Here is a 288,358-nt window from a genome sequence, read left to right as displayed (position 1 = left end):
GGGTAACTGATCTCCCTGTTTCCGGGGTAACTGACCGCCCTGTTTCCAGTATAACTGACTGCCCTCTTTCCAGGGTAACTGACTGCCCTGTTTCCAGGGTAACTGACTGCCCAGTTTCCAGGGTAACTGATCACCCTGTTTCCAGGATAACTGACTGCCCTGTTTCCAGGGTAACTGACCGCCCTGTTTCCAGGGTAACAGACTGCCCAGTTTCCAGGTTAACTGATCACGCTGTTTCCGGGATAACTGACTCCCCTGTTTCCAGGGTAACTGACTGCATAGTTTCCAGGGTAACTGACTGCCCTGTTTCCGGGCTAACTGACTGCCCTGTTTCCAGGGTAACTGACTGCCCAGTTTCCAGGGTAACTGATTACCCTGTTTGCGGGATAACTTACTGCCCTGTTTCCGGGATAACTGACTGCCCTGTTTCCAGGGTGACTGACTGCCCTATTTCCGGGGTAACTGACTGCCCTGTTTCTGGGGTAACTGATCACCCTGTTTCCGGGATAACTGACTGCCCTGTTTCCGGGATAACTGACTGCCCTGTTTGCAGGGTGACTGACTGCCCTGATTCCGGGGTAAGTGACTGCCCTGTTTTCAGGCTAACTGACTGCCTTGTTTCCAGGATAACTGATCACCCTGTTTCCGGGGTAACTGACTGCCCTGTTTCCAGGCTAAATGACTGCCCTGTTTCCAGGATAACTGATCACCCTGTTTCCGTGATAACTGACTGCCCTGTTTCCAGGGTAACTGACCGCCCTGTTTCCGGGGTAACTGACTGCCCTGTTTCCGAGGTAACTGACCGCCCTGTTTCCAGGATAACTGATCACCGTCTTTCCGGGGGAACTGATCACCCTGTTTCCAGGATAACTGACTGCCCTGTTTCCAGGATAACTGACTGCCCTGTTTCCGGGGTAACTGATCTCCCTGTTTTCGGGGTAACTGACCGCCCTGTTTCCAGGATAACTGACTGCCCTGTTTCCAGGGTAAGTGACTGCCCTGTTTCCAGGATAACTGACCGCCCTGTTTCCAGGATAACTGACTGCCCTGTTTCCGGGGTAATTGACTGCCCTGTTTCCAGGGTAACTGACTGCCCAGTTTCCAGGGTAACTGATCACCCTGTTTCCAGGATAACTGACTGCCCTGATTCCAGGGTAACTGACCGCCCTGTTTCCAGGGTAACAGACTGCCCAGTTTCCAGGTTAACTGATCACCCTGTTTCCGGGATAACTGACTGCCCTGTTTCCGGGAGAACTGACTGCCCTGTTTCCAGGGTAACTGACTGCCCTGTTTCCAGGGGAACTGACTGCCCTGTTTCTGGGGTAACTGATCACCCTGTTTCCGGGGTAACTGACTAACCTGTTTCCAGGGTGACTGATCACCCTGTTTCCTGGATATCTGACTGCCCTGTTTCCCGGGTAAATGACTGCCCAGTTTCCAGGGTAACTGACTGCCCTGTTCCTGGGGTAACTGACTGCCCTGTTTCCCGGGTAACTGAGTGCCCAGTTTCCGGGGTAACTGACTGCCCAATTTCCAGGGTAACTGACTGCACTGTTTCCGGGGTAACTGACTGCCCTGTTTCCAGGGTAACTGACTGCCCAGTATCCAGGGTAGCTGATCTCCCTGTTTCCGGGGTAACTGACCGCCCTGTTTCCAGTATAACTGACTGCCCTCTTTCCAGGGTAACTGACTGCCCTGTTTCCAGGGTAACTGACTGCCCAGTTTCCAGGGTAACTGATCACCCTGTTTCCAGGATAACTGACTGCCCTGTTTCCAGGGTAACTGACTGCCCTGTTTCCAGGGTAACAGACTGCCCAGTTTCCAGGTTAACTGATCACGCTGTTTCCGGGATAACTGACTCCCCTGTTTCCAGGGTAACTGACTGCATAGTTTCCAGGGTAACTGACTGCCCTGTTTCCGGGCTAACTGACTGCCCTGTTTCCAGGGTAACTGACTGCCCAGTTTCCAGGGTAACTGATTACCCTGTTTGCGGGATAACTTACTGCCCTGTTTCCGGGATAACTGACTGCCCTGTTTCCAGGGTGACTGACTGCCCTATTTCCGGGGTAACTGACTGCCCTGTTTCTGGGGTAACTGATCACCCTGTTTCCGGGATAACTGACTGCCCTGTTTCCGGGATAACTGACTGCCCTGTTTGCAGGGTGACTGACTGCCCTGATTCCGGGGTAAGTGACTGCCCTGTTTTCAGGCTAACTGACTGCCTTGTTTCCAGGATAACTGATCACCCTGTTTCCGGGGTAACTGACTGCCCTGTTTCCAGGCTAAATGACTGCCCTGTTTCCAGGATAACTGATCACCCTGTTTCCGTGATAACTGACTGCCCTGTTTCCAGGGTAACTGACCGCCCTGTTTCCGGGGTAACTGACTGCCCTGTTTCCGAGGTAACTGACCGCCCTGTTTCCAGGATAACTGATCACCGTCTTTCCGGGGGAACTGATCACCCTGTTTCCAGGATAACTGACTGCCCTGTTTCCAGGATAACTGACTGCCCTGTTTCCGGGGTAACTGATCTCCCTGTTTTCGGGGTAACTGACCGCCCTGTTTCCAGGATAACTGACTGCCCTGTTTCTAGGGTAAGTGACTGCCCTGTTTCCAGGATAACTGACCGCCCTGTTTCCAGGATAACTGACTGCCCTGTTTCCGGGGTAATTGACTGCCCTGTTTCCAGGGTAACTGACTGCCCAGTTTCCAGGGTAACTGATCACCCTGTTTCCAGGATAACTGACTGCCCTGATTCCAGGGTAACTGACCGCCCTGTTTCCAGGGTAACAGACTGCCCAGTTTCCAGGTTAACTGATCACCCTGTTTCCGGGATAACTGACTGCCCTGTTTCCGGGAGAACTGACTGCCCTGTTTCCAGGGTAACTGACTGCCCTGTTTCCAGGGGAACTGACTGCCCTGTTTCTGGGGTAACTGATCACCCTGTTTCCGGGGTAACTGACTAACCTGTTTCCAGGGTGACTGATCACCCTGTTTCCTGGATATCTGACTGCCCTGTTTCCCGGGTAAATGACTGCCCAGTTTCCAGGGTAACTGACTGCCCTGTTCCTGGGGTAACTGACTGCCCTGTTTCCCGGGTAACTGAGTGCCCAGTTTCCGGGGTAACTGACTGCCCAATTTCCAGGGTAACTGACTGCACTGTTTCCGGGGTAACTGACTGCCCTGTTTCCAGGGTAACTGACTGCCCAGTTTCCAGGGTAACTGATCACCCTTTTTCCGGAATAATTGACTGCCCTGTTTCTGGGATAACTAACTGCCCTGTTTCCAGGGTAGCTGATCACCCTGTTTCGGGGATAACTGACTGCCCTGTTTCCCGGGTAAATGATTGCCCAGTTTCCAGGGTAACTGACTGCCCTGTTTCTGGGGTAACCGACTGCCCAGTTTCCGGGATAACTGATCTCCCTGTTTCCGGGGTAACTGATCTCCCTGTTTCCGGGGTAACTGACCGCCCTGTTTCCAGGATAACTGACTGCCCTGTTTCCAGGGTAACTGACTGCCCTGTTTCCGGGATAACTGACTGCCCTGTTTCCAGGGTAACTGATCATCCTGTTTCCGGGATAACTGACTGCCCTGTTTCCAGGGTAACTGACTGCCCAGTTTCCAGGGTAACTGACTGCCCTGTTTCCGGGGTAACTGACTGACTTTTTCCAGGGTAACTGACTGCCCAGTTTCCAGGGTAACTGATCACCATGTTTCCGGGATAACTGACTGCCCTGTTTCCGGGATAACTGACTCTCTGTTTCCAGGGTAACTGACAGCCCTGTTTCTAGGGTAACTGATCACCCTGTTTCCGGGATAACTGACTGCCCTGTTTCCGGGATAACTGACTGCCCTGTTTCCCGGGTAACAGACTGCCCTGTTTCCTGGTTAACTGACTGTCCTGTTTCCAGGATAACTGATCACCCTGTTTCCGGGGTAACTGACTAATCTGTTTCCAGGGTTACTGACCGCCCTGTTTCCGGGGTAACTGACCGCCCTGTTTCCAGGATAACTGATCACCCTGTTTCCGGGGTAACTGACTAATCTGTTTCCAGGGTTACTGACCGCCCTGTTTCCGGGGTAACTGACCGCCCTGTTTCCAGGATAACTGATCACCCTGTTTCCAGGGTAACTGACTGCCCTGTTTCCGGGGTAACTGATCTCCCTGTTTCCGGGGTAACTGACCGCCCTGTTTCCAGGATAACTGACTGCCCTGTTTCCAGGGTAACTAACTGCGCTGTTTCCAGGGTAACTGACCGCCCAGTTTCCAGGGTAACTGATCACCCTGTTTCCGGGATAACTGACTGCCCTGTTTCCGGGATAACTGACCGCCCTGTTTCTGGGGTAACTGACTGCGCTGTTTCCAGGGTAACTGACCGCCCTGTTTCCAGGATAACTTACCGCCCTATTTCAGGGGTATCTGACCTTTTTCCAGGGGAACTGACTGCCATGTTTCCGGGGAAACTGACCAACCTGTTTCCAGGGTGACTGCCCAGTTTCCAGGGTAACTGACAGCCCAGTTTCCGGGGTAACTGACTGCCCTGTTTCCAGGGTAACTGACCGCACAGTTTCGAGGGTAACTGATCACCCTGTTTCCAGGATAGCTGACCGCCCTGTTACCGACATAACTGACTGCCCTGTTTCCGGGGTAAATGACTGCCCTTTTTCCGGGGTAACTGACTGCCCTGTTTCCAGGGTAACTGACTGCCCATTTTCCGGGATAACTGATCACCCTTTTTCCGGGGTAACTGATTAACCTATTTCCGGTGTAACTGTCCGCCCTGTTTCCAGGATAACTGACTGGCCTGTTTCCAGGTCAACTGACTGCCCTGTTTCCAGTTTAACTGACCGCCCTGTTTCGGGGGTAACGGACTGCGCTGTTTCCAGGGTAACTGACCGCCCTGTTTCCAGGATAACTTACCGCCCTATTTCAGGGGTATCTGACCGCTCTGTTTCCTGGATAACTGACTGCCCTGTTTCCAGGTAACTGACTGCACTGTTTCCAGGGTAACTGACTGCCCAGTTTCCAGGGTAACTGATCACCCTGTTTCCTGGATAACTGACTGCCTTGTTTCCAGGGTAACTGACCGCCCTGTTTCCAGGGGAACTGACTGCCCTGTTTCCAATGTAACTGACTGCCCTGTTTCCAGTGTAAATGACTGCCCTGTTTCCAGGGGAACTGACTGCCCTGTTTCCAGGGGATTTGACTGCCCTGTTTCCGGGGTAACTGACTAACCTGTTTCCAGGGTAAGTGACTGCCCTGTTTCCAGGGTAACTGACTGTCCAGTTTCCGGGGTAACTGACTGCCCTGTTTCCAGGGTAACTGACTGCCCTGTTTCCGGGGAAACTGACTGCCCTGTGTCCGGGATAACTGAATGCCCGGTTTCCGGGGTAAATGGCTGCCCTGTTTCCGGGATATCTGACTGCCCTGTTTCCAGGGTAACTGACTGCCCATTTTCCAGGGTAACTGACTGCCCTGTTTCCAGGGTAACTGACCCCCCTGTTTCCGGGTAACTGACCGCCCTGTTTCCAGGGTAACTGACCGCCCTGTTTCCATGATAACTGACTGCCCTGTGTGCAGGGTAACTGACTGCCCTATTTCCAGTGTAACTGATCACCCTGTTTCCGTGGTAACTGACCGCCCTGTTTCCAGGGTAAGTGACCGCCCTGTTTCCGGGGTAACTGACCGCCCTGTTTGCAGGATAACTGACTGCCCTTTTTCCAGGGGAACTGATCACCCTGTTTCCGGGATAACTGTGTGCTCTGTTTCCAGGGTAAAAAACTGCCCTGTTTCCGGGGTAACTGACCGCTCTGTTTCCAGGATAACTGATCACCCTGTTTCCGGGGTAACTGAGTAATCTGTTTCCAGGGTTACTGACCGCCCTGTTTCCGGGGTAACTGACCGCCCTGTTTCCAGGGTAACTGACTGCCCAGTTTCCAGGGTAACTGATCATCCTGTTTCCGGGATAACTGACTCCCCTGTTTCCAGGGTAACTGACTGCCCTGTTTCCGGGGTAACTGAATGGCCTGTTTCCAGGGTAACCGACTGCCCAGTTTCCAGGGTAACTGATCACCCTGTTTCCGGGATAACTGACTGCCCTGTTTCCGGGATAGCTCACTGCCCTCTTTCCTGGGTAACTGACTGCCCTGTTTCCGGGGGAACTGACTGCCCTGCTTCCGGGGTAACTGACTAAACTGTTTCCAGGGTGCCTGACTGCCCAGTTTCCAGGGTATCTGATCACCCTTTTTCCGGGATAACTGAATGCCCTGTTTCCAGGGTAACTGACTGCCCTGTTTCCGGCGTAACTGATCACCCTGTTTCCGGGGTAACTGATTAACCTATTTCCAGCGTAACTGACCGCCCTGTTTCCAGGGTAACTGACTGCCCTGTTTCCAGGGTAACTGACCGCCCTGTTTCTGGGATAACTGACTGCCCTGTTTCCGGGATAACTGACTGCCCTGTTTCCGGGGTAACAGACTGCCCTGTTTCCGGGATAACTGAATGCCCTGTTTCCAGGGTAACTGACTGCCGAGTTTCCAAGGTAAATGTTCACCATGTTTCCGGGATAACTGACCGCCCTGTTTCCGGGAGAGCTCACTGCCCTGTTCCAAGGGGAACTGACTGCCCTGTTTCCAGGGGAACTGACTGCCCTGTTTCCGGGGTAACTGATCACCCTGTTTCCGGGGTAATTGACTAACCTGTTTCCAGGGTGACTGACTGCCCTGTTTCCAGGGTAACTGACTGGCAAGTTTCCGGGGTAACTGACTGCCCTGTTTCCGGGGAAACTGACTGCCCTGTTACCAGGGTAACTGACTGCCCAGTTTCCAGGGTAACTGATCACCCTTTTTCCGGGATAACTGACTGCCCTGTTTCCGGGATAACTGAATGCCCTGTTTCCAGGGTAACTGACTGCCCTGTTTCCGGGCTAACTGAACACCATGTTTCCGGGGTAACTGATTAACCTATTTCCAGGGTAACTGACCGCCCTGTTTAGAGGGTAACTGACTGCCCTGCTCCAGGGTAACTGACCGCCCTGTTTCCGGCATAACTGACTGCCCTGTTTCCGGGACAACTGACTGCCCGTTTTCAGGGGTAACTGACTACACTGTCTCCGGGATGTCTGACTGCCCTGTTTCCAGGGTAACTGACTGTCCATTTTCCAGGATAACTGATCACCCTGTTTCCGGGGTAACTGAGTAATCTGTTTCCAGGGTTACTGACCGCCCTGTTTCCGGGGTAACTGACTGCCCAGTTTCCAGGGTAACTGACTGCCCTGTTTCCGGGGTATCTGACTGCCCTGTTTCCAGGGTAACCGACTGCCCAGTTTCCAGGGTAACTGATCACCCTGTTTCCGTGATAACTGACTGCCCTGTTTCCAGGGTAACTGACTGCCCTGTTTCCAGGGGAACTGACTGCCCTGCTTCCGGGGTAACTGACTAACCTATTTCCAGGGTGACAGACTGCCCTGTTTCCGGGGTAACTGACTGCCCTGTTTCCAGGGTAACTGACTGCACTGTTTCCGGGGTAACTGACTGCCCTGTTTCCAGGGTAAGTGACTGCCCAGTTTCCAGGGTAACTGATCACCCTTTTTCCGGGATAACTGAATGCCCTGTTTCCAGGGTAACTGACTGCCCTGTTTCCGGGATAACTGACTGCCCTGTTTCCAGGGTAACTGACTGCCCTGTTTCCAGGGGAACTGACTGCCCTGTTTCCGTGGTAACTGATTAACCTATTTCCAGGGTAACTGACCGCCCTGTTTCCAGGGTAACTGACTGACCTGTTTCCAGGGTAACTGACCGCCCTGTTTCCAGGATAACTGACTGCCCTGTTTCCGGGATAACTGACTGCCCTGTTTCCAGGGTAAATGACTGCCCTGTTTCTGGGATAACTGACTGCCCTGTTTCCAGGGTAACTGACTGCCCATTTTCCGGGGTAACTGATCACCCTGTTTCCGCGGTAACTGATTAACCTATTTCCGGGCTAACTGACTGCCCTGTTTCCAGGATAACTGACTGCCCTGTTTCCAGGTTAACTGACTGCCCTGTTTCCAGGGTTACTTACTGCCCTGTTTCCAGGGTAACTGATCACCCTGTTTCTGGGGTAACTGATCTCCCTGTTTCCGGGGTAACTGACCTCCCTGTTTCCAGGATAACTGACCGCCCTATTTCCGGGGTATCTGACCGCCCTATTTCCAGGATAACTGACTGCCCTGTTTCCAGGGTAACTGACTGCCCTGTTTCCAGGGTAACTGACTGTCCAGTTTCCAGGGTAACTGTTCACCCTATTTCCGGGATAACTGACTGCCCTGTTTCCGGGGTAGCTCACTGCCCTGTTTCCAGGGTAACTGACTGCCCTGTTTCCAGGGTAACTGACTGCCCTGTTTCCGGGGAAACTGACTGCCCTGTTTCCGGGATAACTGAATGCCCTGTTTCCAGGGTAACTGACTGCCCTGTTTCCGGGGTAACTGACTGCCCTGTTTCCGGGGTAACTGATCACCCTGTTTCTGGGGTAACTGATTAACGTATTTCCAGGGTAACTGACCGCCCTGTTTCAGGGGTAACTGACCGCCCTGTTTCCGGGGTAACTGAGTAATCTGTTTCCAGGGTTACTGACCGCCCTTTTTCCGGGGTAACTGATCACCCTGTTTCCGGGATAGCTCACTGCCCTGTTTCCTGGGTAACTGACTGCCCAGTTTCCAGGGTAACTGATCATCCTGTTTCCGGGATAACTGACTCCCCTGTTTCCAGGGTAACTGACTGCCCTGTTTCCGGGGTAACTGAATGCCCTGTTTCCAGGGTAACCGACTGCCCAGTTGCCAGGGTAACTGATCACCCTGTTTCTGGGATAACTGACTGCCCTGTTTCCTGGGTAACTGACTGACCTGTTTCCAGGGGAACTGACTGCCCTGCTTCCGGGGTAACTGACTAAACTGTTTCCAGGGTGCCTGACTGCCCTGTTTCCGGGGAAACAGACTGCCCTGTTTCCAGGGTATGTGACTGCCCAGTTTCCAGGGTATCTGATCACCCTTTTTCCGGGATAACTGAATGCCCTGTTTCCAGGGTAACTGACTGCCCTGTTTCCGGCGTAACTGATCACCCTGTTTCCAGGGTAACTGACCGCCCTGTTTCCAGGGTAACTGACCGCCCTGTTTCCGGGATAACTGACTGCCCTGTTTCCGGGATAACTGACTGCCCTGTTTCCGGGGTAACTGACTGCCCTGTTGCCAGGGTAACTGACTGCCCAGTTTCCAGGATAAATGTTCACCCTGTTTCCGGGATAACTGACCGCCCTGTTTCCGGGGTAACTGATCACCCTGTTTCCGGGGTAATTGACTAACCTGTTTCCAGGGTGACTGACTGCCCTGTTTCCAGGGTAACTGACTGCCAGGTTTCCGGGGTATCTGATCACCCTTTTTCCGGGATAACTGACTGCCCTGTTTCCGGGATAACTGTATGCCCTGTTTCCAGGGTAACTGAAAACCCTGTTTCCGGGGTAACTGATTAACCTATTTCCAGGGTAACTGACCGCCCTGTTTCCGGCATAACTGACTGCCCTGTTTCCAGGGTAAATGATCACCCTGTTTCCGGGGTAACTGAGTAATCTGTTTCCAGGGTTACTGAACACCCTGTTTCCGGGGTAACTGATCAACCTATTTCCAGGGTAACAGACCGCCCTGTTTAGAGGGTAACTGACTGCCCTGTTTCCAGGGTAACTGACCGCCCTGTTTCCGGCATAACTGACTGCCCTGTTTCCGGGACAACTGACTGCCCGTTTTCCGGGGTAAATGACTACACTGTCTCCGGGATATCTGACTGTCCTGTTTCCAGGGTAACTGATCACGCTGTTTCCGGGGTAACTGAGTAATCTGTTTCCAGGGTTACTGACCGCCCTGTTTCCGGGGTAACTGACTGCCCAGTTTCCAGGGTAACTGACTGCCATGTTTCCGGGGTAACTGACTGCCCTGTTTCCAGGGTAACCGACTGCCCAGTTTCCAGGGTAACTGATCACCCTGTTTCCGGGATAACTGACTGCCCTGTTTCCGAGATAGCTCACTGCCCTGTTTCCAGGGTAACTGACTGCCCTGTTTCCAGGGGAACTGACTGCCCTGTTTCCAGGGTAACTGACTAACCTATTTCCAGGGTGACAGACTGCCCAGTTTCCGGGGTAACTGACTGCCCTGTTTCCAGGGTAACTGACTGCCCTGTTTCCGGGGTAACTGACTGCCCTGTTTCCAGGGTAAGTGACTGCCCAGTTTCCAGGGTAACTGATCACCCTTTTTCCGGGATAACTGAATGCCCTGTTTCCAGGGTAACTGCCTGCCCTGTTTCTGGGATAACTGACTGCCCTGTTTCCAGGGTAACTGACTGCCCTGTTTCCAGGGCAACTGACTGCCCTGTTTCCGGGGTAACTGATTAACCGATTTCCAGGGTAACTGACCGCCCTGTTTCCAGGGTAACTGACTGACCTGTTTCCAGGGTAACTGACCGCCCTGTTTCCGGGGTAACTGATTAACCGATTTCCAGGGTAACTGACCGCCCTGTTTCCAGGGGAACTGACTGCCCTGCTTCCGGGGTAACTGACTAAACTGTTTCCAGGGTGCCTGACTGCCCAGTTTCCGGGGAAACAGACTGCCCTGTTTCCAGGGTATGTGACTGCCCAGTTTCCAGGGTATCTGATCACCCTTTTTCCGGGATAACTGAATGCCCTGTTTCCAGGGTAACTGACTGCCCTGTTTCCGGCGTAACTGATCACCCTGTTTCCAGGGTAACTGACCGCCCTGTTTCCAGGGTAACTGACTGCCCTGTTTCCAGGGTAACTGACCGCCCTGTTTCCGGGATAACTGACTGCCCTGTTTCCGGGATAACTGACTGCCCTGTTTCCGGGATAACTGACTGCCCTGTTGCCAGGGTAACTGACTGCCCAGTTTCCAGGGTAAATGTTCACCCTGTTTCCGGGATAACTGACCGCCCTGTTTCCGGGGTAACTGATCACCCTGTTTCCGGGGTAATTGACTAACCTGTTTCCAGGGTGACCGACTGCCCTGTTTCCAGGGTAACTGACTGCCTGGTTTCCGGGGTAACTGATCACCCTTTTTCCGGGATAACTGACTGCCCTGTTTCCGGGATAACTGTATGCCCTGTTTCCAGGGTAACTGACTGCCCTGTTTCCAGGGTAACTGACCGCCCTGTTTCCGGCATAACTGACTGCCCTGTTTCCGGGACAACTGACTGCCCGTTTTCCGGGGTAAATGACTACACTGTCTCCGGGATATCTGACTGCCCTGTTTCCAGGGTAACTGATCACCCTGTTTCCGGGGTAACTGAGTAATCTGTTTCCAGGGTAACTGACCGCCCTGTTTCCGGGGTAACTGATTAACCGATTTCCAGGGTAACTGACCGCCCTGTTTCCAGGGGAACTGACTGCCCTGCTTCCGGGGTAACTGACTAAACTGTTTCCAGGGTGCCTGACTGCCCAGTTTCCGGGGAAACAGACTGCCCTGTTTCCAGGGTATGTGACTGCCCAGTTTCCAGGGTATCTGATCACCCTTTTTCCGGGATAACTGAATGCCCTGTTTCCAGGGTAACTGACTGCCCTGTTTCCGGCGTAACTGATCACCCTGTTTCCAGGGTAACTGACCGCCCTGTTTCCAGGGTAACTGACTGCCCTGTTTCCGGGATAACTGACTGCCCTGTTTCCGGGATAACTGACTGCCCTGTTTCCGGGGTAACTGACTGCCCAGTTTCCAGGGTAAATGTTCACCCTGTTTCCGGGATAACTGACCGCCCTGTTTCCGGGGTAACTGATCACCCTGTTTCCGGGGTAATTGACTAACCTGTTTCCAGGGTGACTGACCGCCCTGTTTAGAGGGTAACTGACTGCCCTGTTTCCAGGGTAACTGACCGCCCTGTTTCCGGCATAACTGACTGCCCTGTTTCCAGGGTAAATGATCACCCTGTTTCCGGGGTAACTGAGTAATCTGTTTCCAGGGTTACTGACCGCCCTGTTTCCGGGGTAACTGAACACCCTGTTTCCGGGGTAACTGATCAACCTATTTCCAGGGTAACAGACCGCCCTGTTTAGAGGGTAACTGACTGCCCTGTTTCCAGGGTAACTGACTGCCCTGTTTCCGGCATAACTGACTGCCCTGTTTCCGGGACAACTGACTGCCCGTTTTCCGGGGTAAATGACTACACTGTCTCCGGGATATGTGACTGCCCTGTTTCCAGGGTAACTGATCACCCTGTTTCCGGGGTAACTGAGTAATCTGTTTCCAGGGTTACTGACCGCCCTGTTTCCAGGGTAACTGACTGCCCAGTTTCCAGGGTAACTGACTGCCCTGTTTCCGGGGTAACTGACTGCCCTGTTTCCAGGGTAACCGACTGCCCAGTTTCCAGGGTAACTGATCACCCTGTTTCCGGGATAACTGACTGCCCTGTTTCCGAGATAGCTCACTGCCCTGTTTCCAGGGTAACTGACTGCCCTGTTTCCAGGGGAACTGACTGCCCTGCTTCAGGGGTAACTGACGAACCTATTTCCAGGGTGACAGACTGCCCAGTTTCCGGGGTAACTGACTGCCCTGTTTCCAGGGTAACTGACTGCCCTGTTTCCGGGGTAACTGACTGCCCTGTTTCCAGGGTAAGTGACTGCCCAGTTTCCAGGGTAACTGATCACCCTTTTTCCGGGATAACTGAATGCCCTGTTTCCAGGGTAACTGCCTGCCCTGTTTCCGGGATAACTGACTGCCCTGTTTCCAGGGTAACTGACTGCCCTGTTTCCAGGGGAACTGAGTGCCCTGTTTCCGGGGTAACTGATTAACCGATTTCCAGGGTAACTGACCGCCCTGTTTCCAGGGTAACTGACTGACCTGTTTCCAGGGTAACTGACCGCCCTGTTTCAAGGGGAACTGACTGCCCTGTTTCCGGGGGAACTGATTAACCGATTTCCAGGGTAACTGACCGCCCTGTTTCCGGGATAACTGACTGCCCTGTTTCCAGGGTAAATGACTGCCCTGTTTCCGGGATAACTGACTGCCCTGTTTCCAGGTTAACTGACTGCCCTGTTTCCAGGGTAACTTACTGCCCTGTTTCCAGGCTAACTGATCACCCTGTTTCTGGGGTAACTGATCTCCCTGTTTCCGGGGTAACTGACCTCCCTGTTTCCAGGATAACTGACCGCCCTATTTCCGGGGTATCTGACCGCCCTATTTCCAGGATAACTGATTGCCCTTTTTCCAGGGTAACTGACCGCCCTGTTTCCAGGGTAACTGACTGCCCAGTTTCCAGGGTAACTGTTCACCCTGTTTCCGGGATAACTGACTGCCCTGTTTCCGGGGTAGCTCACTGCCCTGTTTCCAGGGTAACTGACTGCCCTGTTTCCAGGGTAACTGACTGCCCTGTTTCCAGGGGAACTGACTGCCCTGCTTCCGGGGTAACTGACTAACCTATTTCCAGGGTGACAGACTGCCCAGTTTCCGGGGTAACTGACTGCCCTGTTTCCAGGGTAACTGACTGCACTGTTTCCGGGGTAACTGACTGCCCTGTTTCCAGGGTAAGTGACTGCCCAGTTTCCAGGGTAACTGATCACCCTTTTTCCGGGATAACTGAATGCCCTGTTTCCAGGGTAACTGACTGCCCTGTTTCCGGGATAACTGACTGCCCTGTTTCCAGGGTAACTGACTGCCCTGTTTCCAGGGGAACTGACTGCCCTGTTTCCGTGGTAACTGATTAACCTATTTCCAGGGTAACTGACCGCCCTGTTTCCAGGGTAACTGACTGACCTGTTTCCAGGGTAACTGACCGCCCTGTTTCCAGGATAACTGACTGCCCTGTTTCCGGGATAACTGACTGCCCTGTTTCCAGGGTAAATGACTGCCCTGTTTCTGGGATAACTGACTGCCCTGTTTCCAGGGTAACTGACTGCCCATTTTCCGGGGTAACTGATCACCCTGTTTCCGCGGTAACTGATTAACCTATTTCCGGGCTAACTGACTGCCCTGTTTCCAGGATAACTGACTGCCCTGTTTCCAGGTTAACTGACTGCCCTGTTTCCAGGGTTACTTACTGCCCTGTTTCCAGGGTAACTGATCACCCTGTTTCTGGGGTAACTGATCTCCCTGTTTCCGGGGTAACTGACCTCCCTGTTTCCAGGATAACTGACCGCCCTATTTCCGGGGTATCTGACCGCCCTATTTCCAGGATAACTGACTGCCCTGTTTCCAGGGTAACTGACTGCCCTGTTTCCAGGGTAACTGACTGTCCAGTTTCCAGGGTAACTGTTCACCCTATTTCCGGGATAACTGACTGCCCTGTTTCCGGGGTAGCTCACTGCCCTGTTTCCAGGGTAACTGACTGCCCTGTTTCCAGGGTAACTGACTGCCCTGTTTCCGGGGAAACTGACTGCCCTGTTTCCGGGATAACTGAATGCCCTGTTTCCAGGGTAACTGACTGCCCTGTTTCCGGGGTAACTGACTGCCCTGTTTCCGGGGTAACTGATCACCCTGTTTCTGGGGTAACTGATTAACGTATTTCCAGGGTAACTGACCGCCCTGTTTCAGGGGTAACTGACCGCCCTGTTTCCGGGGTAACTGAGTAATCTGTTTCCAGGGTTACTGACCGCCCTTTTTCCGGGGTAACTGATCACCCTGTTTCCGGGATAGCTCACTGCCCTGTTTCCTGGGTAACTGACTGCCCAGTTTCCAGGGTAACTGATCATCCTGTTTCCGGGATAACTGACTCCCCTGTTTCCAGGGTAACTGACTGCCCTGTTTCCGGGGTAACTGAATGCCCTGTTTCCAGGGTAACCGACTGCCCAGTTGCCAGGGTAACTGATAACCCTGTTTCTGGGATAACTGACTGCCCTGTTTCCTGGGTAACTGACTGACCTGTTTCCAGGGGAACTGACTGCCCTGCTTCCGGGGTAACTGACTAAACTGTTTCCAGGGTGCCTGACTGCCCTGTTTCCGGGGAAACAGACTGCCCTGTTTCCAGGGTATGTGACTGCCCAGTTTCCAGGGTATCTGATCACCCTTTTTCCGGGATAACTGAATGCCCTGTTTCCAGGGTAACTGACTGCCCTGTTTCCGGCGTAACTGATCACCCTGTTTCCAGGGTAACTGACCGCCCTGTTTCCAGGGTAACTGACCGCCCTGTTTCCGGGATAACTGACTGCCCTGTTTCCGGGATAACTGACTGCCCTGTTTCCGGGGTAACTGACTGCCCTGTTGCCAGGGTAACTGACTGCCCAGTTTCCAGGATAAATGTTCACCCTGTTTCCGGGATAACTGACCGCCCTGTTTCCGGGGTAACTGATCACCCTGTTTCCGGGGTAATTGACTAACCTGTTTCCAGGGTGACTGACTGCCCTGTTTCCAGGGTAACTGACTGCCAGGTTTCCGGGGTATCTGATCACCCTTTTTCCGGGATAACTGACTGCCCTGTTTCCGGGATAACTGTATGCCCTGTTTCCAGGGTAACTGACTGCCCTGTTTCCGGGGTAACTGAAAACCCTGTTTCCGGGGTAACTGATCAACCTATTTCCAGGGTAACTGACCGCCCTGTTTAGAGGGTAACAGACTGCCCTGTTTCCAGGGTAACTGACCGCCCTGTTTCCGGCATAACTGACTGCCCTGTTTCCAGGGTAAATGATCACCCTGTTTCCGGGGTAACTGAGTAATCTGTTTCCAGGGTTACTGACCGCCCTGTTTCCGGGGTAACTGAAAACCCTGTTTCCGGGGTAACTGATCAACCTATTTCCAGGGTAACTGACCGCCCTGTTTAGAGGGTAACTGACTGCCCTGTTTCCAGGGTAACTGACCGCCCTGTTTCCGGCATAACTGACTGCCCTGTTTCCGGGACAACTGACTGCCCGTTTTCCGGGGTAAATGACTACACTGTCTCCGGGATATCTGACTGTCCTGTTTCCAGGGTAACTGATCACGCTGTTTCCGGGGTAACTGAGTAATCTGTTTCCAGGGTTACTGACCGCCCTGTTTCCGGGGTAACTGACTGCCCAGTTTCCAGGGTAACTGAATGCCCTGTTTCCGGGGTAACTGACTGCCCTGTTTCCGGGGTAACCGACTGCCCAGTTTCCAGGGTAACTGATCACCCTGTTTCCGGGATAACTGACTGCCCTGTTTCCGAGATAGCTCACTGCCCTGTTTCCAGGGTAACTGACTGCCCTGTTTCCAGGGGAACTGACTGCCCTGTTTCCGGGGTAACTGACTAACCTATTTCCAGGGTGACAGACTGCCCAGTTTCCGGGGTAACTGACTGCCCTGTTTCCAGGGTAACTGACTGCCCTGTTTCCGGGGTAAATGACTGCCCTGTTTCCAGGGTAAGTGACTGCCCAGTTTCCAGGGTAACTGATCACCCTTTTTCCGGGATAACTGAATGCCCTGTTTCCAGGGTAACTGCCTGCCCTGTTTCTGGGATAACTGACTGCCCTGTTTCCAGGGTAACTGACTGCCCTGTTTCCAGGGCAACTGACTGCCCTGTTTCCGGGGTAACTGATGAACCGATTTCCAGGGTAACTGACCGCCCTGTTTCCAGGGTAACTGACTGACCTGTTTCCAGGGTAACTGACCGCCCTGTTTCCGTGGTAACTGATTAACCGATTTCCAGGGTAACTGACCGCCCTGTTTCCAGGGGAACTGACTGCCCTGCTTCCGGGGTAACTGACTAAACTGTTTCCAGGGTGCCTGACTGCCCAGTTTCCGGGGAAACAGACTGCCCTGTTTCCAGGGTATGTGACTGCCCAGTTTCCAGGGTATCTGATCACCCTTTTTCCGGGATAACTGAATGCCCTGTTTCCAGGGTAACTGACTGCCCTGTTTCCGGCGTAACTGATCACCCTGTTTCCAGGGTAACTGACCGCCCTGTTTCCAGGGTAACTGACTGCCCTGTTTCCGGGATAACTGACTGCCCTGTTTCCGGGATAACTGACTGCCCTGTTTCCAGGGTAACTGACTGCCCTGTTTCCAGGGTAAATGATCACCCTGTTTCCGGGGTAACTGAGTAATCTGTTTCCAGGGTTATTGACCGCCCTGTTTCCGGGGTAACTGAACACCCTGTTTCCGGGGTAACTGATCAACCTATTTCCAGGGTAACAGACCGCCCTGTTTAGAGGGTAACTGACTGCCCTGTTTCCAGGGTAACTGACCGCCCTGTTTCCGGCATAACTGACTGCCCTGTTTCCGGGACAACTGACTGCCCGTTTTCCGGGGTAAATGACTACACTGTCTCCGGGATATCTGACTGCCCTGTTTCCAGGGTAACTGATCACCCTGTTTCCGGGGTAACTGAGTAATCTGTTTCCAGGGTAACTGACCGCCCTGTTTCCGGGGTAACTGATTAACCGATTTCCAGGGTAACTGACCGCCCTGTTTCCAGGGGAACTGACTGCCCTGCTTCCGGGGTAACTGACTAAACTGTTTCCAGGGTGCCTGACTGCCCAGTTTCCGGGGAAACAGACTGCCCTGTTTCCAGGGTATGTGACTGCCCAGTTTCCAGGGTATCTGATCACCCTTTTTCCGGGATAACTGAATGCCCTGTTTCCAGGGTAACTGATCACCCTGTTTCCAGGGTAACTGACCGCCCTGTTTCCAGGGTAACTGACTGCCCTGTTTCCGGGATAACTGACTGCCCTGTTTCCGGGATAACTGACTGCCCTGTTTCCGGGATAACTGACTGCCCTGTTGCCAGGGTAACTGACTGCCCAGTTTCCAGGGTAAATGTTCACCCTGTTTCCGGGATAACTGACCGCCCTGTTTCCGGGGTAACTGATCACCCTGTTTCCGGGGTAATTGACTAACCTGTTTCCAGGGTGACTGACTGCCCTGTTTCCAGGGTAACTGACTGCCTGGTTTCCGGGGTAACTGATCACCCTTTTTCCGGGATAACTGACTGCCCTGTTTCCGGGATAAATGTATGCCCTGTTTCCAGGGTAACTGACTGCCCTGTTTCCGGGGTAACTGAAAACCCTGTTTCCGGGGTAACTGATTAACCTATTTCCAGGGCAACTGACCGCCCTGTTTAGAGGGTAACTGACTGCCCTGTTTCCAGGGTAACTGACCGCCCTGTTTCCGGCATAACTGACTGCCCTGTTTCCAGGGTAAATGATCACCCTGTTTCCGGGGTAACTGAGTAATCTGTTTCCAGGGTTACTGACCGCCCTGTTTCCGGGGTAACTGAACACCCTGTTTCCGGGGTAACTGATCAACCTATTTCCAGGGTAACAGACCGCCCTGTTTAGAGGGTAACTGACTGCCCTGTTTCCAGGGTAACTGACTGCCCTGTTTCCGGCATAACTGACTGCCCTGTTTCCGGGACAACTGACTGCCCGTTTTCCGGGGTAAATGACTACACTGTCTCCGGGATATCTGACTGCCCTGTTTCCAGGGTAACTGATCACCCTGTTTCCGGGGTAACTGAGTAATCTGTTTCCAGGGTTACTGACCGCCCTGTTTCCAGGGTAACTGACTGCCCAGTTTCCAGGGTAACTGACTGCCCTGTTTCCGGGGTAACTGACTGCCCTGTTTCCAGGGTAACCGACTGCCCAGTTTCCAGGGTAACTGATCACCCTGTTTCCGGGATAACTGACTGCCCTGTTTCCGAGATAGCTCACTGCCCTGTTTCCAGGGTAACTGACTGCCCTGTTTCCAGGGGAACTGACTGCCCTGCTTCAGGGGTAACTGACGAACCTATTTCCAGGGTGACAGACTGCCCAGTTTCCGGGGTAACTGACTGCCCTGTTTCCAGGGTAACTGACTGCCCTGTTTCCGGGGTAACTGACTGCCCTGTTTCCAGGGTAAGTGACTGCCCAGTTTCCAGGGTAACTGATCACCCTTTTTCCGGGATAACTGAATGCCCTGTTTCCAGGGTAACTGCCTGCCCTGTTTCCGGGATAACTGACTGCCCTGTTTCCAGGGTAACTGACTGCCCTGTTTCCAGGGGAACTGAGTGCCCTGTTTCCGGGGTAACTGATTAACCGATTTCCAGGGTAACTGACCGCCCTGTTTCCAGGGTAACTGACTGACCTGTTTCCAGGGTAACTGACCGCCCTGTTTCAAGGGGAACTGACTGCCCTGTTTCCGGGGTAACTGATTAACCGATTTCCAGGGTAACTGACCGCCCTGTTTCCGGGATAACTGACTGCCCTGTTTCCAGGGTAAATGACTGCCCTGTTTCCGGGATAACTGACTGCCCTGTTTCCAGGTTAACTGACTGCCCTGTTTCCAGGGTAACTTACTGCCCTGTTTCCAGGGTAACTGATCACCCTGTTTCTGGGGTAACTGATCTCCCTGTTTCCGGGGTAACTGATGAACCGATTTCCAGGGTAACTGACCGCCCTGTTTCCAGGGTAACTGACTGACCTGTTTCCAGGGTAACTGACCGCCCTGTTTCCGTGGTAACTGATTAACCGATTTCCAGGGTAACTGACCGCCCTGTTTCCAGGGGAACTGACTGCCCTGCTTCCGGGGTAACTGACTAAACTGTTTCCAGGGTGCCTAACTGCCCAGTTTCCGGGGAAACAGACTGCCCTGTTTCCAGGGTATGTGACTGCCCAGTTTCCAGGGTATCTGATCACCCTTTTTCCGGGATAACTGAATGCCCTGTTTCCAGGGTAACTGACTGCCCTGTTTCCGGCGTAACTGATCACCCTGTTTCCAGGGTAACTGACCGCCCTGTTTCCAGGGTAACTGACTGCCCTGTTTCCGGGATAACTGACTGCCCTGTTTCCGGGATAACTGACTGCCCTGTTTCCAGGGTAACTGACTGCCCTGTTTCCAGGGTAAATGATCACCCTGTTTCCGGGGTAACTGAGTAATCTGTTTCCAGGGTTATTGACCGCCCTGTTTCCGGGGTAACTGAACACCCTGTTTCCGGGGTAACTGATCAACCTATTTCCAGGGTAACAGACCGCCCTGTTTAGAGGGTAACTGACTGCCCTGTTTCCAGGGTAACTGACCGCCCTGTTTCCGGCATAACTGACTGCCCTGTTTCCGGGACAACTGACTGCCCGTTTTCCGGGGTAAATGACTACACTGTCTCCGGGATATCTGACTGCCCTGTTTCCAGGGTAACTGATCACCCTGTTTCCGGGGTAACTGAGTAATCTGTTTCCAGGGTAACTGACCGCCCTGTTTCCGGGGTAACTGATTAACCGATTTCCAGGGTAACTGACCGCCCTGTTTCCAGGGGAACTGACTGCCCTGCTTCCGGGGTAACTGACTAAACTGTTTCCAGGGTGCCTGACTGCCCAGTTTCCGGGGAAACAGACTGCCCTGTTTCCAGGGTATGTGACTGCCCAGTTTCCAGGGTATCTGATCACCCTTTTTCCGGGATAACTGAATGCCCTGTTTCCAGGGTAACTGACTGCCCTGTTTCCGGCGTAACTGATCACCCTGTTTCCAGGGTAACTGACCGCCCTGTTTCCAGGGTAACTGACTGCCCTGTTTCCGGGATAACTGACTGCCCTGTTTCCGGGATAACTGACTGCCCTGTTGCCAGGGTAACTGACTGCCCAGTTTCCAGGGTAAATGTTCACCCTGTTTCCGGGATAACTGACCGCCCTGTTTCCGGGGTAACTGATCACCCTGTTTCCGGGGTAATTGACTAACCTGTTTCCAGGGTGACTGACTGCCCTGTTTCCAGGGTAACTGACTGCCTGGTTTCCGGGGTAACTGATCACCCTTTTTCCGGGATAACTGACTGCCCTGTTTCCGGGATAAATGTATGCCCTGTTTCCAGGGTAACTGACTGCCCTGTTTCCGGGGTAACTGAAAACCCTGTTTCCGGGGTAACTGATTAACCTATTTCCAGGGCAACTGACCGCCCTGTTTAGAGGGTAACTGACTGCCCTGTTTCCAGGGTAACTGACCGCCCTGTTTCCGGCATAACTGACTGCCCTGTTTCCAGGGTAAATGATCACCCTGTTTCCGGGGTAACTGAGTAATCTGTTTCCAGGGTTACTGACCGCCCTGTTTCCGGGGTAACTGAACACCCTGTTTCCGGGGTAACTGATTAACCTATTTCCAGGGCAACTGACCGCCCTGTTTAGAGGGTAACTGACTGCCCTGTTTCCAGGGTAACTGACTGCCCTGTTTCCGGCATAACTGACTGCCCTGTTTCCGGGACAACTGACTGCCCGTTTTCCGGGGTAAATGACTACACTGTCTCCGGGATATCTGACTGCCCTGTTTCCAGGGTAACTGATCACCCTGTTTCCGGGGTAACTGAGTAATCTGTTTCCAGGGTTACTGACCGCCCTGTTTCCGGGGTAACTGACTGCCCTGTTTCCAGGGTAACCGACTGCCCAGTTTCCAGGGTAACTGATCACCCTGTTTCCGGGATAACTGACTGCCCTGTTTCCGAGATAGCTCACTGCCCTGTTTCCAGGGTAACTGACTGCCCTGTTTCCAGGGGAACTGACTGCCCTGCTTCAGGGGTAACTGACGAACCTATTTCCAGGGTGACAGACTGCCCAGTTTCCGGGGTAACTGACTGCCCTGTTTCCAGGGTAACTGACTGCCCTGTTTCCGGGGTAACTGACTGCCCTGTTTCCAGGGTAAGTGACTGCCCAGTTTCCAGGGTAACTGATCACCCTTTTTCCGGGATAACTGAATGCCCTGTTTCCAGGGTAACTGCCTGCCCTGTTTCCGGGATAACTGACTGCCCTGTTTCCAGGGTAACTGACTGCCCTGTTTCCAGGGGAACTGAGTGCCCTGTTTCCGGGGTAACTGATTAACCGATTTCCAGGGTAACTGACCGCCCTGTTTCCAGGGTAACTGACTGACCTGTTTCCAGGGTAACTGACCGCCCTGTTTCAAGGGGAACTGACTGCCCTGTTTCCGGGGTAACTGATTAACCGATTTCCAGGGTAACTGACCGCCCTGTTTCCGGGATAACTGACTGCCCTGTTTCCAGGGTAAATGACTGCCCTGTTTCCGGGATAACTGACTGCCCTGTTTCCAGGTTAACTGACTGCCCTGTTTCCAGGGTAACTTACTGCCCTGTTTCCAGGGTAACTGATCACCCTGTTTCTGGGGTAACTGATCTCCCTGTTTCCGGGGTAACTGACCTCCCTGTTTCCAGGATAACTGACCGCCCTATTTCCGGGGTATCTGACCGCCCTATTTCCAGGATAACTGATTGCCCTTTTTCCAGGGTAACTGACCGCCCTGTTTCCAGGGTAACTGAATGCCCTGTTTCCAGGGTAACCGACTGCCCAGTTGCCAGGGTAACTGATAACCCTGTTTCTGGGATAACTGACTGCCCTGTTTCCTGGGTAACTGACTGACCTGTTTCCAAGGGAACTGACTGCCCTGCTTCCAGGGTAACTGACTAAACTGTTTCCAGGGTGCCTGACTGCCCTGTTTCCGGGGAAACAGACTGCCCTGTTTCCAGGGTATGTGACTGCCCAGTTTCCAGGGTATCTGATCACCCTTTTTCCGGGATAACTGAATGCCCTGTTTCCAGGGTAACTGACTGCCCTGTTTCCGGCGTAACTGATCACCCTGTTTCCAGGGTAACTGACCGCCCTGTTTCCAGGGTAACTGACCGCCCTGTTTCCGGGATAACTGACTGCCCTGTTTCCGGGATAACTGACTGCCCTGTTTCCGGGGTAACTGACTGCCCTGTTGCCAGGGTAACTGACTGCCCAGTTTCCAGGATAAATGTTCACCCTGTTTCCGGGATAACTGACCGCCCTGTTTCCGGGGTAACTGATCACCCTGTTTCCGGGGTAATTGACTAACCTGTTTCCAGGGTGACTGACTGCCCTGTTTCCAGGGTAACTGACTGCCAGGTTTCCGGGGTATCTGATCACCCTTTTTCCGGGATAACTGACTGCCCTGTTTCCGGGATAACTGTATGCCCTGTTTCCAGGGTAACTGACTGCCCTGTTTCCGGGGTAACTGAAAACCCTGTTTCCGGGGTAACTGATTAACCTATTTCCAGGGTAACTGACCGCCCTGTTTAGAGGGTAACAGACTGCCCTGTTTCCAGGGTAACTGACCGCCCTGTTTCCGGCATAACTGACTGCCCTGTTTCCAGGGTAAATGATCACCCTGTTTCCGGGGTAACTGAGTAATCTGTTTCCAGGGTTACTGACCGCCCTGTTTCCGGGGTAACTGAACACCCTGTTTCCGGGGTAACTGATCAACCTATTTCCAGGGTAACAGACCGCCCTGTTTAGAGGGTAACTGACTGCCCTGTTTCCAGGGTAACTGACCGCCCTGTTTCCGGCATAACTGACTGCCCTGTTTCCGGGACAACTGACTGCCCGTTTTCCGGGGTAAATGACTACACTGTCTCCGGGATATCTGACTGTCCTGTTTCCAGGGTAACTGATCACCCTGTTTCCGGGATAACTGACTCCCCTGTTTCCAGGGTAACTGACTGCCTAGTTTGCAGGGAAACTGACTGCCCTGTTTCCGGGCTAACTGACTGCCCTGTTTCCAGGCTAACTGACTGCCCAGTTTCCAGGGTAACTGATCACCCTGTTTCCGGGGTAACTGAGTAATCTGTTTCCAGGGTTACTAACTGCCCTGTTTCCAGGGTAACTGACCGCCCAGTTTCCAGGGTAACTGACTGCCCAGTTTCCAGGGTAACTGATCACCCTGTTTCCAGGATAACTGACTGCCCTGTTTCCAGGGTAACTGACCGCCCTGTTTCCAGGGTAACTGACCGCCCTGTTTCCGGGGTAAGTGCCTGCCCTGTTTCCAGGGTAACTGACTGCCCTGTTTCCAGGGTAACTGACCGCCCTGTTTCCGGGGTAAGTGCCTGCCCTGTTTCCAGGGTAACTGACTGCCCTATTTACAGGGCAACTGATCACCCTGTTTCCGGGGTAACTGACTGCCCTGTTTCCAGGGTAACTGACTGCCCTGTTTCCGGGGTAACTGACTGCCCTGTTTCCAGGGTAAGTGACTGCCCAGTTTCCAGGGTAACTGATCACCCTTTTTCCGGGATAACTGAATGCCCTGTTTCCAGGGTAACTGACTGCCCTGTTTCCGGGATAACTGACTGCCCTGTTTCCAGGGTAACTGACTGCCCTGTTTCCAGGGGAACTGACTGCCCTGTTTCCGGGGTAACTGATTAACCGATTTCCAGGGTAACTGAGCGCCCTGTTTCCAGGGTAACTGACTGACCTGTTTCCAGGGTAACTGACCGCCCTGTTTCAAGGATAACTGACTGCCCTGTTTCCGGGATAACTGACTGCCCTGTTTCCAGGGTAAATGACTGCCCTGTTTCCGGGATAACTGACTGCCCTGTTTCCAGGGTACCTGACTGCCCATTTTCCGGGATAACTGATCACCCTGTTTCCGCGGTAACTGATTAACCTATTTCCGGGCTAACTGACTGCCCTGTTTCCAGGATAACTGACTGCCCTGTTTCCAGGTTAACTGACTGCCCTGTTTCCAGGGTAACTTACTGCCCTGTTTCCAGGGTAACTGATCACCCTGTTTCTGGGGTAACTGATCTCCCTGTTTCCGGGGTAACTGACCTCCCTGTTTCCAGGATAACTGACCGCCCTATTTCCGGGGTATCTGACCGCCCTATTTCCAGGATAACTGACTGCCCTGTTTCCAGGGTAACTGACCGCCCTGTTTCCAGGGTAACTGACTGCCCAGTTTCCAGGGTAACTGTTCACCCTTTTTCCGGGATAACTGACTGCCCTGTTTCCGGGATAGCTGACTGCCCTGTTTCCAGGGTAAATGACTGCCCTGTTTCCGGGATAACTGACTGCCCTGTTTCCAGGGTAACTGACTGCCCATTTTCCGGGGTAACTGATCACCCTGTTTCCGCGGTAACTGATTAACCTATTTCCGGGCTAACTGACTGCCCTGTTTCCAGGATAACTGACTGCCCTGTTTCCAGGTTAACTGACTGCCCTGTTTCCAGGGTTACTTACTGCCCTGTTTCCAGGGTAACTGATCACCCTGTTTCTGGGGTAACTGATCTCCCTGTTTCCGGGGTAACTGACCTCCCTGTTTCCAGGATAACTGACCGCCCTATTTCCGGGGTATCTGACCGCCCTATTTCCAGGATAACTGACTGCCCTGTTTCCAGGGTAACTGACTGCCCTGTTTCCAGGGTAACTGACTGTCCAGTTTCCAGGGTAACAGTTCACCCTATTTCCGGGATAACTGACTGCCCTGTTTCCGGGGTAGCTCACTGCCCTGTTTCCAGGGTAACTGACTGCCCTGTTTCCAGGGTAACTGACTGCCCTGTTTCCGGGGAAACTGACTGCCCTGTTTCCGGGATAACTGAATGCCCTGTTTCCAGGGTAACTGACTGCCCTGTTTCCGGGGTAACTGACTGCCCTGTTTCCGGGGTAACTGATCACCCTGTTTCTGGGGTAACTGATTAACGTATTTCCAGGGTAACTGACCGACCTGTTTCAGGGGTAACTGACCGCCCTGTTTCCGGGGTAACTGAGTAATCTGTTTCCAGGGTTACTGACCGCCCTTTTTCCGGGGTAACTGATCACCCTGTTTCCGGGATAGCTCACTGCCCTGTTTCCTGGGTAACTGACTGCCCAGTTTCCAGGGTAACTGATCATCCTGTTTCCGGGATAACTGACTCCCCTGTTTCCAGGGTAACTGACTGCCCTGTTTCCGGGGTAACTGAATGCCCTGTTTCCAGGGGAACCGACTGCCCAGTTGCCAGGGTAACTGATCACCCTGTTTCTGGGATAACTGACTGCCCTGTTTCCTGGGTAACTGACTGACCTGTTTCCAGGGGAACTGACTGCCCTGCTTCCGGGGTAACTGACTAAACTGTTTCCAGGGTGCCTGACTGCCCTGTTTCCGGGGAAACAGACTGCCCTGTTTCCAGGGTATGTGACTGCCCAGTTTCCAGGGTATCTGATCACCCTTTTTCCGGGATAACTGAATGCCCTGTTTCCAGGGTAACTGACTGCCCTTTTTCCGGCGTATCTGATCACCCTGTTTCCAGGGTAACTGACCGCCCTGTTTCCAGGGTAACTGACCGCCCTGTTTCCGGGATAACTGACTGCCCTGTTTCCGGGATAACTGACTGCCCTGTTTCCGGGGTAACTGACTGCCCTGTTGCCAGGGTAACTGACTGCCCAGTTTCCAGGGTAAATGTTCACCCTGTTTCCGGGATAACTGACCGCCCTGTTTCCGGGGTAACTGATCACCCTGTTTCCGGGGTAATTGACTAACCTGTTTCCAGGGTGACTGACTGCCCTGTTTCCAGGGTAACTGACTGCCAGGTTTCCGGGGTATCTGATCACCCTTTTTCCGGGATAACTGACTGCCCTGTTTCCGGGATAACTGTATGCCCTGTTTCCAGGGTAACTGACTGCCCTGTTTCCGGGGTAACTGAATACCCTGTTTCCGGGGTAACTGATTAACCTATTTCCAGGGTAACTGACCGCCCTGTTTAGAGGGTAACAGACTGCCCTGTTTCCAGGGTAACTGACCGCCCTGTTTCCGGCATAACTGACTGCCCTGTTTCCAGGGTAAATGATCACCCTGTTTCCGGGGTAACTGAGTAATCTGTTTCCAGGGTTACTGACCGCCCTGTTTCCGGGGTAACTGAACACCCTGTTTCCGGGGTAACTGATCAACCTATTTCCAGGGTAACAGACCGCCCTGTTTAGAGGGTAACTGACTGCCCTGTTTCCAGGGTAACTGACCGCCCTGTTTCCGGCATAACTGACTGCCCTGTTTCCGGGACAACTGACTGCCCGTTTTCCGGGGTAAATGACTACACTGTCTCCGGGATATCTGACTGTCCTGTTTCCAGGGTAACTGATCACGCTGTTTCCGGGGTAACTGAGTAATCTGTTTCCAGGGTTACTGACCGCCCTGTTTCCGGGGTAACTGACTGCCCAGTTTCCAGGGTAACTGACTGCCCTGTTTCCGGGGTAACTGACTGCCCTGTTTCCAGGGTAACCGACTGCCCAGTTTCCAGGGTAACTGATCACCCTGTTTCCGGGATAACTGACTGCCCTGTTTCCGAGATAGCTCACTGCCCTGTTTCCAGGGTAACTGACTGCCCTGTTTCCAGGGGAACTGACTGCCCTGTTTCCGGGGTAACTGACTAACCTATTTCCAGGGTGACAGACTGCCCAGTTTCCGGGGTAACTGACTGCCCTGTTTCCAGGGTAACTGACTGCCCTGTTTCCGGGGTAACTGACTGCCCTGTTTCCAGGGTAAGTGACTGCCCAGTTTCCAGGGTAACTGATCACCCTTTTTCCGGGATAACTGAATGCCCTGTTTCCAGGGTAACTGCCTGCCCTGTTTCTGGGATAACTGACTGCCCTGTTTCCAGGGTAACTGACTGCCCTGTTTCCAGGGCAACTGACTGCCCTGTTTCCGGGGTAACTGATTAACCGATTTCCAGGGTAACTGACCGCCCTGTTTCCAGGGTAACTGACTGACCTGTTTCCAGGGTAACTGACCGCCCTGTTTCCGGGGTAACTGATTAACCGATTTCCAGGGTAACTGACCGCCCTGTTTCCGGGGTAACTGATTAACCGATTTCCAGGGTAACTGACCGCCCTGTTTCCAGGGGAACTGACTGCCCTGCTTCCGGGGTAACTGACTAAACTGTTTCCAGGGTGCCTGACTGCCCAGTTTCCGGGGAAACAGACTGCCCTGTTTCCAGGGTATGTGACTGCCCAGTTTCCAGGGTATCTGATCACCCTTTTTCCGGGATAACTGAATGCCCTGTTTCCAGGGTAACTGACTGCCCTGTTTCCAGGGTAACTGACCGCCCTGTTTCCAGGGTAACTGACTGCCCTGTTTCCGGGATAACTGACTGCCCTGTTTCCGGGATAACTGACTGCCCTGTTGCCAGGGTAACTGACTGCCCAGTTTCCAGGGTAAATGTTCACCCTGTTTCCGGGATAACTGACCGCCCTGTTTCCGGGGTAACTGATCACCCTGTTTCCGGGGTAATTGACTAACCTGTTTCCAGGGTGACTGACTGCCCTGTTTCCAGGGTAACTGACTGCCTGGTTTCCGGGGTAACTGATCACCCTTTTTCCGGGATAACTGACTGCCCTGTTTCCGGGATAACTGTATGCCCTGTTTCCAGGGTAACTGACTGCCCTGTTTCCGGGGTAACTGAAAACCCTGTTTCCGGGGTAACTGATTAACCTATTTCCAGGGCAACTGACCGCCCTGTTTAGAGGGTAACTGACTGCCCTGTTTCCAGGGTAACTGACCGCCCTGTTTCCGGCATAACTGACTGCCCTGTTTCCAGGGTAAATGATCACCCTGTTTCCGGGGTAACTGAGTAATCTGTTTCCAGGGTTACTGACCGCCCTGTTTCCGGGGTAACTGAACACCCTGTTTCCGGGGTAACTGATCAACCTATTTCCAGGGTAACAGACCGCCCTGTTTAGAGGGTAACTGACTGCCCTGTTTCCAGGGTAACTGACTGCCCTGTTTCCGGCATAACTGACTGCCCTGTTTCCGGGACAACTGACTGCCCGTTTTCCGGGGTAAATGACTACACTGTCTCCGGGATATCTGACTGCCCTGTTTCCAGGGTAACTGATCACCCTGTTTCCGGGGTAACTGAGTAATCTGTTTCCAGGGTTACTGACCGCCCTGTTTCCAGGGTAACTGACTGCCCAGTTTCCAGGGTAACTGACTGCCCTGTTTCCGGGGTAACTGACTGCCCTGTTTCCAGGGTAACCGACTGCCCAGTTTCCAGGGTAACTGATCACCCTGTTTCCGGGATAACTGACTGCCCTGTTTCCGAGATAGCTCACTGCCCTGTTTCCAGGGTAACTGACTGCCCTGTTTCCAGGGGAACTGACTGCCCTGCTTCAGGGGTAACTGACGAACCTATTTCCAGGGTGACAGACTGCCCAGTTTCCGGGGTAACTGACTGCCCTGTTTCCAGGGTAACTGACTGCCCTGTTTCCGGGGTAACTGACTGCCCTGTTTCCAGGGTAAGTGACTGCCCAGTTTCCAGGGTAACTGATCACCCTTTTTCCGGGATAACTGAATGCCCTGTTTCCAGGGTAACTGCCTGCCCTGTTTCCGGGATAACTGACTGCCCTGTTTCCAGGGTAACTGACTGCCCTGTTTCCAGGGGAACTGAGTGCCCTGTTTCCGGGGTAACTGATTAACCGATTTCCAGGGTAACTGACCGCCCTGTTTCCAGGGTAACTGACTGACCTGTTTCCAGGGTAACTGACCGCCCTGTTTCAAGGGGAACTGACTGCCCTGTTTCCGGGGTAACTGATTAACCGATTTCCAGGGTAACTGACCGCCCTGTTTCCGGGATAACTGACTGCCCTGTTTCCAGGGTAAATGACTGCCCTGTTTCCGGGATAACTGACTGCCCTGTTTCCAGGTTAACTGACTGCCCTGTTTCCAGGGTAACTTACTGCCCTGTTTCCAGGGTAACTGATCACCCTGTTTCTGGGGTAACTGATCTCCCTGTTTCCGGGGTAACTGACCTCCCTGTTTCCAGGATAACTGACCGCCCTATTTCCGGGGTATCTGACCGCCCTATTTCCAGGATAACTGACTGCCCTTTTTCCAGGGTAACTGACCGCCCTGTTTCCAGGGTAACTGACTGCCCAGTTTCCAGGGTAACTGTTCACCCTGTTTCCGGGATAACTGACTGCCCTGTTTCCGGGGTAGCTCACTGCCCTGTTTCCAGGGTAACTGACTGCCCTGTTTCCAGGGTAACTGACTGCCCTGTTTCCGGGGAAACTGACTGCACTGTTTCCGGGAAAACTGAATGCCCTGTTTCCAGGGTAACTGACTGCCCTGTTTCCGGGGTAACTGATCACCCTGTTTCCGGGGTAACTGATTAACCTATTTCCAGGGTAACTGACCGCCCTGTTTCCAGGGTAACTGACTGCCCAGTTTCCAGGGTAACTGATCACCCTGTTTCCAGGATAACTGACTGCCCTGTTTCCAGGGTAACAGACTGCCCAGTTTCCAGGTTAACTGATCACCCTGTTTCCGGGATAAGTGACTCCCCTGTTTCCAGGGTAACTGACTGCCTAGTTTGCAGGGAAAGTGACTGCCCTGTTTCCGGGCTAACTGTCTGCCCTGTTTCCAGGCTAACTGACTGCCCAGTTTCCAGGGTAACTGATCACCCTGTTTCCGGGGTAACTGAGTAATCTGTTTCCAGGGTTACTAACTGCCCTGTTTCCAGGGTAACTGACCGCCCAGTTTCCAGGGTAACTGACTGCCCAGTTTCCAGGGTAACTGATCACCCTGTTTCCAGGATAACTGACTGCCCTGTTTCCAGGGTAACTGACCGCCCTGTTTCCAGGGTAACTGACCGCCCTGTTTCCGGGGTAAGTGCCTGCCCTGTTTCCAGGGTAACTGACTGCCCTGTTTCCAGGGTAACTGACCGCCCTGTTTCCGGGGTAAGTGCCTGCCCTGTTTCCAGGGTAACTGACTGCCCTATTTACAGGGCAACTGATCACCCTGTTTCCGGGGTAACTGACTGCCCTGTTTCCAGGGTAACTGACTGCCCTGTTTCCGGGGTAACTGACTGCCCTGCTTCCAGGGTAAGTGACTGCCCAGTTTCCAGGGTAACTGATCACCCTTTTTCCGGGATAACTGAATGCCCTGTTTCCAGGGTAACTGACTGCCCTGTTTCCAGGGTAAGTGACTGCCCAGTTTCCAGGGTAACTGATCACCCTGTTTCCGGGATAACTGATTAACCTATTTCCAGGGTAACTGACCGCCCTGCTTCCAGGGTAACTGACTGCCCAGTTTCCAGGGTAACTGATCACCCTGTTTCCAGGATAACTGACTGCCCTGTTTCCAGGGTAACTGACCGCCCTGTTTCCAGGGTAACAGAATGCCCAGTTTCCAGGTTAACTGATCACCCTGTTTCCGGGGTAACTGACTGCCCTGTTTCCAGGGTAATTGACTGCCCAGTTTCCAGGGTAACTGATCACCCTTTTTCCGGGATAACTGAATGCCCTGTTTCCAGGGTAACTGACTGCCCTGTTTCCGGGATAACTGACTGCCCTGTTTCCAGGGTAACTGACTGCCCTGTTTCCAGGGGAACTGACTGCCCTGTTTCCGGGGTAACTGATTAACCGATTTCCAGGGTAACTGACCGCCCTGTTTCCAGGGTAACTGACTGACCTGTTTCCAGGGTAACTGACCGCCCTGTTTCAAGGATAACTGACTGCCCTGTTTCCGGGATAACCGACTGCCCTGTTTCCAGGGTAAATGACTGCCCTGTTTCCGGGATAACTGACTGCCCTGTTTCCAGGGTAACTGACTGCCCATTTTCCGGGATAACTGATCACCCTGTTTCCGCGGTAACTGACCTCCCTATTTCCGGGCTAACTGACTGCCCTGTTTCCAGGATAACTGACTGCCCTGTTTCCAGGTTAACTGACTGCCCTGTTTCCAGGGTAACTTACTGCCCTGTTTCCAGGGTAACTGATCACCCTGTTTCTGGGGTAACTGATCTCCCTGTTTCCGGGGTAACTGACCTCCCTGTTTCCAGGATAACTGACCGCCCTATTTCCGGGGTATCTGACCGCCCTATTTCCAGGATAACTGACTGCCCTGTTTCCAGGGTAACTGACCGCCCTGTTTCCAGGGTAACTGACTGCCCAGTTTCCAGGGTAACTGTTCACCCTTTTTCCGGGATAACTGACTGCCCTGTTTCCGGGGTAGCTCACTGCCCTGTTTCCAGGGTAACTGACTGCCCTGTTTCCAGGGTAACTGACTGCCCTGTTTCCGGGGAAACTGACTGCCCTGTTTCCGGGATAACTGAATGCCCTGTTTCCAGGGTAACTGACTGCCCTGTTTCCGGGGTAACTGATCACCCTGTTTCCGGGGTAACTGATTAACCTATTTCCAGGGTAACTGACCGCCCTGTTTCCAGGGTAACTGACTGCCCAGTTTCCAGGGTAACTGATCACCCTGTTTCCAGGATAACTGACTGCCCTGTTTCCAGGGTAACTGACCGCCCTGTTTCCAGGGTAACAGACTGCCCAGTTTCCAGGTTAACTGATCACCCTGTTTCCGGGATAACTGACTCCCCTGTTTCCAGGGTAACTGACTGCCTAGTTTCCAGGGTAACTGACTGCCCTGTTTCCGGGCTAACTGACTGCCCAGTTTCCAGGGTAACTGATCACCCTGTTTCCGGGGTAACTGAGTAATCTGTTTCCAGGGTTACTGACTGCCCTGTTTCCAGGGTAACTGACCGCCCTGTTTCCAGGGTAACAGACTGCCCAGTTTCCAGGTTAACTGATCACCCTGTTTCCGGGATAACTGACTCCCCTATTTCCAGGGTAACTGACCGCCCTGTTTCGAGGGTAACTGACTGCCCTGTTTCCAGGGTAACTGACCGCCCTGTTTCCGGCATAACTGACTGCCCTGTTTCCAGGGTAACTGATCACCCTGTTTCCGGGGTAACTGAGTAATCTGTTTCCAGGGTTACTGACCGCCCTGTTTCCGGGGTAACTGAACACCCTGTTTCCGGGGTAACTGATCAACCTATTTCCAGGGTAACTGACCGCCCTGTTTAGAGGGTAACTGACTGCCCTGTTTCCAGGGTAACTGACCGCCCTGTTTAGAGGGTAACTGACTGCCCTGTTTCCAGGGTAACTGACAGCCCTGTTTCCGGCATAACTGACTGCCCTGTTTCCGGGACAACTGACTGCCCGTTTTCCGGGGTAAATGACTACACTGTCTCCGGGATATCTGACTGCCCTGTTTCCAGGGTAACTGATCACCCTGTTTCCGGGGTAACTGAGTAATCTGTTTCCAGGGTTACTGACCGCCCTGTTTCCGGGGTAACTGACTGCCCAGTTTCTAGGGTAACTGACTGCCCTGTTTCCGGGGTAACTGACTGCCCTGTTTCCAGGGTAACCGACTGCCCAGTTTCCAGGGTAACTGATCACCCTGTTTCTGTGGTAACTGATCTCCCTGTTTCCGGGGTAACTGACCTCCCTGTTTCCAGGATAACTGACCGCCCTATTTCCGGTGTATCTGACCGCCCTATTTCCAGGATAACTGACTGCCCTGTTTCCAGGGTAACTGACCGCCCTGTTTCCAGGGTAACTGACTGCCCAGTTTCCAGGGTAACTGATCACCCTGTTTCCGGGGTAACTGATTAACCTATTTCCAGGGTAACTGACCGCCCTGTTTCCAGGGTAACTGACTGCCCAGTTTCCAGGGTAACTGATCACCCTGTTTCCAGGATAACTGACTGCCCTGTTTCCAGGGTAACAGACTGCCCAGTTTCCAGGTTAACTGATCACCCTGTTTCCGGGATAACTGACTCCCCTGTTTCCAGGGTAACTGACTGCCTAGTTTGCAGGGAAACTGACTGCCCTGTTTCCGGGCTAACTGACTGCCCTGTTTCCAGGCTAACTGACTGCCCAGTTTCCAGGGTAACTGATCACCCTGTTTCCGGGGTAACTGAGTAATCTGTTTCCAGGGTTACTAACTGCCCTGTTTCCAGGGTAACTGACCGCCCAGTTTCCAGGGTAACTGACTGCCCAGTTTCCAGGGTAACTGATCACCCTGTTTCCAGGATAACTGACTGCCCTGTTTCCAGGGTAACTGACCGCCCTGTTTCCAGGGTAACTGACCGCCCTGTTTCCGGGGTAAGTGCCTGCCCTGTTTCCAGGGTAACTGACTGCCCTGTTTCCAGGGTAACTGACCGCCCTGTTTCCGGGGTAAGTGCCTGCCCTGTTTCCAGGGTAACTGACTGCCCTATTTACAGGGCAACTGATCACCCTGTTTCCGGGGTAACTGACTGCCCTGTTTCCAGGGTAACTGACTGCCCTGTTTCCGGGGTAACTGACTGCCCTGTTTCCAGGGTAAGTGACTGCCCAGTTTCCAGGGTAACTGATCACCCTTTTTCCGGGATAACTGAATGCCCTGTTTCCAGGGTAACTGACTGCCCTGTTTCCAGGGTAAGTGACTGCCCAGTTTCCAGGGTAACTGATCACCCTGTTTCCGGGATAACTGATTAACCTATTTCCAGGGTAACTGACCGCCCTGCTTCCAGGGTAACTGACTGCCCAGTTTCCAGGGTAACTGATCACCCTGTTTCCAGGATAACTGACTGCCCTGTTTCCAGGGTAACTGACCGCCCTGTTTCCAGGGTAACAGAATGCCCAGTTTCCAGGTTAACTGATCACCCTGTTTCCGGGGTAACTGACTGCCCTGTTTCCAGGGTAATTGACTGCCCAGTTTCCAGGGTAACTGATCACCCTTTTTCCGGGATAACTGAATGCCCTGTTTCCAGGGTAACTGACTGCCCTGTTTCCGGGATAACTGACTGCCCTGTTTCCAGGGTAACTGACTGCCCTGTTTCCAGGGGAACTGACTGCCCTGTTTCCGGGGTAACTGATTAACCGATTTCCAGGGTAACTGACCGCCCTGTTTCCAGGGTAACTGACTGACCTGTTTCCAGGGTAACTGACCGCCCTGTTTCAAGGATAACTGACTGCCCTGTTTCCGGGATAACCGACTGCCCTGTTTCCAGGGTAAATGACTGCCCTGTTTCCGGGATAACTGACTGCCCTGTTTCCAGGGTAACTGACTGCCCATTTTCCGGGATAACTGATCACCCTGTTTCCGCGGTAACTGATTAACCTATTTCCGGGCTAACTGACTGCCCTGTTTCCAGGATAACTGACTGCCCTGTTTCCAGGTTAACTGACTGCCCTGTTTCCAGGGTAACTTACTGCCCTGTTTCCAGGGTAACTGATCACCCTGTTTCTGGGGTAACTGATCTCCCTGTTTCCGGGGTAACTGACCTCCCTGTTTCCAGGATAACTGACCGCCCTATTTCCGGGGTATCTGACCGCCCTATTTCCAGGATAACTGACTGCCCTGTTTCCAGGGTAACTGACCGCCCTGTTTCCAGGGTAACTGACTGCCCAGTTTCCAGGGTAACTGATCACCCTGTTTCCGGGGTAACTGATTAACCTATTTCCAGGGTAACTGACCGCCCTGTTTCCAGGGTAACTGACTGCCCAGTTTCCAGGGTAACTGATCACCCTGTTTCCAGGATAACTGACTGCCCTGTTTCCAGGGTAACAGACTGCCCAGTTTCCAGGTTAACTGATCACCCTGTTTCCGGGATAACTGACTCCCCTGTTTCCAGGGTAACTGACTGCCTAGTTTGCAGGGAAACTGACTGCCCTGTTTCCGGGCTAACTGACTGCCCTGTTTCCAGGCTAACTGACTGCCCAGTTTCCAGGGTAACTGATCACCCTGTTTCCGGGGTAACTGAGTAATCTGTTTCCAGGGTTACTAACTGCCCTGTTTCCAGGGTAACTGACCGCCCAGTTTCCAGGGTAACTGACTGCCCAGTTTCCAGGGTAACTGATCACCCTGTTTCCAGGATAACTGACTGCCCTGTTTCCAGGGTAACTGACCGCCCTGTTTCCAGGGTAACTGACCGCCCTGTTTCCGGGGTAAGTGCCTGCCCTGTTTCCAGGGTAACTGACTGCCCTGTTTCCAGGGTAACTGACCGCCCTGTTTCCGGGGTAAGTGCCTGCCCTGTTTCCAGGGTAACTGACTGCCCTATTTACAGGGCAACTGATCACCCTGTTTCCGGGGTAACTGACTGCCCTGTTTCCAGGGTAACTGACTGCCCTGTTTCCGGGGTAACTGACTGCCCTGTTTCCAGGGTAAGTGACTGCCCAGTTTCCAGGGTAACTGATCACCCTTTTTCCGGGATAACTGAATGCCCTGTTTCCAGGGTAACTGACTGCCCTGTTTCCAGGGTAAGTGACTGCCCAGTTTCCAGGGTAACTGATCACCCTGTTTCCGGGATAACTGATTAACCTATTTCCAGGGTAACTGACCGCCCTGCTTCCAGGGTAACTGACTGCCCAGTTTCCAGGGTAACTGATCACCCTGTTTCCAGGATAACTGACTGCCCTGTTTCCAGGGTAACTGACCGCCCTGTTTCCAGGGTAACAGAATGCCCAGTTTCCAGGTTAACTGATCACCCTGTTTCCGGGGTAACTGACTGCCCTGTTTCCAGGGTAATTGACTGCCCAGTTTCCAGGGTAACTGATCACCCTTTTTCCGGGATAACTGAATGCCCTGTTTCCAGGGTAACTGACTGCCCTGTTTCCGGGATAACTGACTGCCCTGTTTCCAGGGTAACTGACTGCCCTGTTTCCAGGGGAACTGACTGCCCTGTTTCCGGGGTAACTGATTAACCGATTTCCAGGGTAACTGACCGCCCTGTTTCCAGGGTAACTGACTGACCTGTTTCCAGGGTAACTGACCGCCCTGTTTCAAGGATAACTGACTGCCCTGTTTCCGGGATAACCGACTGCCCTGTTTCCAGGGTAAATGACTGCCCTGTTTCCGGGATAACTGACTGCCCTGTTTCCAGGGTAACTGACTGCCCATTTTCCGGGATAACTGATCACCCTGTTTCCGCGGTAACTGATTAACCTATTTCCGGGCTAACTGACTGCCCTGTTTCCAGGATAACTGACTGCCCTGTTTCCAGGTTAACTGACTGCCCTGTTTCCAGGGTAACTTACTGCCCTGTTTCCAGGGTAACTGATCACCCTGTTTCTGGGGTAACTGATCTCCCTGTTTCCGGGGTAACTGACCTCCCTGTTTCCAGGATAACTGACCGCCCTATTTCCGGGGTATCTGACCGCCCTATTTCCAGGATAACTGACTGCCCTGTTTCCAGGGTAACTGACCGCCCTGTTTCCAGGGTAACTGACTGCCCAGTTTCCAGGGTAACTGTTCACCCTTTTTCCGGGATAACTGACTGCCCTGTTTCCGGGGTAGCTCACTGCCCTGTTTCCAGGGTAACTGACTGCCCTGTTTCCAGGGTAACTGACTGCCCTGTTTCCGGGGAAACTGACTGCCCTGTTTCCGGGATAACTGACTGCCCTGTTTCCGGGGTAACTGATCACCCTGTTTCCGGGGTAACTGATTAACCTATTTCCAGGGTAACTGACCGCCCTGTTTCCAGGGTAACTGACTGCCCAGTTTCCAGGGTAACTGATCACCCTGTTTCCAGGATAACTGACTGCCCTGTTTCCAGGGTAACTGACCGCCCTGTTTCCAGGGTAACAGACTGCCCAGTTTCCAGGTTAACTGATCACCCTGTTTCCGGGATAACTGACTCCCCTGTTTCCAGGGTAACTGACTGCCTAGTTTCCAGGGTAACTGACTGCCCTGTTTCCGGGCTAACTGACTGCCCTGTTTCCAGGCTAACTGACTGCCCAGTTTCCAGGGTAACTGATCACCCTGTTTCCGGGGTAACTGAGTAATCTGTTTCCAGGGTTACTGACTGCCCTGTTTCCAGGGTAACTGACCGCCCTGTTTCCAGGGTAACAGACTGCCCAGTTTCCAGGTTAACTGATCACCCTGTTTCCGGGATAACTGACTCCCCTATTTCCAGGGTAACTGACCGCCCTGTTTCGAGGGTAACTGACTGCCCTGTTTCCAGGGTAACTGACCGCCCTGTTTCCGGCATAACTGACTGCCCTGTTTCCAGGGTAACTGATCACCCTGTTTCCGGGGTAACTGAGTAATCTGTTTCCAGGGTTACTGACCGCCCTGTTTCCGGGGTAACTGAACACCCTGTTTCCGGGGTAACTGATCAACCTATTTCCAGGGTAACTGACCGCCCTGTTTAGAGGGTAACTGACTGCCCTGTTTCCAGGGTAACTGACCGCCCTGTTTCCGGCATAACTGACTGCCCTGTTTCCGGGACAACTGACTGCCCGTTTTCCGGGGTAAATGACTACACTGTCTCCGGGATATCTGACTGCCCTGTTTCCAGGGTAACTGATCACCCTGTTTCCGGGGTAACTGAGTAATCTGTTTCCAGGGTTACTGACCGCCCTGTTTCCGGGGTAACTGACTGCCCAGTTTCCAGGGTAACTGACTGCCCTGTTTCCGGGGTAACTGACTGCCCTGTTTCCAGGGTAACCGACTGCCCAGTTTCCAGGGTAACTGATCACCCTGTTTCTGTGGTAACTGATCTCCCTGTTTCCGGGGTAACTGACCTCCCTGTTTCCAGGATAACTGACCGCCCTATTTCCGGGGTATCTGACCGCCCTATTTCCAGGATAACTGACTGCCCTGTTTCCAGGGTAACTGACCGCCCTGTTTCCAGGGTAACTGACTGCCCAGTTTCCAGGGTAACTGCTCACACTGTTTCCGGGATAACTGACTGCCCTGTTTCCGGGGTAGCTCACTGCCCTGTTTCCAGGGTAACTGACTGCCCTGTTTCCAGGGTAACTGACTGCCCTGTTTCCGGGGAAACTGACTGCCCTGTTTCCGGGATAACTGAATGCCCTGTTTCCAGGGTAACTGACTGCCCTGTTTCCGGGGTAACTGATCACCCTGTTTCCGGGGTAACTGATCACCCTGTTTCCAGGATAACTGACTGCCCTGTTTCCAGGGTAACTGACCGCCCTGTTTCCAGGGTAACAGACTGCCCAGTTTCCAGGTTAACTGATCACCCTGTTTCCGGGATAACTGACACCCCTGTTTCCTGGATAACTGACTGCCTAGTTTCCAGGGTAACTGTCTGCCCTGTTTACGGGCTAACTGACTGCCCTGTTTCCAGGGTAACTGACTGCCCAGTTTCCAGGGTAACTGATTACCCTGTTTGCGGGATAACTTACTGCCCTGTTTCCGGGATAACTGACTGCCCTGTTTGCAGGGTGACTGACTGCCATGATTCCGGGGTAAGTGACTGCCCTGTTTTCAGGCTAACTGACTGCCTTGTTTCCAGGATAACTGATCACCCTGTTTCCGGGGTAACTGACTGCCCTGTTTCCAGGCTAAATGACTGCCCTGTTTCCAGGATAACTGATCACCCTGTTTCCGTGATAACTGACTGCCCTGTTTCCAGGGTAACTGACCGCCCTGTTTCCGGGGTAACTGACTGCCCTGTTTCCAGGCTAAATGACTGCCCTGTTTCCAGGATAACTGATCACCCTGTTTCCGTGATAACTGACTGCCCTGTTTCCGGGATAGCTCACTGCCCTGTTTCCAGGGTAACTGACTGCCCTGTTTCCAGGGGAACTGACTGCCCTGCTTCCGGGGTAACTGACTAACCTATTTCCAGGGTGACAGACTGCCCAGTTTCCAGGGTAACTGACTGCCCTGTTTCCAGGGTAACTGACTGCCCTGTTTCCGGGATAACTGACTGCCCTGTTTCCAGGGTAAATGACTGCCCTGTTTCCGGGATAACTGACTGCCCTGTTTCCAGGGTAACTGACTGCCCATTTTCCGGGATAACTGATCACCCTGTTTCCGCGGTAACTGATTAACCTATTTCCGGGCGAACTGACTGCCCTGTTTCCAGGATAACTGACTGCCCTGTTTTCAGGTTAACTGACTGCCCTGTTTCCAGGGTAAATTACTGCCCTGTTTCCAGGGGAACTGACTGCCCTGTTTCCGGGGTAACTGATTAACCGATTTCCAGGGTAACTGACCGCCCTGTTTCCAGGGTAACTGACTGACCTGTTTCCAGGGTAACTGACCGCCCTGTTTCAAGGATAACTGACTGCCCTGTTTCCGGGATAACCGACTGCCCTGTTTCCAGGGTAAATGACTGCCCTGTTTCCGGGATAACTGACTGCCCTGTTTCCAGGGTAACTGACTGCCCATTTTCCGGGATAACTGATCACCCTGTTTCCGCGGTAACTGATTAACCTATTTCCGGGCTAACTGACTGCCCTGTTTCCAGGATAACTGACTGCCCTGTTTCCAGGTTAACTGACTGCCCTGTTTCCAGGGTAACTTACTGCCCTGTTTCCAGGGTAACTGATCACCCTGTTTCTGGGGTAACTGATCTCCCTGTTTCCGGGGTAACTGACCTCCCTGTTTCCAGGATAACTGACCGCCCTATTTCCGGGGTATCTGACCGCCCTATTATAGGATAACTGACTGCCCTGTTTCCAGGGTAACTGACCGCCCTGTTTCCAGGGTAACTGACTGCCCAGTTTCCAGGGTAACTGTTCACCCTTTTTCCGGGATAACTGACTGCCCTGTTTCCGGGGTAGCTCACTGCCCTGTTTCCAGGGTAACTGACTGCCCTGTTTCCAGGGTAACTGACTGCCCTGTTTCCGGGGAAACTGACTGCCCTGTTTCCGGGATAACTGAATGCCCTGTTTCCAGGGTAACTGACTGCCCTGTTTCCGGGGTAACTGATCACCCTGTTTCCGGGGTAACTGATTAACCTATTTCCAGGGTAACTGACCGCCCTGTTTCCAGGGTAACTGACTGCCCAGTTTCCAGGGTAACTGATCACCCTGTTTCCAGGATAACTGACTGCCCTGTTTCCAGGGTAACTGACCGCCCTGTTTCCAGGGTAACAGACTGCCCAGTTTCCAGGTTAACTGATCACCCTGTTTCCGGGATAACTGACTCCCCTGTTTCCAGGGTAACTGACTGCCTAGTTTCCAGGGTAACTGACTGCCCTGTTTCCGGGCTAACTGACTGCCCTGTTTCCAGGCTAACTGACTGCCCAGTTTCCAGGGTAACTGATCACCCTGTTTCCGGGGTAACTGAGTAATCTGTTTCCAGGGTTACTGACTGCCCTGTTTCCAGGGTAACTGACCGCCCTGTTTCCAGGGTAACAGACTGCCCAGTTTCCAGGTTAACTGATCACCCTGTTTCCGGGATAACTGACTCCCCTATTTCCAGGGTAACTGACCGCCCTGTTTCGAGGGTAACTGACTGCCCTGTTTCCAGGGTAACTGACCGCCCTGTTTCCGGCATAACTGACTGCCCTGTTTCCAGGGTAACTGATCACCCTGTTTCCGGGGTAACTGAGTAATCTGTTTCCAGGGTTACTGACCGCCCTGTTTCCGGGGTAACTGAACACCCTGTTTCCGGGGTAACTGATCAACCTATTTCCAGGGTAACAGACCGCCCTGTTTAGAGGGTAACTGACTGCCCTGTTTCCAGGGTAACTGACCGCCCTGTTTAGAGGGTAACTGACTGCCCTGTTTCCAGGGTAACTGACCGCCCTGTTTAGAGGGTAACTGACTGCCCTGTTTCCAGGGTAACTGACCGCCCTGTTTAGAGGGTAACTGACTGCCCTGTTTCCAGGGTAACTGACAGCCCTGTTTCCGGCATAACTGACTGCCCTGTTTCCGGGACAACTGACTGCCCGTTTTCCGGGGTAAATGACTACACTGTCTCCGGGATATCTGACTGCCCTGTTTCCAGGGTAACTGATCACCCTGTTTCCGGGGTAACTGAGTAATCTGTTTCCAGGGCTACTGACCGCCCTGTTTCCGGGGTAACTGACTGCCCAGTTTCTAGGGTAACTGACTGCCCTGTTTCCAGGGTAACTGACTGCCCTGTTTCCAGGGTAACCGACTGCCCAGTTTCCAGGGTAACTGATCACCCTGTTTCTGTGGTAACTGATCTCCCTGTTTCTGGGGTAACTGACCTCCCTGTTTCCAGGATAACTGACCGCCCTATTTCCGGGGTATCTGACCGCCCTATTTCCAGGATAACTGACTGCCCTGTTTCCAGGGTAACTGACCGCCCTGTTTCCAGGGTAACTGACTGCCCAGTTTCCAGGGTAACTGATCACCCTGTTTCCGGGGTAACTGATTAACCTATTTCCAGGGTAACTGACCGCCCTGTTTCCAGGGTAACTGACTGCCCAGTTTCCAGGGTAACTGATCACCCTGTTTCCAGGATAACTGACTGCCCTGTTTCCAGAGTAACAGACTGCCCAGTTTCCAGGTTAACTGATCACCCTGTTTCCGGGATAACTGACTCCCCTGTTTCCAGGGTAACTGACTGCCTAGTTTGCAGGGAAACTGACTGCCCTGTTTCCGGGCTAACTGACTGCCCTGTTTCCAGGCTAACTGACTGCCCAGTTTCCAGGGTAACTGATCACCCTGTTTCCGGGGTAACTGAGTAATCTGTTTCCAGGGTTACTAACTGCCCTGTTTCCAGGGTAACTGACCGCCCAGTTTCCAGGGTAACTGACTGCCCAGTTTCCAGGGTAACTGATCACCCTGTTTCCAGGATAACTGACTGCCCTGTTTCCAGGGTAACTGACCGCCCTGTTTCCAGGGTAACTGACCGCCCTGTTTCCGGGGTAAGTGCCTGCCCTGTTTCCAGGGTAACTGACTGCCCTGTTTCCAGGGTAACTGACCGCCCTGTTTCCGGGGTAAGTGCCTGCCCTGTTTCCAGGGTAACTGACTGCCCTATTTACAGGGCAACTGATCACCCTGTTTCCGGGGTAACTGACTGCCCTGTTTCCAGGGTAACTGACTGCCCTGTTTCCGGGGTAACTGACTGCCCTGTTTCCAGGGTAAGTGACTGCCCAGTTTCCAGGGTAACTGATCACCCTTTTTCCGGGATAACTGAATGCCCTGTTTCCAGGGTAACTGATCACCCTGTTTCCGGGATAACTGATTAACCTATTTCCAGGGTAACTGACCGCCCTGCTTCCAGGGTAACTGACTGCCCAGTTTCCAGGGTAACTGATCACCCTGTTTCCAGGATAACTGACTGCCCTGTTTCCAGGGTAACTGACCGCCCTGTTTCCAGGGTAACAGAATGCCCAGTTTCCAGGTTAACTGATCACCCTGTTTCCGGGGTAACTGACTGCCCAGTTTCCAGGGTAACTGATCACCCTTTTTCCGGGATAACTGAATGCCCTGTTTCCAGGGTAACTGACTGCCCTGTTTCCGGGATAACTGACTGCCCTGTTTCCAGGGTAACTGACTGCCCTGTTTCCAGGGGAACTGACTGCCCTGTTTCCGGGGTAACTGATTAACCGATTTCCAGGGTAACTGACCGCCCTGTTTCCAGGGTAACTGACTGACCTGTTTCCAGGGTAACTGACCGCCCTGTTTCAAGGATAACTGACTGCCCTGTTTCCGGGATAACCGACCGCCCTGTTTCCAGGGTAAATGACTGCCCTGTTTCCGGGATAACTGACTGCCCTGTTTCCAGGGTAACTGACTGCCCATTTTCCGGGATAACTGATCACCCTGTTTCCGCGGTAACTGATTAACCTATTTCCGGGCTAACTGACTGCCCTGTTTCCAGGATAACTGACTGCCCTGTTTCCAGGTTAACTGACTGCCCTGTTTCCAGGGTAACTGACTGCCCAGTTTCCAGGGTAACTGATTACCCTGTTTGCGGGATAACTTACTGCCCTGTTTCCGGGATAACTGACTGCCCTGTTTGCAGGGTGACTGACTGCCATGATTCCGGGGTAAGTGACTGCCCTGTTTTCAGGCTAACTGACTGCCTTGTTTCCAGGATAACTGATCACCCTGTTTCCGGGGTAACTGACTGCCCTGTTTCCAGGCTAAATGACTGCCCTGTTTCCAGGATAACTGATCACCCTGTTTCCGTGATAACTGACTGCCCTGTTTCCAGGGTAACTGACCGCCCTGTTTCCGGGGTAACTGACTGCCCTGTTTCCAGGCTAAATGACTGCCCTGTTTCCAGGATAACTGATCACCCTGTTTCCGTGATAACTGACTGCCCTGTTTCCGGGATAGCTCACTGCCCTGTTTCCAGGGTAACTGACTGCCCTGTTTCCAGGGGAACTGACTGCCCTGCTTCCGGGGTAACTGACTAACCTATTTCCAGGGTGACAGACTGCCCAGTTTCCAGGGTAACTGACTGCCCTGTTTCCAGGGTAACTGACTGCCCTGTTTCCGGGATAACTGACTGCCCTGTTTCCAGGGTAAATGACTGCCCTGTTTCCGGGATAACTGACTGCCCTGTTTCCAGGGTAACTGACTGCCCATTTTCCGGGATAACTGATCACCCTGTTTCCGCGGTAACTGATTAACCTATTTCCGGGCTAACTGACTGCCCTGTTTCCAGGATAACTGACTGCCCTGTTTTCAGGTTAACTGACTGCCCTGTTTCCAGGGTAAATTACTGCCCTGTTTCCAGGGTAACTGATCACCCTGTTTCTGGGGTAACTGATCTCCCTGTTTCCGTGGTAACTGACCTCCCTGTTTCCAGGATAACTGAGCGCCCTATTTCCGGGGTATCTGACCGCCCTATTTCCAGGATAACTGACTGCCCTGTTTCCAGGGTAACTGACCACCCTGTTTCCAGGGTAACTGACTGCCCAGTTTCCAGGGTAACTGTTCACCCTGTTTCCGGGATAACTGACTGCCCTGTTTCCGGGGTAGCTCACTGCCCTGTTTCCAGGGTAACTGACTGCCCTGTTTCCAGGGTAACTGACTGCCCTGTTTCCGGGGAAACTGACTGCCCTGTTTGCGGGATAACTGAATGCCCTGTTTCCAGGGTAACAGAATGCCCAGTTTCCAGGTTAACTGATCACCCTGTTTCCGGGGCAACTGACTGCCCGGTTTCCAGGGTAATTGACTGCCCAGTTTCCAGGGTAACTGATCACCCTTTTTCCGGGATAACTGAATGCCCTGTTTCCAGGGTAACTGACTGCCCTGTTTCCGGGATAACTGACTGCCCTGTTTCCAGGGTAACTGACTGCCCTGTTTCCAGGGGAACTGACTGCCCTGTTTGCGGGGTAACTGATTAACCGATTTCCAGGGTAACTGACCGCCCTGTTTCCAGGGTAACTGACTGACCTGTTTCCAGGGTAACTGACCTCCCTGTTTCAAGGATAACTGACTGCCCTGTTTCCGGGATAACCGACTGCCCTGTTTCCAGGGTAAATGACTGCCCTGTTTCCGGGATAACTGACTGCCCTGTTTCCAGGGTAACTGACTGCCCATTTTCCGGGATAACTGATCACCCTGTTTCCGCGGTAACTGATTAACCTATTTCCGGGCTAACTGACTGCCCTGTTTCCAGGATAACTGACTGCCCTGTTTCCAGGTTAACTGACTGCCCTGTTTCCAGGGTAACTTACTGCCCTGTTTCCAGGGTAACTGATCACCCTGTTTCTGGGGTAACTGATCTCCCTGTTTCCGGGGTAACTGACCTCCCTGTTTCCAGGATAACTGACCGCCCTATTTCCGGGGTATCTGACCGCCCTATTTCCAGGATAACTGACTGCCCTGTTTCCAGGGTAACTGACCGCCCTGTTTCCAGGGTAACTGACTGCCCAGTTTCCAGGGTAACTGTTCACCCTTTTTCCGGGATAACTGACTGCCCTGTTTCCGGGGTAGCTCACTGCCCTGTTTCCAGGGTAACTGACTGCCCTGTTTCCAGGGTAACTGACTGCCCTGTTTCCGGGGAAACTGACTGCCCTGTTTCCGGGATAACTGAATGCCCTGTTTCCAGGGTAACTGACTGCCCTGTTTCCGGGGTAACTGATCACCCTGTTTCCGGGGTAACTGATTAACCTATTTCCAGGGTAACTGACCGCCCTGTTTCCAGGGTAACTGACTGCCCAGTTTCCAGGGTAACTGATCACCCTGTTTCCAGGATAACTGACTGCCCTGTTTCCAGGGTAACTGACCGCCCTGTTTCCAGGGTAACAGACTGCCCAGTTTCCAGGTTAACTGATCACCCTGTTTCCGGGATAACTGACTCCCCTGTTTCCAGGGTAACTGACTGCCTAGTTTCCAGGGTAACTGACTGCCCTGTTTCCGGGCTAACTGACTGCCCTGTTTCCAGGCTAACTGACTGCCCAGTTTCCAGGGTAACTGATCACCCTGTTTCCGGGGTAACTGAGTAATCTGTTTCCAGGGTTACTGACTGCCCTGTTTCCAGGGTAACTGACCGCCCTGTTTCCAGGGTAACAGACTGCCCAGTTTCCAGGTTAACTGATCACCCTGTTTCCGGGATAACTGACTCCCCTGTTTCCAGGGTAACTGACCGCCCTGTTTCGAGGGTAACTGACTGCCCTGTTTCCAGGGTAACTGACCGCCCTGTTTCCGGCATAACTGACTGCCCTGTTTCCAGGGTAACTGATCACCCTGTTTCCGGGGTAACTGAGTAATCTGTTTCCAGGGTTACTGACCGCCCTGTTTCCGGGGTAACTGAACACCCTGTTTCCGGGGTAACTGATCAACCTATTTCCAGGGTAACTGACCGCCCTGTTTAGAGGGTAACTGACTGCCCTGTTTCCAGGGTAACTGACCGCCCTGTTTAGAGGGTAACTGACTGCCCTGTTTCCAGGGTAACTGACCGCCCTGTTTCCGGCATAACTGACTGCCCTGTTTCCGGGACAACTGACTGCCCGTTTTCCGGGGTAAATGACTACACTGTCTCCGGGATATCTGACTGCCCTGTTTCCAGGGTAACTGATCACCCTGTTTCCGGGGTAACTGAGTAATCTGTTTCCAGGGTTACTGACCGCCCTGTTTCCGGGGTAACTGACTGCCCAGTTTCCAGGGTAACTGACCGCCCTGTTTCCAGGGTAACAGACTGCCCAGTTTCCAGGTTAACTGATCACCCTGTTTCCGGGGTAACTGAGTAATCTGTTTCCAGGGTTACTGACCGCCCTGTTTCGAGGGTAACTGACTGCCCTGTTTCCAGGGTAACTGACCGCCCTGTTTCCGGCATAACTGACTGCCCTGTTTCCAGGGTAACTGATCACCCTGTTTCCGGGGTAACTGAGTAATCTGTTTCCAGGGTTATTGACCGCCCTGTTTCCGGGGTAACTGAACACCCTGTTTCCGGGGTAACTGATCAACCTATTTCCAGGGTAACTGACCGCCCTGTTTAGAGGGTAACTGACTGCCCTGTTTCCAGGGTAACTGACAGCCCTGTTTCCGGCATAACTGACTGCCCTGTTTCCGGGACAACTGACTGCCCGTTTTCCGGGGTAAATGACTACACTGTCTCCGGGATATCTGACTGCCCTGTTTCCAGGGTAACTGATCACCCTGTTTCCGGGGTAACTGAGTAATCTGTTTCCAGGGTTACTGACCGCCCTGTTTCCGGGGTAACTGACTGCCCAGTTTCTAGGGTAACTGACTGCCCTGTTTCCAGGGTAACTGACTGCCCTGTTTCCAGGGTAACCGACTGCCCAGTTTCCAGGGTAACTGATCACCCTGTTTCTGTGGTAACTGATCTCCCTGTTTCTGGGGTAACTGACCTCCCTGTTTCCAGGATAACTGACCGCCCTATTTCCGGGGTATCTGACCGCCCTATTTCCAGGATAACTGACTGCCCTGTTTCCAGGGTAACTGACCGCCCTGTTTCCAGGGTAACTGACTGCCCAGTTTCCAGGGTAACTGATCACCCTGTTTCCGGGGTAACTGATTAACCTATTTCCAGGGTAACTGACCGCCCTGTTTCCAGGGTAACTGACTGCCCAGTTTCCAGGGTAACTGATCACCCTGTTTCCAGGATAACTGACTGCCCTGTTTCCAGAGTAACAGACTGCCCAGTTTCCAGGTTAACTGATCACCCTGTTTCCGGGATAACTGACTCCCCTGTTTCCAGGGTAACTGACTGCCTAGTTTGCAGGGAAACTGACTGCCCTGTTTCCGGGCTAACTGACTGCCCTGTTTCCAGGCTAACTGACTGCCCAGTTTCCAGGGTAACTGATCACCCTGTTTCCGGGGTAACTGAGTAATCTGTTTCCAGGGTTACTAACTGCCCTGTTTCCAGGGTAACTGACCGCCCAGTTTCCAGGGTAACTGACTGCCCAGTTTCCAGGGTAACTGATCACCCTGTTTCCAGGATAACTGACTGCCCTGTTTCCAGGGTAACTGACCGCCCTGTTTCCAGGGTAACTGACCGCCCTGTTTCCGGGGTAAGTGCCTGCCCTGTTTCCAGGGTAACTGACTGCCCTGTTTCCAGGGTAACTGACCGCCCTGTTTCCGGGGTAAGTGCCTGCCCTGTTTCCAGGGTAACTGACTGCCCTATTTACAGGGCAACTGATCACCCTGTTTCCGGGGTAACTGACTGCCCTGTTTCCAGGGTAACTGACTGCCCTGTTTCCGGGGTAACTGACTGCCCTGTTTCCAGGGTAAGTGACTGCCCAGTTTCCAGGGTAACTGATCACCCTTTTTCCGGGATAACTGAATGCCCTGTTTCCAGGGTAACTGACTGCCCTGTTTCCAGGGTAAGTGACTGCCCAGTTTCCAGGGTAACTGATCACCCTGTTTCCAGGATAACTGACTGCCCTGTTTCCAGGGTAACTGACCGCCCTGTTTCCAGGGTAACAGAATGCCCAGTTTCCAGGTTAACTGATCACCCTGTTTCCGGGGTAACTGACTGCCCAGTTTCCAGGGTAACTGATCACCCTTTTTCCGGGATAACTGAATGCCCTATTTCCAGGGTAACTGACTGCCCTGTTTCCGGGATAACTGACTGCCCTGTTTCCAGGGTAACTGACTGCCCTGTTTCCAGGGGAACTGACTGCCCTGTTTCCGGGGTAACTGATTAACCGATTTCCAGGGTAACTGACCGCCCTGTTTCCAGGGTAACTGACTGACCTGTTTCCAGGGTAACTGACCGCCCTGTTTCAAGGATAACTGACTGCCCTGTTTCCGGGATAACCGACTGCCCTGTTTCCAGGGTAAATGACTGCCCTGTTTCCGGGATAACTGACTGCCCTGTTTCCAGGGTAACTGACTGCCCATTTTCCGGGATAACTGATCACCCTGTTTCCGCGGTAACTGATTAACCTATTTCCGGGCTAACTGACTGCCCTGTTTCCAGGATAACTGACTGCCCTGTTTCCAGGTTAACTGACTGCCCTGTTTCCAGGGTAACTTACTGCCCTGTTTCCAGGGTAACTGATCACCCTGTTTCTGGGGTAACTGATCTCCCTGTTTCCGGGGTAACTGACCTCCCTGTTTCCAGGATAACTGACCGCCCTATTTCCGGGGTATCTGACCGCCCTATTTCCAGGATAACTGACTGCCCTGTTTCCAGGGTAACTGACCGCCCTGTTTCCAGGGTAACTGACTGCCCAGTTTCCAGGGTAACTGTTCACCCTTTTTCCGGGATAACTGACTGCCCTGTTTCCGGGGTAGCTCACTGCCCTGTTTCCAGGGTAACTGACTGCCCTGTTTCCAGGGTAACTGACTGCCCTGTTTCCGGGGAAACTGACTGCCCTGTTTCCGGGATAACTGAATGCCCTGTTTCCAGGGTAACTGACTGCCCTGTTTCCGGGGTAACTGATCACCCTGTTTCCGGGGTAACTGATTAACCTATTTCCAGGGTAACTGACCGCCCTGTTTCCAGGGTAACTGACTGCCCAGTTTCCAGGGTAACTGATCACCCTGTTTCCAGGATAACTGACTGCCCTGTTTCCAGGGTAACTGACCGCCCTGTTTCCAGGGTAACAGACTGCCCAGTTTCCAGGTTAACTGATCACCCTGTTTCCGGGATAACTGACTCCCCTGTTTCCAGGGTAACTGACTGCCTAGTTTCCAGGGTAACTGACTGCCCTGTTTCCGGGCTAACTGACTGCCCTGTTTCCAGGCTAACTGACTGCCCAGTTTCCAGGGTAACTGATCACCCTGTTACCGGGGTAACTGAGTAATCTGTTTCCAGGGTTACTGACTGCCCTGTTTCCAGGGTAACTGACCGCCCTGTTTCCAGGGTAACAGACTGCCCAGTTTCCAGGTTAACTGATCACCCTGTTTCCGGGATAACTGACTCCCCTATTTCCAGGGTAACTGACCGCCCTGTTTCGAGGGTAACTGACTGCCCTGTTTCCAGGGTAACTGACCGCCCTGTTTCCGGCATAACTGACTGCCCTGTTTCCAGGGTAACTGATCACCCTGTTTCCGGGGTAACTGAGTAATCTGTTTCCAGGGTTACTGACCGCCCTGTTTCCGGGGTAACTGAACACCCTGTTTCCGGGGTAACTGATCAACCTATTTCCAGGGTAACTGACCGCCCTGTTTAGAGGGTAACTGACTGCCCTGTTTCCAGGGTAACTGACCGCCCTGTTTAGAGGGTAACTGACTGCCCTGTTTCCAGGGTAACTGACCGCCCTGTTTAGAGGGTAACTGACTGCCCTGTTTCCAGGGTAACTGACCGCCCTGTTTAGAGGGTAACTGACTGCCCTGTTTCCAGGGTAACTGACCGCCCTGTTTCCGGCATAACTGACTGCCCTGTTTCCGGGACAACTGACTGCCCGTTTTCCGGGGTAAATGACTACACTGTCTCCGGGATATCTGACTGCCCTGTTTCCAGGGTAACTGATCACCCTGTTTCCGGGGTAACTGAGTAATCTGTTTCCAGGGTTACTGACCGCCCTGTTTCCGGGGTAACTGACTGCCCAGTTTCCAGGGTAACTGACTGCCCTGTTTCCGGGGTAACTGACTGCCCTGTTTCCAGGGTAACCGACTGCCCAGTTTCCAGGGTAACTGATCACCCTGTTTCTGTGGTAACTGATCTCCCTGTTTCCGGGGTAACTGACCTCCCTGTTTCCAGGATAACTGACCGCCCTATTTCCGGGGTATCTGACCGCCCTATTTCCAGGATAACTGACTGCCCTGTTTCCAGGGTAACTGACCGCCCTGTTTCCAGGGTAACTGACTGCCCAGTTTCCAGGGTAACTGTTCACCCTGTTTCCGGGATAACTGACTGCCCTGTTTCCGGGGTAGCTCACTGCCCTGTTTCCAGGGTAACTGACTGCCCTGTTTCCAGGGTAACTGACTGCCCTGTTTCCGGGGAAACTGACTGCCCTGTTTCCGGGATAACTGAATGCCCTGTTTCCAGGGTAACTGACTGCCCTGTTTCCGGGGTAACTGATCACCCTGTTTCCGGGGTAACTGATTAACCTATTTCCAGGGTAACTGACCGCCCTGTTTCCAGGGTAACTGACTGCCCAGTTTCCAGGGTAACTGATCACCCTGTTTCCAGGATAACTGACTGCCCTGTTTCCAGGGTAACTGACCGCCCTGTTTCCAGGGTAACAGACTGCCCAGTTTCCAGGTTAACTGATCACCCTGTTTCCGGGATAACTGACTCCCCTGTTTCCAGGATAACTGACTGCCTAGTTTCCAGGGTAACTGTCTGCCCTGTTTCCGGGCTAACTGACTGCCCTGTTTCCAGGGTAACTGACTGCCCAGTTTCCAGGGTAACTGATTACCCTGTTTGCGGGATAACTTACTGCCCTGTTTCCGGGATAACTGACTGCCCTGTTTGCAGGGTGACTGACTGCCATGATTCCGGGGTAAGTGACTGCCCTGTTTTCAGGCTAACTGACTGCCTTGTTTCCAGGATAACTGATCACCCTGTTTCCGGGGTAACTGACTGCCCTGTTTCCAGGCTAAATGACTGCCCTGTTTCCAGGATAACTGATCACCCTGTTTCCGTGATAACTGACTGCCCTGTTTCCAGGGTAACTGACCGCCCTGTTTCCGGGGTAACTGACTGCCCTGTTTCCAGGCTAAATGACTGCCCTGTTTCCAGGATAACTGATCACCCTGTTTCCGTGATAACTGACTGCCCTGTTTCCGGGATAGCTCACTGCCCTGTTTCCAGGGTAACTGACTGCCCTGTTTCCAGGGGAACTGACTGCCCTGCTTCCGGGGTAACTGACTAACCTATTTCCAGGGTGACAGACTGCCCAGTTTCCAGGGTAACTGACTGCCCTGTTTCCAGGGTAACTGACTGCCCTGTTTCCGGGATAACTGACTGCCCTGTTTCCAGGGTAAATGACTGCCCTGTTTCCGGGATAACTGACTGCCCTGTTTCCAGGGTAACTGACTGCCCATTTTCCGGGATAACTGATCACCCTGTTTCCGCGGTAACTGATTAACCTATTTCCGGGCTAACTGACTGCCCTGTTTCCAGGATAACTGACTGCCCTGTTTTCAGGTTAACTGACTGCCCTGTTTCCAGGGTAAATTACTGCCCTGTTTCCAGGGTAACTGATCACCCTGTTTCTGGGGTAACTGATCTCCCTGTTTCCGTGGTAACTGACCTCCCTGTTTCCAGGATAACTGAGCGCCCTATTTCCGGGGTATCTGACCGCCCTATTTCCAGGATAACTGACTGCCCTGTTTCCAGGGTAACTGACCACCCTGTTTCCAGGGTAACTGACTGCCCAGTTTCCAGGGTAACTGTTCACCCTGTTTCCGGGATAACTGACTGCCCTGTTTCCGGGGTAGCTCACTGCCCTGTTTCCAGGGTAACTGACTGCCCTGTTTCCAGGGTAACTGACTGCCCTGTTTCCGGGGAAACTGACTGCCCTGTTTGCGGGATAACTGAATGCCCTGTTTCCAGGGTAACAGAATGCCCAGTTTCCAGGTTAACTGATCACCCTGTTTCCGGGGCAACTGACTGCCCGGTTTCCAGGGTAATTGACTGCCCAGTTTCCAGGGTAACTGATCACCCTTTTTCCGGGATAACTGAATGCCCTGTTTCCAGGGTAACTGACTGCCCTGTTTCCGGGATAACTGACTGCCCTGTTTCCAGGGTAACTGACTGCCCTGTTTCCAGGGGAACTGACTGCCCTGTTTGCGGGGTAACTGATTAACCGATTTCCAGGGTAACTGACCGCCCTGTTTCCAGGGTAACTGACTGACCTGTTTCCAGGGTAACTGACCGCCCTGTTTCAAGGATAACTGACTGCCCTGTTTCCGGGATAACCGACTGCCCTGTTTCCAGGGTAAATGACTGCCCTGTTTCCGGGATAACTGACTGCCCTGTTTCCAGGGTAACTGACTGCCCATTTTCCGGGATAACTGATCACCCTGTTTCCGCGGTAACTGATTAACCTATTTCCGGGCTAACTGACTGCCCTGTTTCCAGGATAACTGACTGCCCTGTTTCCAGGTTAACTGACTGCCCTGTTTCCAGGGTAACTTACTGCCCTGTTTCCAGGGTAACTGATCACCCTGTTTCTGGGGTAACTGATCTCCCTGTTTCCGGGGTAACTGACCTCCCTGTTTCCAGGATAACTGACCGCCCTATTTCCGGGGTATCTGACCGCCCTATTTCCAGGATAACTGACTGCCCTGTTTCCAGGGTAACTGACCGCCCTGTTTCCAGGGTAACTGACTGCCCAGTTTCCAGGGTAACTGTTCACCCTTTTTCCGGGATAACTGACTGCCCTGTTTCCGGGGTAGCTCACTGCCCTGTTTCCAGGGTAACTGACTGCCCTGTTTCCAGGGTAACTGACTGCCCTGTTTCCGGGGAAACTGACTGCCCTGTTTCCGGGATAACTGAATGCCCTGTTTCCAGGGTAACTGACTGCCCTGTTTCCGGGGTAACTGATCACCCTGTTTCCGGGGTAACTGATTAACCTATTTCCAGGGTAACTGACCGCCCTGTTTCCAGGGTAACTGACTGCCCAGTTTCCAGGGTAACTGATCACCCTGTTTCCAGGATAACTGACTGCCCTGTTTCCAGGGTAACTGACCGCCCTGTTTCCAGGGTAACAGACTGCCCAGTTTCCAGGTTAACTGATCACCCTGTTTCCGGGATAACTGACTCCCCTGTTTCCAGGGTAACTGACTGCCTAGTTTCCAGGGTAACTGACTGCCCTGTTTCCGGGCTAACTGACTGCCCTGTTTCCAGGCTAACTGACTGCCCAGTTTCCAGGGTAACTGATCACCCTGTTTCCGGGGTAACTGAGTAATCTGTTTCCAGGGTTACTGACTGCCCTGTTTCCAGGGTAACTGACCGCCCTGTTTCCAGGGTAACAGACTGCCCAGTTTCCAGGTTAACTGATCACCCTGTTTCCGGGATAACTGACTCCCCTATTTCCAGGGTAACTGACCGCCCTGTTTCGAGGGTAACTGACTGCCCTGTTTCCAGGGTAACTGACCGCCCTGTTTCCGGCATAACTGACTGCCCTGTTTCCAGGGTAACTGATCACCCTGTTTCCGGGGTAACTGAGTAATCTGTTTCCAGGGTTACTGACCGCCCTGTTTCCGGGGTAACTGAACACCCTGTTTCCGGGGTAACTGATCAACCTATTTCCAGGGTAACTGACCGCCCTGTTTAGAGGGTAACTGACTGCCCTGTTTCCAGGGTAACTGACCGCCCTGTTTCCGGCATAACTGACTGCCCTGTTTCCGGGACAACTGACTGCCCGTTTTCCGGGGTAAATGACTACACTGTCTCCGGGATATCTGACTGCCCTGTTTCCAGGGTAACTGATCACCCTGTTTCCGGGGTAACTGAGTAATCTGTTTCCAGGGTTACTGACCGCCCTGTTTCCGGGGTAACTGACTGCCCAGTTTCCAGGGTAACTGACTGCCCTGTTTCCGGGGTAACTGACTGCCCTGTTTCCAGGGTAACCGACTGCCCAGTTTCCAGGGTAACTGATCACCCTGTTTCTGTGGTAACTGATCTCCCTGTTTCCGGGGTAACTGACCTCCCTGTTTCCAGGATAACTGACCGCCCTATTTCCGGGGTATCTGACCGCCCTATTTCCAGGATAACTGACTGCCCTGTTTCCAGGGTAACTGACCGCCCTGTTTCCAGGGTAACTGACTGCCCAGTTTCCAGGGTAACTGTTCACCCTGTTTCCGGGATAACTGACTGCCCTGTTTCCGGGGTAACTGACTGCCCTGTTTCCAGGGTAACTGACTGCCCTGTTTCCGGGGAAACTGACTGCCCTGTTTCCGGGATAACTGAATGCCCTGTTTCCAGGGTAACTGACTGCCCTGTTTCCGGTGTAACTGATCACCCTGTTTCCAGGATAACTGACTGCCCTGTTTCCAGGGTAACTGACCGCCCTGTTTCCAGGGTAACAGACTGCCCAGTTTCCAGGTTAACTGATCACCCTGTTTCCGGGATAACTGACTCCCCTGTTTCCAGGATAACTGACTGCCTAGTTTCCAGGGTAACTGACTGCCCTGTTTCCGGGCTAACTGACTGCCCTGTTTCCAGGGTAACTGACTGCCCAGTTTCCAGGGTAACTGATTACCCTGTTTGCGGGATAACTTACTGCCCTGTTTCCGGGATAACTGACTGCCCTGTTTCCAGGGTGACTGACTGCCCTATTTCCGGGGTAACTGACTGCCCTGTTTCTAGGGTAACTGATCACCCTGTTTCCGGGATAACTGACTGCCCTGTTTCCGGGATAACTGACTGCCCTGTTTGCAGGGTGACTGACTGCCATGATTCCGGGGTAAGTGACTGCCCTGTTTTCAGGCTAACTGACTGCCTTGTTTCCAGGATAACTGATCACCCTGTTTCCGGGGTAACTGACTGCCCTGTTTCCAGGCTAAATGACTGCCCTGTTTCCAGGATAACTGATCACCCTGTTTCCGTGATAACTGACTGCCCTGTTTCCAGTGTAACTGACCGCCCTGTTTCCGGGGTAACTGTCTGCCCTGTTTCCAGGGTAACCGGCTGCCCAGTTTCCAGGGTAACTGATCACCCTGTTTCCGGGATAACTGACTGCCCTGTTTCCGTGATAGCTCACTGCCCTGTTTCCAGGGTAACTGACTGCCCTGTTTCCAGGGGAACTGACTGCCCTGCTTCCGGGGTAACTGACTAACCTATTTCCAGGGTGACAGACTGCCCAGTTTCCAGGGTAACTGACTGCCCTGTTTCCAGGGTAACTGACTGCCCTGTTTCCGGGATAACTGACTGCCCTGTTTCCAGGGTAAATGACTGCCCTGTTTCCGGGATAACTGACTGCCCTGTTTCCAGGGTAACTGACTGCCCATTTTCCGGGATAACTGATCACCCTGTTTCCGCGGTAACTGATTAACCTATTTCCGGGCTAACTGACTGCCCTGTTTCCAGGATAACTGACTGCCCTGTTTTCAGGTTAACTGACTGCCCTGTTTCCAGGGTAACTGACTGCCCTGTTTCCAGGGTAACTGATCACCCTGTTTCTGGGGTAACTGATCTCCCTGTTTCCGGGGTAACTGACCTCCCTGTTTCCAGGATAACTGACCGCCCTATTTCCGGGGTATCTGACCGCCCTATTTCCAGGATAACTGACTGCCCTGTTTCCAGGGTAACTGACCGCCCTGTTTCCAGGGTAACTGTCTGCCCAGTTTCCAGGGTAACTGTTCACCCTGTTTCCGGGATAACTGACTGCCCTGTTTCCGGGGTAGCTCACTGCCCTGTTTCCAGGGTAACTGACTGCCCTGTTTCCAGGGTAACTGACTGCCCTGTTTCCGGGGAAACTGACTGCCCTGTTTCCGGGATAACTGAATGCCCTGTTTCCAGGGTAACTGACTGCCCTGTTTCCGGGGTAACTGATCACCCTGTTTCCGGGGTAACTGATTAACCTATTTCCAGGGTAACTGACCGCCCTGTTTCCAGGGTAACTGACTGCCCAGTTTCCAGGTGGCCGGGTTTTCTTAATGCTTGATACGGTTGTTAGCGTTGGCGATATGGGTTCTTTTAACGAACTCTACTTCAATGTGGACAACGGCTACCTGGAGGGGTTAGTGAGAGGTTTCAAAGCCGGCATCCTGTCGCAGGGCGACTACCTGAATTTGGTGCAGTGCGAGACCCTGGAAGTCCAGAGTGTCTGCAGCCACGGCATGCGGTAAGTCCATTGAGGTGAAGAAGGAGCTGCGGGACCCGAGAGAAGTCCTGTGAAAAGGTGCCCCGAACACCCAAAACATCCACGAACGGCCCCCCCGGCCGCAACTTCAAAGCGCCCGCGGGAGATGGCTCGGAGAGCATCTGCAGCGCACTGTCGGCAATGCTGCATTCCTTTATTTAAACCACTGCAAAAAAAAACCCTTAGCAAATGTAATCACCTCTAAGTCTGCCAAATGATGCTTCACCTCCCGAAGGACGTGGATGAGCTTTCCGGACGTCGATGGTGGGCACTGAGGAAATGGCTTTTTACCTGCACCAGATTCCACCCCCCCTCCCCCCCCCTTTACCCCCCTTCCACCCCCCCCACCCCCGTCCCCTTCCCTGCTCCACCCTCTCAGCTCACCCCCTCACAACCCCGTCCCAGCCCGCACCCCCCTCGCACCATCTTCACCCCGCACCCCCTTCTCCTGCACCCCCCCCACCCCCTCCCTCTACCCCTCCCCCTTGCATCCCCTCCTCCCACCGGCACCATCCTACACCTGTGTAGGGGCCCCAACAACCCCACTGCCTTGTGGGCGTCTCGGGAGAGACCAAGGCTAAGGGAGTAAACCCTAACAGAAAATCCGGAGCGGAACCCCGTAGGCGGTCATGTGTCACCTTTGGCATGTTTCCGGCAGTTCCTGCAGCCATACTGGTGCCAAACGTCGTGTCCTGCACTCCTTTGGACCCCACCAGAAAGGCCGAGAGGGGGGTTTTGACGACTGGGCAACTCTCAACCTCCATAAATTTGCCCAGGCATGCGCCATGGAGAGGTCACTCCATAGTTGCCTCACAGCGACTAAAACAACACGGAAGGCAGCAGTTACGGGTTATAAGTCCAGATAAATTGGCGTAGAAACTGGGCGCCACGGGTTGCCTTTGTCGGTGGGAGAGGTCATTGCACCTCACTGGACAGCTACCGCCCGCCTCAAACCGGGCAGCCCCCGGTCAATAAGGTTCTGTCCCGCCACAGTCTGCCTGCTTCAATGGGTGCTTGGAGCTCAGGGTCATTGCCCGAAAGGTGGACTGATACACCGCACCAAACAACATGAAAAAAGGAAAGAAGGTACCAGCCCTTCGCTTTGCAAGCTGGAACGTCAGAACTATGTGTCCTGGCCTGTCGGAAGACCTTACACAAATCAACGATTCTCGGAAGACCGCCATCATTAACAACGTGCTCAGTCGATTCAATGTGGACATTGCAGCACTTCAGGAGACTCGCCTCCCCGCGAGTGGCTCTCTAGCAGAGCAAGACTACACCTTCTTCTGGCAGGGCAGGGATCCTGAAGAACCAAGACAGCATGGAGTGGGCTTCGCCATCAGAAACTCCTTGCTCAGCATGATCGAGCCTCCCTCAAATGGCTCGGAACGCATACTGTCCATCCGACTGCTCACCACCTCTGGTCCAGTACACCTACTCAGCATCTATGCTGCAACACTCTGCTCCGCACCTGAAGCTAAAGACCAGTTCTATGAACAACTCCATAACATCATTAGCAGCATCCCCAACACCGAACACCTATTCCTGCTGGGGGACTTTAATGCCAGGGTTGGGGCCGACCATGACTCATGGCCCTCCTGCCTTGGGCGCTATGGCGTTGGAAGGATGAATGAGAACGGGCAGAGACTGCTTGAGTTGTGTACCTATCATAACCTCTGCATCACCAACTCGTTCTTTCACACTAAACCCTGTCACCAGGTTTCATGGAGGCACCCAAGATCACGTCGTTGGCACCAGCTAGACCTCATTGTCACAAGGCGAGCCGCCTTAAACAGTGTTAAAATCACACGCAGCTTCCACAGTGCGGACTGCGACACCGACCACTCCCTGGTGTGCAGCAAGGTTAGACTCAGACCAAAGAAGTTGCATCATTCCAAGCAGAAGGGCCACCCGCGCATCAACACGAGCAGAATTTCTCACCCACAGCTGTTACAAAAATTTCTAAATTCACTTGAAACAGCCCTTCAAAACACTCCCACAGGGGATGCTGAGACCAAGTGGGCCCACATCAGAGACGCCATCTATGAGTCAGCTTTGACCACCTACGGCAAAAGTGCGAAGAGAAATGCAGACTGGTTTCAATCTCATAATGAAGAGCTGGAACCTGTCATAGCCGCTAAGCGCATTGCACTTTTGAACTACAAGAAAGCCCCCAGCGATTTAACATCCGCAGCACTTAAAGCAGCCAGAAGTACTGCACAAATAACAGCTAGGCGTTGCGCAAACGACTACTGGCAACACCTATGCAGTCATATTCAGCTGGCCTCAGACACCGGAAACATCAGAGGAATGTATGATGGCATGAAGAGAGCTCTTGGGCCAACCATCAAGAAGATCACCCCCCTCAAATCTAAATCGGGGGACATAATCACTGACCAACGCAAACAGATGGACCGCTGGGTTGAGCACGACCTAGAACTGTACTCCAGGGAGAATGCTGTCACTGAGACTGCCCTCAATGCAGCCCAGCCTCTACCAGTCATGGATGAGCTGGACATACAGCCAACCAAATCGGAACTCAGTGATGCCATTGATTCCCTAGCCAGCGGAAAAGCCCCTGGGAAGGACAGCATTACCCCTGAAATAATCAAGAGTGCCAAGCCTGCTATGCTCTCAGCACTACATGAACTGCTATGCCTGTGCTGGGATGAGGGAGCAGTACCCCAGGACATGCGCGATGCCAACATCATCACCCTCTATAAAAACAAAGGTGACCGCGGTGACTGCAACAACTACCGTGGAATCTCCCTGCTCAGCATAGTGGGGAAAGTCTTTGCTCGAGTCGCTCTGAACAGGCTCCAGAAGCTGGCCGAGCGCGTCTACCCTGAGGCACAGTGTGGCTTTCGTGCAGAGAGATCGACTATTGACATGCTGTTCTCCCTTCGTCAGATACAGGAGAAATGCCGTGAACAACAGATGCCCCTCTACATTGCTTTCATTGATCTCACCAAAGCCTTTGACCTCGTCAGCAGACGTGGTCTCTTCAGACTACTAGAAAAGATCGGATGTCCACCAAAGCTACTAAGTATCATCACCTCATTCCATGACAATATGAAAGGCACAATTCAACATGGTGGCTCCTCATCAGAGCCCTTTCCTATCCTGAGTGGTGTGAAACAGGGCTGTGTTCTCGCACCCACACTTTTTGGGATTTTCTTCTCCCTGCTGCTTTCACATGCGTTCAAATCCTCTGAAGAAGGAATTTTCCTCCACACAAGATCAGGGGGCAGGTTGTTCAACCTTGCCCGTCTAAGAGCGAAGTCCAAAGTACGGAAAGTCCTCATCAGAGAACTCCTCTTTGCTGACGATGCTGCTTTAACATCTCACACTGAAGAATGCCTGCAGAGTCTCATCGACAGGTTTGCGTCTGCCTGCAATGAATTTGGCCTGACCATCAGCCTCAAGAAAACAAACATCATGGGGCAGGATGTCAGAAATGCTCCATCCATCAATATTGGCGACCACGCTCTGGAAGTGGTTCAAGAGTTCACCTACCTAGGCTCAACTATCACCAGTAACCTGTCTCTAGATGCAGAAATCAACAAGCGCATGGGTAAGGCTTCCACTGCTATGTCCAGACTGGCCAAGAGAGTGTGGGAAAATGGCGCACTGACACGGAACACAAAAGTCCGAGTGTATCAGGCCTGTGTCCTCAGTACCTTGCTCTACGGCAGCGAGGCCTGGACAACGTATGCCAGCCAAGAGCGACGTCTCAATTCATTCCATCTTCGCTGCCTTCGGAGAATACTTGGCATCAGGTGGCAGGACTATATCTCCAACACAGAAGTCCTTGAAGCGGCCAACACCCCCAGCTTATACACACTACTGAGTCAGCGGCGCTTGAGATGGCTTGGCCATGTGAGCCGCATGGAAGATGGCAGGATCCCCAAAGACACATTGTACAGCGAGCTCGCCACTGGTATCAGACCCACCGGCCGTCCATGTCTCCGTTATAAAGACGTCTGCAAACGCGACATGAAATCGTGTGACATTGATCACAAGTCGTGGGAGTCAGTTGCCAGCATTCGCCAGAGCTGGCGGGCAGCCATAAAGACAGGGCTAAATTGTGGCGAGTCGAAGAGACTTAGTAGTTGGCAGGAAAAAAGTCAGAGGCGCAAGGGGAGAGCCAACTGTGCAACAGCCCCAACAAACAAATTTCTCTGCAGCACCTGTGGAAGAGCCTGTCACTCCAGAATTGGCCTTGAGAGCCACTCCAGGCGCTGCTTCACAAACCACTGACCACCTCCAGGCGCGTATCCATTGTCTCTCGAGATAAGGAGGCCCAAAAGAAGATCACCCTGTTTCCAGGATAACAAACTGCCCTGTTTCCAGGGTAACTGACCGCCCTGTTTCCAGGGTAACAGACTGCCCAGTTTCCAGGTTAACTGATCACCCTGTTTCCGGGATAACTGACTCCCCTGTTTCCAGGGTAACTGACTGCCTAGTTTCCAGGGTAACTGACTGCGCTGTTTCCGGGCTAACTGACTGCCCTGTTTCCAGGGTAACTGACTGCCCAGTTTCCAGGGTAACTGATTACCCTGTTTGCGGGATAACTTACTGCCCTGTTTCCGGGATAACTGACTGCCCTGTTTCCAGGGTGACTGACTGCCCTATTTCCGGGGTAACTGACTGCCCTGTTTCTAGGGTAACTGATCACCCTGTTTCCGGGATAACTGACTGCCCTGTTTCCGGGATAACTGACTGCCCTGTTTGCAGGGTGACTGACTGCCCTGATTCCGGGGTAAGTGACTGCCCTGTTTTCAGGCTTACTGACTGCCTTGTTTCCAGGATAACTGATCACCCTGTTTCTGGGGTAACTGACTGCCCTGTTTCCAGGCTAAATGACTGCCCTGTTTCCAGGATAACTGATCACCCTGTTTCCGTGATAACTGACTGCCCTGTTTCCAGGGTAACTGACCGCCCTGTTTCCGGGGTAACTGACTGCCCTGTTTCCGAGGTAACTGACCGCCCTGTTTCCAGGATAACTGATCACCCTCTTTCCGGGGGAACTGATCACCCTGTTTCCAGGATAACTGACTGCACTGTTTCCAGGGTAACTGACTGCCCTGTTTCCGGGGTAACTGATCTCCCTGTTTCCGGGGTAACTGACCGCCCTGTTTCCAGGATAACTGACTGCCCTGTTTCCAGGGTAAGTGACTGCCCTGTTTCCAGGATAACTGACCGCCCTGTTTCCAGGATAACTGACAGCCCTGTTTCCGGGGTAATTGACTGCCCTGTTTCCAGGGTAACTGACTGCCCAGTTTCCAGGGTAACTGATCACCCTGTTTCCAGGATAACTGACTGCCCTGATTCCAGGGTAACTGACCGCCCTATTTCCAGGGTAACAGACTGCCCAGTTTCCAGGTTAACTGATCACCCTGTTTCCGGGATAACTGACTGCCCTGTTTCCGGGATAACTGACTGCCCTGTTTCCAGGGTAACTGACTGCCCTGTTTCCAGGGGAACTGACTGCCCTGTTTCTGGGGTAACTGATCACCCTGTTTCCGGGGTAACTGATTACCCTGTTTGCGGGATAACTTACTGCCCTGTTTCCGGGATAACTGACTGCCCTGTTTCCAGGGTGACTGACTGCCCTATTTCCGGGGTAACTGACTGCCCTGTTTCTAGGGTAACTGATCACCCTGTTTCCGGGATAACTGACTGCCCTGTTTCCGGGATAACTGACTGCCCTGTTTGCAGGGTGACTGACTGCCCTGATTCCGGGGTAAGTGACTGCCCCGTTTTCAGGCTAACTGACTGCCTTGTTTCCAGGATAACTGATCACCCTGTTTCTGGGGTAACTGACTGCCCTGTTTCCAGGCTAAATGACTGCCCTGTTTCCAGGATAACTGATCACCCTGTTTCCGTGATAACTGACTGCCCTGTTTCCAGGGTAACTGACCGCCCTGTTTCCGGGGTAACTGACTGCCTTGTTTCCGAGGTAACTGACCGCCCTGTTTCGAGGATAACTGATCACCCTCTTTCCGGGGGAACTGATCACCCTGTTTCCAGGATAACTGACTGCCCTGTTTCAAGGGTAAATGACTGCCCTGTTTCCGGGGTAACTGATCTCCCTGTTTCCGGGGTAACTGACCGCCCTGTTTCCAGGATAACTGACTGCCTTGTTTCCAGGGTAAGTGACTGCCCTGTTTCCAGGATAACTGAGCGCCCTGTTTCCAGGATAACTGACTGCCCTGTTTCCGGGGTAATTGACTGCCCAGTTTCCAGGGTAACTGACTGCCCAGTTTCCAGGGTAACTGATCACCCTGTTTCCAGGATAACTGACTGCCCTGATTCCAGGTTAACTGATCACCCTGTTTCCGGGATAACTGACTGCCCTGTTTCCGGGATAACTGACTGCCCTGTTTCCAGGGTAACTGATCATCCTGTTTCCGGGAAAACTGACTGCCCTGTTTCCAGGGTAACTGACTGCCCAGTTTCCAGGGTAACTGACTGCCCTGTTTCAGGGGTAACTGACTGACTTTTTCCAGGGTAACTGACTGCCCAGTTTCCAGGGTAACTGATCACCATGTTTCCGGGATAACTGACTGCCCTGTTTCCGGGATAACTGACTCTCTGTTTCCAGGGTAACTGACAGCCCTGTTTCTAGGGTAACTGATCACCCTGTTTCCGGGATAACTGACTGCCCTGTTTCCGGGATAACTGACTGCCCTGTTTCCGGGGTAACTGACTGCCCTGTTTCCCGGGTAACAGACTGCCCTGTTTCCAGGTTAACTGACTGTCCTGTTTCCAGGATAGCTGATCACCCTTTTTCCGGGGTAACTGACTAATCTGTTTCCAGGGTTACTGACCGCCCTGTTTCCGGGGTAACTGACCGCCCTGTTTCCAGGATAACTGATCACCCTGTTTCCGGGGTAACTGACTAATCTGTTTCCAGGGTTACTGACCGCCCTGTTTCCGGGGTAACTGACTGCCCTGTTTCCAGGGTAACTGACTGCCCTGTTTCCAGGGTAACAGACTGCCCAGTTTCCAGGTTAACTGATCACCCTATTTCCGGGATAACTGACTACCCTGTGTCCAGGGTAACTGACTGCCCTTTTTCCAGGGGAACTGACTGCCATGTTTCTGGGGTAACTGATCACCCTGTTTCCGGGGAAACTGACCAACCTGTTTCCAGGGTGACTGACTGCCCAGTTTCCAGGGTAACTGACAGCCCAGTTTCCGGGGTAACTGACTGCCCTGTTTCCAGGGTAACTGACCGCACAGTTTCGAGGGTAAATGATCACCCTGTTTCCAGGATAGCTGACTGCCCTGTTTACAGGGTAACTGACTGCCCTGTTTCCAGGGTAACAGAATGCCCAGTTTCCAGGGTAACTGACTGCCCTGTTTCCAGTGTAACACACTGCCCAGTTTCCAGGGTAAATGACTGCCCTGTTTAAAGGGTAACTGACCGCCCTGTAACCGGGATAACTGACTGCCCTGTTTCCGGGGTAAATGACTGCCCTGTTTCCGGGGTAACTGACTGCCCTGTATCCAGGGGAACTGACTGCCCATTTTCCGGGATAACTGATCACCCTTTTTCCGGGGTAACTGATTAACCTATTTCCGGTGTATCTGACCGCCCTGTTTCCAGTTTAACTGACTGCCCTGTTTCCAGGGTAACTGAATGCCCTGTTTCCAGGGTAACAGACTGCCCAGTTTCCAGGTTAACTGATCACCCTGTTTCCGGGATAACTGACTGCCCTGTTTCCGGGATAACTGACTACCCTGTGTCCAGGGTAACTGACTGCCCTTTTTCCAGGGGAACTGACTGCCATGTTTCTGGGGTAACTGATCACCCTGTTTCCGGGGAAACTGACCAACCTGTTTCCAGGGTGACTGACTGCCCAGTTTCCAGGGTAACTGACAGCCCAGTTTCCGGGGTAACTGACTGCCCTGTTTCCAGGGTAACTGACCGCACAGTTTCGAGTGTAAATGATCACCCTGTTTCCAGGATAGCTGACTGCCCTGTTTCCAGGGTAACTGACTGCCCTGTTTCCAGGGTAACAGAATGCCCAGTTTCCAGGGTAACTGACTGCCCTGTTTCCAGTGTAACACACTGCCCAGTTTCCAGGGTAACTGACTGCCCTGTTTCCAGGGTAACTGACCGCCCTGTAACCGGGATAACTGACTGCCCTGTTTCCGGGGTAAATGACTGCCCTGTTTCCAGGATAACTGACTGCCCTGTTTCCAGGATAACTGACCGCCCTGTTTCCAGGATAACTGACTGCCCTGTTTCCGGGGTAATTGACTGCCCAGTTTCCAGGGTAACTGACTGCCCAGTTTCCAGGGTAACTGATCACCCTGTTTCCAGGATAACTGACTGCCCTGATTCCAGGTTAACTGATCACCCTGTTTCCGGGATAACTGACTGCCCTGTTTCCGGGATAACTGACTGCCCTGTTTCCAGGGTAACTGATCATCCTGTTTCCGGGAAAACTGACTGCCCTGTTTCCAGGGTAACTGACTGCCCAGTTTCCAGGGTAACTGACTGCCCTGTTTCCGAGGTAACTGACTGACTTTTTCCAGGGTAACTGACTGCCCAGTTTCCAGGGTAACTGATCACCATGTTTCCGGGATAACTGACTGCCCTGTTTCCGGGATAACTGACTCTCTGTTTCCAGGGTAACTGACAGCCCTGTTTCTAGGGTAACTGATCACCCTGTTTCCGGGATAACTGACTGCCCTGTTTCCGGGATAACTGACTGCCCTGTTTCCGGGATAACTGACTGCCTTGTTTCCCGGGTAACAGACTGCCCTGTTTCCAGGTTCACTGACTGTCCTGTTTCCAGGATAACTGATCACCCTTTTTCCGGGGTAACTGACTAATCTGTTTCCAGGGTTACTGACCGCCCTGTTTCCGGGGTAACTGACCGCCCTGTTTCCAGGATAACTGATCACCCTGTTTCCGGGGTAACTGACTAATCTGTTTCCAGGGTTACTGACCGCCCTGTTTCCGGGGTAACTGACTGCCCTGTTTCCAGGGTAACTGACTGCCCTGTTTCCAGGGTAACAGACTGCCCAGTTTCCAGGTTAACTGATCACCCTATTTCCGGGATAACTGACTACCCTGTGTCCAGGGTAACTGACTGCCCTTTTTCCAGGGGAACTGACTGCCATGTTTCTGGGGTAACTGATCACCCTGTTTCCGGGGAAACTGACCAACCTGTTTCCAGGGTGACTGACTGCCCAGTTTCCAGGGTAACTGACAGCCCAGTTTCCGGGGTAACTGACTGCCCTGTTTCCAGGGTAACTGACCGCACAGTTTCGAGGGTAAATGATCACCCTGTTTCCAGGATAGCTGACTGCCCTGTTTCCAGGGTAACTGACTGCCCTGTTTCCAGGGTAACAGAATGCCCAGTTTCCAGGGTAACTGACTGCCCTGTTTCCAGTGTAACACACTGCCCAGTTTCCAGGGTAACTGACTGCCCTGTTTCCAGGGTAACTGACCGCCCTGTAACCGGGATAACTGACTGCCCTGTTTCCGGGGTAAATGACTGCCCTGTTTCCGGGGTAACTGACTGCCCTGTATCCAGGGGAACTGACTGCCCATTTTCCGGGATAACTGATCACCCTTTTTCCGGGGTAACTGATTAACCTATTTCCGGTGTATCTGACCGCCCTGTTTCCAGTTTAACTGACTGCCCTGTTTCCAGGGTAACTGACTGCCCTGTTTCCAGGGTAACAGACTGCCCAGTTTCCAGGTTAACTGATCACCCTGTTTCCGGGATAACTGACTGCCCTGTTTCCGGGATAACTGACTACCCTGTGTCCAGGGTAACTGACTGCCCTTTTTCCAGGGGAACTGACTGCCATGTTTCTGGGGTAACTGATCACCCTGTTTCCGGGGAAACTGACCAACCTGTTTCCAGGGTGACTGACTGCCCAGTTTCCAGGGTAACTGACAGCCCAGTTTCCGGGGTAACTGACTGCCCTGTTTCCAGGGTAACTGACCGCACAGTTTCGAGGGTAAATGATCACCCTGTTTCCAGGATAGCTGACTGCCCTGTTTCCAGGGTAACTGACTGCCCTGTTTCCAGGGTAACAGAATGCCCAGTTTCCAGGGTAACTGACTGCCCTGTTTCCAGTGTAACACACTGCCCAGTTTCCAGGGTAACTGACTGCCCTGTTTCCAGGGTAACTGACCGCCCTGTAACCGGGATAACTGACTGCCCTGTTTCCGGGGTAACTGACTGCCCTGTATCCAGGGGAACTGACTGCCCATTTTCCGGGATAACTGATCACCCTTTTTCCGGGGTAACTGATTAACCTATTTCCGGTGTATCTGACCGCCCTGTTTCCAGTTTAACTGACTGCCCTGTTTCCAGGGTAACTGACCGCCCTGTTTCTGGGGTAACTGACTGCGCTGTTTCCAGGGTAACTGACCGCCCTGTTTCCAGGATAACTTACCGCCCTATTTCAGGGATATCTGACCGCTCTGTTTCCAGGATAACTGACTGCCCTGTTTCCAGGTAACTGACTGCCCTGTTTCCAGGGTAACTGACTGCCCAGTTTTCAGGGTAACTGATCACCCTGTTTCCTGGATAACTGACTGCCTTGTTTCCAGGGTAACTGACCGCCCTGTTTCCAGGGGAACTGACTGCCCAGTTTCCAGGGTAACTGTTCACCCTGTTTCCGCGATAACTGACTGCCCTTCTTCCGGGATAGCTCACTGCCCTGTTTCCAGTGTAACTGACTGCCCTGTTTCCAGTGTAACTGACTGCCCTGTTTCCAGTGTAAATGACTGCCCTGTTTCCAGGGGAACTGACTGACCTGTTTCCAGGGGATTTGACTGCCCTGTTTCCGGGGTAACTGACTGCCCTGTTTCCAGGGTAAGTGACTGCCCAGTTTCCAGGGTAACTGATCACCCTTTTTCCGGGATAACTGAATGCCCTGTTTCCAGGGAAACTGACTGCCCTGTTTCCGGCGTAAATGATCACCCTGTTTCCGGGGTAACTGATTTACCTATTTCCAGGGTAACTGACCGCCCTGTTTCCAGGGTAGCTGACTGACCTGTGTCCAGGGTAACTGACCGCCCTGTTTCCGGGATAACTGACTGTCCTGTTTCCGGGATAACTGACTGCCCTGTTTCCAGGGTAAATGACTGCCCTGTTTCCGGGATAACTGACTGCCCTGTTTCCAGGGTAACTGACTGCCCTGTTTCTGGGATAACTGACTGCCCTGTTTCCAGGGTAACTGACTGCCCAGTTTCCAGGGTAAATGTTCACCCTGTTTCCGGGATAACTGACCGCCCTGTTTCCGGGAGAGCTCACTGCCCTGTTTCAAGGGTAACTGACAGCCCTGTTTCCAGGGGAACTGACTGCCCTGTTTCCGGGGTAACTGATCACCCTGTTTCCGGGGTAATTGACTAACCTGTTTCCAGGGTGACTGACTGCCCTGTTTCCAGGGTAACTGACTTCCAAGTTTCCGGGGTAACAGACTGCCCTGTTTCCAGGGTAACTGACTGCCCTGTTTCCGGGGAAACTGACTGCCCTGTTTCCAGGGTAACAGACTGCCCAGTTTCCAGGGTACTTGATCACCCTTTTTCCGGGATAACTGACTGCCCTGTTTCCGGGATAACTGAATGCCCTGTTTCCAGGGTAACTGACTGCCCTGTTTCCGGGGTAACTGATCACCCTGTTTCCGGGGTAACTGATTAACCTATTTCCAGGGTAACTGACCGCCCTGTTTCCGGGATAACTGACTGCACTGTTTCCTGGATAACTGACTGCCCGGTTTCCGGGGTAAATGATTACCCTGTTTCCGGGATATCTGACTGCCCTGTTTCCAGGGTAACTGACTGCCCTGTTTCCAGGGTAACTGACCGCCCTGTTTCCGGGGTAACTGCCTGCCCTTTTTCCAGGGTAACTGACCGCCCTTTTTCCAGGGTAACTGACCGCCCTGTTTCCAGGGTAACTGACTGCCCTATTTCCAGGGTAACTGACTGCCCTATTTCCAGGGTAACTGATCACCCTGTTTCCGGGGTAACTGACTGCCCTGTTTACAGGGTAACTGACCGCCCAGTTTCCAGGGTAACTGATCACCCTGTTTCCAGGATAGCTGACTGCCCTGTTTCCAGGGTAACTGACTGCCCTGTTTCCAGGGTAACAGACTGCCCAGTTTCCAGGTTAACTGATCACCCTGTTTCCGGGATAACTGACTGCCCTGTTTCCGGGATAACTGACTGCCCTGTTTCCAGGGTAACTGACTGCCCTTTTTCCAAGGGAACTGACTGCCATGTTTCTGGGGTAACTGTTCACCCTGTTTCCGGGGAAACTGACCAACCTGTTTCCAGGGTGACTGACTGCCCAGTTTCCAGGGTAACTGACAGCCCAGTTTCCGGGGTAACTGACTGCCCTGTTTCCAGGGTAACTGACCGCACAGTTTCGAGGGTAACTGATCACCCTGTTTCCAGGATAGCTGACTGCCCTGTATCCAGGGTAACTGACTGCCCTCTTTCCAGGGTAACAGAATGCCCAGTTTCCAGGGTAACTGACTGCCCTGTTTCCAGTGTAACACACTGCCCAGTTTACAGGGTAACTGACTGCCCTGTTTCCAGGGTAACTGATCGCCCTGTAACCGGGATAACTGACTGCCCTGTTTCCGGGGTAAATGACTGCCCTGTTTCCGGGGTAACTGACTGCCCTGTATCCAGGGTAACTGACTGCCCATTTTCCGGGATAACTGATCACCCTTTTTCCGGGGTAACTGATTAACCTATTTCCGGTGTAACTGACCGCCCTGTTTCCAGTTTAACTGACTGCCCTGTTTCCAGGGTAACTGACCGCCCTGTTTCTGGGGTAACTGACTGCGCTGTTTCCAGGGTAACTGACCGTCCTGTTACCAGGATAACTTACCGCCCTATTTCAGGGGTATCTGACCGCTCTGTTTCCAGGATAACTGACTGCCCTGTTTCCAGGTAACTGACTGCCCTGTTCCCAGGGTAACTGACTGCCCAGTTTCCAGGGTAACTGATCACCCTGTTTCCTGGATAACTGACTGCCTTGTTTCCAGGGTAACTGACCGCCCTGTTTCCAGGGGAACTGACTGCCCTGTTTCCAGTGTAACTGACTGCCCTGTTTCCAGTGTAAATGACTGCCCTGTTTCCAGGGGAACTGACTGACCTGTTTCCAGGGGATTTGACTGCCCTGTTTCCGGGGTAACTGACTGCCCTGTTTCCAGGGTAAGTGACTGCCCAGTTTCCAGGGTAACTGATCACCCTTTTTCCGGGATAACTGAATGCCCTGTTTCCAGGGTAACTGACTGCCCTGTTTCCGGCGTAAATGATCACCCTGTTTCCGGGGTAACTGATTAACCTATTTCCAGGGTAACTGACCGCCCTGTTTCCAGGGTAGCTGACTGACCTGTTTCCAGGGTAACTGACCGCCCTGTTTCCGGGATAACTGACTGTCCTGTTTCTGGGATAACTGACTGCCCTGTTTCCAGGGTAAATGACTGCCCTGTTTCCGGGATAACTGACTGCCCTGTTTCCAGGGTAACTGACTGCCCTGTTTCCGGGATAACTGACTGCCCTGTTTCCAGGGTAACTGACTGCTCAGTTTCCAGGGTAAATGTTCACCCTGTTTCCGGGATAACTGACCGCCCTGTTTCCGGGAGAGCTCACTGCCCTGTTTCAAGGGTAACTGACAGCCCTGTTTCCAGGGGAACTGACTGCCCTGTTTCCGGGGTAACTGATCACCCTGTTTCCGGGGTAATTGACTAACCTGTTTCCAGGGTGACTGACTGCCCTGTTTCCAGGGTAACTGACTTCCAAGTTTCCGGGGTAACAGACTGCCCTGTTTCCAGGGTAACTGACTGCCCTGTTTCCGGGGAAACTAACTGCCCTGTTTCCAGGGTAACAGACTGCCCAGTTTCCAGGGTACTTGATCACCCTTTTTCCGGGATAACTGACTGCCCTGTTTCCGGGATAACTGAATGCCCTGTTTCCGGGGTAACTGACCGCCCTGTTTCCAGGATAACTGATCACCCTGTTTCCGGGGTAACTGAGTTATCTGTTTCCAGGGTTACTGACCGCCCTGTTTCCGGGGTGACTGACTGCCCAGTTTCCGGGCTAACTGACTGCCCTGTTTCCAGGGTAACTGACTGCCCTGTTTCCGGGGAAACTGACTGCCCTGTTTCCAGGGTAAGTGACTGCCCAGTTTCCAGGGTAACTGATCACCCTTTTTCCGGGATAACTGAATGCCCTGTTTCCAGGGTAACTGACTGCCCTGTTTCCGGCGTAAATGATCACCCTGTTTCCGGGGTAACTGATTAACCTATTTCCAGGGTAACTGACCGCCCTGTTTCCAGGGTAGCTGACTGACCTGTTTCCAGGGTAACTGACCGCCCTGTTTCCGGGATAACTGACTGTCCAGTTTCCGGGATAACTGACTGCCCTGTTTCCAGGGTAAATGACTGCCCTGTTTCCGGGATAACTGACTGCCCTGTTTCCAGGGTAACTGACTGCCCTGTTTCCGGGATAACTGACTGCCCTGTTTCCAGGGTAACTGACTGCTCAGTTTCCAGGGTAAATGTTCACCCTGTTTCCGGGATAACTGACCGCCCTGTTTCCGGGAGAGCTCACTGCCCTGTTTCAAGGGTAACTGACAGCCCTGTTTCCAGGGGAACTGACTGCCCTGTTTCCGGGGTAACTGATCACCCTGTTTCCGGGTAATTGACTAACCTGTTTCCAGGGTAACTGACTTCCAAGTTTCCGGGGTAACTGACTGCCCTGTTTCCAGGGTAACTGAATGTCCTGTTTCCGGGGAAACTGACTGCCCTGTTACCAGGGTAACTGACTGCCCAGTTTCCAGGGTAACTGAATACCCTTTTTCCAGGATAACTGACTGCCCTGTTTCCGGGGTAACTGATCACCCTGTTTCCGGGGTAATTGACTAACCTGTTTCCAGGGTGACTGACTGCCCTGTTTCCAGGGTAACTGACTTCCAAGTTTCCGGGGTAACAGACTGCCCTGTTTCCAGGGTAACTGACTGCCCTGTTTCCGGGGAAACTGACTGCCCTGTTTCCAGGGGAACTGACTGCCCTGTTTCCGGGGTAACTGATCACCCTGTTTCCGGGGTAATTGACTAACCTGTTTCCAGGGTGACTGACTGCCCTGTTTCCAGGGTAACTGACTTCCAAGTTTCCGGGGTAACAGACTGCCCTGTTTCCAGGGTAACTGACTGCCCTGTTTCCGGGGAAACTAACTGCCCTGTTTCCAGGGTAACAGACTGCCCAGTTTCCAGGGTACTTGATCACCCTTTTTCCGGGATAACTGACTGCCCTGTTTCCGGGATAACTGAATGCCCTGTTTCCGGGGTAACTGACCGCCCTGTTTCCAGGATAACTGATCACCCTGTTTCCGGGGTAACTGAGTTATCTGTTTCCAGGGTTACTGACCGCCCTGTTTCCGGGGTGACTGACTGCCCAGTTTCCGGGCTAACTGACTGCCCTGTTTCCAGGGTAACTGACTGCCCTGTTTCCGGGGAAACTGACTGCCCTGTTTCCAGGGTAAGTGACTGCCCAGTTTCCAGGGTAACTGATCACCCTTTTTCCGGGATAACTGAATGCCCTTTTTCCGGCGTAAATGATCACCCTGTTTCCGGGGTAACTGATTAACCTATTTCCAGGGTAACTGACCGCCCTGTTTCCAGGGTAGCTGACTGACCTGTTTCCAGGGTAACTGACCGCCCTGTTTCCGGGATAACTGACTGTCCAGTTTCCGGGATAACTGACTGCCCTGTTTCCAGGGTAAATGACTGCCCTGTTTCCGGGATAACTGACTGCCCTGTTTCCAGGGTAACTGACTGCCCTGTTTCCGGGATAACTGACTGCCCTGTTTCCAGGTTAACTGACTAACATGTTTCCAGGGTGACTGACTGCCCTGTTTCCAGGGTAACTGACTTCCAAGTTTCCGGGGTAACTGACTGCCCTGTTTCCAGGGTAACTGACTGCCCTGTTTCCGGGGAAACTGACTGCCCTGTTTCCGGGATAACTGACCGCCCTGTTTCCGGGAGAGCTCACTGCCCTGTTTCAAGGGTAACTGACAGCCCTGTTTCCAGGGGAACTGACTGCCCTGTTTCCGGGGTAACTGATCACCCTGTTTCCGGGTAATTGACTAACCTGTTTCCAGGGTAACTGACTTCCAAGTTTCCGGGGTAACTGACTGCCCTGTTTCCAGGGTAACTGAATGCCCTGTTTCCGGGGAAACTGACTGCCCTGTTACCAGGGTAACTGACTGCCCAGTTTCCAGGGTAACTGATCACCCTTTTTCCAGGATAACTGACTGCCCTGTTTCCGGGGTAACTGATCACCCTGTTTCCGGGGTAATTGACTAACCTGTTTCCAGGGTGACTGACTGCCCTGTTTCCAGGGTAACTGACTTCCAAGTTTCCGGGGTAACAGACTGCCCTGTTTCCAGGGTAACTGACTGCCCTGTTTCCGGGGAAACTGACTGCCCTGTTTCCAGGGTAACAGACTGCCCAGTTTCCAGGGGACTTGATAACCCTTTTTCCGGGATAATTGACTGCACTGTTTCCGGGATAACTGAATGCCCTGTTTCCAGCGTAACTGACTGCCCTGTTTCCGGGGTAACTGATCACCCTGTTTCAGGGATAACTGACTGCACTGTTTCCGGGATAACTGACTGCCCGGTTTCCGGGGTAAATGATTACCCTGTTTCCGGGATATCTGACTGCCCTGTTTCCAGGGTAACTGACTGCCCTGTTTCCAGGGTAACTGACCGCCCTGTTTCCGGGGTAACTGCCTGCCCTTTTTCCAGGGTAACTGACCGCCCTTTTTCCAGGGTAACTGACCGCCCTGTTTCCAGGGTAACTGACTGCCCTATTTCCAGGGTAACTGATCACCCTGTTTCCGGGGTAACTGACTGCCCTGTTTACAGGGTAACTGACCGCCCAGTTTCCAGGGTAACTGATCACCCTGTTTCCAGGATAGCTGACTGCCCTGTTTCCAGGGTAACTGACTGCCCTGTTTCCAGGGTAACAGACTGCCCAGTTTCCAGGTTAACTGATCACCCTGTTTCCGGGATAACTGACTGCCCTGTTTCCAGGATAACTGACTGCCCTGTTTCCAGGGTAACTGACTGCCCTTTTTCCAAGGGAACTGACTGCCATGTTTCTGGGGTAACTGTTCACCCTGTTTCCGGGGAAACTGACCAACCTGTTTCCAGGGTGACTGACTGCCCAGTTTCCAGGGTAACTGACAGCCCAGTTTCCGGGGTAACTGACTGCCCTGTTTCCAGGGTAACTGACCGCACAGTTTCGAGGGTAACTGATCACCCTGTTTCCAGGATAGCTGACTGCCCTGTTTCCAGGGTAACTGACTGCCCTCTTTCCAGGGTAACAGAATGCCCAGTTTCCAGGGTAACTGACTGCCCTGTTTCCAGTGTAACACACTGCCCAGTTTCCAGGGTAACTGACTGCCCTGTTTCCAGGGTAACTGACCGCCCTGTAACCGGGATAACTGACTGCCCTGTTTCCGGGGTAAATGACTGCCCTGTTTCCGGGGTAACTGACTGCCCTGTATCCAGGGTAACTGACTGCCCATTTTCCGGGATAACTGATCACCCTTTTTCCGGGGTAACTGATTAACCTATTTCCGGTGTAACTGACCGCCCTGTTTCCAGTTTAACTGACTGCCCTGTTTCCAGGGTAACTGACCGCCCTGTTTCTGGGGTAACTGACTGCGCTGTTTCCAGGGTAACTGACCGCCCTGTTACCAGGATAACTTACCGCCCTATTTCAGGGGTATCTGACCGCTCTGTTTCCAGGATAACTGACTGCCCTGTTTCCAGGTAACTGACTGCCCTGTTTCCAGGGTAACTGACTGCCCAGTTTCCAGGGTAACTGATCACCCTGTTTCCTGGATAACTGACTGCCTTGTTTCCAGGGTAACTGACCGCCCTGTTTCCAGGGGAACTGACTGCCCTGTTTCCAGTGTAACTGACTGCCCTGTTTCCAGCGTAAATGACTGCCCTGTTTCCAGGGGAACTGACTGACCTGTTTCCAGGGGATTTGACTGCCCTGTTTCCGGGGTAACTGACTGCCCTGTTTCCAGGGTAAGTGACTGCCCAGTTTCCAGGGTAACTGATCACCCTTTTTCCGGGATAACTGAATGCCCTGTTTCCAGGGTAACTGACTGCCCTGTTTCCGGCGTAAATGATCACCCTGTTTCCGGGGTAACTGATTAACCTATTTCCAGGGTAACTGACCGCCCTGTTTCCAGGGTAGCTGACTGACCTGTTTCCAGGGTAACTGACCGCCCTGTTTCCGGGATAACTGACTGTCCTGTTTCTGGGATAACTGACTGCCCTGTTTCCAGGGTAAATGACTGCCCTGTTTCCAGGGTAACTGACTGCCCTGTTTCCGGGATAACTGACTGCCCTGTTTCCAGGGTAACTGACTGCTCAGTTTCCAGGGTAAATGTTCACCCTGTTTCCGGGATAACTGACCGCCCTGTTTCCGGGAGAGCTCACTGCCCTGTTTTAAGGGTAACTGACAGCCCTGTTTCCAGGGGAACTGACTGCCCTGTTTCCGGGGTAACTGATCACCCTGTTTCCGGGGTAATTGACTAACCTGTTTCCAGGGTGACTGACTGCCCTGTTTCCAGGGTAACTGACTTCCAAGTTTCCGGGGTAACAGACTGCCCTGTTTCCAGGGTAACTGACTGCCCTGTTTCCGGGGAAACTGACTGCCCTGTTTCCAGGGTAACAGACTGCCCAATTTCCAGGGTACTTGATCACCCTTTTTCCGGGATAACTGACTGCCCTGTTTCCGGGATAACTGAATGCCCTGTTTCCGGGGTAACTGACCGCCCTGTTTCCAGGATAACTGATCACCCTGTTTCCGGGGTGACTGACTGCCCAGTTTCCGGGGTAACTGACTGCCCTGTTTCCAGGGTAACTGACTGCCCTGTTTCCGGGGAAACTGACTGCCCTGTTTCCAGGGTAAGTGACTGCCCAGTTTCCAGGGTAACTGATCACCCTTTTTCCGGGATAACTGAATGCCCTGTTTCCAGGGTAACTGACTGCCCTGTTTCCGGCGTAAATGATCACCCTGTTTCCGGGGTAACTGATTAACCTATTTCCAGGGTAACTGACCGCCCTGTTTCCAGGGTAGCTGACTGACCTGTTTCCAGGGTAACTGACCGCCCTGTTTCCGGGATAACTGACTGTCCAGTTTCCGGGATAACTGACTGCCCTGTTTCCAGGGTAAATGACTGCCCTCTTTCCGGGATAACTGACTGCCCTGTTTCCAGGGTAACTGACTGCCCTGCTTCCGGGATAACTGACTGCCCTGTTTCCAGGTTAACTGACTAACATGTTTCCAGGGTGACTGACTGCCCTGTTTCCAGGGTAACTGACTTCCAAGTTTCCGGAGTAACTGACTGCCCTGTTTCCAGGGTAACTGACTGCCCTGTTTCCGGGGAAACTGAATGCCCTGTTTCCGGGATAACTGACCGCCCTGTTTCCGGGAGTGCTCACTGCCCTGTTTCAAGGGTAACTGACAGCCCTGTTTCCAGGGGAACTGACTGCCCTGTTTCCGGGGTAACTGATCACCCTGTTTCCGGGTAATTTACTAACCTGTTTCCAGGGTAACTGACTTCCAAGTTTCCGGGGTAACTGACTGCCCTGTTTCCAGGGTAACTGACTGCCCTGTTTCCGGGGAAACTGACTGCCCTGTTACCAGGGTAACTGACTGCCCAGTTTCCAGGGTAACTGATCACCCTTTTTCCAGGACAACTGACTGCCCTGTTTCCGGGGTAACTGAACACCCTGTTTCCGGGGTAACTGATTAACCTATTTCCAGGGTAACTGACCGCCCTGTTTAGAGGGTAACTGACTGCCCTGTTTCCAGGGTGACTGACCGCCCTGTTTCCGGCATAACTGACTGCCCTGTTTCCGGGACAACTGACTGCCCTTTTTCCGGGGTAAATGACTACACTGTCTCCGGGATATCTGACTGCCCTGTTTGCAGGGTAACTGACTGTCCATTTTCCAGGATAACTGATCACCCTGTTTCCGGGGTAACTGAGTAATCTGTTTCCAGGGTTACTGACCGCCCTGTTTCCGGGGTAACTGACTGCCCAGTTTCCAGGGTAACTGACTGCCCTGTTTCCGGGGTAACTGACTGCCCTGTTTCCAGGGTAACCGACTGCCCAGTTTCCGGGGTAACTGATCACCCTGTTTCCGGGATAACTGACTGCCCTGTTTCCGGGATAACTGATCTCCCTGTTTCCAGGATAACTGACTGCCCCGTTTCCAGGGGAACTGACTGCCCTGCTTCCGGGGTAACTGACTAACCTATTTCCAGGGTGACAGACTGCCCAGTTTCCGGGGTAACTGACTGCCCTGTTTCCAGGTTAACTGACTGCCCTGTTTCCGGGGAAACTGACTGCCCTGTTTCCAGGGTAAGTGACTGCCCAGTTTCCAGGGTAACTGATCACCCTTTTTCCGGGATAACTGAATGCCCTGTTTCCAGGGTAACTGACTGCCCTGTTTCCGGGATAACTGACTGCCCTGTTCCAGGGTAACTGACTGCCCTGTTTCCAGGGGAACTGACTGCCCTGTTTCCGGGGTAACTGATTAACCTATTTCCAGGGTAACTGACCGCCGTGTTTCCAGGGTAACTGACTGACCCTTTTCCAGGGTAACTGACCGCCCTGTTTCCAGGATAAGTGACTGCCCTGTTTCCGGGATAACTGACTGCCCTGTTTCCAGGGTAAATGACTGCCCTGTTTCCGGGATAACTGACTGCCCTGTTTCCAGGGTAACTGACTGCCCATTTTCCGGGGTAACTGATCACCCTGTTTCCGGGGTAACTGATTAACCTATTTCCGGGTTAACTGACCGCCCTGTTTCCAGGATAACTGACTGCCCTGTTTCCAGGTTAACTGACTGCCCTGTTTCCAGGGTAACTTACTGCCCTGTTTCCAGGGTAACTGATCACCCTGTTTCTGGGGTAACTGATCTCCCTGTTTCCGGGGTAACTGACCTCCCTGTTTCCAGGATAACTGACCGCCCTATTTCCGGGGTATCTGACCGCCCTATTTCCAGGATAACTGACTGCCCTGTTTCCAGGGTAACTGACTGCCCTGTTTCCAGGCTAACTGACTGCCCAGTTTCCAGGGTAACTGTTCACCCTGTTTCCGGGATAACTGACTGCCCTGTTTCCGGGGTAGCTCACTGCCCTGTTTCCAGGGTAACTGACTGCCCAGTTTCCAGGGTAACTGTCTGCCCTGTTTCCTGGGAAACTGATCACCCTGTTTCCGGGGTAACTGATTAACCTAATTCCAGGGTAACTGACCGCCCTGTTTCCGGGATAACTGACTGCACTGTTTCCGGGATAACTGACTGCCCGGTTTCCGGGGTAAATGATTACCCAGTTTCCGGGATATCTGACTGCCCTGTTTCCAGGGTAACTGACTGTCCATTTTCCAGGGTAACTGACTGCCCTGTTTCCAGGGTAACTGACCGCCCTGTTTCCGGGGTAACTGCCTGCCCTTTTTCCAGGGTAACTGACCGCCCTTTCTCCAGTGTAACTGACCGCCCTGTTTCCAGGGTAACTGACTGCCCTGTTTACAGGGTAACTTACCGCTCTGTTTCCGGGGTAACTGACTGCCCTGTTTCCAGGGTAACAGTTCAGCCTGTTTCCGCGGTAAATGACTGCCCTGCTTCCAGGGTAACTGACCGCCCTGTTTTCGGGATAACTGACCGCCCTGTTTCCAGGATAACTGACTGCCCTGTTTCCAGGGTAATTGATCACCCTGATTCCGGGATAACTTTGTGCCCTGTTTCCAGGGTAAAAAACTGCCCTGTTTCCGGGGTAACTGACCGCCCTGTTTCCAGGATAACTGATCACCCTGTTTCCGGGGTAACTGAGTAATCTGTTTCCAGGGTTACTGACCGCCCTGTTTCCGGGGTGACTGACTGCCCAGTTTCCGGGGTAACTGACTGCCCTGTTTCCAGGGTAACTGACTGCCCTGTTTCCGGGGAAACTGACTGCCCTGTTTCCAGGGTAAGTGACTGCCCAGTTTCCAGGGTAACTGACCACCCTTTTTCCGGGATAACTGAATGCCCTGTTTCCAGGGTAACTGACTGACCTGTTTCCGGCGTAAATGATCACCCTGTTTCCGGGGTAACTGATTAACCTATTTCCAGGGTAACTGACCGCCCTGTTTCCGGGATAACTGACTGTCCTGTTTCCGGGATAACTGACTGCCCTGTTTCCAGGGTAAATGACTGCCCTGTTTCCGGGATAACTGACTGCCCTGTTTCCAGGGTAACTGACTGCCCTGTTTCCGGGATAACTGACTGCCCTGTTTCCAGGGTAACTGACTGCCCAGTTTCCAGGGTAATTGTTCACCCTGTTTCCGGGATAACTGACCGCCCTGTTTCCGGGAGAGCTCACTGCCCTGTTTCCAGGGTAACTGACTGCCCAGTTTCCAGGGTAATTGTTCACCCTGTTTCCGGGATAACTGACCGCCCTGTTTCCGGGAGAGCTCACTGCCCTGTTTCAAGGGTAACTGACAGCCCTGTTTCCAGGGGAACTGACTGCCCTGTTTCCGGGGTAACTGATCACCCTGTTTCCGGGGTAATTGACTAACCTGTTTCCAGGGTGACTGACTGCCCTGTTTCCAGGGTAACTGACTTCCAAGTTTCCGGGGTAACTGACTGCCCTGTTTCCAGGGTAACTGACTGCCCTGTTTCCGGGGAAAATGACTGCCCTGTTACCAGGGTAACTGACTGCCCAGTTTCCAGGGTAACTGATCACCCTTTTTCCGGGATAACTGACTGCCCTGTTTACGGGGTAACTGAACACCCTGTTTCCGGGGTAACTGATTAACCTATTTCCAGGGTAACTGACCGCCCTGTTTAGAGGGTAACAGACTGCCCTGTTTCCAGGGTGACTGACCGCCCTGTTTCCGGCATAACTGACTGCCCTGTTTCCGGGACAACTGACTGCCCGTTTTCCGGGGTAAATGACTACACTGTCTCCGGGATATCTGACTGCCCTGTTTCCAGGGTAACCGACTGCCCAGTTTCCAGGGTAACTGATCACCCTGTTTCCGGGTTAACTGACTGCCCTGTTTCCGGGATAGCTCACTGCCCTGTTTCCAGGGTAACTGACTGCCCTGTTTACAGGGGAACAGACTGCCCAGTTTCCGGGGTAACTGACTGCCCTGTTTCCAGGGTAACTGACTGCCCTGTTTCCGGGGAAACTGACTGCCCTGTTTCCAGGGTAAGTGACTGCCCAGTTTCCAGGGTAACTGATCAGCCTTTTTCCGGGATAACTGAATGCCCTGTTTCCAGGGTAACTGACTGCCCTGTTTCCGGGATAACTGACTGCCCTGTTCCAGGGTAACTGACTGCCCTGTTTCCAGGGGAACTGACTGCCCTGTTTCCGGGGTAACTGATAAACCTATTTCCAGGGTAACTGACCGCCCTGTTTCCAGGTTAACTGACTGACCTGTTTCCAGGGTAACTGACCGCCCTGTTTCCAGGATAAGTGTCTGCCCTGTTTCCGGGCTAACTGACTGCCCTGTTTCCAGGGTAAATGACTGCCCTGTTTCCGGGATAACTGACTGCCCTGTTTCCAGGGTAACTGACTGCCCATTTTCCGGGGTAACTGATCACCCTGTTTCCGGGGTAACTGATTAACCTATTTCCGGGGTAACCGACTGCCCTGTTTCCAGGATAACTGACTGCCCTGTTTCCAGGTTAACTGACTGCCCTGTTTCCAGGGTAACTTACTGCCCTGTTTCCAGGGTAACTGATCACCCTGTTTCTGGGGTAACTGATCTCCCTGTTTCCGGGGTAACTGACCTCCCTGTTTCCAGGATAACTGACCGCCCTATTTCCGGGGTATCTGACCGCCCTATTTCCAGGATAACTGACTGCCCTGTTTCCAGGGTAACTGACCGCCCTGTTTCCAGGCTAACTGACTGCCCAGTTTCCAGGGTAACTGTTCACCCTGTTTCCGGGATACCTGAGTGCCCTGTTTCCGGGGTAGCTCACTGCCCTGTTTCCAGGGTAACTGACTGCCCTGTTTCCAGGGTAACTGACTGCCCTGTTTCCGGGGAAACTGATCACCCTGTTTCCGGGGTAACTGATTAACCTATCTCCAGGGTAACTGACCGCCCTGTTTCCGGGGTAACTGACTGCCCAGTTTCCAGGGTAACTGACTGCCCTGTTTCCGGGGTAACTGACTGCCCTGTTTCAAGGGTAACCGACTGCCCTGTTTCCGGGGTAACTGACTGCCCTGTTTCCAGGGTAACTGACTGCCCTGTTTCCGGGGAAACTGACTGCCCTGTTTCCAGGGTAAGTGACTGCCCAGTTTCCAGGGTAACTGATCAGCCTTTTTCCGGGATAACTGAATGCCCTGTTTCCAGGGTAACTGACTGCCCTGTTTCCGGGATAACTGACTGCCCTGTTCCAGGGTAACTGACTGCCCTGTTTCCAGGGGAACTGACTGCCCTGTTTCCGGGGTAACTGATAAACCTATTTCCAGGGTAACTGACCGCCCTGTTTCCAGGGTAACTGACTGACCTGTTTCCAGGGTAACTGACCGCCCTGTTTCCAGGATAAGTGTCTGCCCTGTTTCCGGGCTAACTGACTGCCCTGTTTCCAGGGTAAATGACTGCCCTGTTTCCGGGATAACTGACTGCCCTGTTTCCAGGGTAACTGACTGCCCATTTTCCGGGGTAACTGATCACCCTGTTTCCGGGGTAACTGATTAACCTATTTCCGGGGTAACCGACTGCCCTGTTTCCAGGATAACTGACTGCCCTGTTTCCAGGTTAACTGACTGCCCTGTTTCCAGGGAAACTTACTGCCCTGTTTCCAGGGTAACTGATCACCCTGTTTCTGGGGTAACTGATCTCCCTGTTTCCGGGGTAACTGACCTCCCTGTTTCCAGGATAACTGACCGCCCTATTTCCGGGGTATCTGACCGCCCTGTTTCCAGGATAACTGACTGCCCTGTTTCCAGGGTAATTGATCACCCTGTTTCCGGGATAACTTTGTGCCCTGTTTCCAGGGTAAAAAACTGCCCTGTTTCCGGGGTAACTGACCGCCCTGTTTCCAGGATAACTGACCGCCCTATTTCCGGGGTATCTGACCTCCCTATTTCCAGGATAACTGACTGCCCTGTTTCCAGGGTAACTGACCGCCCTGTTTCCAGGCTAACTGACTGCCCAGTTTCCAGGGTAACTGTTCACCCTGTTTCCGGGATACCTGAGTGCCCTGTTTCCGGGGTAGCTCACTGCCCTGTTTCCAGGGTAACTGACTGCCCTGTTTCCAGGGTAACTGACTGCCCTGTTTCCGGGGAAACTGATCACCCTGTTTCCGGGGTAACTGATTAACCTATCTCCAGGGTAACTGACCGCCCTGTTTCCGGGATAACTGACAGCACTGTTTCCGGGATAACTGACTGCCCGGTTTCCGGGGTAAATGATTACCCTGTTTCCGGGATATCTGACTGCCCTGTTTCCAGGGTAACTGACTGTCCATTTTCCAGGGTAACTGACTGCCCTGTTTCCAGGGTAACTGACCGCCCTGTTTCCGGGGTAACTGCCTGTCCTTTTTCCAGGGTAACTGACCGCCCTTTTTCCAGGGTAACTGACTGCCCTATTTCCAGGGCAACTGACTGCCCTATTTCCAGGGTAACTTACCGCCCTGTTTCCGGGGTAACTGCCTGTCCTTTTTCCAGGGTAACTGACCGCCCTTTTTCCAGGGTAACTGACCGCTCTGTTTCCGGGGTAACTGACTGCCCTGTTTCCAGGGTAACAGTTCAGCCTGTTTCCGGGGTAAATGACTGCCCTGCTTCCAGGGTAACTGACCGCCCTGTTTTCGGGGTAACTGACCGCCCTGTTTCCAGGATAACTGACTGCCCTGTTTCCAGGGTAATTGATCACCCTGTTTCCGGGATAACTTTGTGCCCTGTTTCCAGGGTAAAAAACTGCCCTGTTTCCGGGGTAACTGACCGCCCTGTTTCCAGGATAACTGATCACCCTGTTTCCGTGGTGACTGACTGCCCAGTTTCCGGGGTAACTGACTGCCCTGTTTCCAGGGTAACTGACTGCCCTGTTTCCGGGGAAACTGACTGCCCTGTTTCCAGGGTAAGTGACTGCCCAGTTTCCAGGGTAACTGATCACCCTTTTTCCGGGATAACTGAATGCCCTGTTTCCAGGGTAACTGACTGCCCTGTTTCTGGCGTAAATGATCACCCTGTTTCCGGGGTAACTGATTAACCTATTTCCAGGGTAACTGACCGCCCTGTTTCCAGGGTAGCTGACTAACCTGCTTCCAGGGTAACTGACCGCCCTGTTTCCGGGATAACTGACTGTCCTGTTTCCGGGATAACTGACTGCCCTGTTTCCAGTGTAAATGACTGCCCTGTTTCCAGGATAACTGACTGCCCTGTTTCCAGGGTAACTGACTGCCCTGTTTCCGGGATAACTGACTGCCCTGTTTCCAGGGTAACTGACTGCCCAGTTTCCAGGGTAAATGTTCACCCTGTTTCCGGGATAACTGACCGCCCTGTTTCCGGGAGAGCTCACTGCCCTGTTTCAAGGGTAACTGACAGCCCTGTTTCCAGCGGAATTGACTGCCCTGTTTCCGGGGTAACTGATCACCCTGTTTCCGGGTTAATTGACTAACCTGTTTCCAGGGTGACTGACTGCCCTGTTTCCAGGGTAACTGACTTCCAAGTTTCCGGGGTAACTGACTGCCCTGTTTCCAGGGTAACTGACTGCCCTGTTTCCGGGGAAACCGACTGCCCTGTTACCAGGGTAACTGACTGCCCAGTTTCCAGGGTAACTGATCACCCTTTTTCCGGGATAACTGACTGCCCTGTTTCCGGGGTAACTGACTGCCCTGTTTCCGGGGAAACTGACTGCCCTGTTTCCAGGGTAAGTGACTGCCCAGTTTCCAGGGTAACTGATCAGCCTTTTTCCGGGATAACTGAATGCCCTGTTTCCAGGGTAACTGACTGCCCTGTTTCCGGGATAACTGACTGCCCTGTTCCAGGGTAACTGACTGCCCTGTTTCCAGGGGAACTGACTGCCCTGTTTCCGGGGTAACTGATAAACCTATTTCCAGGGTAACTGACCGCCCTGTTTCCAGGGTAACTGACTGACCTGTTTCCAGGGTAACTGACCGCCCTGTTTCCAGGATAAGTGTCTGCCCTGTTTCCGGGCTAACTGACTGCCCTGTTTCCAGGGTAAATGACTGCCCTGTTTCCGGGATAACTGACTGCCCTGTTTCCAGGGTAACTGACTGCCCATTTTCCGGGGTAACTGATCACCCTGTTTCCGGGGTAACTGATTAACCTATTTCCGTGGTAACCGACTGCCCTGTTTCCAGGATAACTGACTGCCCTGTTTCCAGATTAACTGACTGCCCTGTTTCCAGGGAAACTTACTGCCCTGTTTCCAGGGTAACTGATCACCCTGTTTCTGGGGTAACTGATCTCCCTGTTTCCGGGGTAACTGACCTCCCTGTTTCCAGGATAACTGACCGCCCTATTTCCGGGGTATCTGACCGCCCTATTTCCAGGATAACTGACTGCCCTGTTTCCAGGGTAACTGACCGCCCTGTTTCCAGGCTAACTGACTGCCCAGTTTCCAGGGTAACTGTTCACCCTGTTTCCGGGATACCTGAGTGCCCTGTTTCCGGGGTACTCACTGCCCTGTTTCCAGGGTAACTGACTGCCCTGTTTCCAGGGTAACTGACTGCCCTGTTTCCGGGGAAACTGATCACCCTGTTTCCGGGGTAACTGATTAACCTATCTCCAGGGTAACTGACCGCCCTGTTTCCGGGATAACTGACAGCACTGTTTCCGGGATAACTGACTGCCCGGTTTCCGGGGTAAATGATTACCCTGTTTCCGGGATATCTGACTGCCCTGTTTCCAGGGTAACTGACTGTCCATTTTCCAGGGTAACTGACTGCCCTGTTTCCAGGGTAACTGACCGCCCTGTTTCCGGGGTAACTGCCTGCCCTGTTTCCAGGGTAACAGTTCAGCCTGTTTCCGGGGTAAATGACTGCCCTGCTTCCAGGGTAACTGACCGCCCTGTTTTCGGGGTAACTGACCGCCCTGTTTCCAGGATAACTGACTGCCCTGTTTCCAGGGTAATTGATCACCCTGTTTCCGGGATAACTTTGTGCCCTGTTTCCAGGGTAAAAAACTGCACTGTTTCCGGGGTAACTGACCGCCCTGTTTCCAGGATAACTGACCGCCCTATTTCCGGGGTATCTGACCTCCCTATTTCCAGGATAACTGACTGCCCTGTTTCCAGGGTAACTGACCGCCCTGTTTCCAGGCTAACTAACTGCCCAGTTTCCAGGGTAACTGTTCACCCTGTTTCCGGGATACCTGAGTGCCCTGTTTCCGGGGTAGCTCACTGCCCTGTTTCCAGGGTAACTGACTGCCCTGTTTCCAGGGTAACTGACTGCCCTGTTTCCGGGGAAACTGATCACCCTGTTTCCGGGGTAACTGATTAACCTATCTCCAGGGTAACTGACCGCCCTGTTTCCGGGATAACTGACAGCACTGTTTCCGGGATAACTGACTGCCCGGTTTCCGGGGTAAATGATTACCCTGTTTCCGGGATATCTGACTGCCCTGTTTCCAGGGTAACTGACTGTCCATTTTCCAGGGTAACTGACTGCCCTGTTTCCAGGGTAACTGACCGCCCTGTTTCCGGGGTAACTGCCTGTCCTTTTTCCAGGGTAACTGACCGCCCTTTTTCCAGGGTAACTGACTGCCCTATTTCCAGGGCAACTGACTGCCCTATTTCCAGGGTAACTTACCGCCCTGTTTCCGGGGTAACTGCCTGTCCTTTTTCCAGGGTAACTGACCGCCCTTTTTCCAGGGTAACTGACCGCTCTGTTTCCGGGGTAACTGACTGCCCTGTTTCCAGGGTAACAGTTCAGCCTGTTTCCGGGGTAAATGACTGCCCTGCTTCCAGGGTAACTGACCGCCCTGTTTTCGGGGTAACTGACCGCCCTGTTTCCAGGATAACTGACTGCCCTGTTTCCAGGGTAATTGATCACCCTGTTTCCGGGATAACTTTGTGCCCTGTTTCCAGGGTAAAAAACTGCCCTGTTTCCGGGGTAACTGACCGCCCTGTTTCCAGGATAACTGATCACCCTGTTTCCGTGGTGACTGACTGCCCAGTTTCCGGGGTAACTGACTGCCCTGTTTCCAGGGTAACTGACTGCCCTGTTTCCGGGGAAACTGACTGCCCTGTTTCCAGGGTAAGTGACTGCCCAGTTTCCAGGGTAACTGATCACCCTTTTTCCGGGATAACTGAATGCCCTGTTTCCAGGGTAACTGACTGCCCTGTTTCTGGCGTAAATGATCACCCTGTTTCCGGGGTAACTGATTAACCTATTTCCAGGGTAACTGACCGCCCTGTTTCCAGGGTAGCTGACTAACCTGCTTCCAGGGTAACTGACCGCCCTGTTTCCGGGATAACTGACTGTCCTGTTTCCGGGATAACTGACTGCCCTGTTTCCAGTGTAAATGACTGCCCTGTTTCCAGGATAACTGACTGCCCTGTTTCCAGGGTAACTGACTGCCCTGTTTCCGGGATAACTGACTGCCCTGTTTCCAGGGTAACTGACTGCCCAGTTTCCAGGGTAAATGTTCACCCTGTTTCCGGGATAACTGACCGCCCTGTTTCCGGGAGAGCTCACTGCCCTGTTTCAAGGGTAACTGACAGCCCTGTTTCCAGCGGAATTGACTGCCCTGTTTCCGGGGTAACTGATCACCCTGTTTCCGGGTTAATTGACTAACCTGTTTCCAGGGTGACTGACTGCCCTGTTTCCAGGGTAACTGACTTCCAAGTTTCCGGGGTAACTGACTGCCCTGTTTCCAGGGTAACTGACTGCCCTGTTTCCGGGGAAACCGACTGCCCTGTTACCAGGGTAACTGACTGCCCAGTTTCCAGGGTAACTGACTGCCCTGTTTCCGGGGTAACTGACTGCCCTGTTTCAAGGGTAACCGACTGCCCTGTTTCCAGGGTAACTGATCACCCTGTTTCCGGGATAACTGACTGCCCTGTTACCAGGGTAACTGACTGCCCAGTTTCCAGGGTAACTGATCACCCTTTTTCCGGGATAACTGACTGCCCTGTTTCCGGCGTAACTGAACACCCTGTTTCCGGGGTAACTGATTAACCTATTTCCAGGGTAACTGACCGCCCTGTTTAGAGGGTAACTGACTGCCTGTTTCCAGGGTGACTGACCGCCCTGTTTCCGGCATAACTGAATGCCCTGTTTCCGGGACAACTGACTGCCCGTTTTCCGGGATAAATGACTACACTGTCTCCGGGATATCTGATTGCCCTGTTTCCAGGGTAACTGACTGTCCATTTTCCAGGATAACTGATCACCCTGTTTCCGGGGTAACTGAGTAATCTGTTTCCAGGGTTACTGACCGCCCTGTTTCCGGGGTAACTGACTGCCCAGTTTCCAGGGTAACTGACTGCCCTGTTTCCGGGGTAACTGACTGCCCTGTTTCAAGGGTAACCGACTGCCCTGTTTCCAGGGTAACTGATCACCCTGTTTCCGGGATAACTGACTGCCCTGTTTCCGGGATAACTGACTGCTCTGTTTCCAGGGTAAGTGACTGCCCAGTTTCCAGGGTAACTGATCACCCTTTTTCCGGGATAACTGAATGCCCTGTTTCCAGGGTAACTGACTGCCCAGTTTCGGGGATAACTGACTGCCCTGTTCCAGGGTAACTGACTGCTCTGTTTCCAGGGGAACTGACTGCCCTGTTTCCGGGGTAACTGATTTATCAATTTCCAGGGTAAGTGACTGCCCAGTTTCCAGGGTAACTGATCACCCTTTTTCCGGGATAACTGACTGCTCTGTTTCCAGGGTAAGTGACTGCCCAGTTTCCAGGGTAACTGATCACCCTTTTTCCGGGATAACTGAATGCCCTGTTTCCAGGGTAACTGACTGCCCAGTTTCGGGGATAACTGACTGCCCTGTTCCAGGGTAACTGACTGCTCTGTTTCCAGGGGAACTGACTGCCCTGTTTCCGGGGTAACTGATTTATCAATTTCCAGGGTAAGTGACTGCCCAGTTTCCAGGGTAACTGATCACCCTTTTTCCGGGATATCTGACTGCCCTGTTTCTGGCGTAACTGATCACCCTGTTTCCGGGGTAACTGATTAACCTATTTCCGGGGTAACTGACCGCCCTGTTTCCGGCATAACTGACTGCCCGTTTTCCGGGGTAAATGACTACACTGTCTCTGGGATATCTGACTGCCCTGTTTCCAGGGTAACTGACTGTCCATTTTCCAGGATAACTGATCACCCTGTTTCCGGGGTAACTGAGTAATCTGTTTCCAGGGTAACTGACTGCCCTGTTTCCGGGGTAACTGACTGCCCTGTTTCAAGGGTAACCGACTGCCCAGTTTCCAGGGTAACTGATCACCCTGTTTCCGGGGTAACTGACTGCCCTGTTTCAAGGGTAACCGACTGCCCAGTTTCCAGGGTAACTGATCACCCTGTTTCCGGGGTAACTGACTGCTCTGTTTCCAGGGTAAGTGACTGCCCAGTTTCCAGGGTAACTGATCACCCTTTTTCCGGGATAACTGAATGCCCTGTTTCCAGGGTAACTGACTGCCCAGTTTCGGGGATAACTGACTGCCCTGTTCCAGGGTAACTGACTGCTCTGTTTCCAGGGGAACTGACTGCCCTGTTTCCGGGGTAACTGATTTATCAATTTCCAGGGTAACTGACTGCCCTGTTTCCAGGGTAACTGACTGACCTGTTTCCAGGGTAACTGACCGCCCTGTTTCCAGGAGAAGTGACTGCCCTGTTTCTGGGATAACTGACTGCCCTGTTTCCAGGGTAATTGACTGCCCTGATTCCGGGATAACTGACTGCCCTGTTTCCAGGGTAACTGACTGCCCATTTTCCAGGGTAACTGATCACCCTGTTTCCGGGGTAACTGATTTACCTATTTCCGGGGTAACTGACCGCCCTTTTTCCAGGATAACTGACTGCCCTGTTTCCAGGTTAACTGACTGCCCTGTTTCCAGGGTAACTGACTGCCCTGTTTCCAGGGTAACTGATCACCCTGTTTCTGGGGTAACTGATCTCCCTGTTTCCGGGGTAACTGACCTACCTGTTTCCAGGATAACTGACCGCCCTATTTCCGGGGGATCTGACCGCCCTATTTCCAGGATAACTGACTGCCCTGTTTCCAGGGTAACTGACCGCCCTGTTTCCAGGCTAACTGACTGCCCAGTTTCCAGGGTAACTGTTCACCCTGTTTCCGGGATAACTGACTGCCCTGTTTCCGGGGTAGCTCACTGCCCTGTTTCCAGGGTAACTGACTGCCCTGTTTCCATGGTAACTGACTGCCCTGTTTCCGGGGAAACTGACTGCCCTGTTTCCGGGATAACTGAAAGCCCTGTTTCCAGGGTAACTGACTGCCCTGTTTCCGGGGTAACTGATCACCCTGTTTCCGGGGTAACTGATAAACCTATTTCCAGGGTGACTGACTGCCCTGTTTCCAGGGTAACTGACTGCCCAGTTTCCGGGGTAACTGACTGCCCTGTTTCCAGGGTAACTTACTGCCCTGTTTCCGGGGAAACTGACTGCCCTGTTTCCAGGGTAACTGACTGCCCAGTTTCCAGGGTAATTGATCACCCTTTTTCCGGTATAACTGACTGCCCTGTTTCCGGGATAACTGAATGCCCTGTTTCCAGGGTAACTGACTGCCCTGTTTCCGGGGTAACTGATCACCCTGTTTCCGGGGTAACTGATTAACCTATTTCCGGGGTAACTGACCACCCTGTTTCTGGGATAACTGACTGCACTGTTTCCGGGATAACTGACTGCCCGGTTTCCGGGGTAAATGATTACCGTGTTTCCGGGATATCTGACTGCCCTGTTTCCAGGGTAACTGACTGTCCATTTTCCAGGGTAACTGACTGCCCTGTTTCCAGGGTAACTGACCGCCCTGTTTCCGGGGTAACCGCCTGCCCTTTTTCCAGGGTAACTGACCGCCCTTTTTCCAGGGTAACTGACCGCACTGTTTCCAGGGTAACTGACTGCCCTATTTCCAGGCTAACTGATCACCCTGTTTCCGGGGTAACTGACTGCCCTGTTTACAGGGTAACTGACCACTCTGTTTCCGGGGTAACTGACTGCCCTGTTTCCAGGGTAACAGTTCACCCTGTTACCGGGGTAAATGACTGCCCTGCTTCCAGGGTAACTGATCGCCCTGTTTTCGGGGTAACTGACCGCCCTGTTTTCAGGATAACTGACTGCCCTGTTTCCAGGGTAATTGTTCACCCTGTTTCCGGGATAACTTTGTGCCCTGTTTCCAGGGTAAAAAAACTGCCCTGTTTCCGGGGTAACTGACCGCCCTGTTTCCAGGATAACTGATCACCCTTTTTCCGGGGTAACTGAGTAATCTGTTTCCAGGGTTACTGACCGCCCTGTTTCCGGGGTGACTGACTGCCCAGTTTCCGGGGTAACTGACTGCCCTGTTTCCAGGGTAACTGACTGCCCTGTTTCCGGGGAAACTGACTGCCCTGTTTCCAGGGTAAGTGACTGCCCAGTTTCCAGGGTAACTGATCACCCTTTTTCCGGGATAACTGAATGCCCTGTTTCCAGGGTAACTGACTGCCCTGTTTCCGGCGTAAATGATCACCCTGTTTCCGGGGTAACTCATTAACCTATTTCCAGGGTAACTGACTGCCCTGTTTCCAGGGTAACTGACTGACCTGTTTCCAGGGTAACTGACCGCCCTGTTTCCGGGATAACTGACTGTCCTGTTTCCGGGATAACTGACTGCCCTGTTTCCAGGGTAAATGACTGCCCTGTTTCCGGGATAACTAAATGCCCTGTTTCCAGGGTAACTGACTGCCCTGTTTCCGGCGTAAATGATCACCCTGTTTCCAGGGTAACTGATTAACCTATTTCCAGGGTAACTGACCGCCCTGTTTCCAGGGTAACTGACTGCCCAGTTTCCAGTATAACTGATCACCCTGTTTCCGGGATATCTGACTGCCCTGTTTCCAGGGTAACTGACTGTCCATTTTCCAGGGTAACTGACTGCCCTGTTTCCAGGGTAACTGACCGCCCTGTTTCCGGGGTAACTGCCTGCCCTTTTTCCAGGGTAACTGACCGCCCTTTTTCCAGGGTAACTGACCGCACTGTTTCCAGGGTAACTGACTGCCCTATTTCCAGGGGAACTGACTGCCCTATTTCCTGGGAAACTGATCACCCTGTTTCCGGGGTAACTGACTGCCCTGTTTACATGGTAACTGACCACTCTGTTTCCGGGGTAACTGACTGCCCTGTTTCCAGGGTAACAGTTCACCCTGTTACCGGGGTAAATGACTGCCCTGCTTCCAGGGTAACTGATCGCCCTGTTTTCGGGGTAACTGACCGCCCTGTTTCCAGGATAACTGACTGCCCTGTTTCCAGGGTAATTGATCACCCTGTTTCCGGGATAACTTTGTGCCCTGTTTCCAGGGTAAAAAACTGCCCTGTTTCCGGGGTAACTGACCGCCCTGTTTCCAGGATAACTGATCACCCTGTTTCCGGGGTAACTGAGTAATCTGTTTCCAGGGTTACTGACCGCCCTGTTTCCGGGGTGACTGACTGCCCAGTTTCCGGGGTAACTGACTGCCCTGTTTCCAGGGTAACTGACTGCCCTGTTTCCGGGGAAACTGATTGCCCTGTTTCCAGGGTAAGTGACTGCCCAGTTTCCAGGGTAACTGATCACCCTTTTTCCGGGATAACTGAATGCCCTGTTTCCAGGGTAACTGACTGCCCTGTTTCCTGCGTAAATGATCACCCTGTTTCCGGGGTAACTGACTAATCTGTTTCCAGGGTGACTGACCGCCCTGTTTCCGGCATAACTGACTGCCCTGTTTCCGGGACAACTGACTGCCCGTTTTCCGGGGTAAATGACTACACTGTCTCCGGGATATCTGACTGCCCTGTTTCCAGGGTAACCGACTGCCCAGTTTCCAGGGTAACTGATCACCCTGTTTCCGGGTTAACTGACTGCCCTGTTTCCGGGGAAACTGACTGCCCTGTTTCCAGGGTAAGTGACTGCCCAGTTTCCAGGGTAACTGATCACCCTTTTTCCGGGATAACTGAATGCCCTATTTCCAGGGTAACTGACTGCCCTGTTTCCAGGGTAACTGACTGACCTGTTTCCAGGGTAACTGACCGCCCTGTTTCCGGGATAACTGACTGTCCTGTTTCCGGGATAACTGACTGCCCTGTTTCCAGGGTAAATGACTGCCCTGTTTCCGGGATAACTAAATGCCCTGTTTCCAGGGTAACTGACTGCCCTGTTTCCGGCGTAAATGATCACCCTGTTTCCGGGGTAACTGATTAACCTATTTCCAGGGTAACTGACCGCCCTGTTTCCAGGGTAACTGACTGCCCAGTTTCCAGTATAACTGATCACCCTGTTTCCGGGATATCTGACTGCCCTGTTTCCAGGGTAACTGACTGTCCATTTTCCAGGGTAACTGACTGCCCTGTTTCCAGGGTAACTGACCGCCCTGTTTCCGGGGTAACTGCCTGCCCTTTTTCCAGGGTAACTGACCGCCCTTTTTCCAGGGTAACTGACCGCACTGTTTCCAGGGTAACTGACTGCCCTATTTCCAGGGTAACTGACTGTCCTATTTCCAGGGAAACTGATCACCCTGTTTCCGGGGTAACTGACTGCCCTGTTTACATGGTAACTGACCACTCTGTTTCCGGGGTAACTGACTGCCCTGTTTCCAGGGTAACAGTTCACCCTGTTACCGGGGTAAATGACTGCCCTGCTTCCAGGGTAACTGATCGCCCTGTTTTCGGGGTAACTGACCGCCCTGTTTCCAGGATAACTGACTGCCCTGTTTCCAGGGTAATTGATCACCCTGTTTCCGGGATAACTTTGTGCCCTGTTTCCAGGGTAAAAAACTGCCCTGTTTCCGGGGTAACTGACCGCCCTGTTTCCAGGATAACTGATCACCCTGTTTCCGGGGTAACTGAGTAATCTGTTTCCAGGGTTACTGACCGCCCTGTTTCCGGGGTGACTGACTGCCCAGTTTCCGGGGTAACTGACTGCCCTGTTTCTAGGGTAACTGACTGCCCTGTTTCCGGGGAAACTGATTGCCCTGTTTCCAGGGTAAGTGACTGCCCAGTTTCCAGGGTAACTGATCACCCTTTTTCCGGGATAACTGAATGCCCTGTTTCCAGGGTAACTGACTGCCCTGTTTCCTGCGTAAATGATCACCCTGTTTCCGGGGTAACTGACTAATCTGTTTCCAGGGTTACTGACCGCCCTGTTTCCGGCATAACTGACTGCCCTGTTTCCGGGACAACTGACTGCCCGTTTTCCGGGGTAAATGACTCCACTGTCTCCGGGATATCTGACTGCCCTGTTTCCAGGGTAACCGACTGCCCAGTTTCCAGGGTAACTGATCACCCTGTTTCCGGGTTAACTGACTGCCCTGTTTACAGGGGAACTGACTGCCCAGTTTCCAGGGTAACTGATCACCCTGTTTCCGGGATAGCTCACTGCCCTGTTTCCAGGGTAACTGACTGCCCTGTTTACAGGGGAACTGACTGCCCTGCTTCCGGGGTAACTGACTAACCTATTTCCAGGGTGACAGACTGCCCAGTTTCCGGGGTAACTGACTGCCCTGTTTCCAGGGTAACTGACTGCCCTGTTTCCGGGGAAACTGACTGCCCTGTTTCCAGGGTAAGTGACTGCCCAGTTCCCAGGGTAACTGATCAGCCTTTTTCCGGGATAACTGAATGCCCTGTTTCCAGGGTAACTGACTGCCCTGTTTCCGGGATAACTGACTGCCCTGTTCCAGGGTAACTGACTGCCCTGTTTCCAGGGGAACTGACTGCCCTGTTTCCGGGGTAACTGATAAACCTATTTCCAGGGTAACTGACCGCCCTGTTTCCAGGGTAACTGACTGACCTGTTTCCAGGGTAACTGACCGCCCTGTTTCCAGGATAAGTGTCTGCCCTGTTTCCGGGCTAACTGACTGCCCTGTTTCCAGGGTAAATGACTGCCCTGTTTCCGGGATAACTGACTGCCCTGTTTCCAGGGTAACTGACTGCCCATTTTCCGGGGTAACTGATCACCCTGTTTCCGGGGTAACTGATTAACCTATTTCCGGGGTAACCGACTGCCCTGTTTCCAGGATAACTGACTGCCCTGTTTCCAGGTTAACTGACTGCCCTATTTCCAGGGTAACTGACTGCCCTGTTTCCAGGGTAACTGATCACCCTGTTTCTGGGGTAACTGATCTCCCTGTTTCCGGGGTAACTGACCTCCCTGTTTCCAGGATAACTGACCGCCCTATTTCCGGGGTATCTGACCGCCCTATTTCCAGGATAACTGACTGCCCTGTTTCCAGGGTAACTGACCGCCCTGTTTCCAGGCTAACTGACTGCCCAGTTTCCAGGGTAACTGTTCACCCTGTTTCCGGGATACCTGAGTGCCCTGTTTCCGGGGTAGCTCACTGCCCTGTTTCCAGGGTAACTGACTGCCCTGTTTCCAGGGTAACTGACTGCCCTGTTTCCGGGGAAACTGATCACCCTGTTTCCGGGGTAACTGATTAACCTATCTCCAGGGTAACTGACCGCCCTGTTTCCGGGGTAACTGACTGCCCAGTTTCCAGGGTAACTGACTGCCCTGTTTCCGGGGTAACTGACTGCCCTGTTTAAGGGTAACCGACTGCCCTGTTTCCGGGGTAACTGACTGCCCTGTTTCCAGGGTAACTGACTGCCCTGTTTCCGGGGAAACTGACTGCCCTGTTTCCAGGGTAAGTGACTGCCCAGTTTCCAGGGTAACTGATCAGCCTTTTTCCGGGATAACTGAATGCCCTGTTTCCAGGGTAACTGACTGCCCTGTTTCCGGGATAACTGACTGCCCTGTTTCCAGGGTAACTGACTGCCCATTTTCCGGGGTAACTGATCACCCTGTTTCCGGGGTAACTGATTAACCTATTTCCGGGGTAACCGACTGCCCTGTTTCCAGGATAACTGACTGCCCTGTTTCCAGGTTAACTGACTACCCTGTTTCCAGGGTAACTTACTGCCCTGTTTCCAGGGTAACTGATCACCCTGTTTCTGGGGTAACTGATCTCCCTGTTTCCGGGGTAACTGACCTCCCTGTTTCCAGGATAACTGACCGCCCTATTTCCGGGGTATCTGACCGCCCTATTTCCAGGATAACTGACTGCCCTGTTTCCAGGGTAACTGACCGCCCTGTTTCCAGGCTAACTGACTGCCCAGTTTCCAGGGTAACTGTTCACCCTGTTTCCGGGATACCTGAGTGCCCTGTTTCCGGGGTAGCTCACTGCCCTGTTTCCAGGGTAACTGACTGCCCTGTTTCCGGGGAAACTGATCACCCTGTTTCCGGGGTAACTGATTAACCTATCTCCAGGGTAACTGACCGCCCTGTTTCCGGGATAACTGACAGCACTGTTTCCGGGATAACTGACTGCCCGGTTTCCGGGGTAAATGATTACCCTGTTTCCGGGATATCTGACTGCCCTGTTTCCAGGGTAACTGACTGTCCATTTTCCAGGGTAACTGACTGCCCTGTTTCCAGGGTAACTGACCGCCCTGTTTCCGGGGTAACTGCCTGTCCTTTTTCCAGGGTAACTGACCGCCCTTTTTCCAGGGTAACTGACCGCCCTGTTTCCAGGGTAACTGACTGCCCTATTTCCAGGGTAACTGACTGCCCTATTTCCAGGGTAACTTACCGCCCTGTTTCCGGGATAACTGCCTGTCCTTTTTCCAGGGTAACTGACCGCCCTTTTTCCAGGGTAACTGACCGCTCTGTTTCCGGGGTAACTGACTGCCCTGTTTCCAGGGTAACAGTTCAGCCTGTTTCCGGGGTAAATGACTGCCCTGCTTCCAGGGTAACTGACCGCCCTGTTTTCGGGGTAACTGACCGCCCTGTTTCCAGGATAACTGACTGCCCTGTTTCCAGGGTAATTGATCACCCTGTTTCCGGGATAACTTTGTGCCCTGTTTCCAGGGTAAAAAACTGCCCTGTTTCCGGGGTAACTGACCGCCCTGTTTCCAGGATAACTGATCACCCTGTTTCCGTGGTGACTGACTGCCCAGTTTCCGGGGTAACTGACTGCCCTGTTTCCAGGGTAACTGACTGCCCTGTTTCCGGGGAAACTGACTGCCCTGTTTCCAGGGTAAGTGACTGCCCAGTTTCCAGGGTAACTGATCACCCTTTTTCCGGGATAACTGAATGCCCTGTTTCCAGGGTAACTGACTGCCCTGTTTCTGGCGTAAATGATCACCCTGTTTCCGGGGTAACTGATTAACCTATTTCCAGGGTAACTGACCGCCCTGTTTCCAGGGTAGCTGACTAACCTGCTTCCAGGGTAACTGACCGCCCTGTTTCCGGGATAACTGACTGTCCTGTTTCCGGGATAACTGACTGCCCTGTTTCCAGTGTAAATGACTGCCCTGTTTCCAGGATAACTGACTGCACTGTTTCCAGGGTAACTGACTGCCCTGTTTCCGGGATAACTGACTGCCCTGTTTCCAGGGTAACTGACTGCCCAGTTTCCAGGGTAAATGTTCACCCTGTTTCCGGGATAACTGACCGCCCTGTTTCCGGGAGAGCTCAATGCCCTGTTTCAAGGGTAACTGACAGCCCTGTTTCCAGGGGAATTGACTGCCCTGTTTCCGGGGTAACTGATCACCCTGTTTCCGGGTTAATTGACTAACCTGTTTCCAGGGTGACTGACTGCCCTGTTTCCAGGGTAACTGACTTCCAAGTTTCCGGGGTAACTGACTGCCCTGTTTCCAGGGTAACTGACCGCCCTGTTTCCGGGGAAACCGACTGCCCTGTTACCAGGGTAACTGACTGCCCAGTTTCCAGGTTAACTGATCACCCTTTTTCCGGGATAACTGACTGCCCTGTTTCCGGGGTAACTGAACACCCTGTTTCCGGGGTAACTGATTAACCTATTTCCAGGGTAACTGACCGCCCTGTTTAGAGGGTAACTGACTGCCTGTTTCCAGGGTGACTGACCGCCCTGTTTCCGGCATAACTGAATGCCCTGTTTCCGGGACAACTGACTGCCCGTTTTCCGGGGTAAATGACTACACTGTCTCCGGGATATCTGATTGCCCTTTTTCCAGGGTAACTGACTGTCCATTTTCCAGGATAACTGATCACCCTGTTTCCGGGGTAACTGAGTAATCTGTTTCCAGGGTTACTGACCGCCCTGTTTCCGGGGTAACTGACTGCCCAGTTTCCAGGGTAACTGACTGCCCTGTTTCCGGGGTAACTGACTGCCCTGTTTCAAGGGTAACCGACTGCCCAGTTTCCAGGGTAACTGATCACCCTTTTTCCGGGATAACTGAATGCCCTGTTTCCAGGGTAACTGACTGCCCAGTTTCGGGGATAACTGACTGCCCTGTTCCAGGGTAACTGACTGCTCTGTTTCCAGGGGAACTGACTGCCCTGTTTCCGAGGTAACTGATTTATCAATTTCCAGGGTAACTGACTGCCCTGTTTCCAGGGTAACTGACTGACCTGTTTCCAGGGTAACTGACCGCCCTGTTTCCAGGATAAGTGACTGCCCTGTTTCTGGGATAACTGACTGCCCGGTTTCCAGGGTAAATGACTGCCCTGTTTCCGGGATAACTGACTGCCCTGTTTCCAGGGTAACTGACTGCCCATTTTCCGGGGTAACTGATCACCCTGTTTCCGGGGTAACTGATTTACCTATTTCCGGGGTAACTGACCGCCCTTTTTCCAGGATAACTGACTGCCCTGTTTCCAGGTTAACTGACTGCCCTGTTTCCAGGGTAACTTACTGCCCTGTTTCCAGGGTAACTGATCACCCTGTTTCTGGGGTAACTGATCTCCCTGTTTCCGGGGTAACTGACCTCCCTGTTTCCAGGATAACTGACCGCCCTATTTCCGGGGGATCTGACCGCCCTATTTCCAGGATAACTGACTGCCCTGTTTCCAGGGTAACTGACCGCCCTGTTTCCAGGCTAACTGACTGCCCAGTTTCCAGGGTAACTGTTCACCCTGTTTCCGGGATAACTGACTGCCCTGTTTCCGGGGTAGCTCACTGCCCTGTTTCCAGGGTAACTGACTGCCCTGTTTCCATGGTAACTGACTGCCCTGTTTCCGGGGAAACTGACTGCCCTGTTTCCGGGATAACTGAAAGCCCTGTTTCCAGGGTAACTGACTGCCCTGTTTCCGGGGTAACTGATCACCCTATTTCCGGGGTAACTGATTAACCTATTTCCAGGGTGACTGACTGCCCTGTTTCCAGGGTAACTGACTGCCCTGTTTCCAGGGTAACTGACTGCCCAGTTTCCGGGGTAACTGACTGCCCTGTTTCCAGGGTAACTTACTGCCCTGTTTCCGGGGAAACTGACTGCCCTGTTTCCAGGGTAACTGACTGCCCAGTTTCCAGGGTAATTGATCACCCTTTTTCCGGTATAACTGACTGCCCTGTTTCCGGGATAACTGAATGCCCTGTTTCCAGGGTAACTGACTGCCCTGTTTCCGGGGTAACTGATCACCCTGTTTCCGGGGTAACTGATTAACCTATTTCCGGGGTAACTGACCACCCTGTTTCCGGGATAACTGACTGCACTGTTTCCGGGATAACTGACTGCCCGGTTTCCGGGGTAAATGATTACCCTGTTTCCGGGATATCTGACTGCCCTGTTTCCAGGGTAACTGACTGTCCATTTTCCAGGGTAACTGACTGCCCTGTTTCCAGGGTAACTGACCGCCCTGTTTCCGGGGTAACTGCCTGCCCTTTTTCCAGGGTAACTGACCGCCCTTTTTCCAGGGTAACTGACCGCACTGTTTCCAGGGTAACTGACCGCCCTGTTTCCAGGGTAACTGATCACCCTGTTTCCGGGGTAACTGACTGCCCTGTTTACAGGGTAACTGACCACTCTGTTTCCGGGGTAACTGACTGCCCTGTTTCCAGGGTAACAGTTCACCCTGTTTCCGGGGTAAATGACTGCCCTGCTTCCAGGGTAACTGATCGCCCTGTTTTCGGGGTAACTGACCGCCCTGTTTTCAGGATAACTGACTGCCCTGTTTCCAGGGTAATTGTTCACCCTGTTTCCGGGATAACTTTGTGCCCTGTTTCCAGGGTAAAAAAACTGCCCTGTTTCCGGGGTAACTGACCGCCCTGTTTCCAAGATAACTGATCACCCTTTTTCCGGGGTAACTGAGTAATCTGTTTCCAGGGTTACTGACCGCCCTGTTTCCGGGGTGACTGACTGCCCAGTTTCCGGGGTAACTGACTGCCCTGTTTCCAGGGTAACTGACTGCCCTGTTTCCGGGGAAACTGACTGCCCTGTTTCCAGGGTAAGTGACTGCCCAGTTTCCAGGGTAACTGATCACCCTTTTTCCGGGATAACTGAATGCCCTGTTTCCAGGGTAACTGACTGCCCTGTTTCCGGCGTAAATGATCACCCTGTTTCCGGGGTAACTCATTAACCTATTTCCAGGGTAACTGACTGCCCTGTTTCCAGGGTAACTGACTGACCTGTTTCCAGGGTAACTGACCGCCCTGTTTCCGGGATAACTGACTGTCCTGTTTCCGGGATAACTGACTGCCCTGTTTCCAGGGTAAATGACTGCCCTGTTTCCGGGATAACTGAATGCCCTGTTTCCAGGGTAACTGACTGCCCTGTTTCCGGCGTAAATGATCACCCTGTTTCCGGGGTAACTGATTAACCTATTTCCAGGGTAACTGACCGCCCTGTTTCCAGGGTAACTGACTGCCCAGTTTCCAGTATAACTGATCACCCTGTTTCCGGGATATCTGACTGCCCTGTTTCCAGGGTAACTGACTGTCCATTTTCCAGGGTAACTGACTGCCCTGTTTCCAGGGTAACTGACCGCCCTGTTTCCGGGGTAACTGCCTGCCCTTTTTCCAGGGTAACTGACCGCCCTTTTTCCAGGGTAACTGACCGCACTGTTTCCAGGGTAACTGACTGCCCTATTTCCAGGGTAACTGACTGCCCTATTTCCAGGGAAACTGATCACCCTGTTTCCGGGGTAACTGACTGCCCTGTTTACATGGTAACTGACCACTCTGTTTCCGGGGTAACTGACTGCCCTGTTTCCAGGGTAACAGTTCACCCTGTTACCGGGGTAAATGACTGCCCTGCTTCCAGGGTAACTGATCGCCCTGTTTTCGGGGTAACTGACTGCCCTGTTTCCAGGATAACTGACTGCCCTGTTTCCAGGGTAATTGATCACCCTGTTTCCGGGATAACTTTGTGCCCTGTTTCCAGGGTAAAAAACTGCCCTGTTTCCGGGGTAACTGACTGCCCTGTTTCCAGGATAACTGATCACCCTGTTTCCGGGGTAACTGAGTAATCTGTTTCCAGGGTTACTGACCGCCCTGTTTCCGGGGTGACTGACTGCCCAGTTTCCGGGGTAACTGACTGCCCTGTTTCCAGGGTAACTGACTGCCCTGTTTCCGGGGAAACTGATTGCCCTGTTTCCAGGGTAAGTGACTGCCCAGTTTCCAGGGTAACTGATCACCCTTTTTCCGGGATAACTGAATGCCCTGTTTCCAGGGTAACTGACTGCCCTGTTTCCTGCGTAAATGATCCCCCTGTTTCCGGGGTAACTGACTAATCTGTTTCCAGGGTGACTGACCGCCCTGTTTCCGGCATAACTGACTGCCCTGTTTCCGGGACAGCTGACTGCCCGTTTTCCGGGGTAAATGACTACACTGTCTCCGGGATATCTGACTGCCCTGTTTCCAGGGTAACTGACTGCCCTGTTTCCTGCGTAAATGATCACCCTGTTTCCGGGGTAACTGACTAATCTGTTTCCAGGGTGACTGACTGCCCTGTTTCCAGAGGAACTGACTGCCCAGTTTCCGGGGTAACTGTCTGCCCTGTTTCCAGGGTAACTGACTGCCCTGCTTCCGGGGTAACTGACTGCCCTGTTTCCAGGGTAACTGACTGCCCAGTTTCAGGGTAACTGATCACCCTTTTTCCGGGATAACTGACTGCCCTTTTTCCGGGATAACTGACTGCCCTGTTTCCAGGGTAACTGATCAACCTTTTTCCGGGATAACTGACTGCCCTGTTTCCAGGGTAACTGACTGACCTGTTTCCAGGGTAACTGACCGCCCTGTTTCCGGGATAACTGACTGTCCTGTTTCCGGGATAACTGACTGCCCTGTTTCCAGGGTAAATGACTGCCCTGTTTCCGGGATAACTGAATGCCCTGTTTCCAGGGTAACTGACTGCCCTGTTTCCGGCGTAAATGATCACCCTGTTTCCGGGGTAACTCATTAACCTATTTCCAGGGTAACTGACTGCCCTGTTTCCAGGGTAACTGACTGACCTGTTTCCAGGGTAACTGACCGCCCTGTTTCCGGGATAACTGACTGTCCTGTTTCCGGGATAACTGACTGCCCTGTTTCCAGGGTAAATGACTGCCCTGTTTCCGGGATAACTGAATGCCCTGTTTCCAGGGTAACTGACTGCCCTGTTTCCGGCGTAAATGATCACCCTGTTTCCGGGGTAACTGATTAACCTATTTCCAGGGTAACTGACCGCCCTGTTTCCAGGGTAACTGACTGCCCAGTTTCCAGTATAACTGATCACCCTGTTTCCGGGATATCTGACTGCCCTGTTTCCAGGGTAACTGACTGTCCATTTTCCAGGGTAACTGACTGCCCTGTTTCCAGGGTAACTGACCGCCCTGTTTCCGGGGTAACTGCCTGCCCTTTTTCCAGGGTAACTGACCGCCCTTTTTCCAGGGTAACTGACCGCACTGTTTCCAGGGTAACTGACTGCCCTATTTCCAGGGTAACTGACTGCCCTATTTCCAGGGAAACTGATCACCCTGTTTCCGGGGTAACTGACTGCCCTGTTTACATGGTAACTGACCACTCTGTTTCCGGGGTAACTGACTGCCCTGTTTCCAGGGTAACAGTTCACCCTGTTACCGGGGTAAATGACTGCCCTGCTTCCAGGGTAACTGATCGCCCTGTTTCCGGGATAACTTTGTGCCCTGTTTCCAGGGTAAAAAACTGCCCTGTTTCCGGGGTAACTGACTGCCCTGTTTCCAGGATAACTGATCACCCTGTTTCCGGGGTAACTGAGTAATCTGTTTCCAGGGTTACTGACCGCCCTGTTTCCGGGGTGACTGACTGCCCAGTTTCCGGGGTAACTGACTGCCCTGTTTCCAGGGTAACTGACTGCCCTGTTTCCGGGGAAACTGATTGCCCTGTTTCCAGGGTAAGTGACTGCCCAGTTTCCAGGGTAACTGATCACCCTTTTTCCGGGATAACTGAATGCCCTGTTTCCAGGGTAACTGACTGCCCTGTTTCCTGCGTAAATGATCCCCCTGTTTCCGGGGTAACTGACTAATCTGTTTCCAGGGTGACTGACCGCCCTGTTTCCGGCATAACTGACTGCCCTGTTTCCGGGACAACTGACTGCCCGTTTTCCGGGGTAAATGACTACACTGTCTCCGGGATATCTGACTGCCCTGTTTCCAGGGTAACTGACTGCCCTGTTTCCTGCGTAAATGATCACCCTGTTTCCGGGGTAACTGACTAATCTGTTTCCAGGGTGACTGACTGCCCTGTTTCCAGAGGAACTGACTGCCCAGTTTCCGGGGTAACTGTCTGCCCTGTTTCCAGGGTAACTGACTGCCCTGCTTCCGGGGTAACTGACTGCCCTGTTTCCAGGGTAACTGACTGCCCAGTTTCAGGGTAACTGATCACCCTTTTTCCGGGATAACTGACTGCCCTTTTTCCGGGATAACTGACTGCCCTGTTTCCAGGGTAACTGATCAACCTTTTTCCGGGATAACTGACTGCCCTGTTTCCAGGGTAACTGACTGACCTGTTTCCAGGGTAACTGACCGCCCTGTTTCCGGGATAACTGACTGTCCTGTTTCCGGGATAACTGACTGCCCTGTTTCCAGGGTAAATGACTGCCCTGTTTCCGGGATAACTGAATGCCCTGTTTCCAGGGTAACTGACTGCCCTGTTTCCGGCGTAAATGATCACCCTGTTTCCGGGGTAACTGATTAACCTATTTCCAGGGTAACTGACCGCCCTGTTTCCAGGGTAACTGACTGCCCAGTTTCCAGTATAACTGATCACCCTGTTTCCGGGATATCTGACTGCCCTGTTTCCAGGGTAACTGACTGTCCATTTTCCAGGGTAACTGACTGCCCTGTTTCCAGGGTAACTGACCGCCCTGTTTCCGGGGTAACTGCCTGCCCTTTTTCCAGGGTAACTGACCGCCCTTTTTCCAGGGTAACTGACCGCACTGTTTCCAGGGTAACTGACTGCCCTATTTCCAGGGTAACTGACTGCCCTATTTCCAGGGAAACTGATCACCCTGTTTCCGGGGTAACTGACTGCCCTGTTTACATGGTAACTGACCACTCTGTTTCCGGGGTAACTGACTGCCCTGTTTCCAGGGTAACAGTTCACCCTGTTACCGGGGTAAATGACTGCCCTGCTTCCAGGGTAACTGATCGCCCTGTTTTCGGGGTAACTGACCGCCCTGTTTCCAGGATAACTGACTGCCCTGTTTCCAGGGTAATTGATCACCCTGTTTCCGGGATAACTTTGTGCCCTGTTTCCAGGGTAAAAAACTGCCCTGTTTCCGGGGTAACTGACCGCCCTGTTTCCAGGATAACTGATCACCCTGTTTCCGGGGTAACTGAGTAATCTGTTTCCAGGGTTACTGACCGCCCTGTTTCCGGGGTGACTGACTGCCCAGTTTCCGGGGTAACTGACTGCCCTGTTTCCAGGGTAACTGACTGCCCTGTTTCCGGGGAAACTGATTGCCCTGTTTCCAGGGTAAGTGACTGCCCAGTTTCCAGGGTAACTGATCACCCTTTTTCCGGGATAACTGAATGCCCTGTTTCCAGGGTAACTGACTGCCCTGTTTCCTGCGTAAATGATCCCCCTGTTTCCGGGGTAACTGACTAATCTGTTTCCAGGGTGACTGACCGCCCTGTTTCCGGCATAACTGACTGCCCTGTTTCCGGGACAACTGACTGCCCGTTTTCCGGGGTAAATGACTACACTGTCTCCGGGATATCTGACTGCCCTGTTTCCAGGGTAACTGACTGCCCTGTTTCCTGCGTAAATGATCACCCTGTTTCCGGGGTAACTGACTAATCTGTTTCCAGGGTGACTGACTGCCCTGTTTCCAGAGGAACTGACTGCCCAGTTTCCGGGGTAACTGTCTGCCCTGTTTCCAGGGTAACTGACTGCCCTGCTTCCGGGGTAACTGACTGCCCTGTTTCCAGGGTAACTGACTGCCCAGTTTCAGGGTAACTGATCACCCTTTTTCCGGGATAACTGACTGCCCTTTTTCCGGGATAACTGACTGCCCTGTTTCCAGGGTAACTGATCAACCTTTTTCCGGGATAACTGACTGCCCTGTTTCCACGGTAACTGACTGACCTGTTTCCAGGGTAACTGACCGCCCTGTTTCCGGGATAACTGACTGTCCTGTTTCCGGGATAACTGACTGCCCTGTTTCCAGGGTAAATGACTGCCCTGTTTCCGGGATAACTGAATGCCCTGTTTCCAGGGTAACTGACTGCCCTGTTTCCGGTGTAAATGATCACCCTGTTTCCGGGGTAACTGATTAACCTATTTCCAGGGTAACTGACCGCCCTGTTTCCAGGGTAACTGACTGCCCAGTTTCCAGGATAACTGATCACCCTGTTTCCGGGATAACTGACTGCCCTGTTTCCAGGGTAAATGACTGCCCTGTTTCCAGGGGAACTGATCACCCTGCTTCCGGGATAACTGACTGCCCTGTTTCCGGGGTAACTGACTGCCCTGTTTCCAGGATAACTGACTGCCCTGTTTCCTGGGTAACTGAAGGCCCTGTTTCCAGGGTAACTGACTGCCCAGTTCCCAGGGGAACTGATCACCCTGTTTCCGGGATAACTGACAGCCCTGTTTCCGGGATAACTGACTGCCCTGTTTCCAGGATAACTGATCACCCTGTTTCCGGGGTAACTGACTAATCTGTTTCCAGGGTTACTGACCGCCCTGTTTCCGAAGTAACTGACTGCCCTGTTTCCAGGGTAACTGTTCACCCTGTTTCCGGTCTAACTGATCACCCTGTTTCCGGGTTAACTGACTGCCCTGTTTCCAGGGTAACTGACCGCCCTGTTTCCGGGGTAACTGACTCCCCTGTTTCCAGGGTCACAGTCCACCCTGTTTCTGGGGTAAATGACTGCCCTGTTTCCAGGGTAACTGAACGCCCTGTTTCGAGGAAAACTGACTGCCATGTTTCCAGGATAACTGACTGCCCTGTTTCCAGGGTAACTGTTCACCCTGCTTCCAGGGTAAAAAACTGCCCTGTTTCCGGAGTACCTAACTGCCCTGTTTCCAGGATAACTGATCACCCTGTTTCCGGGGTAACTGACTGCCCTGTTTCCAGGATAACTGATCACCCTGTTTCCGGGGTAACTGACCACCCTGTTTCCAGGGTAACTGACCACCCTGTTTCCAGGATAACTGACTGCCCAGATTCCGGGGTAACTGACTGCCCTGTTTCCAGAATAACTGATCACCCTGTTTCGGGGGTAACTGACCGTCCTGTTTCCAGGATAACTGATCACCCTGTTTCCGGGGTAACTGACAACCCTGTTTCCAGGGTAACTGACCACCCTGTTTCCAGGATAACTGAATGCCCTGTTCCAGGGTAACTGACTGCCCTGTTTCCGTGGTAACTGATCTCCCTGTTTCCGGGGTAACTGACTGCCCTGTTTCCAGGGTAACTGACTGCCCAGTATCCTGGGTAACTGATCACCCTGTTTTTGGGGTAACTGACTGCCCTGTTTCCAGGGTAACTGACTGCCCTTTTTCCAGGGTAACTGACTGCCCAGTTTCCAGTGGAACTGTTCACCCTGTTTCCAGGTTTACTGACTGCCCTGTTTCCAGGGTAACTGACTGCCCTGTTTCCAGGTAACTGACCGCCCTGTTTCCAGGATATCTGACTGCCCTGTTTCCAGGCTAACAGTTCACCCTGTTTCCGGGGTAACTGACTGCCCTGTTTCCAGGATAACTGACTGCCCTGTTTCCAGGGTAACAGTTCACCCTGTTTCCAGGGTAAAAAACTGCCCTGTTTCCGGGGTAACTGACCGCCCTGTTTCCAGGATAACGGATCACCCTGTTTTTGGGGTAACTGAGTAATCTGTTTCCAGGGTTACTGTCCGCCCTGTTTCCGGGGTAACTGACTGCCCAGTTTCCAGGGTAACTGACTGCCCAGTTTCCAGGGTAACTGATCACCCTGTTTCTGGGGTAACTGACTGCCTGTTTCCAGGGTAATTGACTGCCCAGTTTCCAGGCTAACTGATCATCCTGTTTCAGGGATAACTGACTCCCCTGTTTCCAGGGTAACTGACTGCACTGTTTCCGGGGTAACTGACTGCCCTGTTTCCAGGGTAACAGACTGCCCAGTTTCCAGGGTAACTGATCACCCTGTTTCCAGGGTAACTGACTGCCCTGTTTGCAGGATAACTGACTGCCCTGTTTCCAGGGTAACTGACTGCCCTGATTCCGGGGTAACTGACTGCCCTGTTTCCAGGCTAACTAACTGTCCTGTTTCCAGGATAACTGATCACCCTGTTTCCGGGGTAACTGACCGCCCTGTTTCCAGGATAAATGATCACCCTGTTTCCGGCGTAACTGACCACCCTGTTTCCAGGGTAACTGACCACCCTGTTTCCAGGATAACTGACTGCCCTGTTTCCATGGGAACTGACCGCCCTGTTTCCGGGGTAACTGATCTCCCTGTTACCGGGGTAACTGAACGCCCTGTTTCCAGGATAACGGATCACCCTGTTTTTGGGGTAACTGAGTAATCTGTTTCCAGGGTTACTGGCCGCCCTGTTTCCGGGGTAACTGACTGCCCAGTTTCCAGGGTAACTGACTGCCCAGTATCCAGGGTAACTGATCACCCTGTTTCTTGGGTAACTGACAGCCCTGTTTCCAGGGTAATTGACTGCCCAGTTTCCAGGCTAACTGATCATCCTGTTTCCGGGATAACTGACTGCCCTGTTTCCAGGGTAACTGACTGCACTGTTTCCGGGGTAACTGACTGCCCTGTTTCCAGGGTAACAGACTGCCCAGTTTCCAGGGTAACTGATCACCCTGTTTCCGGGATAACTGACTGCCCTGTTTCCGGGGTAACTGACTGCCCTGTTTCCAGGGAAACTGATCACCCTGTTTCCAGGGTAACTGACTGCCCTGTTTCCGGGATAACTGACTGCCCTGTTTCCAGGGTAACTGACTTCCCTGATTCCGGGGTAACTGACTGCCCTTTTTCCAGGCTAACTAACTGTCCTGTTTCCAGGATAACTGATCACCCTGTTTCCGGGGTAAATGACCGCACTGTATCCAGGATAAATGATCACCCTGTTTCCGGGGTAACTGACCACCCTGTTTCCAGGGTCACTGACCACCCTGTTTCCAGGATAACTGACTGCCCTGTTTCCAGGGGAACTGACTGCCCTGTTTCCGGAGTAAATGAAGTCCCTGTTACCGGGGTAACTGACCACCCTGTTTCCAGGATAACGGATCACCCTGTTTTTGGGGTAACTGAGTAATCTGTTTCCAGAGTTACTGTCGCCCTGTTTCCGGGGTAACTGACTGCCCAGTTTCCAGGGTAACTGACTGCCCAGTATCCAGGGTAACTGATCACCCTGTTTCTGGGGTAACTGACTGCCCTGTTTCCAGGGTAATTGACTGCCCAGTTTCCAGGCTAACTGATCATCCTGTTTCCGGGATAACTGACTCCCCTGTTTCCAGGGTAACTGACTGCACTGTTTCCGGGGTAACTGACTGCCCTGTTTCCAGGGTAACAGACTGCCCAGTTTCCAGGGTAACTGATCACCCTGTTTCCGGGATAACTGACTGCCCTGTTTCCGGGATAACTGACTGCCCTGTTTCCAGGGCAACTGACTGCCCTGTTTCCGGGGTAACTGACTGCCCTGTTTCCAGGGTAACTGATCACCCTGTTTCCAGGGTAACTGACTGCCCTGTTTCCGGGATAACTGACTGCCCTGTTTCCAGGGTAACTGACTGCCCTGATTCCGGGGCAATCGACTGCCCTGTTTCCAGGCTAACTAACTGTCCTGTTTCCAGGATAACTGATCACCCTGTTTCCGGGGTAACTGACCGCCCTGTTTCCAGGATAAATGATCACCCTGTTTCCGGGGTAACTGACCACCCTGTTTCCAGGGTAACTGACCACCCTGTTTCCAGGATAACTGACTGCCCTGTTTCCAGGGGAACTGACTGCCCTGTTTCCAGGGTAACTGATCTCCCTGTTACCGGGGTAACTGAACGCCCTGTTTCCAGGATAACTGACTGCCCTGTTTCCAGGATAACGGATCACCCTGTTTTTGGGGTAACTGAGTAATCTGTTTCCAGGGTTACTGGCCGCCCTGTTTCCGGGATAACTGACTGCCCAGTTTCCAGGGTAACTGACTGCCCAGTATCCAGGGTAACTGATCACCCTGTTTCTTGGGTAACTGACTGCCCTGTTTCCAGGGTAATTGACCGCCCAGTTTCCAGGCTAACTGATCATCCTGTTTCCGGGATAACTGACTCCCCTGTTTCCAGGGTAACTGAATGCACTGTTTCCGGGGTAACTGACTGCCCTGTTTCCAGGGTAACAGACTGCCCAGTTTCCAGGGTAACTGATCACCCTGTTTCCGGGATAACTGACTGCCCTGTTTCCGGGATAACTGACTGCCCTGTTTCCAGGGCAACTGACTGCCCTGTTTCCGGGGTAACTGACTGCCCTGTTTCCAGGGTAACTGATCACCCTGTTTCCAGGGTAACTGACTGCCCTGTTTCCGGGATAACTGACTGCCCTGTTTCCAGGGTAACTGACTGCCCTGATTCCGGGGCAATCGACTGCCCTGTTTCCAGGCTAACTAACTGTCCTGTTTCCAGGATAACTGATCACCCTGTTTCCGGGGTAACTGACCGCCCTGTTTCCAGGATAAATGATCACCCTGTTTCCGGGGTAACTGACCACCCTGTTTCCAGGGTAACTGACCACCCTGTTTCCAGGATAACTGACTGCCCTGTTTCCAGGGGAACTGACTGCCCTGTTTCCAGGGTAACTGATCTCCCTGTTACCGGGGTAACTGAACGCCCTGTTTCCAGGATAACTGACTGCCCTGTTTCCAGGATAACGGATCACCCTGTTTTTGGGGTAACTGTGTAATCTGTTTCCAGGGTTACTGGCCGCCCTGTTTCCGGGGTAACTGACTGCCCAGTTTCCAGGGTAACTGACTGCCCAGTATCCAGGGTAACTGATCACCCTGTTTCTTGGGTAACTGACTGCCCTGTTTCCAGGGTAATTGACCGCCCAGTTTCCAGGCTAACTGATCATCCTGTTTCCGGGATAACTGACTCCCCTGTTTCCAGGGTAACTGACTGCACTTTTTCCGGGGTAACTGACTGCCCTGTGTCCAGGGTAACAGACTGCCCAGTTTCCATGGTAACTGATCACCCTGTTTCCGGGATAACTGACTGCCCTGTTTCCGGGATAACTGACTGCCCTGTTTCCAGGGTAACTGACTGCCCTGTTTCCGGGGTAACTGACTGCCCTGTTTCCAGGGAAACTGATCACCCTGTTTCCAGGGTAACTGACTGCCTTGTTTCCGGGATAACTGACTGCCCTGTTTCCAGGGTAACTGACTTCCCTGATTCCGGGGTAACTGACTGCCCTTTTTCCAGGCTAACTAACTGTCCTGTTTCCAGGATAACTGATCACCCTGTTTCCGGGGTAAATGACCGCACTGTATCCAGGATAAATGATCACCCTGTTTCCGGGGTAACTGACCACCCTGTTTCCAGGGTAACTGACCACCCTGTTTCCAGGATAACTGACTGCCCTGTTTCCAGGTGAACTGACTGCCCTGTTTCCGGGATAAGTGACTCCCCTGTTTCCGGGGTAACTGACCGCCCTGTTTCCAGGATAACTGACTGCCCTGTTTCCAGGGTAACTGACCGCCCTGTTTTCGGGGTAACTGACCGCCCTGTTTCCAGGATAACTGACTGCCCTGTTTCCAGGGTAACAGTTCACCCTGTTTCCAGGGTAAAAAACTGCCCTGTTTCCGGGGTAACTGACCGCCCTCTTTCCAGAATAACTGATCACCCTGTTTCCGGGGTAACTGAGTAATCTGTTTCCAGGGTTACTGACCGCCCTGTTTCCGGGATAACTGACTCCCCTGTTTCCAGGGTAACTGACTGCCCAGTTTCCAGTGTAACTGACTGCCCTGTTTCCGCGATAACCGACTGCCCTGTTTCCGGGATAACTGACTGCCCTGTTTCCAGGGTAACTGACTGCCCAGTTTCCAGGGTAACTGATCATCCTGTTTCCGGGATAACTGACTGCCCTGTTTCCAGGGTAACAGACTGCCCAGTTTCCAGGGTAACTGATCACCCTGTTTCCGGGATAACTGACTGCCCTGTTTCCGGGGTAACTGACTGCCCTGTTTCCAGGGAAACTGATCACCCTGTTTCCAGGGTAACTGACTGCCTTGTTTCCGAGATAACTGACTGCCCTGTTTCCAGGGTAACTGACTTCCCTGATTCCGGGGTAACTGACTGCCCTTTTTCCAGGCTAACTAACTGTCCTGTTTCCAGGATAACTGATCACCCTGTTTCCGGGGTAAATGACCGCACTGTATCCAGGATAAATGATCACCCTGTTTCCGGGGTAACTGACCACCCTGTTTCCAGGGTCACTGACCACCCTGTTTCCAGGATAACTGACTGCCCTGTTTCCAGGGGAACTGACTGCCCTGTTTCCGGAGTAAATGAAGTCCCTGTTACCGTGGTAACTGACCACCCTGTTTCCAGGATAACGGATCACCCTGTTTTTGGGGTAACTGAGTAATCTGTTTCCAGAGTTACTGGCCGCCCTGTTTCCGGGGTAACTGACTGCCCAGTTTCCAGGGTAACTGACTGCCCAGTATCCAGGGTAACTGATCACCCTGTTTCTGGGGTAACTGACTGCCCTGTTTCCAGGGTAATTGACTGCCCAGTTTCCAGGCTAACTGATCATCCTGTTTCCGGGATAACTGACTCCCCTGTTTCCAGGGTAACTGACTGCACTGTTTCCGGGGTAACTGACTGCCCTGTTTCCAGGGTAACAGACTGCCCAGTTTCCAGGCTAACTGATCACCCTGTTTCCGGGATAACTGACTGCCCTGTTTCCGGGATAACTGACTGCCCTGTTTCCAGGGCAACTGACTGCCCTGTTTCCGGGGTAACTGACTGCCCTGTTTCCAGGGTAACTGATCACCCTGTTTCCAGGGTAACTGACTGCCCTGTTTCCGGGATAACTGACTGCCCTGTTTCCAGGGTAACTGACTGCCCTGATTCCGGGGCAATCGACTGCCCTGTTTCCAGGCTAACTAACTGTCCTGTTTCCAGGATAACTGATCACCCTGTTTCCGGGGGAACTGACCGCCCTGTTTCCAGGATAAATGATCACCCTGTTTCCGGGGTAACTGACCACCCTGTTTCCAGGGTAACTGACCACCCTGTTTCCAGGATAACTGACTGCCCTGTTTCCAGGGGAACTGACTGCCCTGTTTCCAGGGTAACTGATCTCCCTGTTACCGGGGTAACTGAACGCCCTGTTTCCAGGATAACTGACTGCCCTGTTTCCAGGATAACGGATCACCCTGTTTTTGGGGTAACTGAGTAATCTGTTTCCAGGGTTACTGGCCGCCCTGTTTCCGGGGTAACTGACTGCCCAGTTTCCAGGGTAACTGACTGCCCAGTATCCAGGGTAACTGATCACCCTGTTTCTTGGGTAACTGACTGCCCTGTTTCCAGGGTAATTGACCGCCCAGTTTCCAGGCTAACTGATCATCCTGTTTCCGGGATAACTGACTCCCCTGTTTCCAGGGTAACTGACTGCACTTTTTACGGGGTAACTGACTGCCCTGTGTCCAGGGTAACAGACTGCCCAGTTTCCATGGTAACTGATCACCCTGTTTCCGGGATAACTGACTGCCCTGTTTCCGGGATAACTGACTGCCCTGTTTCCAGGGTAACTGACTGCCCTGTTTCCGGGGTAACTGACTGCCCTGTTTCCAGGGATACTGATCACCCTGTTTCCAGGGTAACTGACTGCCTTGTTTCCGGGATAACTGACTGCCCTGTTTCCAGGGTAACTGACTTCCCTGATTCCGGGGTAACTGACTGCCCTTTTTCCAGGCTAACTAACTGTCCTGTTTCCAGGATAACTGATCACCCTGTTTCCGGGGTAAATGACCGCTCTGTATCCAGGATAAATGATCACCCTGTTTCCGGGGTAACTGACCACCCTGTTTCCAGGGTAACTGACCACCCTGTTTCCAGGATAACTGACTGCCCTGTTTCCAGGTGAACTGACTGCCCTGTTTCCGGGATAAGTGACTCCCCTGTTTCCGGGGTAACTGACCGCCCTGTTTCCAGGATAACTGACTGCCCTGTTTCCAGGGTAACTGACCGCCCTGTTTTCGGGGTAACTGACCGCCCTGTTTCCAGGATAACTGACTGCCCTGTTTCCAGGGTAACAGTTCACCCTGTTTCCAGGGTAAAAAACTGCCCTGTTTCCGGGGTAACTGACCGCCCTCTTTCCAGAATAACTGATCACCCTGTTTCCGGGGTAACTGAGTAATCTGTTTCCAGGGTTACTGACCGCCCTGTTTCCGGGATAACTGACTCCCCTGTTTCCAGGGTAACTGACTGCCCAGTTTCCAGTGTAACTGACTGCCCTGTTTCCGCGATAACTGACTGCCCTGTTTCCGGGATAACTGACTGCCCTGTTTCCAGGGTAACTGACTGCCCAGTTTCCAGGGTAACTGATCATCCTGTTTCCGGGATAACTGACTGCCCTGTTTCCAGGGTAACAGACTGCCCAGTTTCCAGGGTAACTGATCACCCTGTTTCCGGGATAACTGACTGCCCTGTTTCCGGGGTAACTGACTGCCCTGTTTCCAGGGAAACTGATCACCCTGTTTCCAGGGTAACTGACTGCCTTGTTTCCGGGATAACTGACTGCCCTGTTTCCAGGGTAACTGACTTCCCTGATTCCGGGGTAACTGACTGCCCTTTTTCCAGGCTAACTAACTGTCCTGTTTCCAGGATAACTGATCACCCTGTTTCCGGGGTAAATGACCGCTCTGTATCCAGGATAAATGATCACCCTGTTTCCGGGGTAACTGACCACCCTGTTTCCAGGGTAACTGACCACCCTGTTTCCAGGATAACTGACTGCCCTGTTTCCAGGTGAACTGACTGCCCTGTTTCCGGGATAAGTGACTCCCCTGTTTCCGGGGTAACTGACCGCCCTGTTTCCAGGATAACTGACTGCCCTGTTTCCAGGGTAACTGACCGCCCTGTTTTCGGGGTAACTGACCGCCCTGTTTCCAGGATAACTGACTGCCCTGTTTCTAGGGTAACAGTTCACCCTGTTTCCAGGGTAAAAAACTGCCCTGTTTCCGGGGTAACTGACCGCCCTCTTTCCAGAATAACTGATCACCCTGTTTCCGGGGTAACTGAGTAATCTGTTTCCAGGGTTACTGACCGCCCTGTTTCCGGGATAACTGACTCCCCTGTTTCCAGGGTAACTGACTGCCCAGTTTCCAGTGTAACTGACTGCCCTGTTTCCGCGATAACCGACTGCCCTGTTTCCGGGATAACTGACTGCCCTGTTTCCAGGGTAACTGACTGCCCAGTTTCCAGGGTAACTGATCATCCTGTTTCCGGGATAACTGACTGCCCTGTTTCCAGGGTAACAGACTGCCCAGTTTCCAGGGTAACTGATCACCCTGTTTCCGGGATAACTGACTGCCCTGTTTCCGGGGTAACTGACTGCCCTGTTTCCAGGGAAACTGATCACCCTGTTTCCAGGGTAACTGACTGCCCTGTTTCCGGGATAACTGACTGCCCTGTTTCCAGGGTAACTGACTTCCCTGATTCCGGGGTAACTGACTGCCCTTTTTCCAGGCTAACTAACTGTCCTGTTTCCAGGATAACTGATCACCCTGTTTCCGGGGTAAATGACCGCACTGTATCCAGGATAAATGATCACCCTGTTTCCGGGGTAACTGACCACCCTGTTTCCAGGGTCACTGACCACCCTGTTTCCAGGATAACTGACTGCCCTGTTTCCAGGGGAACTGACTGCCCTGTTTCCGGAGTAAATGAAGTCCCTGTTACCGGGGTAACTGACCACCCTGTTTCCAGGATAACGGATCACCCTGTTTTTGGGGTAACTGAGTAATCTGTTTCCAGAGTTACTGGCCGCCCTGTTTCCGGGGTAACTGACTGCCCAGTTTCCAGGGTAACTGACTGCCCAGTATCCAGGGTAACTGATCACCCTGTTTCTGGGGTAACTGACTGCCCTGTTTCCAGGGTAATTGACTGCCCAGTTTCCAGGCTAACTGATCATCCTGTTTCCGGGATAACTGACTCCCCTGTTTCCAGGGTAACAGACTGCCCAGTTTCCAGGGTAACTGATCACCCTGTTTCCGGGATAACTGACTGCCCTGTTTCCAGGGTAACTGACTGCCCTGTTTCCAGGGTAACAGACTGCCCAGTTTCCAGGGTAACTGATCACCCTGTTTCCGGGATAACTGACTGCCCTGTTTCCGGGATAACTGACTGCCCTGTTTCCAGGGCAACTGACTGCCCTGTTTCCGGGGTAACTGACTGCCCTGTTTCCAGGGTAACTGATCACCCTGTTTCCAGGGTAACTGACTGCCCTGTTTCCGGGATAACTGACTGCCCTGTTTCCAGGGTAACTGACTGCCCTGATTCCGGGGCAATCGACTGCCCTGTTTCCAGGCTAACTAACTGTCCTGTTTCCAGGATAACTGATCACCCTGTTTCCGGGGTAACTGACCGCCCTGTTTCCAGGATAAATGATCACCCTGTTTCCGGGGTAACTGACCACCCTGTTTCCAGGGTAACTGACCACCCTGTTTCCAGGATAACTGACTGCCCTGTTTCCAGGGGAACTGACTGCCCTGTTTCCAGGGTAACTGATCTCCCTGTTACCGGGGTAACTGAACGCCCTGTTTCCAGGATAACTGACTGCCCTGTTTCCAGGATAACGGATCACCCTGTTTTTGGGGTAACTGAGTAATCTGTTTCCAGGGTTACTGGCCGCCCTGTTTCCGGGGTAACTGACTGCCCAGTTTCCAGGGTAACTGACTGCCCAGTATCCAGGGTAACTGATCACCCTGTTTCTTGGGTAACTGACTGCCCTGTTTCCAGGGTAATTGACTGCCCAGTTTCCAGGCTAACTGATCATCCTGTTTCCGGGATAACTGACTCCCCTGTTTCCAGGGTAACTGACTGCACTTTTTCCGGGGTAACTGACTGCCCTGTGTCCAGGGTAACAGACTGCCCAGTTTCCATGGTAACTGATCACCCTGTTTCCGGGATAACTGACTGCCCTGTTTCCGGGATAACTGACTGCCCTGTTTCCAGGGTAACTGACTGCCCTGTTTCCGGGGTAACTGACTGCCCTGTTTCCAGGGAAACTGATCACCCTGTTTCCAGGGTAACTGACTGCCTTGTTTCCGGGATAACTGACTGCCCTGTTTCCAGGGTAACTGACTTCCCTGATTCCGGGGTAACTGACTGCCCTTTTTCCAGGCTAACTAACTGTCCTGTTTCCAGGATAACTGATCACCCTGTTTCCGGGGTAAATGACCGCTCTGTATCCAGGATAAATGATCACCCTGATCCGGGGTAACTGACCACCCTGTTTCCAGGGTAACTGACCACCCTGTTTCCAGGATAACTGACTGCCCTGTTTCCAGGTGAACTGACTGCCCTGTTTCCGGGATAAGTGACTCCCCTGTTTCCGGGGTAACTGACCGCCCTGTTTCCAGGATAACTGACTGCCCTGTTTCCAGGGTAACTGACCGCCCTGTTTTCGGGGTAACTGACCGCCCTGTTTCCAGGATAGCTGACTGCCCTGTTTCCAGGGTAACAGTTCACCCTGTCTCCAGGGTAAAAAACTGCCCTGTTTCCGGGGTAACTGACCGCCCTCTTTCCAGAATAACTGATCACCCTGTTTCCGGGGTAACTGAGTAATCTGTTTCCAGGGTTACTGACCGCCCTGTTTCCGGGATAACTGACTCCCCTGTTTCCAGGGTAACTGACTGCCCAGTTTCCAGTGTAACTGACTGCCCTGTTTCCGCGATAACCGACTGCCCTGTTTCCGGGATAACTGACTGCCCTGTTTCCAGGGTAACTGACTGCCCAGTTTCCAGGGTAACTGATCATCCTGTTTCCGGGATAACTGACTCCACTGTTTCCAGGGTAACTGACTGCCCTTTTTCCGGGATACCCGACTGCCCTGTTTCCGGGATAACTGACTGCCCTGTTTCCAGGGTAACTGACTGCCCTGATTCCGGGGTAACTGACTGCCCTGTTTCCCGGCTAACTAACTGCCCTGTTTCCAGAATAACTTATCACCCTGTTTCCGGGGTAACTGACCGCCCTGTTTCCAGGATAACTGATCACCCTGTTTCCGGGGTAACTGACCACCCTGTTTCCAGGGTAACTGACCACCCTGTTTCCGGGATAACTGACTGCCCTGTTTCCAGGGTAACTGACTGCCCTGTTTCCGGGGTAACTGATCTCCCTGTTTCCGGGGTAACTGACCGCCCTGTTTCCAGGATAACTGACTGCCCTGTTTCCAGGGTAACTGATCACCGTGTTTCCAGGGTAACTGACTGCCCAGTTTCCATGGTAACTGATCATCCTGTTTCCGGGATAACTGACTCCCCTGTTTCCAGGGTAACTGACTGCACTGTTTCCGGGGTAACTGACTGCCCTGTTTCCAGGGTAACTGATTGCCCAGTTTCCAGGATAACTGATCACCCTGTTTCCGGGATAACTGACTGCCCTGTTTCCGGGATAACTGACTCCCCTGTTTCCAGGGTAACTGACTGCACTGTTTCCAGGGTAACTGATTGCCCAGTTTCCAGGATAACTGATCACCCTGTTTCCGGGATAACTGACTGCCCTGTTTCCAGGGTAACTGACTGCCCTGTTTCCGGGGTAACTGACTGCCCTGTTTCCAGGGTAACTGATCACCCTGCTTCCGGGATAACTGACTGCCCTGTTTCCTGGATAACTGACTGCCCTGTTTCCTGGGTAACTGACGGCCCTGTTTCCAGGTTACTGACCGCCCTGTTTCCAGGATAACTGACTGCCCTGTTTCCAGGGTAACTGAGTGCCCTGTTTCCGGGATAACTGACTGCCCTGTTTCCAGGATAACTGACTGCCCTGTTTCCAGGGGAACTGACTGCCCTGTTTCCGGGGTAACTGATCACCCTGTTTCCGGGATAACTGACTATTCTGTTTCCAGGGTGACTGACTGCCCTGTTTCCAGAGGAACTGACTGCCCATTTTCCGGGGTAACTGTCTGCCCTGTTTCCAGGGTAACTGACTGCCCTGCTTCCGGGGTAACTGACTGCCCTGTTTCCAGGGTAACTGACTGCCCAGTTTCCAGGGTAACTGATCACCCTTTTTCCGGGATAACTGACTGCCCTTTTTCCGGGATAACTGACTGCCCTGTTTCCAGGGTAACTGACTGCCCAGTTTCCAGGGTAACTGACTGCCCTGTTTCCGGGGTAAATGTCTGCCCAGTTTCCAGGGTAACTGATCACCCTGTTTCCGGGATAACTGACTGCCCTGTTTCCGGGATAACTGACTGCCCTGTTTCCAGGGTAACTGACTGCCCAGTTTCCAGGGTAACTGATCACCCTGTTTCCGGGATAACTGACTGCCCTGTTTCCGGGATAACTGACTGCCCTGTTTCCAGGAAAACTGATCACCCTGTTTCCGGGGCAACTGACGAATCTGTTTCCAGGGTTACTGACCGCCCTGTTTCCGGGGTAACTGACTGCCCTGTTTCCAGGGTCACTGTTCACCCTGTTTCCGGGGTAACTGTTCACCCTGTTTCCGGGGTAACTGACTGCCCTGTTTCCAGGGTAACTGACCGCCCTGTTTCCGGGGTAACTGACTCCCCTGTTTCCAGGGTAACAGTTCACCCTGTTTCCGGGGTAAATGACTGCCCTGTTTCCAGGAAAACTGACTGCCATGTTTCCAGGGTAACAGTTCACCCTGTTTCCAGGGTAAAAAACTGCAATGTTTCCAGGGTAACTGAGCGCCCTCTTTCCAGAATAACTGATCACCCTGTTTCCGGTGTAACTGAGTAATCTGTTTCCAGGGTTACTGACCGCCCTGTTTCCGGGATAACTGACTCCCCTGTTTCCAGGGTAACTGACTGCCCAGTTTCCAGTGTAACTGACTGCCCTGTTTCCGGGATAACCGACTGCCCTGTTTCCGGGATAACTGACTGCCCTGTTTCCAGGGTAACTGACTGCCCAGTTTCCAGGGTAACTGATCATCCTGTTTCCGGGATAACTGACTCCCCTGTTTCCAGGGTAACTGACTGCCCAGTTTCCAGGGTAACTGACTGCCCTGTTTCCGGGATAACCGACTGCCCTGTTTCCGGGATAACTGACTGCCCTGTTTCCAGGGTAACTGACTGCCCAGTTTCCAGGGTAACTGATCATCCTGTTTCCGGGATAACTGACTCCCCTGTTTCCAGGGTAACTGACTGCCCTTTTTCCGGGATAACCGACTGCCCTGTTTCCGGGATAACTGACTGCCCTGTTTCCAGGGTAACTGACTGCCCTGATTCCGGGGTAACTGACTGCCCTGTTTCCCGGCTAACTAACTGCCCTGTTTCCAGAATAACTTATCACCCTGTTTCCGGGGTAACTGACCGCCCTGTTTCCAGGATAACTGATCACCCTGTTTCCGGGATAACTGACCACCCTGTTTCCAGGGTAACTGACCACCCTGTTTCCAGGATAACTGACTGCCCTGTTTCCAGGGTAACTGACTGCCCTGTTTCCGGGGTAACTGATCTCCCTGTTTCCGGGGTAACTGACCGCCCTGTTTCCAGGATAACTGACTGCCCTGTTTCCAGGGTAACTGACTGCCCTGTTTCCAGCGTAACTGATCACCCTGTTTCCAGCATTACTGACTGCCCTGTTTCCAGGGTAACTGACTGCCCTGTTTCCAGGTAACTGATTGCCCTCTTTCCAGGATAACTGACTGCCCTGTTTCCAGGGTAACAGTTCACCCTGTTTCCGGGGTAAATGACTGCCCTGTTTCCAGGGTAACTGACCGCCCTGTTTTCGGGTTAACTGACTGCCCTGTTCCCAGGGTAACAGTTCACCCTGTTTCCAGGGTAAAAAACTGCCCTGTTTCCGGGGTAACTGACCGCCCTGTTTCCGGGGTAACTGACTGCCCGGTTTCCAGGGTAACTGACTGCCCAGTATCCTGGGTAACTGATCACCGTGTTTCCAGGGTAACTGACTGCCCAGTTTCCAGGGTAACTGATCATCCTGTTTCCGGGATAACTGACTCCCCTGTTTCCAAGGTAACTGACTGCACTGTTTCCGGGGTAACTGACTGCCCTGTTTCCAGCGTAACTGACTGCCCAGTTTCCAGGATAACTGATCACCCTGTTTCCGGGATAACTGACTGCCCTGTTTCCGGGATAACTGACTGCCCTGTTTCCAGGGTAACTGACTGCCCTGTTTCCGGGGTAACTGACTGCCCTGTTTCCAGGGTAACTGATCACCCTGCTTCCGGGATAACTGACTGCCCTGTTTCCTGGATAACTGACTGCCCTGTTTCCTGGGTAACTGACGGCCCTGTTTCCAGGTTACTGACAGCCCTGTTTCCAGGATAACTGACTGCCCTGTTTCCAGGGTAACTGATCACCCTGTTTCCGGGATAACTGACTGCCCTGTTTCCAGGATAACTGACTGCCCTGTTTCCAGGGGAACTGACTGCCCTGTTTCCAGGGAAACTGACTGCCCTGTTTCCGGGGTAACTGACTGCCCTGTTTCCAGGGTAACTGATCACCCTGCTTCCGGGATAACTGACTGCCCTGTTTCCTGGATAACTGACTGCCCTGTTTCCTGGGTAACTGACGGCCCTGTTTCCAGGTTACTGACCGCCCTGTTTCCAGGATAACCGACTGCCCTGTTTCCAGGGTAACTGAGTGCCCGGTTTCCGGGATAACTGACTGCCCTGTTTCCGGGATAACTGACTGCCCTGTTTCCAGGATAACTGACTGCCCTGTTTCCTGGATAACTGACTGCCCTGTTTCCTGGGTAACTGACGGCCCTGTTTCCAGGTTACTGACCGCCCTGTTTCCAGGATAACTGACTGCCCTGTTTCCAGAGGAACTGACTGCCCTGCTTCCGGTGTAACTGACTGCCCTGTTTCCAGGGTAACTGACTGCCCAGTTTCCAGGGTAACTGATCACCCTTTTTCCGGGATAACTGACTGCACTTTTTCCGGGATATCTGACTGCCCTGTTTCCAGGGTAATTGATCAACCTGTTTCCGGGATAACTGACTGCCCTGTTTCCAGGGTAACTGACTGCCCAGTTTCCAGTGTAACTGACTGCCCTGTTTCCAGGGTAACTGACTGCCCTGTTTCCGGGGTAACTGTCTGCCCAGTTTCCAGGGTAACTGATCACCCTGTTTCCGGGATAACTGACTGCCCTGTTTCCGGGATAACTGACTGCCCTGTTTCCAGGGTAACTGACTGCCCAGTTTCCAGGGTAACTGATCACCCTGTTTCCGGGATAACTGACTGCCCTGTTTCCGGGATAACTGACTGCCCTGTTTCCAGGAAAACTGATCACCCTGTTTCCGGGGTAACTGACTAATCTGTTTCCAGGGTTACTGACCGCCCTGTTTCCGGGGTAACTGACTGCCCTGTTTCCAGGGTCATTGTTCACCCTGTTTCCGGGGTAACTGATCACCCTGTTTCCGGGGTAACTGACTGTCCTGTTTCCAGGGTAACTGACCGCCCTGTTTCCGGGGTAACTGACTCCCCTGTTTCCAGGGTAACAGTTCACCCTGCTTCCGGGGTAAATGACTGCCCTGTTTCCAGGAAAACTGACTGCCATGTTTCCAGGATAACTGACTGCCCTGTTTCCAGGGTAACAGTTCACCCTGTTTCCAGGGTAAAAAACTGCCCTGTTTCCGGGGTAACTGACCGCCCTCTTTCCAGGATAACTGATCACCCTGTTTCTGGGGTAACTGAGTAATCTGTTTCCAGGGTTACTGACCGCCCTGTTTCCGGGGTAACTGACTGCCCAGTTTCCAGGGTAACTGACTGCCCAGTATCCAGGGTAACTGATCACCCTGTTTCCAGGGTAACTGACTGCCCTGATTCCGGGGTAACTGACTGCCCTGTTTCCAGGCTAACTTACTGCCCTGTTTCCAGGATAACTGATCACCCTGTTTCCGGAGTAACTGACCGCCCTGTTTCCAGGATAACTGATCCCCCTGTTTCCAGGGTAACAGACCACCCTGTTTCCAGGGTAACTGACCACCCTGTTTCCAGGATAACTGACTGCCCTGTTTCCAGGGTAACTGACTGCCCTGTTTCCGGGGTAACTGATCTCCCTGTTTCCGGGGTAACTGACCGCCCTGTTTCCAGGATAACTGACTGCCATGTTTCAAGGGTAACTGACTGCCCTTTTTCCAGGGTAACTGACTGCCCAGTTTCCAGGGTAACTGATCACCCTGTTTCCAGGATTACTGACTGCCCTGTTTCCAGGGTAACTGACTGCCCTTTTTCCTGGTAACTGACCGCCTTGTTTCCAGGAAACCTGACTGCCCTGTTTCCAGGGTAACTGACTGCCCTGTTTCCGGGATAACTGACTGCCCTGTTTCCGGGATAACTGACTGCCCTGTTTCCAGGGGAAGTGACTGCCCTGTTTCCGGGGTAACTGATCACCCTGTTTCCGGGGTAACTGACTAACCTGTTTCCAGGGTGACTGACTGCCCTGTTTCCAGGGGAACTGACTGCCCAGTTTCCGGGATAACTGACTGCCCTGTTTCCAGGGTAACTGACTGCCCTGCTTCCGGGGTAACTGACTGCCCTGTTTCCAGGGTAACTGACTGCCCAGTTTCCAGGGTAACTGATCACCCTTTTTCCGGGATAACTGACTGCCCTTTTTCCGGGATAACTGACTGCCCTGTTTCCAGGGTAACTGATCACCCTGTTTCCGGGATAACTGACTGCCCTGTTTCCTGGGTAACTGACTGCCCAGTTTCCAGGGTAACTGACTGCCCTGTTTCCGGGGTAACTGACTGCCCTGTTTCCAGGGTAACTGACTGCCCAGTTTCCAGGGGAACTGATCACCCTGTTTCCGGGATAACTGTCTGCCCTGTTTCCGGGATAATTGACTGCCCTGTTTCCAGGATTACTGACTGCCCTGTTTCCAGGTAACTGACCGCCCTGTTTCCAGGATACCTGACTGCCCTGTTTCCAGGGTAACTGACTGCCCTGTTTCCGGGATAACTGACTGCCCTGTTTCCGGGATAACCGTTTGCCCTGTTTCCAGGGGAACTGACTGCCCTGTTTCCGGGGTAACTGATCACCCTGTTTCTGGGGTAACTGACTGCCCTGTTTCCGGGATAACTGACTGCCCTGTTTCCGGGATAACTGACTGCCCTGTTTCCAGGGTAACTGATCACCCTGTTTCCGGGGGAAATGACTGACCTGTTTCCGGGATAACTGACTGCCCTGTTTCCGGGGTAACTGATCACCCTGTTTCCGGGGGAAATGACTGACCTGTTTCCAGGGTGACTGACTGCCCTGTTTCCAGGGTAACTGACTGCCCAGTTTCCGGGGTAACTGACTGCGCTGTTTCCAGGGTAACTGCCTGCCCTGTTTCCGGGGTAACTGATTGCCCTGTTTCCAGGGTAACTGACTGCCCAGTTTCCAGGGTAACTGATCACACTTTTTCCGGGATAACTGACTGCCCTGTTTCCGGGATAACTGACTGCCCTGTTTCCGGGATAGCTCACTGCCCTGTTTCCAGGGTAACTGATCACACTTTTTCCGGGATAACTGACTGCCCTGTTTCCGGGATAACTGACTGCCCTGTTTCCGGGATAGCTCACTGCCCTGTTTCCAGGGTAACTGACTGCCCTGTTTCCGGGGTAACTGATCACCCTGTTTCCGGGGGAAATGACTGACCTGTTTCCAGGGTGACTGACTGCCCTGTTTCCAGGCTAACAGACTGCCCTGTTTCCAGGGTAACTGACTGCCCTGTTTCCTGGGAAACTGACTGCCCTGTTTCCAGGGTAACTGACTGCCCTTTTTCCGCGATAACTGACTGCACTGTTTCCGGGGTAACTGACCGCCCTGTTTCCGGGGTAACTGACTGCCCTGTTTCCAGGATAACTGACTGCCCTGTTTCCAGGGTAACTGACCCCCCTGTTTCCAGGGTAACTGACTGCCCAGTTTCCAGGGTAACTGTTCACCCTGTTTCCGGGATAACTGACTGCCCTGTTTCCGGGCAGCTCACTGCCCTGTTTCCAGGGTAACTGACTGCCCTGTTTCCAGGGGAACTGACTGCCCTGTTTCCGGGCTAACTGATCTCCCTGTTTCCGGGGGAACTGACTAACCTGTTTCCAGGTTGACTGACTGCCCTGTTTCCAGGGTAACTGACTGCCCTGTTTCTCGGGTAACTGACTGCCCTGTTTCCTTGGTAACTGATCACCCTGTTTCTGGGATAACTGACTGCCCTGTTTCTCGGGTAACTGACTGCCCTGTTTCCGGGATAACTGACTCCCCAGTTTCCAGGATAATTGACTGCCCTGTTTCCAGGGTAACGGACTGCCCTGTTTCCAGGGTAACTGACTGCCCATTTTCCAGGGTAACTGATCACCCTGTTTCCGGGATAACTGACTGCCCTGTTTCCGGGATAACTGACTGCCCTGTGTCCAGGGTAACTGACTGCCCATTTTCCAGGGTAACTGATCACCCTGTTACCGGGATAACTGACTGCCCTGTTTCCAGGCTAACTGACTGCCCAGTATCCGGGGTAACTGACTGCGCTGTTTCCAGGGTAACTGCCTGCCCTGTTTCCGGGGTAACTGACTGCCCTGTTTCCAGGGTAACTGACTGCCCAGTTTCCAGGGTAACTGATCACACTTTTTCCGGGATAACTGACTGCCCTGTTTCCGGGATAACTGACTGCCCTGTTTCCAGGATAACTGACTGCCCAGTTTCCAGGGTAACTGATCACACTTTTTCCGGGATAACTGACTGCCCTGTTTCCAGGGTAACTGACTGCCCAGTTTCCAGGGTAACTGATCACACTTTTTCTGGGATAACTGACTGCCCTGTTTCCGGGATAACTGACTGCCCTGTTTCCGGGATAACTGACTGCCCTGTTTCCAGGATAACTGACTGCCCTGTTTCCAGGGTAACTGACTGCCCTGTTTCCAGGATAACTGACTGCCCTGTTTCCAGGGTAACTGACTGCCCTGTTTCCGGAGAAACTGACTGCCCTGTTTCCAGGGTAACTGACTGCCCAGTTTCCAGGGTAACTGATCACCCATTTTCCGCGATAACTGACTGCCCTGTTTCCGGGGTAACTGACTGCCCTATTTCCAGGATAACTGACTGCCCTGTTTCCAGGGTAACTGACTGCCCTGTTTCCGGGATAACTGACTGCCCTGTTTCCATGGTAACTGACTGCCCAGTTATCTGGGTAACTGACTGCCCTGTTTCCGGGGTAATTGACTGCCCTGTTTCCAGGATAACTGACTGCCCTGTTTCCAGGGTAACTGACCCCCCTGTTTCCAGGGTAACTGACTGCCCAGTTTCCAGGGTAACTGTTCACCCTGTTTCCGGGATAACTGACGGCCCTGTTTCCGGGCAGCTCACTGCCCTGTTTCCAGGGTAACTGACTGCCCTGTTTCCAGGGGAACTGACTGCCCTGTTTCCGGGCTAACTGATCACCCTGTTTCCGGGGGAACTGACTAACCTGTTTCCAGGTTGACTGACTGCCCTGTTTCCAGGGTAACTGACTGCCCTGTTTCTCGGGTAACTGACTGCCCTGTTTCCTGGGTAACTGACTGCCCTGCTTCCGGGGTAACTGACTGCCCTGTTTCCAGGGGAACTGACTAACCTGTTTCCAGGTTGACTGACTGCCCTGTTTCCAGGGGAACTGACTGCCCAGTTTCCGGGATAACTGACTGCCCTGTTTCCAGGGTAACTGACTGCCCTGCTTCCGGGGTAACTGACTGCCCTGTTTCCAGGGTAACTGACTGCCCAGTTTCCAGGGTAACTGATCACCCTTTTTCCGGGATAACTGACTGCCCTTTTTCCGGGATAACTGACTGCCCTGTTTCCAGGGTAACTGATCACCCTGTTTCCGGGATAACTGACTGCCCTGTTTCCTGGGTAACTGACTGCCCAGTTTCCAGGGTAACTGACTGCCCTGTTTCCGGGGTAACTGACTGCCCTGTTTCCAGGGTAACTGACTGCCCAGTTTCCAGGGGAACTGATCACCCTGTTTCCGGGATAACTGTCTGCCCTGTTTCCGGGATAATTGACTGCCCTGTTTCCAGGATTACTGACTGCCCTGTTTCCAGGTAACTGACCGCCCTGTTTCCAGGATACCTGACTGCCCTGTTTCCAGGGTAACTGACTGCCCTGTTTCCGGGATAACTGACTGCCCTGTTTCCGGGATAACCGTTTGCCCTGTTTCCAGGGGAACTGACTGCCCTGTTTCCGGGGTAACTGATCACCCTGTTTCTGGGGTAACTGACTGCCCTGTTTCCGGGATAACTGACTGCCCTGTTTCCGGGATAACTGACTGCCCTGTTTCCAGGGTAACTGATCACCCTGTTTCCGGGGGAAATGACTGACCTGTTTCCGGGATAACTGACTGCCCTGTTTCCGGGGTAACTGATCACCCTGTTTCCGGGGGAAATGACTGACCTGTTTCCAGGGTGACTGACTGCCCTGTTTCCAGGGTAACTGACTGCCCAGTTTCCGGGGTAACTGACTGCGCTGTTTCCAGGGTAACTGCCTGCCCTGTTTCCGGGGTAACTGATTGCCCTGTTTCCAGGGTAACTGACTGCCCAGTTTCCAGGGTAACTGATCACACTTTTTCCGGGATAACTGACTGCCCTGTTTCCGGGATAACTGACTGCCCTGTTTCCGGGATAGCTCACTGCCCTGTTTCCAGGGTAACTGATCACACTTTTTCCGGGATAACTGACTGCCCTGTTTCCGGGATAACTGACTGCCCTGTTTCCGGGATAGCTCACTGCCCTGTTTCCAGGGTAACTGACTGCCCTGTTTCCGGGGTAACTGATCACCCTGTTTCCGGGGGAAATGACTGACCTGTTTCCAGGGTGACTGACTGCCCTGTTTCCAGGCTAACAGACTGCCCTGTTTCCAGGGTAACTGACTGCCCTGTTTCCTGGGAAACTGACTGCCCTGTTTCCAGGGTAACTGACTGCCCTTTTTCCGCGATAACTGACTGCACTGTTTCCGGGGTAACTGACCGCCCTGTTTCCGGGGTAACTGACTGCCCTGTTTCCAGGATAACTGACTGCCCTGTTTCCAGGGTAACTGACCCCCCTGTTTCCAGGGTAACTGACTGCCCAGTTTCCAGGGTAACTGTTCACCCTGTTTCCGGGATAACTGACTGCCCTGTTTCCGGGCAGCTCACTGCCCTGTTTCCAGGGTAACTGACTGCCCTGTTTCCAGGGGAACTGACTGCCCTGTTTCCGGGCTAACTGATCTCCCTGTTTCCGGGGGAACTGACTAACCTGTTTCCAGGTTGACTGACTGCCCTGTTTCCAGGGTAACTGACTGCCCTGTTTCTCGGGTAACTGACTGCCCTGTTTCCTTGGTAACTGATCACCCTGTTTCTGGGATAACTGACTGCCCTGTTTCTCGGGTAACTGACTGCCCTGTTTCCGGGATAACTGACTCCCCAGTTTCCAGGATAATTGACTGCCCTGTTTCCAGGGTAACGGACTGCCCTGTTTCCAGGGTAACTGACTGCCCATTTTCCAGGGTAACTGATCACCCTGTTTCCGGGATAACTGACTGCCCTGTTTCCGGGATAACTGACTGCCCTGTGTCCAGGGTAACTGACTGCCCATTTTCCAGGGTAACTGATCACCCTGTTACCGGGATAACTGACTGCCCTGTTTCCAGGCTAACTGACTGCCCAGTATCCGGGGTAACTGACTGCGCTGTTTCCAGGGTAACTGCCTGCCCTGTTTCCGGGGTAACTGACTGCCCTGTTTCCAGGGTAACTGACTGCCCAGTTTCCAGGGTAACTGATCACACTTTTTCCGGGATAACTGACTGCCCTGTTTCCGGGATAACTGACTGCCCTGTTTCCAGGATAACTGACTGCCCAGTTTCCAGGGTAACTGATCACACTTTTTCCGGGATAACTGACTGCCCTGTTTCCAGGGTAACTGACTGCCCAGTTTCCAGGGTAACTGATCACACTTTTTCTGGGATAACTGACTGCCCTGTTTCCGGGATAACTGACTGCCCTGTTTCCGGGATAACTGACTGCCCTGTTTCCAGGATAACTGACTGCCCTGTTTCCAGGGTAACTGACTGCCCTGTTTCCAGGATAACTGACTGCCCTGTTTCCAGGGTAACTGACTGCCCTGTTTCCGGAGAAACTGACTGCCCTGTTTCCAGGGTAACTGACTGCCCAGTTTCCAGGGTAACTGATCACCCATTTTCCGCGATAACTGACTGCCCTGTTTCCGGGGTAACTGACTGCCCTATTTCCAGGATAACTGACTGCCCTGTTTCCAGGGTAACTGACTGCCCTGTTTCCGGGATAACTGACTGCCCTGTTTCCATGGTAACTGACTGCCCAGTTATCTGGGTAACTGACTGCCCTGTTTCCGGGGTAATTGACTGCCCTGTTTCCAGGATAACTGACTGCCCTGTTTCCAGGGTAACTGACCCCCCTGTTTCCAGGGTAACTGACTGCCCAGTTTCCAGGGTAACTGTTCACCCTGTTTCCGGGATAACTGACGGCCCTGTTTCCGGGCAGCTCACTGCCCTGTTTCCAGGGTAACTGACTGCCCTGTTTCCAGGGGAACTGACTGCCCTGTTTCCGGGCTAACTGATCACCCTGTTTCCGGGGGAACTGACTAACCTGTTTCCAGGTTGACTGACTGCCCTGTTTCCAGGGTAACTGACTGCCCTGTTTCTCGGGTAACTGACTGCCCTGTTTCCTGGGTAACTGATCACCCTGTTTCGGGGATAACTGACTGCCCTGTTTCCAGGGTAACTGACTGCCCTGTTTCCGGGATAACTGACTCCCCAGTTTCCAGGATAATTGACTGCCCTGTTTCCAGGGTAAATGTCTGCCCTGTTTCCAGGGTAACTGACTGCCCTGTTTCCGGGATAACTGACTGCCCTGTTTCCGGGATAACTGACTCCCCAGTTTCCAGGATAATTGACTGCCCATTTTCCAGGGTAACTGACTGCCCTGTTTCCGGGATAACTGACTCCCCAGTTTCCAGGATAATTGACTGCCCATTTTCCAGTGTAACTGATCACCCTGTTTCCGGGATAACTGACTGCCCTGTTTCCGGGATAACTGACTGCCCTGTTTCCAGGGTAACTGACTGCCCTGTTTCCAGGGTAACTGATCACCCTGTTTCCGGGGGAAATGACTGACCTGTTTTCAGGATGACTGACTGCCCTGTTTCCAGGCTAACTGACTGCCCTGTTTCCAGGGTAACTGCCTGCCCTGTTTCCGGGGTAACTGACTGCCCTGTTTCCAGGGTAACTGACTGCCCAGTTTCCAGGGTAACTGATCACACTTTTTCCGGGATAACTGACTGCCCTGTTTCCGGGATAACTGACTGCCCTGTTTCCGGGGTAACTGACTGCCCTGTTTCCGGGGTAACTGATCACACTTTTTCCGGGATAACTGACTGCCCTGTTTCCGGGATAGCTCACTGCCCTGTTTCCAGGGTAACTGACTGCCCTGTTTCCGGGGTAACTGATCACCCTGTTTCCGGGGGAAATGACTGACCTGTTTCCAGGGTGACTGACTGCCCTGTTTCCAGGCTAACAGACTGCCCTGTTTCCAGGGTAACTGACTGCCCTGTTTCCGGGGAAACTGACTGCCCTGTTTCCAGGGTAACTGACTGCCCAGTTTCCAGGGTAACTGATCACCCTTTTTCCGCGATAACTGACCGCCCTATTTCCGGGGTAACTGACCGCCCTGTTTCCAGGATAACTGACTGCCCTATTTCCAGGATAACTGACTGCCCTGTTTCCAGGGTAACTGACCGCCCTGTTTCCGGGGTAACTGACCTCCCTGTTTAGGGGGTAACTGACCGCCCTCTTTCCAGGATAACTGACCGCCCTATATCCGGGGTAACTGACCGCCATGTTTCCAGGATAACTGTCTGCCCTGTTTCCAGGATAACTGACTGCCCTGTATCCAGGGTAACTGACTGCCCTGTTTCCAGGGTAACTGACTGCCCAGTTTCCAGGGTAACTGATCACCTTGTTTCCAGGATAACTGACTGCCCTGTTTCCAGGGTAACTGACCGCCCTGTTTCCAGGGTAACTGACTGCCGAGTTTCCAGGGTAACTGATCACCCTGTTTCCGGGATAACTGACTGCCCGGTTTCGGGGATAACTGACTGCCCTGTTTCCAGGGTAACTGACTGCCCTGTTTCCAGGGGAACTGACTGCCCTGTTTCCGGGGTAACTGTTCACCCTGTTTCCGGGGTAATGATGATTGTGCCTAGGACTGTTCTAGGAGAGCGCAAGAGTGTAATAGGAGTGTCCAAACATGTATTCATGATGGCAGGCGTGTGCTAGTGTACCCAAATGTCTGTTAGGGGTGCCCAGGAGTGGGCTAATTTTCCAAAAAATGTAATAGGAGTGCCCAGATTGTTCCAGTGTGCCAAGAATCTGTTAAGGTTGCTCAAGACAATTATAGAGATGCCCAAGTGTGTGACGGTGGTATGCAAGAGAGTACTAGGGATGCCCAAGTGCATACTAGGGTTGCCAAAGAGTGTGCTGGATGATTGCAAGTGTGTGCTAGGAGTGCGCGGGATGTGCTAGGATTCCGCCAGAGACTGGTAGGGTTGCCCAAGTGTGTATTGGGGGTCCCCAAGAGTGTACTAGAGGTGCCCACAGTGTTGTTGGGAGTCGAAGAATGCTGTGGGGTGCCCAGTAGTGTTCTCGTAATGACAAAAGTGCGCCAGTGGTGCCCAAGAGTGTGCTGGCATGCATAAAAGTGTGCACGGGGAGCCCAGTTTGAGATAGTGGTGCCAAAGAGAGTGATCAGTGAGCCCAGATTTTGTGAGGGCTGCCAAGTGTGTCATAGGTGTGCCCAAAAGTGTGCTAGGGGTGCCTAGAAAGTGGTAGGTTTGCCAAAGAGTGTGCTGCAGTGCCTAAAGTTGCATAACGTGTTCCCAAGTGTGTTTTAGGGGTGCTCAGAGAGTGATTGAGTTGAACAAACATGTACAAAGTGATGGCAGGAGTGTGCTCGTGCGTCCTAGTGTGTCCAAGAGTGTTCTAGACTCGTCAAAGTGGGGGCTTGGGTTGCCCAAATGTGTGCTTTTTGTGCCCAGAGTATGCTCAGTGTTTCCTAGAATGTCCCATGTGTGCCCAAGATTAGTTTGTTCTAATTAGTGCTCGGAGCGTCCAAGGGTGTGATAGGAGTGAACAAGTGTGTACTAGATGTGCCCAAAAGCATGCTACGTGTGGCCAATCATGTGATAGGGGTTGGGAATAGTGAGCCAGGGGTGAGTTAGTTGGTGCTAAAGGTGAGCAACAGTGTGAATGTGGATGGCAATAGTGTGCTCGGGATGTGAAGATTGTGCTATGGGTGGCTAAGCTTGTGATAGGGGTGCCCATTAGTATGCTAGATGGGTCCAACAGTGGGCTAGGGGTGCCCAAATGAGTGTTTGATGTGCCTAACTTGTGGTAAGTTCCCAAAAGTGTATTTGGGGTCCCCAAGTGTGTACTAGCGGTGCAAAGAGTGTACTAGGTGTGACCAAGAGTGTGATAGATGATGGCAAATGTGTGATAGGAGTGCCCAAGTGTGTATGAGAGGTGGTCTAGGGGTTGTGCAGTCTGCCTAGAGAACTTTAGGTGTGCCCAAGTATGTGTTCGGAGATGGCAAATGTTTGCTCGGAGTGTCCAGATTGTGCTAGTGTTGTTCAAGAGAGTGTGACCAAGGAGTGACCCAGAGTGTGCTAGGAGATAGCAAAAGCGTAATAGGGGTACCAAAGAGAGTAATGGACTGCCCAAAAGTGTTGTAGGTGTGCCCAAGTGTGTAATAGAGGTGCCCAAGGCGGTGCTTAGTGTGTCCAATCTATGTTAGGTGAAGGCAAGTGTGTGCTAGGAGTGACCAGAATGCTCTTGACTTGCTCAAGAGTTTAATCGGGGAGATCAAGAGGAAACTGGTGTGCCCAAGAGAGCGATTAGTATGGCCAAAGTGTGCTAGGTATGCTAAAGGGCCTTCTGGGATGCCCAGGAGTGTACTTGGGGATAGCAGCTGTGTGCCAGTGGTCTCTAAGAGTATGATGGGGTGCACACGAGTGTGTTAGGGGAGTCCAATGTGTACCAGATGTGCCAAAGAGAGTGATCAGTTTTCCCAGAATGTGTTCAGTCTGTCCAAGAGTGTGTTAGATAATGACAAGATACAGGTGCCCGAGAGTATACTAGGTGAGCAAATGTGGGCTCGGGTGCCCAAATGTTTGGTGGATGTGCCCACGTATTTACATGGAGGTGCCCAAGAGTGTGATAGGTGAAGGCATGTAGTACTAGGGGGGCCCAGTACATGCAAGAGGTAACAAGGAGAGTAATCAGTGTGCTGGTACTGTCTAAAAAAGTACTAGAGAATGGCAAGAGAAGACTACAGGTGGCCAGGAGTGTGCCGGGAGTGATGAAATGTGTGATTGGTAGAACAAAGTGTCTACCAGGGCTGCCCAAGAGTTTTCTAAGGGTGCCCAAGTGTGGTGCTACTTTGCACAAATGTGATCATGGAGTGCCCAGAATGAGATCGATGTGCCCAAGAATGTGCTGGGGTGCCAAAGTGTGTGGTAGGACTGCGCAGGTGCGTGCTATGGATGCCTAATTGAGTGTTAGAGGTGACCAAGAATGTGCGAGGGGATGGCAGGAATGTGCCAGGGTGTCCAAGTGTCTGCTGGAGCTGCCCAAAAGTGGGCTACTTTGTCCAACTGTGTGCTCGAACTGCCCAAGTAGTTAGTAAGGGTGCACAAGTGTGTGCTAGGTGATGGCAAGTATGTCCTACGAGTGCCCAAAATGTTCTAGGTTAGCGCAAGTGTGTGGTCAGGGTACAAAGGACGGTTCTGGGTACACAGTGTGTACTCGGTGATGGTAAGTGCTTGTTAGTGGCGTCCAAGAGTGTGCTGGCGTGCACAAGAGTGTGCTAAGGGAGACCGCTGCGCTATAGAGCTGCCAAGGAAGGTGATCAGTATGCCCAGAGTGTACAAGGCTTGTCTAAGAGTGTGCTAGAGAATGACAAGAGTGTAATACGGGCACCTTACAGTGTGCCAGCAGTGAGCAAGTATGTGCTAGGTGTGACCAATTATGTGCTTGGGAAACCCAAGATGTTGATAGTGGTGCCGAAGGTGGTGCTACGGGTTCCCAAAACTATACTCTGGGATGGCAAAAGTGTACCAGTAGGGTCTAAGAGTGTTCTAGGGCAGCCCAGTGTGTGATAGATGTGCCAACAAGAGCGAACAGTGTGACCAGAGAGTGCTAGGGTATTCCACGAATGAATGTTAGTGAATGACAGGAGTATGTTACAGTTGCCCAAGGGTGCGCTAGTTGTGAGCAACAAGTGCTTGGGGTGCCCAAGACTTTTCTAGGGTTGACCAAACAAGCGCTAGGTGATGGCAAGTGAAGAGTGGGGTAGGGTACCAATGGCTGTGCTCAGGCATGGCAATAGGGTGCCAGTGGTGTCCAAGAGTGTGCTGTGGTGCCAAAGAGTGTGTTAGGTGAGCCCAGACTGTGATAGAGGTGACAAAGAGCGTAATACGAGTGCACAGACTGTGATAGGGTTATTTAGGAGTGTGCTAAAGAATGGTAAAGTGTGAGAAGGGTGCCAAAAATTGTGCTAGGAGTGAGCAAATTGTTGGTAGGTGTGCTCAAGTGTGTCTGCAAGCAAACATGTTCTGGGGGATGGCAAGTATGTGCTAGGGTTTTCACGTGTCTGCCAGGGTGCCCAATAGTGGGCTAGTTTGCCAAAACGTGTGCTCAGTTTGCTAGGAGTGTGATAGGGGGATGGCAAGTGTATCATACGACTTCCAGGTACCTGATAAGGGTGCCCTAGAGTGGTCGAGTTTGCGCGAATCGTTATCGGAGTGGCCAGAGTGTGCTATGAGTGAACAAGTGTGTGACAGATGTGCCCAAGAACATGCTCCATGTGGCAAATCATCTGCGAGGGGATGGGAATAGTGAGCCATGGGTGACCAAGTGTGTGAAAGGGGTGCGCAACAATGTGAAAGTGGATGGCAATAGTGTGCTTGGGATGTGCAAATTGTGCAATGGTTGCCCAACCTTGTAGTAGGGGTGTCCAAGATATTGATAGGCGGGTCTAAGAGTGGACTAGCGGTGCCCAAATGCGTGTACAGCGTGCCTAGAGTCTGCACAGAGTGCCTAGATTGCGTTAGGTGTGCCCAAGTATGTGTTAGGAGACGGCAAGAGTGTACTAGGAGTGCCCAGATTGTGCTAGTGTTGTTCAAGAGAGCGTGTACTAGGGGTGCCTAGTGTATGCTAGGAGATAGCATGAGTATGATATGTACCCAAGAGAGAGATGGTGTGCCCAAGAGTATTATGGAGGTGTCCAAAGGGGATTATGGTCTGCCCACTGTGTGTTCGGTGAAGGCAGGTGTGTGCTGGGAATGCCTAGATTGTGCTAGGGTTGTTCAAATGAGTGATAAGGGTGCCCCAGAGTTCACGAGGGATGCCCAAGAGTGTGCTAGGGATGACCAGTGCAGGCTAGACGTTCCGAAGCGAGTTCTCAGTTTTCACAAAGTGTACTAGGCCCGGCAAGGGTGGGATAGAAAATGACAAGTGTGTGCTCAGGGTGCCCAAAGGTATGCTCAGAGTGAGCAAGTGTGTGTTAGATATCCCCAAGATTGTACTCGGAGTGACCAAACATCTGCTAGGGAATGGCAAGTGTGTGCTCGGGGCCCAAGTGTCTGCTAGGATTGTCCAAGAGTGGGCTCGTTTGCCCAATTTAGTGACCGGAGTGTCCAGAGAGTGATTGGAGTGCCCAAGAAGGTACTAGGAAAATCCAACATTAATAGAGGTGCCCAAGTGTATACTGGGGTACCCAAGAATGTACTGAGGGATGGCAAGTGTTTGCAAGTGGAGCCCAGTGTGTGCTAGAGCTAAGAAAGAGCGTGCTAAGTTTGCCCAGAGTGTGCAAGGGTTGTCCAAGAGTGTGCTGGAGAATGACAAGTGTGTTGGACAGGTGCCAAAGAGTGTGTGAGGAGTGAGCAAGTGTGCACTGGATGTGCCCAAGAGCATGATATGGGTGCGCAAGAGATTACTAGGTGTGCCCAAGAGTGTGATGGGGGATGGAAAGTGTGTGCTAGGTGCCCCCAATGATGCACTTGGGTTACCCAAGAGCGTTGTAGTGATGCCCAAGTATCTGATGAGGGTTACCACGAGTGTAAAAGGCATGTCTAAGACTGTACTGAGTGATGACAAGTATTTGCTAGGAGTGCCCTGAATGTTATAAGGTTGTCCAAGAGTATGATAGGCATACCAAAGAGTGTGACAGGGAATTGCAAGGGTATGCCAGTTGTGTCCAAGTGCATGCTAGATGTGCGAAGAGTGTTCTAGGTGTGCCCAAGAGTATTCCAGGTGAGCAGAATAATGTGCTCGGATTGCACAGAGTGTGCTAGATGTGCCCTAAAAGGTGCTAGGGCTGCCCAAGGATGTTTTAGATGTGCCCAAGAGTGTACTGGGGGTATCCAAGAGTGTACTCAGAAATGGCAAGTGGGTGCTAGTAGGGCCCAGTGTGTGCTAGAGGTGACAAAGAGCGTCCTCAGTTTTCCCAGAGTGTGTGAGGATTGTCCAAGCATGTGCTAGAGACTGACAAGAGTGTTCTATAGGTTCCCAAAAGCTTGCTAGGTGTGAGCAAGTGTGTGCTATGTTGCTCACGTCCGTCTATGCTAGAGGTGCCCAAGAGCGTACATGGGATGCCCAAGACTGTGCATGTTGATGGAAAGCATGTGATAGATGTGCCTAAGGAAGTGCCAGGGGTGCCCAAGAGCATGGTATTGATGCCCAAGGATGAGATGGGGGTTACCAAGAGTGCAACAGGGGTGCCGAAGACTGTACGGGGTGACAGCAAGCGTATGCTATGAGTGCCCTGAATGTTCTAAGGTTTCCCAAGTGTGGAGGTCAGTGGACATTAAGGAGGTAGTAACTAAAGCCTGTAAGGAACTAGATAATGAAGTCAACGTGACTAAGGGAAAGAGTAGGCAGGGAGCAGATGATGAAAGCAAAGGGACTGGTGGTCTGAGGTGCATTTGTTTTAATGCAAGACGTGTAGTAGGTAAGGCAGATGAACTTATGGCTTGGATTAGTACCTGGGAGTATGATGTTATTGTTATTACTGAGACTTGGTTAAGGGAAGGGCATGATTGGCAACTAAATATGCCAGGATATCGATGCTTCCGGCGGGATAGAGAGGGAGGTAAAAGGGGTGGAGGAGTTGCAATACTGGTCAAAGAGGATATCACAGCTGTGCTGAAGGAAGGCACGATGGAGGACTCGGGCTGTGAGGCAATATGGGCAGAACTCAGAAATAGGAAGGGTGCGGTAACAATGTTGGGGCTGTACTACAGGCCTCCCAACAGTGAGCGTGAGATAGAGGTACAAATATGTAAACAGATTATGGAAAGATGTAGGAGCAACAGGGTGGTGGTGATAGGAGATTTTAATTTTCCCAACATTGACTGAGATTCACTTAGTGTTAGAGGTCTAGATGGAGCAGAATTTGTAAGGAGTATCCAGGAGGGTATACTCGAGCAGTATGTAAATAGTCCAACTCAGGAAGGGGCCATACTGGACCTGGTGTTGGGGAATGAGCCCGGCCAGGTGGTTGAAGTTTCAGGAGGGGACTACTTTGGGAATAGTGACCGCAATTCCGTAAGTTTTAGAATACTCATGGACAAAGATGAGAGTGGTCCGAAAGGAAGAGTGCTAAATTGGGGGAAAGCCAATTATACCAAAATTCGGCAGGAGCTGGGGAATGTAGATTGGGAGCAGCTGTTTGAAGGTAAATCCACATTTGATATGTGGGAGGCTTTTAAAGAGAGGTTGATTAGCGTGCAGGAGAGACATGTTCCTTCTGAAAATGTGGGATATAAATGGCAAGATTAGGGAACCATGGATGACAGGTGAAATTGTGAGACTAGCTAAGAGGAAAAAGGAAGCATACATAAGGTCTAGGTGGCTGAAGAAAGACGAAGCTTTGAAAGAATATCGGGATTGTAGGCACAATCTGAAACGAGGAATTAAGAGGGCTAAAAGGGGTCATGAAATATCTTTAGCAAACAGGGTTAAGGAAAATCCCAAAGCCTTTTATTCATATATAAGGAGAAAGAGGGTAACTAGAGAAAGGATTGGCCCACTCAAGGACAAAGGAGGAAAGTTATGCGTGGAGTCAGAGAAAATGGGTGAGATTCTAAACGAGTACTTTGCATCGGTATTCACCGAGGAGAGGGACATGACGGATGTTGATGTTAGGGACAGATGTTTGATTACTCTAGGTCAAGTCGGCATAAGGAGGGAGCAAGTGTTGGGTATTCTAAAAGGCATTAAGGTGGACAGTTCCCCAGGTCCGGATGGGATCTATCCCAGGTTACTGAGGGAAGCGAGAGAGGAAATAGCTGGGGCCTTAACAGATATCTTTGCAGCATCCTTAAACACGGGTGAGGTCCCGGAGGACTGGGGAATTTCTAATGTTGTCCCCTTGTTTAAGAAGGGTAGCAGGGATAATCCAGGTAATTATAGACCGGTGATCCTGACGTCAGTGGTAGGCAAGCTGCTGGAGAAGATACTGAGGGATAGGATCTATTCCCATCTGGAAGAAAATGGGCTTATCAGTGATAGGCAACATGGTTTTGTGCAGGGAAGGTCATGTCTAACCAACTTAATAGAATTCTTTGAGGAAGTGACAAAGTTGATTGATGAGGGAAGGGCTGTAGATGTCATCTACATCTACTTCAGTAAGGCGTTTGACAAGGTTCCCCATGGTAGGCTGATGGAGAAAGTGAAGTCGCATGTGATCCAGGGTGTACTAGCTAGATGGATAAAGAACTGGCTGGGCAACAGGAGACAGAGAGCAGCAGTGGAAGGGAGTTTCTCAAAATGGAGACGTGTTCCACAGGGATCCGTGCTGGGACCACTGTTGTTTGTGATATACATAAATGATTTGGAGGAAAGTATAGGTGGTCTGATTAGCAAGTTTGCAGACGACACTAAGATTGGTGGAGTAGCAGAAAGCGAAGGGGACTGTCAGAGAATATAGCAGAATATAGATAGATTGGAGAGTTGGGCAGAGAAATGGCAGATGGAGTTCAATCAGGGCAAATGCGAGGTGATGCATTTTGGAAGGTCCAATTCAAGAGTGAACTATACAGTAAATGGAAAAGTCCTGGGGGAAATTGATGTACAGAGAGATTTGGGTGTTCAGGTCCATTGTTCCCTGAAGGTGGCAACGCAGGTAAATAGAGTGGTCAAGAAGGCATACGGTATGCTTTCCTTCATCGGATGGGGTATTGAGTACAAGGGTTGGCAGGTCATGTTACAGTTGTATAGGACTTTGGTTCGGCCACATTTGGAATACTGCGTGCAGTTCTGGTCGCCACATTACCAAAAGGTTGTGGATGCTTTGGAGAGGGTGCAGAGGAGGTTCACCAGGATGTTGCCTGGTATGGAGGGCGCTAGCTATGAAGAGAGGTTGAGGAGATTAGGATTATTTTCATTAGAAAGGCGGAGGTTGAGGGGGGACCTGATTGAGGTGTACAAAATCATGAGAGGTATAGACAGGGTGGATAGCAAGAAGCTTTTTCCCAGAGTGGGGGATTCAAATACTAGGGGTCACTAGTTCAAAGTGAGAGGGGAAAAGTTTAAGAGGGATATGCGTTGAAAGTTCTTTACGCAGAGGGTGGTGGGTGCTTGGAACGCGTTGCCAGCGGAGGTGGTAGATGCTAACACGATAGCGTATTTTAAGATGTATCTAGACAGATACATGAATGGGCAGGAAGCAAAGAGTTACAGACCCTTAGAAAATAGGCGACAGGTTTAGGTAGAGGATCTGGATCGGTGCAGGCTTGGAGGGCCGAAGGGCCTGTTCCTGTGCTGTAATTTTCTTTGTTCTTTGTTCGTTGTTCTTTGACCACAGTGTCCAAGGGTGTGCTGGGATTGAGCAGGTGTGTGCCAGGTATGCCCAAGACTCTGCTAATAGTGACCAAACATCTGCTTGGGGTTGGCAAATGTCTGCTAGGGCCATCCAAGAGTGGGCTAGTTTTCCCAAATGTGTGCTTGGAGTGACCAGCGTGTGCTCGGTTTGCACAAGAATGTACCAGGGCTGCCCCCGAGTGTAGTTCAGGTGCCCAAAATTGTGATAGAGGTGCCCAAGAGTATACTTTGGGATGACAACTGTGTGCTAGTGGAGCCTAATGTGTGTTGTAGATGGCAAACAACTTGCTCAGTTTGCCCAGAGTGTCCGAGGGTTGTCCAGAGTGTGCTGGAGAATGACAACAGTGTTCTACAGGTGGGCAAGAGTATGCTAGGAGTGAGCAAGTGTGCGCAGATGTGGCCAAAAGCATGCTGGGGTGTCTGAGAGCTTATTAGGGGTACCCAGGAGTGCGCTGGATGATGCCAAGTATGTGCTAGGTGTCCCCAAGGATGTGCTAGGGGTACCCAAGAGCGTGGGAGTGGTGCCCAAGTATGTGATGTGGGTTACCAAGAGTGTAATAGGTGCTCCGAAGACTGTACTTGGTGATGGCAAGTGTGTGATAAGAGTGCCCTGAATGTTCTAAGGTTGCTCAAGAGCATGCTAGGTGTCCGCAAGAATGTGCTTGGGGATGGAAAGAAGGGACACACCTATCAACCAGTGTGCTGTTGTGCCCAACAGTGTTCGAGGGGTGCTCAAGTGTGTGATAGGTGTTGCGCAGTGTGTGGTAGGTGTGGCCAAACAGACGGCAGCAGTGTGTTAGGCATGCCCAAGCGTGTGATAGGGTTGTAGAAGTGCTTCTTAGGGCTTCCCAAGAATATGCTCGAGTGTGAGTGTGATAGCTGCTGTAGGGATGTTCAAGAGCATGCTGGAGCGCCAAATCTGTTCTTTGGTGTGCTCAAGTGATCGACAGGCCCAAGGGGGTACTTGGTGTGCCCTGTGTTTATTAGGGGTGCCCAGGTGTGTGCTAGCTGAACATGACTGCATGCTCAGAGTGCCCAGATAGTGATGGGAGTTTTCAAGTGTGTGCTACGTGGCACAAGAGTTTAGTAAGGGTTCTCAGAGTGTGATAGGGGTACATAGTGTGAACTAGAGGTGACAATGAGATTGCTCAGCGTGTCCAGAGTGTGATAGAGCTGTCCAAATGTCTGCTAAATAATGACAAGAGTGTGCTACGGGCAGCCAAGTGTGTACAACGAGTGAACAAGTGTGAGATAGAGGAGCTGAAATGGGTCATTTGTGTGTCCAGTGTGAGTTAGGTGAAGCCAAGCGTGTGCTAGTAATTCCCAGATGTTGCTAGGTTTGTTCAACTATGTCATACGGGTGCCCAGAGGGTGCTAGCACAGCCCAGTGCCTGCTACACGTGACAAAGAGTAATCGGTTTGCCCAGAGTGTGATTGGGGTGTCCAAGATTGTGATGCAGAATGACAAGAGTGTGCTACGTGTGCCCAAGAGCTTTGTAGGAGTGAGCAAGTGTGTCATAAGTGTTCCCAAGAATGCCATAGGGGTGCCCACGAGTTTGGTAGCAGTGTCCAAGATGTGGAACAGTGATGGCAAGTGTCTGCTATGAGTGCCCACAATGTTCTAGGTTTTCGCAAGAGTGTAACAGGTGTGCCGGAGAGTGCTGTGGGAAGCCCAAGATTGTGCTTGGGGAGGGCAAGAGTGCGTCAGTTGTATCAAATTGTTTTCTGGGGTGCACAAGAGTGTGCTAGGGGAGCACAGTGTGTGATAGAAGTGCCAAGGAGACTGATTAGTGTGCCCAAAGTGTGCTAGGGTTGCCCAAGAGTGTGCACGAGAGAAAGACAAGGCTGTGTTACAGGTGTCCAAGAGTGTGCTAGGAGTGAGCGAGTGTGTGATGGGGTTACCAAGAGCATGCTAGGGGTGCCTACGATCGTTCTACGTGTGCCCAAGAGTGTTGCAGATGTGTCCAAGAGAGTGCTGGTGTGCCTAACTTTATTCGAGGGTTGGCCAGTTGTGTGTTAAAGGTGATCAAGTGGGTGGTAGGTGTGCCCAAGAGTGTGGTAGGGGTGGCAATGTGTGTGTAGGTGATGGCAAGTGTGTGCTATCAGTGCCCAGATAGTACTAGGGTTGCTCAAGAGTGGGCGAGTTTGCACAAATGGGTAGTCATTGTGCCCAGAGTGTTCGAGGTGTGCGCAAGAAGGTGCTAGGGATGATCAAGGGTGTAGTAGGGGTGCCCAAGACTGTACTAGGTGACGGGAAGTGTGTGCTAGTGATACCCAGAATGACCAAGGTTTGCCCAAGTGTGTAGTAGAAGTGCCTAAGTTGGTGATGTGTGTGCCCAAGAGTGTACTAGGGGTGCCCAAGTGTGCACTTCGCATGCCCAAATGTGCCAGTGGTGTCTATGAGCATTGTGGTGTGCACAAGAGTGTGCCAGGGGTGCCCAGTTCGTGCGAGAGGTAACAACGATAGTGCTGTGTGCACAGAGAGTGCTTGGTTGTCCAAGAGTGTGTGCTATAAAATGACAAGAGTGTGCTACAGGTGCGCAAGTGTGTGAAACGAGTGGGCAAGTGTCTGCTAGGGGTGCCCAGGAGCATTTAGGTGTGTGCAAGATTGTTCTAGGTGTGTCCAATAGTGTAATAGGGGTGACCAAGTGTGTGCCAGTGTGTATCAAACATATGCTAGGGGATTGCAAGTACGTGTTAATGTTTCCAAGTGTCTGCTATTTGTGCTCAAGAGTGGGCTAGTTTGCCGAAATGTGTTCAGAGTTTCCAGAGTTTGCTAGGACTGAGCAAGTCGGTATTTGAGGTGCCCAAGAGCATGCTGGGGTGGGGGGGGGGATGTTTTAGGGGTGGCCAAGAATGTGCTAGAGGATGGCAAGAGTGTAACAGCTGTGCTCAACAGAGTGCCCCAAATTGTGCTTTGGGTGCCAAAAATCGTTCTGCGGGTGCCCAAGAGTGTGCTGGGTGATGGCAAGTGTATGCTTGGTGTATCCATAATGTGATAGGGTTGCTCAACCGTGTGATAGTGGTGTTCAAGAGTGCGACGTTGTGCCCAAGAGTGTAGTAGGTTAAGGCAATGTGTGCCAGGAGTGCCCAGATTGTGGTAGGATTGTTCAAGTATGTGATAGGGGTGCCAAGAGGGTGATAGGCCTGTCAAGAGTGTGATACAGAATGACAAGAGTGTGCTACGTATGCCCAAGTGTGTGATCGGAGTGAACATGTTTGTGATAGGTGTTCCCAAGAATGCGATAGAGGTGTCAATGAGTTTGGTAGTGGTGCTCAAGAGTGTGATGGAGGTGCCCAAGAGTGTTCTAGGTTTTCCCAACAGTGTATTAGGCGATGGCAAGTGGGTGAAAAGAGTGCCCACAATGTTCTAGGGTTGACCAAGAGTGCAATGGGTGTGCTAGAGTGTGCTCTGGTGTGCTCAAGTGTGTACTTGAGGATGGCAAGTGTGTGCCAGTTGTGTCAATGTGTGTGCAGGAGTTAACAACAGTGTGCTAGGGGAACACAGTGCGTGATAGATGTGCCAAAGAGAGTGATCAGTGTGTCCAGAGTGTGCTCAGTTTGTCCAAGATTATGTGCTAGAGAAAGACAAGGGTGTGCTGCAAGTTCCCAAGAGAGTGATAGGAGTGAGCAAGTGTGTGATATGCGTGCCCACGAGCATGCTACAGGTGCCCACAATCGTTCTAGGTGTACCCAAGATTGTTGTAGGTGTGTCCAAGAGCCTGCTGGTGTGCCCAACTGTGTTCATGGGTTTCCCAGGTGTGTGTTAAAGGTGGCAAAGGGCGTGATCAGTGTGCCCAGGAGAGTGGTAGGGGTGGCCAAGTGTGTACTAGGTGATGGAAACTGAGTGATAGGAGTGCCCAATTCGGGCTAGGTTTGTTCAAGAGTGTGCTATGGGTGTACAAGTGTCTGATAATGGTGACCAAGAGTGTGCTACGGTTCCCCAGAGAGGAATAGGGGCTCCCAAGTGTGTGACTTGTGTGCCAAGGTGGGTGCTAGTGTTGCCCAAATGTGTGCCTATCATGCCCAGATTGTTTTTGGTGTGCCCAAGAACGTTCCATGCGTCCGTAAGAGTGAGTAATGGGAGGGCAGCAGTGTGATGATGATGCTCAAGCGTGTGCTAGTGTTACAAAATTGAGTGTGCTTGGTGATGACAAGTGTGTGCTAAGAGTGCCCAGGTTGTACTTGGGTTGCCCAAACGTGTGATAATAGTGTCCAAGTGTGTGCTAGCCATGCACAGAAGTATGCTACGGCTAGAGGTGCCAACGCGCGTGCTATGTGCGCCTATTTGTGATAGGGATGCAGAAGAATGTCCAAGGTGTGCTGAAGTGTGTTCTAAGTATGCCCAAGAGTGTGCGAGGAGGTGCCCAGTGTGTGCTAGATGTACCAAGGAGTGTACTCAGTTGCCTAAGAGTATGTGTGGACTGTCTAAGAGTGTTCTAGAGAATGATAGGTGTGTGCTACGGGTGCCCAAGACTGCTAGGCATCATCAAGCATGTGCCGGGGAGAGCAAGTGTGAGCTTGGGCGTCCAATTTTCTGCTAGTGCTGCCCAAGTGTGGGCAGCTTTGCCCAAACGTGTGTTTCGAGTGCCCAGAGTGTGCGAGGCGTCCCAGGAAGATACTAGGGCTGCCTCAGAATGTGGTAGAGGTGTCCAAGTGTGTACTCGGGCTGTCCAAGCGTCTACTAGCATGCCCAAGCGTTTACTAGTTGTGCCCGAGAGTGTTCTAGGTTGTGGTAGGTGTGTGCTAGGATTGCCCAGAATGTTCTGGGGTTACCCAAGTGTATGGTAGGGGTACCCAGATGTGTGATGGGAGGACCCGACAGCGTACTGGGGGTGTTCAAGTGTGCACTAGTAGCGCCAAGATTATGATAGTTGTGCCGAAGGGTGTTCTGGGGTGACCAACAGTGTTCTGGTGTCTCCAGGAGTGTACTAGGGGATGGCATGTGTGTGCCAGTGGTTTCCAAGTGCATGCTGAGTTGCACAAGAGTGTGCTATAGGAACCCTGTGCGTGTTAGAGGTGACAAAGTGCGTACTCAGTTCACCCAGAGTCTGCTAGTGTTGGCCAAGAGTGTGCTAGAGAATGACAAGGGTGCTCTATTGGTGTCCAAGAGTGTGCTAGGAATGAGTAATTTTGTGCTACGTATGCCCAAGAGCATGCTATGGGTGCCCAAGAGCATTCTATGGGTGCCCAAGAGCATTCTATGGGTGCCCAAACGCGCGCTGGGTGATGGTAATTCCGTTATAGCTGTGCCCAATTATGTAATAGGACTGCCCAAGAGTGTGGTAGTTGTGACCAAGAGAGTGATCATTGTTCCGAAGAGTGTACTAGGGGTGCCCAAGTCTGTATTAGGAATGGCAAGTGTGCGCTAGGAGCAGCGTGAATATTCTCTGCTTGCCCATGAGCGTTGCAGGGGTGTCCAGAGTGAATGCATGTGCCTAAGAGATTATTCGGGTATTGCAAGTGTGTGCCAGTGCTGTCCAAGAGCATAATAGTGGTGCTCAAGAGTGTTCCAGGTGTGCCCAAGGATATTCGAGTTGTGCCCAAGTGTGTTGTAGGGGATGGTAAGCGTGTGCTAGCTATGTCCAACAGTGTGCTTGTGTGTCAAAAGTGTCTAGGGCTGTGCTAGCTGTGCCAAAGCACGGACGAGGGGTGACCATATCTGTGCTAGGGGTGATCAGAGTACGATACGGATGGCCAAACATGTGCCAGGGGAGGGCTAGAGTGTGCAACGTTTGTCCAACAGAGTGCTGGTGTGCCCAAAAGTATTCTAGGGGTACCCAAGGGTGTAATTGATGTGCCGAAGCATGTAGTTTGGCTCACCAAGTGGGTGCTCGGGACGCTCAGAGAGCATTAGGGGTTTCCAAACATGCAATTGAGGATGGCAGGGGTGTGTGAGGATATCCAAGTCATACAACACTGAAACAGGCCCTTCGGCCCACCGAGTCTGTGCCGACCAACAACCACCCATTTATACGAATCCTACATTAATCCCCTATTCCCTATCACATCCCCACCATTCTCCTACCACCTACCTACACTGGGAGCAATTTGCAATGGCCAATTTACTGATCAACCTGCAAGGCTTAGGCTGTGGGAGGAAACCAGTGCACACAGCGGAAACCCACGCAGTTACAGGAAGAACTTGCAAACTTCACATAGGCTGTACCCAGAACCGAACCCAGGTCGCTGGAGCTGAGAGGCAGCAGTGTTAACTGGGGATAGGGTTGCCCAAATCTTTGCTTGGTGTGCCCAAAAAGATGCTATGGATGCCCATGAGTGAGCTAGGGGATGGCAGCAGTGTGCTAGTGATGCCCAAACGTGTGCTAGGTTTGCAGAAGTGTGTCATAGAGGTGCCCAAGAGGACGATACGTGATGGCAAGTGTGTGCTAAGAGCGTCCAGATAGTGCTAGGCTTGTCCAATCCTGTGATAGTGGTGGCCAGGAGTGTGATGGGATGCAAAGAAGCGTGATAGGTGTGCTCAGTGTATGCTAAAGGTGACAAAGAATGTGGTCAGTGTGCCCAGAGTGTGCTAGGGGTAAAGAAGTGGGCGGCACAGTGACGCAGTGGTTAGCACCGCAGCCTCACAGTTCCAGGGACCCGGGTTCGATTCTGGGTACTGCCTGTGTGGAGTTTGCAAGTTCTCCCTGTGTCTGCGTGGGTTTCCTCCGGGTGCTCCGGTTTCCTCCCACATGCCAAAGACTTGCAAGTTGATAGGTAAATTGGCCGTTGTAAATTGCCCCTAATGTAGGGAGGTGGTAGGGAATATAGGATTACTGTAGGGTTAGTATAAATGGGTGGTTGTTGGTCGGCACAGACTCGGTGGGCCGAATTGCCTGTTTCAGTGCTGTATCTCTAAATAAAAATAAAACTAAGTAAAAAGTACATGCTCGATGTGTGTGTCCAACGGTGTTCTAAGTATGGCCAAGAATGTGCTAGGAGTTATAAAGTGTATAATGGAGTGAGCAAGAGTATACTGGAGTGCCCAAATGTGTACTTGGGATACCCAAGTGTGTATTCGAAATTCCCAAGGGGTTTCTTGGTGTGCCCAAGTGTCTTAATGGTGTCCAAGTGTGTGCTAGTTGAAGGCAACTGTGTGAAAAATGTAACCAGGTTTTGTGCTCAGGTTTTTCAGGTGTATGCTAGGGATGTTTAAGTGTGTACTAGGGGTGCTCCGACGGTGATTGAGGTTCCAAAGAGAGTGATCAGGGTGCACAGAGTGTGATAGAGCTGAGCAAGAGTGTACTGGAGAATAACAAGGGAGTGCTACGTGTGACTAAGAGTATTCAAGGTGTGCACTAGTGAGTGCCAGGGGAGCCCAGTATATGGTAGAGGTGCCAAAGTGTATGCTCTCTTTGCCCAGAGCGTGCTAGGGCTGTCCAAGAGCATACTGGAGAATGAAAAGTGTATTCTATTGGTGTCCAGGATTGTATTAGGGGTGCCCAAATTTTGCGAAGGTCGTTCAAGGGTGTGATAGGGGTGAGCAAGAGTGTACTTGGGGCGCCCAGAGTGTGCGAGGTATGCCCAGTGTGTGAGAAAGGTACGATGGAGAGTGATCAGTTTTCCCAAAGCGAACTAGGGTGTCAAACACTGTGATGGAGAATGACACGAGTGTTGTACGAGTGCCCAAGAGTGTGCTAGGTGTGAGCAAGTGCGTCATAGGGGTGCCCAAGACTGTGATAAGGGTGATAAAACATGTGCTAGCCTGTCCGAGTGTCGGCTAGGGCAGCCCAGGTGTGGGTTACTTTGTACAATTGATTGATCGGAGTGCAAAGGGTGGGCTAAGTGAGTCCAGAATGGTGTTAGGGCTGCCAAAGAATGTGGTAGAGGCGGTCAAGTGTGTGATGGCAGTGCTCAAGAGTGTGCTAGGTGATGGCAAGTGCGTGGTAGGAGTGCCCAGATTATGCTAGGGTTGTCCAAGTGCATGCTATGGGTGCGCAGAGTGTAATAGGCATGCCCATGAGTGTGCTGGAGCGGCACTGAGTATGTTGGGGTATCCAAAAGTGTGCTAGGGCTGTCCATGCGTATGCTAGGGGTGGCCAAGAGTGTACCAGGGGTGCCCAAGTGGGTGATAGCAGTGCCCAAGGGTGTTGCCATTCATGTGCAAGAGGACGGCAAATGTGTGCGAGGGTGCCCAAGTGTGTAATAGGGGTTCCCAAGACTGGGCTAGGAATTGCACAATTATGTAATTGGAGTGCCCAAGCGTGTACTACGTGTGGCCGAATGTGTTCCAGGGCTGCCCAGAGTGTTATAGGGTGACTAAACATGTGCTCGAGATAGGCAGTAGTGTGCTATGTTGTCAGGTTTGTGATGGGGTGCCGAATATGGTTGCTCAAATTTCTGCTTCTTGTGCCCATACTGTGCTAATGTGCCCAGGAATTTGATAGGTGTGCCCAAAATTGAGATGTGAGATGGCAGCACTATGATCAGGGTGCCCCGCATGTCTCGGGTTGCAGAGGTGTGTCCTAGGGGTGTCCAAAACGTGTGCTACGTGATGGCAAGTGTGTGTTAAGAGTGCCCTGGTAGTGCCGAGTTTGTTCAAATGCATGCTAGTGATGCAGAAATGTGCATTTGGGGATGGCAAGAGTGTGCCAGTTTTGTCCAAGAGCGTACTAGGGGTACCCAGAGTTTGCTAGGTACGACCAGTGTGTGGTAGAGCTGCCAAAGAGTGTGCTCGGTGTGCACAGAATGTGCGTGGTCTGTCCAAGATTGTGATTGCGAATGACAAGACTGTGCTATAGGTGCCCAAGCGTGTAATAGGAATGAGTAAGTGTGTCCTGGGGGTCAAAAGAACAAGCGAGGTGTGACCAAAAATGTTCTCCGTATGCACCAGTGTGTTCTAGCTGTGCCCAGTAGTGCGATAGACAATGGAAACAGTGTAATAGTCGTGACCAAGAGAGCACTGGGGTGCCCAGAAGTGTTTTAGGAGTGCTCAAGTGTGTGATGGAGGTGGCCAAGGGAGTGCTTGGTGTGCTGAGTGTGTGATAGGGAGCCCAAGTGTGTGCGAGGTGATGACAAGTGTGTGCTGAGTGCCCAGATTGTGCTAGGGTTGTTCAGGTGTATTCTAGGGGTGCCCAAGTGCATGCTAAGGGTGCCAAATAGTCCACATGGGGCACCCCAGAGAGTCATAGGGGTTCCCAAGAGTGTACTAGGTGATTGCAGGTGTGTGCTAGTGTGTCCACATGTCTACTAGAACTGCGAAAAAGTGGTTAAGGTTCACCAAATGTGTGCTCAGAGTGCCCAGAGTGTGCTAGGGCTGCCCACGAATGTGCTAGGGTTGCACAAGTGTGTTCTGGCGGGTGACCAAGGGCGTACTAGGGGTGCCCAAGAGTGTGATATGTGATGGCAAGTGATTGCTGGGAGTTCCCAGGTCTTTGCTGGGGGTTAAAGGAGCGCCCAGAATGTTCTAGCATTGTCCCAGTATGATAAGTGTGTTCAGGTGTGTAATGGGGGTGCCCAGAGGTTGATAGGGGTGCCAGCGAGAGTTCTGGAGAGTGTACTCGGGGATTGCAAGAGTGTGCCAGTGGAGTCGAACAATGTGATGGGTAGCACAGATTATGCTAATGGAGCCCAGTGTATGAAGAAGGTGCCAGCGAATGTGATCAGTGTGGCCAGAGTGTAATAGGGGTGCCCAATATCCTTCTAGCTGTGCTCAAGTGTTTTATAGGTGTACCCAAGAGTATGCTAGGGGATGGCAAGGGTGTGCCAAGTGTATCCACGAGAGTTCTGGTGTGCCCAGAGTGTAGTAGTTCTGCCCAAGTGTGTGCTAGGTGATGATAAGTGCGTAATCGGAGTGCCCAGATTGTGGTAGCGTTAGTCAAGAGCATGCTATGGGCAACCATGTGTGTGATAAAGGTACTCAGCGTGTTGTGGGGGTGACTAAACATGTGCTATGTGATGACAGGAGTGTGCTAGGGTATACCAGTGTATGCTAGTGGTGACTAGGTGTGTAATGGGGGTGCCCAAATGTGTCTTTGTTGTGCCCAGAGTGTGCCCAAGAGGGCACTCGAGGTGTCCAAGAGTGAGATAGGGGATGCCAGCAGCATGATAGGCGTGCTCAAGCGTGTGTTTGGCTTGCAGTAGTGTGTCCTAGCGGTATCCAAGTGTGTGATAGGTGATGGCAAGTGTGAGATAAGAGTGCCCAGATTGTGCTCGGGTTGTTCAAGTGCCTGCTAGAGAACGAAAACTGCAAGGGGTGCCCATCAGCGTGATAGGGGTAACCAAGAGTGTACCAGTGGTGTGCAGTGTGTGAGAGGGGTGCCCAATTGTGTGCTAGGGGTAAGCAAGTGTGTGGTAGGTGTGCTTAAAGTGTGATAGGGGTGGCGAAGCATATGCTAGGGGATGGCAGGAGTGTGCTACGGTTTCAATGTGTGGGCTAGTGTATCCCAAATGTGTGTTTGTGCCCAGAGAGCGCTCGGTGTGGCCAGGAAGGTGCCAATGGTGCTCAAGAGTGAGCTAGGGATGGCAGCAGTATGCTATGAGTGCCCGAGTGTGCTGGGTTACAGAAATGTGTCCTAAGGGTGACCAAAAGTGGGGTTGGTGATGGTAAGTGAGTGCTAGGAGCGTCGAGATTCTGCAAGACTTGCCCAATTGTGTACTAGTGATTTCCAAGAGTGTGAAATGCGGTGGAAAGAGAATGGAAGGGCATGGCCACGAGTCTGCCCAAGTGCCAATTTGAGGTGCAGAAGAGTGTGCTGAGTGGCCAAGTGTGTGCTGGGTGGCCAAGTATGTGCTAGGGCTACCCAAGAGTGTGCTTGTTTATGGCAAGAGTGTTATACGGATGCCCACGTGTCATTAAAGTTACAGAAGAGTATGCTGGGGCGGCCAAGGGCGTGCTAGAGTATGGCAAGGGTGGGCCAGCGAAGCCCACAGAGTATCAGGGCTTGCCAGAGTGTGACAGGTGTTGCCAAAGTGCCCAGGAGTCTGCTAGCGATGCCAAGAGCATGCTGGGTAAAGCAAGAAAGTTCTAGGAGTGGCCAAGAGTGAGCTAGGGGTTCTCATGAGTGTGATGGGGATGCTAGTAATATCAAACAGTGTGTCATGTTTGGCAACAGTCTGCCACGGGTGTCCAGAATGCCCTAATGACAGACAAGTGTTCGCAAGGGATGGCAAAGGGTATGAGAGGAGTGCCCAAGAGTGTGCTATGGATACCCAAGAGTGTGATAGGCGTCCCAAATGTGTTTTACGGCTGCAGGAGTGTTAGGAGTGTTCCAGGGGATGCCCACGAGTTTGATAGATGTGCCCAAGCATGTGCTGGCCGTGCTCAATTGTGTGCTAAGTGTGTCCAAGTAGGTTCTATGGCTGCTCAGAGTGTGATAGGAGATGGTAAGCGTATGATGGTTGTGCCCAAGAACGTGCTTGGGGATGGGAAGCATGTGCTAACAGAGTCTAAGAGTGTGCTAAGCGTGCCAAACAGTGTGCTACGGATGCCCAAGAGTGTGCTGGAGCATAACAAGAGTGTACCAGGATTGCCCATGAGAGTGCTAAGGGTGCCCAAGATTGTGTCAGGGGATGGCAAGAACGTTTTGGAAGTTCCTAGACTGTGATAGTGGAGTCCAAGAGCGTGAGAGGAGTGCCCAAGTGTGTGATACAGCTGCCCAGAGTGTGCTAGGGCATGGCCGGAGTGTTCTGGTCATGACCAAGGGTGCCCAAGTGTATGCTAAGTGTGCCCAAGTGCAGGCCATGAGATGGAAAGAGCGTGCTTAGAGTAACCAAGGGCGTCATAGGGGATGGCATGAGTGTGTCAGTGGTGCTCAAGAGCATGCCAGGTGGGGTGCCCAAGAGTGTGCCAGGATTCTCAAGTATGATAGCTGATGTCAAGAGTGCGACAGGTGTCCTTAAGTGTGCGATGGGGGATGGTAATCGTGTGAAAGGAATGGCAAGAGTGTCCTTGGGGATATCCAATAATTGCATTGTGGTGACCACGAATGTGCTAGTAGTGTCCAAGTCTGTTCGAGGGGTGCCCAAGCGCCTACTAGGAGGGCCCAAGAGTGCGCCATGGGCACCCACGTGTGCGCAAGAGGGTGAGCAAGAGAGAGTGAGGGGTGGACAAGAGAGTGCTAGGATTTCACAAGTGTGATATGTGTGCCCAAGAGTGTAATAGGTATACCCAAGATCGTGCTCGGAGTGTCAAAATGTTTGTTTGGGGTGCGATAGATTTACCCAAGCATATGCTCGGGGATGGAAAGAGTGCGCATGGGGATGTCAAAAGTGTTGTGTCTGTGCCAAACAGATTGGTAGGTGTGACAAAGAGAGTGCTAGGGATGTTCAAGTGTATGTCCGGGATGTCCAAGAGTGTGATTGGGTTCTCAATAGCGTGAAAGGGTCTGGCAAGAGGGTGACAGTGGGAGCCAAGAGTGTGCCAGGATGCCCGAGTATGTTAGGAAATGGCAAGAGTTAGCTAGGGGTGCCCAAGAGTGTCACAGGTGGTTACAAATGTACTGGAAGTGCCCAAGAAATGGAAAGGTGTTCCCAAGACTATGCTAGGGGATGGCATGACTGCATTAGGGGTGCGCAAGTGTGTGTCAGGGGGTAGCAATATTGTACATGAGGTGCTCAGAGATTCCTAGGGGAACTCAAGTGTGCAGGATGGCTAACTCTTGCCATTTGCTAACATACTCGGGCACCCTGGCACACTCTTGGCCCCGACTGTCACCCTCTTGAGTACCCAATCACACTCTTGGACATCCCGGACATACACTTGGACATACCTAGAATTCTCCTCGTCACACCTATCATTCTGTCAGGCACACGAACAACACTCTTGTCAAGAGTGTGCTGTGGGTATCCAAGAGCATGTTTGGTATGCCCAAGTGTGTGGTCAGAGAAGGCGAGTGTATGCTAGTGTTATCCAAGAGTGCGAGGGGATGGCAAAAATAGTATAGCGGATTGCAAGATGTATTAGATGTGCCCTCGTGTGTGGTATGGGTGCCCAGGAGTGTGATAATCGTGAACAAGAGTGTGCTAAGGAATGGCAAGATAGTGCTACGGGGTGTACAGGTTCGGAATGGGGTAGGCAAGAGATTGCTCGGGGTACCTGAACATGTGACAGCTGTGCCCAAGTGTTGCTAGGAGTTCCCAAGAATGTGCTTGGGGATGTCAAGACTGTGCGAGAGGAATGCAAGAGTGTAATAAGTGTGCCTAAAGTGTGATAGGGCTAACGAGGAGTGTGATAGGTGTGTCCAAGTGTTTGTCAGGGATGCCCAAGAGTGTGCTCGGGTGCCCAAGAGTGTAATAGATTATGGCAAGAGTGCGATAGAGTATGGCAAGACAGTACTACGGGTGCCAAAAGTGTACCAAGGGTGACCACGAGTTTGTTGGGAAATGGCAAGAGTTTTCTAGGGGTGCCCAAGAGTGTGCCCCTGGATCATGACCCCACCACCGAACATCAAGCCACTGTCCACCGGACTGTCACTGACATCAACTCCTCAGGAGATCTTCCCTCTACAACTTCCAACCAAATAGATCCCCAACCCCGGACAGCCCGCCTATCCTTCCTTCCTAAAATCCACAAGCCCTTGCAGACTCATAGTTTCAGCCTGTTCCTGCCCCTAAGAACAAAGAACAAAGAAAATTACAGCACAGGAACAGGCCCTTCGGCCCTCCAAGCCTGCGCCAATCCAGATCCTCCACCTAAACATGTCGCCCACTGAACCTATTTCTTCCTATCTTGACTCCGCTGGTCCAATCTCTTCCCAGCTACATTTATGATTCTTCTGTCGCCTTGCATCCTTTTGGCAATATCCAGTTTCCTGTCTCTAATATCCTCCTCTTCACTCTGGATGTCCAATCTCTCTACATCTCCCTGCCCCACCAGGGCGTTTTGAGGGCTCTCCACTTTTTCCTTGAACAGAAGCCCAACCAGTCCACATCCACCACCACCACCTTCCTCTGCCTGCCTGAACTTGTTCTCACATTGAACAACTTCTCCTTAACTCCACTCACTTCCTTACAGTAAAAGGTGTTGCGACGGTACCCGCATGGGTCCTAGTTATGTCTGACTTTTTGTGGGATATGTCGAACAATCCTTGTTCTGGTCCTACTCTGGCCCCATCCTCCAACTCATTTTCCGGTATATAGATGACTGTATTAGTTCCTGCTCCCGCCACGAACTGGAAAACTTTATCAACTTTGATTCCAATTTCCACCATTCTCTCACCCTTTAAGTGGTCCATCTCCGACACTTACCCTCCTCGACTTCCCTGTCTCCATCTCTGGGGATAGGCTGTCCACTAGTATATATTATAAGCCCACCGACTCCCACAGCTACCTCGACTACACTTCTTCATACCTTGCCTTGTGTAAGGACACGATTCCATTCTCCCAGTGTCTCCATCTCCGACGCATCTGTTCTGATGAAACCTTCCACAATAGCACCTCTGATAGATCTTCATTTTTCCTCAACCGAGGATTTCCCCCCATTGTGGTTGACAGGGTTCTTATCCGAGTCCTACCCATTTCCCGCAATTCTACCCTCACCCCTTCCCCTCCCTCCTAGAATGGTAACAGGATTCCCTTTGTCCTCACATTCCACCCCGCCAAACTTCACATCCAAATGGTTATTCTGTACCATTTCCGCAACCTCCAGCGTGATGCCACTACTAAACGCATCTTCCCCTCCCTTCAACTATCAGCATTCAGAAGCAATCCTCCTTATTCCCGACACCTCGTTCCCTTCCCAAAGCACCTTCCCATGCAATCGCAGGAGGTTTAATACCTGCTTTTTACCTCCTCTGTCTTCACTATCCAAGGCTTTTGCCTGCTGCAGTGTTCCAGTGATAATCAAGACAAACTCGAGGAGCAGCACCTGATCTTTTGATTAGGCACGATACAACTTTGCAAACTGAACATTGATTCAATAACTTTAGAGCATGACTGGCCTTTTTTGACATTTTATTTTTTAACCATGTGCCCGCTTTTCATGTCGTCAGAGCTGCTCATTATTCTGTCATCAACACGCTCTCTGGACAAATACTTTGTCTTTCACCGCAAGCATCAACACACTCTTTGACTTTGTCCCAGGACAGCTTTGTTACTTAATTTCTCCTGCCCTATCAAACGCCTTCCCATTTGTTCTCTCCCATCCCTCCCCTTCACGAGTTGAAAACCCAATTCTTTTCCAACGTTTGCCACTTCTGCTGAAAGGTCACAGACCTGAAACGTTCACTCTGTTTCTCTCTTCACAGATGCTGCCAGACCAGCTGAGTATTTCCAGCACTTTTGGTTTTTGTTTCAGATTTCCATCATCTGCAGTATTTTGCTTTTATCTCTCTTGCCTCTTCCGGTTTTCTTGGGTCAGAATACTAAACACAGCCTCCCATGTCTCGATCGCTTTACCAAGTCAAGATATTAAACACCACCTCCCTCGTCTCGGCCAGTGTTACCAGGTCAGGATATGAAACAGCATCTCACTTGTTTCGGTCAGTGTTACCAGGTCACAATATTCAACATAATCTCATTTGTCTCGGTCAGTGTTACCGGGTCAGGATATGAAACACCGTCTCCCTTGTCTTGGTCGGTATTGCAAGGTCACGATAGTAAACACTGTCTTCCTTCTCTCAATCGGTGTTACAGGGTCAGGATATTAAACATTGTATCCATTGCCTGGGCCGGTGTTACCAGATCAGCATATTAAACACTGTCTCCATTGTCTCAGTCGTTGATCCCCGGTCATGCTATTAAACTAGAATGGCAGGGGAACGGGAATCTGAGCAGGGAGACAGAGGAGAGGGAAACAAGGAGAGAAATGAAAGACAGAAAGGTAATAAGCAAAAGTGGAAAGCAGAGAAAACAAGGGCAAGAAACAAATGGGACCATAGTGCAAAATAAAGCAAAGATGAGTAACAATTAGATTAGATTAGATATACAGCACTGAAACAGGCCCTTCGGCCCACCGAGTCTGTGCCGAACATCAACCACCCATTTATACTAATACTACATTAATCCCATATTCCTACCAAACATCCCCACCTGTCCCTACCACCGACCTATACTAGTGACAATTTATAATGGCCAATTTACCTATCAACCTGCAAGTCTTTTGGCAGGAAACCGGAGCACCCGGAGAAAACCCACGCAGACACAGGGAGAACTTGCAAATTCCACACAGGCAGTACCCGGAATCGAACCCGGGTCGCTGGAGTTGTGAGGCTGCGGTGCTAACCACTGCGCCACTGTGCTGCCCTAAATGCTAAAAAGACAAGTCTAAAGGCAGTATGTGTCAATGCGCGGAACATTCACAATAAGGTAGATGAATTAACATCGCAAATAAATATAAATGGTTATGATATAGTAGCGATTACGGAGACATGGCTACAAGGTGACCAAGGATGGGAACTGAATATCCAGGGGTATTCAATTTTTAGGAAGGACAGGCCAAAAGGGAAAGGAGGAGGGGTAGCGTTGTTAGTAAAGGACGAAATCAATGCAATGGTGAGGAAGGATATTGGCTCAGAAAACCATGATGCCGAATCTGTATGGGTAGAGCTAAGAAGCACCAAGAGGAAGAAAACGTTGGTGGGGGTTGTCATAGGCCCCAATCAGTAGTGGAGATGTAAGCGATGGCATTAAATACGAAATTAGAGAGGCATGCAATAGGGAGAGAGCTGCAATCATGGGTGACTTTAATCTGCATCTAGATTGGTCAAACCAAATTAGCAATAATACTGTGGAGCAGGATTTTCTGAAGTGTGTACGTGACGATTTTAGAAAGCATAAACGGGATTGGGCAAAGTCAGCGCGGGTTTACGAAAGGGAAGCCATGCTTAACAAATGTACTGGCATTTATTGAGGATGTCACTAGTAGAATAGATAAGGGAGAACCAGTCGAAATTGTGTATTTGGATTTTCACAAGGCGTTTGATAAGGTCCCACATAAAGGGTTAGTGTGCAAAATTAAAGCACATGGGAATAGGGGTAATATAATGGCATGGATTGAGACTTGGTTGACAGAAAGGAATAAGGGAGTAGGAATAAATGGGTCTTTTTCCGGGTGGCAGGCAGTGACTAGTGGGGTACAGCAGGGATCAGTGCTCGGGCCTCAGCTATTCACAATATACATGAATGACTTGAGTGAGTGAACAAAATGTAACATTTCCAAGCTTTCAGACGACACAAAACTGAGGTACGGGGGCGGAGGGGTGGGGGGGGAGATGTGCGGAAGTGGAGGTGCGTGGGAGCGGAGCTGTTGGAATTTCAGCTGTGAGGAGGATGCAAAGAGGCTCCAATGTGATTTGGACAGGTTGGGAGAGTGCGAAAATGCATGAAAAATGCAGTATCACGTGGATAAATGTGAGGTTATCCACTTTGGTTTTAAAAAATGAAAGGCAGATTATTATAGAACATTACAGCGCAGTACAAGCCCTTCGGCCCTCGATGTTGCGCCGACCTGTGAAACCATCTGACCTCCACTATTCCATTTTCATCCATATGTCTACCCAATGACCACTTAAATGCCCTGAAAGTTGGCGAGTCTACTACTGCTGCAGGCAGGGCGTTCCACACCCCTACTACTCTCTGAGTAAAGAAAATACCTCTGACATCTGTCCTATATCTATCACCCCTCAACTTAAAGCTATGTCCCCTCATGTTTGCCATCACCATCCGAGGAAAAAGACTCTCACTATCCACCCTATCTAACCCTCTGATTATCTTATATGTCTCTATTAAGTCACCTCTCCTCCTCCTTCTCTCCAACGAAAACAACCTCAATTCCCTCAGCCTTTCCTCGTAAGACCTTCCCTCCATACGAGGCAACATCCTAGTAAATCTCCTCTGCACCCTTTCCAAAGCTTCCACATCATTCCTATAATGCGGTGACCAGAACTGCACGCAATACTCCAGGTGCGGCCGCACCAGAGTTTTGTACAGCTGCAGCATGACCTCGTGGCTCCGAAACTCGATCCCCCTATCAATAAAAGCTAACAGACCATATGCCTTCTTAACAGCCCTATTAACCTAGGTGGCAACTTTCAGGGATTTATGTACCTGGACACCAAGATCTCTCTGCTCATCGACACTACCAAGAATCTTCCCATTAGCCCAGCACTCTGCATTCCTGTTACTCCTTCCAAAGTGAATCACCTCACACTTTTCCGCATTAAACTCCATTTGCCATCTCTCAGCCCAGCTCTGCAGCCTATCTATGTCCCTCTGTAACCTACAACATCCTTCGGCACTATCCACAACTCCACCGACCTTCGTGTCATCTGCAAATTTACTAACCCACCCTTCTACACCCTCATCCAGGTCATTTATCAAATGACAAGCAGCAGTAGCCCCAAAACAGATCCTTGCGGTACACCACTAGTAACTAAACTCCAGGATGAACATTTGCCATCAACCACCACCCTCTGTCTTCTTTCAGCTAGCCAATTTCTGATCCAAAGCACTAAATCACCTTCAACCCCATACTTCCGTATTTTCTGCAATAGCCTACCGTGGAGAACCTTATCAAACGCCTTACTGAAATCCATATACACCACATCCACGGCTTTACCCTCGTCCACCTGTTTGGTCACCTTCTCAAAAAACTCAATAAGCCTTGTGAGGCACGACCTACCCTTCACAAAACCGTGCTGACCATCGCTAATGAACTTATTCTTTTCAAGATGATTATAAATACTATCTCTTATAACCTTTTCCAACATTTTACCCACAACCGAAGTAAGGCTCACAGGTCTATAATTACCAGGGCTGTCTCTACTCCCCTTCTTGAACAAGGGGACAACATTTGCTATCCTCCAGTCTTCCGGCACTATTCCTGTCGACAATGACGACATGAAGATCAAGGACAAAGGCTCTGCAATCTCCTCCCTGGCTTCCCAGAGAATCCTAGGATAAATCCCATCTGGCCCAGGGGACTTATCTATTTTCACACTTTACAAAATTGCTAACACCTCCTCCTTGTGAACCTCAATCCCATCTAGCCTAGTAGGCTGTAACTCAGTATTCTCCTCAACAACATTTTCTTTCTCTACTGTAAATGCTGACGAAAAATATTCATTTAACGCTTCCCCTATCTCCTCTGATTCCACACACAACTTCCCACTCCTATCCTTGATTGGCCCTAATCTAACTCTAGTCATTCTTTTATTCCTGATATACCTATAGAAAGTCTTAGGGTTTTCCTTGATCCTATCCACCAATGACTTCTCGTGTCCTCTCCTTGCTCTTCTTAGCTCTCCCTTTAGATCCTTCCTGGCTAGCTTGTAACTCTCAAGCGCCCTAACTGAGCCTTCACGTCTCATCCTAACATAAGCCGCCTTCTTCCTCTTGACAAGCGCTTCAACTTCTTTAGTAACCCACGGCTCCCTCGCTCGACAACTTCCTCCCTGCCTCACAGGTACATACTTATCAAGGACACGCAGTAGCTGCTCCTTGAATAGGCTCCACATTTCGTTTGTGCCCATCCCCTGCAGTTTCCTTCCCCATCCTACGCATCCTAAATCTTGCCTAATCGCATCATAATTTCCTTTCCCCCAGCTATAATTCTTGCCCTGCGGTATATACCTGTCCCCGCCCATCGCTAAGGTAAACCTAACCGAATTGTGATCACTATCACCAAAGTGCTCACCTACATCTAAATCTAACACCTGGCCGGGTTCATTACCCAGTACCAAATCCAATGTGGCATCGCCCCTGTTTGGCCTGTCTACATACTGTGTCAGAAAACCCTCCTGCACACACCGGACAAAAACTGACCCATCTAAAGTACTCGAACTATAGTATTTCCAGTCAATATTTGGAAAGTTAAAGTCCCCCATAACCACTACCCTGTTACTCTCGCCCCTGTCAATGTTCATTGGTTTAAAATTCAGGTATGTGTCCAGAAATAATGGTCAATAAATTTAATTAAGCAACCCGTTGTCGAGAGCAGGAGCGGAGACCAGAAGCTATTGTGAGCGGAGACCAGAAGCTTTAGGGGAACAAAGGCAAAGTAGAGCGGAGGAAGCGACGAGGCAATTATCGCCTTTTGGCTTCATTTCTTTGCATTTTTGTGATAAATTGAGCAGTGCCATTTCATGCTACTGGCAGCAAAGAACAAAGAACAAAGAACAAAGATAATTACAGCACAGGAACAGGCCCTTCGGCCCTCCAAGCCTGCGCCGATCCAGATCCTCTCTCTAAACATGTCGCCTATTTTCTAAGCTTCTGTATCTCTTTTCTTCCTGCCCATTCATGTATCTGTCTAGATACATCTTAAAAGCCTCCATCGTGGCCGCATCTACCACCTCCGCTGGCAATGCGTTCCAGGTGCCCACCACCCTCTGCGTAAAGAACTTTCCACGCATATCCCCCCTAAACTTTTCCCCTTTCACATTGAACTCGTGTCCTCTAGTAATTGAAACCCCCACTCTGGGAAAAAGCTTCTTGCTATCCACCCTGTCTATACCTCTCATGATTTTGTACACCTCAATCAGGTCCCCCCTCAACCTCCGTCTTTCTAATGAAAATAATCCTAATCTACTCAACCTCTCTTCATAGCTAGCGCCCTCCATACCAGGCAACATCCTGGTGAACCTCCTCCTGGTGAACCCTTTCCAAAGCATCCACATCCTTTTGATAATGTGGCGACCAGAACTGTACGCAGTATTCCAAATGTGGCCGAACCAAAGTCCTATACAACTGTAACATGACCTGCCAACTCTTGTACTCAATGCCCCGTCCGATGAAGGAAAGCATGCCGTATGCCTTCTTGACCACTCTATTTACCTGCGTTGCCACCTTCAGGGAACAGTGGACCTGAACACCCAAATCTCTCTGGACATCAATTTTCCCCAGGACTTTTCCATTTACTGTATAGTTCACTCTTGAATTGGATCTTCCAAAATGCATCACCTCGCATTTGCCCTGATTGAACTCCATCTGCCATTTCTCTGCCCAACTCTCCAATCTATCTATATTCTGCTGTATTCTCTGACAGTCCCCTTCACTATCTGCTACTCCACCAATCTTAGTGTCGTCTGCAAATTTGCTAATCAGTCCACCTATACTTTCCTCCAAATCATTAATGTATATCACAAACAACAGTGGTCCCAGCACGGATCCCTGTGGAACACCGCTGGTCACACGTCTCCATTTTGAGAAACTCCCTTCTACTGCTACTCTCTGTCTCCTGTTGCCCAGCCAGTTCTTTATCCATCTAGCTAGTACACCTTGGACCCCAAGCGCCTTCACTTTCTCCATCAGCCTGCCATGGGGAACCTTATCAAACGCCTTACTGAAGTCCATGTATATGACATCGACAGCCCTTCCGTCATCAATCAACTTTGTCACTTCCTCAAAGAATTCTATTAAGTTGGTTAGACATGACCTTCCCTGCACAAAACCATGTTGCCTATCACTGATGAGCCCATTTTCTTCCAAATGGGAATAGATCCTATCCCTCAGTATCTTCTCCAGCAGCTTCCCTACCACTGACGTCAGGCTCACCGGTCTATAATTACCTGGATTATCCCTGCTACCCTTCTTAAACAAGGGGACAACATTAGCAATTCTCCAGTCCTCCGGGACCTCACCCGTGTTTAAGGATGCTGCAAAGATATCTGTTAAGGCCCCAGCTATTTCCTCTCTCGCTTCCCTCAGTAACCTGGGATAGATCCCATCCGGACCTGGGGACTTGTCCACCTTAATGCCCTTTAGAATACCCAACACTTCCTCCCTCCTTATGCCGACTTGACCTAGAGTAATCAAACATCTGTTCCTAACCTCAACATCCGTCATGTCCCTCTCCTCGGTGAATACCGATGCAAAGTACTCGTTTAGAATCTCACCCATTTTCTCTGAGTCCAAGCATAACATTCCTCCTTTGTCCTTTAGTGGGCCAATCCTTTCTCTAGTTACCCTCTTTCTCCTTATATATGAATAAAAGGCTTTGGGATTTTCCTTAACCCTGTTTGCTAAAGATATTTCATGACCCCTTTTAGCCCTCTTAATTCCTCGTTTCAGATTGGTCCTACATTCCCGATATTCTTTCAAAGCTTCGTCTTTCATCAGCCGCCTACACCTTATGTATGCTTCCTTTTTCCTCTTAGCTAGTCTCACAATTTCACCTGTCATCCATGGTTCCCTAATCTTGCCATTTCTATCCCTCATTTTCACAGGAACATGTCTCTCCTGCACGCTAATCAACCTCTCTTTAAAAGCCTCCCACATATCACATGTGGATTTACCTTCAAACAGCTGCTCCCAATCGACAAATCCCAGCGACAAAACGTCTCAGATAGTGGCGTCCAGTGCATGAGGCTGCATTTGCGCATGTGCAAGTAGTGCACTATCTATTAGGTACCTTGTCAGCAAAGGCAGCCTTGGGAAAATATGAGCTTTTCCTCAAAGATCTTCAGTGGAAGAGAATAGTAGGTCGAGGGCAGGGATGGCTGATTGGCAGTGTGATGTGGAATGAAAATGGCAAGTGGTCGGAAGCTGATTGGCATGGTTGTAGAATGAATGGAGTAGCTTAGAAAAATAATATCCATTTTGCGTTTGGTTCTCTCCCAATATCCTGGAGACTGCATCGTGAGCATTAATACACTGATGAAAGTGAAAGAAGAACAAGGGAATCGCTGCTTAACCAGAAAGCAGTCTTTGGGGCCTTATTCAATGTTGTGGAAAGAAGGAAACTTGTAGTTGTTTACTTCGCCTGCACTTCATGATCAAGGTGCCTGGGGAAGAGAACTGATGTTGGGGGTTTCTGGAGGAGTGAACCAGCTTGTCAAAGGGGCGGGCAACAGGAGCGGAGGACAAACTTTGGTTTCTCGATAAGTAAACTGGATGTGACACAAATGTGGAGGTTGACGCCTAGAATGTGGAGTCTGATGGGGTGGATGATCAGGCAAAGGGCAATATTATCGTATTTTTGTAAGGGAGAAGAAGGGGTGAAATTAGTAACGCGGTTCATAGGATGGTTATGGTCGAGTGCTGTTAACTATAGTGGAGGAGAATCCTCAGCAAGGAAAAATGAAGACATTTCAGAAGCACTGGTGTGGAAATTGGCATTCTCATAACAGAGGGAAGGGAGTTTGAGAAAATGGGAGATTGAAACACTATCATTCCAGGAAGCAGAAAGTGCAATAGTTGGAGGGGTGGAAGTCGATGGGATAGAATTGATATTGATAGGCAGCCAATCCCCTGGAATGGATATCGAGAAGTCAACGAATGGAAGGGAATTGTCAGCAACGGACCATGTGAAGATGATAGAGAGGTGTAAATGAAAAGATTATGAAATTTTCCAGGCCATGGCAAAAGAAGGAAATGGCAGCTTCACATTCATACAAATATCAGAGAAATAGTATATATGAGGGAGGGCTCTTGAGTATAATTGGAACAAATAATTGTGCACATATCCTACGCAAAGATAGCATCGCAGGAACATTGTCCGACTCTGTACTGTGTGTGTACTGTTTGAATGTATTCTGTAAAAGCTACTGTCCATGCCACATACACACCAACTGGTTGTCAGAATAGCTTTATTCAGTATCAGTTGTTGGCCGTTTCACGTTTGAATCTATAGTATTGTGAGTGTGGGATATATTCAATGTCAGTTCACTGTCACGGTCTGACACTACTGTGTGTCGGAGTGGAAGTATCTCAGTGGTAGTCACTGTCACAGTCACTGCCTCACACTGTACCGTGTGTGAGTTTGGGATTTGACCAGTGTTAGTTAATCACTATGTCACTGCCTGACACTGTACTCTCTGTATGTGGGATTTATTCAGTGTCAGTTACTGTTTCACCAGCTGCCTGGTTCTGCCATGGTTTTGAGTGTGGAATTTAATCTATGTTAGTTAAGGTCAGAATAAATGTCTGTCATTCGTATATGAGCATATAAGTGTCAGTTATGGTCCCAGACACTGTCTCACACTATACTATGGACGAGATCTTGATTTATTCGCTGTCATTTTATGCCCATGTCAATATTTGATTTTCTATTGTGTGTGAGAATGGGGTTCATTAAGTAACTATCGGTCTCTGAATTCGAATAGGAAACAGAACAAATGTCAGTTACTCTCACTTTCTGAATCGGTACTGTGTGTACGTTTCCGAGTAATTTAGTGTTAGTTACTGTCCCTGTCACGGTTACACACTGTATTGTGCATATGATTGTGTTTGATCCAGTGTTCCTTACGGTACCTGGCACTGTCTGACATTATCGTGCGTTTATGTGTGTGTGTGCGAGTCCCTTTGCGTGTGATTTTCCTTTGTGTAGCTTGCCACCAGTGTGGCTTTTGCAACGAACGGGCCCATTGTCATTAAATGACGCTGGCACCGGCTGACACCACTGTGTGAATGTTATACTTATTCAATGCTACTTTCTAACCCACTCAGTAGCTGATAGTGTGTGTGTTTTTCTCTGTGTGGGATTTATTCAGTATCAGTCACTGCCCCTGTCAATTCTTCTGTCTGCAATGTGTGCGAGTTTGGAATGGCGTCACGATCAGCTGCTTTGCAGTCACTTGTCTGAAACGTTAACTCTGCTATTTCCCCACAGATGCTGCCAGACCTTCTGAGTATTTCCAGCATTTCTTGTTTTTATCCCAATCGCTGTCTGACTCTGTGAGTTTTTTCCCCCAGTATCAGTTACTGGCCCTGTCACACTTTATCTCTGCCCTGTGTATGAGTGCGGGAATTATTCAGTGGCCAGTTACTGTCGCTGCTGCTGCTTGACTTTGTGCTGTGTGTCAGTTGCTGTCCCAGTAACTGTGGGATTTTACTCACTGTTAGTTACTGTGCCTGTCTCTTTCTGACGCCGGAACATGTGTGAGTTTGGGCTTTATTCAGTTAGTTTAGTTGCACTGACCTTTGTCCGAGACTTTGTTGCAGTTGAGTGCGTGATTGGTCCATGGCATTTACTGTCTCCGTCACTCTCTGATATCACTGTGTGTGTGCGCATGGCATAGAGAGATACAGCACTGAAACAGGCCCTTCGGCCCACGGAGTCTACGCCGACCAACTACCACCCATTTATACTAGCCCTACAGTAATCCCATATTCCCAACCACATTCCCACCATTCTCCTACCACCTACCTACACTAGGGGCAATGCAACGGCCAATTTACCTATCAACCTGCAAGTCTTTGGTTGTGGGAGGAAACCGCAGCACCCGACGGAACGTAGGGAGAACGTACAAACTCTGAACAGGCAATACCCAGAACTGAAACTGGGTCCTCGAGCTGTGAGGCTGCGGTGCTAACCACTGCACCACTGCGTGTGTGCGTGTGTGTGTTTGTCTGTTTGTGCTCTTAACAAAACATTGTCATCTGCATGTCTTATGTAACAAAAATGACCAATCTCACTTCTGACCCTCCACTGTGTATGAATTTGAGGTTTGTTCAGTGTCACTTTCTGTCCTGCTCACATGTGAGTGTGGGATTTATTAAATGTCAGTTACTGTGGCTGTATGACTGCATTGTGTGTGAGTGTGAAATATATTCACTGACAGTTATTGGCCCAGTAACAATATGACTCTGTACTGGGTGGGAGTGTGGGTTTTATTCACTATCAGCTGCTGTCCCCCTCACTCTTTATCACTGTGCTGTGTGTGACTGTGGCACTGTTGACCGGGTCACTTACTGCATCCGACATTATCTGACACGGTACTGTGTGTGAGTGTGTGCTTTATTCAGTGTCTATTACAGTTCTGGTCAATATCTGAGTCTGTAGTGTGCTTTCGTGCGCGATTGTTTCAGTGTCAGTTTCTTTCTCCGTCACTGTCTGATACTGTACTTTGTGTGTGTGAGATGTATTTATTGACCGTTGCTCTCACTGACATAGTACTAACTCTGAGTTCGGTATATCGTCCTGCCGTTCCTGTCCTTTTCACTCTGAAATTACTGTGTGTGGTTTGGGGGATGCAGTGCTTTAGACAGGTGAGAAATGGCGAGGCCAGGTTCCACTGATCACCTCCCAAATAACCGTAGATGATGTTTTGTTTAAATTAGTGTTTCAGCCCCAGTGTTTTGTTGGCCAAATAAATAGTCAGTGGCCGGTTTTCTAGTGATTGGAAGACAGCAGAATATATATTCCTTAAACAATAATCACCCAAAAATGTTCTCAGCTCCGTCCAAACACGCATTTACTCTCTCGTGCATATGCCAGGTGAAAAGATGGGTAGAACGTAAAGGGTAAGAGATATTAAGAGTTCAACGTGAAAAAGCCTGCCGTTTTCATGAACGAAAGTGAGATCCTCTTGGAAGGTAAGTTCCAAAGTTTTCCTGTTACCTTGCCCTTACTGGTCTGCTGAAGTTCCCTGGCAGATGGTGCAGGTATTTATAAGTTCAATTTTCGCAGATGGGAGAGTTGTTCAAAATTTACCCGCTTATTTCTCTGTTGCAGTTGGTTGCTAACTTGTCTCAGCTCTCTCTCTATCTTCGATTAATGCGGTATTTCAAGATGGTTTTTGATATTCTCTCTGTGGCTGCAGACCCCAGAATGTTCTGATGTGTTGATGGCTGATGATTTGAAGACTGATGACTTCCTTTGTTCTCCAAAGAGGTTATCTTTAAAAATAAATTTGGATAGTGTTAATAACGCCCATTTCACCGGCTTTCGTTTCCTTAGTGGCGAGACAATGATCTCTGATTTTATGAGGGTTTGCTCACACTTTGTAGCAGCTATTGTAGTTGGATACGGAGCGTCTGCCAATGTTGTTGTTTAGCACAATTTGTAGATACCCAACATCCACGTGTGATGAGCTGTTAATTCCAATATAGCCAGTGTTAGTGAGTTTCAGTTCTAACCTGCATAGATGTCTATTTCAGTGCAGGAGAAGCTGTGTGTCGTGTGACACTTTCCTGAATGTTGTTGAAAGCAAGTGTACCAATTATTTTGATTTGCTCTACTTTTTTTTAATAATTGATCGGTTTATTTTTGTATTTCTGTCTATGCACTTCCAGTGAGCGCGACAGGGGATTTATTCAGTAACTAGCCATCTCTGGGTGTTTAGTGTAAAATCGGCACAGTGTGTATATACTTTCCCTGTCACTGACCAGCACTGTACTGTGTGCCAGTGTGTCATTTATTCAGTGTCAACTACTGTCCGTTCCACTGTCTGACAATGTTTTGTGTGTGAGGGTGGGGCTTACTCAAAGTAAGTTGCGGTTCCTGCCAATGTCTGACTCTGTACTGTCTGTGATTGCAGAATATATCTATTGTCATTGACTTGCCCTGTCGTTGCCTGACTCTCTTGTGTGTTAGTGTGGAATATGTCAGTTTCTCCACTTGGCATTGTCTGACTTCACAGGATTAGTACCGGATGATTGGAGGGTGGCAAATGTTGTTCCCTTGTTCAAGAAAGGGAATAGGGATAACCCTGGGAATTACAGACCAGTCAGTCTTACGTCGGCAGTGGGCAAATTATTGGAGAGGATTCTGAGAGACAGGATTTATGATTATTTGGCAAAGCATGGTTTGATTAGAGACAGTCAGCATGGCTTTGTAAGGGGCAGGTCATACCTCACAAGCCTTATTAAATTACATGAAGATGTGACAAAACACATTGATGAAGGAAGAGCAGTGGATGTGGTGCATATGGATTTTAGCAAGGCGTTTGATAAGGTTCCCCATGGTAGGCTCATTCAGAAAGTAAGGATACATGGGATTCAGGGAAAGTTGGCTGTCTGGATACAAAATTGGCTGGCCCATAGAAGTCAGAGGGTGGTAGTAGATGGAAAGTATTCAGCATGGAGCTTGTGTCCAGTGGTGTTCCACAAGGATCTGTTCTGGGACCTCTGCTCTTTGTGATTTTTATAAATGACTTAGATGAGGAAGTGGAAGGCTGGGTTAGCAAGTTTGCCGATGACACGAAGGTTGCTGGAGTTGTGGATAGTGTTCAAGGCTGTTGTAGGTTGCAACAGGACATTGATAGGATGCAGAGCTGGGCTGAGAAGTGACAGATGGAGTTCAACCTGGAAAAGTGTGAAGTGATTCATTTTGGAAGGTCGAATTTGAATGCGGAATACAGGCTTAAAGACAGGATTCTTGGTAGTGTGGAGGAACAGAGGGATCTTGGGGTTCATGTCCATAGATCTCTCAAAGTTGCCACCCAAGTTGATAGGGTTGTTAAGAAGGTGTATGGGGTGTTGGCTTTCATTAACAGGGGGATTGAGTTTAAGAGCCGTGAGGTTATGCTGCAGCTCTATAAGGCCCTGGTTCGACCACACTTGGAATATTGTGTTCAGTTCTGGTCGCCTCATTATAGGAAGGATGTGGAAGCTTTAGAGAGGCTGCAGAGGAGTTTTACCAAGATGCTGCCTGGACTGGAGGGCATGTCCTACGAAGAAAGATTGAGGGAGCTGGGGCTTTTCTCATTGGAGCGAAGAAGGATGAGAGGTGACTTGATAGAGGGGTACAAGATGATGAGAGGCATAGATAGAGTGGCTAGTCAGAGACATTTTCCCAGGGTGGAAAGGGCTATCACCAGGGGGCATAATTTTAAGGTGATTGGAGGAAGGTTTCGGGGAGATGTCAGAGGTAGGTTCTTTACACAGAGAGTGGTGGGTGCGTGGATTGCACTGCCAGCGGTGGTAGTAGAAGCAGATACATTAGGGACATTTAAGCGACTCTTGGATAGGTACATGGATGATAGTAGAATGAAGGGTAGGTAGTTTGTTTGATCTTAGAGTAGGTTAAAGGTTCGGCACAACATGGTGGACCGAAGGGCCTGAACTGTGCTGTACTGTTCTATGTTCTATGTTCTACGACTTTGTATTATGTGTTAGCGTGGGGTACATTCATTTTCAGTTACTTTCCTTGTGAGTGATTGGCACGCTACCGGATTTATTCAATAACTAGCTGACTCTGCATGTAGAATGGGAAAAAAGGTCCATTGCCATTCAGATTCACTGTCAGAGGCTACCACTGTTATGTGCATGACTGTGGAATTTATTGAGTATTCGTTACTGTCCCTGTCACGATCTGGCCCTGTACAATGACTGAATGTTGGATTTATTCTATGTCCGGTAATGTCCCTATCACTGTCTAACAAAGCGTCTGTGTAAGTGTGAAATTTATTCAATGCCAGTTACTGTCACTGTCTAGCACTGTGCTATGTCTGAATTCTGAACTTATTCAGTGTCAGGAAATGTCCCTACCACTGTCTAACAATGCGCTGTGTGGATGTGTGCAGTTTATTCATTGCCAGTTACCGTCTCTGTCACTGTGTAGCCCTGTACTATGTTTGAATGTTGGATTGATTCAGTGTCAGGTATTGTTCCTATCACTGTCTAATATTACACTATGTGTAAGCGTGGAATTGATTCAGTGGCAGTTACTGACTCTGTCACTGTCTGATGCTCTGTTGCGTGTGGGATTTATTGCGTGTTAGTTTCTGCTCCTGCCAATGTCTGACTCTGTACTGTGCATGAGTGTACGATGTATTCAGCATTTCGCATTATAGATGCCTACTGTCAGTTGCTGCCCCTGTAATTATCTGTCACTTTAGTGTGTTTGAATGTGTAATGTATTCAATGTCAGTTACTGACCCTGTCATCGGATTGTCGAAACATAAGAGCTCCGCCATTCTAGATCATGACAGATCGTCTACTTCGATGCTATATGCCCGCACTGTCTGCATATCTCTTGATGTCAGTAGCAACTGGAAATCTATCGATCTTTGTCTTCAAATTATTTGGTGGCTGAATTTTCACCACCCTCTTGGGCAGAGATTTCCAAAGATTCAACACCCTCTGAGCGATAAAGTTCCTCCTCAGCTCAGTCCTGAATGGCTTGTCCTTTATTCTGAGATTGTGTCCCCTGGTTCTAGAACCCACAGTCAAGGGGAAACTGCCTTTCTGCATCTACCCTGTCTATCCCATTAAGTATTTTGTATGTTTTATTGAGGTCGCTTCTCATTCTTGTAAACTCCAGAGAATGCAGGCACAGTCTTCTCAGTCTCTCCTCATAGCAAAATCACTGCATCACAGGAATCAGTCTGGTGAATCTCTGCTGCACTCCCTCAGTGAAAGATATATCCATCTTGAGGCAAGGGGATCAGAACTGCACACAACGTTCCAGTCGCAGTCTCTCCAGTGCTCTATGCAATAGAAGCAAGACTTATTTGTTCCCGTCCTCAAATCCTCCTGCGAAAAAGCCAACACACCGTTTGCTTCACTGATTGCTTGCTGCACCTGCTGAACAAGGGCGCCTATGTGTCTTTGGGCAGCAACACTTTACAATCACTCACCATTTAAGAAATACTCTGTACCTCCGTTCCTCCCACCAAAGTGGATAACCTTGTACATATCCACATTATATTCCATATCCTTGCCCACTCACTCAGCCTATCTAAATCACCTTGAAGTCTCTTTACATCCTCCTCACAATTCACATTTCCACCAAATTTTATGTCATTTGCCAACTTGGACATATTACAGTTGATCTCCAAATCCAAATAATCAATATGGATTATGAACAGCTGGGGCCCAAGCACTAATCCTTGCGCACCCCACTGGTCACAGCCTGCCACCCTGAGAATGACAAATTTATTCCTACTCTCGGTTTTCTGCCTGTTACGCATTCCTCAATCCATGCACATAAATTACCCGCAATCCCATGAATTTTAGTTTCACTTACTCCTATCTGAGACTTAATCAAAAACCTTCTGAAAGTCCAAATCCACTGGTCCTCCCTTTTACACTCCACTAGTACCATCTTCAAACAAGCTCTAACAACTTTGTCAAAGATAATTTTCTCTTCATGAACCCGTGTTGACTTTACCCAATCAGACCATCATTTTCTAAGTGACCAGTAATTGCAAGTTTTATAATATATTCGACTTTTTTTCTACTACTGACGTCAGGCTCACAGCTCTGCATTTCAATGTTTTGCCTTTCCCTCCTTTCTCAAACGGTGGAGTTACATTTTCAACCCTCCAACCTACAGGCAGCATTTCAGAATTTATATAGCTTTGAAAGAGGATTGCCAAGGCACCCACTATCTCTGTACCCATCTCTTTCAACATGCTAGCAAGATGATCATCGTGTACCGGGCATTTATCAACTTTCAGTCTCATGAATTTATGTAATACTACTTTTTCTTTAAACAAATCCTTATTTCTTTCTGTTCCTCATTCTTACTTGAAACTTAGATCTCAGTTATTTCAGGGAGACCTCCTGTATCTTCCTCCCTGAAAACTGACACAAAATAGCACATTAGCTTCTCTGCTTTTTTCTCTATGTCCCATTGTAATTTTTTCTGTCTCTGTAATGAACGCACATTGGTCTTTTTCTTCCTTTTCTTTTCACATACATTATAGAAGCTTTTACAATCTGCATTTATATTCCTTGCTGGCTTATATTCATATTCTATTTTCTCTTTAGTAATTTATTTGTCCTTCTTTGCTGGATTCTAAACTTTTCTTGATCCTCTGGTTTAAACTATTTTTGGAAACTTTATAAGCCGTCGCTATTGATATAACACTATTTTGAACTTGAGAATTGCTGAAAATAGAGCCATGTTTTCGAAGCTTTTGTCTTTTTCTCATCAGTATAATACGCAAGAAGAACCAATGTAAGGGAAGACAACAACTTATAATACATGAGAAGAGAGTGATGATTAGTTGGCAAGTGAACTCAGATTGGTACAGCGGTTGCCTTGGAGAATGCACCAGTTTACGTTAACTGCCATGCTTTGTTTGAAATTTATACCAGGCAGCATGATTCTGCTTGGTCAAAGAATTGCCCTGAGGAATGAACCAGCGAAGGGCTGTCACTTATTTTTTCAAGTGAAGCAGGCACCATGTTTGAACATCTTCTTTCGGTCTGCAAAGAACAGCTTCCAGTACGCGTAGATGCAACACAATGCGAGCCCTATGGATACCCCTATGTGAGTATGGTCCTTATTCAATGTTATTGAATGTCACCGCCACAGTTTAATACTGTATTGTGGGAAATTTGTAGATATATTCAGAGTTATTTACTATTCCTGTGACCGTCTGACAATGCACTGTGTTTGAGTGTGGGACTTATCCAATGTCAATTTGTGTCACCATCGCTGTCTGGCACTGTACGTTATATGAGTGGTTTTTATTCAATAACTAACTGTCTCTGCTTATTGAGTAGGAAACAGGTCCAGTATAGTTCACTGCCTGTGATTGAGTGTAGGATGTATCAGCAATTATCTGTCTTTTGGTGCTGAGCAGGAAACTGGCCCAGTGTCACTTACTGGTGCTATCGCGCTCTGACACTGTATTGTGTGTGAGCATGCTTTTGATTCATTATCAGTTCGTATTGTGTGCACTGCCTCGATTAAAAATGAAATTGATATTGAATAGAGATAGCAAAATAAAACTGGGCATTCATGAAGAGCTGTGGTCCATCGGCAGCCGCAGAATTGTACTCAACCACAATCTGTAACCTCATGGCCTGGCATATCCCTCACGCTACCATTACTATCAAGCCGGGGGATGAATCCTCGTTCAATGACAATAGCAGGAGGGCATGCCAAGAGAAGCACCAGGCATACCTGCAAATGAGGTGTTTACCTGACGAAGCTACAACCCAGGGCTACTTGCGTGCCAAACAGTATATGCAGCATGCAACAGACAGAGCTCAATTATCCCAAAGCCAAACAAATCAGATCTAAGCTCTGCAGTCCAGCCACATCCAGTCGTGAATGGTGGTGGAAGGTTAAACAACTAACCGGACGTGGTGGCTCCACAAATATCCCCATCTGCAATCGTGGGGGAGTCAAACACATCACTGTAAAGGATAAGGATAAAACATTTCCAAAAGTCTTCAGCCAGAAGTGCCGAGTGGATGAAGCCACTCGGCCTCCTCCTGAAATCCCAGAATCATAGATGCCAGTCTTCAGCTAATTCGATTCCCTCCACGTGATATCAAGAAATGACTCAAAGAACTAGATACTGCAAAGGCTATGGGACCTGACAACATTCTGGCAATAGTACTGAAGATCTGTGCTCCAAAACGTGCTGATTCCCTCGCCAAGCAGTTCCAGTACAGCTACAACACTGGCATCCACCCAGCAATGTGGAATATTGCTCAGGTATGTCCTTTGCACAAAAAAGGAGGAAAAATCCAACCCAGCGAATTACTGCCCCATCAGTCTGCACTTGATCATCAGCAAATTGATGAAGGTGTCATTGACAGTGCTATAAAGTGACACTTCTTCAGCAATAACCTGCTCAATGGCTCTCCGTTTGGGTTCTGCCGAGGCCACACAGCTCCTGACCTCATTACTGCCTTGGTTCAACCATGGACAAAAGAGCTGAACTCAAGATGCGAGGTGAAAGAGACCGTCCTTGACATCAGGGCAGCATTTGATCAAGTATACCATCACGCAGCCCTGGCAAAACTGGAGTCAATGGGAATCGGGAGGAAAGTTCTCCACCAGTTAAGCTATAAAGTACTTACCTTGTGATTCAGCATACGTGGACACGGGGACTGCTGGGAAGTGAACTTATATATTCGGGCAGTGAGTAAACATGAAACACTATACGTGTAGTGTCTCCCACCCAACCTCCTCCTCTAACCAAAAAAAGGGACTCTTGTGTGGAGGGTTTGGGAAGGTAAGATTTTCCTTTATTTCCTATTTTTACAAAATCTCTGTTGTCAATTTAGAGCAGAGGGGATGGAAGCTAGGGCAGTTGCATTCTCCTCTTGCAGGATGTGGGAGGTAAGGGTCACCACTTGTGTCCCTGTTGACTTCACCTGCGAGAAGTGCACCCAACTCCAGCTCCTCATAGTCCGCGTTAGGGAACTGGAGCTGGAGCTGGAGCTGGATGAACTTCGGATCATTCGGGAGGCTGAGGGAGTGATAGAGAGCAGTTATAGGGAAGTAGTGACAACTAAGTTACAGGACAAAGGTAGCTGGGTGACCGTCAGGGGAGGGAAAGGGAATAGGCGCACAGTGCAGGGATCCCCTGTGGCCGTTCCCCTCAATAATAAGTATACCGTTTTGGATACTGTTGGGGGGACGACCTACCAGGGGAAAGCCACATTGGCCAGGTCTCTGGCACTGAGCCTGGCTCTGTGGCTCAGAAGGGAAGGGGGAGAATAGGAGAGCGATAGTGATCGGAGATTCAATGGTTACAGGAACAGACAGGAGATTCTCTGGTCGCGAACGAGACTCCCGGATGGTATGTTGCCTCCCGGGTGCCAGGGACAGGGATGTTTTGGATCGAGTCTACAGGATTCTTAAGGGGGAGGGGGAGAAGCCAGAAGTCGTGGTACACATCGGTGCCAATGACATAGCTAGGAAAAGGGATGAGGACCTGAAAAGCGAATATACGGATTTAGGTTGGAAGCTTAAAGGCAGGACGAGCAGAATAGTAATCTCAGGATTGATACCGGTGCCACGTGCTAGTGAGGCTAGAAACAGAGAGAGAGTGCAGCTGAACACGTGGCTACAGAGGTGGTGTAGGAGGGAAGGCTTCAGATATGTGGATCATTGGGATACATTCTGGGGAAGGTGGGACCTGTACAAGGAGGACGGGTTGCATCTGAACTGGAGGGGCACCGATATCCTGGGCGGGAGGTTTGCTAGAGATCTTCGGGAGGGTTTAAACTAGTTTGGCAGGGGGATGGGAACCGGAGCCACGGATGAATGGATGGGGTAGCTGTTGAACAGGCAGATACAGAATGCAGAGAGTATGTGAGGAAGGTTAGACAGTTGACAGGGCAAAGTTGTAGCCAGTATGATGGGTTGAAATGTGTCCATTGTAACGCAAGAAGAGTCAGGAATAAGGGTGATGAACTTAGAGCATGGATCAGTACTTGGAGCTACGATGTTGTGGCCATTACGGAGACTTGGATATTACAGGGGCAGGAATGGATGTTGGATGTTCCGGGGTTTAGATGTTTCAAAAGGAATAGGGAGGGAGGTAAAAGAGGTGGATGAGTGGCATTGCTAATCAGGGATAGTATCACAGCTGCAGAAAGGGAGGTCGTCGAGGAGGGTTTGTCTACTGAGTCAGTATGGGTGGAAGTCAGAAACAGGAAAGGAGCAGTCAATTTATTGGGAGTTTTCTATCGACACCCAATAGCAAAAGAGACACGGAGGAACAGATTGGGAGACAGATTTTGGAAAGGTGCAGAAGTAACAGGGTTGTTGTCATGGGTGACTTCAACTTCCCTAATATTGATTGGAACCTCCTTAGTGCAAATAGTTTGGATGGAGCAGATTTTGTCTGGTGTGTCCAGGAAGGTTTCCTGACTCAATATGTCGATAGGCCGACTAGAGGGGAGGCTATGTTGGATTTGGTGCTTGTCAACGAACCAGGCCAGGTGGCAGATCTCTCGGTGGGAGAGCATTTCGGTGATACTGATCACGACTCCCTGACCTTACTATAGTCATGGAGAGGGATAGTGGCAGACGGGATGGGAAAATATTTAATTGGGGGAGGGGGAATTACAATGCTATTAGGCAGGAACTGAGGAGCTTAAGTTTGGAACAGATGTTCTCAGGGAAATGCACGACAGAAATGTGGAGGTTGTTTAGGGAGCACTTGCTGCGAATGCTGGATAGGTTTGTCCTGATGAGGCAAGGAAGGGATGGTAGGGTGAAGGAACCTTGGATGACAAGTGATGTGGAACAGCTAGTGAAGAGGAAGAAGGAAGCTTACTTAAGGTTGAGGAAGCAAGGGTCAGACAGGGCTCTAAAGGGTTACAAGGTAGCCAGGAAGGAACTGAAAAATGGACTTAGGAGAGCTAGAAGTGGACATCAAAAAGTCTTGGCGGGTAGGATTAAGGAAAATCCCAAGGCGTTCTACACTTATGTGAGGAACATGAAGATGGCCAGTGTGAGGGTAGGACCGATCAGGGATAGTGGAGGGAACTTGTGCCTGGAGTCGGAGGAGGTAGGGGAGGTCCTTAATGAATACTTTGCTTCAGTATTTACTAGTGAGAGGGACCTGGCCGTTTGTGAGGACTGCGTGAAACAGGCTGATATGCTCGAACAGGTTAATGTTAATAAGGAGGATGTGCTGGATGTTTTGAAAGGCATGAGGATGGATAAGTCCCCGGGGACAGACTGGATATACCCAAGGTTATTACAGGAAGCGAGGGAAGAGCTTGCCGTGCCTTTGGCGATGATCTTTGCGTCCTCACTGTCCACTGGAGTTGTACCAGATGTTTGGAAGTTGGAAAATGTTATGCCCTTGTTCAAGAAAGGGAATAGGGATAACCCTGGGAATTACAGACCAGTCAGTCTTACGTCAGTAGTGGGCAAATTATTGGAGAGGATTCTCAGAGGCAGGATTTATGATTATTTGGAAAAGCATAGTTTGATAAGAGATCGTCAGCATGGCTTTGTGAGGGGCAGGTCATGCCTCACAATCCTTATTGAATTCTTTGAAGATGTGACAAAACACATTGATGAAGGAAGAGCAGTGAATGTGGTGTATATGGATTTTAGCAAGGCGTTTGATAAGGTTCCCCATGGTAGGCTCATTCAGAAAGTAAGGAGGCATGGGATACAGGGAAATTTGGCTGTCTGGATACAGAATTGGCTGGCCCATAGAAGACAGAGGGTGGTAGTAGATGGAAAGTATTCAGCCTGGATCTCGGTGACCAGTGGTGTTCCGCAGGGATCTGTTCTGGGACCTCTGCTCTTTGTGATTTTTATAAATGACTTGGATGAGGAAGTGGAAGGCTGGGATGGCAAGTTTGCCGATGACACGAAGGTTGCTGGAGTTGTGGATAGTGTGGAAGGCTGTTCGAGGTTGCAACGGGACATTGACAGGATGCAGAGCTGGACTGAGAAGTGACAGATGGAGTTCAACCTGGAAAAGTGTGAAGTGATTCATTTTGGTAGGTCGAATTTGAATGCAGAATACAGGCTTAAAGACAGGATTCTTGGTCGTGTGGAGGAACAGAGGGATCTTGGGGTCCATGTCCATATAACGCTCAAAGTTGCCACCCAAGTTGATAGGATTGTTAAGAAGGCGTGTGGTGTGTTGGCTTTCATTAACAGGGGGATTGAGTTTAAGAGCGGTGAGGTTATGCTGCAGCTCTATAAGGCCCTGGTTAGACCACACTTGGAATATTGTGTTCAGTCCTGGTCGCCTCATTATAGGAAGGATGTGGATGTTTTAGGGATGGTGCAGAGGAGATTTACCAGGATGCTGCCTGGCCTGAATGGCCTGTCCTATGAGGAAAGGTTGAGGGAGCTAGGGTTTTCTCATTGGAGCGAAGACGGATGAGAGCTGACTTGATAGAGGGGTACAAGATGATGAGAGGCATAGATAGAGTGGATCGCCAGAGACTTTTTCCCAGGGCGGAAAGGGCTATCACCAAGGGGCATGACTTTAAGGTGATTGGAGGAAGGTTTAGGGGAGATGTCAGAGATAGGTTCTTTACACAGAGAATGGTGGGTGCGTGGAATGCACTTCCAGCGGTGGTAGTAGAAGCAGATACATTAGGGACATTTAAGCGACTCTTGGATAGGTACATGGATGATAGTAGAATTAAGGGTATGTAGGTATTTGATCTTAGAGTAGGTTAAAGTGTTGGCACAACATCGTGGGCCGAAGGGCCTGTACTGTGCTGTGCAGTTTTCTGTTCTATGTTCCGTTATGATCGTATCTAAAACAAAGGAAGGTGGTGGGTGTTGGAGGGGGTCAGTCATCTGAGCTCCAGGGTATTACTGCAGGTGTTCCTCAGTGTAGAGTCCAATGCCTAACCATCCTTCGCTGAGTCATCAATGACCTTCCTTTAATCCTAATGTCAGAAGTGGAAATGTTCACTGATGACTGCACAATGTTCAGCTCCATTCGCGCCGCCTCAAGTAAGGAATTGGTCTGTGTCGAAAAATCCAACCCAAGACCTGGGCAATATCCAGGCTGAAGCTAATAAGTGGCATGCAACATTTGCACGACACAGTTGCCAGGCAATGTCTATCACAAACAAGAGAGAATTTAACCATTTCCCCTTGACATTCAATGGCATTACTGTCGTTGAATCCCCCACTATCAACAGGGCAGCAGATACTTGGGAACGCCACAGCCCACAACTGCACATTCCCCTCCTAGCCACACACCATCATGACTTGGAATTATATCACCGTTCCTTCTCTGTCATGACATGAAATTCCTTTAACTTCCTTATTGTGGATATACCAACCCTATGTGTACTGCAATGGTTCAAGAAGGCATTCCACACCACCTTCACAAGGGCAAGAAATACTGGCCCAGCCTGCAGCGCCCATATTCCATGAACGAATAAAAAAACCTTGCTGTCACTGTCACTCTATGTTTCCACTCTTTGTGAGTGTGCCGGTTTTTTTCAGTGTCAGTGTCAGTGATCTTACTAGCGGTGGGGGTTACCTCCTTTGTACGGGGACAATGCCTTGCAACATGAGGAGCACTCCCTGTGGTCATGGGTGAGGTGCTCACCCGTGCACAAATTGTGGCCCATCGAGGAACTCACCGGGAGCAATTATACCCCCCAGGAACCCCTTCCCCCTGGACCTAATGACACTGTGTGTGACATATTTTTCAATTTCAGTTACTTTCAATGCCACTGTCTACCTTATTTTTGTGTGTGACTGTGGATTATTTTGTGTTGATTTATTGTCCCTGACATTGCCTGACACTGTACTTTGTGTGAGTGTGGCATTTATTCACTGTCAGTTGCTCTCACAATCACAGTTTTACATTGTATATGTGTGAATCCGGAACCTATTCATTATCAGTAAGTGTTTTCGTTCCTGTCCGGCAATGTACTGCGCGTGAGTGTAGGATTTATTCAGTCAGTTGCTTTCTCTCTGTGTTGAGGAGGAAACTGGCCTTGTGACACTTACTGTCACTGTCTGTGAGAGCATGGGATTAATTTAGTCGGGCTGCTAACGGGGAACAGGACAGGTGCCAGTTACTATTCCTGTCACTGTCTGGCTCCGTACTGTGTGTGAGTGTGGGATTTATTCTGTGTCAGTTACTGTCCCTGTCACTGTATTACTCTACTGTGGGCGAGTTGGGGATTAATTCAGTGTCAGTCATGGCTGCTATCACTGTGTGATTCCGCATTATGTGTGAGTGTGGCAGCGTGGGGGCTGGGGCCGGTGCGACCGCTTGAAATATATATAATGAGTGTAGGGGATAGTTGGAAGGGTTGAACGTTGAACTTTGTACAGTTAGAGAGGTGCCGTTCTGATGTAAACTTAAGTGATTTTGTTCGGGGAAAGGGCAAATAGGTATCATAATTGGGTAGTGGGAAAGAGGCGTTAGGAACTTATTAATTTAGTTTTGGGGTAGGACTACAAAAAGTTAAATTGCGTGGTAAGGCTTGCTGCCCTTTAAAATGGCGCCAGCGGCTACACACAGACAGCTGACGTCATTGCCAGGGATGGATGGGGGAATAAATTTACAGTTAGTTGGTAGATGGGACAAAATGAACAGTGCATATGGGAATATGTGTACAGTTATTGCTTACGGTGTTCTTGATAATTATAAAGTTACAGTTAATTGTCAATTTTGGTCAGAAAACAAAAGCACAGGGGAATAACGTCAATGTGACACAAGTAAACTATGGCAGAATGATGTTTTTTTTGTTGATTTGGACGTGGTAACTAATACATGGAGGGGCAAATTTGCAGTCAATTGTTAAATCGAGTATGTTTACTAGTACACAAAGGAGTAATATCAGAGTGAGTTGATATATTGTATATGCTTTTCAACACACAAGCTGTGCAATGCTGAAGTTAATGGTTCGATTGGACATGATTGCAACAGCATTGTGTACTTATATAGCGCCTTTAATGTAGTAAAAGTTCCTAAAATAGTTCATAGGAGCATAAAGCAAATTTTCACACTGAGCCGCATAAGGCAATATTAGTTCTTGCGACCAAAAAGCTTGGTTAAAGAAGTATGTTTAAAACAGCGTCTTAAAGGAGGAAAGTAAGATTGAGAGGGACAGATGTTGAGTTGGGAATTCCACAGATTAGGGCCGAGGCAGCAGAAGGTATGGCCAGCAATGGTGGAGTGATTACTAATGGGGTCGGTCAAGAGTTCGGAAGTAGGTGAACGCAGAGCTCTCAGAGGAAGTCGAGGCTGGAGGAGATTTTGGAGATGGGGAAGGCTGAGACCATGGAGAGATTCAAAAACATGTAGGTTAATTTTTAAATTGAATCTTTGGCTGACCTGGAGCCAATGTAGGTCAGTGACCGGAGCAGTGATGAGTACCAAAGTGCCTGGTAATAAGGTTAATGCTAACAGTTTTATTTAACAGGATAAACAACCCACAGGTCTAACGTAACTGTTATTCAATCAACTTGGTTTGACAACAAATTCAACGGGGGCAAAGTGAAAGGTGATTGTTGAATTGAAATTGGTAACCCATTTCCATTGGAACAAAATGAGTTATTTTGAAAAAGAGATTTAATAAGCAATCCACAATCCACATTTAGAGTTAATTGTTCATTTGCACTCGTTTACCAATTCACAGGGGTTCAATGGTACAGCTAACTGTTAAATGGGTCCTGGAAAACTGCACACAGGGGAATAAAGACCTGGTTAGTTGTTAAATTGGAAATTACAACACATACAAATGTACTGTCAATTGTTAAATATTGCACGTCAATCTCTGAACATGTAATTAAGTTACAGTTAATCATTAGAGTAGCTGTGTAAGCAATAAACAGAGGAACTAAGTTACAGTTAATTGTTAACATGGTTTGATTGGAAATCCACATTGCGAGAGACATGCAGTCGGCTATTAAATTGTGCTTGATTACGAGTACAGAAGGGAATAATTTTGCAGTGAATTGCTAAATTGCAAGGACAACTCAATGCACAGGTGAACAAAGTTAAACTTAAAATTGTATTGGAATTGTATACAAATACATAGGGGGGAATCATTTGATATGATTTTTTTTTAATTGACAACGATAACCAACATACAGAAGTAGCATAACAGTTAATTCATAAAGTGAGCACAATACCCAATGCACGGGGGAGCAAAAGCAATACTTAAGTGTTAAAGTGTACATGATAAGGAATATCGTTATAATTAATTGTCCCATTGGGTACACCGCAAACCTGGATAATGAAATTAATTGATTTAATTGGACAAAATAATGCACATCAAGCAGTACAAACCGACAGATAAAGACTAGATTGAACTTGAAGCTCAATATATATGTGACTAAGGTAATAGCTAAGTGTTCAATCTGAAATTATAGGCAATATACAGAAGGCTAAAGTCACAATTACTTCTTTGGTAGCATCACCTAATACTTAAATTACATCTTTCATGTAATAGAACGTCGAAAATTGCTTCACAGGGTCATTACAAAGCCAAATGTGACACGGAGCTACAAAACCAGATCTGAGGTCAGACGTCTAAATGCATGGTCAAAGATGTTAGCTTGGAGAACGCCTTAAAGAAGGACAGCGAGGTAGCGAGGTGTAAGGAGATTATTACAGAGCAGGGGACCTATGCAACTGAAGGCGAAGCCACCAATGGTGGAGCAATATGCAATTGAATATAACGAATAAACTGGCTGATAATTTAATTAATATTTTTGCCTTGATAACTATTGCACTTTGGCACAAATCTATAGTTAACTGTTACATTGACAGGTCGATAGGAAGATAAACAGGGAAAGCATAGATATTGAGAGACTGGGACAGAGATGGAAAAGGTCAGAGAGACAATAAAGGGGATTGAGATATGGATAGATAGAGCGGCAGGGAGAGAGAGGGGGAGCAAGAGAGAGAGGGATAGTGAGAGATAGTGATATAGACAGAGATTAGGGAGAGATACAGAGAAGAAGAGAAAGAGGGAGATAGAAAGAGAGAAAGTAGATAAACAGTGTGAGAGATAGATAGGACCAGAGAGACAGAGGCAGGACAGATACAGAGATAGAGACATGCAGACACATACAGAGTGAATGAGGGAGACAGAGATGAATAGAAACAGGGTGACTGCGGTGGATGGGAGCAGAGAGTGAGTTACAACTTTGCACACAAGTCTGTTATATGGCACTGTATCAAATGCTTTTTGGAAGTCAATGTACACCACATCACCAACAGTGTTCTCATCCATCACCTCAGTTACCCCTTCAAAAAAGTTCAAGAAAGTTAGTTAAACATAATGTGCCCTAAACAAATCCATGCCATCTTTCCTTAATTAACCCTGCCCATGTGACGAATAATTTTGTCACAAATTAATTTTTCGAGAAGTTTCCCCACCACTGACGATAAACTGACTGGCCTGTAGTTGCTGGGATTAACTTTACACCCTTCTTTGAACAAATGTGTAACATTTGCAATTCTCCCCTCCTCTGCCACCACCAGTCTAAGAACGACTGGAAAATTATGACTAATGCGTCCGCAATTTCCATTCTCACTTCCCTTAACATCCTTGGATGCTTTTCATCCGGTCCTGGTGCTTTATCAAGTTTAAGCCTAGCCAGTCTATCTAATAGCACAGCCTTATCAATTTTTAGTCCTTCTTGTGAATTAATTACCTACATGTTTACCGTGGCCTCAGTAGCATCTTCTTCCTTGGTAAAGACAGATACAAAGTTTTCATGGCACAGCTCAACTATTCCCCCGCCGCCATGTGTAAATCACATTTTCCCTAATCGGCGCTAAACCACGTTTTCCCATGTTTTGTTTTCAATTTCTAAGCCTATAGAAGACTTCGTGATTCTGTTTTACGTTTCTTCCAAGTCTCATTTCATCCTCTCTCTTTGCTGCTACAGTTAATTTATTTTTCACTTCCCCTATGAACCTCCTGCTTCTTTTATTTTTGTGCACCTCTCGATCCTTTACTCTAAGATTATCCCAGTCCATATGCGGATAATTAAATCCTCCATTATAACTACTCTGTACTTCCTGAATGCCTCTTTAATTTCTTGTAAATTTGTTCATCTACAGATTTTCCACTAAATGATGGTCTATAGAAAGTAATTGCAATTTTTCTGTTCGGTAGCTGCAGCCAAATAGATCCTGTCCTTGTATCCTCTATGATATCCTTTCTCTCAGACATTGTGATGTTATTGATCAATACCACATCCCTCTGTTCATCCATTCCTATCATACATGAACACATTGTATCCAAAACATTTTCGCACCTGCCTCGTCCTTCTTTTAACCATGTTTCTTTGAAAGCCACAACATCATATTCTCCATGTTAATCTGTGACTGTAACTCACCAATCTTATGAACGACACTCCTTGCATTCATATAATGCACATCAATTTTGGGAAGCTTTGATTACTTCCTCTCCTGCTCGGCCCCCATCTAATAACTTACCTTTCCTTACTCTAGTGTGATCTATCTCTCACAGTAATCAATGCACTTCGGTCTACCCACTCAGCTTATGCACCTTATTCCTGCTTTTCCACGTCTATATGCTGGTGCCAATGCCCTGTCTTCAGCTTAAACCTTCCCTAAACTCGCCAGAGAACCTCCCCACGAGTCTTTCATTCAATTCCTGTTGAGATGCAACCTATCACTTTTCAATAGATGACTCCTGCTCCAGAATTAGTCCCAGTGCCCCAAGAATCTGAAACACTCTCTCCTGCAACATGCTTCAAGCCACACACTGATCCTCCCTGTATTCATATTTATATTCTCGTTGGAATGTGGCACTGTGAGTATTCCAGAGATGACTACCTTCGAGCTCCTACTCTTTAATTTCCTCCCTCGTTCTGAAAATCCAAATGTAGGGCTTCAATACACGGCCTTGCTATGTAGTTGGTACCAACATGTCCTACAACTTCTGGCTCACTTCCTTCCCCTTGCAGAATATCCTGCACCCTCTCAGTGATGTTCTTTACCCTGGCACCAGGGAGTCAACACACCATTCCGGCCTCAAGATCATTGGTACAGTAATGCCTATCGGTAACCTAACTATGTAATCGACTATATTAGCTGTATTTATGCACGTTGCTACTCCTGCTGCGCAGTCCCTTGTCCATTGGCGCCATCGGTTAAGCATCACTCCTTCAAGGTGTCATCATTCTCAGCAGCCTTCAGAGGTACCTTTGACAGTGGCACACATTCCAAAGGCTCCTGCACCTCCTGCTTCTTCCAAATCTTCTCGACGGCCACCGACCTAAAATCCTGAACTCTTACTGCCTGTGGAGTCACCACCTCTTCGTATCTAGTGGCCAGCAAACTGTCCTCTCCCTGATGCGCTTCAGTGATTCCAGCTGCCCCTCAAGCTCGGAAACACTGAGCTGGAGCTGAAGCAACTGGAGGCACTTCCTATACACGTGATACCCAAGACACATGCAGTTCCCACATGGCGCTGACATTGCATGCAATAGGTCACAGTTGCCCATTCATGTTCTAAAATTAAATCCATCTACTCCTTTTATCTCTAAACAATCTATTTAGTACCTCAGTTCAACTATCTCTCTCTGTGTCTATACTCTTATTAGAACAAGTAATATTTTACTTACCAAGCTCTTAATTTGAGCCACTGCCCTCCTGAATATTGTCTCCCCTCTCTCTCTCTTATATATGTGGTAAAGTATTAATTCTGCCTTATTTTGTAGTTTTTAACCTAATGAATCGATCATATGTTGTTTTACAATTATAGAACATAGAACATTACAGCGCAGTACAGGCCCTTCGGCCCTCGATGTTGCGCCGACCTGTGAAACCATCTGACCTACACTATTCCATTTTCATCCATATGTCTATCCAATGACCACTTAAATGCCCTTAAAGTTGGCGAGTCTGCTACTGTTGCAGGCAGGGCGTTCCACGCCCCTACTACTCTCTGAGTAAAGAAACTACCTCTGACATCTGTCCGATATCTATCACCCCTCAACTTAAAGCTATGTCCCCTCGTGTTTGCCATCATCATCCGAGGAAAAAGACTTTCACTATCCACCCTATCAAACCCTCTGATTATCTTATATGTCTCTATTAATTCACCTCTCCTCCTTCTCTCCAACGAAAACAACCACAAGTCCCTCAGCTTTTCCTCGTAAGACCTTCCCTCCATACCAGGCAACATCCTAGTAAATCTCCTCTGAGCCCTTTCCAAAGCTTCCACATCCTTCCTATAATGCAGTGACCAGAACTGCATGCAATACTCCAGGTGCGGTCTCACCAGAGTTTTGTACAGCTGCAGCATGACCTCGTGGCTCCGAAACTCGATCCCCCTACTAATAAAAGCTAACACACCATATGCCTTCTTAATAGCCCTATTAACCTAGGTGGCAACTTTCAGGGATTTATGTACCTGGACACCAAGTTCTCTCTGCTCATCTACACTACCAAGAATCTTCCCATTAGCCCAGTACTCTGCATTCTTGTTATTCCTTCCAAAGTGAATCACCTCACACTTTTCCGCATTAAACTCCATTTGCCATCTCTCAGCCCAGCTCTGCAGCCTATCTATGTCCCTCTGTAACCTACAGCATCTTTCGGCACTATCCACAACTCCACCGACCTTCGTGTCATCCGCAAATTTACTAACCCACCCTTCTACACCCTCTTCCAGGTCATTTATAAAAATGACAAACAGCAGTGGCCCCAAAACAGGTCGTTGCGGTACACAACTCGTAACTAAACTCCAGGATGAACATTTGCCATCAACCACCACCCTCTGTCTTCTTTCAGCTCGCCAATTTCTGATCCAAAGCACTAAATCACCTTCAATCCCATACTTCCGTATTTTCTGCAATAGCCTACCGTGGAGAACCTTATCAAACGCCTTACTGAAATCCATATACACCACATCCACGGCTGTACCCTCATCCCCCTGTTTGGTCACCTTCTCAAAAAACTCAATAAGGTTTGTGAGGCACGACCTACCCTTCACAAAACCGTGCTGACTATCGCTAATGAACTTATTCTTTTCAAGATGATTATAAATCCTGTCTCTTATAACGTTTTCCAACATTTTACCCACAACCGAAGTAAGGCTCACAGGTCTATAATTACCAGAGCTGTCTCTACACCCCTTCTTGAACAAGGGGACAACATTTGCTATCCTCCAGTCTTCCGGCACTATTCCTGCCGGCAATGACAACATAATTGAATACTTTAGAATAAAGTGAAGCTTACTGGTATATTCACTCTGGCCAGCGTTCCGTTTCTCTTCACTCTCTACCGAACATGACGTTACTGTTCGATTTTTGATTTGCTGCTGAACCTCTCGCTTTTTTTTTGTTTCATGGGATGTGGGCGTGGCTGGCTATGCCAGCATTTACTTTCCATCCCAAATAGCCCTTGAGAAGGTGGTGGTGAGCTGCCTTCTTGAACCGCGGCACTCCGTGTGAGGTCGGTGCATCCATAGTGCTGCTAGGAGGGGAGTTCCAGGATTTTGACCAAGCGGCAGTGAAGGAACGGCGATATCTTTCCAGGTCTGGGTGGTGTGTGACTTGGATGGAAACTTGCAGGTAGTAATGTTCCCATACATCTGCTGATCTTGTCCTTCGAGGTGGTCGATGTCGTCGGCTGGAAGATGCTGTTTAAGGAGTCTTGGTGCGTTGCTGCAATGTGCCTTGTCGATGGTACACACTGCTGCCACTGTGCGTCGGTGGTGGAGGGAGTGAATGTTTGGTGGATGGTGTGCCAATCAAGTGGGCTGCTTTGTCATGGATGTTTTGAGCTTCTTGAGTGTTGTTGGAGCTGCAATCATCCAGGCAAGAGGAGAGTATTCCAATACACTCCTGACTTGTGCCTTGTATATGGTGGGCAGGCTTTGAGAAGTCAGGAGGTGAATTATTTGCAGCAGAATTCATAGCCTCTGACTTGCTCTTGTAGCCACGGTATTTATATGGCAACTCCAGTTCAGTTTCTGGTCAATGGTTGCCCCCAGGATGTTGATAGTGGTGGATTCAGTGATGATAATGCCATTGAATGTCAAGGTGAGATGGTTAGATTCTCCCTTGTTGGATATGGTCATTGCCTGGCACTTGTGTGACGCAAATTTCACTTGCCACTTATCAGCCAAAGCCTGGATATTGTCCAGGTCTTGCTGCTTTTCTACGCAAACTGCTTCGGTATTTGTGGAGTAGTGAATGGTGTGGAACATTGTGCAATCATCAGAGACAATCCCCACTTCTGACCTTATGATTGAAGGTAGGTCATTCATGAAGCAGCTGAAGATGGTTGAACCGAGGACACTACCCTCAGGAACTTCTGCAGTGATGCCTGGAGCTCAGATGATTGACTTCCAACAACCACAGCCTTCTTACATTGCACTAGGTATGATTCCAACCAGCAGAGAGTTTTCCCCCTGTTTCCCATTGAGCCCAGTTTTGCTCGGGCTCCTTGATGCCATACTCGGTTAAATGCTGCCTTGATATCAAGGGCAGTCACTCTCACCTCACCTCTTGAGAGCAGCTCTTGTGTCCATGTTTGAACCAAGGCTGTAATGAGGTCAAGAACAGAGTGGCCCTGGCGGAACCCAAACCGGGCTTCACTGAGCAGGTTATTGCTATGCAAGTGCTGCTTGACGGCACTGTTGCTGACACCTTCCATCCCTTTGCTGATCATTGAGAGTAGACTGATGGGGTGGTAGTTGGACAGGTCGGACTTGTCCTGCTTTTTATGTACAGAAGATACCTGGGCAATTTTCCACATTGCCAGGTAGGTGCCAGTGCTGTAGCTATACTGGAACAGCTTGGCTAGGTGTGCGGCAAGTTCTGGAGCACAGGTCTTCAGTACTATTGCCGGAATATTGTCAGGACCCATAGCCTTTGCAGTAACCAGTTTCTTGATATCACGTGTAGTGAATCGAATTGGCTGAAGTCTGTCATCTGTGATGCTGGGGACTTCAGAACGGGGCCGAGATGGATCATCAACTCGGCACTTCTGGCTGAAGATTGTTGCAAATGCTTCTACCTTATCTTTCACACTGATGTGTTGTACTCCCCCATCATTGAGGATGGGGATATTTGTGGAGTCACCTCTTACAGTCAATTGTTTAATTGTCCACCACCATTCACGGCTGAATGTGGCAGGACTGCATAGCTTAGATCTGGTACGTTGGTTATAGGATCGCTTATCTCTGTCTATTGCATGCTGCTTATGCAGTTTGGCACGCAAGTCGTCCTGGCTTGTAACTTCACCAGGTTGACACCTCGCATTGTGTGGGGGATATGCCGGGCCATGAGGTTACAGATTGTGTTTGAGTACAATTCTGCTGCTGCAGATGGCCCACAGCGCCTCATGGGTGGCCGATTTTGCATTGCTGGATCTGTTCGAAATATATCCCATTCAGCACGGTGATAGTGCCACGCAACACAAAGGACGGTATCCTCAATGTGAAGGCCGGACTTCGGCTCCACAAGGACAGATCATCTGCCGCAGGCAGATTGGTGAGGATAATGTCAAGTATGTTTTTCCCTCGTGTTGGTTCCCCACCACCTGGCCCAGACCCAGTCTCGCAGCTATGTCCTTCAGTACACGGCCAGCAGTAGTGCTACCGAGTCACTCTTGGTGATGGACATTGAAGACCCCCATCCAGAATACATTCTGTGCCCTTGCCATCCTCAGTGCTTCCCTCCAAGTGGTGCTCACTATGGAGGAGTACTAACTCATCAGCTGAGGGAGGACGGTAGTTGGTAGGAGGTTACCTTGCCCATGTTTGTCCTGATTCCATGAGACTTCGTCTCCGAATCTTTGAGCTTAACGAAAACTTCATAAGCTGCTGTAATTGTTTCTAATGTTTTAAAATCTTTATATGCCTTTCGAAGCCTTCCAAACACTTTTAATCCCATAAACGATTCATGATCTTTTATAATTCTTTATAGTAACTTAGAATAGTTTACAACATCTTATAGCCACTCCTAATGGTTTTAATGCTTTGTAAAAAAGTTCTTTGCAACACTTCAATCAACATTTCTAACATTTTCTAATCGTTTTCAATAATTTATAACACCTTAAACTCCTTTAAAATATTTTAGAATCTTTTATCATAATTGATGATTCCTTAAATCTTTAAATTGTTTTTAATTCTTCATAATAAGCCTCCATAACCACGTATAGTCGTTTACAATCGTTTATGAAGATTCATTACCCTTTATAAAAGTCATTAAACTTTTCAATACTTTCTAACTAAATGTGGCGGGGTGGGTTCAGTTGAGGGGAAACTTATACAGTTAAGGGGCAAGGTCAAGGCAATGGTGTCGTGTAGCAATACGGGTAATAGTAGTCTGACAGGAAGGAGCAGAGTGCACAAACGTAAGAGTGCAGCAATAAATAAGGTCAGAGTAGGGAAGATTGGTAAAAACGAATGAATTAAGGTATCTATTACTTAAATTATGCGGTATTCAGAAACAGATGGATGAATTGAAAGCAGATTTAGAAATAAGTGGGGATAATAAGGATAGACTCTCACAGTCAGAGGTTTACACCAGCAGTCTCTCACACAGTGCGTTAAAGCACCAGTCTCTCTCTCAGACAGTGGATTACAATACCAGTCTCTCTCTCCCATACATACTGAGTTTTGTACCACCAGTCTCTCACAGACAAAGAGGGTTTCAATACCTCTCTACCTCCCTCTCCCAGACAAAGTTTTGCACAACCATTTCTCTGCCACACAGACGGTATACCGCTTGTCTATCTCACATAAAAATGTTAACATCACCAGTCTCTCACATATAAAAGGTTATACTATGCGTTCATCTCACAGACAGAGGGTTACACCAACATTCTTTCTCACATGGAGAGGGTTGCACCACCTGTCTCTCTTACACGCAGAGCGTTACACCTCTGGTCATTCTCATAAGTGGAAAGTTAAACGGTCAATTGTCCTCACACACTTTTATGCAACCAATCTTTCCCACACGCAGCGGATAGCACAATCAATCTCTCTCACTAACAGTTTGCAACACCAGAATCCCTCTCAGTTACAGAACCAGGCCTTCACACACTCACACATAAACACAGACACAGACACACAGACACTGACACACACACAGAGCCACAGACACACACACACACACACACAGTTTCATAACCAGTCAGTCGCTCACACGCAGAGCTTTGCACCACCAATCTCTGACACCCAGAAAGTTAGAGTACCGGTATCTCGCACAATGGAGGAGTAAACCACCACTCCTTTGTACACACAGGATTGCATCTCCAGGTTTCCTTACAAGCATGGTGTTACACCACCAGTCACTCACACGCACAGATTGTTACACCACCAGCCACTCTCACACCCAATTGGTTCTACCACCAGTCTCTCACAGTAATAGATGGTTACGCCACCAGTCTTCTCTCACTGGCAGACAGATACAGATCCTGTATCACTCATACATACAGAGTGATGCACCACAGGTCTCTTATAGACAAAGGGATAAACCACAGGTATCTTTCTTTCACAGACACATGATTATGCTATCAGTCTCTCACACGCACAGAGCATTACATAGCCAGTTTTCTCACACACGGATTGTGGATCTACTAGTCTCTCTCTCACACAGCGTGTTACAAAACCAGTCTCTCTCTCACACACACTTTGAGTTTTGCAACACCAGTCTCTAACACCTCTCTCCCTCCACTCCCAGGTACAGTGTTACACCATCACTCTCTCCCACAGACAAATGTTACAGAGACTGACTCTTTAGACAAAGTTTTATACGACTAATGTATTTCACACACTGAGGATTACACCATCTGTCACACTCACGCGCTCACACGTTTATCATGAAGGAAAGAAATGAAATGATACAAATATTATGAACAAAATCTTAAGTTACAGAAATGACCTTGCCTTTTAATAAAGGTCCTTTAAAAAAATAAGCAATACTCTAAAATGGCCACCAAAGAAAAATGGCTTCGCCTTTGTATATTCAAACTGCCTGACAAGGACAAAGGAAAAATCTCAAAGCTCAAAGATAACAACTGCACGCAACCTACACCCATCCAAACGTATTTCAGAATTGAATACCTTCTCTTTAAACACAGAAGGTGTTAAGTTGGCACCTCCTGGGCCATTATGCCATCGCCATGTGAAGAGACCATTGTGCCTCCTTCCTGGAGGAAAGAAGCAACACAGCTTTAGCATAAAAAGCAGACTAGAGAGAGGAACCAAAAGACGAAACTTGTTTACAGCAAACAAGAATGCAAGTGTCTTTATGTAGAATTCTGCATCAATGCTATGCAGCAGTGAACTAGAAGTGATCCTTTTACTTCAACTGAACTTTATACCACACTGTATGTCAGGCGAATGTTAATTATCCTAGCACAGAGCTGCTCTATACAGGAGCCAAGAGTCAGATAGTAGGGACATGAAGCAGAGACACTGTTCCTGACATCCTGCCTGTGGATAATGCACAGGGATGAGGGGCAGTGCCATTAATGTTCGATGTGGTACATGAGCATGCTGTGGCGTGAGGAGAGGTTGTGCTTTCTTTACAGTGTAGCAACAGCTGCCAATTCGCTCTCAATCACACAACATGTTTTAAACAGCAAGTGGAGGCAGGTGGAGTGGGGGTGATTCCCAGAAACACCACGGGCAGAATTTATCATTGGGCGGGGGGAGGGGGGGTGGGTGGGGGGCAAGCAGAGTGATGCTGTCCACTGGGCACAACACCAGATGGCGAGCCCGCCTCCGCCGGGCCCGGGGATATAGACCAGATTTTACGCTCTCCAGGCACTTAATTGGTCTTGGACAGGACTTCCACCTCATGGAGGTAGGGAGCCCCACCTAATGGAGCTGCTGACCACTCAGCGGGCAGGCAGATCTTCGTTCCAGCGGTGCCACCAGGAGCAGTGGCCACTGCCGGGACTACACAGAGCTTCAGGAGGTTAGTACGAACAGCCCTGGAAAAAAAGGTAGTTATTATGTCATCAATGGGGACAATTGGTCAGGCCCTGGTGAAGCAAGGGGGGGGGGTCAGGTAGGGGACAGGAGGAGTTTTGTGCGTTGGGAGACGTTAGGGTTTTTGAGGCAGCCCTCAGTGGGGCACAAATGCCCAATCACAAAGGCACATCCAGTCCGAAAATGGTCGCCTAGTTTCATCAGGCTGGCTCTCTTTAGCCTCAGCAGCCCCCAGCCATGCAAACAATGCCATGGCAGTGGGCGAACGCCCTTAAATGCCAGGGAATCTGGCCATTACGGACCTTGATTGGCCTGGGGTGGGCGAGCCGTGTCTCGCCACCACCACCCCACATAAATATGCAGCAGAGGTCTGCGCGGATCGCAAACGCCTCCCTCTCCCCCCACCACCACCACCCCAGCCTCCCACTCCACTTTAAGCCCTCCTCTCCTCACTTCTACCACCATTCTGTTCTTGGAGTGGGGGGAGGTGGAGTTAAAATGCAGCCCACCATTCACTCTCTTTCACACACAGGTGTTACTCCATCACAGGTACGGAGGGTTACACAGCAATATCTCACTCTCACAGACACAGGTCACAACAGCAGGCTCCCTCACACACAAATCGTACATGACCATATTCTGTCATAAATATAAAGTTGCGCCACTTATCTCACTCATACATGTAGTGTTACACCACCATTCTTTCATACACAGAGAGAGTTACACGAGGGATCTTTCTCACGTGCATTGTATTTTGCACAACTCTCTCTCATACAGCAACAGCCTCTCACTCACATAAAAAGAGTTGCACAACCAATCTTTTTTACAGGCAGAGAGTTACACCGCCAGAGTCGCTCACAAAAAGAATGTTATATCATCAGTCTCTCTCACTCACAGACGGTTGCACTACCGTTCTCCTCTGTCACACACACACGGTTCGACCACCACTCTCTCTGACACGAGAGGATTGCAACACCATCTCCTATCACACACGTTAACACTACAATTTCTTTCACACATAGTGTTACATCACCAGTCTCCCACTCTCACCCAGAAATGTATACCCCCAGTTTCTGTCACATACAGACAGTGACCCTACACGTCTCTCTCACAGACAAAGTGCAACATGAACTGTCTCTCTCACAACAGAGGGTTGGAACACCAATCTCTCTCATACACAGAGGTTTACACAACCAATCTCTCTAACACACTGAACATTGTACCATCAAACTCGTTAATACACAAAGGTTTACACCATCTGTCTCTCTCACACATACGGATTGTTACATCACCGATCTCTCACACACATAGGTTTGTACTACCAGTCTATCTCACACGCAGAGTGTTACGGCAGCAATTCCCTCGAACACAAAGGGTTACAGAACTAGAATCTCTCAAAATCAGTGGGTTACTGCAGGCTTCTCTCTCTCGCACACAGTGTATTGAAATATCTGTCTCACACAAACAGAGAGTCACACCACTAAACTCTCTCCAATGTACTGGGTTACACCACCAGTCTCTTTCACACACAACGGATTGCTTCAGCAGCCTCTCTTTCATACATTTTCATGTGGTACCAGTCAACTCACACCAACAGTCTCTCACAGAAAGTTAAAAATTTACCCTGCTCTGATACACGCAGAGGGATACAGCATCTCTCTGTCAATCTCACAGAATGTTACATCACTTGTCTCTCACAGACAGCGGGTTAGACCACATGTCTCTCCATTTCACATACACACGGTTACACCGGCAGTCTCTCTAACACACAGGGTGATGCAATACCAAATTTCGCACACACAGAACGTTATACCATCCGTCGCTCTCTCTCTCTCATGGAAAGGATAAAACCAAATGTTTCTCACAGGCACAGATGTTACATCACAAGACTGTCTCTCACACGCAGAGGGATACAACACCAGTTTCACACTCACAGACATAGGATTACACGTCCAGTCTCGACAAACAAGGGGGTTTCACCGCCAGTCCCTCTCACAAATGGAAAGTTACGCCACCAGACTTCTCACACACAAGAGCATAACTCAGGAGAGAGTATGGCCCATAAACCATCAAAAAGGTAACCCAGGTGTAGGAGCAAAATATGGTCCTTAATGAATATTTTGCGTCTGTCTTCACAAAAGACGAGGCAAATATTGTAGTTAAGGAGGAAGAGTGTGAGTTATTGAATGCGAAAAACAGATACAGATAGGAAGTATTAATGGGATTAACATCCTTGAAAGTTGATAAATCACCAGAGCCAGAAGAAAGGTATCCTCGGTTGTTAAAAGCCGCAAGAGAGGAAATAGCAAAGGATCTGACCATCATTTTTCAGTCCTCACTGCATGCAGGTGTGGTGCCGAAGGATTGGAGAATTGATAACCTTTTATCTCTTTTTAAAAAGGGAACGAAGGATAGAACGAATCATTACAGGCCATTCAGTTTAAGATCAGTAGTGGGCGAATTAATGGAATCTATTCTGAGAGACAGGATAAAGTGCCACTTAGAAAGACACAGATTAAACAAGGACTTATTAAGTGAAGATCTTGTTTGACCAATTTGATCGAATTTTTAAGCAAGTAAGACGGAAAATATTTTAGGGTGGTGCAGTTGATGTGGTCTGAATGGAATTTAGCGAGGCTTTTGACAAGGTCCCACATGGCAGACTGGTTAAAAAAATTAAATCTCATGTGATCCAGGGAAATGCTGCAAGGTGGATGCCAAATTGGTTCAGTGGCAGGAAACAAAGTGTAATTGTTGATGACAATGTTAGTGACCAGAGGGCTGTTTCCAGTGGCATTCCGCAGGGCTCAGTGCTGGGTCCTCTGCTTTTGGTGGTATATATTAGCAATTCGGACTTAATGTAGAGGGCATGATCAAGAGGTTTGCGCACGGCACAAAGATTGACCGTGTGGTAGCTAGCCAGGAAGATCGCTGTAGGCTGCATGAAAATATTGATTGTCTGGTCAGATGGTCCGAAAAGTGATAAATTAAATTCAACTTGGAGAAATGTGAGGTGATGCATTTGAATATAGAACATAGAACATTACAGCGCAGTACAGGCCCTTCGGCCCTCGATGTTGCGCCGACCTGTGAAACCATCTGACCTACACTATTCCATTTTCATCCATATATCTATCCAATGACCACTTAAATGCCCTTAAAGTTGGCGAGTCTACTACTGTTGCAGGCAGGGCGTTCCACGCCCCTACTACTCTCTGAGTAAAGAAACTACCTCTGACATCTGTCCTATATCTATCACCCCTCAACTTAAAGCTATGTCCCCTTGTGTTTGCCATCACCATCCGAGGAAAAAGACTCTCACTATCCACCCTATCTAACTCACTGATTATCTTATATGTCTCTATTAATTTTCCTCTCCTCCTTTTTCTCTCTAACGAAAACAACCTCAAGTCCCTCAGCCTTTCCTCGTAAGACCTTCCCTCCATACCAGGCAACATCCTAGTAAATCTCCTCTGCACCCTTTCCAAAGCTTCCACATCCTTACTATAATGCGGTGACCAGAACTGCACGCAATACTCTAGCTGCGGCCGCACCAGAGTTTTGTACAGCTGCAGCATGACCTCGTGGCTCCGAAACTCGATCCCCCTATGAATAAAAGCCAACACACCATAGGCCTTCTTAACAGCCCCATTAACCTGGGTGGCAACTTTCAGGGATTTATGTACCTGGACACCAAGTTCTCTCTGCTCATCTACACTACCAAGAATCTTCCCATTAGCCCAGTACTCTGCATTCCTGTTACTCCTTCCAAGGTGAATCACCTCACACTTTTCCGCATTAAACTCCATTTGCCATCTCTCAGCCCAGCTCTGCAGCCTATCTATGTCCCTCTGTAACCTACAACATCCTTCGGCACTATCCACAACTCCACCGACCTTCGTGTCATCCGCAAATTTACTAACCCACCCTTCTACACCCTCATCCAGGTCATTTATAAAAATGACAAACAGCAGTGGCCCCAAAACAGATCCTTGCGGTACACCACTAGTAACTAAACTCCAGGATGAACATTTGCCATCAACCACCACCCTCTGTCTTCTTTCAGCTAGCCAATTTCTGATCCAAAGCACTAAATCATCTTCAATCTCATACCTCTGTATTTTCTGCAATAGCCTACCGTGGGGAACCTTATCAAACGCCTTACTGAAATCCATATACACCACATCCACGGCTTTACCCTCATCCACCTGTTTGGTCACCTTCTCAAAAAACTCAATAAGGCTTGTGAGGCACGACCTACCCTTCACAAAACCGTGCTGACTATCGCTAATGAACTTCTCCTCCCTGGCTTCCCAGAGAATCCTAGGATAAATCCCATCTGGCCCAGGGGACTTATCTATTTTCACACTTTCCAAAATTGCTAACACCTCCTCCTTGTGAACCTCAATCCCATCTAGCCTAGTAGTCTGTATCTCAGTATTCTCCTCGACAACATTTTCTTTCTCTACTGTAAATACTGACGAAAAATATTCATTTAACACTTCCGCTATCTCTTCTGATTCCACACACAACTTCCCACTACTATCCTTGATTGGCCCTAATCTAACTCTAGTCATTCTTTTATTCCTGATATACCTATAGAAAGCCTTAGGGTTTTCCTTGATCCTATCCGCCAATGACTTCTCGTGTCCTCTCCTCGCTCTTCTTAGCTCGCCCTTTAGATCCTTCCTGGCTAGCTTGTAACTCTCAAGCACCCGAACTGAGCCTTCACGTGAGGTTAAACAAGGCAAAGGAATACACGATTAATGGGAAAATTCTAAGAAGTGTAGACGAAGTAGGGACCTTGGAGTGAATGGCTACAGATCCCTGAATGTAGCAGGACAGGTCGATAAGGTGGTTAAGAAGGCATATGGAATCCTTTCCTTTATTAGCCGAGGGAAAGAATAAAGGAGGAGGGAGGTTATGCTGGAACTGTAAAACACAGTGTTTCGGCCACGACTTAGTTACTGTGAGCAGCTCCAGTCACTTCATTACAGAATGGGTGGAATTACAATAAAGATGGTTCAGAGGAGATTAATGAAAATGTTGCCATGATTGGAAAAATGCAGCTTTGAGGAAAGATTGGATAGTCTGGGGTTGTTCTCCTTGAAACAAAGAAGGTGAGGGGATATTTGATTGAAATTATTGTGAGGAGCCTGGAGACAGTGGAGGTTTAGGGTATGTTCAGCTTAGCAGGGAGGTCAATGACGTGGAGTCATAGATTTAAAGTGATTGGTAGAAAAATTAGAGGAGAGAAAAGGAAAAGCTTTTTCCCCAGAGGGTAGTGATGGACTTGCTACCTGAAAGGGTAGTTGAGGCAGAAACCCTGAACTCATTCAAAAGGAGTCAGGATATGCACAGCAAGTACCGTAAGCTGCAGGGCTACGGACCAAATTCGTGAAGGTGGGATTAGAATAGGTGAATATTTTTTGGCCAGTACAGACACGATGGGCCAAGTGGCCTCTTTCTGTGCCTTAAACTTTATATGATTCTATGATTCTACACCACCAGACTCTCACACACAAGATGGTTTACACCACCAGTCTTTCCCTGTTATGTACACAGTGTTACAACACCAGTCGATCACACAGACAGAGTGTTAAACCAACAGTTCTCTCTCACACATAGAGTGTAGCACCACCAGTCTCTCCCACATACAGAGGGTTATATCACCAATCTCTCCCGCAGACCCTGGATCATAGCACCAGTCTTTCTCTAACACACCATATGTTTCACCGCCAGTCCCGCACACTCACGCTTTCACCACCAGTCTGTCGCTTATGCACAGACAGTTAAACCAAATGCCTTTATCGCTCAAAGTTACACTACCAATCTCTCTCATAAGCACAGGATTAAACATGCAGTCTCTCTCACAAGCATTGTGCTGCCGCACATGTCTCTCTCTCCCAAAGAGGGTTGCACCACCTATCTTTCTCACACATAGAGGGTTACAGCATCAGTCTCACTCACTCACACAGGTAGTTGCACCCTTATTCTCTCACACACAGAGCGTTAAACTACACTTTTCTTTCTCTCACACACACAAGGTTACTCAATCAGTCTCCCCCACAAACGTTTACAGTACAGTTCCTCCCACACTGAGTGGTACACAACTAGACTCTCTCCCACACAAAGCGTTCCAGCTCAGAAGGCTACGCCAGCAATTTATCACAGATACAGCGTGTACAGCGCCAGTCCCTCACGTACACGCAGAGTTATACAACACCCGTCTCTCTCTCTTTCAGACACAGTCTGTTACACCACCAGTTCTGTCACACACAGTGGGTTACACCACCATTCTCTCTTATTCACGCAGATAATACCCTACCAGTCTCTATACCTCTCGCAAACACAAAGAATTATGCCACCAGTCTCTCTCACACACCGTGAGTTACACCACCAGTCTCTCACAGACACAGATGCTACACCATGTCTCTTGCACACACAAGGGTACAACACCAGACTCTCACTCTCATAGAGACAAGACTATGCTACCAGTCTCTCTGACAAACAAGAACTTTACACAACCAATCACTCATATGCGCACACAGGAAGTTACAATACTATTTTCCATCCCGCACAGAGGGTTACACAACCAGCCTCTCAAACACAGATGGTTACTCCATAAATCTCTCCCTCACAAATGAACAGGGTTCCAGCACCACTCAATGTCACGCACAGGATATTACACTATCAGTTTTGTCGCACACAAAGGATTACACTAGGATCCTCTCTCAGACGCATACAGTAACCAGACCCCTCTCTTACACACACAAATGTTCGACGACTAGTCTCTTTTGCACAAGCATGTTTTCACCAATGGCCTCTCTCACAGGCAGAAGGATCAGCAGACTCTCACGAACACAAATGTTTACACCACCAGTATCATTAGCACAAACAGAATATTCCACCACCAGTATTTCTCTCACACGCAGAGAGATACCCGACCAATCACTCGCTCTCACAGACGCAGGATTACGCCACTAGTCTCAGTCACAAGCAAAGGGATTTACCAACATTCTCCCTCATACACGGCAAATTGTACCACAATTTTCTCTCACTCACAAACTGCTCCAGCAGCAGTCTCACTTTCTCACAAATGGAAGGTAACACCTCCAGTCTCTCAGACACACAGTTTTACACCACTAGGCTGGCATTGACACAAATGGTTATACCACACGTCCCGCACTCCCTTTCAGATCCACATAGTTGCGATACCAGTCCATTTAACACACAGAGGTTAACACCACCGTTTTCCTTCACACACGTTTGCAAGACAGATTCTCTCAGATAGAGGTTTGCATCACCCCCCCCCCACCATCTGTCACGCACACACACGCACGTACAGTGTATTACAGCACATATCTCACTCACACACTCATTGATACACGACCTGTCACCCTCACATACACACGGTTTCAGCAACTCTCAGTTTTACACCTCCAAACTTCCACACACACTGGCAGAGTTACACCACAAATCTCTCTCACAAAGCAGGGTTATATCATCATTCTCTCTCACCCACACAGCGTTGCGCCACCATTATATCACTGTCACAGTCAAAGGGTTAAGCCACCAGTCTCTCGCACACAGAGTGTTGTGCTATCTTTCTCTCTCGCACACACAGAGGAGATGGAGAGAATCTGTTCTCACTCGTGAAATGATCGAGATGGAGACGTCACAGAGTTAAAGGATTTGGTGAGAAAGCAAAAGTGACATGAGGAAAAACTTTTTCATGAGTCGAGTAGTTAAGTTTGGATGCGCTGCCTGAGAACGTGGTGGAGGCAGGTTAAATTGAAGCATTCAAAAGGGAAATAGACAGTTATATGAAAAGCAAGAATTCACAAGGTTATGGGGAGAAAGCAGGGAAATGGAACTGAGAGAGTTGCTCATTCGGAGAGCCAGTGCAGACACGATGGATCGAATGACCTCTGTCTGCGCTGAAAAGATTCTGTGATTCTATGATGCCAACACCTTCTCGCTCACACGAAGTGTCTCTCTCTGATACGCAGTGCTTTAAACTACCTTTCTCACTCTGTCACACAAAGGGTTACAAATTCAGTCTCGCTCACGCACAGAAGGTCCCACCACCGGACTATCTCACACCCTTCAAAATATTAATCACGATGAGTGAGTTACTTGACACAGTAAGTGAGTTACTTGACACTCCATCTGTCACTCTAAAACACAGTTTGGTACACCATCAGATTCTCTCACACATAGATATTTACCCTCCCAATCTCTCTGTCACACACAAAGTTACACGAGCAGTCCCTAACATGCATTGAATTACACAACCAATCTCTCTTCATATCCGTTTCTTTCACACACGCTCAGAGTGTTACATGACCAGTCTCTTCCAGGCATTGAGTTTTATACTACCAGTCTCTCTCTCACAGACACAGGGCTACGACAACATTCTCGCTCACAACGTGAGTGTTGTGGCATCAGTCACTTTCACATACAGAGTTATATTACCGTTAACTTTCTCACAAATCGAAGATAGCATAGTCAGCCTGTCGTGCACAGTGGTTTACACCAACAATCTCGCTCTCTCATTACGAAGACTACACCACCAGTCTCTCCCCCGCACAGAGTGTGGCAACACCAGCCTGCCTGGCGCACAGTGTTACACCACCATTTGCTCTCACACACAGAGCGATAAAACACCAGTCTCTCTCATTCACATAGGGTTATATCAGCAGTCTCTCTCACACTCATACAGTTACACCACCAATGTATATCTTAAACACAGAGTTGCGCCATCAGCCCCTCTCCTACACAGCGAGTTACACTCCCATTATCTCATACCCACTCACACAGACACACATACACACTGAAGTTTACAACACCAGCCTGTCTCATGCACAGAAGATGACACAACCAATCTCTCTCGCACTCACACAGTTTCACCACCAGTCGCGCTCTCACACACAAGCTTTTACCACTTGTCCCTCACGCACACAGACGTATACCACCAGTTTTCTCGCGAACAGACGGTTTATCCTCCATTATTTATCTCTCACACAGGGTTATACCAGCTGCTGTATCACATGCAGATGGTTTTTTCACCGCCAGTCTCTTTCATGCAGAGGTGTACATGCGTACATGACACACAGGCGCACAAAGATTTACACCAAGTAAATCGACTCCATCACGAAGAGTGGCACGGTCGCACCACTACTGACCGAGCTGGCCGAGTCCTAAAGGAGATAGCTGCTAGACTGGGTCTGTGACAGGTGGTGGAGGAACCAACACGTGGGAAAACCATACTTGACCTCGTCCTCACCAAGCTGCCTGCTGCAGATGCTTCTGTCCATGACTGTATTGGTTAGAGTGACCACCGCACAGTCCTTGTGGAGACGAGGTCCCGCCTTCACATTGAGGATACCATCCATCGTGATATGTGGCACTATCACCGTGCTAAATGGGATAGATTTCGAACAGATCTAGCAATGCAAATCCATGAGGCGCTGTGGGTCATCAGCAGCAGCTGAATGGTACTCAACCACAATCTGTAACGTCATGGCCCAGCAAATCCCCCACTCTACCATTACCATCAAGCCAGGAGACCAACCCTGGTTCAATGAAGAGTGCAGGAGGGCATGCCAGGAGCAGCACCAGGCATACCTCAAAATGAGGTGTCAACTTGGTGAAGCTATAACCGAGGACTATCTGCGTGCCAAACTGCGTAAGCAGCATGATAGACAGAGATAAGCGATCCCATAACCAACGGATCAGATCTATGCTCTACAGTCCTGCCACATCCAGCCGTGAATGGTGGTGGACAATTAACCAACTAACTGGAGGAGGTGGCTCCACAAATATCCCCATTCTCAATGATGGGGGAGCCCAGCAGATCAGTGCGAAAAGTAAGGCAGAAGCATTTGCAACAATCTTCAGCCAGAAGTGCCGGGTTGATGATCCATCTCGGACTCGTCCTCAAGTCTGCAGCATCACAGATGCCAGACTTCAGGAAATTCGATTCACTCCACGTGATATCAAGAAACGACTGAAGGCACTGGATAGTGCAAAGGCTATGGGCCCTGACAATATTCCGGCAGTAGTACTGATAACCTGTGCTCCAGAACTTTCCCCTAGCCAAGCTGTTCCAGTACAGCTACAACACTGGCATCTACCCTGCAATGTGGGAAATTGCCCAGGTCTGTCCTGTACACAAAAAGCAGGACAAATTCAACCCGGCCATTGCCATCCCGTTAGACTACTCTGTCACCAGTAAAGTGTTGGAAGATGTCATCAACAGTGCCCTCAAGCGGCGCTTGCTTAGAAATAACCTGCTCATTGATGCTCAATTTGAGTTACGCCAGGGCCACTCAGCTGCTGACCTCATTACAGCCTTTGTTCAAACATGGACAAAAGGCCTGAACTCAAGAGGTGAGGTGAGAGTGACTGGCCTTGACATCAAGGCAGCATTTGACCTAGTTTGAATCAAGGAGCCCTAGCAAAATTGAGGTCAATGGAAATCAGGGGGAAAAGCCTTCGCTGGCTGGAGTCATACCTAGCGCAAAGGAAGATGGTTGTGGTTGTTGGAGGTCAATCATCACAGCTCCAGGACATCACTGCAGGAGTTCCTCAGGGTAGTGTCCTGGGCCCAACCATCTTCAGCTGCTTCATCAATGACCTTCCTTCAATCATAAGGTCAGAAGTGGGGATGTTCGTGAATGACTGCACAATGTTCAGCACCATTCGTGACTCCTCAGATACTGAAGCAGTCCGTGTAGAAATGCAGCAAGACCTGGACAATATCCAGGCTTGGACTGATTTGTGGCAAGTAACATTCGTGCCATACATGTGCCAGGCAATGACCATCTCCAACAAGAGAGAATCTAACCATCTCCCCTTGACATTCAACGGCATTACCATTGCTGAATCCCCCACTATAAACATCCTATGGGTTACCATTGACCAGAAACTGAACTGGAGTAGCCATATAAATACCGTGGCTACAAGAGCAAGTAAGAAGCTAGGAATCCTGCGATGAGTAACTCACCTCCTGACTCAAGGCACAAGTCAGGAGTGTGATGGAATACTCTCCACTTGCCTGGCTGGGTGCAGCTCCGACAACACTCAAGAAGCTCGACACCATCTAGGACAAAGCATCCCACTTGATTGGCACCCCATCGACAAACATCCACTCCCTCCACTACCGACACACAGAGGCAGCAGTGTGCACCATCTACAAGATGCACTGCAGCAATGCACCAAGGCTCCTTCGACAGCACCTTCCAAACCCGCGACCTCTACCAACTAGAAGGACAAGGACAGCAAATACATGGGAACACCACTACTTGCAAGTTCCCCTCCAAGTCACGCACCATCCTGACTTGGAAGTATATCGCCGTTCCTTCACTGCTGCTGGGTAAAAATCCTGGAACTCCCTTCCTAACAGCACTGTTACCTGAAATGGACAGCTGCGGTTCAAGAAGGCAGCTCACCACCACTTTCTCAAGGGCAATTAGAATTGGGCAATAAATGCTGGCCTGGCCAGCGTCGCTCACATCCCATGAATGAATAAAAGAAAACAGATAGTGTTTCACCATCTCTCTCTCTCACTCACTCACACACTCGCACACAGATGCACGTACGTGCATGCACACACACACACGCGCACACATACCTTCAATTAGGGTTGCACCAACATTGCCTTCCTCAAACACAGAAAGTTAAGCCACCTGACAGGTAGTGTAACACTCTCTGAAAATCTGTCTCTGACCCAGATATGTTATACCATTAGTCTCTGACAGACAAATGTGCCACACGTTCTCTCACACGTTACACCACCAGTTCCCCCACACGCAAAGGTTTTTAGCACCAATCTCAGTCGATTAGGACCATCGAACCACAGAATTATTATGGCATAGAAAGAAACCATTCAACCCGTCATGCCAGTGCTATCACAACAAACTAGCCGCCCAATCTAATCCCACATTCCTGCACCTGCTCCATTGGAGTTTAGAAGAATGAGAGGTGATCTTATTGAAACATACAAAATACTTAAAGGGATAGACAGGTTAGATGCATGTCAGATGTCTCCTTTTGTTCGGGAGTCTAGAACCAGGGGACACAATTTCAAAATAAGGGGAAGCCACTTAGGACAGTGATGAGGAGGATTTTATTGGCTCAGAGCGTTGTGAATCTTTGGAATTCTTTCCCCCAGTGGGCTGTGGCAGCTCAGTCTGGGAAAAAGACATTGAAGTGGATGATCAGCCACGATAGTATTGAACGGCAGAAAGGCTCAATGGGCTGAATGGCCTACTACCGTTCCTATGTTCCCAAGCTGCCAAATTAGTTTCTACCAAACTACACCATCAGTTCCCCTTAATATCTCAACACCTTTGAACAAATCACCTTGATCCTCCTAGGTTCCAGGGAATACATCCATAGTTTGTGTAATATCACCTAGTAATATAACCCTTGGAGTCCAGTTATCATTCTGGTAAATCTACACTGCACTCAAATGGATATAGACTCCCCGCCCCCCCCCCCCCCCCACGACTCTTTAGACCTCCAGAGTTTCTCGGTTTTCACCATTTATACAGTACTCTGTTCTGGTATTCTTTTGCTAACATTGAAATCTATCTACCACAGTTTTGCCCATTTATTTAAGATCATAATATCTCTTTGTAATTTGATGCTTCCAGCTCCACTGCTTACAATGCTGCCTATTTTTGTGTCATTGGCAACGTGGGTATGTTGCATTCTACCCCATCATCTTAAATCGTTAATAAATACAGCAAAACTGAGACACACACAGGCTTTGCACTAGTAGACAGGAGTGAATCATTCCATCCCAGAGGTTTTTAAATTCAGATTTATGTTTTTTTTAAGAAAAAACAGAATTCAAACTCACAACAGCCCAGTGTGGGATTTGAACTCCTGCTTTTTCAATCATCAGATCAGGCCTTCAAATTAAAACCCATAAAAAGAGATTCATTTTCCTACTGCTGTTGTCTGACTGTCTCAGGTTTTGTATATTGTTCCTTTCTCCTCGTCTTCCATATGTCCGAAATTTTTCAGACGTTGGTAAACTACTTCATGTGGTGTTTATACCTTCAATTCTGTGTATCTGCAAGGGACACAATTCAATTTCTCGCTTTATTGCATCATCCAAAACTTGCAGGTCCATTCAAACACCCCTATTTCCTGTTTCTGCAAAGATAGCTCACACTTCCACAATGCAGGAATGTCTGAATGGAAACAACTTCTAACACATTTCCCAACATGTTTGCTAACACTTTTCAGGATGAAGCTAAATTCAATTTCGAGATTGCAAGCCCCAAATTGAATCTTTTCGATGTAAAAAGTGACGCAAATGAAATCCCAGATCTCTCTGTCCCTGCACCCAGTTTAACATTGTACCATTTAGTTTATATCACTCCTCCTCAGCCTTCCTTTCAAAATGCATCATTTTACATTCCTCAGCATTGAAGTTATCCTGCCATGAGTCTGACCATTTCACCAGACTGCATCTATCCTCCTGACATCTACTACTATTCCCTTCCCTGTTTATTACAGATGGCATAATGTTGAAGTTATGCCCTGTAAACCCAAGTCCAAGTCATTCATATATATCAAAAAGATCAGTGGTCCTAATACAAAGCCCTGGGGACTATCCCTGTACCACAATTTACACTGTATACAGTGAGTACAAAAGCAGGGTGGGTGTGCAGAACATTTATAAAGCTCTGGTTAGGTAACAGAGATGGAGAGGCTGGGATTCATAGGGTAACAGAGAGGGAGAGACTGGGATCCAGAGGGCAACAGAGAGGGAGAGACAGGGGTTCAAAGGGTAACAGAGAGGGAGAGACAGGGGTTCAAAGGGTAACAGAGAGGGTGACCTTGGGATTCAGAGGGTAACAGAGAGAGAGAGATTGGGATTCAGAGGGTAACAGAGAGGGAGAGACTGGGATTCAGAGGGTAACAGAGAGGGAGAGACTGGGATTCAGAGGGTAACATGAGAGGGCGAGACTGGAATTCAGAGGGTAACGGAGAGGGAGAAATTTGGATTCAGAGGGTAACAGAGAGGGAAAGATTGGGATTCAGAGGTAACAAGAGGGAGAGACTGGGATTCAGAGTGTAACAAGAGGGAGAGACTGGGATTCAGAGTGTAACAAGAGGGAGAGACTGGGATTCAGAGTGTAGCGCAGAGGGAGAGATTGAGATTCAGAGGCTAACAGATAGGGTGAGACTGATATTCAGAGTGTCACAGAGAGGGCGAGACTGGGATTCAGAGGGTAACAGAAAGGGTGAGAGTGGCATTCAGACGGTAACACGGAGGGCGAGATTCTGATTCAGAGTGTAACGGAGAGGGTAAGACTGGAATTCAGAGGGCAACGGAAAGGGTGAGATTGAGATTCAGAGGGTAACAGAGAGGGAGAGACTGGGATTCAGATAGTAACAGAGAGGATGAGCCTGGGATTCAGAGGGTAACATGAGAGGGCGTGACTGGAATTCAGAGGGTAACAGAGAGGGAAGGATTGGGATTCAGAGGTAACAGAGAGGGAGAGAATGGGATTCAGAGGGTAACAAGAGGGAGAGACTGGGATTCAGAGGGTAGCATAGAGGGAGAGATTGAGATTCAGAGGCTAACAGAGAGGGTGAGACTGATATTCAGAGGGTCACAGAGAGGGCGAGACTGGGATTCAGAGGATAACAGAGAGGATTAGTTTGGGACTTAGAGGGTAATGGACAGGGAGACACTGGGATTCAGAGGGTAACAGAGAGGGTGAGATTGGGATTCAGAGGGTAACAGAGAGGGAGAGAGTCTGGGATTCAAAGGGTAACATAGAGGGAGAGACTGGGATTCAGAGGGTAACAGAGAGGATTAGTTTGGGACTTAGAGGGTAATGGACAGGGAGACACTGGGATTCAGAGGGTAACAGAGAGGGTGAGATTGGGATTCAGAGGGTAACAGAGAGGGAGAGAGTCTGGGATTCAAAGGGTAACATAGAGGGAGAGACTGGGATTCAGAGGGTAACAGTGAGGGTGAGATTGGGATTCAGAGTGTAACAGAGAGGGTGAGACTGGGATTCAGAGGGTAACGAAGAGGAATAGAGTGAGATTTTAGGGTAACAGAGAGGGCCAGCCTGGGATTCAGAGGGTAACCGAGAGGGAGAGCTTGGGATTCAGAGAGTAATGGAAAGGGAGAGACTGGGATTCAGAAGGTAACAGGAAGGGTGAGATTGGGATTCAGACGGCAACAGAGAGGGAGAGACTGGGATTCAGAGGGTAACAGAGAGGGCGTGATTGGGATTTAGAGGGTAACGGACAGGGAGACACTGGGATTCAGAGCGTAACATAGAGGGAGAGACTCGGATTCAGTGCATAACAGAGAGTATTAGTTTGGGATTTAGAGGGTAACGGACAGGGAGACACTGGGATTCAGAGGGCAACAGAGAGGGTAAGATTGGGATTCAGAGGGTAACAGAGAGGGAGAGACTGGGATTCAGAGGGTAACATAGAGGGTGAAACTTGGATTCAGAGGGTAACAGTGAGGGTGAGATTGCGATTCAGAGGGTAATGAAGAGGGTGTGACTGGGATTCAGAGTGTAACAGAGAGGGTGAGACTGGGATTCAGAGGGTAACGGAGAGGAATAGCTTGAGATTCAGAGGGTAACAGAGATGACGAGAATGGGATTCAGAGGGTAATGGAGAGGGAGACACTGGGATTCAGAGGGTAACGGAAAGGGCGAGACTGGAATTCAGAGGGTAACGGAAAGGGCGAGACTGGAATTCAGAGGGTAACGGAGAGGGTGAGATTGGGAAACAGAGGGTAACAGTGGGAGAGATTGGGATTCAGATGGTAACAGAGAGTGAGAGACTGAGATTCAGAGGGTAACAGAGATGACGAGAATGGGATTCAGAGGGTAATGGAAAGGGCGAGACTGGAATTCAGAGGGTAACGGAGAGGGTGAGATTGGGAAACAGAGGGTAACAGTGGGAGAGATTGGGATTCAGATGGTAACAGAGAGTGAGAGACTGAGATTCAGAGGGTAACAGAGAGTATGAGATTGTGATTCAGAGGTAAACAGAGAGGGAGAGACTGGGATTCAGAGGGTGACAGAGAGGGAGCGACTGGGATTCAGAGGGTAACAGCGAGGTTGAGATTGGGTTTCAGAGGCTAATGGAGAGGGTGAAACTGGGATTAAGAAGGTAACAGAGAGGGAGAGACTGGGATTCAGAAGGTAAAGGAGAGGGTGAGATTGGGATACAGACTACAACAGAGAGGGAGAAAGTGGGATTCAGAGGGTAACAGAGAGGTTGAGATTGGGATTCAGAGGGTAACAGAGAGGGTGATATTGGGATTCAGAGGGTAACAGAGCGAGATATTGGGATTCAGATGGTAACAGAGAGGGCAAGACTGGGATTCAGAGAGAAACAGAGAGAGTGAGATTGGGATTCAGAAGGTAATGTCCAGATGTACAGAGAGATTTGGGTGTTCAGGTCCATTGTTCCCTGAAGGTGGTAACGCAGGTCAATAGAGTGGTCAAGAAGGCATACGGCATGCTTTCCTTCATCGGACGGGGTATAGAGTACAAGAGTTGGCAGGTCATGTTACATTTGTATAGGACTTTGGTTCGGCCACATTTGGAATACTGCGTACAGTTCTGGTCGCCACATTACCAAAAGGATGTAGATGCTTTGGAGAGGGTGCAGAGGAGGTTCACCAGGATGTTGCCTGGTATGGAGGGCGCTAGCTATGAAAAGAGGTTGAGTAGATTAGGATTATTTTCATTAGAAAGACGGAGGTTGAGGGGGGACCTGATTGAGGTGTACAAAATCATGAGAGGTATAGACAGGTTGGATAGCAAGAAGCTTTTTCCCAGAGTGGGGGATTCAATTACTAGAGGACACGAGTTCAAAGTGAAAGGGGAAAAGTTTAGTGGGGATATGCGTGGAAAGTTCTTTATGCAGAGGGTGGTGGGTGCCTGGAACGCGTTGCCAGCGGAGGTGGTAGATGCGGGCACGATGGCGTCTTTTAAGATGTATCTAGACAGATACATGAATGGACAGGAAGAAAAGAGATACAGAACCTTAGAAAATAGGCGACATGTTTAGAGAGAGGATCTGGATCGGCGCAGGCTTGGAGGGCCGAAGGGCCTGTTCCTGTGCTGTAATTATCTTTGTTCTTTGTTCTTTGTAACAGAGGGAGACATAGAGATGGGGAGGGCATCATAGAAATGTTAAGTCACAGAAAGAGGCCACTTGGCCCATCGTGTCTGTGCTGGCCAAAAAATGATCCACCTATTCTCATCCCACCTTCCAGCATTTGGTCCATAGCAGAGACAGGATGAGGGAGAGAGAGACAGAGAGGAATAGGGAGACAGAGTGAGGGAGAGAGACAGAGAGGGAGATACAGGATGAGGGAGAGAGGGATAGAGATAGACCGTGTGAGGGAGACAGAGAGAGGGTCAGGGTGAGGGAGGGAGAGAGTGAGACAGTGTGAGGGAGACAGAGAAAGAGAGAGTGACAGGTTGAGTGAGAGAGAGGTTATGTGAGGGAGAGAGATAGAAATCGAGAGACAGTGTAAGAAAGAGAGGGACAGTGTGAGGGAGAGAGAGACAGTGGGAAGGATCGAGAGAGAGAGACAGGATGAGGGGAGAGGGAGAGAGAGAGAGACAGTGTGAGGGAGTAAGAGAGAGAGGGAGAGAGAGGGTGAGAGAGAGAGAGGGTGAGGGAGAGAGAGAGAGAGAGAAATAGAGAGGCAGAGTGAGGGGGAGAGAGAGAGAGACAGGGTGAGGGAGAGAGAGAGAGGGTGAGGGAAAGAGAAAGAGAGAGACAGGGTGTAGGTGAGAGAGAGTGGGAGAGACAGTCAGACAGACAGGTTGAGGGAGAGAGAGATAGAGTTTGACAGGGTGAGGGAGAGAGAGAGAGAGAGAGAGACAGGGTGAGGGAGAAAGAGAGAGAGAGAGAGGGAGAGAGAGGGAGAGAGGGAGACAGGGTGACTGAGTGAGAGAGAGACAGGGTGAGGGAGAGAGAGAAATACAGGGTGAAGGTGAGAGAGATAGGGTAAGAATTAGAAAGAGTTCGAGACAGGTTGAGGAACTGGGAGACAGAGAGAGAGACTTCTATGTGTAAAATGGAGGGAGATCCCTGTCTATAGAACAAATGGAGGGAGCTCCCCTTCTACATATAAAATGGTGAGAGATGCCCTTCTACATTTAAAATGGAAGGAGATCCCTGTCTATAGAACAAATGGAGGGAGGTCACCCTCTACGTATAAAATGGAGCGGATCCCACAGACACATCACACATTTTAAAACACTTTTTAAACATTTTTATACCAGAGACAGAGCCGACTACAATATAAACAGATGCACGGTCAAATAGAGTCTGAACTAATGCATTGGGCTGAGAGCGAGAGAGCGAGACTGAGCAAAGGAGCTAGGTACAAACAAAGAACAAAGAACAAAGACTAATACAGCACAGGAACAGGCCATTCAGCCCTCCAAGACTGCGCCGACCTTGATGCCTGCCTAAACTAACACCTTCTGGACATCCGGGGCCCATATCCCTCTATTCCATTCTTATTCATATATTTGTCAAGATGTCTCTTAAACGTCGCTATCGTATCTGCTTCCACCACCTCCCCTGGCAGCAAGTTCCAGGCACTCACCAACCTCTGTGTAAAAAACTTGCCTTGCACATCCCCTCTAAACTTTGCCCCTCGCACCTTAAACCTATGTCCCCTAGTAACTGACTCTTCCACCCTGGGAAAAAGCTTCTGACTATCCACTCTGTCCATGCCGCTCATAACTTTGTAAACAGAGAAAGAGGGAGCGACAGCGAGATAGATGGAGAGGCAGTGACAGGGAAATAGGGAGAGAGAGACAGAGAGGCAAAGAGAGACTGTGTGAGGGAGAATAAATGAGAGAAACGGTGAGGGAGACAGAGAAAGAGAGAGAGAGAGAGAGACTGTGTGAGGGAGAGAGAGACAGCCAGACAGTGTATGGGAGAGAGAGAGAGAGTGACAGGGTGAGGGAGAGAGAGAGACATGAAGAGACAGGGCGAGGGAGAGAGAGAGAGTCTAGATGAGGGAGAGAGAGAGAGAGAGAGAGTGTGACAGGGTGAGGGAGGGCATGAGAGAGATAGAGAGAGAGAGACAGGGTGAGGGAGAGAGAGAGAGAGAGGCACTGTGTGAGGGGAGAGAAAGGGAGAAACAGCGTGACCGAGAGAGATTTAGAGAGACAGAGTGAAGGCGAGAGAGAGAGAGAGAGAGGGAGAGAGAGAGAGAGAAAGAGACTGTGTGAGGGAAACAGAGAGAGAGAAATCGAGAGACCGGGTGAGGGAGAGAGAGAAAGAGACAGTGTGATAGAGAGAGAGAAATAGTGAGACAGGGTGAGGGAGGGAGAGAGAGAGGGACAGGGTGATTGAGAGAGAGAGAGAGAGAAACAGAGAGACAGTGAGGGAGAGAGAGAGAGAGACTGTGTGAGGGACAGACAGAGAGAGACAGTGAGAGGGAGACAGAGAGAGAGAGACAGGGAGAGAGAAGGAGGGGGAGAGACTGTGATGGAGAGCGAGACTGTGTGAGGGAGACAGAGAGAGAGCGAGACAGTATGAGGGAGAGAGAGAGACCGTGTGAGTGAGACAGAGAGGGAGACAGGGTGAGGGAGGGAGAGAGAGAGACATTGTGAGGGAGACAGAGAGAGAGAGAGTGACAGGGTGAGGGAGAGAGAGAAAGGGTGAGGGGAGGGAGAGAGATGGAGTGAGAAATAGAGAGACAGGGTGAGGGAGAGAGAGAGACAGGACGACGGAGGGAGAGAGAGAGAGAGATAGAGACAGGGTGAGGGAGGGAAAGAGACAAGGAGTGGTAAAGACAGAGACGGGGTGAGGGACGGAGATAGAGAGACAGGATGAGGGAGAGATAGACAGAGACAGGATGAGGGAGAGAGAGAGAGAATTAGAAAGACTTAGAGACAGTTTGAGGAAGTGGTAAAGAGAGAGAGGCTTCTATGTATAAAATGGAGGGAGATCCCTACTATAGAACAAATGGAGGGAGCTCACCGTATACATATAACATTGAGGGTGCTCCACCTCTACATATAAAATGGAGGGCACTCCCCCTCTATATAAAATAGACGGCGCTCCCCCTCTACATACAAAATGGAGGGCACTCCCCCTCTACATATAAAATGGAGGGAGCTCCCCTTCTAAATATAAAATGGAGCGAGAACACCCTCTAAATATAAAATGGAGGGAGTTCCCGCTCCATATTTAAAATGGAGGGAGCTGCCGCTCTAAATATAAAATGGAGGGAGCTCCCGCTCTGCATATAAAATGGAGGGAGATGCCATTCTATGTGGAAAATGAAGGGAGCTCCCTGTCTATACAACAATTGGAGGGAGCTCCCTCTCTACATATAAAATGGTGGGGGTTCCACCTGTACATATAAAATGGAGGGAATTCCCCCTCTACGTATAAAATGGTGGAGTGCCACAAGTACATATAAAATGGAGGGGATCCCACAGACACCGCACCCATTTTAACCATTTTTATACCAGACACAGTGCCATGTATAATATAAACAGAGGCATGGTCAAACACAGTCGTAACTAGTGCATTGGTGTAAGGGAGAGAGAGAGATAAACGGAGCGAAAGAGATACAAGGTTTAGGTATCACAGTAAGCTGTAAGGAGGACACAAATAGACTACAAAGGGAGATGGACAGAGACAGAGCGAGATAGATAGTAACAGACAGCGACAAAGGGAGACAGAAGGAGAGAGAGAGATAGAGGAAGAGAGAGACAGAGGGAGAGAGAGAGATAGAGGGAGAAAGAAACATAGATGGAGAAGGAGAGAGGAGTGGGAGAGAGAAACAGACAAGGAGATTCAGAGAAGGTGTGAGAGAGAGAGAGAGCGTGATGGACAGAGGGAGAGAAAGAGTGATAGGGAAAGAGGGAGGGAGGGAGAGAGAGATGGAGAGACAGAGAGAGTTTAGTTTAGTTTAGAGATATAGGACTGAAACAAGCCCTTCGGCCCACCAAGCCTGTGCCGACCATCAACCACCCACCCATTTACACTACACTAATTCCATATTCCTACCACATCCCCACCTGTCCCTATATTTCCCTCCCACCTACCTATACCAGGGGCAATTGCAATTGGCCAATTTATCTATCAATCTGCAAGTCTTTGGCATGTGGGAGGAAACCGGAGCACCCGGAGGAAACCCACGCAGACACAGGGAGAACTTGCAAACTCCACACAGGCAGTACCCAGAATTGAACCCGGGTCGCTGGAGCTGTGAGGCTGCGGTGCTAACCACTGCGCCACTCTGCCGCCATAAGGGAGGGACAGAGACAGAGGGAGAGACAGAGTTATCGAGGTAGAGGCAGTGACACAGAGACAGAAAGAGAAAGGCAGAGAGAGAGAGAACGGGAGAGAGGGAGGGAGAGGCAGAGACGGTGATAGCGAAAGACAATGAAAGAGAGAAATGGGGAGACAGAGAAATAGAGCAGGAGTAGAGAGAGAGAGATAGAGGTGGGAGAGAGAGATAGAGGGGGACGATAGTTAGAGGGGGAGCGAGAGTTAGAGGGGGAGCGACAGTTAGAGAGGGGAGAGAGATTGATGGGGAAGGAGATAGAGGGGGAGAGAGATAGAGGGGGAGAGAGATAGGGGTAGCGAGATAGAGGGGGAGGGAGATAGAGAGGGAGTAAGAGATAAAGGGGGAGTGAGAGATAGAGGGGGCGAGAGATAGAGGGGGAGTGAGAGATAGAGGGGGAGCGAGAGATCAAGGGGGAGCGAGAGATAGAGGGGAAGTGAGAGATAGAGGGGGTGCAAGAGATAGAGGGGAAGAGAGATAGAGGGGGAGAGAGATAGAGAGGGAGGGAGAATAGAGGGGGAGAGAGAGAAAGAGAGAGACAGGGTGAAGGAGAGAGTTAAAGTGAGGAGGAGAAAGGGAGAGAGACAGGGTGAGAGAGAGAGAGTGAAAGAGATAGAAAGAGATAAACAGGGTGAGGGAGAGAGAGAGAATGAGGGCGAAAGAGAGAGAGAGACAGGGTGTGAGGGAGATAGAGAGAGAGGGTGCGGGAGAGATAGAGAGAGAGACAGTGAGGGAGAGGGAGGGAGAGACATGGTGAGGGAGAGAAAGGAAGGATGAGAAAGACAGGGTGTGTGAGAGAGAGAGACAGGGTGTGGGAGAGAGAGAGAGAGATACAGTGTGAGAGAGAGAGAAAGAGATAGAAAGAGAGAAACAGGGTGAAGGAGAGAGTGAGAGACAGGGTGAGGGAGAAAGACAGAAGGAGAGAAAGGGTTAGAGGGCGAGAGAGAGTTAGAGGGAGAGAGAGAGAGAGCGGAAGAGACAGACCAAGAGAGAGAAGCAGAGAGAGAGGGAGCGACAGCGAGATAGAGGGAGAGGCAGTGACAGAGAGAGTGAAACAGAGAGAGGCAGAGAGAGGGAGAGAGAGGGAGAGACAGGGTGAGGGAGAGAGAGAGAAAGAGGGAGACAGGGTGAGGGGAGATAGACAAAGAGAGAAACGGTGAGGGAGAGACAGAGAGAGAGAGAGAGAAACTGTGTGAGGCAGGGAGAGGGAGAGACAGAGTGAGGGAGAGAGAGGGAGAGACAGGGTGAGGAAGAGAGAGAGAAAGTGAGAGACAGTGTGAGGAAGAGAGAGACAGGGTGAGTGAGAGAGAAAGAGGGCGAGGGGAGAGAGAGAGAGTTACAGGGTGAGCGAGAGAGAGAGACAGGGAGAGGGGGATAGAGTGAGACAGGGTGAGTGAGAGTGGGAGAGAATGAAAGAGACGGTGATGGAGAGGGAGAGAGAGAGAGTAAGAGAGCTGGAAGGGTGAGAGAGAGAGAGAGAGAGAGACAGGGTTATGCAGAAAGAGAGAGACAGGGTGAAGGAGAGAGTGAGAGACAGGGTGAGGGAGAAAGACAGAAGGAGAGAAAGAGTTAGAGGGCGAGAGAGAGTTAGAGGGAGAGAGAGAGAGAGCGGAAGAGACAGAGCGAGAGAGAGATGCAGAGAGAGAGGGAGCGGCAGTGAGATAGAGGGAGAGGCAGTGACAGAGAGAGAGAGTGAAACAGAGAGAGGCAGAGAGAGGGAGAGAGAGGGAGAGACAGGGTGTGGGAGAGAGAGAGAAAGAGGGAGACAGGGTGAGGGGAGATAGACAAAGAGCGAAACGGTGAGGGAGAGACAGAGAGAGAGAGAGAGAAACTGTGTGAGGCAGGGAGAGGGAGAGACAGAGTGAGGGAGAGAGAGAAAAAGCGAGAGACAGTGTGAGGAAGAGAGAGACAGGGTGAGTGAGAGAGAAAGAGGGCGAGGGGAGAGAGAGAGAGTTACAGGGTGAGCGAGAGAGAGAGACAGGGAGAGGGGGATAGAGAGAGACAGGGTGAGTGAGAGTGGGAGAGAATGAAAGAGACGGTGATGGAGAGGGAGAGAGAGACAGTAAGAGAGCTGGAAGGGTGAGCGAGAGAGAGAGAGACAGGGTTAAGCAGAAAGAGAGAGACAGGGTGAGAGAGAGAGAGAGATAGAAGGGTGAGCAAGAGAGAGAGACAGGGTTAAGGAGAGAGAGAGAGAGAGAGGGTGAGGGAGAGAGAGAGACATCTTTGCATAAAATAAAGAGCTATCCTGTCTATAGAACGCATGGAGTGAGCTCACCTTCTATATATTAAATGGAGGAAGCCCCCCTTCTACATATAAAATGGAGGGATATCTCCCTCTAGTTATAAAGTGGAGGGAGATGACCTTGTATGTATAAAATGGTGGGAGCTACCCCTATACATATAAAATGGAGGGAGATGCCATTGTATTTATAAAATGGAGGGAGCTCCCCGTCTACATCTAAAGTGGAGGGAGCTACCTCTCTTCATATAAAATGGAGGGAGATGACCTTGTATGTATAAAATGGAGGGAGATACCTCTCTACATATAAAGTGGAGGAATATGCCCTTCCATGTATAAAATGGAGGGAGATCAATGTCTATATAACAATTGGAGTGAGCTCCCTCTCTAAATATAAAATGGTGGGAGTTCCACCTGTACATATAAAATGGATGGAGCTCCCTCTCTACGTATAAAGTCGAGGGAGATAACCTTCTATGTCTAAAATGGAGGGTGCTCCCACTCTACATATAAATGGAGGGAGTTCCACCTGTCCATATGAAATGGTGGGGATCCCAAAGTCACTTCACCCATATTCAAACACTTTTCAAACGTTTTTATACCAGAGACAGGGCCGAGTATAATATAAACAGAGGCGTGGTCAAATACACTCTTAACTGGTGCATTGGGTTGAGGGAGAGAGAGAGAGCGAGACGGAGTGAAGGAGATAAAGAAACAGGGAGAGAAAGAGACAGACTGAGGGAGAGACAGAGGTAGAGAGGGAGAGGGAGACACAGAGGAAGAGACAGGGATTGGGAGAGATAGGGATTGGGAGCACGGATGAGACACAGAGAGAGAGAGAGAGAGCGAGCCAGAGAGAGAGAGAGGGAGCCAAAGAGAGAGCGAGAGTGCCAGAGAGAGAGAGAGAGAGAGAGACAGAGAGAGCCAGAGAGAGAGAGCGAGAGTGCCAAAGAGAGAGAGAGCGAGAGTGTTTTCTCTCCATCTTCCTCTGGTTTTCTCTCCACAACCCCCACCCCCCGCACTTTTTCTATTTTAACCATAAATCAATAGGAGTCACAATTTGATGTGTGGTTATTTTAAACGGTGACAGAAACACTTCAGAGGATTAAATCCTAGATCGAGAGAAAAAGAAACAGATGTGGATGAAGTGCGGGGGGGAGGTGGAGCAGGAGAAAGACAGGAAAATGGGAGCTTGAGATTTTCAAACTGCAGGAATGTTCCTCTCTCTGGGATCTCTAAACTTGCATCACTAAAAAGAAACTAAAAAAAAACAAAACTGCATATTATCATATTGCTGCCTGTGGGATCTTGCTGTGCACAAATTGCCTGCAGGTTTCCTGCTTTGCAACAGTGAGGACCACTTTCAAAGTTAATTCATTGAGTGTCAACTGCTCCTGTGGGTCAATAATTACAAGAGCTGAACAGGAAGCTGTATGAAGGCTTGTTATAAGTTCAAAGATGGAGTTTAGCATTTTCTGAGGATTGTGATGGGATGTTTGGCTGTGATCACAATCTGGGATCCTGCTGTGCATACATTCCAACATCACAACACTGAGGCCGAAACAGATGTAGAGAAAAAGTGGGAGACTGAGAAACAGCTGGAGGTGGCAGGTTAAACAGAGAGAGAGAGAGAGAGGGAGAGACAGGCGCAGTGTGGGTGAGGGAGGGAAGGCAGAGAAAGATGGAGAAAGACAGACAGAGAGAGAGAGAGAGATAGAAATCAACGCTCAAAACCTTGGTAAACTGAATGTTGAAGTGTCACCATTGCTGGGATCTTGCTGTGCACAGTTTGCCTGCAGAATTCCCTGCATTGTAACAATGACTGCATTTTAGAAGTGAATTCATTGTGTGTAAAGCTCTCCTGAAGGCCTGGAATTAACGTCCTGAGCTTGCAGCTGGTATAATTCCTGAATAATGCTGGTGCTTTGGGCAGTGCCGTGAATTTGAGGGTGAAATGAAATGTGCAGTAGCCATTTGAACAGAGAGTGACGTTCTGAGAGTGGATTTCTCTGTCTCTCTCTGTCCATCTCTCTCTCTGAATGAGAGTAAGAGGAGGGAGAGATGCAGGAGAGTGAGGGAAACATGGAGGGAATCAGAGGGGGTGAGGAGGGGTACCCGGTTGTTATCACATTGCTGCTTGTGGGATCTTGCTGTGCATCTGGTGCCCTGCAGCATTTCCTACACAACAATGGGGACACATTAAGATTCAACTTCCTGAGGATCTGAGTGTGGATTTCTCTTCGTTTCCTCTCCATCTTCCTCTGCCTCGCACTTTCTCTCTTTTCACCATTAATCAATATGTGCCACAATGTGTGCACAGCAAGATCACAGAGGGAGTAATATGGAAAGATGTAGATAATCTGTTTTTACTGATTCCAGAGGGAGGGACAGTGGCGCAGTGGTTTGCACCACAGCCTCACAACCCCTGCGACCAGGGTTTGCTTCTGGGTACTGCCTGTGCAGAGTTTGCAAGTTCTCCCTGTGACCGTGTGGGTTTCTACTGGCTGCTCCCTTTTCCTCCCACATGCCAAAGACTTGTGGGTTGATAGGTAAATTAGCCATTGTAAAAATTGCTCCCAGTGGAGGTAGGCGGTGGGAGAATTGAGGGAAGATGGGGATGTGAGAGGGGGAAAAATGCGATTAATGTAGGATTAGAATAAATGGGTGGTTGATGGTCAGTGTTGGGCCGAAGGGCCTGTTTCAGTGCTATATCTCTCTATGCCTCTAATTTGACGTGTGTTTATTATAAACGGTGACAGAAACACTTCAGAGGACGTTTCAATCCGATTAAATCCCAGATTGAGAGAAAAAGAAACAGATGTGGATGGGTTGGGGGGGCGAGGGGGTGGTGGGGGTGGGGGTGGGGAAGCGTGGTGGAGCAGGAGAGGCCGGTTTGACTGCAGTCTAAACAGGCAGTTTTTATTCGGTTTTTCAATTCCACTGTGTGACAAAGACTGAAACTGGAGCCAGGTTACTTATGCAGCCAAGAGAACTTTTATAACCAAGAACTTTTACACAAGAATTCTTCGCCATATTTACAGTTATATTTGTCAATGATTTTTTGCACTTTATTTGATGCTGCTGTATTTATGTATTAGCCTGCAATCAATCGAAAAAAACTTTCTTAACATTTACCAGTTTGATGTTACAAGGGTTCACAAAGCTGGGAAATGGCCATTTATCACAAATGGTATTAAAGATCTTCCACTTTTCACCTCCAGTTTATATAAAGTTCAGCAATAAAGACCTCTACATTCTGACAAAGAGTTTTTACTGCTACAATAAAGTGTCACTTGTTTCCATTTGCTTCCAGACTGTTTCTTTCCTCTGTTCTCCTGGGGGATTCAGAGGGAATTTTGTTCATTGCTTGTCCACATTCAGGAGGTTCCATCTCCTCTGCAGCAGCTGTCCTGGAGAAATTAATTGTATTGTATTCAAAATCTTTCCGTCAGTTTGGAGCTGATGAGACACTGTTTACACGAGTAGAGGGGAGAAACAAATAGTTGTTCTGGTCTGGAATTCACTCTCTGACAGGTTTCTGAAAGCAGATTCCATATTAACTTTCAAAAGACAATCGGATCAAAACTTCAATTAATTTGACTTATAGTAGAGAAGATACCAGCACAGAGAGGGAAGTGTAAGAGAAAGAAATGTCATAACGTTAGTGATGAAGCATTGAACACAACTTATATCAAGAGTTTTTATTTATGAATGATTGTTTGAGTTTTATTTGATGTTGTTGTTTATTTATACATTACCTTTAATTGCACAAAATAATTTTCCAAACAGCAGCCACTTTAATGTTACAAGTGTTTACAGAATAGGGAAATAGCCATTTAACACAAATTGTATTGAATTTATTTTATTAAGCTTCTCAAGTTGGCAGAAAGTAAACTCCTGAAACTTTTTGAATCTTTCAAGCTCTCAGTAACACAGAATATCCCATCAGCAATGGCTCAGCAGTTCCATCTGCTGGTATCCCAGTCTCACTGTAGTTACTGCCCCGCTCACCATCTCCATCTGCTGGTGTCCCTTTCTCACTGCAGCTACTGACCCTTCTCACCATTTTTGGGTTTGAATAGTTTTGGATTTCGTACCTGACAGTTTGATTCTTCAGTGGGTAGATCCATGCTGATATCACTTTTAATTTTCTTGTGATTTTCACAAGTGTGGTTCACTTTAGGGTATGTTACCTTCCCTTTTCCTTTTTCCTGCAGTGTTTTCCTAATCTGCCCCATGTCCTCTGAGTCACGACAGCTCACATGTGGTTGTCCAGCTTCCACTGAAAGCCCCTCTGGCACTTTAACTATGTGAGACATCTCCCTCACTCTCGGCTTTCCCATTTGGGAACATTTCTCGACCTAATTTAATCTTTATAAAAAGTTTCAGCTGACTATATCTCTAGTACTTTTCCTCCAAATTGTTTGGTTTTTTTTATCTTTAGTGCACGAAATGTTTTTGGCTCTATCTGTGCCTTTTCAAAATTCCACTGACTCTATATCCCCATGTGGGACTTTTGGGACTTCCCAAATGCACAGAATTTTGTTTGCTTCCCTCATTTTCTCCAGTCTCCCTGGACTGTTCTGCACCCTCCGGGTTGCAATACTGTGCTTCCTGCCAGGTGATTGCCCAGCAATAGATCTAGCCCCTGCATGGGTAAGCTCAAAATGATTCCCACTGTCACTACCCCAGTGATCAACTTCCTCTGTAGCTAAATTTTAAGGAAGTGAACCTTCAAGCATTTGCCAGAAAGCCCTTTTTACCAATATTTGGTATTTGTTCTGCTTTCTGGTGGCATTTCCGTCAGTTTGGATGCCAGTAGGGTTTGACAACAACCACTATCCTTCAGGATGGTCATCTCCCTGCCTGGGACAATTCTGGTGTGTGTGACATTACTTACAGAGAAGAAGATGGCAGTGCAAAAGGCAAATGGGAGGAAGACGTGCTATCACTTTACTGATGGAAGCCTAATCACACTTCTCAATGAGGCACAGGCAAAGCATCACCAGATTATTTATTGTGATAAGTGTCGGGCACCCAGAAAAGTTAGCACGTTGGTACGGCAGGATGTCACAGAGGCTGAGACTGACAACCACATAAACCGTGGAGAAATGTACAGATCTCTAAAATGTGTTTATTTAAGATTTGTTAACATGTCACTGAAAGGAATAATTTGCATTGGGTGGGGTTGTCAGGGTCAAATTAAGTCCAGTAGCTGTGAAATTCATTTGCTAATGGAGACAAGCCTTGCGAAGTGTTTGCTAACAATCTCTTACCTGTACCCTACAGATTGGAGGTGGACAACTGCTTTCAGTTCCTGTCAGCAAACCACCCACTGCTGGGCAAGTCTTTGTCACAAATGCGGTCACAGACCTGAGGACGGTGTAGGAGGCAGTAGAGAGCCAGTCTTTATTTGCACATTTTGTGAGAGTGACATGCAGACACAGATTAGAGGACGCACGGCTTTGATGTTTGGTATTGAGAGAATGTTGCTGTTGTGTAATTTATCAATATTTGTATTGATCAGTGAGAGCATGTGTTTTAATTCGGTCTGTTGTGGCTGAATTTATGGATTAGACTGCAGTCATTCGAAAATATTCTTACTAATTTTACTAACATGAAAAAGTTTAACCTTCCAACACTTTACAAACTAGAAAATAGTTATTTAATACAAATTGCATTAACAGTCTTACACCCAGCAGCTCACATTTACAGAAGGTTCAGCAGTGGCTTCGTCAAAACTCTTTCAATTAACATTTGCTGAAATAATGAAATTTCAATTGTTTCACTTTCAATCCACATTGTTCTTTCTTTGATTTCCTGTGGGAGGGAGAGGGATTTTGTCCTCCCCAAACTCAAAAAGCACCAGCCTCCAGCAACTCTCCAGCCACCCTGGACAGTGTTGAGGGAGCTTTATTCTGGATCTCACCCCGTACAGTACCTGTCCTGGGTGTGTTGGATGGGGACAGTGTAGAGGGAGTTTTACTCTGTATCTAACCCTGTATTCTACCAGCCCTGGGCGTGTTTGGTGGGAAAGTGTAGAGGGAGCTTTACTCTGTATCTAACCCCGTACTATAGCTGTCCTGGGAGTGTTTGATGGGGGGCAGTGTAGCGGCATGTCAGGTAGTAAGGACAGTGAAGGATGGAAGGGGGAGTGAGGATGAGGCACAATGAGTCCCGGACCATTCCCAAATTGATCCTCCTGCTATCAGGTTGGATAATACTGAATAGTCAGTGTGATTAGACACTGCATTTTCATATTTAGATGCTGAACAAAACGGAGACCCAGCAGGTCTACGAACAGCATTTAAAGGGATCTGTACAGCAAGCCATGGTGCACAACCTTAGCCATATATGATATGGATGTAGGAGAATGCACTTCTGTAAAACAACACTTTGTCACGTAGGTCCGGAGAAAACGGGACAACTGAAAACAGAAATCCAACACATGTTGAAAACTGATAAAATTGAACCCAGTTCAAGCAATTGGAGCTTCACATTCATTTTATTGCAAATTCCTGATAATTCCTGATAATTAACCAGATTTTGAATAAATTACAGAAAGTTTTATGCAGTAACAAAGGCAGACTCCTACCCAATTCCTCGCTTGGAAGCCTGTATTGACAGAATGGGCAGGACCACGTTTCTTGCCAAAATATATTTGTTAATGGGATACCGGCAAGTTACTCTAATACCCCGAGATAAAGAAATATCGGCTTTTATCAAACTAAACAGTCTTTTCAAAAGCAGAGTGATGCCATTTGGGCTAAAAAATGCCCCAGCAACTTTCCAGAGATGAACACATCAAGTGGTAGCCAGTGTTCATAACTGTGTCCTTCGTCGTGATGATGTGACCGTGTGCAGTGATACTTGGAAGGACCACTTGGAACAACTGGCAGCCCAGTTTATAAAATTACAGTGGGCTGATTTGGTGTTAAGCCTTGCAAAAAGTTAATTTGCAAAAGCGTGGGCAACCAACCTAGGGCATAAAGTAGAGTAAGGACAAGTGTTACCAGCAATAGTAAAAGGCCAAGCATTTCTGGGGTTCCCTACCCCTAAGTATAACCCAAAAATAATGACTTTGTTGGGGATGTGTGGTGTCTACCACAACTTGTGACACATTTTAGGAATACAGCTGCTCCATGTCACGAACTTGCTATAAAAGAAAGCCAAAATAGTGCAGACAAGGGGGTAAGACGCAACCATTGAGAGGCTGAAAACAATTTTGATCAATGTACCTGTGTTGGCCACCCCAAATGTCACTAAATTCTTCAAGGTAGTAATTGATGCTTGTTACCTGGAGGTAGGTGCAGTCCTGTTGCAAAATGAATCGGGTGCGGGGACGCCAGTGGTATATTTTTCAAAAAAGCTAAATCGACACTGAAATAAATAATTTGTAGTGGAAAAAAAGAAGCCCTGGGCTTGCTACTAGCTCTTAAACATTTGGAATTCTATAGTTTCGTTTTTGGATATGGTTTTGAGTACAGATGGGACGGGGGGGGGGTGGCGGGTACCTACTAAAAGAGAAGATACCAAGTCAGTCTTTTCCACATGTTTTGAAAAGTCTTACGAGAATACAGTGTGATAGATAATACCCCTGATGCAGTAATTCTCCAGAAAAGCCTGCAAGATTATTCCTCAAAGCCATCTGAACAGAACTGTTCTAGAAAGTTCCCAGTGACAGCCATCGACGTGCATCTGGACGACGGATGAAAGAGCCATCTGGAACATTCCATATGTTATCCTTTGCCTTCACGATTTAACAGGGATTTGCCAACGTATTTGTGTTTAGTAATGTGGAAGAAACTAGAGCAAAATAAATCAGAACTTCCCAGCTGAGTACTCGCAAAACTACTTTATTAACTTGTGCACAAGGAGAACAAACACAGCAGAGCTCACATTGAGACTCAATGCGATGTTCTAAAGAATTACAGTCAAACAGTGGCAATTATACTATTCTGCATCCAATAATCTTACGACAATATTTCAATCCTTAATTTGCATTCTAAAGCACCAATAATATTACAATTTAATTCTTGCTCTAAACGAAGAAGATACAGTAATTTTCATTCCTTCGTTTACATATCTATCTCACCATTGGCCTTGCAGCTGGTACAGCGCAACAACAGAAAGAGACATCAGGCTTCAACAACACTCTTCTTATCTCATCAGCCAGACATGGGACATTCCTAAGGAACAGTTTTCGTGAGAAACATATTGACCAAGCAAACTCTCACCCCTAGCCCAAGGATGGCTCACCTCAGGTTCCACACTTCCCCCCTTTTGTCCTGGAAGGACAACTGCCAGGTCTTACTCAAGTTCTATATTTGCTCGCCATTGGGCTTCATCCTCAGTGGGGTCATGATCCAGAAGGAGAGGGAGGAGATGGGTTGTTGGATTGCCACCGGTACCCTGATGGTTCCGTGACGGGAAGACAGAACGAACGAAACAAGGGAGGAAACGGACAACAATATATAGGATGAGGAGTAAGACAAGACCCAGGAAAGGATATTTAAGGATAGTTTTAAAAGGGCTCCCAAACCACCCGCCGACATTGGGAAGCCACCCCCACCAGTCAAAGGGCTTTTCTTGAGCCACCGAGTCAAGAAGACGCACCCGGTCTTGAATGGCATGCACATCTGTCTCAATCCTCTGATCCTCATTGACGTAGAAACAACATGTCTCATTAATAGCGGCACAAACGCCCCCTCATGCCGCCAATAAGAAATCAAGAGCCATTCGGTTTTGGAGCACTACCTTAGACAGAGATGTAACTTCCGACTGCAGACCCTGAATAGCATCCACAGTCTTATTCTCAATAAATTCCATGGTAGCGGAGATATTAACAATGGCCTTTTCCAGCTCTAACACCCCTAGACCCGGGATGTATGCCCGGGCAAATTGGTGCAACCAGGAACTACGGTTAACTAATGGGTTCGGGACCGATCGTTCACGACGCTCCGCAGGTCCTAGGTGGTTATGACGGGAGTGGATGGTAAGGTGCTTAACTCCAAAGGCCTCAGGAACAATATTGCCAATGGTGCAGATACCCACCCAGTCAACGGGGAGGGTCTTGTACGCCCTATCCCCGCAAAGCCAGAACGAGCCATTGCGAACAAGGGTTGGGTACCAGTACTTAAAATTCTGGCAAAGGTTAAGCCACTTCCAGACAAGAGAAGAGTTCACCTGGGCATACCAGCGGATGCGACAGGACCAGCTGAGTCGCAACGCCCTCAGCGCCAGCAAGTCAGGGCACCCGGACTGGTTCTTGTAATTGCAAGGGCTAGACCCCCCCGCATAGTAGCCATTAGAGGTCCATGTGGAGGTGCAATTGTTTAAGGTGAGATTGTATGATCGCTGACAGTCACACCCCCTCATACTAGAATATGTGAGATTGGCCTCAGAGCTAGGGGCTTGTGAGAGACATGTCAACTCATTACCCTTACACTCCCAAAAGGAGGCCATAGGACCAGATTGATTGTGGAACCGGAACCGAGCTTCCCGGTAGTCATAATCTGCAAGGTAGGCACAGGAACCCAAAGGCATCTCACCCACCCTGGTACTACTCCTGGTGTAGTTCCTTCTGACACATAACCAGGCCGGTCCCCTAATGGACACCGGAGTGGGCTGTCGCCTCCAAGTGGGCACACAGCTAATGAGAGCTCCTGTATTACCTTGGGACCATGTGGAAGCTGAGGGGAGAGCCAGAAAATGCATCTCTGAAGAGGAGGGGTTAGTGGGGAAATGAGTACAAATCCAACATTCAGTCCGATTGCCCTGCGAGGCAACGGCCTGCATCCTTTGGACCACAGAATTGTCAGTCCATGCCCTTACAAAGGTCACGCAGAATAAGGTCAAGATCACAGTCCACATTCTGATGATGTCGTCAACATTCCTGCGCCCCCTCCTCCATCCACAGTCGGTGCTCGCTTTACGTGAGGCATGGATCCACAAAGGTTGCCCCTCGAGTTTCACGGCCATGTGCGTGGTCAGCAGTAGTTGGTAAGGGCCTTCCCAACGAGGTTCCAGGCAGTGTTTCCTGCAAAAAGCCTTTACGAGGACCAAATCTCCTGGCTGGTACTAGTGGCATCCTTCAGTAGTGGTCCCCTTCTGTGCCGCAACAACCTGCGAATGCAAACCTTTGAGAGATTTAGTCAACGCTATGCAATAATCCAACATTCACTCATCCATAGAGTGAATGTCCATTTGCTTAACAGTAAGAGGTGGAGAAACAGGGAGGCGCATGGGACGTCCCATAACTATCTCATAAGGTGACAGGGAGGTAATACGGTTGGGATGAGAGCGCATGGTCATGAGGGCCAAAGGTGGAGCCTCAGGCCACTTCAGACCTGTTTCTTCACACAGCTTAGCTAGCTTGTTCTTCAGTATCCCATTCTGTCTCTCCACTGCCCCCGTAGACTGAGGATGGTAAGGGCAGGAGAGGTGGTGTGTACACTGTAATGCCTTCAATAATTCCCGTACCACCTTCCCCGTGAAATGGGGACCATTGTCACTAGGCATGATTTCAGGAATTCCAAACCAAGGCACATATTCACGTAACAGCAACTTAGCTACAGTAACAGCATCATTTCTTCTGGTCGGGTATGCTTCTAACCATCATGAAAACAAACACACAACAAGCACATAGTTGTATCCCATACATTTAGGCATTTGTATAAAGTCCATTTGCAAATACACAAAACGGCCCCATAGCTGTGGGCCCGCTGCTGCAGTCACTGGAGGCACCTTTCCAGGATTATGGCGTTGGCAGAGCAGGCGCTGAGCGGCCACCCGTTCTGCCATGGTGGAAAGTCACGGTGCAAACCAGGTCTGCTGCGCCATCCTGATCATCCCCCCTTTGCCCGCATGGGTAAACGCATGTAAAATGCGGGCAAGCCAGGGCAGGAGTGAAACAGGGGCCACAGCACGCCCCTCCGGGGAACACCAGAGACCATCGGAACGTTGGGCGCATTGAGCGCGCCGCCATGCATCCTGTTCCGAGCGGGAAGCTTGTGATAGTAAACGAATAATATCAGACAGTTCAGTAAATGGGGTAGGGGTGGCAGCCTGATAACAAAGGGGAAACACGTACCCGGAAGGATCGGCCGCTGCCGCCCGTGCAGCACGATCTGCCCGATCATTACCTTGAGAAATTAAGTCATTACCGTTGGTATGAGCCGCACATTTAATAACAGCGAGAGAAGATGGTAGTTGAACGGCTGAAAGGAGGTTAACAATTAATTGTCCATGTCGAATCGGGGTATCAGACGAAGTAAGGAAGCCACGGAGCTTCCACAACTGTCCAAAGACATGGGCGACTCCAAAAGAAGAGCGAGAGTCAGTGTCGATATCAACAGATTGTCCCGAAGCCAGGACGCATGCTCGCGTGAGGGCAAACAGTTCGGCAGCTTGTGCAGAGCAAGTAGCTGGTAGTCTAGCAGATTCAATGACAGAGTAGGGGTCACAGACGGCGTATCCCGTTTGGGGCTGACCATGTAGAGTCCGCATAGAGGAGCCATCAACGAAGAGGACAAATTCGGGGTTCGATAACGGGTGATCCTGCAAATCTGGCCGAGGAAGGGTGGAAAAGTGGACAACTGTGTCGCAATCGTGAGGGTCACCGTCATCCCCCGTTGGCAGGAGAGTCGCAGGGTTAAGAGTAGTGCAGCGGATAATGGTCTGAGAGGGGTCGCCCAAGAGCGCGGTCTCATATCTGGTGACCCTAGCGGCTGTCAAATGCTGTGTGGCAGAGCGATTTAAAAGGGCCGCGACCATGTGAGGAACATAAAGTACAGTAGGATAGCCAAGTGTCAGGCCTTGTGCAGACGTGACGGCCAAATAGGCCGCCGCAATGGAGCAGATGCAAGAGGGATATCCACGGGCAACGGGATCTAGCCGAGTGCTATAGTAAGCAACTGGTCGCTGAAGTCCCCCATGAAGCTGGGTGAGAACGGCTTGGGAAAACCCAGCTCGCTCATGGACATAAAGGTTAAAGGGCTTATGGTAGTCTGACAGTCCTAAGGCAGGAGCTGAGGATAGAGCAGTCTTCAAGGAGGCAAAAGCGGCCTCCTTCTCGGGATTCCAGATGAGATCTTCGGGGGCTGAGGGGAGGGCTAGGTCTTGAAGGGGTCGACTTGTATTAGCGTAATTGGGAATCCATTGCCGGCAATAGCCAGTCACACCCAAGAAGTGGGTGAGTTCCCTCTTAGTGCGGGGCCTTGGGAGTGAGATAATACTATCAACACGCTTTTGGGAGAGGAGACGGGTCTGTCCGTCCAGCACATGCCCCAAATACTCAACTCTAGAACTGCAAAGTTGTAATTTATCCTTAGAAGCCTTGTGACCTTTGTGAGCTAGGGCTTGCAAAAGGACGCAAGAGTCTTGCAAGCAGGCTTCCGGGGATGGGGAACAGAGAAGGAGGTCGTCAACATACTGGAGGAGGGTAGAACCCCCAGGAAAGGAAACATCGGCCAAATCAGACTGGAGGGCGCGTGAAAAAATAGTTGGACTCTCGTTATAGCCTTGGGGCAACCGAGTCCAAGTGTACTGCTGGCCCCTATAGGTAAAGGCGAAAAGAAACTGGGAATCTGGGTGAACGGGGATAGAGAAAAAGGCGCCACACAAATCCACCACTGTGTAGTGAGTGGATTGGGGAAGGATGCAGGTGAGAATAGTAGTCGGATTAGCGACCACCGGATATGCGGGTATAACGCATGCGTTCACCACCCGCAAACCCTGGACAAAGCGCCAGGTACCCTTTCCTGGCTTTTTAACAGGGAGAATGGGGGTGTTACAAGGGCTAGCAGTCCTAACCACAACTCCAAGGCGCAGAAGTTCTTCCAGGACAGGGCGCACACCGTCCTCTGCCTCCGGATTAAGAGGGTATTGAGTTTTCCGTGGCAACGGTTTCGTTGCATCCAGCCGAACTCTAAAAGGCTCAGCCGACAGCACCCGACCTACGTCATTGGGTCCCCTAGCCCAAAGGGTATCAGGAATTCCCTGCAATAAATCAGAAGCCGGCGCAGTAGTTGGATGGGGCGACAAGACTCTATGCTGGAAAAATGCAGGGTACTCGAGAGGACAGCGGAAATGGAGCTGCACCCCTTGCTCATGGATGGCTAACACTCCTTCCCCCGTTTCTGAGCTGGAGTGAGGGGTGTTCCGTTGGAGGTGGGATACCATAAGGCCAAGATCCTTGGCCTGGAATCCCTTGGCCACATAGAGTGTAACATGAGTGGCTACAACCCGCGGGGCCTGAAAGAGAGACATAGCAGGGGGTGGTGGAGCGACAGATGCAGCGACCCCATCGGGGCCAGCACAGAGAGAGGAGATTGTGAGGACATAACACTCACCCAGCTGGGGAGATACCTTCTGGTCGTATGGGAGGTCTGGGCCGTCCGCCGAGTAACGGGCTGTGCAGTGGAGGTGATCATGCCAATCCTGCAGGGGTTGAGAGTAGGCGTCCAGAGTCTCTTGGACCTGCTCGTTGGTCAATAAATGGAGAAACAGATCTTTAAGGCGAGGCGAGAGATCGACATTCCCGAAGTTCCACCACCACACGTGTGGGCAGACTGACAGACTGAATCCTCGGTCGCCTGTAGCAAAGCATAAACTGTTGAGTAAGTAGATTCAGGAACCTCTAGACGAACACCTTCAGGGGAACAAACCAGTGTGCATCTGAGCTTGCAGAGCAAGTCCCGTCCGAGGAGGTTAACGGGTACATCAGTGCCAAGAAGGAACCGATGTTCTCCTGTCCTACCCGAAAGGGAAAACTGCACCTCATCTGACATTATCAGGAAGTGATAATGGTTGTCCCGACACGCCAACGACACTGACGCTCTGCTGCGATGGACGGATATTCGGAACTTCACTGGCACGGATAGCAGAATAAGTGGCCCCAGTATCAATCAAAAAATTCATCAAACGGCCGTTAACTACCAAAGGTATAATAGGCTCTTCAGCGATAATGACGGGCAATTGGCGGGCGTGGCACCCCTATCGTTGTGGGCCCGATGGGCCAAAAGGGTTATGCATGGTATAAGGAGCCGGCTGGAATACCGGGGGTGGTGGAGGCGGAAATGGCGCTGTCTCGGGGTCTTGCACCTGCCTTTTCTGGGGGCAATTCTGGGACCAATGTCCCCTTATGCCACACGTAAAGCAAGTACCTGAATAACCGCCCCGATAGACCTGCTCGTTTCTACCGTGTCCACCATTCCGACCCCATCGCGTCTGACGCCTACCAGGCCCCGATGGACCGGCAAAAAAGATCATGCCGGCGCCTTTATCTCCCGGCTTAGACGTCTGGTACTGAAGTTGACGCTCGCAATGCTGAAGCACACTAACGACTTCAGTCAAATTCTGCTTGCCCTCCCACCCGACACAGGTCAGGGTGAACATTTTTCTAAGGTCAGGCTGCAACCCCCGTACAAGAGCATTGACAAGTGCTGGCATACCAACGTCAGTAGCAAAACCGGAACATTTAAGGAAAACCGAGTGAAAGCGTTCAACATAATCCCGCGCGCCTTCATCAGGCTTTTGAGTAGTACTGTGGATCTTATGCCAGTCCACAGCATCAGGGAATGACTTACATAAAGCCTCACAAAGACGCGCCCAGAGTTGGTCCAGACCATCCGTATCAATGTCCCCTGCAGGCCACTGAGCCTGCTCACGGATCGGCCTCCACCTGTGCGTGCCCAAACACGCGTCCAGAACAACATCCATATCATCTTTAGTAGGACTGTGACATTTCCTAAGAATTTCGAATTTCCGAATAAACCTTTCAACACCCTCCTTAGGGTCGGGGGTGGTCTCAACAATAGCCCGTAGTTCTGAGGGCGTCCAGGGATGATAAACATGCACGGGTTATCCCTTGGTCCAGGGAAGGCACGGAGGGGCAATTGCCTAACATAAACTCGAGACCTGGTGCCCTGGGAAGGCCCCGTGCTGCCTGAAGTACTGTCAGGGGAGTGCAAGTCCGATGAAGGGGCTGAGGTAAAAATTGGGTTTTCCGAGTGTTGATAAGGCGGTGGAGGGTGAGGTTGCGCTGCGCGCTCTCCTACACAAGGGACCGGCTGAGGTGGATACAGTGGTGACCAATCCTCTTCCTCCTCCTCCAGATCAACAGGAGGTTCAGACTTCTTGGGAACCGGCCCCTTTTGTGTTTGCGCGACCAGGATCCTGGCTTCGGGTGCCTGTCTCACTTCCTCAGACCTTCGTGCACTTTCCTGACTCTTCTTTCGCGACTCATCTAAATGCTTCTGCTTTTCCCTCTGCCACATAAGATATGCAGACCAACCTATGCCCTTTCTGCCACTTTTCTCCATTTCCCCCAGAACGCATCTCAAACTCTCAATCCGGTCATTATTAAAGGTACCGTCGGGCAGAAACATCTTCTACCTACCCTGCGTCCACTTCACCCATCTTGGGATATATAGAATACTTTCCGGCCCATAATGTATGTACATATATGCATTAGATGTTCCCTTAGTGGGGACCCCAGTCCCCTTCGTTAACGAATTTCCCATAATTACAACAAAAGCTAATTAGACTTTACCTTACCAGCCGACTTCCGAATTACCTACCAATCTCGTCAACCTGGCTCTAACGGGGCCTCTAACCCCGAGGGGGACTCGAACCACCCTCCGAGGGGGCCTCTAACCACCCTCAAACTCCTCCGGATCCGGCCGGGGACTCTAACCCCGAGGGGGTCTCTAACCACCCTCTGAGGGGGACTCTAACCTCCCTCAACCTGTGACGTCAAACCGGGGTCTCTAACCCCGAGGGGGACTCGAACCTCCCTCAAACTCTTCTCACTTACCCCGGTAGTGCTACACAGGTGAGCGTGTGCGTTTCCTCGGTCAAAACCTCGTCATGCCAAAATCAGGCAGCCGCGGTCATCGAGCCATTGACCAACGAGGCACCACGCTATTCTCCCGTGCTAGCACTCTGGGGGTTCGTCATCTCGGTTGAACCTCCAAGAAACTGTGGAAGAAACTAGAGCAAAATAAATCAGAACTTCCCAGCTGAGTACTCGCAAAACTACTTTATTAACTTGTGCACAAGGAGAACAAACACAGTTGAGCTCACATTGAGACTCAATGCGATGTTCTGAAGAATTACAGTCAAACAGTGGCAATTATACTGTTCTGCATCCAATAATCTTACGACAATATTTCAATCCTTAATTTGCATTCTAAAGCATCAATAATATTACAATTTAATTCTTGCTCTAAACGAAGAAGATGCAGTAATTTTCATTCCTTCGTTTACATATCTATCTCACCATTGGCCTTGCAGCTGGTACAGCGCAACAACAGAAAGAGACATCAGGCTTCAACAACACTCTTCTTATCTCATCAGCCAGACATGGGACATTCCTAAGGAACAGTTTTCGTGAGAAACATATTGACCAAGCAAACTCTCACCCCTAGCCCAAGGATGGTTCACCTCAGGTTCCACAGTAACGTTGATTTCTTCAGGAAAAGCTTATTCATTTATTTATTTTCCTTTAACTGGTATATGTGTGCGTGTGTGTTCTGTTATTTAAGAGGAAATATATTTATATTTTCATATTTCAACTTGTGTGTTAATAAGCTTTATTGACTAGTCATGTTTTAGAAAAAAATATATAAATCTGTTGCTTATTAAAAAAACCTGGTTGGTGGATTTTTATTCTTCAACTAAAGTAGATAAAGTACAGAATTGGCTGTATCAGCAACTGGGTGAAATTAAAATAAAATAAATCTGGAGAAGTGGAAGTAGAGAAAGACAGTGCATTTCTCGAACCTAGGTTGTAACACCTGACAATGCCCACATTATATTCCATCTGCCAGGTTTTTGACCACTCTGGCAACCAGACTATCCCCTTTCACAGGCACTTTATGTCCTCCTGAAAACTTGCTCTCGTATCTATCTTTATATGATCACCAAATTTTGTTCTGTTATTTTTGGTCCATTCATCTAAAGGGTTAGATTGTAAACATTTGAGGCTCCAGTACGTATCCCTTGGCAACCGACTAGCTACAGTTTGCTAAGTATCCTGACCCGCTATTTCTTGTCAGTTAGTCAATTCTCTATCTAAGCTAATATATTACCCACAGCATGATGAACTCTTATCTTGTGTATTAATCTTTTATGTGGCTTGTTAGCGAATGCCTTTTTGTAATCCAAATTCATGACAACTATTTGCTCCCATTTGTTCACCCTGCTCATTACATCCTCAAGTAACTCTAATAAATTCGTCAAGCAGGATGTCATTTTCAAGAATCCTTGTTTACGCTGCCCGATCATATTCTGATTTTCCAAATGTCCTGCTACGACTTCCTTAATAATGAACACCAGCATTTTCCGAATGAAAGATGTTTTACTAACTGGTCGACAGTTTCCTGCTTTCTGACTTCACCTTCTGTTTTTTCCAACAAGGCTTAAATGACACGAAGTATTTTTTTGTTAGAGATACTGTTCTGCAAACATGGACCCTTTGCCACTTTGGACTCTGACAGATGCTGTTTCGCAAGTGTTGTTGCCATTGTAAAGGAAAACTGTTCTTGTTACGAGAGTCTACATACAGAATGGCACTTAAAGATGTCGCCAGGAATGTCTCATCCCTTGAGACGTGCCTGGGAACGTGCCGAGAACTGATGATATGTGCTGGGACATAGTGGGTTATAGAACATAGAACATAGAACATAGAACATTACAGCGCAGTACAGGTCCTTCGGCCCTCGATGTTGCGCCGACCTGTGAAACCATCTGACCTACACTATTCCATTTTCATCCATATGTCTATCCAATGACCACTTAAATGCCCTTAAAGTTGGCGAGTCTACCACTGTTGCAGGCAGCGCGTTCCACGCCCCTACTACTCTCTGAGTAAAGAAACTACCTCTCACATCTGTCCTATATCTATCACCCCTCAACTTAAAGCTATGTCCCCTCGTGTTTGCCATCACCATCCGAGGAAAAAGACTCTCACTATCCACCCTATCTAACCCTCTGATTATCTTATATGTCTCTATTAAGTCACCTCTCCTCCTCCTTCTCTCTAACGAAAACAACCTCAAGTCCCTCAGCCTTTCCTCGTAAGACCTTCCCTCCATACCAGGCAACATCCTAGTAAATCTCCTCTGCACCCTTTCCAAAGCTTCCACATCCTTCCTATAATGCGGTGACCAGAACTGCACGCAATACTCCAGGTGCGGCCGCACCAGAGTTTTGTACAGCTGCAGCATGACCTCGTGGCTCCGAAACCCGACCCCCCTACTAATAAAAGCTAACAAACCATATGCCTTCTTAACAGCCCTATTAACCTGGGTGGCAACTTTCAGGGATTTATGTACCTGGACACCAAGATCTCTCTGCTCATCTGCACTACCAAGAATCTTCCCATTAGTCCAGTACTCTGCATTCCTGTTACTCCTTCCAAAGTGAATCACCTCACACTTTTCCGCATTAAACTCCATTTGCCATCTCTCAGCCCAGCTCTGCAGCCTATCTATGTCCCTCTGTAACCTACAAAATCCTTCGGCACTATCCACAACTCCACCGACCTTCGTGTCATCCGCATATTTACTAACCCAACCTTCTACACCCTCTTCTCCTTTGTTATCTCTTGCCCAACCCCCACCTCACTTGTTTATAATCAGTGACTTTTCTAATATTTGTCAGTTCCGAAGAAGGGTCACTGACCCGAAACGTTAACTCTGCTTCTCTTTCCACAGATGCTGCCAGACCCGCTGAGTGAATCCAGCATTTCTTGTTTTTGTTTCAGATTTCCAGCATCCGCAGTATTTTGCTTTTATTTTAGTGTTTAATTCACTGCCACTTCTCTTCCAGGAATGCCTACCTTGAAGAAGTTCTGCTCTTCTCTCCGACGGGATTTTCGTTTGTCTCTTTTACCTTGTTCACCTTCATTGCTTTCTATTTCCCTCCTGGTGTTTGATAAGGTATCTACCAAAACTCGTTTTCACAGCCACATCTCCTTCCTCAGTGACTGTCTCCGGCTCCGACTGATTCCACGTGGATTCCAACTGCAGTTTCACCCATCATGCTTTGAAACCACCCAGGATCACAGGTATCTCCGAGAAATACAACGTTCCTCGGACTGCTACTCTCGCCGCATCCTGAGATCCACACTCAGTGCTATGCGCCGCCATATGCACACACAGGACCTCTCTCTCCAGCAGCACCGTCTCACCTTATCTCAAATCTGTTCTACTCCGCAGTTTCATCTCATCTTACGTCTCATCCGACGCATTAACAAAAAACATTTCTTTCTTTCTTTCAGGTGTTAAGGAACGCAAGTTCCAGCAGCTGATGGGGACTAATGCCCCTCCAGATCCTCCTTCCGCTTCACTTCCCTCTGACCCCACCCCTTCTGATCTGACCCCTTGCCGTGTATTCACTATACCCTCTGACCTCCCCCTCTCTGATGCTGAGCGTTCTGTACTCAGCAAAGGTCTCAGTTTTATCCCTTTACGCCCCCACCTCAATGAATTTCGCGCTCGGCATGGCGTTCAGCTCTTCTTCCGTCGCCTCCGCCTCCGGGCTCACTTCTTCGACCAGGAGTCCTCCCCCCGACCAGCAGACCCATTCACCCGCCTCCAGCATTCTCCCTCTACCTGGACCCCACCCCCTGGCCTCTTACCCGCTCTTGATCTCTTCATTGAAAACTGTCGGCGAGACATTGGTCGTCTCAATTTCTCTGCCCCCCTCACTCACTGTAACCTGTCCCCCTCTGAACTTGAGGCACTCCGTTCTCTCAGGTCTAACCCCGACATGGTCATCAAACCTGCAGACAAGGGTGGTGCTGCTGTTGTATGGCGTACCGACCTCTACCTTGCAGAAGCTCAACGCCAACTCACAGACACCTCTTCCTACCTCCCTCAGGACCATGACCCCACCACCGAACATCAAGCCACCGTCCAAAGGACTGTCACTGACCTCATCTCCTCTGGAGATCTTCCCTCTACAGCTTCCAACCTCATAGTCCCGCAACCCCGGACAGCACGCTTCGACCTCCTTCCCAAAATCCACAAACGGGACTGTCCCGGCAGACCCATTGTGTCAGCCTGCTCCTGCCCCACTGAACTTATTTCTTCCTATCTAGACTCTATCTTTTCTCCGCTGGTCCAGTCTCTTCCCACCTACATCCGTGACTCTTCTGACGCCCTACGTCATTTTGACAATTTCCAGTTTCCTGGTCCCAACCGCCTCCTCTTCACTATGGACGTCCAATCGCTCTACACCTCCATCCCCCACCAGGATGGTTTGAGGGCTCTCCGCTTCTTCCTGGAACCGAGGCCCAACCAGTCCCCATCCACCAACACCCTCCTCCGCCTGGCTGAACTTGTTCTCACATTGAACAACTTCTCCTTCAACTCCATGCATTTCCTTCAAGTAAAATGTGTCGCTATGGGTACCCGCATGGGTCCTAGTTATGCCTGTCTTTTTGTGGGATATGTCGAGCATTCTTTGTTCCAGTCCTACTCACGCCCCCTCCCCCAACTCTTTTTCCGGAACATTGATGACTGTATCGGTGCCGTTTCCTGCTCCCGTCCCGAACTAGAAAACTTTATCAACTTTGCTTCCAATTTCCACCCTTCTCTCACCTTTACATGGTCCATCTCTGACACTTCCCTTCCCTTCCTCGACTTCTCTGTCTCCATCTCTGGGGATAGGTTGTCTACCAATATCCATTATAAGCCCACTGACTCCCACAGTTACCTCGACTACACTTCTTCACACCCTACCTCCTGTAAGGACTCCATTCCATTCTCCCAGTTTCTCCGTCTCCGACGCATCTGCTCTGATGATGCTACCTTCCATGACGGTGCTTCTGATATGACCTCCTTTTTCCTCAACCGAGGATTTCCCCCCACTGTGGTTGACAGGGCCCTCAACTGTGTCCGACCCATTCCCCGCACCTCTACCCTCACCCCTTCCCCTCCCTCCCAGAACCGTGACAGGGTTCCCCTTGTCCTCACTTTTCATCCCACCAGCCTCCATATCCAAAGGATCATCCTCCGCCATTTTCGCCAAATCCAGCGTGATGCCACTACCAGTCGCATCTTCCCCTCCCTTCCCCTGTCAGCATTCCGAAGGGATCATTCCCTCCGCGACACCCTGGTCCACTCCTCCATTACCCCCACCACCTCGTCCCCGTCCCAGGGCACCTTCCCTTGCAATCGCAGGAGGTGTAATACCTGCCCATTTACCTCCTCTCTCCTCACTATCCCAGGCCCCAAACACTCCTTTCAGGTGAAGCAGCGATTTACTTGTACTTCTTTCAATGTAGTATACTGTATTCGCTGCTCACAGTGTGGTCTCCTCGACATTGGGGAGACCAAGCGCAGACTGGGTGACCGCTTTGCGGAACATCTACGCTCAGTCCGCAAGCAGGACCCTGAGCTTCCGTTTGCTTGCCATTTCAACACTCCCCCCTGCTCTCATGCTCACATCTCTGTCCTGGGATTGCTGCAGTGTTCCAGTGAACATCAACGCAAGCTCGAGGAACAGCATCTCATCTACTGATTAGGCACACTACAGCCTGCCGGACTGAACATTGAGTTCAATAATTTCAGAGCATGACAGCCCCCCACTTTACTTTCATTTTTAGTCATTTTTAGTTATTTTTTCTTCCTTTTTGTTTACATTCCTTTTTACATGTTTTACAATCTTTTTTTGCATTTATTTCATTTCATCTTAGTTTGTTCAGTTTGCTTACCCACTGTTTTTTTCAGGTTGTTTTTCTTCAGGTTTGCACTTGCTGCTGTTCAATTTTTTTTAGATTAGAGATACAGCACTGAAACAGGCCCTTCGGCCCACCGAGTCTGTACCGAACATCAACCACCCATTTAGACTAATCCTACACTAATCCCATATTCCCACCAAACATCCCCACCTGTCCCTATATTTCCCTACCACCTACCTATACTAGTGACAATTTATAATGGCCAATTTACCTATCAACCTGCAAGTCTTTTGGCTTGTGGGAGGAAACCGGAGCACCCGGAGAAAACCCACGCAGACACAGGGAGAACTTGCAAACTCCACACAGGCAGTACCCGGAATCGAACCCGGGTCCCTGGAGCTGTGAGGCTGCGGTGCTAACCTTATTCAGTATATTCACACCTAATCTGTACGAATGCTTTGTCTTTCAACACACCATTGACATATTGTTTGCCTTTGCTCCGTGACCTTTTGGTCAGCTATGTGGCCTAGTCCAATCTGCACCTTCTCCTTTGTTATCTCTTGCCCAACCCCCACCTCACTTGTTTATAATCTGTGACTTTTCCAATATTTGTCAGTTCCGAAGAAGGGTCACTGACCCGAAACGTTAACTCTGCTTCTCTTTCCACAGATGCTGCCAAACCTGCTGAGTGAATCCAGCATTTCTTGATTTTGTTTCTGCACCCTCTTCCAGGTCATTTATAAAAATGACAAACAGCAGTGGCCCCAAAACAGATCCTTGCGGTACACCACTAAAAACTAAACTCCAGGATGAACATTTGCCATCAACCACCACCCTCTGCCTTCTTTCAGCTAGCCACTTTCTGATCCAAAGCTCTAAATCACCTTCAACCCCATACTTCCGTATTTTCTGCAACAGCCTACCGTGGGGAACCTTATCAAACGCCTTACTGAAATCCATATACACCACATCCACGGCTTTACCCTCATCCACCTGTTTGGTCACATAGAATATTACAGCGCAGTACAGGTCCTTCGGCCCTCGATGTTGCGCCGACCTGTGAAACCATCGGACCGACAAAATTAAATTTTCATCCATATGTCTATCCAATGACCATTTAAATGCACTTCAAGTTGGGAGTCTACTATTGTTGCAGGCAGGGCGTTCCACGCCCCTGCTACTCCCTGAGTAAAGAAACTACCTCTGACATCTGTCCTATATCTATCACCCCTCAACTTAAAGCTATGTCCCCTCGTGTTTGCCATCACTATCCGAGGAAAAAGACTCTCACTATCCACCCTATCTAACCCTCTGATTATCTTATATGTCTCTATTAAGTCACCTCACCTCCTCCTTCTCTCTAACAAAAACAACCTCAAGTCCCTCAGCCTTTCCTCGTAAGACCTTCCCTCCATACCAGGCAACATCCTAGTAAATCTCCTCTGCACCCTTTCCAAAGCTTCCACATCCTTCCTATAATGCGGTGACCAGAACTGCACGCAATACTCCTGGTGCGGTCTCACCAGAGTTTTGTACAGCTGCAGCATGACCTCGTGGCTCCGAAACCCGACCCCCCTACTAATAAAAGCTAACAAACCATATGCCTTCTTAACAGCCCTATTAACCTGGGTGGCAACTTTCAGGGATTTATGTACCTGGACACCAAGATCTCTCTGCTCATCTGCACTACCAAGAATCTTCCCATTAGTCCAGTACTCTGCATTCCTGTTACTCCTTCCAAAGTGAATCACCTCACACTTTTCTGCCTTAAACTCCATTTGCCATCTCTCAGCCCAGCTCTGCAGCCTATCTATGTCCCTCTGTAACCTACAAAATCCTTCGGCACTATCCACAACTCCACCGACCTTCGTGTCATCCGCATATTTACTAACCCAACCTTCTACACCCTCTTCTCCTTTGTTATCTCTTGCCCAACCCCCACCTCACTTGTTTATAATCTGTGACTTTTCTAATATTTGTCAGTTCCGAAGAAGGGTCACTGACCCGAAACGTTAACTCTGCTTCTCTTTCCACAGATGCTGCCAGACCCGCTGAGTGAATCCAGCATTTCTTGTTTTTGTTTCAGATTTCCAGCATCCGCAGTATTTTGCTTTTATTTTAGTGTTTAATTCACTGCCACTTCTCTTCCAGGAATGCCTACCTTGAAGAAGTTCTGCTCTTCTCTCCGACGGGATTTTCGTTTGTCTCTTTTACCTTGTTCACCTTCATTGCTTTCTATTTCCCTCCTGGTGTTTGATAAGGTATCTAAAAAAACTCGTTTTCACAGCCACATCTCCTTCCTCAGTGACTGTCTCCGGCTCCGACTGATTCCACGTGGATTCCAACTGCAGTTTCACCCATCATGCTTTGAAACCACCCAGGATCACAGGTATCTCCGAGAAATACAACGTTCCTCGGACTGCTACTCTCGCCGCATCCTGAGATCCACACTCAGTGCTATGCGCCGCCATATGCACACACAGGACCTCTCTCTCCAGCAGCACCGTCTCACCTTATCTCAAATCTGTTCTACTCCGCAGTTTCATCTCATCTTACGTCTCATCCGACGCATTAACAAAAAACTTTTTTTCTTTCTTTCAGGTGTTAAGGAACGCAAGTTCCAGCAGCTGATGGGGACTAATGCCCCTCCAGATCCTCCTTCCGCTTCACTTCCCTCTGACCCCACCCCTTCTGATCTGAGCCCTTGCCGTGTATTCACTATACCCTCTGACCTCCCCCTCTCTGATGCTGAGCGTTCTGTACTCAGCAAAGGTCTCAGTTTTATCCCTTTACGCCCCCACCTCAATGAATTTCGCGCTCGGCATGACGTTCAGCTCTTCTTCCGTCGCCTCCGCCTCCGGGCTCACTTCTTCGACCAGGAGTCCTCCCCCCGACCAGCAGACCCATTCACCCGCCTCCAGCATTCTCCCTCTACCTGGACCCCACCCCCTGGCCTCTTACCCGCTCTTGATCTCTTCATTGAAAACTGTCGGCGAGACATTGGTCGTCTCAATTTCTCTGCCCCCCTCACTCACTCTAACCTGTCCCCCTCTGAACTTGAGGCACTCCGTTCTCTCAGGTCTAACCCCGACATGGTCATCAAACCTGCAGACAAGGGTGGTGCTGTTGTTGTATGGCGTACCGACCTCTACCTTGCAGAAGCTCAATGCCAACTCACAGACACCTCTTCCTACCTCCCTCAGGACCATGACCCCACCACCGAACATCAAGCCACCATCCAAAGGACTGTCACTGACCTCATCTCCTCTGGAGATCTTCCCTCTACAGCTTCCAACCTCATAGTCCCGCAACCCCGGACAGCACGCTTCGACCTCCTTCCCAAAATCCACAAACGGGACTGTCCCGGCAGACCCATTGTGTCAGCCTCCTCCTGCCCCACTGAACTTATTTCTTCCTATCTAGACTCTATCTTTTCTCCGCTGGTCCAGTCTCTTCCCACCTACATCCGTGACTCTTCTGACGCCCTACGTCATTTTGACAATTTCCAGTTTCCTGGTCCCAACCGCCTCCTCTTCACTATGGACGTCCAATCGCTCTACACCTCCATCCCCCACCAGGATGGTTTGAGGGCTCTCCGCTTCTTCCTGGAACCGAGGCCCAACCAGTCCCCATCCACCAACACCCTCCTCCGCCTGGCTGAACTTGTTCTCACATTGAACAACTTCTCCTTCAACTCCATGCATTTCCTTCAAGTAAAATGTGTCGCTATGGGTACCCGCATGGGTCCTAGTTATGCCTGTCTTTTTGTGGGATATGTCGAGCATTCTTTGTTCCAGTCCTACTCACGCCCCCTCCCCCAACTCTTTTTCCGGAACATTGATGACTGTATCGGTGCCGTTTCCTGCTCCCGTCCCGAACTAGAAAACTTTATCAACTTTGCTTCCAATTTCCACCCTTCTCTCACCTTTACATGGTCCATCTCTGACACTTCCCTTCCCTTCCTCGACTTCTCTGTCTCCATCTCTGGGGATAGGTTGTCTACCAATATCCATTATAAGCCCACTGACTCCCACAGTTACCTCGACTACACTTCTTCACACCCTACCTCCTGTAAGGACTCCATTCCATTCTCCCAGTTTCTCCGTCTCCGACGCATCTGCTCTGATGATGCTACCTTCCATGACGGTGCTTCTGATATGACCTCCTTTTTCCTCAACCGAGGATTTCCCCCCACTGTGGTTGACAGGGCCCTCAACTGTGTCCGACCCATTCCCCGCACCTCTACCCTCACCCCTTCCCCTCCCTCCCAGAACCGTGACAGGGTTCCCCTTGTCCTCACTTTTCATCCCACCAGCCTCCATATCCAAAGGATCATCCTCCGCCATTTTCGCCAAATCCAGCGTGATGCCACTACCAGTCGCATCTTCCCCTCCCTTCCCCTGTCAGCATTCCGAAGGGATCATTCCCTCCGCGACACCCTGGTCCACTCCTCCATTACCCCCACCACCTCGTCCCCGTCCCAGGGCACCTTCCCTTGCAATCGCAGGAGGTGTAATACCTGCCCATTTACCTCCTCTCTCCTCACTATCCCAGGCCCCAAACACTCCTTTCAGGTGAAGCAGCGATTTACTTGTACTTCTTTCAATGTAGTATACTGTATTCGCTGCTCACAGTGTGGTCTCCTCGACATTGGGGAGACCAAGCGCAGACTGGGTGACCGCTTTGCGGAACATCTACGCTCAGTCCGCAAGCAGGACCCTGAGCTTCCGTTTGCTTGCCATTTCAACACTCCCCCCTGCTCTCATGCTCACATCTCTGTCCTGGGATTGCTGCAGTGTTCCAGTGAACATCAACGCAAGCTCGAGGAACAGCATCTCATCTACTGATTAGGCACACTACAGCCTGCCGGACTGAACATTGAGTTCAATAATTTCAGAGCATGACAGCCCCCCACTTTACTTTCATTTTTAGTCATTTTTAGTTATTTTTTCTTCCTTTTTGTTTACATTCCTTTTTACATGTTTTACAATCTTTTTTTGCATTTATTTCATTTCATCTTAGTTTGTTCAGTTTGCTTACCCACTGTTTTTTTCAGGTTGTTTTTCTTCAGGTTTGCACTTGCTGCTGTTCAATTTTTTTTAGATTAGAGATACAGCACTGAAACAGGCCCTTCGGCCCACCGAGTCTGTACCGAACATCAACCACCCATTTAGACTAATCCTACACTAATCCCATATTCCCACCAAACATCCCCACCTGTCCCTATATTTCCCTACCACCTACCTATACTAGTGACAATTTATAATGGCCAATTTACCTATCAACCTGCAAGTCTTTTGGCTTGTGGGAGGAAACCGGAGCACCCGGAGAAAACCCACGCAGACACAGGGAGAACTTGCAAACTCCACACAGGCAGTACCCGGAATCGAACCCGGGTCCCTGGAGCTGTGAGGCTGCGGTGCTAACCTTATTCAGTATATTCACACCTAATCTGTACGAATGCTTTGTCTTTCAACACACCATTGACATATTGTTTGCCTTTGCTCCGTGACCTTTTGGTCAGCTATGTGGCCTAGTCCAATCTGCACCTTCTCCTTTGTTATCTCTTGCCCAACCCCCACCTCACTTGTTTATAATCTGTGACTTTTCCAATATTTGTCAGTTCCGAAGAAGGGTCACTGACCCGAAACGTTAACTCTGCTTCTCTTTCCACAGATGCTGCCAAACCTGCTGAGTGAATCCAGCATTTCTTGTTTTTGTTTCTGCACCCTCTTCCAGGTCATTTATAAAAATGACAAACAGCAGTGGCCCCAAAACAGATCCTTGCGGTACACCACTAAAAACTAAACTCCAGGATGAACATTTGCCATCAACCACCACCCTCTGCCTTCTTTCAGCTAGCCACTTTCTGATCCAAAGCTCTAAATCACCTTCAACCCCATACTTCCGTATTTTCTGCAACAGCCTACCGTGGGGAACCTTATCAAACGCCTTACTGAAATCCATATACACCACATCCACGGCTTTACCCTCATCCACCTGTTTGGTCACATAGAACATAGAACGTTACAGCGCAGTACAGGCCCTTCGGCCCTCGACGTTGCGCCGACCTGTGAAACCATCGGACCGTCAAAATTCAATTTTCATCCATATGTCTATCCAATGACCACTTAAATGCACTTAAAGTTGGCGAGTCTACTATTGTTGCAGGCAGGGCGTTCCACGCCCCTGCTACTCCCTGAGTAAAGAAACTACCTCTGACATCTGTCCTATATCTATCACCCCTCAACTTAAAGCTATGTCCCCTCGTGTTTGCCATCACCATCCGAGGAAAAAGACTCTCACTATCCACCCTATCTAACCCTCTGATTATCTTATATGTCTCTATTAAGTCACCTCTCCTCCTCCTTCTCTCTAACGAAAACAACCTCAAGTCCCTCAGCCTTTCCTCGTAAGACCTTCCCTCCATACCAGGCAACATCCTAGTAAATCTCCTCTGCACCCTTTCCATAGCTTCCACATCCTTCCTATAATGCGGTGACCAGAACTGCACGCAATACTCCAGGTGCGGCCGCACCAGAGTTTTGTACAGCTGCAGCATGACCTCGTGGCTCCGAAACCCGACCCCCTACTAATAAAAGCTAACAAACCATATGCCTTCTTAACAGCCCTATTAACCTGGGTGGCAACTTTCAGGGATTTATGTACCTGGACACCAAGATCTCTCTGCTCATCTGCACTACCAAGAATCTTCCCATTAGTCCAGTACTCTGCATTCCTGTTACTCCTTCCAAAGTGAATCACCTCACACTTTTCCGCATTAAACTCCATTTGCCATCTCTCAGCCCAGTTCTGCAGCCTATCTATGTCCCTCTGTAACCTACAAAATCCTTCGGCACTATCCACAACTCCACCGACCTTCGTGTCATCCGCAAAGTTACTAACCCACCCTTCTACACCCTCATCCAGGTCATTTATAAAAATGACAAACAGCAGTGACCCCAAAACAGATCCTTGGGGGACACCACTAGTAGCTAAACTCCAGGATGAACATTTGCCATCAACCACCACCCTCTGTCTTCTTTCTGCTAGCCAATTTCTGATCCAAAGCACTAAATCACCTTCAACCCCATACTTCCGTATTTTCTGCAACAGCCTACCGTGGGGAACCTTATCAAACGCCTTACTGAAATCCATATACACCACATCCACGGCGTTACCCTCATCCACCTGTTTGGTCACCTTCTCGAAAAACTCAATAAGGTTTGTGAAGCACGACCTACCCTTCACAAAACCGTGCTGACTATCGCTAATGAACTTATTCTTTTCAAGAAGATTATAAATCCTATCTCTTATAACCTTTTCCAACATTTTACCCACAACCGAAGTAAGGCTCACAGGTCTATAATTGCCAGGGCTGTCTCGACTCCCCTTCTTGAACAAGGGGACAACATTTGCTATCCTCCAGTCTTCCGGCACTATTCCTGTCGACAATGACGACATAAAGATCAAGGTCAAAGGCTCTGCAATCTCCTCGCTGGCTTCCCAGTGAATCCTAGGATAAATCCCATCTGGCCCAGGGGACTTATCTATTTTCACACTTTCCAAAATTGCTAACACCTCCTCCTTGTGAACCTCAATCCCATCTAGCCTAGTAGTCTGTATCTCAGTATTCTCCTCGACAACATTTTCTTTCTCTACTGTAAATACTGACGAAAAATATTCATTTAACGCTTCCCCTATCTCCTCTGATTCCACACACAACTTCCCACTACTATCCTTGATTGGCCCTAATCTAACTCTAGTCATTCTTTTATTCCTGATATACCTATAGAAAGCCTGAGGGTTTTTCTTGATCCTATCCGCCAATGACTTCTCGTGTCCTCTGCTTGCTCTTCTTATCTCTCCCTTTAGATCCTTTCTGACTTGCTTGCAACTCTCAAGCGCCCTATCTGAGCCTTCACGTCTCATCCTAACATAAGCCTTCTTCTTCCTCTTGACAAGCGTTTCAACTTCTTTAGTAAACCACGGCTCCCTCGCTCGACAACTTCCTCCCTGCCTGACAGGTACATCCTGATCAAGGACACGCAGTAGCTGCTCCTTGAATAAGCTCCACATTTCGATTGTGCCGATCCCCTGCAGTTTCCTTCCCCATCCTACGCATCCTAATTCTTGCCTAATCGCATCATAATTTCCTTTCCCCCAGCTATAATTCTTGCCCTGCGGTATCTACCTGTCCCTGCCCATCGCTAAGGTAAACCTAACCGAATTGTGATCACTATCACCTAAGTGCTCACCGACATCTAAATCTAACACCTGGCCGGGTTCATTACCCAGTACCAAATCCAATGTGGCATCGCCCCTGGTTGGCCTGTCTACATATTGTGTCAGAAAACCCTCCTGCACACACTGGACAAAAACTGACCCATCTAAAGTACTCGAACTATAGTATTTCCAGTCGATATTTGGAAAGTTAAAGTCCCCCATAACAACGACCCTGTTACTCTCGCTCCTGTCGAGAATCATCTTCGCTATCCTTTCCTCTACATCTCTGGAACTATTCGGAGTTCTATAAGAAACTCCCAACAGGGTGACCTCTCCTCTCCTGTTTGTAACCTCGGCCCATACTATCTCAGTAGTCGAGCCCTCAACGTCCTTTCTGCCGCCTTAATACTCTCCTTGATTAACAATGCCACACACCCCCCCCTCTTTTACCATCTTCTATGTCCTTACTGAAACATCTGAATCCCGTAACCTGCAACATCCATTCCTTTCCCTACTCTCCCCATGTCTCGGAAATGGCCACAACATCGAGATCCCAGGTACCAACCCATGCTGCAAGCTCACCCACCTTATTCCGGATGCTCCTGGCATTGAAGTAGACACACTTTAAACCAAGTTCTTGCTTGCCAGTGCCCTCTTGCGTCCTTGTAACCTTATCCCTGACCTCACTACTCTCAACATCCTGTACACTGGCACTACGATTTAGGTTCCCATCACCCTTCTGAATTAGTTTAAACCCCCTCGAAGAGCACAAGCAAATCTCCCCCCCCCCCCCCCACCCCCAGGATATTGGTACCCCTCTGGTTCAGGTGAAGGCCATCCTCTTTGTAGAGGTCCCACCTGCCCCAGAAAAAGCTCCAATTATCCAGGAAACCAAAACCCTCCCTCCTACGCCATCCCTGCAGCCACTTGTTCAACTCCTCTCTCTGCCTATTCCTCGCTTCGCTAGCACGTGGCATGGGCAACAAACCAGAGATAACAACTCTGTTTGTTCTCGCTCTAAGCTTCCACCCTAGCTCCCTGAAAGTCTGCCTTAATTAACTATGTTTTACAGAATCACAGAATTGCACATCGTTAGATTGCAGAAGGTTTCTATTCAGTCCATCGTGTCTGCACTGGCTCTCTGAAAGGAAAGTTCCCTCAGTTCCATTCCCTTGACCTTACCCATAACCCTGCACATTCTTCCTTTTTTCTCATATAACTGTCTAATACCCTTCTGAATGCTTCAATTCAATCTGCCACCACCACGTCCTCAGGTACTGCGTTCAAAACATTAACTACTTGCTCCGTGAAAAAATATTTTCCTCCTGTCACTTTTGCTTCTCTTCCCAAATAACTTAAATCTGTGACCTGTCGTTCTAGATCCTTTCACGAGTGGGAAAAATTTCTCCCTATCTAATCAGTCCAGAGCCCTTATGATTTTGAATACATCTATCGGATTATCTCTCATCCTTCTATTCTCCAAGGAAAACTATCCTAACTTCTCCAGTTTATCTTCATAACTGAGGTTCCTCATCCTTGGAATCATTCTCATTAATCTCTTCTTTACTCTCTCCAGTGCTCTCATGTCTTTCCCAAAGTGTGGCTCCCAGAACTGGACACAATATTCCAGTATACACGTTCAACATAACTACCTTGCACTTGTAGTCTATGCCCCTATTAACAAGGACCAGGATACTTCTTGTTTTATTAACTGTTCTCCCAACCTGTCATGCCACCTTCAATAACTTATGCACATATATGCCGAGGTGGCTCTGCTCCTGCACCCCCTTTTGAATTGAATGCTTTATTCCATATTGTCTCTCCATGTTCTTTCCAACAAAATTAGTCACTTCACCTTTCTTTGCATTTCACTTCATCTGCCACCTGTCTGCCCATTTCTCAAACTTGTCTATGTCCTTATCAAGTTCTGTACTCTCTTCCTGACAGTTCACAATGATTCTAAGTTTCGTATCATTTGCAACCTTTGAAATTCTGCACTGAACACCAATGGTTAGGTCATTAATATATATTAGGAAAAGAAAAGGTTCCGTTACTGATCCCTGGGGAGCTCCACTACAAAGCTTCCTCCAGCACCCCCCCAAAAAAAAATCTATTAATACATAGACGCCAGATATTCACAATATTTAGTAATGATATAGATGAGCGAATTAAATGTAATATATTCAAGTTTGCAGACGACACATAGATGGGTGGGAGTGTGAGATGTGAGTAGGATGCAGAGAAGCTCCTGTCTGACTTGGACAGGATGAGTGAGTGGGAAATACATGGCAAATGCAGTAAAATGTGGATAAATGTGAGGTTATCCACTTTAGCGGCAAAAACAGGAAGCCATATTATTATCTGATTGGCGATAGATTGGGAAAGCGGGAGGTGCAGCGAGACCTGTGTGTCCTTGTGCACCAGTCGCTGCAAGTAAGCATGTAGGTGCAGCAGGCAGTTAAGAAGGCAAATTGTATGTTGCCTTCATAGCGACAGGATTCGAGTATAGAAGCAAGGATGACTTGCTGCAATTATACAAGGCCTTGGTGAGGCAACACCTTGAGTATTGTGTGCTGTTTTGGTGTCCTTATCTGAAGAAGGATGTTGTTGCTATGGAGCGAATGCAGCGACGGTTCACCAGACTGATTCCTGGGATGGCAGGACTGGCGTATGAAGAGAGATTGCGTTGATTTGGCTTCTATTCGCTAGAGTTTAGAAGAATAAGAGGGGATCTCATAGGAACCAGCAAAATTCAAACAGGATTGGACAGACTAGAGGCAGGAAGGATATTCTCAACGGCAGGGGAGTCCAGGAGCAGGGGTCACAGTCTAAGGATAAGGAGTAAGCCGTTTAGGACTTGAGATGAGGAGATATTTCTTCACCCAGAGAGTGGCGACCCTGTAGAATTCTCTACCACGGAAAGCAGTTGAGACGAAATCATTAAATACATTCAAGAAAAAGTTAGATATAGTTCTTAGGGCTAATGGGATCAATGGACACGGGAAGCAAGCGGAAAAAGGGTACTGAGTTTGAATGATCATCCATGATCGCATTGAATGGAAGAGCAGGTTCGAAGGGCCGAAGGGTCTACTCCTGCTCCTACTTTTCTCTGTTTCTCTTTTTCTATGTTTCTATGTTTCCTGTCACTCAGCCAATTCTTTATGCATGTTAACGACCGTCCCTTTTATTCTATGACCTACAAGTTTGCTCACAAGTCTGTTGTGTGGCAGTGCAACAAATGCTTAAGTACAAATGATAGCAGTTTCCAATATCGTGTCACGAATGCAGTTTTTAACAGACGGTTTTACATGGCCAGCTTTATCAGAGGTCTTGAATTGCACAGCACAAAAATCAAAGAAACAAGACATTCGGCCCAGCTGTCCATGATGGGTTAACGCCAGTTAATCCTCCTCCCCTCTTTCTTCATCTAACTGTATTATCATAACTCTCTATTCACTTCTCATTCATAGAAACCTGGTGCATCCTCTTAAATGCATCTGTAATATTCTGATCAATCATTCCCTGTTGTCCCGAGTTCCACCTTCCTTCCAACTCGATGGAAAGAAGATTCTTCACAACTCTCTGTTTGATTTCTTGGAGACGGTCTCTTTATGGATAGAGTCCGGTTTTGCAATTCCCCACAAGTGGAAACATTCTGGGTTGGAATTTGTTGTCATGCCGCTGCAGAAAAAAAGGTGCCCAGGCTGTGCAGGACCCATGCCATTGCGCCATTGCAATTTTCTGGAGGGTGGCCAATTAGTATATTAGTGGCAGCTGTCCCCAATTAAGTGGTGGTGGTGGCAATGACAATGCATTTCACGGTGTCACCGAATGCAGGAGGAGGCACTGTCACCATTTGAATAAGGCTTCCAGCCCTGCAGACAGTGCAACAAAAATGCAAAGTTGATCCTTTCCCCCGTCCCTTTTAAAGCACTACATTTCCGCCCTTCTATATGATTAATGCGAAGCTGAGCCCTTCCAAACCTCTGTGGTGCCAGCCTTCCCTGGACGTGAAAAGGAAGGTGCTGGAGTGCCACACGTTCCACTGAAGATCGGGAACTGAAGATAACATTGCTGTGGGTTGCATCTAAATTAAAACAAAGATGGAATTAGCATATAGAAAGCAGGGTCCCATCGCCTGGTGGCGGAGGGGCCGCCAGGCCAATCCAGACGATGGGTTCCATTGTGGCTGCTGCCACTCCAATTCTCTATGGTACCCTGCCATGAAAGCCTTCGACTGTCTTGGTACAAAATCCTCTCATCTGTCCATATATACTCTAGCAGAAACTTTCATAATTTTAAATACCTCTATTAGATCAATACTCAAACATTTATTTTCAAGGGAAAAGTACACATCCTTTTCATCCTCTTGGTATAGTTCTACCCATACCTTTCTGATACGCGTGTGAATGTTTTTGTACCCTCTCAATCAGTTTTATATCCTTCTATTAATATGCCAACCATAATTTCGCATAGTACTCCAGGTCTGGTATAACCAGCATAAAGTATTATACATATCTATTACATCCCTCAAACAACATTCTTCAGGCCGTTTATTGTCTTTTGATGGCTTGTTACGCTGTGTCAATACATTTAGGGAAGCCTGTATGTGTTCTCCCAGATTCCTTTCATCTCTACAGCATCTAATTTCTTGTTTTGCAAGTTGAGTTTATTCATTCTTGTGATGTGCACGTGGCTGGCATGGCCAGCATTTATCTCCCATTCATAATTGCCCTTGAGAAGCTGATGGTGAGCTTCCTGGAAGAACCGCTGCTGTCCATAAGGTGCAGGTTTACCCATGGTGCTGTTTTGAAGTGGGTTCACGGATTTTGGCCCACCAACCGTATAAAAACAGTGATAGAGCTGCAGATCAGGACGGTGCGCGTTTTGGAAGGGAAAATGCAGGGCGTGGTGTTCACATGCATTTGTGGTGTTCCATTAGATTTAGCTGCTATATTAGTTTGAGATCATGGATTTGTTTGACGGATTGTATTCCGTTTAGAGGCTGTTTTGTTTTCTGAGGCTGTGTTAATTTAGAGGCTGCATTGGTTTGAGGGGCAGTATTCGTGTGAGACACCGTAGTTGTACGTGTACGAGTTTGAAAAATTGTATTAATTTGAGATCTTGCATTAGTTTTATGGGCTGTGTAGTTTAGTGGGGCGATATTAGTATGAGGTGCTGAATTATTTTGAGCAGCAGCATTATTTTGAGGATCCATTGACAACATTTTCCGAATTGATCGCCTGCTTGAATTGACACAGCTAAACTCTGCAGCCACATCCCAGAGTTCAGTGAACCAGCCCTGAGTTAGCAGAATGCTGTTCAGAATTCAATTCATGAATGGACACAGCAGAGTGAATGACCCAAACAATATAAGATGTTGAGGTGTTTAAAATAACGTCATCATTGAAAAGTTAATACAGCATCCAATTATCATTAGTGAATTGACATGATCAGATTTTTCTGGTCTTTGGGGTTTTCAAATTCAATCTCAGCGCTAAATATATTCACTGATAACAGGAGGTAAACAAAACTGTTGTAGCTTGGTTGTTCAAAATTAAAATAATAAAAACGAAACAAAGTAAAATGTTGCAACATCAGTTCTCTCTGAAGATTTCCACAGGGTATAAATTAAAGGCACTGGGGATGCAAGTTCTCAGAGTTTAAAGCAACGAGATTGCTTTGAAAACAACAGAACTGGTTGCTTCACATTGAAAATGCATATTTCTATTGAAAATATCATGAAAATATACTACATGATCCTTGCTGCCATTGGTGTTCCTGGTAAGTGATTGTAACCATTGGAGTTGTGTAAATCTGTGCCAGACTTCATCTCTGGTTTTGTACTGAGACTGAGAATGCTACATGCTGGTCTAGGGGTGACCAGTCAGTGACATTATTTTGTTAAGTTAAATGTTCTTAATTACCTCTGTGGTTTCATTCCATTGCTTTAATTGAAAACAAACTTGTTTGTTGTTCGCGGGCTCTCTGAAATGTCGAAGCAATCTCTTTGCTGGAGTATCCTGGGCTGTTGGATCAAACCTCAGTGCAGGCATCTATCTGACGAAAGTTATTTCTAGGATTGTCAGACACTGTACAATAGCTCTGTATGTTTTTCACCAACAGTAATTGAACAGCTGACAACAATGACCATGTATGATTGTGTCTATCAGCCGTTGTACAATTGTACTGAGTGTGGGTCAGAAATCAGACTGCAGCACATGATCCCAGTGGCCATGTCTTACTGGGAGTACCTTTCACTGTTGAAATGCACTGACTGTGTGACACTTAACAGAAAGGAACACCTCACCCCAGTGGCCATGTGTTACTGGAAGTATGTCACTGTAGAATTGCACTGTGTGTTTCAGGTGAACGATCTCTGAGTGAGGAAACTGCATTCCTGTTTTATGGATTATTCATGGCGGCAAATAGAAACAAAAATGCCGTTGGTTGAAGTTATTGGCAAATAAGTTAAAAAAAAATAAAATGCATTGAGTGTGCTTTGCTTCGTATTGAAAAGAAACAAGCGTTAACTACTTACTAACAGGTAAACAGCTGTGCAACAGAGTCACCGTATTCAAATTCCCTGTTGAATGTCTGATACTTCCCCTAAATCGACTTACTTTCTGATTCTGATTATTTCCTTCCTCCAGCACGGTCCTGAAAAATTGTGGATCGTGAGTGCTGAATGTTATTATCTTGCTGCTACTGAGGATGAATATCGAGCCGCGATTATTGCAATTATCTTAAAATTGTGCTGAATTGTGCTCGATCTCAGCAGCAGTATTGCATGTGCTTCGATACACCACCGTTTAGGAAAGATGTGAAAACACTAGAAAGGGTCCTGAAAAGATTCACGAGAATGGTTCCAGCGATGAGGAACTTTAGTTACATGGATAGATTGCATCAGTTGCGACAATTGTCCCTGCAGAAGAGAAGGTTGTGGTGAAATTTGGAGCACGTGTTCAAAGTCAAGAATAGACTGGACAAAGCAGAAATGGAAAAGCTGTTCCCATTGATGGAAGGATCGAGAACAAGAGGACACATATTAAAAGTAATTGACAAAAGAAGTAATGGTGACATAAGGAAAACCTTCTTTCACGCAGCGAGTGATTCGCATGTGGACTGCACGACCTGAGAGTGCATTGGAGGTATTCAAGAGGAATTGGATTGTTATCTGAAAAGGATGAATGTTCATGGCTAAGGGGCGAAGATGAGGAAATGAAAGAGAGCCAGCGCAGGAACAATGAATCGAATGACCTCCATCTGTCATTCTGTGACTATGTTCCTTCAGTAACTGGTTAACGTTTGCAGATTAGTTCTTATCTATGAGTACAAGAGTTGGCAGGTCATGTTACAGTTGTATAGGACTAAGGTTCGGCCACATTTGGAATACTGCGTGCAGTTCTGGTCGCCACATTACCAAAAGGATGTGGATGCTTTGGAGAGGGTGAGAGGAGGTTCACCATGATGTTGCCTGGTATGGAGGGCGCTAGGTATGAAGAACGGTTGAGTAGATTAGGATTATTTTCATTAGAAAGGCGGAGGTTGAGGGGGGACCTGATTGAGGTGTACAAAATCATAAGAGGTATAGACAGGGTGGATAGCAAGAAGCTTTTTCCCGGAGTGGGGGATTCAAATACTAGGTGTCACGAGTTCAAAGTGAGAGGGGAAAAGTTTAGGGGGGATATGCGTGGAAAGTTCTTTACGCAGAGGGTAGTGGGTGCCTGGAACGCGTTGCCAGCGGAGGTGGTAGATGCGAACACGATAGCGTCTTTTAAGATGTATCGAGACAGATACATGAATGGGCTGGAAGCAAAGAGATACAGACCCTTAGAAAATAGGCGACATGTTTAGGTAGAGGATCCGGATTGGTGCAAGCTTGGAGGGCCGAAGGGCCTGTTCCTGTGCTGTAATTTCCTTTGTTCTTTGTTCTTTGTATGAAGAACAGTGTCGACACATGTAACCTGTGATATCTCTGCCTTTAGTTCAGTGGTTAGGAACTCTGTGAGGAAGGCCATTTATAGCTCGGAAATACACATAGCAGACTTTTATAATATAGAGGAAGGAAAGGCAGGCAGTCAATAAAAACATTTGTAAGCTGTTAATGATGAAACATATGGATCACTTCTCTCAGTTCTGATCTCATCTTGGTTAACGTAATTGCACTTGTGCATCAATATCCCTTTTCGTTAAATGGATGCCAGAACTGTATACAGTACGCTAAATATTACAGCAACAAGGATCAATATCAATTTAATATCAGGGCTTTGTTTTTGCCATTCCATTCCTCTGTAAAAGAACTGTCAATGAGTTGATAATCTGTATCTCTGAATCCTTTTGCAAGTCTACCACATTCATGCTTAAGTTCCAAGGAATATTTGGAAGTGTTATGTTTCTGACTAAAATGCAAAACCTCACACTTAGCTATATTGTAATTACTTTGCCATTGTGAAATTTTATTTATCATCTTATCCGTCAGTCTGTGGTTTAAACTCTTCTATTGTTTCACGCACCAACAGCTTTTCTGACCGCCATGGCCCGTGTCAGTCAAAGGTGAGCTGGCCTGCTCATTTGCTCCAGCAGTAACTAGCCTAATTGGATTGGCTTTTTATTACTACTATATACTATTAATCATACAGTAACTTATGCAATACATCTACAACTGACACAAGGTTCTAGGATTGGTTGTGACTGATGTCATTCATCCAAACCAGAATATTTACCCTTTCCTTGATCACTTCATCAAATAGCTCCCGTAAACTAAATAAAATGCCTTGCCGCTTTGTACTGAATTTATACAATGAATATATGACAGTTTCTTTCCTCCCTTCCCAGATCTTCCTCCCCTCGACAATTGCTGAAACCATCTGCTCCATTATTCCCTTGCCATCCAAAAGCATTCGTGACTTGACTTCTTGCCTTCGGAGCTCGGACCTGCGGTCCAGATGCCCATTAACATTCCAACGCCCAGAAAGTCCTAGCTGTCATTAGATTCACAGTGAATGGAATTGCCCTCCCCGCCCACTGTGATCTCCAGCACTATTCCACAGATACAGCTCTGTAATTTTCATGTGGGTACTTTATTGCATGTCAGACACAACACTGAGATGAAACGTTTCAGGACATAACCACCGTTCAATTCTCCCAGATGGCCTGTGCTGCCAACGGGTGATGGCAAAAGCTCAGGTTGCTGGGAGTAGAGGGGTTGGGAGCTGGTGATTGGGATGGGGATCCCCTATCAGTTCTCGGCCTATTGGTTTCTCCTCACCCCACGGTTCTATCCCGCTTTTTCCACCACATTCTCTAACCACTGGTGCCTTCTTTCGGCCAAATTCTCCATACTTTCCTCCTGCTTTGTTATTCGGCTGTACAAATTTACACCTCCGCTGGAGCCATCCTTTGTTTTCTCCATTGTTCCACTACCCACGCACAATGATCTCTTTTGCCATTGAATCACTCCTGACCTCCATCCATCACAGAGCTTCGGTGCTGTTTTATTTTATTTTTCTACCCTATACCCAACTTTTCTCTTCTCTACAATTCCTTCAGGATTATTAATATTGAATAACTTCCAGTTCAAATGAAAGGTTATCGAGCTGAAACATTTACTCTGTTGCTTCCTGTACAGATGCTGTCATACCTACTGGGTGTTTTCAGAATTTCTGTTTCGATCAGATGTGCTGTCTTAGCATTTCCCTTTTCCTCCAATGCTATGGCCTGAATATTAACAGACGTCCATGATATAGGTGGGGGAGTAGTTTCGGAGTAATAGCTCCAGTAGTGGTCCCTTTTATCCTTGAAAGATACCCCGCCCAGACGTCAGTAGACAAACAGGCTTTGATACCCGTTGGTCAAGGAGGAATCTGGACCAGCACAAACCAAACCATAAGCGGAGTTGCCTGATATCGGAGGTGTTCAATTCCCAACTCCAGAGGGCTAGAGAGTGGTGATATCTCCGAAATCCGTGATGTAGATTCCTAGTTGGGCCTCAAAGCGAGGAATGTGGTCTGAGACCGGGGAAGGGGGCAGGGGGAAACAATGGGAGGGGGGAGGATAGATTCATACAGAGGTACAGCACCGAGACAGGCCCTTCGGGCCACCGAGTCCACGCTGATCCTTTTTACTAATCCTACATTAACCCATTTCCCGCTCACATCCCCAACTTCCCTCATCTCTCTTACCACCCACCTACACGAGGGCATTTTTTTTATACAATGGCCAATTTACCCATCAAACCGCAAGTCTTTGGAATGTGGGAGAAAACCGGAGCACCCGGAGAAAACCCACATGGTCACAGAGAGAACTTGCAAACGCCACACAAACAGTACCCAGAACCGAACCCAGATCGCTGGAGCTGTGAGGCTGCGCTACGAACCGCTGTGCCGCCAAAAGACTGGTTCGATATTTCCCGTGAGTGGGAGGAAGGGGCAGGCGGAGACAGAATTCGAAGAGTGTCTGACCCCCAAACCCAGGAAGTGGTCTCCCATGCTGCACCATGGTTCAAGAACGGGAAGGGGGAAGGGGTGGGAAGGCTATTGTGAAGCAGTGCAGATACAGGGGACAGAGGGACTGGGGGAGGGGGAGGAGGTTAGTGCTCGGAGTTCCTGCACCCCAATCCTGTGGAGGACTCTCATTCGTGCAGCATGCTCCTCGTCTGGTGAAGGGCAGCACGGGAGAGGAGAGGGAGAAGGGGTGCGAAGGCTAGTGTGAAGCAGTGCAGATATAGGGGACAGAGGGAGAGGGGGAGGGGGATGTGGTTAGTGCTGGGCGTTCCTGAACCCCAATCCTGTGGGATGCTCCGAGTCTGGTGAGGGGCAGCACAGGAGAGAACAGAGAGTGTATGGGGTGGATGACATAGGAATGACAGGAACTTGGAGTTCCGATCCACAGGCTCAAAAGTAAGTGGTTCTATGCCCAATCCTATGGAGATACAAGGTGTGTCAGATCCTGTGAGTTTCCATGTACCAACTGCAGGGTGATGCAGATTTCTGGTGTGTCAAATCCACGACAACGTGGAGATGGCAGTGAAGCAGTGGTTATCTGATTCTTGACTAACTGGGAGGATCCGATCCCAATGGCGTCTTATTATTCCCCACACACCAAGGCAGGAGGAGGAGTGTTTGATCACGAATTCCATTTGCAGGTTCTGATCGGGAAGGCCAAACGTATCTTGGGAATGGTTGGCTGAAGGATCCGGTCTCTACTCGTTTAAAACTTGAAGGTTCGAGGCGGTTGAGGTACTGGTTGAGATTCTTTAACCGCTGACCCGATTCCAACTGACCCGTTTTTGGTGCAATGATCCCGTCTTTATTGACTAAGCTCTGACACGGAGAATGTTTGATCAGCAATTTCCAGTCTCTTACCCTTTTCTCTCTCAGTTAATTTAGTAGCGATTATGATCCTGTCCCGGGGAAAGTGCGGTCTCTCCAATTGCACCACTCGCTACCTGGTGGCCATGGCAACAGCGGATGTACTACTCATTATCAATGATGTCATACTGAGGCAAATTGGTCATTATTATTTCCCGGGATCCTTCCTGGACATCACCCCAGTCTGCAGTGTTAACTATGTCCTGGTTCGTTCAGCAAGAGACTGTTCTGTCTGGTTCACCATTACTTTCTCCTTTGATCGATTTGTGGCCATTTGTTGCCAAAAGCTGAAAACTAAATATTGCACCGAGAAAACCGCAACTGTGATTTTATCAATGACCTGCATCCTGCTCTGTCTTAAAAATATTCCGTTCTACTTTGTATTTGAACCTGTATTGATAATCTCCAATGTACCGTTGTTCTGCTATCCAAAGTCAATACTTTACACTGAGCCCGGTTGGGTGGGATATCACTGGTTTGATAAGGTTTTAATCCCATTGCTCCCATTCGCATTAATTCTGTTGCTCAACTCCATAACAGTCGGACACATTTTCATGGCCAGTCAAGTCCGTAAAAGACTGAGGGGTCACAACAAGGGAGAGAATCGTAGTGACCCAGAGATGGAGAGCAGAAGGAAGTCCGTGATCTTACTCTTCAGCATATCTGGCAGCTTCATACTTCTCTGGTTGACTTATGTTATCGAATTCTTTAGATATAGAATCGCAGGCAGAAATCCCAATTATCTCAATGATTCTTTGTTGGTATTTCGAAATGTTGGAATTATGCTGCAGAATTTAAATAGCTGCACAAATTCATTTATTTATGTGGTGACTCAGTCCAAGTTCAGACAGCAGTTGCTGGTTGCTGTGAAATATCCGGTTTTATTAATTATTCAATTAGTGAAAAAACAAAAATTCTGAGAGCAGCCCAGAGGTGCGTTCCAGTCTTCCCAGTCCATCAATGTAATGTTTATCCCCAGAATTGCCAAGGGCAACAGGTGACCTATGGAGGATGTAAAGTGTTCAGGAGGAGAGTCACAACTCTGTCCACACAGGAGGAGAAGAAAAAAAACAATCACAGTCCCTGCTGCACCATCATTGGTTCCATTTTCAGCTCCTGACATATGTTTATAATGAAATAAACTTGTGTGTATGAAAACAAAATGCTGCAGATAATGGGAATCTTACTGTGTTAATTGATAATTAGCTTTATGTATTTTTTGAGTCACATTATCGAAACTATCTCCGTCCCATTTCCCAGATGCAGCTGCATTTTCTCTACTTCTCTCTACAAGTCATATGGTGGTTTGAGGATTGGTTTCCACTGGGACAGGCTAGTAGAGGGGCTTCGGTGGAACGAAGGAAGCTGTTGTGAGAAAGTGGGTCCCAGTTATCATCAGCAGCTGACAGATCTAACACTTCAGCTTGGCAGTTGCTCAAAAAGGCTTCCGGATGAGCAAAGCATTCCTCGAATTACGAATTGGAAAGACTGAAGCTATAGTCTTGACTCCTTGCTCCAAACTACGATCAATTGCCATTGACCCCATCCCTTGCCCTGGCATCTGTCTGAAACTAAATGAATACACAAACGTGGTCTGAGGTTTGAACCAGAGATGTACCTCCAGCCATCACACAGAATCACATAATTATTAGAGTGCAGAAGGAGGCCATTCAGCCCATCATGACCTCACTGGCTCCCTGCAAGAGCCATTTGCTCCATTCCATCCCCCTAATTTCTCCCGGTAACCCTGTACATTCTACCTTTTCATATAACTGTTAAATTTCCTTTTGAATGCTTCAATTGAACATGTCTTCACAACGTCGTCAGGCAACGCATTCCATAGCTTAACCACTCGCTGTGTTAAAATGTGTGTCCTCGTTTCACTTCTGCTTCTCTTACCATAAACTTTAAATTTGTGCCCGCTCATTTTCCATCCTTTCATGATGGGAGCAGTTTCTCTCTATCTACTCTGTCTGGATCCCTCATGATTTTGATTGTCTCTATTAAATCACCTCTCAGACTTATCTTTTCTAAGGAACACAGTCTTAACTTCTCCAATGGATCTTCCTACCTGAAGTTCCACAACCCTGGCAACACTCCCGGGAGTTTTTTCTATACTCGTTCCAGTGCCTTCGCATCTTTCATAAAGTGCGGTGCTGAGAACTTTGCGCAATACTCCAACTGAGGATGAACTAGTGTCTTATCAAATTCAACATGAATTCCTTGTTCAGGTACTCAATTCTTCTATTAGTAGAGACGAGGATACAGCATGCTTTATACTGTGTGCCCACCTTCATAAAGACTGCCTATTTCCACATACACAACATTGCTCGAATTCGTCTGTGTCTCTGGTATTCTGCTGCTGAAAATGTCGTTGATTCCTTTAATACTTCTAGCCTGGCTGAGTTCCAACATGCAAGCTCCATGAACCTGAGGTCATACACAACACTGCTGCTATTTCTTCACTCACAACGGGGCCTTTTCACTTATCACACTGATGCTCCCTGCCCTCCCTTAGTATCTGGTCAAACAACAACTTGATTTTGTTTCACTTTTTCAAATTCCTCCAATGCCTCGCCCCTCCCTATCTCTGTAATCTGTGCCACCCTGACAAATAACTGAGTTATCCACCCCCTCATTTTATGATGACCATGTGAGAACCTCTGATTTTAATCACTCTATAATTGGTGGCCACACCTTTCGCAGTTCAGCAACGAAGATCTGGAATTCCGTCCTGATACCTCTCCAACTCTCTAAACGACTTTCCTCCTTGAAAGCATTCCTTAAGCCACACATATTTGACCATGATTGTGGCCATCCGACCCAATATTTGCTAACGTGGCTGTACCCTGCTTGTCTTTTCATAGTTCCCGTGAAGTGTCTTGGGAACATTAATTACATAAAAGGCGCCACATAAACAGAATTGACTGTTACTTTTAGATGGGTAATTACAGTATAAGTGAGGTCAGTGACAAATGTGGATGGTGAGATGAAGTAAAATGAAGGTCAGTGAAATATATGCATGGACTGTTACAATAATGCTGAGGAAAATTATATAACTGGGAAGGTCATTACAGTACAATTCAAGTCAATGATGGATATGGATGGGCAGCTTCAGACTACAAATGAGTGCCTCGATATATGTGTAGTGTCATTGTGTGGCAAATGTGTTCAGTGATACATCTGGATGTATAGATACAAAATAAATGAGCTATTTTATATGCTTGGTTGTTTAGTTGGAGTACAAGTGAGATGATTAATAAATCTGGATTTGCAGCTGCAGTACAAATGAACTACGGGTTAAATTTTTGAGCGTGGTTAAGTGCAATTTAAGGCAGTGATTATTTATATTTTTTAGTTCCAGTGCAAGTGATGGTATTGCTATGTCTGGATGGGTAGCTACAGTGAACTGGGTTCAGTGATGTATCTGGATGGGTAGCGACAGTACAAGCAAATTTGATGATGTATCTGGATATATATGTACCGTCCATCTAAGGTCAGTGATATATCCGGATGGTTACGTACAGTATAAGTGATGTCTGTAATGTATCTGGAAGTTTAGCTGCAGGTGATGTCAGTGAAATATCTGCATGGGTAGTTACGGAATAATTGAGGTCAGTGATATATCTAGATGGATAGTTATGCTTATTAGTTTAGCAATGCATCTGGATGCGTGCATATGTAACAATTATGTTAAGATGTGTATCTGGATGTTAGCGAGGTCAGTCATATGCCTGGATGCGTAGTTAGAGTACAAGTTTCAGAAAAATGATATATCTTGATCGGTAGTTGCAGTGTAAATGGAGTAGTTGTTATATCTGAGAGTGCGGATATGCCTCAAGTTATAGGCAGCGAGTATCTCTATTGTTAGTTCCAATGCAGTTGAAGGCAGTGACAGACCTGGATGGGTCCTGTACAAGTGAGTTCAGCGATATACTTGGATGGGTAGCTGCAGTATTAGTGAGGTCAGACAGATATCTGCATGTGTAGTTACAGTAAAAATTAGTTTATAGTCGTATTTGGATACTTAGTTATACAACAATTAGGTTCAATGAAGCATCTGGGTGCATAATTACAGCACACTGAGCTCCATAGTATATTACAAGTAGTTACAGCACAAGTGAGTTCAGTGATATGTTTGGAGGGGTAGTTGCAGGACAAGTGATATATCTGCTGGGTAGTTACAGTGCCATTGATATCATTGCTGCATCGCATATATTTGTTAATGGAAAAGTAAGATCAGATTAGAAAGTTTGTGACAGTGCAAGCATGGTCAGTGATACATCCAGATTGGTAGTTACAGTACAACTGAGTAGATGCAGGGTCACTGACCCGAAACGTTAACTCTGCTTCTCTTTCTACAGATGCTGCCAGACCTGCTGAGTGATTCCAGCATTTGTTGTTTTTATTTCAGATTTCCAGCATCCGCAGTATTTTGCTTTTATTTGAGTAGATTGGCGTACCTGGATGGGTAATTACAGTACAATTAAGGTCACTGAAATATCTGGACCAATAGTTCAATTTCAAGCCCGATCAGTGAAATGTTTGAATGGTTATTTACAGTACACGTGAGGTCAATAATACAACTAGAAAGGTGGTTACAGTACAAGTGATGTCAGTGACACTTCTTGCAGGATATATATAGTATACTTGACATCATTCTTGGATCTGAATGTGCAATTACATTTCAAGGGAGGTTCCTGAAGTATCTGGAGGAGTAGCTGAACTTCAAACGGGGTTACCAATGTAAGTTGAAGAGTAGTTGCAATATCAGTAAGGCTGGTGATACATACAAATATTTAGTTGCAGTACATGTGAGATCAGTGAGACAACCGGATGCATAAATATGTCGCAAGTGGGTGGCACAGTGGCGCAGTGGTTCACACCACAGCCTCCCAGCTCCAGTGACCTGGGTTCAATTCTGGGTACTGCCTGTGCGGAGTTTGCAAGTTCTCCCTGTGACCGCGTGGGTTTTCGCTGGGTGCTCCAGTTTCCTCCCACAGCCAAAGACTTGCAGGTTGATAGGTAAATTGGCCATTATAAATTGCCCCTAGTATAGGTAGGTGGTAGAGGAATATAGGGACAGGTGGGTTTGTGTTAAGAATCTTGGATTAGTGTAGGATTAGTATAAATGGGTGGTTGATGGTCGGCACGGACTCGGTGTGCCGAAGGGCCTGTTTCAGAACAGTATCTCTAAAAAATAAGTGTCACTGGCGTGCAACGTACAGTAGTAGTGACGTTTGTGAAGTGTCTGGATGTGTAGGCACACTGAAAATGAGCTTTGAATTGTAACTGTAAGGGTAGATACAGCACCAGTAAGGTCAGAGTTATATAAAGATGTGTATTTTCATTACACGTGAGCTCACTGTTAAGTCTGGATTTGTAATGACTGTAGATATGAAGTCAGCATTATTTACAATTATTATCAAAATACATTTTCTGTGAGAAGCAATAACTTCTGTTGCTTCAGTTCTAAATTTCTCTGAGTCTCTTCGGTGTCATTATACTAATAGTGATAGTCTGTTGGTCACTGCAGCAACAGACGCCATGCTTACTCAACTTGATTTCAGAAAAAAAATAATTGAAATGGCTGCACTCAATAGGGACAATGAGGAGGAAACATTTCTCCCATGGATCAGTTCTGAACACTTCAATTTTACTGAAACAAATTGAACATTAGACCACGCTGTACCAGTGAATTTTACTTCAGTGTAAAGTTTGCACACCTCGGTTCAATACTCATTGGAGTTTGCAAGAGCTGGAATTGAAAAATGTCAGTTTCTGAAGGAGTTTGACACGGTAGATGCTGAGAGGAAGTTCTCCTCCTGGAGGCTCCAGTGTAACTTGCATAGATCCAGAATATAGGGCCGCCCATTTCAAATGAAGATGAGTAAAAATGTTATTTTGCAGTGGATCATTTATCCTTGGAATTCCACCTACGAAAACTGTGGACGCTGACTCATTACATATATTTAAGACACTATAGAAAGATTCTTTCATCATCGGGGAGTCATTGACTTAGGAAACATGCAGGAAAGAAGAGTTGGAGGCCAATATCAGATGGGCCATGATCTAATTGAATGATAGAACATGTTTGATCGAGGGCATGTCCTATCCCTGTTACGACCTCTTTTTTAAAATTATGTTCCTTATGTATAATTGACCTTCTGCATGGTCCAGGGACAATGTCTCATTGTACTTTCATCTGTGAGTATTGTGTAGATACGCGTTGGAATTTGCCACCAGAATTATACGAACAACTCACTACTACTATCAGAAACCGGGTCTCATATTGTTCATCTGAATCTTTAGTGAAATAACATGAGCTCCTTGGAGAGTTCACTTCAGTGATGTGTAGCAAATAACGCTTATTTTCAGTTAAATGTATAAGTGCTGGAGAGACACGAGTTAATTTCAATTGTTGAATGTGTGCAATTAATGTCAGTCTCCATCTTTACTGGTTCTTTGTCCTAGTTACATTAACAGCACAGGATCACACAGTATTCTTTCCAATATTCAGTATTATGGAATACATTTAACATATGTTATTGGTTTGGATTTGTTGAAATAAATAATTCAGTTTATGCAATTTAATCGAAACTCAGAACAAAATAACATGTGCTCATCTCACACAGTGAAGCTTAACTGTGGGAATCACGTTTGCTCTGCAGGATTGAAAATGAAGTCATTTTTGGAGTGACCCCACTTGTTTAACATCAAGGCTGACAAAATACGCAGCAGATTTTCACCATTTATCACGGAGTTTATGTTCCACATTTCAAATGGCAATCCATATAAAGACATGTGGAAATGCAATGGCCGCCTATTAATCAGAAAGCCATGCAGCAAGAATGGTTCCTCACTGAGATGGGACAGGGCTTGCGGTTGGATGGAGACTTCTGCGAAAGTATTGTCCACACGTCTGAGAATCTGCTTCATCGAGTCATAGAGTCGTACAGCATAGAAACAGGCCCTTCGGCCCACCGTGTCCATGCCGACCACAACACCTATCTATACTAATCCCACCTGCCAGCATTAATTCCATATCCCTCTAATGACTTGCTCATTCAAGTACCTGTCTAGATGCCTCTGAAATATCGCTACTGTTCCTGCCTCCACCACCTCCCCAGGAAGATCATTCCAGATACCCACTATACTTGGTGTGAAAAATTTACCCCTTTGATCCCTTTAAACGTCCTCGCTCTCACCTTAAATCTATGCTCTCTAGTTTTAGTCACCCCTACCATGGGAACCAGACTTTGGCTATCTACCCTATCTATGCCGCTCATAATTTTATATACCTCTATCATGTCCCCTCTCAGCCTTCTTCGCTCCAGGGAAAGGAGACCCAGCCTTTCAAATCTCTATTTATAACTCAAGCCCTCCAAACCAGGCAACATCTTTGTGAAAATTTTCTGCACCCTCTCTAGCTTAATCACATCTTTACTGTAGTGCGGCGACCAGAACTGCACACAGTACTCCAAATGCAGCCTAACCAATGTTATGTACAACTGTAACATGACGTCCCAACTCTTGTACTCAATGTCTCGGCCGATGAAGGCAAGCATGCCATATGCCTTCCTCACCACCCTGTCTACCTGTTTTGCCACTTTCAGGGAACTATGTATTTCACCCCAAGGTCTCTCTGCTCAACAACACTCCCCAGGGCCCTGACATTCACTGGATATGTCCTTCCCTCGTTTAACTTCCCAAAATGCATCACTTCACACTTGTCTGCGTTGAATTCCATTTGCCAATCCCTTGCCCACTTTCCCAGTTGATCCATATCCTGTTGTCACCTTTGACAACCTTCTTCACTGTCCACTACACCACCAATTTTGATATCATCTTCAAACATTCTAATAATGCCCCTTACATTCACATCCAGGTCATTAATATATATGAGAAACAACAGAGGGCCCAGCACCGATCCCCGCGGCCCACCACTGGTCACCGGCCTCCAATCTGAAAAACAACCCTCCACGAGCGCCCTCTGCTTCTATCACCATGCCAGTTTTGTATCCAATTTGCTGGTTCACCCTGGATCCCATCTGTTCAAACCTTCTGAACCAGCCTACCATGTGGAACATTGTCAAATGCCTTGCTAAAGTCCACGTAGACAAATTCCCCGGCCTGCCCTCGTCAATCCTCATGGTCACCTCCTCGAAGAACTCAATCACATTCGTGAGATATGATTTCCCACACACAAAGCCATGTTGACTATCCCGAATCAGACCATGCCTTTCCAGACGCATATAAATCCTGTCTCTCAGAATCCCTTCCATTAACTTTCCCACCTCTGATATAATCCCCACCGGCCTGTAGTTCCCTGGCTTATCCCTGCTGCCCTTCTTTAATACAGGCACAACATTAGCTATCCCCCAGTGGTCCGGTACCTCACCCGTGGCTGATATTGATTGTCTGGTCCGGAGGGCAGAAAAGCGGTAAATGAAATTCAACTTGGAGAAGTGTGAGCTGATGCATTTGGTGAGGTTAAACAAGGCAAAGAATGCACGATTAATGGGAAAACACTGAAAAGTATATACGAAGTAAGGACCTTGGAATAAATGGCCACAGATTCCTGAATGTAACAGGACAGGTCGATAACGTGGTTACGAAGGCAGATGGAATCCTTTCCTTTATTAGCCGAGGTAAAGAATAAAGGAGGAGGGAGGTTATGCTGGAACTGTCTAACAGATTGCTTAGGCCACGACTTGGTTACTGTGTGCAGTTCTGGTCACCTCATTACAGAAAGGATGTAATTACACTAAAGAGGGTACAGAGGAGATTTATGAAGATGTTGCCATGATTGCAAAAATGCAGCTTTGAGGAAAGGTTGGATAGGCTGGGGTTGTCTCCTTGGAAGAAAGAAGGTGAGGGGAAATGTGATTGAAATTATTATGAGGAGCCTGGATACAGTGAAGGTTTAGGGCCTATTCAGCTTAGCAGAGAGGTCAGTGACTTGGGGTCAAAGATTCAAAGTGATTGTTAGAAAAATCAGAGGGGAGAAAACAAAGAAGAGTACAGCACAGGAACAGGACATTCGGCTCTCCAAGCCTGCGCTGAACTTGATGCCTGCCGAAACGAACACCTTCTGCACTTGCGGAGCCCATATCACTCCTTTCCCTTCCTGTTCATATATTTGTCAAGATGTCTCTTAAATGTCGCTATCGTATCTGCTTCCACCACCTCTCCTGGCAGCAGGTTCCAGGCACTCATCACCCTCTGTGTAAAAAACTTGCCTCGCACATCCCCTTTAAACTTTGCCCCTCGCACCTTTAACCTATGTCCCCTAGTAACTGACTCTTCCACCCTGGGAAAATGCTTCTGACTATCCACTCTGTCCATGACGCTTATAACTTTGTAAACCTCCATCATGTCGCCTCTCCACCTCCGTCGTTCCAGTGAAAACAATCCGAGTTTTTCCAACCTCTCCTCATAGCTAATGCCCTCCAGACCAGGCCACATCCTGGTAAACCGCCTCCGTACCCTCTCCAAAGCCTCCACGTCCTTCTGGTAGTGTGGCGACCAGAATTGCACGCAATATTCTAAGTGTGGCCGAACTAAGGTTCTGTACAGCTGCAACATGACTTGCCAATTTTTATACTCTATGCCCCGATCGATGAAGGCAACCATGCCATATGCCTTCTTGACTACCTTATCCACCTGCGTTGCCACTCTCAGTGACCTATGGACCTGTACGCCCAGATCTCTCTGCATGTCAATACTCCTAAGGGTTCTGCCATTTACTGTATACGTCCCATCTGCATTAGACCTTCCAAAATGCATTACCTCACATTTGTCCGGATTAAACTCTATCTGCCATTTTTCTGCCCAAGTCTCCAACCGATCTATATCCTGCTGTATCCTCTGACAATCCTCATCATTATCCGCAACTCCACCAACCTTGGTGTCGTCTGCAAACTTACTAATCAGACCAGCTACATTTTCCTCCAAATCATTTATATATACTACAAACAGCAAAGGTCCCAGCACTCATCCCTGCGGAACACCACCAGTCACATCCCTCCATTCAGAAAATCACCCATCCACTGTTACCCACTGTCTTCTGTGACTGAGCCAGTTCTGTATCCATCTTGCCAGCTCACCTCTGATCCCGTGTGACTTCACCTTTTGCAGCAGTCTACCATGCGGGACCTTGTCAAAGGCTTTAATAAAGTTCATATAGACAACATCCACCGCCCTTCCCTCATCAATCATTTTCGTCACTTCCTCAAAAAACCCAATCAAATTAGTAAGACACGACCTCCCCTACACAAAACCATGCTGCCTCTCGATAATAAGTTTGTTTGTTCCAAAATGGGAGTAAATCCTGTCCCGAAGAATCCTCTCTAATAGTTTCCCTCTCACTGACGGAAGGCTCACCGGCCTATAATTTCCTGGATTATCCTTACCACCCTTCTTAAACAAAGGAACAACATTGGCTCTTCTCCAGTCCTCTGGGACCTCACCTGTAGCCAATGAGGATGCAAAGATTTCAGTCAAGGCTTCAGCAATTTCTTCCCTTGCCTCCCTCAGTATTCTAAGGTAGATCCCATCAGGCCCTGGGGACTTATCTACCTTAATGCTTTGCAAGACACCCAACACCTCCTCCTTTTTGATAATGAGATGACTGAGACTATCTACACTCCCTTCCCTAGGCTCATCATCCACCAAGTCCTTCTCCTTGGTGAATACTGATGCAAAGTGCTCATTTAGCACCTGAGCCATTTCCTCTGGCTCCACGCATAGATTCCCATCTCTGTCCTTGAGTGGGCCAACCCTTTCCCTGGTTACCCTCTTGCTCTTTATATATGTATAAAACGCCTTGGGATTTTCCTTAATCCTGTTTGCAAATGGCTTTTCATGACCCCTTTTAGCCCTCCTAACTCCTTGCTTAAGTTCCTTCCTACTGTCTTTATATTCCTCAAAGTGCTTCATCTGTTCCTAGCCATCCAGCCCTTACAAATGCTTCCTTTTTCTTTTTGACTAGGCTCACAATATCCCGTGTTATCCAAGCTTCCCGAAACTTGCCAAACTTGTCTTTCTTCCTCACAGGATCATGCTGCTCCTGGATTCTAATCAGCTGACGTTTGAAAGACTCCCACATGTCAGATGTTGATTTACCCTCAAACAGCCGCCCCCAATCTAAATTCTTCAGTTCCTGCCTAATATTGTTATAATTAGCCTTCCCCCAGTTTAGCACCTTCACCCGAGGACTACTCTTATCCTTATTCACAAGTACCTTAAAACTTATGGAATTATGGTCACTGCTCTCGAAATGCTCCCCCACTGAAACTTCGACCACCTGGCCAGGCTCATTCCCCAATACCAGGGTCAGAATGGCCCCATCCCTAGTTGGACTATCTGCATACCGTTTCAAGAAGGAAAAGCTTTTTCCCCAGAGGGTAGTGATGGACTTACTACCTGAAAGGGTAGTTGAGGCAGAAACCTTCAACTCATTCAAAAGGAGTCAGGATATGCACAGCAAGTACCGTAAGTTGCAGGGCTGCGGACCAAATTCTTGAAGGTGGGATTAGAATACGTGAATCTTTCTCGGTCAGTACAGACACAATGGGCCAAGTGGCCTCTTTCTGTGCCTTAAACTTTCTATGATACCAGACTTTCACTGACAAGATGGTTTACACCACCAGTCTTTCCCTCTTATGTACCCAGTTTTACAACACCAGTCGATCGTACAGAGAGAATGTAAAACCACCAGTTCTCTCTCTCACCGAGGTTTGCGCTACCATCCTCTTTCTCACACATAGAGTGTAGCACCACCAGTCTCTCCCACACACAGAGGGTTATATCACCAATCTCTCCCGGAGACCCTGGATTACAGCACCAGTCTTTCTCTAACACACCTTATGTTTCACCGCCAGTCCCGCACACTCACGGTTTCACCACCAATCTGTCTCTTATGCACAGACAGTTAAACCAAATGTCTTTATCGCTCACAGTTATGCTACCAATCTCTCTCACAAGCACAGGATTACACATGAGGTCCCTCTCACACGCATTGTGCTACCGCACATGTCTTTCTCTCCCAAAGAGGGTTGCACCACCTATCTTTCTCACACATAGTGGGTTACAGCACCAGTCTCTCTCTCTCTCACATAGGTAGCTGCACCTCTATTCTCTCTCACACAGAGCGTTAAACTACAATTTTCTTTCTCTCACACACAAAGTTACACAATCAGTCTCTCCCACAAACGTTTACAGTACAGTTCCTCCCACACTGAGTGTTACACAACTAGTCTCTCTCCCACACAAGGTGTTCCAGCTCAGAAGGCTACGCCAGCAGTTTGTCACAGATACAGGCTGTACAGCGCTAGTGTCTCACGTACACACAGAGTTTTACACCACCCATCTCTCTCTCTCTCCTTCAGACACAGACTGTTACACCACCAGTTCTGTCACGCACGGTGGTTTACACCACCAGTTTCTCACATACATAAAGGATACACCACCATTCTTTCTTATTCACGCAGATAATACTCTACCAGTATATCTACCTCCCGCAAACTCAGAGAATTATGCCGCCAGACTCCTTCACACACCGTGTGTTACACCACCAGTCTCTCACAGACACAGTTGCTACACCACCACTGTGTCTCTTGTACGCACAAGTGTACAACACCAGACTCTCACTCTCATAGAGACAAGACTATGTCACCATTCTCTCTGACAAACAAGAGCTTTACAACACCAGTCACTCATATGCGCACACAGGAATTTGCAAGACTCGCTTCCATCACGCACAGAGGGTTACACAACCAGCCTCTCAAACACAGATGGTTACTCTATAAATCTCTCCCTCACAAATGAACCGGGTTACAGCACCACTCAATCTCACACACAGAATATTAAACTATCAGTTCTGTCACACACAAAGGATTACACGAGGATCCTCTCTCAGATGCATACAGTAACTAGACCCCTCTCTTGCACACACAAATGTTAGACGACCAGTCTCTTTTGCACAAGTATGTTTACACCAATGGCTTCTCTCACAGGCAGAAGGTTACACCAGCAGACTCTCACTAACACAAAGGTTTACACCACCAGTATCGTTCGCACAAACAGAATGTTCCACCACCAGTATTTCTCTCATACGCAGATATATCCGACCAATCACTCGCTCTCACAGACACAGCATTACGCCACTAGACTCACCAACATTCTCCCTCATACACGGCAAATTGCACCACAATTTTCTCTCACGAACAGACTGCTCCAGCAGCAGTCTCACTTTCTCACAAATGGAAGGTAACGCCACCAGTCTCTCAGACACACAGTTTTACACCACTAGGCTGACATAGACGCAAATGGTTACACCACAAGTCCCGCCCTCCCTCTCACATCCACATGGTTACGATACCAATCTATTTAACACACAGAGGTTAGCACCACCATTTTCCTTCACACACGTTTACAAGACAGTTTCTCTCAAACAGAGGTTTGCATCACCCCCCCCTCCATCTCCCACGTACAAACACACGCACATACAGAGTGTTACAGCACATATCTCACTCACACACTCACTGATACACGACCTGTCACCCTTACATACACACGGTTTCAGCAAGTCTCAGTGTTACACCACCAATCTTTCACATACATAGGCAGAGTTACACCACAAATCTCTCTCACAAAACAGGGTTATATCATCATACTCTCTCTCGCCCACACAGCATTGCGCCACCATTATATCACTGTCACAGTCAAATGGTTAAGCCAACAGTCCTCTTGCACACAGAGTGATACACCAGCAGTCGGACACACAGACAGATTGTGACACCACCACTGTCTCACACACAGAGTGTTGTGCTATCATTCTCTCTCGCACACACAGAGGAGATGGAGAGAATCTGTTCTCACTCGTGAAATGATCGACATCGAAACGTCAAAGAGTTAAAGGATTTGGCAAGAAAGCAAAAGTGACATGAGGAAAAACTTTTTCATGCAGCGAGTAGTTAAGTCTGGATGCGCTGCCTGAGAACGTGGTGGAGGCAGGTTCTATTGAAGCATTCAAAAGGGAATTAGACAGTTATATGAAAAGCAAGAATTCGCAAGGTTATGGGGAGAAAGCAGGGAAATGGAACTGAGCGAGTTGCTCATTCGGAGAGCCAGTGCAGACACGATGGATCGAATGACCTCTGTCTGCGCTGAAAAGATTCTGTGATTCTATGATGCCAACACCTTCTCGCTCACACGTAGTGTCTCTCTCTGATCCGCAGTGCTTTAAACTACCAATCTCACTCTCTCACACAAAGGGTTACAAATTCAGTCTCGCTCACGCACGGAAGGTCCCACCACCGGACTATCTCACACCCTTCAAAATATTAATCACGATGAGTGAGTTACTTGACACAGAAAGGGTACTCCACCTGTCACTCTAACACACAGTGCGGTACACCATCAGATTCTCTCACACATCGATAGTTACCCTTTAAATCTCTCTCAAACACACAATCAGTCCCTAAGATGCATTGAATTACACAACCATTCTCTCTTCATATCTGTTTCTCTCACACACGCTCAGAGCGTTACACCACCAGTTTCTTCCAGGCATTGAGTTTTATACTACCAGTCTCTCTCTCACAGACACAGGTTTACGACAACATTCTCGCTCACAACGTGAGTGTTGTGGCATCAGTCACTTTCACATACAGAGTTATATTACCGTTAACTTTCTCACAAACCGAATATAACGTAGTCACCCTCTCTTGCACAGTGGTTTGCACCAACAATCTCGCTCTCGCATTGCGAAGACTGCACCACCAGTCTCTCCCCGGCAGAGAGAGTGTGGCAACACAGCCTCCCTGGCGCACAGAGTGTTCTCACACACAGAGCGATAAAGCACCAGTCTCTCTCATTCACGGAGGGTTACATCAGCAGTCTCTCTCACACACATACTGTTACACCACCAATTTATATCATAAACTCAGGGCTACGCCATCAGCCCCTCTCCTACACTCCCATTATCTCTCTCTCTCACACACCCATACACACAGCCGCACACACACTGAAGTTTACAACACCAGCCTGTCTCATGCACAGAAGATGACACAACCAATCTCTCTCGCACTCACAGTTTCACCACCAGTCGCGCTCTCTCACACAAGCTTTTACCACTTGTCCCTCACGCACACAGACGTAAACCACCAGTTTTCTCGCACACAGATGGTTTAACCTCCAGTATTTATCTCTCACACAGGGTTATACCAGCTGCTTTATCACATGCAGATGGTTTTTCCACCGCCAGTCTCTTTCATGCAGAGGGTTTCATGATTAGTATGTGACACACAGACACATAGAAATTTACACCATCAAAATCTCCCACATGCAGAGTGTTCCACTGCCAATCTCACACTCTTCCGCAAAGTTACACTAACAGTCTTATACCCACACACACACACACACACACACTTTTACCACCTATACACTGTTAGCCTCTGACACTCATAGTGTTACTTCATCAGTTCTCTTACGCCCGCATTCATGTCCACCAACACGCTCTCTGTCATGTACATATGGATACATCACCCATCTCTTTCACAGACACAGAGGCATACAACATTAGTCAGCCTTTCTCTCTCATACAGTTTTACAACACACGTCTATCACAGACACTGACGGTTACACGGCCAATCTCTGTCTCTCTCTGTCTCTCTCTCTCTTCTCTCTCTCTCTCTCCTTCTCTCACATGCACAGGCAAATGCCACCAAACACGCTTTCTGAAACACAAAACATTACACCACCGATCTCTAACAAGCACTGAGGTTTACACCACCAGCCTCTCTCTCCCGCTCACACACAGTTATGCCACCATTCTCTCTCAAATATAATGGGTTGCACCACCAGTCTGTCTCACACAAAGAAAGTTACTCCACCAGTCACTCTACATACATCGAGTTACTTCACTCTCTCTCACACACACAAAGATGATTACCTTAACGGCACATATCACAAAAATAGGACTGCAACACCATTCTCTCTCACACACAGATTGTTACACTATGCTCTCTCGGTCGCACGCACAGAAGGTTACTACTGAAGTCTCTGCCACACACAGTAGGGTAAAGCACCAGTCACACCATCTGTTTCATCCACGTTCAGAGCTTTGCACCACCATCTTCCCTCACATTCACATGGTTTTACCACGGCTTTCCCTCACAGCAGATGGTTCCATCCACCCGTCACTCTCTCACACACATTATCGTGCAACACAAATCTATGTCACAATATCCACCAGACTCTCACACTCAGACAGTTATAACACCAATCTCTCACACACAGAGTTGTACCACAAGTCTCTCTCACACACTTAAGTTTACAGCAGCCCTCGCTCTCTCAGACACAGAAGATAAGTTACCAGTCTCTTTCTCACAAACGGAGTGGGGCGTTATCATTATCTCTCCCCTTCGCACACACAGAGGGTTGCACCATCAGTCTCTGACACACACAGGATTACTCTAACAATCTATCATACACACAGTATTTCACACTACTTCTCTTTCACACACAAAGGTTTATACCAGCTTTATCTCTGACTCACAGTATGTTACACCAGCAGTCTGCCTCACACAAACAGAGGGTTGCAGCACCAGACTCTCCCACGCACGGACAGTTACCCCTCCAATCTCTCGCACACAGGGTTACGCCATCAGTCTCTCTCACATGCATTACGGTACATCATCAGTCACTCTCTCAAACAAAGGGATGCACCATGTCTTTCACAGACACATTGGTATATACGATCAGTCTATCTTACACATGTTTACACCACTCGTCTCTACACAGCCACTGAGGGGTACGCCACCAGTCTCATTCTCTCACACAGACAAATGGGTTACTGCACCAGTCTCTTGCACACAGAGAGGGTAACACCACCAAACCCTCACACACACAGAGTTGGAACCACTAGTCTCCCACTCACACTCAGAAAGTTGCACCACCAGTCTCTCTGAAACAAAGCGTTTTACACCAGCAGTCTCTCTCATACGCTGAGAGTTACACTGCCACTCTGTCACACTCACATGGTTTCGCCAGTACTCTCTCTCAAAGAATAACTGTTACACCACCAGTTCTCTCACACATCGAAGGTTTTGCTACCAGGCTGTCCCGATACAGTGCTACACCACCAGTTCACTCACATGCAGATCGTCTCTCCGCCAGACTCTTTCACATGCACATATGTTTCACTCTTAGACTCTGACAGAATATGTTACACACCACTTCTCTCTTACGTCGAAGGTTTCCCCACTCGTTTCTTTCACAGTACTGAGGGAGTGTTGAACTGTCGGAGGGTCAGTACTGAGGGCGTTCTGCACTGTCAGAGGGTCAGTACTGAGGGAATGTTGAACTGTCCGAGGGTCAGTACTGAGGGCGTTCTGCACTGTCAGAGGGTCAGTACTGAGGGAATGTTGAACTGTCCGAGGGTCAGTACTGAGGGCGTTCTGCACTGTCAGAGGGTCAGTACTGAGGGAATGTTGAACTGTCCGAGGGTCAGTACTGAGGGCGTTCTGCACTGTCAGAGGGTCAGTACTGAGGGAATGTTGAACTGTCGGAGGGTCAGTACTGAGGGAGTGTTGAACTGTCGGAGGGTCAGTACTGAGGGAGTGTTGCACTGTCGGAGGGTCAGTACTGAGGGAATGTTGAACTGTCCGAGGGTCAGTACTGAGGGAGTGCTGCACTGTCAGAGGGTCAGTACTGAGGGAATGTTGAACTGTCAGAGGGTCAGTACTGAGGGAGTGTTGCACTGTCGGAGGGTCAGTACTGAGGGCGTTCTGCACTGTCAGAGGGTCAGTACTGAGGGAGTGCTGCACTGTCAGAGGGTCAGTACTGAGGGAGTGCTGCACTGTCAGAGGGTCAGTACTGAGGGCGTTCTGCACTGTCAGAGGGTCAGTACTGAGGGAATGTTGAACTGTCAGAGGGTCAGTACTGTGGGAGTGCTGCATTGGAAAAGGGGTAGTAATGAGGGATCACTGCCCTGTCGATGTGCAGTACTGAGGGAGTGCTGCACTGTCGGAGGGTCAGTACTGAGGGCGTTCTGCACTGTCGGAGGGTCAGTACTGAGGGCGTTCTGCACTGTCAGAGGGTCAGTACTGTGGGAGAGCTGCATTGGAAAAGGGGTAGTAATGAGGGATCACTGCCCTGTCGATGTGCAGTACTGAGGAAGTGCTGGTTGTGGTTGCTGGAGGTCAATCATCTCATTCCCATGACATCAATGCAGGTGTTACTCAGGGTAATGTCCTAAGGCCAACCGTCTTCAGCTGCTTCATCGATGACCATTCCTCCATAAAAAGGTTGGAAGTGGGGATGTTCGCTGATGTTGGCACAATGTTCAGCACCATTCACGACTCCTCAGATACTGAAGCCGTTCATGTCCGGATGCAGCAGGACCTGGACAAAATCCAGTCTTGGGCTGATAAGCGACAAGTAACAATCGTGCCACACAAATGCAAAATCATTGACCATCTCAAACAAGAGAGAATCTAACCAGCTCCCCCTGATGTTCAATGTATTGCCATCACTGCATTCCCCACTATCAACAACCTGGGGGTTACCATTGACCAGAAACTGAACTGGAGTAGCCACATAAATGCAATGGTTACAAAAGCAGGTCAGTGGCTGGGAATCCTGCTGTTAGTAAATCATCTTCTGACACGTCAAAGCCTATCCACCATCTACAAGGCTCAAGTCAAGAGTGTGATGGAATACTCTCCACTTGCCTGGATGGTTGTAGCTCCAACAAACACTCAAGAAGCTTGCCATCACCCAGGACAACGCAGAAAGTGCATGATTGCTCTCCTTGGGGTATTCTCTAGGCCTTCAACTAGTAAAAAAGAGGTCGAGGAGAAAATCGCAGGGAAATCACAGAGATGTGCAACAACTAAAGATTGGTGAGTTTGGGGAATTTTAAGGACCCAAGTGTTGATTGAGATAAATTTGGATTAAAGAGTAAGGAGAGGGAGGAATTTGTAAAATATGTCAGGAGAACTTCCTTGATCAGCATGTTCCCAGCCAACTAGAAAAGAGGCTCTGTGAACTCTGGTGCTGGGAAATAAGCTGGCCCAAGTGGACCCGGCGGCTATGCAGAAACACTTGGGTAAGAGTGATCATCATATTGTAGGTTTTCGACTAGTAATGCGGAAAAGCAAACAACAAAATAATGTAAAGTGCCTTGATTGGAAGGGGGCTAATTTCAACAAATGAGAATGGATCCGGCTGAAAGAATGGAACCAATGATTGGCAGGAAGATCTGCATCAGAACAATAGGTTATATTTAAGGAAGAGGTGCTTCAGTTACATGTTAGGAATATCCCACCAAGGGTGAAAGGTAACAGAATGAGGCAAATGTCTCCTCGGTTGATGAAGGAGATATAGATGATGACGAAACAATCAAAAAATAAGGCACATGATGCATGTCAGGTGAACTCAAGTGCGAACCAGGCCATTTACAATAATTTAAGGGGAGAGGTGAGGAGGAAAATAAGACTACTAAAGAGAGAATATGAGAATGGAATGGCAGCCAACATAAATGGGAACGCAAAGATATTTCACTGGCATGTAACTATTAAGTGAGTTGTAAAAGTGTTGAGTTGTTGAAGTGGAGCCTATTAGGTACACAGAGGATAATACATACTTAGATGTGCAGGGTAAAGCTAATACACTTAATGACTACGTTATACAATATTCACTTAGGGAATGGAGGCTGACAAAATATCAGTGGAAGTGGAGAGAGAAGACAGAATGGAGGCGGTACAAAAATGGTAGGAGAAGATGCTAAAAAGGCTGTTTATGCTTGTAGTACATAAGGCACCTGGTCCAGATGGTTTGTCTCCAAGGTTACTAAAATTGGTGGGGATGGAGATAGCGGAGGAGGTTGTTATATTCTTCCAATCTTTGCTGGATGCGAGGGTGATGCCGGAAGATTGTGAAGTGCCAAATGTAAGTGCCTTATTCACGAAAGTGTGTAATGCCAGTCCCAGCAAGTAAAGGTCAATTAGTGTAACATTAGTGGTCGGTAAGGGTTTAGAAATAGTGACCCAGGAAAATATCAACTGACAGTTAGAGAAGTTTCAGTCAGTTAAGGATAGCCAACATGTATTTTGTAAAGGCAGATAAGGTTTGAATAATCTAATTGAAAGTGTCCATGACACAACAGGTTGAGGGAGGGAATGCGGGGGCTGTTGTTTTAATTGATGAAAAGGAAACATTTGATGAGGCAGCACATAAAAGGCTTGTTAAAAAATAAGGCTTATGGAACAGGATGGTCAGTGTCCAGTAATATATCAAAACATATAGGCTTAAAAGCAGAAAATAGCAAGTCCTAGTAAATGCTGCTTTTAGACAGGGAGATGGTAGACAGTGGTGTTCACCGAGGGTCAGCGCTGGCACTAGTTTGTTTTTATTTTAGAAATATAAATGACTTGGATCTTGGAACACGGAGTAAATCTCAAAATCTGCTGACGACATGAAGCTGGGAGGTGCCAAAACGATGGCGATGATACGTTACATCTGAAACAGCACATCGATAGACGAGGTGAATGGATGGAAATGGAACTTAGCAATAACAAGTGTCAGGTAATGCATTTTAGCAGTTGCAATAGGGAGATACAGTCCCTCCAACAAACACTCACCTTCAAACTAATACATGCCCTCAATCTAAAACAGGCCCTCAAATCAAAAAAGTCCCTCAAACTAGCACAGCACCTGAAACTAATTCAGTCGCTCAAAATATTACAGCCCCCTCCTCCCATCCAATACCGTTCCTGAAAGTAACGCAGCTCCTCGATGGACATGGTGAGAGGGGGCAGTAACTGCAGTGAGACAGGGGCACCAACAGATGGAGATGGTGAGAGGGGAACAGTAACTGCAGTGAGGCAGGGACACCAGCAGATGGAGATGGTGAGAGGGGAACAGTAACTGCAGTGAGACAGGGACACCAGCAGATGGGGATGGTGAGAGTGACATTAACTGCAGTGAGACAGGGACACCAGCAGATGGTAATGCTGAGCCATTGCTAATGGGAGATTCTGTGTTCCTGTGAATTTGAAAGTTTCCAAATTTTCAGGAGTTTACTTTCTGTAAAATTGAGATGCTTAATAAAATTATTTCAATACAATTTGTGTTAAATGCCTATTTCTCTACTAGGTAATGTATAAATAAACAACAGCATCAAATAAAACAAACAGTCATTCATAAATAAAAGCTCTCTATGTGTTAAATGCTTCCGCATTAGGGAGAAGAGAAAAAGAGAGAGACCGTAGAAAGAAAAAGAGATAGTCAAGAGAGAGTAAAGAGTGACAGGAAAAGGAAAAAAGAGAGAACTTTCCAGAATGAACAGGAGGAAAGCGTATTACGGCGGCTTGAGTTAGCCAGGGGGTGGCAGGGTAACTCCAGTGAAAGCATGGCGAATATGGAGGTTATTCTTAACACAGGGCCATGTGTGACGCCCTTAAAATTCTTCCAGTTGATCCCAAAGTTCAATGAGGGAGACGTGGAAGCATTTTGTAACTTTTGAAAAGCTTGCAAGACAGTTAAAATGGCCGGCCAAGAGCTAGTTCCTCCTGCTACAACGCTGGCATCAAATTATGAATTGATTGAAATTGTTAGTCTCGGGGCATATGAGCTAGTACTGGAAACCTACTGCTAGAAACTCTGAACCCCCAAGAAACAAACTGATCATACTTACCTGCTGTTTGAGAGAAGTAAGCAGTTGACTTTTTCTCAGTAGTTGTGGGCCCTTAAAGTACAAGAATGGTGGTGAATGGGATCGGAGGGCAGTGTACGCCCCTACCTTTTGCTACAACCGCGGTGGAAGTAACACACAGTTAATTCAGTCCCGTTGCTCCATAGGTCGCAGCAGATTATTATTTAAGCTTTCACCAAATCGGGAAACAAACAACCAAATCAAGCACTCCAGTATCCCCAGAATGAAGTTGAGCAAACCAGGTATCGCGAGACAACAACAAATAAACTATTCATTTAAAAAAACAACTAAAGACCTTATAGCTTTTTATTTGAAATCTAACTTCCAGATTCACATGCATGCACTCAAAAATTAAAAATGGTTCGGTAAGAGAGAGAATATTTTCAGGTTACGTTCTTGGTAAATGCAATCTTCCAATGTAGAAACAGTAAACGGTCACTTGCAATCTTCACAGGCCTCTGATGGGAAAAATATCCTTCAAAAATGGGAATGCAGCAGTTCTGCTGTTATAGCATTAAACTGTTTTTCCAGCGATGAACACAGCAAATGGCAATAAATTGTTGGGAAAGAGAAGCTTTTCTTATTTTCTGATGGAATTAATTTGGCTCGAAGCTTTGTAGAATTCTTTTAGAGAGAGAAATGAAACAACCTCCTCCCGTCAGTTCAAATCGCCTCACTGGCACAGTCTCTCAGAACTGTCTGCTTGAAACCAGTCTCTGCTAGTTAGATTTTAAAGTCAAACTGAAACACTGAATCAAATGACCTCACTCTGCTGCTGCGTTGCTTGGCAACCAGAATGCAACTGGAAGACTGAGTCTCCGGATCCTTCTCTGCCTTAAAGGTGCACCGCTCTTTTTTACAATCTTAAAGGCACAATACCATTTTTGAAGCCAAGGACGAAAAAAACAACACAAGACCGTGACACGTTTCATCGGGCGCATTTGGAATGTGACCTAATTTCGGGACCAGTGACCGTCGGGCTTGTCCTTAGTTTGCCTGTGGACGGGGTTGACCTGCTTCTAGGTAATGATATGGTAAGTGTGAAGGTGGTAGATTTCCCATTAGTGATAGAGGGACCAAAGTAGGTCAAAGAGACAGGGTAGTGGCAGGAGATGGTCCCCTGCATATTTCCTGATTGTGTACTGCCTCGGGCCATGGCAAGACGATTTCCCTCAGAGGAGACTGAACTGGTACTGCAAATAGATGACCATGCTGTCTGGTTGTCTGAAACGTTCTTTAGGAAGTGAGAGGACCCAAGGAATGAGTTAAATGAATATTCCCTAGTTGTGGCTCAGCAGGCCGACCCAGTGTTAAGAAAGTTAGAACAGGCTGCCCAATCAGAAATTGAAGCAGAGGGAGTCCCTGATTCCTTCTATCTAAAGAATGAGGGGTTGATGAGGAAGTGGAGCTCCCCTTACAGACCTGAGGACAAAGAGTGGCTAGTGGTTCAGCAGTTATTGCTGCTGACGAGGTATCGTTTAGCAATATTAAGAGTGGCCTGTGAGTTTATAATGATTGCACATGTAGGTGTATGAAAAACTAAAGCCCGCATAAAACAGCAGTTTGACTGGCCAGAACTCACCAAGATGTGCTGGAGTTCTGTAGGAGTTGCCACATGGGCCAGGTTGACGGGAAACTCCATCCTGCATTGAAATTTGCACCCCTAATTCCTGTACTGGCTTTTGGAGAACCATCCAGAAGATGGCTGGTGAATTGGGAGGGACCCCGGACCAGAACAAAAAGGGGGCGGCAAACGTTGGTCTGTCAGAGAGTTAAGAAGGAAGAGGACGAAAAGGATCATGAGGACAGACGAAAGGAGGGCCGGGAGGATTCCCAAATAAATCCCCGATCAGCCAACCCCGAAATGTTGGGAAAATTAGACGCCACACCCACCTAAACGAATGCAGGCAAAAGAAGAACCCTACCACGGCTGCTAACAACATTTACAGAAACCTGCACGGACAAAGAATTCTCCTAAACAGGCATAGAAACAATGGGGGTGATGGCTCACCTAGTCAAAGTGCCGCAGAAGAGTTAAATGGAATCTGAGGGCTGTGGTACGTCTGGTTGGGTGGTTACAGAACAAGTGAGTTCAGTGATATATCTGGACGTGTTGTTACAGTACTAGTGAGGCCAGAGATATATCTTGATGTGTAATGGCAGTACCGATTTGTTTAGAGCCGTGTCTGCATGCATAATTATACAACAATTCATTGAAGCATCTGGATGAGTAACTACAGCATAGTTGTGCTCCATCATATAATACAGCAGGTAGTTACAGTGCAAGTGAGTTCAGTAATGTATCGGGAGGGGTAGTTGCAGGACAATTGCTATATCTAATTGAGTAATTACTGCACCATTGATCTCACTGATACATCTTGTTTATGAGTTAAAGTAACAGTTAGACCAGTAATATATTTGGCAAGTTTGTGACAGTACAAGTGAGGGCATTAATACATCCAGATGGGTAATTATAGTACAACTGAGTCTGGTGGTGCATCAGGTTAGGCGTTTACAGTCGAAGTGACATCAGTGATATTTGTGATTGTGCAGTTACAATACAGGTAGCGTCAATGTTTGCACATAGATATGTCGTTACCGTACAAGCAAGGTCAGTGATACATCTGGAACAATAGTTACATTACAAGTGAGGTCAGTGATATATCTGAATGTTTAGATACAATACAAGGTGAATAAATAAGCTGGACAGGTGGTTGCAGTGAAACTGATATCAGTGACATTTGCTGAAGGATGCTTACAGTGAGTGACGTCAGTGATATATCTGAATGTGCAGTTACATTTCACGTGAGGTTTGTGATGTTTCTGAATGGGTAGCTACGGTTCAAGTGGTGTTATAAATGTATCTGGAAAGGTAGGTGAATTTTCGGTGAGGTTAGTAACATACACAAATGTTTATTTACAGTACATGTGAGGTCAGTGAGGTGTCTGGATGGTGAACAGTCTGGAAGAGTAGTTACAATTCAAGCGATGTCTGTGCGTGTTTGGATGGGTAGAAACACTGAAAATGAGCGTTTCAATAGATCTGGAAGGGGAGTTGCAGAACCAGTACATACGTACGTTATATAAGGATGCACAAGTAAACTCAAAGATAGATCTTGATTTGTGATGACTGCAGATATGAAGTCAGTGTGATTTGCAATAATTATCAAAATGCATTTTCTGTGAGAAGTGGTGCCTTTTGTTGCTTCAGTTATAAACTGCGTTGAGATTCTTCAGTTGCATCAGACTGTTACTGGCACACTGATGTTCACAGTAACAACAGATCTTATGCTTGCTCACGTTTATTTCAAAAAATGTTTAATTGAAATAGCTGCACTCACGTGGGGCAATCAGGACGAGACATCTCTCCCCAACCGAAGCGTCTGAACTGTCCAATTTTGCTGGAAACAAATTAAACATTAGACCAAACTATACAAGAGAATTTTCTGTAAGTGTAAATTTTAGGCACCTCGGTCCTATACACATTGGCGTTGATAAGAGTTAGTATTGAAATATAGAAGTTTCTGAGGGGGCTTGAAAGGGTTGCTGCTGAGCGTATTTTTCCCATCGTGGTGGCTGCTGTGTAGAGGGCAGAGCTCCAGAATATGGGGACGCCCATTTCAAATGGAGATGAGTAGAAATGTTCTCTCTCAGGCGTCATTAATCTTCAGAATTTTCCACCCGCCAGGGCTGTGGAGGCTGACTCATTCAAGACTGATATAGACTGATTTTTGAACTATTGGCTTTGGGAAGAAGGAATAAAGGGGAGTTCAGGACAAGATCACATCAACTATGATCTAATTGAATGGCAGTGCATGCTCGACAGACCGCATGTCCTCTCCCTGCCACTAACTTCATGTTTTTTTAAAAATTATGTATTATTTTCTTTATGCATAATTGACCTCCGGCACGGTTCAGGGACAATGTCTGAATATAACTTCATCCATGACTATTCTGTAGACAGTCGTTGAAATTTGCCACAGAAGCGATACAAACTGATAAGCTGGTCTCACTACCCACCAGTATTATCAGAGGGTGGGTCACTTATTGTCCATCCAAAACCTTGGTGAAATAATATTCCACCCTTTGGGAGTTCACTTCAGTGGCATAAGTTATAGACAAATTATTTTCAATTAAATATATAAGGTGCTGGGGTGAAACGAGTTAATTTCAATTGTTCAATGACTGCACTTAATGTCAGTTTCCAGAGGAACTAATTGTATTCTCTTGTTATTTGTCCCAGTCAGATGCACAGCACAGGTTCAGACAGTATTCATTCCAACATTTAATACGACAGAATACATTCAACATATATTATTTGTTTGGATTTGCTGACATAAATAATTCAATCCACGCAATTTAATCATTAAATACTCAGTAAAAAAAAACATTTATTCACCTCATACAGTGAAGTTTAACTGTAGGAATCAGCTTCACTATGCCGAATTCAAAATGCAGTCTTTTTTGGTTTGATAGTGCTCGTTCAATATCAGGGCTGACAAAGAACGATAACAGATTCTCACCATTGTAAGCAACACCTGTCGTGGAGTTTCTGTACCTCTTTACAAATTGAAGTCCACACAAAATAATTGTGGCAATGCATATGCCTACTATTAATGAATAAATCATGAAAATCCACTTCATATTTGTTTTACATGTCCAACACAACAGATTTCTCCCCGTAACAAGAAACTTGAAAGTTCGCAATAAACAAAGCAGGTTGCAATCACAACAGTGATTACATCTGATAGATGGAATTTCATGCAGGGAAGTGTGAGGTGGTGTATTTCGGCAGAAAGGCTCGGGGAAACAGTCTTGGAGCCTTTCTGAAGATTGTACAGGAACAGCGGGATGTGGAGGTGCATTTGAACCGATACACATGGTCAAGATCGGACGGGTCTGCCCGTTCCAGGATTGACTTCCTGTTTGTGTCCCGTGCTGTCACGGTCGGATCCACCGACGTCAAGCCGGTGTTCTTCTCCGACCACTGCCTCTTACTGGCCGACTGTCACTTACAGGACGACCAGCGGGTTGGCAGAGGGACGTGGAAGCTCAATGCGACACTGCTGACCCCAGAGAACGTTGAGGAACTCAAAAGGGATTACAATGGTTGGAGGACCGTGAAACCACTCTTTGAGTCTCCAGTTCACTGGTGGGAAGCGATAAAGGAGAACATCAAGAGGTTCTTCATCCACAAAGGTGTTCAGAAGGCGAGAGAGAGACAGAGGGAACTGTCCCGACTCCAGAAAAGTATGCAAAATCTACTCCGGTTGCAGTCAATGGGGGTCGAGGTCAAGGAGGACCTCCAAGAGGTGAAGAGCCAGCAGGCCTCGCTCTTTGCCAAGGAGGCCTCCAAGATCATCTTCCGGTCCAGAGTCTGCTCCATCGAGCAGGATGAGACGTGCTCGCGTTACTTCTTCCAAAAGGTACACAGAGAGAGCTCTGTTATCAGCAGCCTGAAGGAAGAAGATGGCTCGGTAACGTCTTCGCAGTCCGACATACTAAGGATCAGCAAATCCTTTTATGCTGGGCTGTATGACGCGAAGCCCACAGACAGCAGAGCCTCCCAGTCCTTCCTGTCATCTATCACAGAGGTCCTAGATGACAGCAGGAGGGAGAGACTGGACAAGCCGCTAATTCTGGACGAGCTGACAAAGGCCGTCGAGTCTTTCGAGACGAGTAAAACCCCCGGGAGCGACGGCTTACCGGTCGAGTTGTACTCGGCCCTGTGGGACTGGGTCGGCCCGGACCTGCTGGAAGTATACGAGAGTATGCTCCTGGCCGGCAGCATGTCAGAATCCATGAGAAAAGGCATCATCACCCTCATTTACAAGCAGAAGGGGGAGAGGGCAGAAATCAGAAATTGGCGGCCCATCTCACTGCTTAATGTTGATTACAAGATTCTGTCCAAAGTCATAGCCAGTCGAGTCAAGTCTGCTCTGGAGTTGGTGATTCACCCCGATCAGACCTGTACTGTACCCGGCAGGAAGATCTCTGATAGTCTCGCGCTACTCAGGGATACGATCGCCTACGTACGGGACAGGAGGGTGGACACCTGCCTCATCAGCCTGGACCAGGAGAAGGCTTTTGACAGGATATCGCACACCTACATGATGGACGTGCTTTCCAAAATGGGGTTTGGGGAGGGAATCTGCAATTGGATCCAACTGCTCTACACAAACATCAGTCGCGCAGTGTCAATCAACGGGTGGGAATCTGAAAGTTTCCCGATCAAATCTGGAGTCAGACAGGGCTGTCCTCTGTCCCCGGTCTTGTTTGTTTGCTGTATTGAACCCTTTGCTGAGTCTATTAGGAAGGATGCGAGCATAAGAGGGGTGACAATCCCAGGCAGCGGAGGCACTCAGGTCAAAACCTCCCTGTACATGGATGACGTCGCCGTCTTCTGCTCGGATGCGCTGTCCGTGCGCAGACTGATGAGCATCTGCGACCAGTTCGAACTGGCCTCGGGAGCCAAAGTTAACCACGGCAAGAGCGAGGCCATGTTCTTTGGGAACTGGGCTGACCGATCCTTTGTCCCCTTCACCGTCAGGTCAGATTACCTGAAGGTGCTGGGGATATGGTTCGGAAGGGCCGGGGCGTGCACCAAAACATGGGAGGAGCGAGTAGCCAAGGTACGACAAAAGTTGGGCATGTGGGGGCAGCGATCTCTCTCCATTGTGGGTAAGAACCTGGTCATCAGGTGCGAGGCGCTCACGTTGTTGCTCTACGTGGCGCAGTCTGGCCCATACCCCACTCCTGCGCCGTGGCAGTCACCCGAGCCATTTTCCGCTTCGTCTGGGGATCTAAAATGGACCGGGTCCGGAGGGACACGATGTTCAAATCTCTGGACATGGGCGGGAAAAATGTACCCAACGTGGCCCTCATCCTGATGACCACCTTCGTGTGCAGCTGCATCAAGCTGTGTGTAGATCCCCAGTACGCAAACTCCAAGTGTCACTACGTGCTGAGGTTCTATCTGTCCCCGGTGTTGTGAAGGATGGGCCTGGTCACATTGCCGCGGAACGCTCCATGCAGTTGGGCGGCGCCGTACCACCTATCCTTCGTGGAGCAGTTTCTGCGGGAAAACACCTTTGACCACCGGTCCATCAGGCAGTGGTCTGCACGGAATGTCCTCAAGGCCCTACGGGAAAAGGAAACGGTGGATCCTGTCGGATGGTTCCCCAAGCAGACCGTCAAAGTCATTTGGCGGAATGCCTCATCACCAGAACTTTCAAACAAGCACCAAGACGTAGCTTGGCTGGTGGTGAGAAGGGCCCTCCCCTTCATGCACACCCGAAGTCTCGCCCCCTCCGCACAGTGCCCCCGCGTTGGCTGTGGTGGGGAAGAGACGGTCGCCCACCTCCTCCTGGAATGTGCCTTTGCAAAGCAGGTGTGGAAAGAGATGCAGTGGTTTTTGTCAAGGTTCATCCCAAGCAGCTCTGTAACACAGGAGTCTGTGCTCTACGGGCTGTTCCCAGGGACGCACACCGAGACAAACATCAACTGCTGCTGGAGGACTATCAATTCGGTGAAAGACGCCCTTTGGTCTGCCCGAAACTTGCTGGTCTTCCAGCGCAAAGAGTTGTCCACCACCGAATGTTGCAGACTGGCACATTCCAAGGTCCAGGACTACGTGCTGAGGGACGAACTAAAGCTTGGGGCAGCCGCAGCAAAGGCTCAATGGGGAAAGAGCACAGTGTAAGGTTCCCCCACCAAGCTGGACTGAGGGGCTGGATCCATGGGAAACCCCTCGAACTGTATCGTTAATATTCTGAATTGCTGTAAATGTAAAACTGTAATTGACATGACAATTGTGAAACGGAAGGGTTGGGAAGAAACTCATGAGAGTATTGAAGGAAACTGATATCCCTTGCAATGTTTGTATTTTTTGGTGCTGTTTGGAAACTGTTTGGCAATGTAATTTTCACAGATGTTTATGAATAAAGTATATTTTGGAAATAAAAAAAATTTTGAACCGATTATTAAAGGTGGCAGGATATAATGAGAGAGTGGTTAGTGTAAAGCATTTGCATATCACTTGTTTTCCTGTTTTGCTTTCAGACATTTTTAATATGTCTTGCATTTCAGTGTATAAGTAAAATGTAACTGGTGTGGGCCAGGAAGTGGGGATCGTCAGGTGGGAACAACATGGAGACAGAGGTCATCTGGACGAAGGGAGAAGAATTCTGTCAAAAGGCATCATGATGGAGCTCATACTGCACTTTGTAAACTGAAAATGAACAAGGACCCCCACCACCCGTCACACCCCACCCCCCCCACCGCCACCCCCCCCCACACACACACATAAACACATATACACAGAGGACGTGACACTAAGGCTGTAGAGCCACGCTATTACAGCATTCAGACACTCTGTCGACTGCAATTCTCATGGACAATGCGGCTCTCGGAATATGCTTCTATAGTTTCCTTCGTTCCTTGTCAAGAATCAGCTATCACATTCTTTTTTGGCTTGCGAAGGTCCAAGTCCATGACACAGGAGAAATGGAGGAAGGCATCTCGTCCAACAAACATTTATTTGCATCTGCTGGGTGTGACTGTCCATCCTAGCTGCCAATCTGTCAATGGAGGAGGCTACTCGTACACCCTCAGATGCCGGAAAGTGAAGTTATAATAGGCAAAAGATGATTTCCTTTCTGACATCCTGTAGCGACATGGTGGACTCATCTATAATTGAAACTTGGTTGTGCATAACCTCTGCCATTCCTGTCAAATGTGACAATACCTCTCGCTGCAGCTCCAGATATTTTCTTGTAGATGCCAATACGAGAGGCATATCGTGAGCCCGTGGCTAAGCATGCACCTGCCCACAGCCCACATTCCAACCCCACCCCCCCCAACACCCGCCTCCCCACGACATTCTCCGACTGTGAGAGCCCTGGGCTGCCACAGACTCCATCAGCTGCACAATCCCGTATGTGCTGCGACCTCCAGCTTCTCTGCGCACATCTACCATGTGTGTTAAACCCACTGACGTGTATGCATCTGCGCTGGTGGAGGGTGGTGAAGTATGAGGTGGTGCTGGACCTGCTAAGGCTCAATCCTCCCCCCTCGGGGTTGGCAGGAAATGTTGTGAATTCCAGAGCTCTCTGTTGGGTCTCAGCTTAACCTGCATGGTGGAACAAAACATCTAAGAGTCAGGGGCATGCTCTCACTCTATAGCAAGCGCCTCAATGATGCAGACCTGTGAGTACATCGCATGCCTCATGAGCAGCCTGACCGATCGCGCATCATTGAAAATTTACTTACCCACTTGGGAAGGTTCCCTCTCTCCCAGTCTGCAAAGCTGGAAAGCTCCATGGCTTCCTTTTCCATTGGCGTGAGCAGCTGGGTAGGCCAGTTTCAGCTTAAACTTAATTCCCTTTTGTTTTCGGCGGACCAACGGGCTGCTGGGTAAGTAAAACCCTATATATTTGGGCTGTTTAAAATAACTTACCTTTCATTGCAGCAGCTTATGCGGGAGCAGAGAGTGTGAGCGAGTGAGCAAACTGCGAAGGTCAGTTTCAGCTTAAACTTCATTCCCTTTTGTTTTCGGCGGACCAAGGGGCTGCTGGGTAGGTAAAAGCCTCTATATTTGGGCCTTTTCTGAACCCTAGAAACTACACGGGTAGTGTTTCCCCCCACCCTCCTCCTCTCACCAAAAAAAAGGACTCGGTGGTGTGTAGAGAAGGTCAGGCTTTTTCTACTTTTTTTTTACCGTGTGATTGGTAAAAACTTTTCGTTCCTTTTTCATTTTTTCTAAGTTTCAGACTAAGTTAAGCTTAAGATTAAAAATGGCAGAAGATCTCAGACCAGTGTTATGCTCCTCTTGCACCATGTGGGAAATCAGGGACACGGCTGATGTCCCTGACTCCTTCACGTGCAGGAATTGTGTCCAGCTGCAGCTCTTGTTAGACCGCATGACGGCTCTGGAGCTGCGGATGGACTCACTTTGGAGCATTCGCGATGCTGAGGAGGTCGTGGATAGCACGTTTAGTGAATTGGTCACACCGCAGATTAGGATTGCTGAGGGAGAAAGGGAATGTGTGAACAAAAGGCAGAGAAATAGCAGGAAGGCAGCGCAGGTGTCCCCAGCGATCATCTCCCTCCACAACAGGTATACCGTTTTGGATACTGTTGAGGGACATTGCTCACCAGGGGAAGGCAGCAGTAGCCAGGTTCATGGCACCGTGGCCGGCTCTGCTGTTCGGAAGGGCGGCTAAAAGAGTGGAAGGGCTGTAGTCATAGGGGATTCGATTGTTAGGGGAGTAGATAGGCCGTTCTGTGGTCGAAAACGAGACTCCCGAATGGTATGTTGCCTCCCAGGTGCACGGGTCAGGGATGTCTCAGATAGGCTGCAGGACATTCTGAAGGGGGAGGGTAAACAGCCAGTTGTTGTTGTGCACATAGGCACAAATGATATAGGTAAAAAACGGGATGAGGTCCAACAAGCAGAATTTAGGGAGTTAGGAGCCAAGTTAAAAAGTAGGACCTCAGAGGTAGTAATCTCAGGATTGCAACCAGTGCCACGTGATAGTCAGAGTAGAAATGGAAGAATCAGGATGAATGCGTGGCTTGAGAGATGGTGCTGGAGGGAGGGGTTCAGATTTTCGGGACATTGGGACCGGTTCTGGGGGAGGTGGGACTATTACAAATTGGACGGTCTACACCTGGGCCGGACTGGAACCAATGTCCTTGGGGGTGCTTCTGTTAACGCTGTTGGGGAGGGTTTAAACTAATGTGGCAGGGGGTTGGGAACCAAATCAGGAGGTCAGTGAACAGTAAGGAGGTAGTAACTAAAGCCTGTAAGGAACTAGATAATGAAGTCAGCGTGACTAAGGGAAAGAGTAGGCAGGGAGCAGATGATGATAGAAAAGGGACTGGTGGTCTGAGGTGCATTTGTTTTAATGCAAGAAGTGTGGTAGGTAAGGCAGATGAAATTAGGGCTTGGATTAATACCTGGGAGTATGATGTTATTGCTATTACTGAGACTTGGTTAAGGGAAGGGCATGATTGGCAACTAAATACCCTCGGATATCGATGCTTCAGGCGGGATAGAGAGGGAGGTAAAAGGGGTGGAGGAGCTGCATTACTGGTCAAAGAGGATATCACAGCTGTGCTGAAGGAAGGCACTATGGAGGACTCGAGCTGTGAGGCAATATGGGCAGAACTCAGAAATAGGAAGGGTGCGGTAACAATGTTGGGACTGTACTACAGGCCTCCCAACAGCGAGCGTGAGATAGAGGTACAAATATGTAAACAGATTATGGAAAGATGTAGGACCAACAGGGTGGTGGTGATAGGAGATTATAATTTTCCCAACATTGACTGGGATTCACTTAGTGTTAGAGGTCTAAATGGAGCAGAATTTGTAAGGAGCATCCAGGAGGGTATACTCGAGCAGTATGTAAATAGTCCAACTCGGGAAGGGACCATACTGGACCTGGTGTTGGGGAATGAGCCCGGCCAGGTGATTGAAGTTTCAGTAGGGGACTACTTTGGGAATAGTGATCACAATTCCGTAAGTTTTAGAATACTCATGGACAAAGACGAGAGTGGTCCTAAAGGAAGAGTGCTAAATTGAGGGAAGGCCAACAATACCAAAATTCGGCAGGAGCTGGGGAATGTAGATTGGGAGCAGCTGTTTGAAGGTAAATCCACATTTGATATGTGGGAGGCTTTTAAAGAGAGGTTGATTAGCGTGCAGGAGAGACATGTTCCTGTGAAAATGAGGGATAGAAATGGCAAGATTAGGGAATCATGGATGACAGGTGAAATTGTGAGACGAGCTAAAAGGAAAAAGGAAGCATACATAAGGTCGAGGCGGCTGAAGAAAGACGAAGTTTTGGAAGAATATCGGGAATGTAGGACCAATCAAAAACGAGGAATTAAGAGGGCTAAAAGGGGTCATGAAATATCTTTAGCAAACAGGGTTAAGGAAAATCCCAAAGGTTTTTATTCATATATAAGGAGCAAGAGGGTAACTAGAGAAAGGATTGGCCCACTCAAGGACAAAGGAGGAAAATTACGCGTGGAGTCAGAGAAAATGGATGAGATTCTAAACGAGTACTTTGCATCGGTATTCACCGAGGAGAGAGACATGACGGATGTTGAGGTTAGGGACAGATGTTTGATTACTCTAGGTCAAGTCAGCATAAGGAGGGAGGAAGTGTTGGGTATTCTAAAAGGCATTAAGGTGGACAGTTCCCCAGATCCGGATGGGATCTATCCCAGGTTACTGAGGGAAGCGAGAGAGGAAATAGCTGGGGCCTTAACAGATATCTTTGCAGCAT

At 49.3% G+C, this 288,358-nt stretch overlaps 1 protein-coding gene across 1 annotated transcript; it reads left to right on the top strand.

Moving 5' to 3' along the window:
- The first annotated feature begins 254,367 nt into the window (after positions 1-254,367).
- Positions 254,368-255,261, top strand: LOC137384155 (probable G-protein coupled receptor 139). Its single transcript, XM_068057756.1, has one exon. The coding sequence runs from the start codon at positions 254,368-254,370 to the stop codon at positions 255,259-255,261; it is 894 nt and encodes a 297-aa protein (XP_067913857.1).
- The last annotated feature ends 33,097 nt before the right edge of the window (positions 255,262-288,358 follow it).

The sequence above is a fragment of the Heterodontus francisci genome, chromosome 26 (assembly GCF_036365525.1).
Source record: "Heterodontus francisci isolate sHetFra1 chromosome 26, sHetFra1.hap1, whole genome shotgun sequence".
NCBI classification, from domain to species: Eukaryota; Metazoa; Chordata; class Chondrichthyes; order Heterodontiformes; family Heterodontidae; genus Heterodontus; species Heterodontus francisci.
Note: the sequence above shows the minus strand (reverse complement) of the source record. Positions and strands in the feature narration are given on the sequence as shown.

Excerpts from the sequence above, each read along its gene's own strand:
- LOC137384155 (XM_068057756.1), top strand. The coding sequence starts at position 254,368 with ATGATCCTGTCCCGGGGAAAGTGCGGTCTCTCCAATTGCACCACTCGC.